This window comes from Photinus pyralis, unplaced genomic scaffold (assembly GCF_008802855.1).
Source record: "Photinus pyralis isolate 1611_PpyrPB1 unplaced genomic scaffold, Ppyr1.3 Ppyr1.4_LG4, whole genome shotgun sequence".
Lineage (NCBI taxonomy): Eukaryota > Metazoa > Arthropoda > Insecta > Coleoptera > Lampyridae > Photinus > Photinus pyralis.
In genome coordinates, this window is record NW_022170511.1 from 2,158,654 (window position 1) to 2,447,011 (window position 288,358).

Consider the following 288,358-nt stretch of genomic DNA (forward strand, 5'->3'; position numbering starts at 1 on the left):
ATGGCGTGTTACTCACTCGTACGAAGTAATTTTTCATCTTTCCGAGCATGTACAACACTTAAAAGGAAGGGCTACTGCAGTTTTCCTAAGATATTAATCGAGAAGCGCGCATCTGGCGGATTACCTTTTATAGCATCTAATTTTGGTAGATAACCGTTACTGCAAATGTAAAATAATACCGCAATGATTGCGGGACATTCCATCTGTACGTGACGATAGTCGAAGGGGCGACGGTGTCGTGTTAAAAGGGATGTTTTCTGTAGAGAGACGTCCAAATATAATTACGGACGAGGTTAAATGAAACCAACAGGTCGGACTAAATGTAATAACGCATTTTCTACGAAACACTAATTTTATTAAACGCTAGGGAATATTGACGTTTTAATGGAAATTTAATTTGCCTCGCATGAAAAATCAAGCTAATATGGAAATTACAGACATCAAAGCAATTTGCTCAGGATGATTTAATTGTCAGACGGCGAACATTCCCATTAAAGTATTTGAACACGTTCGCGTTCACAATTTATTCAACAATCATAATCAACGGCAACTATCGTTTACGTACAAAAGCGGATTTCAAACACCTTTCAGTTATATATTCTAAAGGGGCTTCTCTTGTGCTGGAATTTAAATCCATGAAATCTCTTTTACAAGCAATTTTTTTAAAATAATACTCTCGGTTAATCTGACTATTCAAAGGTGCCTCGGTTAAATTTTACGTATACAAGTCTTTGTTTTTCTGCAACTGTATACGAGTGAAATTTTGGTAAAGAAATTTAACCTATGACCTTTCCTTCTCAAAAAATACTCGAAAACATTCAGTTAATTTGTAATTTAGGGGCACCTACATACTTTTTTCTGAACTGTCATATACATATCTACCTACAGCTTAATAACATGCATTTTTTCTCCTGCTTGGAATATAATATGAAGATGTAAGTCATTTCAATCAGATGGGCACCATTTTTCGTGATGTAGTATGAGGAGTGGGCGAACTGAAATCAAAAATATGTACAAATTTTCTAAGACTTGGATCATGAAATTTTTGAACTAGACTAGTTCTTTTGTGGCATATGGTGTGCAATAGGCTTTTATAATGAAAAAGGATTGAACTTCTCTTCGTGAATTAAAATTTTGAATTTTTAAATAGTCGCAAATTTTCTAGAAACAATTAGGAATTACTTGACCCACGGCTAAAAATTTTTACGGTGACTTACTTACTGCAAATCTTTCCTTTTTATTCCTGGAAATTAACTTGCTTTCTTGCAAAAAACAAACACTTTGTGGTCAGATAGATTTGCATATATTGACGACAAAAGCAAAAAACAAATGAATACACTTCTTTACAAACATTTTTTGTTAATAATTCAATTTACCTGGACACGTTTCCTGTGTCCAAGATCATGTCTATCATGGCGATCTCGGTAATCATAGAAAACTTTTGGTTTTAACAGGATGTTGCACCCGCGCACAACGCGCTAATCGTGCGAAAATACTTACATTTGTTCCGGGAAATTTGTTCTATAAGTATTCTCGCACGATTAGGGCCTTTTCTTTAAACCATGCAGGATAATAACTCTTTAATTGCCTAAATTTTCATTAATTTGGCCATCGTCGTATCTGGTATCGTTTCAGAACAAAATTGCTCCCCTAACACCAATCATAGATGTGACGCGTTTAATACGGAACCCAATTTGCCCCGAAAAATATTTATACGTACTCTTTTAACACACGAATTTTAAACATATATTTAATGAACCTTTCTTGGTCCTCTCGATTGCTATATCGCGAATTTTATTAATTTTTCTCTTTGACTAATCCCCTCTATTTTATGTCAATTCGTACTACCTCTTTTTTATATCACGTGTAGTAATTAAATCCTTTCTCAAGAAAAAATCCTCCGGAAATGAATGATTTTTGACCGTATTTGAGAAACCCACGCACGTACAAAATGTTTGATGATTCTTACTTCTTGTCATTTATTTATTTAAAATATTTATTTATTATCCTCATTGTTCTGAACCCTCAACAGGTCTGCGCCCAATTACAGAGTGACCCGCATAATGCTTTTTAGAGGTGCCCTTGCAGAAAGTCCTTAAGGTGTTCTACATTACTCCTGTATTTACCTTACGAATTAGGAAAACTGCGGGAAAGCCTAATTCGCAGTAACCGGCAGAATGTACGAAACTGGTCTAAGGTAATTCCCATATTTTTATATTTTATATAAAATTATTGTAAGAATACCCCCTTGTTTATTAATAATCGATTACATCTTGAATAAAATTTACAGTAAATTATGAAACATGGTGTAAAAGTGAGGGTAATTGTGATATAATACAAATATAACAGGCGCTCAAAAAAGGATTGACGTCGAGTCGCCTTTGGAAGTTTATGTTAAATATGATTTCCCATAAAAACAAAAATTCCAAAGGCGACTCGACAGCAACTCTTTTTTGATGGCATATAGGCTATAGCTGTACTGACAGGAAAAAAGTTTTTTAAACAATAACGAATTAAATTGATGACATAGTGGTAAAAGTATAAATTATTGACTAGCATGATAATAATAATAATTTGTTCGTGCGTTAAGAACAAAGTTTTGCATAAGTCATAAGAGTGGGTTGTAGAATTACAATAACACGTACTATAAAGAATACAATATAAACATAACAATACAATAAAAAGAACAGTATTAAACTATAAAGTTGTTGTCGAATTTGTGGCCAAAGAATTCGTCGATGCTAAAGAGAGCTTATGACAGTCATTTACTCAGTGTTTTGGGATCTGAACTAAATTCCAACAAGAAAAATTGTATTACTAAAAAATACCGTCGGCTAAGCCCCTATTATTTTTTACCATAACTTGGCCTTCTTGGCTTCTTTATAATTTTCCTTGCTTACGTTAGAGATTTTTCTTTTGTAATGTGAAAATTACCCACAAATGGCTTTTCCTTTCTACAAATTCGATTAAAATACTGTTGTTTTGAGCATTTCCTGAAACATTAATTATATATTTCACGGCCTACTTGTATTTAATCCACATTTGAAGATTGAATATCGGTTTTCCCTCTTTATGTCAATTTTTTTTGTTATCAAACATACTGATAGCTATGCATTTGTCTATGTAGAAAAAAATAAGGAATTTATTGATGCAAAAAAATATACATACCATTTGAAAAAATAAATGTTGGTGCTGTATCTTGGAGACTAAGCAGGCTATGTGAAATATAATTGTCACCTTACTAAGAGACTATTTTTTACATAACTTTTATTCTTTCGATTTTTTTGATATTCCGCACAAATAACTAAGCTATATAGCAAAAGCTTTTTATTGAATTTTTGCGCTGTTGCTAAGTTCGCGCAATTCATACGTCACAATTGACATCGTCAATCTAGGCAGCTTTGAAAAGTAACTGCGAGAATTGCAACCCTCTATCTCTTTTAGTGCTCAAAATATCCCCGAAACACACCCTTTACAACTTCGAAATTCTGTAAATTCCGATGTCAATGGTGGAATGGATTCTGGTCTAAAAAAATTACTAATAATAAAGTGATAATTATTGATTATGTGTAGAACTAATTAATTATCCATCCCAGAATAAGAGAATGGATCCAATCGCTAGTGATGTTAGGCACTGAGGTGTTACTAAATGATACAATCGGTCTTATTGGAATGCCAGGTTTATGGATTTTTTGGTGGTGGATTTTTGGTGTGAAGTAGCTTTGTTATCAACAAGGAATTTTTTTTAATTTCTTATGGAATACGTCGTTATGAATTTTGGACAAACTGAAACCATCAGAATAAGAAAAATTGTTAACATCCTGTATATAATCTTTTTTGTACATGATCACTACTGCCTTCATCACAATGAGATTTTCTTTTTTAATTTTTTTCCTAGCATAGTTGATAGTTTGATTGAATTTTAGACCATTGTTTTAAATGAGCTCTTCATCTTTGTTGAATTGACAAACGAAGGGGATGGTTTCTGTATTCACTCTGGTATTTAACCGTACTGTGGCCGTTTTTGCCGTCTTAAACAAAATGGGCGTGCTTCATTTTTGAAAGATTTCGAACTAAACTCAGATTAGGTATTCATTTCTCTAAGGAAATGCATTTAAGCAAATCATAATCCAATCATCAACCACTTAGGTCCTTTTTGATTAGGTCGGCAGTTTTAATTAAAATACCTCATTATTCAATTTTAAAAATAAAATACGGCTGTGAATAATTTATGAACTATTTATAAACTTTGGCCATCTATCACACCGTGGAAAATCAGCATAAAATTATTGATTAACGTGGAAAACTCAAAATGAAAAATAAATGAATAGTTCTAACTCAGTGAATCGTTTAATGTGTAAAATAGGTACCTATTACATTTATGTAAATTTACAAAAATTACAGTTTTTTAATTAAAAAAACGTAAGTTAACATAAATTTTAAAAAACCGACCTCTTGTAAGTTACGCGTAATATAACAGTTTTGTATGTAACTTACAAATCGTTATTTTACAATCCACATTATTAGTGACAATGAATTAGGAAGGATATATCTATAGGTGGCGACGGTAACACGAAACAGAATTTTCAAATGATGCAACATTTTTAGAAACGTTGTCTTTTCCTGTGTATCCTGGTATTTTAAAAGTTACGAGCAAACCACCATTTTTATTAATATAGGTAGCTACTCTGGTAGTCAAAAACTCAAAAATCTCCTCCAAACCTAATTCCCACTATTATTTTGCCTAGTATCGCTCCTTCTTAATATCACGTGTAATAACGAGTGTAATACCTAACTTAAGTTCGCCATGTTTTTTAATTGCGAAATCTTCTTCCGATCAAGAGAATCACTTAATGTTGAACAAGCAATTGTAACGAAATACCCTTCATTAATACGATTAAATCTGAGTCAAATTCTCGATATCGTGTCGCCCCAGCATCCGGATCACATAAAAAAACAATGCTATTATGAACTGAAATACGCAGCAAGGACAGACTTCATTTCCAACACGGTTTAAAAATCTTATTATGAAAATTCCACTTCACGTAACACCGATGGAAAATTAACTCTCCAAATTTCGATAATCTGCAAAATTTCTATGAAAGGCAATGCCCAAATTAGGGGTTAGAAATCCAAACTTCACTACGAAATTTCGAAAAAATTTAAATGCAAATTTAGAGCATCCGTTACATGCCGTCAAATTGAAAACTGCAATGGGAATTATATCATAATTAAATAATATAATAGGTTACTCCACGTATGTTTTTTTAAATTCGTACTTACTACTCAACATTTCAAGTTCCCCTTTAAAAAAGTGTTCTAGAAATGCCATATTTTGCAAAATGAGATGTATTAAATTTTCATGAAAATGCCTTCATTTTAAGATATCACTTCTGAGCCAATTTACCCTTCGTAATTTTGTAAAAATATCGCTCTTTCTTTGATTCGTTGTTTTTCTATCATTTTGCTACCTTTTCGGTAGGAAAAACACTGCATTTTTTAAATTTTACTAAGTAATTCCCATCATAATAGTATGTTACATACCAATGGACTAAAGTGTGTGTTGTCATTACCAGGGTGCGAGGGATAAGTACGCACTTTAGTTCTGTGGTATAGTACTTTTTGTATTTCTGTAATCAATTTCAACGCTAAAATCTAAATTTGAATGAAAAAAGTTTGTTTGATTGCAGAATCAGGATACATTCTAATCTTACGATTGCTATAGGGTAGAATAATAAACGTCCATTTTATTTAAAGATTCTTGTTCAAAAACCGTGCAGAGTTTATAATCTAAAACGCCGTATAGAAGCAGTTACACCTGTAAATTAACTTTATTTTCTAATTACAAATAAAGATCATAATTTATCATTTCTGGCGCACTCGCACAACTGTACAATAACTCGCCTACATTCCCTTACGTTGATAATTTTTTTAAAATGGCCTTACTGTTCGTGGCATAAGTACACTGACCGCAATTTAAACAATAAGTATTCTCCGATTTGTCGTACTTTAATAAATGACGATTTCATTTTTTTTATGTTACACTGTTCACAATTTAAATGTTTGATAAGGTTGTGTGTGTTAATTTAAGCGAACGAGTAGGTAATTGCAGCGTAATTACACTGATAGCAGTGTTATTCAAAGCGAAGTGTGTCAGAGAATGACGTAGGTACGCAGCCCCTATTTTTTGTTGTGTAATCACACTGTTCACAATTAAAGACTTTGAAAAAGTTATGCGTTAGACGATGATTTTTTAACTTATCCATATTGTTGGTTGCATAATTGCACTGATCACATTTAAAATTCTTGAAAGTAAGGTGATAAAATGCACGTTTTAAACTATTCTTGCTTTTGAAGATGTAATTACATTGATTGCAAATGTATTTTCTTTTACAGCCATAAAAACTACAATATTGATTACTTTTGGTCATTGCAAATAAACAAAATGGCGGTTTTGTCCCACCAATGTAATTACAATGTGCTGCCACCAGAGTGTTAATCTGAATCGCGAATCCAAAAAGAGTTAAATCAATCACAATTAGCCAGTACCGTGCATTTCTAAGTTGTCATTTTTAACACTTCCTCCCCCTCATTTCGCTACGGCGCAAGAACCAAAATTGTACATTGAAGGTAACCGTTAATTATTGAATTGTGTTTGACGTTTCACTGTGTACTGTCACTTTTCGTCCTTCATCGAATTTTAATCCCTTCGGAAGAAAAATAACACTTTAGCCCCTTTAGTCCACAGAGTACATTTTTTTAAATTAATTATATTTATATTTTTTCCACATTCATGCTAAATACAATGACGTGTAATAGGAGTAATTAAGAGATCCATACTTTGGACTGTATTTTTATGCGCCAACACAAACACTATGCCAGGTAGCAAAAAAGATGAACGAGTATTTTTGCACTCGGCTGTTTCTCGCCGTCGTACAAAAATCTCCACAAAATTAATCTTGACGAAGTGTGGGGATATGAATCACGCGGAATAAGGACAGTTTTTTGCCGAGTATCCGTGCAATTTGGTAGGGTAGTATACTTATTGCGATCATTCGAGTTCATCAATCAAAATTGACGTGCGTTCGTACTCGAAGGGCGATGACAATGGGAAATGATTTATAGTCGGCTGTTAACACGAAATTTTCATTTTTGTTAAATTTTTTAAATTACCGCAGCAGGTTACCGAGCACAATAACGCTAGGAAGATAAAAGGTGGTAAAATATACATATAAAAAAAATGGTAGTAGGTATAGATGTGTGGAAAATCGTAAACGGCGATGAGGTATTCAAAACGGACTTTGGGAATCCATTTTTAAGGCGCACCCGAAGGAAGAGAAGCGTCTATTGAAGTATTCAGTTTCTGTTTGAAAAGATATCTACAATTCAGATTAAACAAATATAATTTTGAAAAACGTAGAAGCTATCCGAGCGAAGTCTGATACGGAATAGATTTCCGCTTCAAAGCGATCATTTGTCTGAAGAAGCAGGCACCCTTATTTGCGTTCGGCAAACCGACGCGATTTTTATGCCATCATTTCATCAAAATTTTTCCATAATTCAGTAAAACTATAGCCAATCAGGTGCCTTTCTTGCTCTCATTACAGTCAAAGAAACTAATGGACCAAAGAGTGGCCGACGTAATTCACGTTCGCTCCACGTTATTCTCAACTCTCTGATAGTTATTTCTACCATTTATTTGAGAAATCCAATCTACGCTTTATCACGCCCACGTTTTATTTTCTACGGCACAAAGCGGTACATTTTAAAAGCGATTAATCTCTCGGTGTTAGATAGTAGTAGGTTCGAGGCGTAAGGGCGTAGAGGGCACCACGACCGACGCTCGCATTAAAACGGAGCGTTTAATACTGAAGCCAATTTCGCTATTGGTTTTGAATGAATTATACGATAATTATGGCGTAATGTGGCTTTTAGTTGTAATTTGGCAGCCGGCCTGTGATATGCCTCATTTGACGGTATTTTATAAAGCGTTAATTTTCCGGCGCGCAGCAGCGTCTCATTTGTCAATGCAGGCCGGCGCCTATTCCCTGCAATTATTCGCTATTGTGTCCGAGCAACGCCCCGGTCGCATTAGCACCATTGTCAACCAGACACATAACGACTGATGATATAACCTCGCATAACGTGACAATTTCACCGAGATTCTCGAATAAGCCGTCAGATGACCGTTTGCACACAATCGAAATGCATATAAACACTCGACGTCGAGAAGTTCTAAATTTCCCGCTTAACCCAGATTCACTTTGTGTCGAAAAAAAGGGAAATATTTGAAGAAAAAGGCGCTCCATTATAGAGGGCGTCATAAAAGGGTGGACGTTTATATAGTCGGTCAGAACACTTTTATCAATACTAACGAAGTTTGCAAGGGACACTTTGCCTTGAATATTTTATTTGCGTTTGATTTACACTTATATTGACAACTATAATGTCACTTTAGATGAAATCGTATAGAATTACAACCGAAACACGACGTAAAAGTATTTTATCACTTTCCAAATTACTCCTAAAAGTGCTCCTTTTTAATGAACATTTTATCAGCGCCGAAATGGGATAAGGAATATCCTTCACATACAAACTTTTAGACCATTTATTTGGGGGTTGTTTTGATATAGGGGTATAAAAATGTTACAAAGTGCTTTGGACGCTAGCCATCCACCATTTCGATTACATATCACGAAAATAGCACGTACTTAAATATGTAGGGTGTTATCGTTAAGTCGGCGAGTACCATAATTACACCGCGGCATGTTGAACAACTTCTCTAACTACACGGTCAATGCAAGGGAGATTCAGCGCAAGACACTTGCATTCAAATGGGCCCTTATGTCTCCTTACTTCGTGGAATTAAATTATGCTCAGAATACAGAGGTGTTGGCCGTGCGAGTGGCATCACATATTAAACTAATATAATGGGAATTTTACGTGGGTGTTTTCGAATGTTTTGACTCCAATTGTTTTGGTCTCATTGTAAAGTGGTACGTTATATCTCGTGTATCAATATATCTATAAAGACAAATTTTGTCACAACTGGAAAACAATGGTACTGCTGAACTCAATTTCTGGTAAAAGACTGTAAGTTAATGTCTTCACTCCACCATAATTGATTTGTCTCTGAACGTTTCTGGATATCTAGAAACGAATATGTCCTGTATTTAAATATTGAGATCCAGGAGACTAATGTGCATTCTTTTCGTTCTTGTAGTAAGCATTGTATTTTTTGTTTCTTTACGCCTACTTTTTGAGGGCCCTTCTTGATGTGCGTTTGTTCTTTTAACCACTTTGCCTATCTGCTGCCCTCCATCGAGTTACCATGGATCCTTAGTTCTTTATTTTCGCCGTTAGACATTTTTGATTACAATAGTTATTTGTTTTGCCGTCCGAGGTTATGCAAAGTTTCCTCGGCGCACGGCACTTCATTATACAAAACCACATTCAACGATTACTTGTAGAAGAACGTATACGTCATTCGACAATTTTTCTCTGTCTTTTTGAGATTTATTGTGGCTGTATAAGTTTAGTGAAGTTTTTCTCTTGTTATTTTGCTGTCGACGCTTCGCTGACGTATTTGCAGATATATTTTACAAGGTCGTTTTCTGTAACAAAAATTGCACATTATCCTTGGCTTTGAATAATCGTTTTTAGGCTTCTTACTTCTGGCTTACTCTTTTCATCATCATTACCTACCCGATTGTTACTTTCTACGGCGATATTCCTAACTGGAAACCGCCGAATTTTGGATTTTCTTAATATTGCGCAAGGAAAATTCATTTGGAGAAGTGCCACCACCATCTTATCATTTCAAGCGCGCTATAGATGAGTTTCTATCTTACCGGCAGTGTTCAGTGAAACCAAACACGTGATCTACTTACAGTAATAACCACGAAATTCAGTTATTTGTGCATGATAAAGTATTTTTCTTGAATTTAAAATCACGTTTATGCCTTTATGGCCGAATTTGTACGAGAAATCCATAGTCGAGTCAAAATTTTGCTTTTTATTGATTCTTTTGAGTATTAATTACAGTTTTAATATCCCATTGTTAGACGTTAGTATTGCTTACGCAATATTTTATGTGTCTCGTTATTCACTACCTCTTTTATTTGTTTGTTGGGTTATTTTCTGTTAAAGAAAGGGCTGAGCGCCCCCTTTTGAATTCATAAGGTTGCGACCCGAAGTTCAAAGGTAATTTTTTATTTCGTCGATTCCTTGATATAACGTTTAACTACATACTGGCGGAGCAAGATAAAGTGGTGTAACTTCCTTTAAAAAAAACCACCCTATAGACCTCACCAGCATTTTTTTATCCAAACTCCAACCAAGAAGAAGTATGAAATGCTGGCGAAAAGATCGTAATGAATGCATGGGGTCGTGCTTTTGCAGAAAGGCAGGACTCAAGTGATGAAACTTAAATTTATACTTTGAATTCTGGATGCCCGCACTTTATCCTATGGCCAGATCGGTATTCTCGATGATTCTTGTGCTGTCAGAAGTTATAAACTGGCCCTAACCAGCACTAATAATAGAAATGAAAATGCAACTGGCCCTCCAAATCAATTGATTTTTGTAATCTCGAAATATTAACCACCATCCTCGCCAGGTCAAAGATCGGTATTAAGGTATTCGCGGTATCGATATTATTGAAAGTTTGTAAATAATTTTCGCGATGGTTTAAAACGCGTACCACAAGTTCATTTTACTTAAAGTTAGAATATCGATGGCATTTGCGGACACTAATTTCACCAGCGTTTCACAATCGAAATCACGTGCACTCTACGATTATACCACTGCTCTTCTTACATGACGGATGCTCGATTTGTTTGCTAGTACCACGACGCGTATCGTTTAAAATTTAGATATCCAAAACAATAATTTCCACCTTATACGATTAAATTGCTTACCGATTTTAATATGCACTCGTAAACTGCACAATTTCAAAGTTTCGCAACTATTAAATTTGCTCGTACGGAGGTCTGTACACTTTCACAAAAATTAACCCTTCGGACGAGGATTGGAGGACTATTTATTGTTATGTAAGCTTGTAGAGGGGGGATTGATGGCTGCAAAGCTTTTCCTACCCCTTAATAAAGAAATATTATTATTATTTTTATTATTATTTGTTTATTTTCACACATAGTGGTTGTAGTACATGAGACGGGTCGTGACCAAGTCGTCATGCAGATGTGGCTTGTTATTGGTTAAGGAACCTTCTTACGATGTTAGCCGTTTTCAATAGTATGGCTTTTTGCATGTTGGTGTGCAGGTATTATTATATTATTATTATTATGGTCGGTGTTTCTTGTGAGAACTCAGGTCTAGCCTGGTTAACTAATCGAATATCTTTCAATGAGATTTCCTGAAAAAGGGATAAGCAGGCCAACGGGTTCTCTCGTTATAACCTCGCTTAATTTCTTCATTTATGAGGGTTCATTAAGAATTGTATTTATCAGCAAAATTTTGCAATTTTTGAGGGGGTTTGTTCTAGAACCGTTTGCTAGCGTTACTCCACAAATTCTGACTTGAGGGTTAGAATTTGATGTTGCGTTCTGTGTTTGGAAATTCAAATTCGTTTCTTGTTGTATTTTAATTCTTATATCTTCTGTTAACTTAATTTGTTTTTTTTATTAAATTGTTTCATTCATTTCATTGCTATTAAATACGTAGGTGAATATCATCGAATAAACCGAAATTATTTATTTAAAAAAATCTTTGTGCAGGACCATTATCTAGGAATTGTTCTAATTAAACCTGAAAAAAATGGTAAAATCGCAATTAAATCATAAAGTGTTATACATCATTGAATCAGAATAAAAAGGGTTTTAGGAATATATCGGAATATCAGAGCCGTATTTAAAAAATGAAGTGGATTATGGTTCCGCAAAGACGAAACGTCAGATTAAACAAGTTGTAAATCAGCATATGCATGATTAAAGCGCATTTTTGGTAATACAAGTCAGTATTTTATTAGCGAAGTTTAAAATTATCGATCTCACGAGTAATTTTGGCTGCGTTAAATAATTTAATTTTATTTAATTTCAATTGAGGGTACGTCTTTATTTTGTAAAACAAATCACAAAGTAAATACAATTTTTATACTCGTAGCGCTCTCTAACGGTAAAATTATAGCACCTCCGAATACCATATCGAAATTATTTTCTTAAATTATCGATCTCACAAGTAATCTAACTCAAAATAGACTAGAGCCTGCACATCTACACTATAGCAGAAAGCTTTTAGTGAAAATTTGAAGTCTCTAGGTATTGTAGTTGTGGAGATCTCACCCGGACAGCCGGCCGGCCAGCCATAACGAATGTAATAGCGTATTTTTTTCAAAAATGCGCTAAAAATTAACATCCTCACCTTAAAGAGCCTTAAGCGCTGTGGATAAATCTCGCTGTTTTTGCTTTAGGTCAAATATTAACCCCAGACAAAAAGTTCGTGAAATCGAGAAAATTCGATTTTTTCAAAATATTTCAAAAACAAAAAAAAATCTCGAAACGCTATCTTTTGGTTTCCCTGGGTACCGCCAATCAAAATTGTCTTGCAAGAGAATGAGAAAATGAGAAGTTCAACCCTTTTCTTATGCAAGGGTGGATCAAATTCGTGTACAGTGATAGGTGAAATGGGGGCAAAGTTATTCCTTTTTGTGACTAACAAAACGCATTTGAAATTTTTGAAAAATCTTTGAAAATAAGTGAAATATCACCGAAAAACTGAAAATGTCAAATTACGTTTTAATTTTTCCTAGCTTAAACGGTTGGAAATGGCCGGTTCCCGTTAGCACGTTTTTCAAAGAATCTGAATATGTTATCAGAATTTCCATAGCACGCTAGATGTAGAAGCTACTGCTTTCTTATTTCTTGCGGGCGCCATATTGGATCTTTACGGAGAGGATTCAGAAAAATCTAGTTACCCTTGGGTTTCGTTGAGAAATGAATGTAAAACATTTGAGTTTGAAATTTGTCTTGTAAAATCATGTGAAAGTGTGACCCGTCAATATTTTATTTTTTTTGTCCTCTCAGTCATTTCTTAAGAATCCATTATGGCGCCCATAAGAAATAAGAAAGTAGTAGCCTGTAGCTTTTATATCTAGCGCGTTATGGAAATACACATATTCAGATTCTCCGAAAAAAAGTGCCCATTGAAGTTGCACCGTCAATTTCCTACCTTTTAAACTAGGGAAAATGAAAAAGAAATGTGACATTTTCAGTTTTTCGGTTCTATCTCAGATATGTTCAAAGATTTTTCCAAAATTTGAAATGCATTTTTAGTCACAGAAATGTGTAAGGGGCAACTTTGCCCCCATTACGGGGATCTCAATGGTGAGTCATGAATTTGAATCACCCTGTACAGTATCGGCTGCTTCGATTTCGGTCTCGCATTTGTAGATGCTATGAGATTTATTTATGATTCGCATATTTAATTAATATCCAATTTTATGTGGAATCATGGGATAATCCACTAAACATCACTCAATAGCAATGTGTAAGTTTATGCCGATGGTTTAATTAAATTTTGAGAAACTTTGCTGTAATTTCACAATTAACCCTTCACGCATTACGAAAATCGTCGATTTGGCACTTGAAAATTTCATTTCCCGTAAAAAACTGAGTTTTATCACATTCAGGGCAATTTGAATGCATAACCATCGTTATTGATTGGTCGAAGGCAAGTGCCGTCCCGTGACCACTTTATGAACGTTTTCAGGTCAATTGTTCCCGTCAAGTGCGAAAACAAATTGCATTTAAAATTATCAGAAATTGAATTTGTTTAATGTTCTGTTTGAGTAAATCCACCTAGCAAATTGGCGAGCTTCGGATTTGGCAAACGTTCAGATGGTAATTTCTAGTTATCGAGTGAATTCGCATGTGTATGTATCTGGCGCGATTTTTTTAATGTGGCGTCCCAAAAATACATCATAATAACGTGAAAACTAAGGATAATAGGTTTAGGAAACGCTGAGGTAGTTTATTTTTTGCTGAAGATAAGGATTTGTCGGTGGGCCTGCTGCGAATGGTCTTTGACATCGCTAAAATGTCCAATATTCTCCTCATTAATCAGAAGCTCGCCCTATCGAATGGGGAGGCTTCCGACGTTTATTTCTGTTGCTTCGCAAGGTAAGAGCGCGGTAACGACGTCTGTTATACAGCCGAGCTTTTTCTGGACGGTTTTTTTTTGTATTCAGATACCGAGATAAATCGAACGCGTTGTCAGATACTTTACGCGTCTTTTAAAGCTTTCGGTAGACAAATCGAGCAATTAGGGGCAAAAATTGGAAAAAGGCTCGAATTCGCTACCGCGGTCATTTTCGACGGTCCATCGGGGGTTGTAATTCGCCCCAATTACCAGACTGTCAATGTTAAAACGGCGCGTAGCGGTGCGTACTGTCGTTTATACTAATTCAGGCTCCCGATCATTTTGTGCTGCAACTCAGCAATTGTATGAAATTAATGTTTCCCGAGCACCACAATTCATTGCTGGTGAGGGCACAAACCCTGAAACTATGTAGTATATATGCTGATTACTCATCAGTAACACCCTTCTGATTAATGCCTCCAATAGAGGAGTTAATTAAAACCTTTATAATTTTCCAGCGAGTCGGACACTTTTATTTATTGCTCTTGGGGTCGTTGAGAAACAATTCTTTTATATCCGCAAGTGTGTGCGTGTTAGAGGGAAACTCGGTAACGTCGTCGTCACGTCGTTGATGTATGAAAATGTTTCCACTGCGGATAATGCAAATACTCGCGTTGCCTTCGTCATCTGACATTCAACAGCATAGAGTTTACATTTAGGTTAACAAATTCAATTCAAGATCCCTCGGGACCCTGTTTGCTCACAGACATGGACAATCTATGTGTACGGCTTCTCGTTGATTTGGTTTTGAATTTGTCATCACATCACGCAAGGATTAAATGCCGAACGCTCTACGTAGGTATACGTCAATTAAAATATCTTAATAGCGCATAAAATTTAATTGTTCTCTTGCTCGTTGAAAATTGAGCAGTAATTATTAATGCCCCTGTTAACTGCTAATAACCACCTAGGAGACATGATACTTTCTATTGACTGCTAGACAAATATGAATTGTTAATTTTGAATAAACTCGACGGTCGGGAGCTTGGAACACCTATACGCTTTACGTCAACTAGGAAGGCTTACAATTGCTTCATTATACATTAAAGCGGTTGTCTCTAAATTTTACATCCACTTCCGCTTGTCAAATGGAAGGAAACGAAGTAGTACGTACAAAAAAAGGCATTTTATAGTGCCAGTTACGTATAGCAGAGAGAGGTACTGAAATGAATTGCATTTCGTTATGTTAATATTTCACCCGTTCGTACATTTTACATGTAGAGCTTTAAGGTAGCCTAGGATGTAACTTAAGCTTACGACATCTAGTCGAACCGATTTCGTAAAGAGAGTTTACACGAGTGATGCGTAAGGCAATATGCGTGGTCAAATTTGTTTGTAGAATTTGTCATGAACAGGGTCCTGAATATGGTCAAGTAAAGTCCTAAACCCCTGCCTAAACCACTTATCCACCACCATCTCAATATAGATAATAATAATAAAACAAAAAACAATTGAAAAAAGTAGTATCCAAAGGGACAAAGTTCAGTCTTGCCAAATTTAGGCGACTGTTCTACCACTTAATCCCAAGATGAGAGTAAAGTTACTGTCTACTAATTAGGAAATGCCGTGCACGTAATTTAAAATGATCAAGGGCTAACGTTTTGAATGAATCGGGTAACTTCGCAATATTGCATGAAAAAGATCGCTTGTATAGCTGCGATTTATGATTATGCATATAAGTAAATTTCATAAACAAAAATCATGAATTTGTGATGAAAACTGTATTTTATTATACAGATACGAGGGAGTTGTGGTAGGAATTATCTTGTGATAGAATTTTGTATTTTTTGAATAATTTTTTCGGTATCAAGACAGGGCCCATACACAGAATCACAAAAATTAAATTGGGGCAAAACTAGCGAATCACAAAGAAGCATTTTAGTTCTACTATTTAAAAAATTGTCTTGGTTATAAATTAGCTTAAGATTGCAAGTATCTTTTTTTATGCACGAAGAAATGTGATCTGAAAATCTTAACTTAGAGTCGATCAGGGGAGGACTGGCCCGGGGGGGCGGGGGGGGGCGGGTGGCGATTGCCACCTGGCCTGTACGTCATAATGGCCCGTTGGAAATTTATAAGTATGTGCTGTATTTAGTTTCTTGCACTATTAATAAGTTATTAACACGTTTCTCTAATTGGGGTTGATGTTAGGTTGTTAAAAAATTTAAAAAATCTGTTTTAGAATGAATTTATCATTTTTTGTCGTAGCATGAAAGTAATGAAATACAATGATAGGCGACGCGCCTCGTTTGGATTGTATATTTTGTTACTTTTAATTATCAGCTGCAATTTAAAAAAAACCTGTATTGTAATTGATTTCCGAAAAAGGAGTACTTTAAAATGAAGCAAAAAATGTTTTTGTGGTGCACCGCAGAGCTACCCCCCGCCACCTTCATTACTACACTAATACTTTAATGGCCCGTAACCTATGCAATTCCACCTGGCCCGCCCCTGACTAGAAACCAATTTCGAAAGAAATTCAAAGGGCTGTAATTTTTGAACTAGTGGCCCCAATCTTGGAACTGTTTGAAATTATGGATTCTACAGGCCACATTCTATAAGAAAATCGGGTCGATCTGAGACAATTTTTTTTTCGGGCTCAAAAAAAGGCAGTGTATAACCTTCCTTCTAAAATGAAGCAAAAAATGTTTTTTGTGGTGCACCGCAGAGCTTCCCCCCCCCCCCCCCCCCCCAACCTTCATTACTACACTAATACTTTAATGGCCCGTAACCTATGCAATTCCACCTGGCCCGTAAGTACCCAGTCCGCCCCTGGAGTCGATTATCAATCCAAGATTTTTATAGCGACATCTGATATATCAATAATATTGACACCTTTGACAGCAATTGCGTTCAACCAGACTCCACATCCCCACGTCTTTATTAATCATTTTCGTGGAAAATGTGATGTAACGGGCGATCAAAAATGAGTTGCTGTCGAGTCGCCTTTGGAAGTTCAAGTTAAATACGATTTCCCATGTAAACAAAAATTCCAAAGGTGACTCGACAGCGACCCATTTTTTATCGCATGGTAGTTGGGTGACATCTGCGTATATACAGTGAATTTCCTATGTTCGCATTTTAAAAAAACTCACTGTATATATAGCTTATTCAAGATATGTTTTTGTTTTTTGAAAAAATCCACAGTTTACTAGATATGGGTTTTCCTTTAAATGTTGTAAAATCGTTAGTATTAGAAATACAGAAATATGCAAAGAACAAAGATTGTAGATTGTTTTAGCTTAATAAGATACATTTATTAATTTTCTTTCGAAATTGGTTTCTAGTCTATAACTTTTGATTAAGAAGTCTGATCGAAAAAGTACGAATTGTTTTGGATTCTACGCACCAAAATTAATAAGAAAATGTGTTTTCCCGAGAAATTTTGGTACAGTCGATTTTTGGTAAAAAAGGAAGGTTACACACTGCCTTTTTTTTCGGGCCTCAAAAAAAATTGTCTCAGATCGACCCGGAAAAAAATTTTTCTTATAGAACGTGGCCTGTAAAATCCATAATTTCAAACAGTTCCAAGATTGGGCTACTAGTTCAAAGGTTACAGCCCTTTGAATTTTGTTTCGAAATTGGTTTCTAGTCTATAACTTTTGTTTGAGAAGTCTGATCGAAAAAGTACGATTTGTTTCGGATTCTACGCACCAAAATTAGTAAGAAAAAGTGTTTTCCCGAGAAATTTTGGTGTAGTCGATTTTTGGTAAAAAAGGAAGGTTATAACCTGCCTTTTTTTGAGCTCCGAAAAAAAAATTGTCTCAGATCGACCCGGAAAAAAATTTTTCTTATAAAACGTGGCCTGTAGAATCCATAATTTCAAACAGTTCCAGGATTGGGCTACTAGTTCAAAAGTTACAGCCCTTTGAATCTTCTTTCGAAATTGGTTTCTAGTCTATAACTTTTGATGAAGAAGTCTGATCGAAAAAGTACGAATTGTTTTGGATTCTACGCACCAAAATTAATAAGAAAAAGTTTTTTCCCGAGAAATGTTGGGGCAGTCGATTTTTGGTAAAAAAGGAAGGTTATAACCTGCCTTTTTTTGAGGTCCGAAAAAAAAATTGTCAAAAATCGACCCGGAAAAAAAATTTTCTTATAGAACGTGGCCTGTAGAATCCATAATTTCAAACAGTTCCAAGATTGGGCTACTAGTTCAAAAGTTACAGCCCTTTGAATTTTCTTTCAAAATTGGTTTCTAGCCTATAACTTTTGATTGAGAAGTCTGATTGAAAAGATACGAATTATTTTGGATTCTACGCACCAAAATTAATAAGAAAAAGTGTTTTCCGGAGAAATTTTGGGGCAGTCGATTTTTGGTAAAAAAGGAAGGTTAACCTGCCTTTTTTTGAGCTCCGAAAAAAAAATTGTTTCAGATCGACCAGGAAACAAAATTTTCTTATAGAACGTGGCCTGTAGAATCCATAATTTCAAACAGTTCCAAGATTGGGCTACTAGTTCAAAAGTTACAGCCCTTTGAATTTTTTTTCGAAATTGGTTTCTAGTCTATAACTTTTGATTGAGAAGTTTGATCGAAAAGGTACGAATTGTTTTGGATTCTACGCACCAAAATTAATAAGAAAAAGTGTTTTCCCGAGAAATTTTGGTACAGTCGATTTTTGGTAAAAAAGGAAGGTTACACACTGCCTTTTTTTTCGGGCCTCAAAAAAAATTGTCTCAGATCGACCCGGAAAAAAAATTTTCTTATAGAACGTGGCCTGTAGAATCCATAATTTCAAACAGTTCCAAGATTGGGCTACTAGTTCAAAAGTTACAGCCCTTTGAATTTTCTTTCGAAATTGTTTCTAGTCTATAACTTTTGATTGAGTAGTCTGATCGAAAAAGTACGAATTATTTTGGATTCTACGCACCAAAATTAATAAGAAAAGTGGTTTCCCGAGAAATTCTGGTGCAGTCGATTTTTGTTAAAAAAGGAAGGTTATACGCTGCCTTTTTTTTCGGGCCTCAAAAAAAATTGTCTCAGATCGACCCGGAAAAAAAAATTTTCTTATAGAACGTGGCCTGTAGAATCCATAATTTCAAACAGTTCCAAGATTGGGCTACTAGTTCCAAAAGTTACAGCCCTTTGAATTTTTTTTCGATATTGGTTTCAAGTCTATAACTTTTGATTGAGAAGTCTGATCGAAAAACTACGAATGGTTTTGGATTCTACGCACCAAAATTAATAAAAAAAAGTGTTTTCCCGAGAAATAAATAAATAAATACTACATATGTAGTATGTCAATTTCTCTCTAAAAATTTGGAGATGCAAGGGTCCGTTCGAAAATTCATATCTCCAAATCCGTTCAAGATAAGTGAGTGCTCTTTTTTATAGTCGACTCAAAGTCTAAAGGAATGAGTGACTGCTCCTGAAAGTCTTAAAAAAGTTTCCAGGGCAGCTGTGATTTCTAAAAATTAGCGATCAAAAAATGTCAAAAACTTAATTTCAAATTGCAACTAGTATTTTTGTTGCCAGATAAGAATGTAGATTTGAATTTAAGGGCCACAAGCCCGGGCAGCGTAGATGTCTGATGGGATAGTAAATTTGTACCAAACTCGCCTTCGCAATTTCGAGGCAAATTTACCTACGCCACCAACCACTACACTGACCAGGTCTGTGTCGAACTCGCCTTCGGCTCGCTCATGTCCTGTTGTCAGAACTAAAACCCATAACAAGAGAAGAAGAAGTAGAAATCAATGCTCTGGGATATTTTGATGCACATTCACGTGCCTCCATCAAAACAGCATCTGCTGATTTGAAAATTTCGTATTCCTTGATACAAAGAATTCTTTGTGTATTTATGCACAATAAGATGGTGGAAAAATACCACTGTAAATAAATCAAATAAATATATTACGCCCCCAAATAATGAAAACAGAAACCCTCGACTCATCGTACAAGCCGATAACAAAAATTGTACTTTCCTGCGAATTGTTAAAATATAAATTTATGCATCTTGCATGGGTGGGTAGACTTGTGATAGCAACGCTTCAAGCTCAGTAGACTATTACCGTACTTCATTTTTAGATATACTTAACTACTGTAACTATTTTCATTCTTGTATATATAAGGCATGTACAGGATGTCTCATTAATAATGGTCACGGGCCATATCTGTGGAACCGTTAATTTCCCAGCTTCGGGGAATGTGTGTGAATGTTCGTATTTTAGCCATATCTCTGCTTAGAAAACAGATATCAAAATGCGGTTTCCACTGATATTCTTACTTCATCATCTTATTTGATAATATCATATAATAGTTATATCGTTCAATTTGAAAATTTCAAACAAACCTGCAAAATTTGTGTTAATGTCATTTGTATCACTGAAACCGAAGCATTAACCAGAAGAAGAAAATAGACCGATCTCATTTAAGCTTCCAGTCAACGATCAATAAACAAAAGAAAACGCCAGAATCGCAAATAACTAATAAATGAATAGAAAGAAACATTACTATGTATTTCCGCTTTAGGTAATTCACTCGGGTAAGATCTGGGGATGCGTTCTCCAACCTGGAAGTAGTCATTTCCGTTCGCCAAGTTTGCATTGTGTGCATCTTGCTAGTGCTATGAAAATTGGTTCCTTCTCGCTATTACTCTTTTCAAGTACAAGGCAATCATTCCGCGATGTTTCCCCCGGGGGAGAATTTCTCGCGAATTTTTTAGGCAATTCGAAAGCGAGAAAAGCTTTTTTAATTATAATATTAATATTCAAATGCATAAGACAATTTAAATGTAAATATTAAATCGCATAATTTCGGGAAAAAATTATACGATTTAAAGTACGAAACAATCTAAGTTTCGGAATTAAAAGGTTCGCTAAGTAGTAGGATGTGGAGGGTGGCGGTGAGTGTGAGCTTTCCGGGAGGAGGAATTTCTGGTGGCAATCTTAAAAGCTGTGAAAATTCGGGCGCAAGAGCAAGGACAATTACGTGCAGGTGTGAGCAGTCGCATCAGTTCCCTCATGTGTGAATAGTGCTATTGGCAGCTCATAAATAATGTAATCACAGACAAAGTGCTATTACATTACAGGCAATGTATTTCTCAAAAGCGTATAAAATGCACGCAAAAGCTCGCTAAACTTCCCAATTCCTCTAAAATCCCGTTAATTTTAGATTTTACGTAATTAAATATTTATATTATTACATGGAACCATGCGGATTTACACGCGTCGACTACTTTTTTTATGCTTTACCATCATACTCGATACTCCAAGCAGGCGCGCCCAGTTTCAATCAGTTTAATTTGGTAAACTTTTAGAGCGCGCTGAATCTCTATAAAGATGTACCTACCTTCATTTAGGCCATTCTATAATTCCTGCAACTAACAATGCAGCGAGATTAGCATCGGATCGCGATAAGGGTACTTTAATCCCTTTAGTAAATCCAAAAGACACTGTCGTATTATCATTAATTAATTAAACTTAAACTTAATTTAGCACATTTAAATGATCTTAACCTAAATTAGGACGCGATTTTATTTAGTGCGTGTAACCTTAATTTATCTGCACTTGTACAGTAAAAGCGAAAAGGGCGTACCGCAGAGGCGGGGGCGGAAACTGCATTTTACTACAGATGCAATTTGCGATCAATACCTAATTTTAGGGTAGGTATGTAGATTTGGACTGAATACATCTCTCTATACCTAACGCCCGTTTTTCATTTCATTGCGAAAATTAAAAAGTTTGTGCGTATACGATTAAGTCGCAGCCTGTAACTTTATTTACAAGTGTCCCTAATTAGAATAATTTTATATTGTTTTAAAATTGATGGATCCATTATAATTGTGCGCCCAAATGGGCTGTCTGGGCTAAAGCCAAGGACATTGACTTGCTGGTGGTTAGAATGTGTTAAATTTTTATGGGCGGTAAAGTTTTCATGATGGAGGACACTTTTACCAAGTTGATGTGTTAAGTATATGTGACAGATACCTCGACGTCTCGTTTTGCTTCCCTCGGACTTAACTAGAAGATAAATTTAACAAAGGTTGCTAAGCCCCGTGTGCCCGTGAGAGTGCTTTCTAGATTTTCGTCTTTTATCACATTATAAGATTGAGGTACAATAACTCTGGGATTTGTAGCAAAGTTGAGTTTATGTTTAAAATCAATTATTTCTCAGTTTGATCCCAAAAATATTTTGTTGCCTCGTCAGCCAAAAACATGCACAAACTTTCATATATTACATATACAACATTTTTGCTTTGGATAAAAAAAACTGTTCTTTATAAGACCGAGGTGGCTTTGTAAGGCAGCGGAGGCGTCTATATGATTCTCGTTGGTGCCAATGACATCAGCGAAAGAAGCGATTTCTATGCTGGTAGATTCAGGTATATGTGCGGTGTAGATGAGGAAAAGCAGTGGGCCTAACACACTACCCTGGGGAACTTCAAATTTAATAGGGTAAAGTTAAAATGTTTAACAGAGAAGTATCTGTAAGATGATATGATTTTAGGAGTGGGAAGGGTAGCGTGTTTTTTGGTTTGATTAGTAGTCCTCCGTGCCAAGTTTATCAAAAGCTTGAGAGGTATCAGGGAAAACGTCGTTGCAAAATTTGTTGTCTTCAGAACTACCGGATATTTTGTTGCCGATTCTGTGGACTGTAGACTGTTCTTCTCGGAACCGGAAGTGGTGGTTGGGGAGTAGTGTTGAGACATCATCATTCAAAATCCTTCTTGTTATGATAGCATGGGTCTAGAAGCTGTTTTTGTGGTGGCTTTCCTGGTTTATAGATCATGATTATTTCCGCGTATTTCCAGATTATAGGGAAATATGCTAGCCGAAGCATGCCTTTAAATATGGTTGTTGGAGAGCAATGGCTTTCTTAGGCAGGTGTTCTTCTCCCGTGATGAGGTCATATCCTGGCGCTGGCCTATCAAATTTTCCTCGTAAATGAAAGGTCCAAGAATTAGCGATCTAATAATTCAGCACCAAACATTAAAACCAAATTTTCTTTGAGACCTTCTTTCACGAAGTCTTCTAGGATTTTCCTGCATCCACAAATGTTCATTGTGCCTATTGAACATACCGCAATTGGGAAATCTGGTTTCATCGGTCCATAAAATTTGATTTTGAAACTCTGGATCCTGTTGAATCATATTAATGTACCAAATTGCTTGATTTCATGGCCTCCTGGATGCAGTGTCTGTCCTACTATCAAGTGATATGCGTGACATTTATGTTTCTTCAAAATTCTCATGACATGTGTGCTTTGCGACACATCAACTTCAGCTGCAATCTGTCGGGTCGAAGTAGAAGGATTCTGGTCAACGTAGGCCAGTACATTTATTAAGTTTTTCGCAGGGTTTTTCGCGATTAGAAAATATCTTTAATTTAAATTGTATTTACAGAACTGTCATATTTCAACTAAAACAATGAACAGCAGTATTTTGTTTGTTTATTGTTTTTCATGGCATGATGTGATCTACTTTTAATAGTGTATTGAATGTGGTTATTAATTTAACTTTGATAGTTAATTTTCGAAAATGACCTTTAAATACCTATGTTATATGTGCCACAGTTACACTAATGTCATTAGATATTATTGTTTTCCATGGCAAACTCTGTTTATTAAGCAGCAGAGCAAAGCGATGAAAGCTTTATAGGGGAGCCGATGGGGTCCGTCTATTCGTGAACACGATAACTGTCAAACGCTTGGACCGATTTGGTTCAAACTTTGCCACAAGTAATAAGCCTATTGACAATGGGTCAAATCCAATGACCCCATAAGGTCACACCGAGGTGCTCTGCCGCTTTTTTTAGACGCTATTTATGGGATTATTTACCTCGCAAAAATACGAAAATTCCTGGAGCGTGTTTATTTATTCAAATACAATTAGCAAGCCTTATATCGTTATAAAAAGAATAATTTGTCGTTTTCAAAAATGTCAAAGCCAACTATGACTCCCACTTAAAAAAAATGAAATTTTGCATTATAACTCAAAAACTGTAAAGTCGAGAAGGAATGTTAAGCATTAAAATGTCTAAGGCCCAGTTGCACCAACATAATTAAGCCTATGGCAACGATTATTAAGACAATCGTTGCTATGGTAGAAGAAATAAACTTTAAGGAATACTTAATTTTGGTGGTGCAATTGGCCCTTAAATTTTTATTCGTGTCATTTTGTTGTATTTCTAATAATAACGATTCTATAATATTTAAAAGAAAAATCACTAAATCCGTTTTGCGCTTATATCTAGTAAACGGTGGATTTTTTTAAAAAAACAAAAAGATATCTTGATTAAGCTCTTAAAACAATCTTTTCTTACAGTTTCCGAGATCCCAATGCTTAAAATGAAAAAAAAACTCACCCTGTATATTTTATTTTTGATATTGCACTAAGTTATGGCACTTCTTACCGTATGACGCGAACACACTTTCATAGATAACGATAACTGCGCTCGTCTAACGTCCTTAAGCAGACTTTACTTGCAATGTACTTTAACATTCTTGCAGGTTGCATAAAAAACCAACGAACATTTAATGTTGGGTGCCTTGAAGTATCCCAAAGTCTGGATTCTGGATTCTCATTTTTCGGTAAAGACAATAAGTTCTCCCGCATTAGTAAACTCATTAATACCACGCTACAAAAGATTTCGTTTTGCTTGTGAGATAAACATCGAAGGAACTGAATTTCGTCTTCCGTTATTAAGAACAAAATTCAAAATTTGGGGATTCTAGAAGTTTTTTTTATTACTCGTATATTGCATTGTTCATGGAATTTGGTTTTGAATTTTCGTTTTAAAATTAGTAGCTCAAAATTCAATAGGAAAATGTCCAAACTCCTGGGTCCCTACCGTTTATGTATAAGCCGAGGTATAAGCTAAAATTTGTGTTGTGTAAAAGATCGCCCTTTTTTTTTAATTGTCATTCAATTTTAATTCAAATTGACGTTAGTTCACTCAAAAGGAACCCCGTGGACACGTATTAAATCAAAAATTGACCTAAAGTACTGTAAGAAATATGTAGAAGGACCAATGTAATTTGGATTCATGACATCATCAATTGTGTTTATCAATATATTGGGAATTTGACGGTAATTTGGTGTAAGTAAACATTGAGAAGGAAAAAATCACATTTGGAACAAATTTCAGATTATGACATTAAAAAAAGGAAGTAAGTAATTGTGTAATTCACAATAAGGGTTAATCGTGGTAGTTTAAAAAATGTATACCTACAGAACTTTCGTTTCACAATTAACATCCCTACTTAGTAATTCAAAAAGAAGTTCAGTCCCTCTTATGAACAACCTATAGCAAATTGCACATCCACCTCCATCTTTATTGTGATTGGGTGTTAACCTGTGTACTGACAGAAATTTCAGTCCGACCCTTTCCCTTCACACGGACCAACAGACAGATTTATATATTTTCGAAAAACGCGCTACTAAACTGATATAATTGACTACCCTTACCCTACGACTATACTATTTTATTTTGAATTTTATATGGAGTAGGGAGTAGGTACATTGAACGGATTGGATTACATTGGCCCGCTCTCTTTATTGTGATATTTTAATCGATTGAAGCTTTTTCGTAGGTTATTTGCTTTGACGTCCCTTTGTAGCGCAGATACTTGAGAATTCTCGTAACATCTGCCAAAAAAGTTTCATATTGGTCGTAGGAGATTAAAACAAAACAGAAAGTTTCGTGCATCGAACTGTACAAGAGAATGCAATTTATAATGCAAATAAATTTGAGATAAAAGTTTTGGCAGGGTGGAAAACAAATCGAAGTAAAGATACAGACGTGCCGGACACTCAATTTCGTAGTTTCGAAGGGAGGGCGCTACACTTAATAAAAGTAGGTAAATAATATTCGAACGGTTCATCTTTCGAGAAAGACGCCGCCGCACCGCCGTATTTAAGGTTTATTTTCATCTTCTTTCATTGGCTTATCAGCGTTTCAAGTGCAGGATTTGACATCCGTGTGCAATGCGGCACAAGCTTCGAGATGCTCGGGCTCTGCACCCGGCACTGCGGTATATTTGCTGAAATTCAAGTTGTTCCCTACTGCAAGGCTCGAAGGCTCAGCGGGATGCTCTCAAATAACTTCCATTACAATCATTTTGTACTTCAAATATAAATCAATTTCCGATCCATTCACACATCGAAATTTTCTATAATGTTACACTTTATGAAGTATTTTGTCGAAACGGAAATTATTAACTAAACTGTCTACATCCGTTCTCGCGAAATAACGTATTCTTAACACATACGTTTACGTTATATGGGTACACTCACTGATGGAATTAAATTTCAACTTTGTAACTCAAACATATACTTTGCTTGATTAAGTATCAGGAAAAAGCTTGAGGCGGTTGCAGTTTCCATTACGTTTTCATAACCCTTATGGCGTATAATTTTACTAACGTTGTATCAGAAAAAAGCACTAATCTTTTAAGGTAAATTTTCTACGCTACCATAACCTCAAAACATTGTAAATACCATATGGAACTACCAGAAAGCTCTATGTGTAACGGTTTTTTAATTTTGCCATTTGCAGCTTGTATTTTTTTACCCTATACCGAGGTCTCATCCGTAACCTGAAAAATAAATTTTTAATCGAAATTGTAGGGTGGACCGAATGAATCTCAAAATTAAAGATCCCCCCACCCCCTCCTAATTTCTTACTGATTAATGAACGCCTTATTAACAGAATGGTTGATTCGTTTTTTCCAAGTTGCAGTACCAAGCTAAGGTTTAGTACCTTCTCGCGTACTTCTCAAATATGCCAATTCTGCATTTCTCATACTACCGCATGAGTGGTTTAGAGTAGATAAGGTCAATTAAGATACCCATGTTGGCACTATTATAGTTACTGTATCGTCTCATCTCCAGACATCCGGATCCCATTATGAAAACAGTGTTCTACAGAAATTAACAGACGCAGAAAGGAACATCTTCCATTCCACCCAATGCTTACAATAAATTCCACTATATAGTCAAATATTATTTATTGCCAAATCGGCCCTCTAAATGTGGACACCCTGTAATTTTTCTATAATAACCCTTGAAATGTAAAAAAATTCAAATTTACCTATCTATATAAAAGTCGATAAAATAAACCCAAATTTAGAGCTACTTTTCACGACAGAGGTCAGCTTGTCTAGAAAGTTTCTAGAGTTAAAATCAAGGTTTATATTATGCCTAACTTATCAATAATACCGCAACATTTAGTTCTAAACGTAGCAAAACAACAACTTTAAACATAATAGATTATTGTAGCAATATTTTCACATGAATCTTCTGTTCCAAGGTAAACACATGCTCCGTAAACTTTAGTCGATGCGTCAGAAAATCCATAGCGTTTCTATTCGAATTGGATTCACATATACAAGGTTTGTCTGGAGAATATCGAGGTTTCGTAAACGATTCACAAAAAGTGCATTTCCACATTTTGCAAAAAAATAGTTATCTTAGTCAAACTCATTTTCAGCCATTTAACTAAAATGGTGACAGACCGTAATTTAAAAATCACCATTTCTTAAAATTCCGCAAAAATCCACCTATAACTGAGGTTGGTTTTGCGCATAAACAATCCAATCTCTGACGTGTGTTTGCAATTCGCTTTTGTAGGGAACATCTGCAGTTAAAATTAAGAAAAAATGGTCTAGAAATAAAAAAATAATGTACGGTATCTTCACAATCGATTTTGACGTAACTTCATGTACTTTTATAGGGAGAATTTGGTCACAAATACGAAATTTTTCTTGCGCCTTTCAGTCTGGGGACGCGCAGTTTATTTTTTGTGTGTTTAATTTACTTTTTTAGGAAGAACATTTTCTTACAATTTCAGAAAAATCCTCCCATAATTAATGGCACACTTCCTTGGTCCCCTATACGAGTTACGGTGAGAAAATTAGAATAATCTCTACTCTTTCGGCTAGTTTTGGAAGTAAAATCTGAATCAATAAATTAATTTTCACTATTGTCACAAAGGTAACTGACCACAAATTAAATTCTTTCTTTCCCATAGCAACAAATAGGCGGTCGATTAAATAAATTAAATAAAGATTTTTCTAATTTTCTCGAAAACGAATCGACCGATTTAAAAAAATCAAACGTCAAAATAAAGGACTTTGAAAGACCTTTCAAATCAGCTATTACTCGATACCATTTGTCATTTAAAATTTTTAAGGGGCAGAGTGTGAAAGGGGGTGAAGTTTTTGGTTAAAAAGTTGCCGTCCTCCTTGACAAATCTTTTGATGTGTCTCGGCGTTTATTCCTTTAATCAGTGGTTTTCGATAAATCCGTGGTGGGAAATTTCAAATGAACACCCTGTATACATAATTATACATTATATAATAATTTTCAACATTTTGAAATGGCAAGTTTCTACCATCAGCCATTTGTATGTATTGGTATCGACTGCCATGGATATAATAAACAAAACAAAATCTCCATAAATCCATAGCCTACTATTTATAATCCGTAAAAAAAAATTTTTTAATTTTTGGTTCATGACTAAAACAATGTTTTTTACAGGCCACTTGATTGCACGTAAAAATATCTAAAATAAATGGTTTTTACCTTTCCCTATCTTAGATAGGTAGTAAGATATGATGACAAACTCAAAGTTTACACCCTATATCTCCCAAACAAACGTAGCTATAGATTGATTCTGTTTGTGGTATTAAAAGTTAAAAAAAAACTGGCGCAGGTCTCTATCTTTAAAAATAGAGACACTGCAGTCTCAAACAAAATGGGACACACGAGTGTAAAATAAACAGCGTGTCAGTTCCCTTAGAATAGTATACGAGGACATTATAGCTGATAAGGTACTGTAATCATAGCGTGGAAAATGGTGGTGTTTAATGAAGTTCCAACATCGTCGCCCAATTGATGATTAGTAATTGTGGTAAAGATAGAGTTTGGAGATTTGGTGATAAAATTGTTTTCGTAATGGATTCCGGGTGTCTGGGATTTTCAGTTATCTTAATTAGGGCTATTTGGTTACCATACTGGCAATTCGGCATGAGACTATTCCAGCATCGTCGAAACTGTAACGTAGCACATGTTGGCCGTATTTGGGAATGATTTAGTTGTTGCATTTGTTTAGTACCTTAGATTTTCTTAATTCCTAAAGCGGGAATTAAGCAAAACTAATTAACGACTAAATATGTCCGTTTGCGTTAATAAGGAGCCATTTTGCGGGCGTTCTTGAATTAATAAGAAGTAGATGGGTTTAGTTACATTATCTGAATTATCGTAACCGTTATTTGTAGGTAAAGGTTGTTGAATATTAAAGCAATTGTTAAGGTTTGGAGTTTGACGGTCGAAATATAATTGTAAATATTCCCTTTTTACATAAAGGAAACCGATTCAAATTTTTCTGCCGCCCTGTAGAATATATTGTTAGATGAATAAAAAAATAAATGCTTAAAATTAACCATATGATAGTATTAACATAGGTATTTCTTTCGCATGGCTAATTACATCTTTATAATTATTGAAATTTCACGTCTTTCTGCTTAGACCGAAGCTAAATAAATCTCTATTTTGATATAGTTATCAAGATACATTTTTGGATTCTATCAAAATTCAACAGCCTTTATCTCGAAAACGGTAAAAAAATATTATAGATCTATCTTCTATGGGTTTGTCTTAGAATTTAACGTAGAATCGAAACATGGAATAAAATACATGGTGGTCCCATTTAGAATTTTCAAATTTGGGACTGTGAACCGCTTTTGGGACACCCTGAAGAAGAGCCCAAAGAACTTATTATATGTATACGTATTAAACTTACTTTTGCAAGTATTTTTATCGTTTATGGACCCATGAAAATTGGTTTGATAAAAAAGACTCAGTTTCTCGTGTAACGTTGATTTATTCCAAGCTAAAGGTAAATATCTTCAAATTCATGGATCCATCATGGCTATTTACAAGGTAAATTGTGCATAAAAGTCGCTCTTTATATTATATTATCTTTGAATCAAGAGTAACTGACAGAAAATCGTGGCCACGAATTTGATCTAGATATTTTGAATTAATTTTTTATTGTAAATTGTCAATGTACATTGGAACCAGCTCATTTTTTAAAATATAAAAGTATGAATAAGTAGAGAGTCGCCAAGATCTTGACGCATTTCAAAGGATTCTATGGTTTCAAGATTCCATATCTCCCTACTTTTGGCTTTAAGGAAGTTCCAAGGGGGGTAACTAATGATCGATACTTCTCGTATTCTAAATTTCCGTTTTATTACCTATACTTGCTGAGGGCGAGTCTCTAACTTGAAATAAACTCAGTAAGTCTTTACTTTTTCCAAAATCGGCACAGACACGTCGATTGGTATTTTAAACTGCGCCCTTTTTTATGTAATGAAATTTTATACAGGGTGTCCCAACTTTGAGATATGACTTCATCGACTAATGTAATGTAAGAAGCGGAATGGTGATATTTTCAAAATGTATCGGCAAGAAAGTCGCCCAAGTTGGTATCACTAACAGTGGCTTCAATTGAATTTCCTGATAATTCCGGAATTTAGCAATTGTAATATTTTCCGTAGTAAGTAAGTAATAAATGCAAATATCCCTGGTTTAGTACTTTTGTTTCATAAGTTGCAACTTCGTCACCAATGTCCAGTCATTTCAGTAAAACTATCAAATTATATAGATATTTCTATTTAGTTTTGGTTTGCACGTGTCATTTACACTTCTATTTTACAACGTTGTGTTAACGTCAACAGTAAACGCCAACGTCCCTAAATGTTATTAAATTTAATTTCAAGGAGGAAGCCACCAACTAACATGTAATTTTCCTGCATTCCTTCTGGTTAACAGTCTTGGGAACAAAACATGTCAATTGTCTATTACTTAGAAATTAAAGCGAAAATTGTCCAATCATATTTGATGACATACCAATATACCTACACCATAATCGTAATATGTTTTTTTTTAATAATTACGTATACAACGTTAAACTATTTTGTAAATAATCTGCCATTAGTATAAATTATTAATTGCGGATCGGGATAATAATTATAATGCGGAGTGTAGGGAACGGAAAGTGAGCCCGAGAAGGCCTTAGCTCGTAATCGGCCATACATAATCAAATGTGGAAGTTCAAATGAGTTTGCAAAGCTTTGTAATAGAACTGCCAATCGCAAACTGTGCCGAAATTAGTCCATGTCTGCGTTAAGATCCGGCGGCGGCTCGGGGTCCAAGAAAAGCCAAGCACATTGCGGCGTCACCCTAAAGTCATAAATAAAATCGTGGTTGTGTATAACTTTTGCTATCTACAGAAACTTAACTCCTCCTGTTGTGCCTCTTTAGAATAATATACTGTGCAACACGAATTGTTCCCCATCCGCATAAATTACGAGCACGTTCCCTCGGTTTAATTATTATTGCGATTACAGTTTCATATCTTATTTTATCTTAAACAATAACAACAACGCCAACAACAACATCTAAATAATATGGTAGAGGTACACGTCAACAAACCCGTTCCTCTCCATTATCATTCTAAGAGAAGAGTATAATAACAATTAATTTCGATTTTAAATTTATATTTGATGTACAATTAAATATTAATTAAGCGACTCCTTAATTATAAAGATGACTAGAATAACTCAGTTATTAAGCTTAGGAAACTGTAATAAAATAACAAGGGTAATTATGAGGAAACTTAAGTTTTCAAACTTTAAACAAACTTTGGAAAATCAAATTGAAATATACAATTAGCTCCGACAAATACAAAGCTAATTAATTTATAAAACCATTACTTGTACTTGCCTCCAATTATTACGAAGGAGAGTAAGTCCGCCGCGCTACTTTTCCCCAATTTCTACCTCTCGCCAACGTCCTCGGAGCACTCCGCCATCGAAGGGGGGAAAACGTGAAAATAGAAAATCGGGCTTTGATTACGCAAACTGGGTCGGACCAGGATTTGTAAGAAACTTGTTAAATAGGAAATTTTGTCTTTGCCTTTTCTTTTATATATTGGGGAGCGCTGCGTTCGTGCGGTCGACGGAAAAAAAGAGAGAGATTATTTATGGTTTCGCCCGCAAATTTTGTATTAAACAGTAAATTATGGCGTAACACCTGGATACGTCGACGAATATGATGTTTTTAGTCAAAAAAATAATTTAAAGCGTAATTGATTGGGCAAGTAAAATTAATTGTACTTCGCAATTGAATGGAGCAATTTAAAACATATCGCTCGTTCCATATAGGCTAATTGATATGTAGTAATTAATTATACAATGTGACTGGTGCAGTCAAAGCAACTAACAAAAGGCCAAACGAATATTCCGGTTCGCAAATTCAGCTGTTTTAATGTCGAATTTAAACTTTTAACGGAACGCTCGCCGTCTAGTCGAAATTTAGCGTGTGATTCGATGGATACACAAAATATTTCTAATTTTTACGCCCGAGATGTTTAAATGCTGATCCTTTATGCGTTTATTTAGGTCTCATTTTTTAGAAAATCTTTGTAATGCAGTTGGTAGACCTGCTGCTGTAACGGTTTGATGTATATAATTAATAATTTCAAATTGAATATAATAAAAAAAAAGATTGTAATAGAAAACATTCCTTTCAATATTCAAACATGGGTGTGGATAGTTTTTAATATCAAATTCAATTATTAGAGTACAACTGTTAACTTTCCCTCATTCTCTCCCTCGAGTAACAGTCTTCAAGCTGGCCTAGCCTATATAGTTATAGTCTTTCAACTAGAAATGCTTGTTATATTTATGAAAGAAAATAAAATCAGATTCTATCATCTGTTATAAACTGTCCAAAATTAAAGTTAATCCAACCATGTTTTTTTGCATGCTAAAAAATGAGGTCGAATGTTATTTATTACTTTAAAATTTTGTTACAGGAGCAGCGGAAGGAAATCTTTGAAGTCCTCATGGCGTGTCACCATTACTCACTGCTGGTAAGTCTACCTTTTAATAACTTCTGTAATTTTTGAGGTTGTGGGCTATTTCCGGGCACATGTATATTGATTTGTTTACAAATGGAATGGTAGGTTGTTAGTCAACATCGAAATGTATACAGATTTAAAGGTATCTTTTTATTGCATTTGTGATTATTCGATCGAATTGACATTTAGTAGGTTTGAATGAGTAGGCTTAAGTTGCTCTTTAACCATGAGGGTAGATATAGTGTTAACTTTAACCGCTATGATAGATAAAGTAAAACAGGTGATTGTGCATTCTAATAACATCTGTCATTCTTATTTCAAATAGGACGCGGAGCACGATGTAAAATGACGTTCAGAACATATGACAATGCTGTGTCTATGGAAACGACCGCGACGGCTGAACCTAAGCTTGCTATTTTTGACGTCTCAATTAAATTCAGAATTGTCAAAAGCTTTACAATGGTTTACATGTACATGACGATAAAGGGAAACTAACCATCTTGTGAACGTTAATTCAGTCAATGGTTAAAATGTACCTTTATCATCTTGTACTATTTCTTGATGTGCTTCTACACCTTACTCAGAAAGAGAATGCATGCCAACAGTTATCTTAATGCTCATTGTCACCACCATCCCTAAAATCTTTAATAATTCAACCTATAAGGGAAAACCTCAAAATAAATATCCTAAATATTTAAGTAATGTAGTACCGAAATTTGGATACCATTTAAGCAAAATTTAAACGGTTCCCAAGATGTAACGGTAGCTCCTATTTGAATTTAATTTTTTGAATTCTTTAGAAAGTATTCATTTCGGAGATTATTTCGGGGCGAGCATTGTTGCAGGTTTCTTAATAAAGATTGAGCAGGGTAGTTGACGTATAAGCGGGATCAACTAAAAAATGTAGTAAATTTATATTTGAATTTTAGTCGTATTTCCCATTTTTAAGCTAGCAATCATATTTTTTGGTCTGCGTATTTAAATTCTGAGTATTGTTTTCGTAATGGGTTTTCGGAAGTCATAGGCTCTAGTGAGTCGAAGATATAGACATTATCTTAGTAGGGTTTCTGTTGCAAAGAAATAAAACAGAAATTTACAACGCAGCTCTAACGTCACCAGTCTGCATTAAGAAACTACAATTCCAATGTGTGGGTTTCTTATGGAAAACTCTGGGAGCACAGCGACTCCGACTGGCTTTTAAAGAAAAATGATTCACTCAATTATTAGACATAATATGGGGAAATAGCGTCAATTAATTAATGAAAAAATTAGAAAGGGTTAGTCCGGGAAGTTTTTCAAGGCATTCGGCTACCAAGAGGTAACGTAAAAAATTTTGAACCGAATTTTCCAGGGCGAAGATTTACTTTTTAGATTATTATTGTTACTTTTCGTCGCGAGTTTTCGGTTTTCTTACAATTAAAAAAGGGCGAAACAAAAAAACTTCTCCGATCAAGGGTTAGCCCGACGATTATATTCCGTGCGTCGCCGTCTGTAGGTAATTAAAAGCTTTATCTGAAATCTGAGGGCGAGATTTATAATAATTAAGCAATACTTATCACTCACAATTTATAGCATAACCCGAGAGGGGGAGCTTAATATTTCACTTCGAATCGATGTTAGAACTGACTCGAAACACAATTCGATTTGCTTATATAGCCCGGGCTTTCTCGAAAGTTCTCGAACGCTCCCGAATATTCTAGAATGTTCTCGAACAAACACGTCATATTTCCCGGAATAAATGCGTCACATCAGATTTCATTTCTTATCGTCGATGGCTAATCTTTTATGGATACTAGATGTCTATCGGTATTTCTAGAATCTAAATAAATTAATTAATTAAAGCCGTTGAGTGAAAGAGCTTATTTTTAATTTCATTTTTCTGTTAGACGCTGTCTTATTTTTTCTTGAACTGAATTTCTATAACGTTATAATAACGGCTTTATGTCCCGCACTAGTGGCGACTTACTGGTAATAGATGATCGATATGGGGATTCAGTGCTCTATAGATTCATATTTATGCCTTGATTTAAGTTACAAGTATGTTTTTGTTCCAAAAAACAGGGTGCCTATTATAAATATAGAATGTATACCAAATTTTTCTATTTTATTTCCCATAATAAGGTAGCATTCAGTTGTTTTTATTTCAGAAAAAAAATGAGTAACGAAAAACAATTGAATTTTTTTAAATGACAGTGCACCTTTTCATTAGGCTCATTATTTGTTTTTTCTTTTCGATGATGTAACATGTTTAGTACCCTAATATAAGAAAACTTTTCAAAAAAATTAATTATAGTCACGTCAATAACATTAATCTAGATATCCTACATCAAAATAAAACAAATTAATGTGTACATTTGTTACGATTTTATTGCTAATTTCATGTTATCTTCAAGGTTTAATAAGAAGCGTACACGTTCATTTGTTTTATATTGATGTAGGATGTCTGTCTAGATTAATGTTGTTTATGTGGTTATATTAAATTTTTTTATATTAGGGTACCAATATTATCGAAAAGAGAAAACAAATCTCTATCAAATGAGCGTAATGAAAAGGTGCCTGCCGTTTAAAAAAATTCAATTGTTTTTTGTAATTCATTTGTTCTCTGAAATAAAAACAACTGAATCCTACCTTATTATTGGAAATAAAATGTTAAATAACTTTCATATAGAAACATTTTGTATACATTCGGTATTTACCGAGATATATATTTATTCCATACATAATGGCCACCCTGCATATACTAAAAATTCAAATATGTATACCTCATACAGTATTAAGATTTTTTTTTACATTATTCTAATGATCGGGCGTGAAGCATGGTCTTTAATTTATTTGTTTGTAATTAGTACTTGTTTTGCCATTGAACTTGTACACCCGTGGCCCGTACGAGAGTTTGGATTGCACTTGCGCATTGTAAAAAAGTAAAATTGTCTTTGTATCGGCAACTTGCTTTAAAATGTGTATTTGGTAATTTCTAGTATTAAGTAATAAAACATTTCTCATGGAATGAAAAATGAGTTTTGGTATATCATCCACCATTTTCGGGAGAATACATGAAGTACCTAATGTATGATGTTGTTCCAAGTAGAACACTTAAATTAGCTATATACACAAGATGGGTTTTACGAAGCTAATACGCAATGTATTATAGAACATTTTGAAATATACAGGGTGTTCATTTGAAGACTTCTCATCACTGATTTATCGAAAACCATTGATTAAAGGAAAAAACAAACGCCGAGGACACGTCAAAAGATTTATCAAGGGAGACAACTTTTTCACCCCCTTTCACCCTCTGCCCCTCAGAGTCATTACCTTAAAAATTTTAATTGATATCGAGTAATAGCTTGTTTGAAAGGTCTTTCGAAGTCCTTTCTTTTGACGTTTGATTTTTTTTAAATCTTTATTTAACCGACCTCTCTTAATTTGTTAACGATAAATCCGTGGTGAGAAGTTTTCAAATGGGCACCCTGTATGTAAACTACTGTTAGTATTTGTTTCACCAAACTTGATCTGCTAACAAAAATACCCGGATTTCCCGAATATATACGTACTAGAACAATAATTCTAATTTCCAGCTAATGAGGTGAGGGCGTACAGGGGATGCCATAACCGCAAGTTGTTCCCAAAGTGCATATAAAGGCCCCTGATTTGTAACAGTGATCACACGAAGCCGTACAGTTTCTCCAAGTACGAAAAATCTAGGAAATTGCGGATGTTTCGCTTTGTTTGAGCCAACCGGTAGTTGGCGTAACAATTTCGTCTGACATTTAAACGCTCGCAACCACCTTAAAAGGTTTTTTATCAATAAAAATTGTATTTGTGCATCGTTTTCAACTCTTTTATCGCGTAAACATGAAACTTTTGTTTGACCGCAAATCGCACATTTTCTTGCAATTCTCAAAGCAATACTGGTGGAGTTGCGCGAGTAGTTTTTATTGCATTTATAGGGAAGTACGAAATGTTTTGTATTCATCGTATTTATTCCAGAAATGTAGAGCTGGAAGTTTGAACGTGGAGTAGGGTTGGAGTCCGGAAGCCGCAAGTTATGCGTCTTGTGTAGCCACAAGCGTACTGTTGCTTAATTTATAGATATTTACAATGCGGTTTTGTTCCCTTGCCAGGAATGTCATCGTGTACATCAAAAGAATTGTTACAATCCTTTTACTTCTGTCTACCGTTAAGAGTACGCACGCACTCGTAGGTTTAGAGCGAGCTGCAGACAGACAAAACCGCCCTAAAAGGTTTCGTTAATCGATTTCCTCTCTTTGTTTTTAAAACGCTTCATTTTACCCCTTTTCCAGACGTATACGTGGAGAAATTACGGATTTATAATCAAGGTAATTAGGGGAGGAACTTTCCCTCCACATACCTTAACACAAAAAGCTCAACTCCATCAGAAAAAAATTGTCAGATTAAATTAACACGGTATAAAATGTCAAGTCGTCTTGATTCCTACAGGCAGAAAAAAAAGGAATTAGTAAAGTCACCGTTTTATATATCGCAATAATAATAGGTCGACGCAGCTATCATTTCATACTAAAATTTGACATCAATTTACGCTTTTTCGCTGACTTTTACAGATGGCACGAAATAAAATCACGTCACTTTTCGGATTAATCCCTCGGAATGGCCGAGATTAGGTTAATTTTTTCCGAATCGAGTTTTCATCTGCAAAAATTGGCCTATTTTCCGATTTCGTGTTCTTTACACGAACGTGTCAAACGAGAAACTCTCACTAACTAAATGATTTCATCCCGTCAGGAGGTCGTAATACGTTTACAATTACACACACCAGGAAACGCGCATATAAATTAAACAAAACAGCTCATTTTAATCATGGTGAAATTTATGCAGTAAGGGGTTGCAGCTGAATTGAAATACCAATCGAATTCACTTTGGGATAATCTCTTCCGAATCTGTTGTTGCATATACTATTTCCATGTGTATTGTGAATGTCTCAAGCTTTCAAAACGAAGATGAACTCATTTGAATGCTTCATTATTTCGAGCTTTTTGACAGTGCCCTTTGCAAATGGACAAATAAGAGCTCAAAATTGATCAATATATTTCAAATTTTGTGCCCTTTTTTAGATAATATCCTTCTGTATAGTTATCTTCGCAGTGGGACACCCAGTATATCAATTTTTTTGCATTTTTTCTCCTGATTACATTGATGTAGGTATCACAACCTTATACTTTTTGATATTATTGTACAGGATGCCCATTATGTATGGAATATAGTATATATCTCGGTAAATAACGTCGACTGCATAAAATTTTTTTTTTATATAAAAGTTATTGAACATTTTATTTCAGTTGTTTTTATTTCAGAAAACGAATGAGTAACGTAAAACAATTGAATTTTTTTAAAAGGCAGTATACCTTTTCATTAGTCTAATTTGATAAAGATTTTTTTCTCTTTTCGATGATGTAACGTGTTAGTACCCTTATTCCAGAAAAATGTTCAAATTAAAATTATTATAATTGCATCAACATCATTAATCTAGATATCCTACATCTCGCGGAAAGCTTGAAATAATGAATGAGTATTCTGGGTGGAATTGTTGCAGCAATTATTGTTAATTTCGTCTTCAAGAAACGTACACGTTCATTTGTTTTATTTTCACGTAGGATATCTAGATTCATGTTATTGATGTAATTACAATTAATTTTTTTGAAAAATTTTCTTGTATAAGGATACTAACTTCATCGGAAAGAGAAAAAAATCTTTATCAAATGACGCTAATGAAAAGGTGCATGCCTGTTTAAAAAAATCAATTGTTTTTCGTTACTCCATTTGTTTCCTGAAATCAAAACAACTGAATGCTGTTTTATTATGGAAAATAAAATGTTAAAACAACTTTCATATAGAAAAATGTTGCATACAGTCAATATTTACCAAGATATGTACCATATTCCATACATAGTGGGCACCCTGTATATTATTATATTATATCATACTTTTCCAAGTTTTTAAATGACATGCTTCTACCTTCAGCGATTTTTACGATACAATAAATAAAACAAAGTCTCCATGAATCGTTGTGAAACATCAATGTAATCAGGAAAAAGAAAGCAAAAAATTGACGTTAAGATATACAGGGTGTTGTATTTAAAAAACCAATTTTGGGTCAAATATCAGAAACAGTGGTCCAAAATTTTTTTAACTCCGCCACTGGATTCTAAGTAAAAATATCCTAAAATAGGCAGTTTTACCTTTTTTCTATCTTATATGGGTAGTAAGTTATGATAACGTCCCAAAGAGTCAAACTCACCCTGTATGTGATTTTCAATTATATGTAAGGTTGTTATTTGAAATTGGACACAATATTAATTAAATCATTTGAATTCGAGGCCAATGTGATTTTATGTCAGATTTGTTTGATGGTTAATTTTGTTTAAATAATCGGTTATGTTTATTTTGATTTGTATTTGTAAATTTAAATTACGCGCTTAAACGATTAGGTTTAATCATATGCGTGAAATGTTTTGTTAAGGTTCATCTCCTTATCTCCGGTCGTTGCGATAAGAAGTGATATCGTTGCGTGAGCTAATTAAATTTCAAGATAAGCACGTGGTATCGCAGAAGCTTTAACACGGGTGTTTAATTTACTCGAACCTTAATTGTTGTTTTACGTGTTTTTTTATGGGCGTTAAAACTTGCCGCGTATTCTTTTGGCTATGGGTAGTTTTGCCTTATTTGACCGCATTATTGCAAGTTGTACAGTTTTGTAGAAGAAACTTAGAAAAGTGTTCTACGGGATTTTTATTACGCCGTTTAAAGTGAATATTTAAGTCGAATTATGTGAAGCCTTTCTTTAAGGTGGTTTTTGTGTTTGTTCTTGCTTTATTTAATGAAAATCACAGTTACAATCGGACATTTTAGACTTTGAGGTAATTAAGATTTGTTTAATGAATTGTTTTAATCGATCGTTTGCTACGTCGTATTTATACTCTGGCCCTGAGTGCCTATTTTTTCAGCATGATTGATTGATATTGTCGAATAAATTTGGTTTCAACTCTAATGATCTATTGTGGGTTCAAATTACGACCTAGATAACAGTGCAAGATCCACAGAGCCATAATACAGAGCCTATTTTGGGGACCTCAAAACATTTACGAAAAAATCCTCGGACCCGTCAATTTTTGATCCAAGGGGGAACCATTTTTTCTGCTAGTTTCGCCCCCCTGGGGGCAAAGCCATAGCGGGGGTGACAAGTGCCCCCAAAATTTTAAATCGAATGGGGGGGTCGAGTGATACCTTATTTTGAAGGTATTTTTATGTAGATTATAACTCTTAAGATTTAAATCAGTTTTATTTTAAGTGCTTAAAGCTAAAATCAATCAAGTAAATGTTGGAAATGTTGGCCTTCGACTTCCATACAATAATACAGGTTTTGTTCAAACCTTTCCCGTGCATTTTGCAAAACTTCTGGGGTGATTTGACGACATTCATCAATTATTCTTTGTCGCAAGTTCTCTAGCGACGTTGTAGTAACGCTCTCAACAATAACCAAGATTTCCGTTGCAGAATTGGCATAGCCACCTACCTACAGGTATTAAAAAGAAAAAAAACAACAACAAAAAGTACGGTTCAGAATGTAGGAGAACAACATTTTTTGTATTTACTGTTGTATTAATTTTTGTTATTTAACTAATTCATTTACAAGCATTTTTTTCATAAGAAAATGTTGACACGTTTTTAACATTTATTAGCCCCTGTATCGGCTAGGCAAATTAGTAGCGATTTAAAACTTAAGGGTTATAATCCACATAAAAATACCTTCAAAATAAGTTATCACTCGACCCCCCATTCGATTTAAAATTTTGGGAGCACTTGTCACCCCCGCTAGGGCTTTGCCCTTAGGGGGGCGAAACTAGCAAAAAAATGGTTCCCCCTTGAATCAAAAATTGACGGGTCCGAGGATTTTTTCGTAAATGTTTTGAGGTTCCCAAAATAGGCTCTGTTTCGTTTTCAAATGGTCACCCTGTATATGGTTCGGTCCAAAAAGGTAATTTAGATAAAAATGTGTAAATAATCTATGGTCCTTAAGTCTATAAATAAAAAAATAATTTCTTTGGAACATACAATCGTATTTTTAGGTAACTGCTCGAAACGGGTAAGGTGTCATCCTGTACGTAGTGTATATAAGATGTAGAATTAGGTACCATAAATTTCAAGCAAATATTTACATTGTCTGTCAATAAAATAGCGCATGAATAACGAGAATAGTGCTTAAGACATTTAAAAGAAAAGCTCAGTGGGCCATTATTGCACTAGAAGCCTATCGCACTTCGTTTTTGACGTCAAAGTCCGTCGATTTGCATGACTAGTGTTCATATTCTTTAAATTGATCATGATTTACAAAAGCAATAGTTATTTGTATGAAATAAAAGAAGCACTAGAGATTTATGCCATTGGGATTTCGACTTCCACCTACCCTTCCGTTGATGAGAACACAAATCTCCAGAACGTGTTTCTGCGACGCTCCAGCTTCTATAACGTGAGGTTAGTTCGGCGCTGTAAAACTCAAACCCCGCCGCATAAACGGCCAGCTAGCTCAGATTCTTAATTAAAAGAAGGGCTCGAGATGAGAATCTTCCACAGCGGTTGTTCGTTTGGGCATATAACATAAGTTTTTGATCTTTGGTAGTCACTAGAAATGATTAGTTGAGCGCCACCCAATTTTGCACAAATTCTGACCTCTCCTGTATAGAAATTGGGAAAACACAAGAGAGCCAAATAATAAATTCACTACGAGCAATTCTGATTTATTAATCCTGGCAAAAACGGTGCAGGATCGGCAAATAAAATGTATCTTCAATACGACAATAACAAATACTTTAAATGACAAAAATAATCCCCAAATAAATTCCTGAACACTTCCCTAATAATTACGTTACCAGACCCCTACAACAATGATCGAGCAAAAATGTAGTTAAGATTTCAAATAGATTCCAAGATTGAATTAAGTTAACCCGAATAACAACTCATATAGGCAACACTGGGTACAAGTAAATTAAAAATCTTACCTTGAATAACACATACGCTGTCTCCTCCGAAAAAGAGCTCTCCTTCGAAGTTCCAGTTCTGTAACACAAAAACAAACCCCAAGCTACAACGCTCGGAACGATTATATGAGCCGGAAGGGCCAAAAATAGCTTACTCGTAGCCGGCTCGTTTACCCATACGTTAAATACAGGTGCGTTGCTCTTGAAGAGAGTCACGACCTCAAACACTTGATGCGAACAAAATACAAAGCTCCGATCATAAATCGTCGGAAGGTTACACTAGATTAACGGTATTGAAGCAAATAAAAAAAGGTTGTGTAAAAGATCGTATCTTCCGAAAATTCCACCATCAGCTGGTCGCTCCCGGTATCGTTTAGGTGTTAGCGCTTATCTACTCGGTGGTACGCCGGATAGCTGCCGGCAATCAACAGGTGTTCGTACTCCGGAATATTCGCAAGATGCAAATTCATTTACATACAAGGATTCGTCTGTACAAGGATTGACCTACTACATGGATTGACCGGTACAAGAATTCGTCTACTACATGGATTGATCGGTACAAGAATTCATCTACTACATGGACCCCCTAAAAGTAATGAAGATGTAACACTCCCTTAACGAGATTTTTAATAACATACCTGAAATCGTCAGGAGGGTAATGAAAAATACTTAAATCAATGAAATATGGAACTTATCCAAGAGGTTGTGAATCTGAAAGAATTTTAGATAACATAACGTAAAAGAAAGCCAACGCCATTTCACTTACATGTAGGTAGGGCGATGAACTTCCACCAGATATATAGCCTCACAACGGAGAAAACGGCTTCTGAGTTACTCTACTCGACAACGCCAATAAACAGGTAAAATTGCCAGAGATTTTACGTGAATGATGGCAAATATTACCCACTGGTTTTAGAAGAATTCACAATGCCACGCTCTACAAGTACAACCTCGTTGGCTTTAAAACGGAAATGAAGTGAAAAAATTACGCGATTCTGCGCGAGGAAAGAAGCACGCGTACAAGTGACGCCATCTCACCTATATCCTGCCTAACGTAGCAAGCGGTAATTTTGAAATTTGAATATAAATAAACTAAACTGTTACACTTCGCTTAACTTAAATAAAAGATTGTGAACTTTAGTTCTCACTTTCATAACTTTGCATTAAAGGAGCGTTAATGCGTTTGTGTGTTACATAATTTACAATAGTTCGATTTTTGATGTAAATTCGTCGTGTATCCATAATTTAAGCCTACCGCCCCGTTTGACTGTACCATTTCGGATTTATTACCCTCGTCAGCTCCTCTTGAAGTTAAGTAATTGCTGTAACACCCAATATTGGAGATTATTGGATTAATTTGACGTACAATGACAGCGTTGGCACATGACTTGTATAAATTGCAGTGGCGTATTTTGAGGCGTGCCGATTACCGTTTCCACACTTTATTTATGTTAAAATACGGCGGAAAGTGTTTAAAATTATAGGTAATTCCCTTCAAATCACATATCCAATCGGTTGTGACATGTAAATTAGGTTTAATGGGGAATTTGAAATTCAGCATGTATAACAAACTCGTGGAATGTATGTCAAAGCGATTGTTAAATGCACAGGTACACCACGCAACGTTTGAAATTAGCCGAGGTACAAGTTCCGATGGTGCATTACTAATTATATAACTACAGCGGCCACCGAAGTCGCTCCCAAAGGATCTCATCAATGTGAATGTCGATGACCACACGGTTTAAATCGAATCTATTTCGATCTCTGGCGATTACAATTCCGAACAATTCAATTATGCCGGACATTTGCGTAATTTCCGTCGCATTATTATAATCGCGGAGGTTAGCCTGAAAAAAGGGAGGAATTGGGAGGTCAGACTTTCCACCATACCTCGCTGCTTTACGTCGTCGGAGTATGTGGGTCAAAAGCTCTTCTACACGCTGAATGGCATCAATAAATAATGATCCCGACCATTTCTGATGACATTCTTTCAACGCACGTATATTCTTTAATTCATTATTAAAAGGTCGGGCAGATGAACATAACCTAATCATTCTGGCGACTTTTCTGATGGATCACTTTCATCCGCCCCACTCGCTACGTCGTCTAATTCTTACTAAATTGTTAACGGAACCTAATCCAAAGGATGTCAGGAACAATAAGGCCGGTCATTCCGCTTGCAACGATTGCAAGGGTGGATGGTCACGTGGCCTGTAATCAGAGGCTGGTAGCTAATTACAGAGGGACCGACACCTTACGGCGAAAGGTCCCCAAGTCAATCTTTCGAACTCCCATTAACTCTTAATGTATATTAAAGAGGATATTTACGTGCGAGAGCGGAAAAATCCCTAATACTTTATTATCCACCAACGCGTATTTCGGGGAGCTGTACTGTAAACCGATTAGTAATTCAAGACAAAACCTCAATTAATACAGGTTTTGTTCGGATGACATCTACGTGTGTCAGGAATAATCCCGGATTAAATTCGCTTCACTAAGCGCCTTTAATACAATTCGCCTGCAGTTGCATTCACTACATTTGTCTTCGTTCTTTATTAGCTGCATAGATATACGGGGTAATTTATGTCGACTGAAGTACTTTGGGTAGCGCGAATGTTGCAAAAACCAAATTTCATGCTAAATGGCGATGGGCAATAAGATCGTACAACACATACATGCACATACCTTTCAATTTAAAATAACAGGGGCCGAATTTGGATATGTGAATGTTACTAACACTTCAAAGGTTTTATTAATCCGAGCTGTGGTGGAACGGATTGATATCCTTAGCTCGGTCATGATTTCTGTCCGTCCGTCTGTCTGTGTACATGATAACTCGAATTTGCCAATTCTGTTTTCAGTAATAGGTAGGCAATAGTCAAGGGACTAACTGATTAAATTTTGATCATTTGGACTTTTTGTCCATCCGTCTGTGTTTGTCGCTCGTCTATATTGGTTTGACACAGTCTATTGATTTCCCCTAGGGGGAAACAAGACCATTTTTGGTAAAAACACAAAATTCAAATTCAAATTAATTCACGTTAATTCAAAATAATTCACGTAAGTTCATGTTAATCCACGTTTATTCAAGTTAGTTCACGTAAATTCAAATTAATTTACGTAAATTTAAATGAATTTACGTTAATTCAAATTTATTCACGTTATTTCAATTTAATTAATGTTAATTCAAATTGAACCACGTTAATTCTCATTAATTCTCGTTTATTCTAATTAATTCACGTTAATTCAAATTAATACAGAGGTGTGTACACCAAACATTCGAAGTTTTTTATGGGGACAAATTTTTTACAGAAGTATACTAGGGAAAAATTTCCCAATCAATCTTAAATTTTCAGGACGAAAATTTTTCCTTTTCAAGGGCGATTTTTTTACGTTTCTGGAGACAAGTTTTTCACGCAAGTTTCCGGGGCGAGTATTTTACGCGAGTATTTCAGGGCATAAACTTCCAACGCAAATTTTCCAAGACAGATTTTCCCTGGGCGATTTTTTGGGAACCAAATATTCGAAAGATGATTTTTTCAACATTTTCTGTAGATGAATTTCCTTTTCTGGACGAATGTTTCAAGGGCAATTTTTGGAGCCTACATTTCCCGTAAGTAAATTTTTCGGAAGCGAATTTTTCCATAGCGAATTTTCCCAGAACAATTTTCCTTGGAGTTTTTGGGAGTAAAATATTCCAATAACGGCTTCATTCGGTAGGTGAATTTTTTAGGAAAGAAGTTTTCCAGGAAGAACTCTCCCGAAAATTGTTGGGGGTTAAATTTTCACGCAAATATTATGGAAAGAAAATTCGTAGAGGCGAATATTCCCTGTAAGAATTTACGCGTTGAATCTTACAGGGAAGCATTTAAAAAAGGGGAATTTTTCATAGCGAATTTGCTTTATATTTTTCTTTAGGAGTCAAATATTCCAGGGGAGATTTTTAGAGCGCATCAAATTTTCTGGGAACGAATTATTCCAGCGATGGTAGATTTTTACGAGCCTTTTTTTAATGAGAGCGTTTTCGTGGGGAATTTTCAGGAGATTTTTTTTACAGGAATCGGCGTATTTTCGGGGAACGAATTTTCCAGGTCAAAGTTTATCAGGACGAGTGTTTGTGGGTCAAATATTTCAACGAAGATTTTCTCGAGACTAAATTTTCTGTGGGTAAATTTTTTACGCAAGTATTCCAGGGAAACGTTTTCACAAGAACGATTTTTTTGTGTTTAAATTTTCAGGACAAGAATTTTTCCATAGCGAATTTTCCCAGGGCGAGACGCGTTTTTAATGTCAAATATTCCAAGGGCGATTATTTCGGGGCTAAATTTCCAGGACAAAAATAATAATAATAATAATAATAACCACCAGACACAGACACAGACACTAATCGTTACTTTATTTTAATCCGTGCGATTAGTTAACCAGGCTAGACCTGAGTTCTCACAAGAAACACCGACAATAATAATAATGATTTCATTTAGTTAACCCGTCAACTAAACCAAAAAACAAAAAATTAAAAAATTAACACAATTACAGTATAATAAGTAGAGGGCAACTAAATTGGGCGATGTTCAGATACAGACGAATTTTCCAGTGCACATATCCCCAGGGCGACTTTTTCAAGCCTACATTTTCCGGAAGCAAATTTTTCCATAGGTAATTTTCCGGGAACAAATCTTGGAAGATCAAACACAATAGTGATTTTTTCGAGGCTACATTTTCGGGATGAGAATTTTTCTATAGCGAATATCTTCAGCGAGAAACTTTTTCGGGACCAGGCCTTTAGCGATGAAATATTCCAAGGGCGATTTTCTGAAGCGAATTTTCTAGGGAATTACAAGGGCAATTTTTTCAGGAATTGATGATTTTTTAGGAACAAATTCTTCTTAAGGGGAACAAATAACATTTTTGGTGGTACCAAACATTCAAATTCAAATTAATTCACGTTAATTCATGTTAATTCAAGCTAATTCAAATTAATTCACATTAATTCACGTTAATTCAAATTAATTCAGAGGGGTGTAGACCAAAAATGCAAAGTGGTTTCTCCCTAGGATTTACCCAAACAAGTAGTTGAGTTTATGTTGGATTATGAAATCAGGTAGAAACAGAATTTTATAGTTTTGGATAACTATGTGACTACAAAGGACCAATCCAAAGATTTACTCGTCAAGAGTAGATAGAAAAATACTTCTGTGATATTATTTAACTCAGTTCTACGTTACGGTACTTATAGACGTTAAATTGCAAGGCACTTTGTATCATCCTGTATAGGAAAAGATGTACAGGGTGGTCTAAATTGGAAAAAAAAAATGTTGGTAGGGTATTTAATGTGCGGTTGATCTTTAATACATTGTGAGCTCTTCAAAACTACAATGGCTACATTTTTTAAAATTTAAAGATATCAAAAAAATAGAAAATACAGTTTCTTTAAAAACCAGGAGGAATCCAATTGACTTATTTTCTAACCACAACCCCCTGTAAAAATGTTGGAAGTTAAAATATTCCACTTGTGGTACCTCTCAGGAAAGCTTATTAAACAAGCTTTTCTGGTCATTTTGAATATTTATTGTAGTTGTATTTGTTTATGTTGAAATAAAAGTTTTTTTAACTTTGAGGTTAGTTTTTGACTTCACTCTACTTTTATGACCAGTGAAAAGCATATTTAATACGCTTTCCTGAGAAATATTTTTATTTATTTATGTTTATTTTTTTTTGTTTTTTTATTTCTAATAAAAAAATATAGCCGTTGTAAGTTTTCAAAGGCCCACACTGTATTTAAAGTCTGATTTCAAATTAAGAGTGCTTTGCTAAGGCCTTTATTATGTTTCTACCGTCAACCATTTTTATTGATTGACATCAGCTGCCATGGAAGCAATAAATAAAAGAAAATCTCAATAAATCCATGGCCTACTATATAAAGTGGCAAAATCAAATCGAACTAGGTTTAATAGTCAGTTCCAACATCGATCCCGAAGGGATTATTAGTGAAGTTTTGGTTATAACTTGTGTACAAGCGATAAATAATAATTACCTGTTAGAAATCAATAAATTTAAGGACTGCTATAAATCTATTATTAATTAATTGTGTAGGTGCAGATCATTAAATTAATGGTTGGTATATCGTGATGAGTCTGTACGCAAATATTTGACCTAAAACTCTAAATTTCACTAAACTACTATTTTGTAAAAGCTAATACCTCACACCCATCACACAATGTTCCAAATTTTACTAACAATTAATTCTAGACAAAGGGTACATTGACGGTGTTTGAAAATCTTGCAAAATGAAGGTAAGGGTGAATTAAATTTGAATTTTAATTGTTACTTGGAGGATACCATGGGGTAATCAAATATATAATTTATTACTGCATTGAGTGGCACTTCTGCGGATGGGGGTTACTTGAAATAGAAATTTCTAAAAACAAATACACGTAAATAATTCAATCGTGGAATTATTATTAATTAGTATCTTTTCCATAGGAACCCCAATCAGAGCAAGGGTTTAAATCCATTGTTATTAATGCGAATCTGGATGCACGTCAATCGAAGTGTTAGACGTCATGAAGATGATTGAATTTCGATAAATTGAGTAATGCCTAAGCTGAATGCATACGGAAAAATTCGTTCCGAGACACTTTAGAGTGCAGGGTTTCCCCTGGAGAGGTAAAGAGGTGCAATTTGCCCCAATTTCGAAACGTGTATGGTAATTTTGTTAAGATCGCACGATTAGATCTGTACATACTTAAATGTGGTATTATAATGGGAGGGCGGAGACGTACTTTAGGTACGCCGTAGACTCGTTTTTCGTGCCGTTTCCGGAAACACGTTTGAAAAGTGAGCGCTTTGCCTTAAAACTAAGCTCGCTAAGCTTTCCGAGGTATGCTTATTGCTAATTATGTACAGATGCAAGTCGCGTAAAAGCACATTTTACTGAATACAATAGAATCCTTCTAACATTTTAAGACAAACTTTCACGCCCGAAACTTCTAATTAGATTTTCATTTTTACTCGTTTCGAAAGTGTTCCGAATTTAATTCTCGAACGTACTAGAGTGTATTCTCGTTACAAAGGATTGATTGCGCTTGTAAGTTTTCACGATTATTTTTAAAGTAGGTTTTGATTTTCAAATTAGATTATAAAGGGGATTTGGGTTACTGACGAAAATTTCATCTGATTTTCATCCGTGAAATACGGTATGATTTAAAAATCGGTCGCTTCTATTTTTTTAGTGATAGTAGAAAGTCAGTAGTAATTCGTGCTAAATTCCGATTCAGATTCTGTTGTTGGAAGCTCTTCTAAAGAAGTCAACTGAATGAATTGCCTATCCTATCAAAAGATTTCAATATTTTTGAAAAGGAAGTAATTTTTGATAATTAATAATTCATTCCTTAAGCAATTTTTCTAGAATAAACGCTGATTCTGTGACGGAATAGGACCAAAAATGCTTTTTGGATAAAATACACGAGTCTGTCCAAGTATTCATCTCTTTTTCTTTCAATGAAAGCTTGGTTACATTTTTTTTGAAAAACTGAAGTACTGAATTACCATTAGATCCTTGATCATCTTCTTCTTGCAGTCCGCAATCTTAGGATTGGTTGGACCCAGTCCTCCACCCTTTCCTATCCTGCATTAATATTTTCATTTCTACATAACTGCCCTTGCCTACATCTTTAACTATTTGGTCTGTGTATCTAAGCCTCTGTCGTACTACACATTTCTTGCCCTCTGATCGACCATCTATAGCTGTACTAATCGTGCCCTATCATTTTACCTCGTCCTCTGTACGATTTTCCACATTTCCCTCTTTTCCTGTACTAGCTCCAAGACTGCTCCGCTTGTTTCACCATCCATCCAGCTAATCCTCACTATCCTTCTATAAGACCACATTTCGAATGCTTCTATCCTACTTTTGTCTTCCCTGCGTATCGTCCATGTTTCGCACCCGTATAGGAGCTACACTCCATATGTACGCTTTTATCAGCCTTTTCCTAATCCCTATATTTATCCCGGATCTTAGCATGTCCCGCTTTTGTTCAAATGCTTTTTTAGCCTGCGCTATCCTAGATCTTATCTTACCTTGTTTTTTAATTTTTTATATTTATCCCTACCATGCTGACTTGAAGCTTTTTTATATTTTCTCCTTTCGACCATTAGTTCTAAAATTTCCTCTGTGACCCATTCATTTCTCTTCCTAAACCGTACGGTCCCACGATGTTGTCTTTCCTATCTTCTCTTCGCAAAGGATTTAAGGGGAAAGTTGAAAGAAATAGAGAGCGGACACTTAAAAATGAACAAAGAATTTAGGGGAATAGCAGGAATTGAGAGTGAGACCAATTTAATACAGAGCGCAACCTGAGAATTCCAGTACACTTACGAAAAAAGCTTCAAAAGAACGTAAGAGTAACTTGGTTTCTGGTTTTAGCCCTAATTTTTAACTGTACTGGGGGTTCACTTGCACAAATATTGATTTCTGTTCTGCTAACTGTATGATTTTTGGTTTTCCAGATTCACTCTTGCTTATTAACAGTTTTCTATTATTTTTGTAATGATCCTAAACGTTTACAATAATAAGAAGCATAGCTCATTAAAATTGCTAAGTAGCTAAACTGAATTCTAGCAATCACAGCTCTTAAATTCTCTATGTCTTGCAACAAATAAAACCTGGAACATTTGCTTTTCTTCTCATAAATGCTCTTTATTTCTAAATAATCTCCAATGGGGTTTTATTTCCTTTTTGTATCCTGCTACCATTACTACCTTCTTCTTGTTCCTTATTCATCTTCACTCGCAGCCAATGGGTTTAATACAAATTGTAACAGAAATTTCACCCATTTGGCCTTTGCTAGAAAAAGACGCATTATACAGGGTGTTACCTGGCCGCATGTAAAAATGTATAAACAACTCTTAAACTGTCCTTGAATAATAAATTTCCGTATGCTTTAAGCTTGCCAAGTATTTTAAGTAATTCACACTATAACTTAGAAAATACTTAGAATGCGGGGGTTGCAATTTTCGTAATACAGTGAACATTTTTATTTCGTTGATAGATTATGTTTAAATATTGTATAAACAACCCTTAAACTGCCCTTTAATAATAAATTTCCGTGTGCTTTGAACTTGCCAAATATTTTAAGTAATTCACACTATAACTTTTAGAATACTTAGAATGCGGGGGTTGTAATTTTCGTAATACAGTGAACATTTTTATTTAGTGGATAAATTATGTTTAAATAAAGTATAAACAACCCTTAAACTGCCCTTCAATAATAAATTTCCGTATGCTTTAAGCTTGCCAAATATTTTAAGTAATTCACACTATAACTTATAGAATACTTAGAATGCGGGGGTTGTAATTTTCGTAATACAGTGAACATTTTTATTTCGTTGATAGATTATGTTTAAATAATGTATAAACAACCCTTAAACTGCCCTTCAATAATAAATTTCCGTATGCTTTAAGCTTGCCAAATATTTTAAGTAATTCACACTATAACTTTTAGAATACTTAGAATGCGGGGGTTGTAATTTTCGTAATACAGTGAACATTTATATTTCGTTGATAGATTATGTTTAAATATTGTATAAATAACCCTTAAACTGCCCTTTAATAATAAATTTCCGTATGCTTTAAACTTGCCAAATATTTTAAGTAATTCACACTATAACTTATAGCATACTTAGAGTGCGGGGGTGGTAACTTTCGTAATACAGTGAACATTTTCATTTCGCTGATAGATTATGTTTAAATAATGTATAAACAACCCTTAAACTGCCCTTGAATAATAAATTTCCGTATGATTTAACCTTGCCAGGTATTTTAAGTAATTCAAACTATAACTTACAGCATACTTAGAGTGCGGGGGTAGTAACTTTCGTAATACAGTGGACATTTTTATTTCGCTGATAGATTATGTTTAAATAATGTAAAAACAACCCTTAAACTGCCCTTGAATAATAAATTTCCGAATGCTTTAAGCTTGCCAAATATTTTAAGTAATTCAAACTATAACTTACAGCATACTTAGACTGCGGGGGTAGTAACTTTCTTAATACAGTGAACATTTTTATTTCGTTGATAGATTATGTTTAAATAATGTATAAACAACCCTTAAACTGCCCTTCAATAATAAATTTCCGTATGCTTTAAGCTTGCCAAATATTTTAAGTAATTCACACTATAACTTATAGAATACTTAGAATGCGGGGGTTGTAATTTTCGTCATACAGTGAACATTTTTATTTCGTGATAGATTATGTTTAAATAATGTATAAACAACCCTTAAACTGCCCTTCAATAATAAATTTCCGTATGCTTTAAGCTTGCCAAATATTTTAAGTAATTCAAACTATAACTTACAGCATACTTAGAGTGCGGGGGTAGTAACTTTCGTAATACAGTGAACATTTTTATTTCGCTGATAGATTATGTTTAAATAATGTAAAAACAACCCTTAAACTGCCTTTGAATAATAAATTTCCGTATTCTTTAGGCTTGCTCAATTTTTTAAGTTATTCAAACTAAAGCTTACAGTATACATAGAGTGCGGGGGTTGTAACTTTCGTAATACAGTGAATATTATTATTTTTATGATAGATTATGTTTAAATAATGTATAAACAACCCTTAAACTGCCCTTGAATAATAATTTTCTGTATGCTTTAGGCTTGCCAAGTATTTTAAGTAATTCAAACTATAACTTACAGCATACTTAGAGTGCGGGGGTTGTATCTTTCGTAATACAGTGAACATTATTATGTCGTTGATGGATTATGTTTAAATAATGTATAAACAACCCTTAAACTGCCTTTGAATAATAAATTTCCGAACGCTTTAAGCTTGCCAAATATTTTAAGTAATTCAAACTATAACTTACAGCATACTTAGAGTGCGGGGGTGGTAACTCTCGTAATACAGTGAACATTTTTATTTCGCTGATAGATTATGTTTAAAAATGTATAAACAACCCTTAAACTGCCTTGGAATAATAAATTTCCGTATGCTTTAAGCTTGCCAAATATTTTAAGTAATTCAAGCTATAACTTACAGCATACTTAGAGTGCGGAGGTGGGAACTTTCGTAATAAATACAGTGAACATTTTTATTTCGTTGATAGATTATGTTTAAATAATGTAAAAACAACCCTTAAACTGCCCTTGAATAGTAAATTTCCGAATGCTTTAGGCTTGCTCAATTTATAAGTTACTAAAACTATCTCTTACAGGTGTGGGAGTATTTTGCCGTCAGAACTATAGGCGGCTATAAGAGGTATGAAGGATGGTGGGGTTGCTGGGATATACGAGATACTGGTAGAACTGTTTAGAAGAGGATTCAGAGGAAGAACGAATGAGGATACTGAGGGATTTGTGTGATGAGATTTACAAGAACAATTTTGAAAGAAAATTCAAAGGGCTGTAACTTTTGAACTAGTAGCTCAATCTTGGAACTGTTTAAAATTATGGATTCTACAGGCCACATTCTATAAGAAAATCTTTTTCCTGGTCGATCTGGGACAATTTTTTTTTCGGGGCTCAAAAAAAGACCTTCCTTTTTTACCAAAAATCGGCTGCACCAAAATTTCTCGGGAAAACACTTTTTCTTATTAATTTTGGGACGTAGAATCCATAACAATTCGTACTTTTTCGATCAGACTTCTCAATCAAAAGTTATAGACTAGAAACCAATTTCGAAAGAAAATTCAAAGGGCTGTAACTTTTGAACTAGTAGCTCAATCTTGGAACTGTTTAAAATTATGGATTCTACAGGCCACATTCTATAAGAAAATCTTATTCCCGGTCGATCTGGGACAATTTTTTTTCGGGCCTCAAAAAAAGACAGTGTATAACCTTCCGGGAGTGAAGACTTTCGTAGAAACGTTATAATATCGCTTCAGAAAAAGAAGGGAACATAGAAATGCGAGGAACACAGAACCATCAGTGTTATAGCTGTTGCGGGTGTTGGATAGAAGGTTGAGGGGGTAGTGGGAGAAGACCAATTTGGATTGCGAAGGGGTTTGGGAACCAAGGATTTCAGCAATTTTTAGACAAAGCAAGGTTGGCACTACAGGCGGGTAATAAGATGATGACTGAATGTCTGGATTAGAAAAAGAAGATACGCAGGGATGTTGTTTTCACCAACTTTTTTAATATCTATATGGAGAAATGCTGGGAAAGGAATAAGGGAGAAAAAATAGGTGGAAGAAATGTAAGTTCGGTCAGGTTTGCTGATGATTATGATCATATTTGCTGAAAAGGCGAGGGAATTGGATGAAATGGAAGACACGTTTGGATTGAGATTTAACCACACCAAGTCGAAGGTAATGGCAGTTGAAGCAGAGTAAGTAATGGATGTAAGGGAAGAGAAATTGGAACACGTAAAAACAATAAATCCCCAGACACAGTAATATCAGACGATTGGTTGAGTGAAAAGGAGTTACTGATAAGAATTGGAATGGCCAAGGAATAAGTGAGTGGTGCTTAACAGTAATTGGGTTTAGAAATGAGAAAAAGACTGGTGAAATGTATAGATTTACATTTTTAACGACACATTACTCACCATTCCTGAAGGATTCACATAGTTCTGTATATGGAGAAGGGTAGACCACCAGTAACGTTCACATCGATCAATCTCTACCCTAATCCACCGATTAGGATCTGGACCATGTATCACTTGCTCCATGAGGAGAGTGGAGAATAACACAATTATGACTAGACACGGCGTTAATCTAAAACTCGACGCATTCAATTCGACGTCTTCTTGTCACGTAGAATCAAACCGTAATATTCTGTGCAAGTAGAAATTGCGAATGTTGAATTTTAAACCCTTCCTTGCGTCTGAAATAATACCATACGATATAAGCGCACCTGATATAAACAAAAATGTGTCTACATTCGACAGTGCCAGAACAAGAGGTACACCTTGAATCCCTCTCGCCTCCTGCAATCACATCATAAGATCAATCACTATCTACCATCACTCTAACCTGCGAAACTTGAAGTGAATTACTTGTAGGAAATCGATAACTGAAAAAGTAGACATGTCCCCATACAATCATTGCCGTACTGATTGCTTTAATGCCATCCAAACAATGAATTCTTTTGCCACTATAACTTACTTGAAAAATTCTCTTTGCATTATTCAAAGTGGAAAACGACATTACTATAGAGTTCGACGAAGCTGAAAAACGTACTCTTAGCGCAATCCTTTACCCAAAATCATCTGCTTACGTTTCCCATTATAACGTTGGACACAATCAATTGCCGTTGACACTATGGTTAGAAAAATGCAAGCTCCAAGAAAGAATCTAAATCATACGTTATTGCAAGTTTATTTCATCAGTAACATAAGAGTCTATGTCAGTACGTACAGTAAAGCTTTTCCTTTGTAGTCAAGAGGAGGTTTTGTGTACTGAGTCTTACATGCTCCCTCCTTAACTAGGGGATCCATCTTCATTGCTCGAAGCAAATTCTCTACGTCTTTCTCCGAGCAAGCGTCTGGAACGCAAACGGCCAAAGATGGTGTGGGAGCATTAAAAGTTTTATAAGATTTTAGAACGAAATCAAGCTCAAGTCCGTCCTATGTAAAATTAAAGATTATAACTAAAGAGCAATATGATGTGACTTACCGGGGCCGTTTGGGAGTTGATCTTCACCTCGACGCGACAGTATTTTCCGTTAACTACTCCAAGACGCGTGTGGGCATTGATATTGATGCATTCATCGTATGATCCAAAATTAACCAGGTTACCTTTGAGTATACCCGACTGTACACCAGAAGACGCATCCAACACTAAGGAAGTTATGATCTTACAAATGGTACAATTTTGGTTTAGTTTTTTTAGTAGGGTAGCTTTGTGCTCTTTCCTGCAATCAATAAATTGATGGCATTTTATGTGTTACGGATTATAACACTAGTTAGTGACTATCAGTTTTTTTTGGATGCAGACACTTGCTCCCATGGAAACCTTCCCATAGAGTTAACGGTAACATGAGAAACCGGATCTGAGTAGACACGCTTATCGTAACGTATCCTTTATGATTTTCGAAATAAAACAATTAGGGGGAGGATTAGATAGCCAGTTATCTTATTGACATGCTGCCTGAGCGAATTACCTTGGTCTCTTTTTTAATGACACCCGCATGACCCACATTTTTGTACCGATACAATAATTGAGATGCTTATAGATATGGTTTCACAAAGAATGATGGGAGATGTAGTACTCACTCTCTAGTGCCCATATTTCCTTCTCTAACACAGCTGTCGAAAACAACTGCAAATAGTTAGAACATTTTTCAGATACAGGATATGATCTTGTTGTATTGGGGTCTTCACTACTGAAAAGCAACTTTCTTATATTAATGCTTCCATCCAAAATAGATTGGATTTGGCCATAATTATCTCTTGGAAAGAGAAACAAAGTCACAAATATCATATAGCTAAACGGGTACATGGTTAAAGGTGGATTACAAACTGACACCGTACATTTACACTAAGCGGTTATGAGTATCGTGTAACGAAACCACACGTAAGCCGGTTTAATTTAAGATTTAGGATTTACACGTTAGGACATGTGGCAATTTGCGTCAGTGGCGTTTATGGTAGGATTTAAGTTTATCATTAAAACGTGTCAACTAGAAAAAAAGGCATCCAGCGGTCCCAGGACGCTTGAAATCTAAAAACCTCCGAAGAAATCACATTTTTTTTACCTAGTATAAAACCGTCAATATATTTGACAGGCCGTTTGAGGGCATAATGAAATGACAATCCATTATGCCCTCGGGCGTCATAGGCTGCTTTGTATATCTCATATAACAGATATAATTAGCATATAATAGGCAAATGAAAAATAAACAACGTTGTGTGCAATGAATACAATTCAAGTTCACTCGGCGAGTGGATTATGAAACATCGTGCACTTAGGAGTTCGCCTCATTCTGCTATGATCTAGAGTTTAGCTTCAATAAACGAATTTCCATTTTCAAATCAAAAACAAAAGGTGACCCAGTTGAACCGTTCGAAGGGTAGATTTAGACGCCATATATCAACGTAAATTTGGAGGGAATAGCCATTCTGATGGTAGCCATGTTACCGAGTTTATTGTATTTCTATGTTTCTGGGTGTTGCGTGGAAATAATTTTTCCAGAAGAACAAAAATAAAGATCAACAATTAAACTTTGATTAATAATCGCAGGCTGCAATCCCATGCGGCCACCGTTACACTGATTCCATATAGTAAGCTCCGCACGTGGTGACTAGTATAAAGGCAGATAAAAAGAATTGTACAAGTACGTACAAAGTGTATAGGAAGAATCTACGATCAAACTAAAAGTATACATATATTGAAAGAGTAGAATAAAATTACAGTTTTTTGCGAATGATCTGTTCATGTTAATGTTAAAAAACTACGTCTACACCCTTGTTTGTCAAATTACGGATCCATTGTGCGCCAGATGATGCCTCCATCAAGTAATTTGCATGGGTAGGGAGGGCTCCACTGCCAACCAAAAGTGTAGGTATGTATGCAAGTAAAATGGATTGAACTATATTCTGCCGTTTGACCCATTTTCAGGTTTTGTTTCTAAAAAACGGTTGTTATGAAGTTTTCCTTTACATAAGGTTTACTTTTTCGGCTTGCAACCAGGCGTGTGCTTAGCTCCTGAATTGGTAACTCAATTGCCAACGTCAAAATTATCGCTGCAAACAAGCTATACATGTACAAACCAAAAAATGCCTGAAACTAAGATTACTTTATTAATGCCACAATCGAATGCCATAATTAGTTATACCCACCATGAACTTGGAGTTTATAGAAAGTGGAACTCTCATGTCGCCATATATAATTACACCTGTCAAAACATGCGTCATATACAAAGAAAACATCATCTTCGACATTATGTTGAATACGTGCATGGAAAGTATGCTGTTAATTATACCTAAGGCAAAACAGAGATCAGTGTAAAAGTTTTGTAATAATGTAAAGGACCGAAATGCTACACCATCTTTCTTAATTTCTAAGGAAAGCTGTTCTTTCTCTAGGTCACATTACCTCCAAATCCAAAATGGCAACTAAATATCACCCAACACATCGCCAACGCCCATGCGGGGCGTCGAAAGGAATTGTAAAATAAGTTATTTATCCGCTCATGCGAAGCAAAGTTTTCATCAGACCCTACAAAAACGCATACACCGAATACCACCAGTGCTAGCATCCATGTTATTAGCGCAGCCCTCTAGAAATACGCAATTAGTATATGTGCTTCGCATATTCGTTGTCATTACATAATCAATATTGGGAGGACCTTTTTCTTTAGAATATTTACTCATAATATACCCCAATATAAAACCTAGAAGCCAAGGCGATGCTCTAGCATGAGTTGCAGTATAGTAGAACTTCATGGCGGGGGATCTGAAAATAAAAAGCTTCATTGATTTCATAACTCGTTCGAACCTCTTGCGCGGCATTCGGCCGTTATTGAAAATAAACATTATTCGCTTGGTAAACCAGGCAAATCAAGGTTCGCATCTTTCCAAACCCATTGATCTCATTTAAATCCGGTCTTGCGATAAGACGTTTGTGATCGCTCCGCGGAAGCTAATTAATTTGAAGATAAGCCGAAGTAAGCACAGGTGTTAGTTTATCGAAGACGCATATTGAAGTTAGACGTGAAGGGGAGCCGGTCGTGAATTTGTGTAGCTAATAGGCATAGCAAACGAAATTGTTAGCATTTTGGGTGCAAGACAGTCAGTCTGGGTGGTTGTAAAGTTGTAGCTGGACAGGTGTTAATGTGGGTGGTTTAGTGTCCATTTGCCACTCTACAAATACTATGTACCCCTAAATTCCACCATTAGCAAAATGCACTAGAAAAACATTCAATCAGAGAGATACCATTTTTTAAGTGGTCATATCATGAAGTCATACTTACGGATACACTCCCGTCCTCTGAATGTCAAAGACCCAGCTTGTTATGGAACAACTGGCGATGCTTAAAAGGATCAACGCCGTTAAAGCAAGTAACGCAATCCTTGGCCATTTTCTTAATCCTAAGAGCAGAACAGGTGCGATTAGGAACAATTGCATATCAACTGCAAGATACCATGCTTCTGGAATGCACTGAAATTGATGTCATAATAACCTGAAATAAGATTAGCGTGCTTACCAAGTTAAATAGGTCATCGTAGTTTTGGATGTATAAAAGATTTTGCCACCAAGACTGTTTGCACATCTTTGTAGTCTCCTGTATGAGATCGGGCCATATTGGACCAGTATTAAAGTACTTCAGTAAGCAGACGTAGAAAAGCAAAATGGTCGCGAAAGATGGGGTTAGCCTAACGCATGGCATTTAGTACAATTAAACAATTTAGCGATAGTGATACCTAGTATAGTGGAGGAAATAATGGCGAAATACTTTTTTAATGGTGTTCAGTTTGTTTTTTGTTCCCGTCATAAAGTTATAGGAAATTAAGGAACCAGACAAGACCAGGAATGTGTCAACGTTAACGCTGGAACCCGTCACGTAACTACCTCGTATAGTTGTCCAGATCTAAAAGATGAACCGATCACAAATGAGTGTATTGCACTCTGTCGTACTTCCTCAACGTAATCATTATTGGTTTTCGGAAACGACGTCACCCACAGATGGAAGTGACTGTAAACAGTCCATGTCATGGCTAATACTCGAATACCATTCACACATGTAACATTCTTCGTGCTATCTGTAACTGTAAATAACTTTTTTCCATTTTTAAGAATGGAATATGATAGTAACCATGTTCTGTTCGTTCCTATATGTGGGTATTAAGTTAACTATTGCCACTTTAACTACCTTACCTATCGTGTAATAACGCAAATAGCAATCATATGCTGTTGATCCTACTATTAACAGCCCAAAAAGTCCAAACAGAACTCTACAATTGCATTAAATGAAAGTACTTACTTCAAAATGTGCCCTTACATCGTGATAATTGCTTTGTAGTCCAATTTCGGCGCATCTTCCAACGTTTGGCAAGTCGAAGTAACAGTCAAAGAGGTGTTTAGATGCGGTAGCTTTTCAATATCTTTTTTGGAACATGAATTTGGGATGCATATGGCGAAACCAAGCGCCTGAAACAATTCAAGAATGAGTTCTACGCATAAAACCTACGCTAGAAAATCCTTATTAGCACCATTGACGATCGAACCCTCGGATTAGCACAATGACGTGAGTGTTTTCAGAATACGCCTATTGCAGGGCATGTCGCAAAAAGCGACTTATCAACGGTTGATTAAATAGCAGACGTTTCGGGTGTAGGGCGGTTTGTGGCTATTAGTCTAAATTTTTGAACTGCAAGATTGTTTGTGGTAAGAAGGCGTATCAAACGTTAGACATTGCTATCACATTATTTATGTGCCGCACTATTCACTATCCCACTTGTTTTTTTGTTTATGTTTTTATCTGTTACAGACAGAGCTGGGCAGTGTTCGATTTTGTAAATACTTTTTAGTATTCAAATCCTTTAAAGTATTCAAATACTTTGTAATTAAATACTTTTATGGAAGCAGTATTTGTATTTTTAACTCAAATACTTTCACAAATATTTAGTATTCGAATACTTCGCAAGGTATTTGAATACTTTGAGAAGTATTTGAATACTTCGCATAGTATTTTAATACTTAACCTTCCTTTTTTACCAAAAATCGACTACTCTAAAATTTCTCGGGAAAACATTTTTTCTTATTAATTTTGGTGCGTAGAATCCAAAACTATTCGTACTTTTTCGATCAGACTTCTCAATCAAAAGTTATAGACTAGAAACCAATGTCACAAAAAATTCAAAGGGCTGTAACTTTTGAACTAGTAGTCCAATCTTGGAACTGTTTGAAATTATGCATTCTACAGGCGACATTCTATAAGAAATTTTTTTTCCGGGTCGATCTGAGACAATTTTTTCTTCGGGCCTCAAAAAAAGGCATTGTATAACCTTCCCTTTTTACCAAAAAACGACTGCACCAAAATTTCTCGGGAAAACACTTTTTCTTATTAATTTTGGTGCGTAGAATCCAAAACTATTCGTACTTTCTCAATACCTCTCAATAAAAGGTTATAGACTAGAAACCAATGTCGAAAAAAAATTCAAAGGGCTGTAACTTTTGAACTAGTGGTCCAATCTTGGAACTGTTTGAATTTATGGATTCTACAGGTCACATTCCATAAGAAAATTTTTAGCTTCCTAGCATGTGCTAGGTAGCTAAATTGCGATAGCCGTTTTTTGAACATTTCAAAATTTCATCAAATGTCGACGTTTTAGACCATTTTAAGCAACTTTTAAAGAATAAAATTTTTTTCCGTCTGTACGTACGTACGTACGTACGTTTGTTGGCAATTTTCTGAGAAAACGGCTCGACGGATTTTGTTGAAATTTTGTATATATGTTTTAGGCATACCGAACAGAAAAATAACGGGCCGGATTTTTGAAAAATTTTGGAGCGCCGTAACGGCATCGAACTTTTTTTTTCAAATAGCAACCTAAAATTTTTATTCTATTATTTGGAAGACCTTATTTTCCTGTGTACAACCTACAAAAAATTGGGCCGGGTTATATTATCAAAAAACGGAGAAAAAAATTGTCAAAGTCAAAAAATTGTGTTGCATATGTGCAAAACGCAACGATCTTGTTTCTGAAGCAATTTAAACGAAATTTCTATGGTAAGTCCCTTTAATAAAAGCAAACAAAATTCATGCGCAAAAATCGTGTTGCGCATGCGCAGAAATGCAATTTTCTTATTTATGGAACAATTAAAACGAAATTTGGATGGTAGGTCCTCCTAATAAAAGAAAACAAAATGCATGCGCAAAAAATAGTGTTGCGCATGTGCAACATCCAACTTTCTTATTTATGGAGCAATTTTAACGAAATTTGGATGGTAGGTCCCTCTAATAAAAGCAAACAAAATGCATGCGTAAAAATTGACGTTTTAGACCATTTTAAGCAACTTTTAAAGAATAAATTTTTCCCGTCTGTAAGTGCGTACATATGTTGGCAATTTTTGGTTTCAGCTAGGAAGCTATTCTGTCAAGAATTTGACACCTGGTTTTTCCGGGTCGATCTGAGACAATTTTTTCTTCGAGCCTCAAAAAAAGCCAGTGTATAACCTTCCTTTTTTACCAAAAATCGACTGCACCAAAATTTCTCGGGAAAACACTTTTTCTTATTAATTTTGGTGCGTAGAATCCAAAACAATTCGTACTTTTTCGATCAGACTTCTCAATCAAAAGTTATAGACTAGAAACCAATTTCGAAAAAAAATTCAAAAGGCTGTAACTTTTGAACTAGTAGCCCAATCTTGGAACTGTTTGAAATTATGGATTCTACGGGCCACATTCTATAAGAAAATTTTTTTCCGGGTCGATCTGAGACAATTTTTTTTTCGGGCCTCAAAAAAAGGCAGTACTTTTAAGTTATTCAAATATTTGAGAACAATTTAGAAATGTTTAGGGAAAGTTTCCATTGTCACAAAATCAAATATAAAAATCCGATACAACTGAATACCGAACGATCCTGGAGTGAAACTTTTTGACTCGATAGTCTACGTAACTTAAAAACAATAGGGGCTTTTCTTATATCCTTAAGACCATGTGTACCAATTTTCAAAGCGATCGCACGTTTCTAAACAAACTATCATGCACACGGACAAAAGGATGGTCAAAAATGGATCTGTTCCAAAATCGCTAGGATTAATGTCAGAAAGGCGTACGTATCATGTGCACGACGTACGATCGCTTTGAAAACTGGTACACATATTCTTAAGGATATAACTGGTATAAGAAAGGTCCTGGTAGGTACCTCCTATATAATAATGTAATAATAATATTACGCTTTTACTCCCCTTAAATTTGTCTATAACAATAGAAATATAAAAAAAGCTAACCCCATACAAAGTATAACTTGATTTTTTAAGTAGTATTAAGACTTTTATCTTGTATACTATTTTAAATTTTTAATGTATTTGAGTGACCAGTATTTGAATACTTTTTACTGTATTCGAATACTTTTCAAGGTATTCGAATACTTTTTATAGTATTCGAATACCTTTGATAGTATCAGAATACTTTTGGAAGTATTCGAATACTTATGAAAGTATTCGAATGCATTCTAAAGTATTTGAATACTTTTCAATGTATCTGTATCTAGTATTCGCTTGTGCTGGACGTAAAAGTATTTAGTATTCAAATACCTTTGATTTGTGTAAAGTATTTACTATTTAGTATTCAAATACTTTTTGAAAGTATTCTGCCCAGCTCTGGTTACAGATAAGGCAGAAAAGCGCTCTTTTGCCGCTACCACCAGAGTTCAAAGGTAATATTTTTATTTTCGACGACCCATTGATATAACGATGGATTATATATCGGTTTTCGATACAATCGAATAGTTAGTTTACCATTAAATCTCCATTGTTTTCTGCTAAAGCCTGTTTGATTTGGATAATATTCCTGACTACGAGTTGATCCCTTTTTTTTTGCAAAAAATGAAGTTAATTTGAACGTTGGCGTTTCAGATGTGTACATTACAGTTTCCTATCTGTAATATTTTGAGACCATTTTTTTAACTCGCGATCGTAACAACAATTATTGGCTAAGTTCTACGCTGTCAATTATATTATTTCTTCAGCTTACCAACACCAGAACAGGGATCTTTTAGTCGGCCTTGTCCCCACTTTCGGTAAGTATTTTTTACTTCGTTTTGGCTAGTGTAAGAGAACCCCGTTATTCACCACGACCCACCTCTACTTTGCCTTATCTAAATGTAATTTTGCTACATTTCATCAAAGTGAACGTAACACATTAATGAAGAAAATGGAATGAATCCAAGAGGTGAATAAGTGTAGCATACATACCATACTGCTTTCTAAGTGTCTAGCCCTGACCAAGCAGTATTTCCCTAGTAACTTTGTCGATTGAACCTCTGCGGTAATATTTAGGCATTCGTCGAATGAACCGAGACTATAAGCACCTCCATACAGTTTTCCTGGCGGCAACCTTCCGCTAGCGTCTAACACTAAAAAAGTATTTATTTAAGTCGGTATTATTATTAGCTAATAGTATTTAGAAATTGGTGTTGCTGATTGTCACCGTTTTGTTCTGATATTCCAAACAGGGAATTCGTGGAAATCGGAAATTTCGTAATCATATTGTGTATGAACAAGGAAAAAAGATGCTTGGGCCTATGGAGCACTCGCTAGAGAGTTTAATTGAACATGTATATGGTCGCGCCGAAAGATAAAAAAAAGCTGACGACAGCTGAAGTTACAATCTTCACACTATGAGAAAAACAAAGCAAAGTAACTTACTTTGAAGTGCCCAAAGTTCTTGCTTATGCGCCCCTGTAGTAACCATCTCCAGGTGATCTTTACAGTACTTCGAAATATCTGTCGCTTTTGAAAAGTAGTCCATTATTTCATTAATAGAAGGGATGAGAAATGTGGTGTTATGGGCATCCTCAAACTGCGAAAATGCTTGACCAACAAACAAAATTGCACATAGCCCTGTAAATGAGTACCGGCTCATCTTTATTGTAAACACCAACTTTTTTCGCCGCTCCGAGCACAGTAAATAATAAATGTCGTTTATAACCTTTTTTATAATCCCCGGAAGATTTAATTCCGTTTATTGGACGTGTTCCCGCATATACGACCAATTAGGTTAGATTTACGTATTAGTCTACATACAGTGGATCAACAACTCTTCTTGAGTTTCGAGTTTTACAATATACCTATCTGTAATACCTACATCTGGAAATTATAACTAATTGACTCATCTGTTTGGCAATTATCATGATTATCTGAATAACTATTTTTTATTACACTAATTGACAATAGTGGGGCATCTTCTATCAACTTCCAATAATTTGGTACAACTTCGTTGGTATAGTAGGTGTAGAGAATGAGGGACTCCCTCTCTGAATGTAAAAAATGATATTACAACAGAATTCGCATTAAGATTCTCTCGTTTTGAACCACAACTAAGAAGGCCTGGTCCAAAGATTTAGCCAAAATCCATATCGGGGCCAGACATGGTGAAAGAGGTTAGGGTGTCCAACGACATCTTTAATCTTTCTTAATTCCATTTTTTCCAGTAGGTAAATTTAGAGCTTAAATGCATGAGATTCAGTACAATCTTTATTACATTTATGTACTAATAAACCTAAAATTAATTTACTGCCTTGAAGTGGATATACTCGACCTGTTTAAGTTACTCGCTTTTAACGCCCTTAAGATCATGCGATGGTTCATACATACCACCTACTATACAGGGTGATTCCTATAGTACCTGCCACCGTTTGGGAGCGTGTAGGTGGTGCGTAGGGGAGTATTTTGATATAGGACACTTGGGGTCGGAAATCTAAAATAAGGGTGCCAGAGCCAAATTTCCCTTCTGGAATTTCGCGCCTGTAGGTAGGCAACCCAACCGGCCGGCGGTGCACACGGAGCGATCTCAGGCGGCGATGTGTGGCCCACGAAATCCCGTCTGCAACGACGCGTATCAAGTGAATAAACACTATGGCACGTTTTACTAACACGGAATACGCGGACATGCACTTCATGTACGGATTGGCAAATGGTAACGCACGAGCTGCACGACGAGCGTACGCTGAGCGGTATCCAAACCGTCAGTTACCCTGCAGACAGGTCTTTCAAGAAGTTCACTTCCGACTGTGCGAGACAGGGCAATTGCAGGTAAGCTGACGGAGGCTTAACTTTACACACAGATTCGTGATGCACATCGATACTTGGGTCATTTAAGCACCCATTTCGAAAAGTTTGTTTGTTTACACCGACCTCCTCCTATTTCGCAGCCCACTAGCGCCCGTGATCGCGATCGCCCGTTGGTAAATGCCTTAGAGGAGGATGTGTTGGAACGTTTCGAGGCAAACCCGCGTACTAGCACTCGACTTGTAGCAGATCAGGTGGGTTGTAGTCAACACACAGTGTGGAACATCGCCAACAACAACAACTTACACCCCTATAAGTTTAAGAAAGTGCAAGAGTTACGGCCGGGTGACCATGAAAGGAGGCTGGAATTCTGCAACTTAGTCGTCCAGGAGGAAGAAGCTAATCCGAACTTTCTGAGGAGCGTGCTAGTTACTGACGAGAAAGGATTCTCAAGAGAGGGGACCTTCAATCCTCGTAACAGCCACTACTGGGCGGAGCACAATCCTCATGAAACGTTTACGCGAGGATACCAGGACAAGTTTTCTTTAAACGTTTGGGCTGGCATCCTGGGGGACAACCTACTGGGGCCTTACATCCTCCCTCCGCGTCTAAATGCCCATAATTACCTGATTTTCCTGCGCGAGGTGCTACCAGAACTTTTAATGGATGTTCCAGTGAACTTGTACTGGGACCACTGGTTCCAGCACGATGGGTGCCCTGCTCACTACGGGCGGCAGGTGAGGGAACACTTGGACCAAACCTATCCGGACAGATGGATCGGCCGTGGAGGTGCGGTGGAGTGGCCTGCCCGCTCGCCCGACATCACCCAATTAGATTTTTACTTGTGGGGTGTGATGGAAGCGCACGTCTACGAGACTCCCGTCGAATCCGAAGAGGACTTAATTGCGCGCGTCGTCATGGCCGGAGAGGCTGTTCGCCAGGACATAGGAGTCTTCACGCGAGTTCGAGGGGAGTGGTTGGCTAGATGTAGGAAGTGCATTGAGAACAACGGTGGCCACGTTGAACACTTGTAAACGTTATTGCTTTTGACTGTCGTTTTCCCTCCTTCCCTCCCATGTCGCTTCCTCGCGCTAACTCGCTCTGCATCGCTCCGCGCGAAACGTCGGTCGGTTGGGTTGCCTACATACAGGCGTGAAATTCCAGAAGATAAATTTGGTTCTGGCGCCCTTATTTTGGATTTCCGACCCCAAGTGTCCTATATGAAAAGACTTCCCCTAGGCACCCCCTATACGCTCCCAAACGGTGGCAGGTACTATAGGAATCACCCTGTATGTGATAGTAGGCATGCAAAAAGGAATACCTGCGTTTCGTTTCTAAACGTGTGTTTTATAACGTTTAAACCCCATAATTGTGGGTATTATCTCAACGTAATACAAATCTGACATGAAATGTATGGGATATAATCTCCATCGTCTCTTTCCACACTGCTATTTGCCGGTTTTTTAGTGTTGTCAACAGTATAGAAAGTTATTACTTACATGGTTACGGCTCAAATTAGCCGCACTGTTTTCAAACCTTTGCCCCAACAACAGTTACGATCAACAGAGTCGACAACAAATAAATGAACTCTCAGTGCAAATAAAGAACCTCCATAATGTAGACAATAGAATATTGATACGACCTTACGTAGGCAGACTGCTTTCTTTATGTGTGTACAATAATATTGGCACAATCACCACCCACAGAAACCTGATAGATACGATTGACCAGTGACAATCATGTACGATTTGGTTTTAACTCACGAAGTTTAGTTATTGCAATTAATTAACATCAAATTTATAACAGTAATCAAATTATTATTTATCACTTACAATTTATCACATAACTCAAGCGCATCGAAGTTGGAACTGACTGGAATACGCTACAACCACAATTTGCTTATAGCAAACGGCAATGGTTCTAGAACGATTCGGAATGCTCCCTCTTAAAACTGTTGCGTCTCACAGCACGGACGATGATGTTGCGGAGACATACTCCCAGGCAACACCGGTTCTGTACCGCGAACTTGATGGCAATACTTGCACGACGACGCCTTCTTGCATCTTCCATTATTGAAAACAATCCACCGCCTTACTAATGGGTTGAGGGATTCCTGTAGGGTTAAAGCAACAGACCAATATTTCTACCCTGGTGACCTGGAATACCAGCTCTAGCATATTGCGCACGATGCGCCTGTCCAAGGCAAAAGGGCAGCTTTGTGACGCCATGGATTTGTAGTTTTATTAAGTACCGTACTGTACTCCAAAAATGTTTGTAACCAGGTTTATCATAAGATCGGTGGTTTGTTATCAGATAATTAGTGATGTGGATTGTAAAATAACGATTTGTAAGTTACATAAAAAAACGGTTATATTACGCGTAACTTACAAGAGGTCGGTTTTTTTATGTAATTTACGTAACTTACGTTTTTTATGTAAAAAACCGTAATTTTTGTAAGTTACATAAATGTAATACCCATTTGATACATTTTGATCGGTACTACCACAGACCATCAACGGTACTACCAACGTAAACGATTCACCGTTGAATCTAGTTTGGTTTAATGAAGATGATACAGCATCTAATTCGCAATCTGGAACTTCTTCCTCCAAACGACGCGTGATGGCGAAATACCTACTGCTTGGGTATTTTATTTAATACACCAAAATATATAATTTAACAAGTGTTTTTGTTTTCAAACACTCACAAAATTCAAAAAGGTTTATGGAATATTTAAAAAAACATAAAAAACATAAATGACTGGTAATTTTACAAAAATATTTGTAAATTAGGTACATAAAAAACATAAATTACTGGTAATTTTACTGTAAAATTACGGTTTTTTTTAATAAATGGTAAGTTACATAAATTACATAAAATACATAAAAAATATAAACAATTGGTAATTTTACACGTAATATTACGCACTTAAAAAAAAACGTGTAATTTAACATCACTACAGATAATACAGAAATCGTCCCTGCCTCTGAAAGAAACAAACCTTACCCACCTCGGGACGTAGAAAGTAAATTTTCATTTCAGATACATTCTGGAGGAGAAACTTAGCTTAATACCAGAAGCTACACTGAAATAATATTTTAGGGCTCTTCTCTAAAAAGTGTTTGGTGACAGCGGTGTGTGATGAGAAGCGAGCCACCCTGTAGTGCAAAATTTACTTGTTGTCAACGTAATTTCCGGTTTACACATTGCAAATAGCAGTCGGGACATCATGTATGTAAATATTTACATGTATTTAATAGGTTCTGGCGGGAATTTCGTTCAAAAAGACCCAGAATTGGAAAATTTGTTAAATTGTCACTTTAATGTTAGTTTTTTATTGCAAATTTTTTTTTTTAATTGATTAAATTCCATAAGCAACCAGAATAGTATTACATTCTATGAGCTTATTGTCTGTCATTATCAGGCGTGAGTAGAGGGACTCCCAGTGGAGTCAGTCCGCTATTGATCTACGAGATCTTTTGGCAATTTCTTCTTAAGGCGTCTGGGCGGAGGATCTTCTGCGAGAGGTGTCACGAGCTCGTTGGGGTCAAGTTCCAATGTTGTTTGATGCTTCGCAGCATATTGATTGATTATCTCAGTCACGTAGGGAATATTTAGGTCCGAGTGAAGAGTTTGGTTGGATACATACCAAGGAGCGGCTGTGATAATACGGAGGGTTTTTGATTGGAAGCGTTGAATAATATCAGTGTTAGATCGACTTGCACAGCCCCATAACTGACAACCGTAGGTCCAAATGGGCCGAATTATACACTTGTACATCAGTACTTTGTTGGCTAGTATTAACGACGACTTCCGTCCGATGAGCCAATATAGCTTTCTCAACTTTAAGTCCATTTCTTTGCGTTTTTTGATAATGTGAGTTTTCCACGTCAACCTGCTGTCTAGATGGAGTCCCAAGTATTTGACTTCCTTGGACTGAGGAATGGGTATATTATGGAGAGTGACAGCTGGGCAGATTTCGTGTCTGGTCGTAAATGTAATGTGTGTCCATTTACTTTCATTCACTTTGATTCTCCACTTAATTAGCCACTGTTTTTTTTCGTTTAAGTGGGACTGTAAAGAAGCTGATGCTGCTAACGGGTCTTCATTACATGTAAGTATCGCTGTATCGTCAGCAAATGTGCCAATTTTCGTTTGTTCTGTTGTAGGTAGGTCGTAGGTGTATAGGAGGTATAGTATAGGCCCTAGTACTACACTACACTACCTTGGGGCACACTTGCATTGATGTCTTTGATTTGGGATATTTCCTTGCCATGCTTAACTTGAAATGTTCTATGAGTAAGATATGTACTTATTAGTAAGTAATACTCGTGGGGCAGCGTTTTCTTAAGTTTGTAAAGTAATCCTCTATGCCACACTCTGTCAAAGGCCTGTCGTACATCCAGGAAGACAGCAGTACAAAAGTTTTTATTTTGAAAAGCAGTTTGAATTATATTCGTTAAACGGTGGCACTGTTGAATAGTTGAGTGCTGCTGTCTAAATCCAAATTGGTGGTTAGGCAGCCATGTCTCTTGCAGCAGATTTTCATTAATACGTCGTAAGATTAATTTCTCAAGCAACTTTGACACCAGCGGCAGGAGGCTTATAGGACGATAGGAAGTGATTTCATTGGCAGGTTTTCCAGGTTTAGGGATAAGGATTATCTGCGCAAATTTTAATTGCAGCGGCCAATAGGAGAGACTAAGGATTCTGTTAAAGAGTATTTGTAGGAAACGAATTCCGTGGTCAGGTAACTGTTTGAGAACTATTGCCGTTATCAGGTCGTGGCCTGGAGCTTTTTTGTCTTTTAACAATTTTATCTCCTGTACAATTTCTCGAGGGTTAATTTTACATATTGGCGGTGACAGCTGGAGTGGAGATTGTAGTTCTTCTTCAACTTCCTCGTCTATTTCATTAGAGTTTGGTTGGAAGACGCCTTCTAGGTAATGTGCAAATGCTTCTGCTTTTTCTTTGTCGGACCTCAGCCATGAAGTTCCTTGATCGCGTATTGGAGGAATATGTGTTTTTGGTTTTTTTATGCCTTTAGTGGCTTTCCATATTGTATTGTCGGTGATAGTTAGTGATTTCAAGTATGCTTGAAATATCTCGTTCCGGACAGCTTGTAATTTGTTTCTGAGTTTATTGTTAAGTTGATTGAATTTCCTCTTATCTTCAACACTGTGTGTGCGGTGCCATTGTGCCCTTGCTTTTCTTTTCTCCTTGACAATTTCCATGCTTTCGTTAGAAATATTGGGGCTATGAATTTTAATGTTTTTTAGCTGGGGTGTAGCGGTCCAGCCCGCATTCTGTATCGTAGTTATGAAGTGGTTTGTAGCATATTCTAGGTCTTGTGTGGTTTTCAGGCTTAAATTACAGTCGAGGTGTTTCTCGATGTACACTTTGAAGGTATCCCAATCCGTCTTCCTGTTACTGATCGATGGGCTGGGTGTTTTATAGATGATACTTGTGCTAATTGTGACTATAACCGGAGAATGATCAGACGTAAGATAGTAATTTGAAGTAACATCCATGTAATTAGCGGAAAGCCCTTTGGTGATGAAAAAGTCTAAAAGATCTGGAACTTCTCCTGGATCCGATGGCCAATAGGTAGGGCTCCCAGTAGATAGAAAATTATAATTGTTATCGGTAATAAGTTTAAGAAATTCTCTGCCTTTTGTTGTAGTTAAGCGGGATCCCCAATGGGTATGCTTGGCGTTAAAGTCTCCACCTGCTATACATTTTTGGCCTAGCGTGTCAAAAAATGGCTGCAACGTTTGGTGAGTCAATTTGTGTCTCGAAGGACAGTAAATGGCTGAAATTAGTAATGGAGTTGTGAGCTTTTCAACCTGGATTGTCGTGACTTGTAAGAATTCTGTTTTGTAATCTGGTAGTTCCGAGTGAATAATAGAATTTCGAATAATTATAGCTGAACCGCCATGCGTAGTGCCATCAGGGTGTTCGGTGTGGTACACAGAATAGTAGGGTATTTTTATGTACGATCTGTTCGTGAAATGGCTTTCTGAGATAAGAAGAATGTCTATATTGTTAAGTTTGAGGAAATTACCAGTTTCAAGGTGTTTATATTGCAAACCATTGGCATTCCATAATGCTATTCGAGGAAAGTTAGCCATTAGTGAGTTAATTTGGTTATGACGGTGCTTAACATGTTCAGGATTATACTATTTTGTTCAAGAAGCTGGTTAAATAGGTTCATGAATTCATCAAGGAATTTTTGAAGTGTCAAGTCTTGGTTTGGGTAGGGATGGTTTGAGGCAATATGGGCGTAACTTAGATTAGATGGATGGGGTTGATTAGGGAGTTGTCGAGTAGGTTCTTGTCGGTTCAGATTTGGAAAATTTCGTTCTGTTAGTTGAATTGGAAAGGGTCTTCGAGTTGTTAATTGATTATTTGGTTGGTATTTTTTTCTAAGTTCTCGATATACTAAGCATCCCTTATAGTTGGCCGGGTGATCTCCCTCGCATAGTGCGCATGTGGCTTTAGTGTTCCTGGTTTTAGGACAAGTCATAGTATTGTGGGGTCCCCCACATTTTACGCATGCATAAGGTCTATTACAATATGTTCGAGTATGTCCGTAATTTTGACATCGTGTGCATTGAACTATTTCTGTGTTTTTCCTTGGGGGTTTAAAACTGACAACCAGGTTTTCTAGCGAACGAACGTTAAAAATCTCTTTGTTATTCTCGGCCGGTTCAAGGTCAATGAAGAATCTTGGAAGTGGTTCTTGTGATCGTTTGCTTTTTATGTTTATAATATTGCGCACTTTGTGCCCTACGTTGTTAAGAGCAGTTATTATTTCGTCGGTTGAAGTGGAATGATGGACATGTTTCAAAACCACCTTGTAGGGGCGATCTTCTTTCATTTGATAGGAATGATATATAATCTTTTGTTCGTTCATGTATTTTATTAGATTTCTGTATGTCTCGGGAGTTTTTGCATTTATCTTAACTACATTATTAGTTAGGCTCTTAGTTGTATATTGTTCGATTTCTGCTACTGCGGTTAGACTTTGTATCATTTGATCATACTTGATCACGCCTTGTACAAAAATGGGTGGCGGTTTATTGCCTATTGAAGTTTCTGATTCTTGTGTATTATTGCAAGTACCTAATGAAACTAAATACTTAAGCAATTTTTAAATTGCAAATTTAAAAATTGCTTAAGCATTTAGTTTCATTACTCTTAGAAGGCGTCAATAAGGGAAGATTTAATCGTAGTTTCGACGTAAGGTAAAAGTTTTATCTGGACAGATGTATTGTAAAAATCGTTATCGTTTTCAAGTCCCCTGAGGGTATTTGCAGGTTCTTATAGATTTTAACGAGTATCTATATTGAAATATATATCGGCGATTTTTAGAGGTCTGCTAACTTCTGGAAGATTTTTAGAAATCCTGGCTAATTGTTCAAACGTTTTTAGAGCTCAAACCGAAAGAATTCAATAGGTGTACACTGAGGCATAGATTAAATAGCTAGAAAAGTAATGACATACTTATATTTTTACAACTTGAACAATTAACACCTAAAAACTAAAGCCCAGCACTCACTAACACGATGTCTTTGGACGACGTTTCTATAGTCTGGAAATTACAACGTTTCCATTACCTCACGCATCATCAGGTTTCGGTTCTAAAAATCAGACAATAAACTAAAGCTAGTGCTAGCCATTTATCACTCCACCTCTTTTTTTAAAGAAGTACTTAGTTAGCGCTTGAATTGGTGATTCAATCGCCACTGTCATAATCAGCGCTGCTAGCAGACTAAATACATAGAAACCCCAAAATGACTGAAACTACGATCAATTCATGAAGATGAATGTCAAGATCAATACTTACCATGTCTTTTTCCTCCAAGTGAACTGAAACTTTTATATTTCCGTATAGAATTATCCCCATTAGAATGTGAACCAAGTACAAGGAGTACATTAGCCTAGATAGAATCCTGAATATGTTTGCCGAAAGAATATTGTTAATAACGCCTGAAAAGGGTTTAAGCAAATTAGAAAGAAAATACCTAAGAGCAGAGACGTAAGAAACAATGAAAATTGGTACAATGTTTAATTCTACTTCAGTATTGTGTGATCCTGTCAGATTTTAGCCCTATTCGTTAGAGTAGCTTGATTTTTAGTATAGCTAAATAATAAGAAAAAATAACCTTACCCCCAAATCCAAAGTGGCAACTGTACAACATCCAACATACCCCCAATGACCAAGCAGGGCGTCTCAAGGTATAAAATGCGTTACTTAGTTTATCATTGTCCAACCTGTGTTCGTTTCCCGCAAAAATGCATGTTATCAATACCGATATTGAAACAGCCCATGTCGCCAGCGCAGCCCACTGGAATAGCTTAATTAGTTGCGCGTAATTTTTTTGTGATTAGCAGTACGTGGGGAATGTTGGGGCGGTTTTTTTCTACCGAATGTTTATACATAATGTACCCCAGTATGAAACCTATAAGCCAAGATGATGCTCTGCTATGCGTAGCTGTGTAGTAAAGTGACATTGCAGGATATCTGAAATTAGAACAATTGATTGATTTGTTTCGATGATTTAGAATATAACAACATTTACAATAACAATACCTGTAGTTACTGTCAAAAAATATCATTACATAGCTTAGGTTATAATTGAGCTCAATGTGATGATCAATATCTTGTCTTTCCCTCCGCAACCTCGTTTCCTCATCTAAACCTGGCAATTATTTTAATGTTTCTCTTTCCCTCCCTTAGATTACTGCGGTACCCCAACGTTATCAACTCCCTATACCTTTCGTTTCCTCTTGAATCTCTATCCTCGATCACGGCAGCTGAACTTGTACATCTTTTTCCCTTTTTCAGGTTCTTGTTCTTTGTTCCCACCAAATCCGTTACCGTTGCCTTTTTTATGTTTGATTGTTTTTGGCATAAACGTGGAAATTTTTGCCCGAATTTAATGTCTTTGTGTAAACTTAGTCAACTAATCAGCATAATCGATCATTCATGATTAGAGCTTTGTTAAATTTGAATAAGATTCAAATTGTCCATTCAAGTTATTACGCTTTGTATGTGTAATGTAGCTTATAATTTTGGGAATATTTGAATATTTATGTACATGTTACTATATCTCCTTGGGGAGTTTATTTTTGTTTTCATATTTAAGTACAATAAACCAGTCTTTATTTTGGAATGTTCTCAATTTCATACGGGGAGAGGTATGCTAGAAATTGAGTGGCGATCAACCTGGGTAAACGCAACGAGAAGTTCGAAGACCATTTACCCAGAACGAACTACCGCTGTGCAAGTCTCTCAAACTCTTATTTTGTGTTTAACCCTGAGCTGAGAAGGCAGCTCCAACCCAACACCCGTTATATTTTCCAAAAGTTCTTCTCTGTTTTTATTTCCGTGATTTCTCCTTCATATTATTTCTGTTTCTTCATCATTTTTCCTTACATATTCTTTTGTACTTTTTTTATGTTCTTTCTCCTTCTCCTGGATGAGATGCTCCCAACTTGTTTGAGCCCTCTCTTCTACTCCTACTCAAATAAACAATTCTATTAAACAGTCACAGTTGACTATGGTTTCCGTTAAAAGAAATAAAAGTTTTGTTCGTAACTTGTCTTTAATTTTGCTTGCTTTTGTGCTACTTCAGGTAAAAGGATTGGTAAATAACGACCACTAAAGTTTTAACTTAAAACCCTTGCATACACACAAAGTGAGATGTAGGTTCCTAATACTATCACCGAGCCTGAGTGCAGAAGAAGATGGGCGATATATAAATTAGTGCATTACCATAAGACTCGCTACAGTACTTTAGTACGTTGTGGTACGGAAAGCACCATTACTGGCTACCATTATTTCGTGAATGTTTGGGAATATAATTATTACAAGATCCCATATAAGGTCAACCTTCGCTCATGTGTTTGCTGGGTGAAATACATTTTTTAACAATCTTAATATTTAAACATACACATTGTAAATGGGTTGCCTAAGAAAATGAAGTCAAGATTAATTATCCCTAGTTATCACATGGAGAAATCGCATGCATACTCTCTTACATCGATGCGTACACCATGATCAGCTGTTACTCTGTGTCCTCTTTCACCACCATAATTGTATGATTCTTGCAGTTCTTTGGCCTGTCATTAACCCCAGAACATAGAATTTCGAACGTGAATTACATTAATTTTAATTAAGGGTAGTTTTGACTTATTTTTTTAGACAACCTATTTGCAATGTGCTTGTGAACATATCACGATTGCATTTAAATGTATTTCACTCGGTATACAGATGGGTGAAGGTTGACCTTATGTGGGACCATTCGCACGTTACTATAGCACTAATGTCATGCGTCACTTTGGCAAATATTTCTTTGAATACCAAAATATTGCTAAGTACACAATTTGAATTTAAAGTTCACTTCATTTTCTAGAAATCTGGTGTCATTTTACGTATATTTCGTCATTCTTAAGTTGGCAAAACTGAAAAATTTTATGTGACAGCTTTCTTTATTTATAAACATAGGTGACAGCTAATTTTTGTAGGAAGCTATGTTAACTTCTTCGTCTACTAAATTGAAATGGGTGTAACGTGTATAGTTAATGTAATAAAAGTAGTATAACAGGTATGATATACAATACAATTTTAGGTTTTGTTCAACTTATACACCAAATAAGCGAAACTTCTGTCACTTGTGGATACACCTTAATAACATCACCTTTGAAGCGGATACAGTCTAAACCCCTGAATGCATTAGGGAAGAAGAATATCGTAGAGAAGGTTACACAAAGATCAACTTCTCTGTATCGATCACCGAGGGAGGAAACCCGGGCACTTCCTGCATGTTTCATGTGCCAATTCGTTCGTATCGACTGCCGATTAACTTTGGATTCCTTTTCTGTATAAATCGCTGCTTAATATCCACCCCTTTATAAATGTCGAGAGGGGAAGGAATATCGCTCGCATTTTGCATGGATCGCCTCTAAGTTAGTGATCACCGATTAACTTGGAACGCCTTTTCCGTATGAATCGCTGCTTAGCATCCACCGCCTTATACGGTCGAGAGAGGAAGTAATATCTGTTGCATCTTCATGTAGAGAACTACTTACTGCTATTATGATATAATTAAAAGCACACGTTAATAGTTGTATATATCATTGTTTAACGTTTATTAAATCGTGGAAAAATAACATAACCTCTTAAGAAATTAAAGGTGGCATTCAGGAATGTTAACAACACCACTACCAACTGAAAGACAATCATGAAATTTGGAGTAATATAACCTCACTTTTGACGAAATTAATTTTAACTTTTAATTAAGATTGTGGAAAATTTAGGGCTTCTTCCGCAAATTGTTTAATTGAAAACGTGTTATTAAGGTGCCCTCTATCCATTTCTATCAGTTTCATGATCGTACCTGGGGGGCTTATTAGCGTCACATAACCGATCTTTGAACTCACCCTAAATGAAATGGAGTATAGGCGTGTATTACAGTGAAAGTGACAATAGCAAACAATGTGTAATAACTTACGGATACACTCCCGACATTTGCATATTGAAGATCCAGCTCAGACCGAAGCAAGTTACAGCACTTAAAATAATAAGTACTCCCATTCCAGATAACGCAACTTTGGGCATTTTTCTCAATCCTAAAAGTAAAATAGGGGATAGCAAGTAAAGCTGCATATCAACTGCAAGGTACCATCCTTCAGGAACACACTGAACAGGAAGCAAAATTCAATCAAGAGTGAACTATTAATTTTAAACTTGCCTACCATATTCCACAACTCATTATAGTTTTGAACGTATAAGAGATTTTTCCACCACTCACTTGGACAGTTATTAGTTAGCAGTCCAACAGTTTCTAGCCAGACAGGCCCGAAGCTGACGTACTTGAGTAAACAGACTTGAAATAGCATTAATACTGCTATAGTCGGAGTTAACCTAAAGATTTACAGTTAAGCACAGTTAAGCGGTTCGAGAGTTATACCTTATATATCGGACGGAGTAGTAGGTAAATAGGTTTAATTTGAATTTTGAAGACAGAAAACCATAAGAAATTAGCACTGCCGATAGTACTAGGAAAGTGTCAACATTTACGGACGAACTCGTTAGATAACCACTGTGTGAGCTCATTATAAACTAAAAATGAAAGAGATCAACAAGGGTAGGTACCTATCGGAATATGTAATACCTCGAAAGCGTCCTGCAGGTTGGTGGCCGGTAGTCTTAATATCAACAGGTTAAAATGTGCGTAGGCAGTCCATGTCATGGCCATTACACGAATGCCATTCAAACACGTAATATCATTTGAGCTTTCTGTTACTGTAAAAAGCCTTTTCACATTTGTTAATACGGAGAATGATAGTAACCAAGATTTAGAGGTTTCTAAAGATTATTATAAAGTAGAATGTCAATGGAAGTGTAATACCTTTCTGGTAGTAATACAAGTAGTAGTCAAGTACAGTCGCCACCAATAAAATCAATCCGATACATCCAAACAAGCATCTACATACTACTTTAAGTTAAGTCACATATAAGATCGTACTTACAAGGCGACTATGGCTTTTACATCAAATTCAAGGACGTCATCGGACGTTTGACATTCGGTGCTTAGAGCGTAATTATTGAAGCATAACTCTCTGATATCTGTTTTAGAGCATGTTTTTGGAACACATATGGCACGCACTCTGGGCACTGTCCTGGTAATACCCTAAAACAGTAGTAGATGCAATGTACATTGGTTGTTCCGGTTCTGGTAACAACGTGCTTTATCCCTGAACGTAGTGAGATGAATACGTGCAAATGCATGAAAATGTTGTCAAGATCAATTGCATCACGTACCGTATTATTATCCGTCCGATACATGTCCAGTAAGCAATACTTCCCTTGAAATTTTTTTGACCCAACGTAGACATTAATACCTAAGCATTCGTCAAATGAACCCAAATTGACGTAATTACCTTCTAGGGATCCGGGTGAATGTAGTCCATAGGCATCCATCACTAGAATAAATTAACTCTAATTAGTCTATTAAGTTATTTTCAATGCACAAAAAAATCTGAATCACAAATTACTTGTCGATATCTTGTTGCAGTGTGTAGTGGAGCAAAAAAATTTGTAGCGTGGTTTGGTAAAACCTGTGAAAGTTAATTGTCGCAAATAACAAACATGATACAACAAATGAAAAAACAAATAAAACAAAAATTTGCATAGTGTAGAGAACGAATAGGAACTCCATAATCGACGCCACTCTCGTTAGTGACAACTGGTCCAAAAAGTGCAGGATTGGAACGTCGAGGCAAAAAAAGAAACGCTTAGTGACCACCACTACATATCGTAACACAAGAACTAACAACGGGGAGCTGGAAAAGGAAACGCTCAGGGCGGAATATAAGGCGCGTGGCATGGGACTAAAACAAATTAAACAAAATAAGAAAAAGAAATGTTGGGAATGTTTGCCCGACGAATTAGTCAGTGACGTATGGTGAAGGACATATTGGATTAACTTATTTTTCGCCTTGATGTCCATACCCGCGGTTATGACCACACCGTATATTTGTGGAGTCGACCGCCTCTGCTGAACACCCGGTATAAAAAAAGGCACTTCATTACGAAAGTGTATATGTTGGATCTAGGAGTCGAAGATACTAGCTAATGGTAATTGAGTTAATTTCTAGAGTTGTATTTACGCCGCCGCTACCGTAATTAACGCTGCAATTAACCCGTTTGCAACCGTTCCCGTCCGGATATATCAGTTGGTTTTGTTGCATCCGAAAGAAGAGGCCAAATTAATATTTTAGAATTTCAACCATGATAAGGCAGGTTTTTGCTTCCTATGGTAAATTAAAACTCCAAGTCCATGGCTAATTAAGTGAATGAAACTAACAGTAGCTAAATAAATGAGTTTCAGAAACCCGTCCGATTGTGATGGACCTTATCTCTAAAGAAGCGCTCTTAATTAACTTGAATGTTGATACCGGTCCCATATCTTTCCGATGTCGGGGAAGAGCGTAATTAATTGAAAACCTTTTAATTTGTTTAAACGTGTCGAGAGTATAAACGGACTGAGCGGTTATTTCAGTTTGTTCCTACCCGAAATGGACGTTTCGATAAATATAAAACGCACAATGAAATAGGATCTATTTGCATTTTGCATACTCGCCAGTTCCGTTGTGTAAGTACCGAAATTTTGAGCTTTGCCGTAAACCGTATTTGATCATCAATCTTTTACATTCTTTACGTTTTCACCGTCGTTAAATCTTGCTACCTTTTGCACTTTATTTGCATCCTTTCCGTTTCATTATGCTTCGCAATTAAGCACCGTATTTATTGAAATTAGCCTTTAGCATTTGCTGAACTCGTCCGATTTCTGGAGGTGATACCGCCGACCTTAGCCAGGGGCGAGACCGTACCAGGGACCGTACCCTTGGTGACGCTCGAGACCATCTTCCCGTCCGTCCGTTGGGTCGACCTAGCACCGACCTTGCTGATACGTTCCTCCGCTCCCATGATTTACTTATTATACTTTGTAAATTTATTTGAAATTAAATTGAAATTGCGAACTACCCCAAGTTCGTCGCAATAGGGGAAAGTGGGAAAAAAAGTACAAAAGGGCACAGACGTGGAAAGGGAGGGGGCAAGAGAGCAGGAGGAGTGCGCTGACCATTGTGGGATAACCGAGAAATCCTGGAAAAATTGTTCCCCCCTCGAACGGGTGGATGTTGAACGCCCATACTGTTTCTTCTTGCAATTAAGAATGAGAAAAATCAAAAAATACGTTTTCAATTCTGTTTCTTCTGACTACAACTCAAACCAACTTTTTCGTTACTATATTGTTATACAACTTGATTATTTAATCAAATTGTGCTAACATAGCCGGCCGCATTAAACGATTCGTTTAATTATTCATCTTCATTAAGCAATGGACATAAATTACGTACTGCCCGCTTATATAGTCCAGATTTTGTTTTAAAAGTCGCCACTCTGATGATGTTATCATCACCGGGATGAACTTCAATAACTCGTCCAATTTTCCAGTGCGCAGGAGGTGTATTATTTTGTTTAATTAACACGATAGTCCCTGGTTTGACATTATCTTGTGCTGTTTTCCATTTTGTACGAATTTGGAGATCTCCAAGGTAGTCCATTGACCAGCGATTCCAAAATTGTTATTGTAGCTTTGATAAATACTGCCACCTGGATAATCTATTAGTGGGAATCTCCACGAAGTCAGTATTCGGTATGGCCGTAAGTCGACGACCAATAAGGAAATGAGAAGGATGATAGTCATTAGGGGAAGAAGAAAGCGGGTAAAGAGGGCGCGAGTTAAGTAAACATTCTATTTCAACAATTACTGTTAAATACTCTTCATATGTAAGTAATGCATAGCCTAAAACCCGTTTTAGATGAAATTTAGTTGATTTTACGCCTGCTTCTGCTAGGCCGTTGAAATGTGGTGATGAAGCTGGGGAAAAATGCCACTTAATCCCTTCATAAATTAAAGACTTTTTAAATTGATCTACATTTTTGTTAAGAAATTCAAACATAGTTTTTAAGTCATTATTTGCTCCTATAAAATTACTACCATTGTCACTGAATATGTTATGTGGTTTTCCTCTTCTAGATGCAAATCTTCTAAATGCAGCTAAAAATGCGTTAGTAGAGAGATCAGACACTAATTCAAGATGACATGCCTTAGTAGAAAAACATACAAATATACAAATATATGCTTTCGTTATTTTGCATCCTCGTCCTTGTCTATCTTTTAATTTAATTGGACCACAATAATCAACCGCACAATTGGTAAATGGTGGTGACGGAGTGACTCTTAACTTTGGCAACTGTGCCATTATAAGAGCAAAAGAATTTGCTGCGCGTCTACGACAAATCACGCAATTTTTTATTACTGTTTTTGCAGTCATACGCGCAGACAATGGCCAAAATCTTTCTCTTATAATAGCAATGAGAGAATTAGGGCCGCAATGTAAATTCTTTGTGTGTTCATATTTAAACAAAAGTTTAGTAAAGTAATGTGATCGAGGGAGTATAATTGGATGTTTTTTCTCATATGCAAGTAAAGCTTTACTGAGTCGACCTGTAAGTTTTATCAAGCCATCATTATCGAGAAAAGGCGTTAATGAATTTAATTTACTACGCTTAGGACATTCCTTTCCCAATAAAAAGGCTTGGTACCTACTCATTAGGAAAACTTTCTTGTTGAATTACCTTTACGATTTTATTAAGTGCATTATTGCGTTCAATTAATGAAAGATGCCCAGTATTAATTTTAGAAGAATTCCGACTATTATTGATGAATCTTAAAACCCAACACATTACTGATACTAGTTTATTAAAATTCGAAAATTTTGAAATTAAATTACTTATTTGGTTTTGAAATTGCACTATTGTTAATATTTTAGGTTTTTGAATTTTTAACCAGGTAGGTCAATATTATTGTCATTGCATTCTGAAAAATACTCCGTGGTACTACATAACCTTTCTGGACCAAACCACCATAAACTATTAGATATTATTTCCTTTGGATATAAACCACGAGATATTATATCCGCAGGATTATGGTTTGTTGATACATACTTCCACGAATGTGAATTAGTTAACTCCAATATTTGATAAATACGATTCGCAACAAATGTTTTTAATATGTTAAGTGGAGTAGGTACTTATCCATCTTAAAACAACAGTAGAATCGGTCCATAAAATGCAATTATCAAATTGAATTCTAGACGATTTGAGTACTTTATTTACTAACTCTGAAAGTAATACTGCACCACAAAGCTCAAGTTTGGGTATTGTTAATTCTTTAACTGGGGCAACTCTGGACTTTGCTGCAAGTAAATGAATTTGCACATTTCTAAATTTGTCTGCTGATCTTATATAACAACAACCACCCTATGCTAAACGACTAGCATCGCAAAAACCATGCAACTCATTTATAATTGAATTCGGTAACCTTGTACAGCGTGGTACTTTCAGATTATTTAATATTTCCAAATTCTCGTTGAATTCTTTCCATTGAATATATAATTCATGTGGTAAGGGTTCATCCCAAGATAATTTAAATTGCCACAAATTTCGCATAAAAATTTTTGTTTTACATATTACGGGTGCAATTAGTCCTAATGGATCAAAGAGTTGAGCGATGTATGATAATACATCTCTTTTCGTCAGTGTATTTGGAATTAGGGTTGTATCAATTTTAAAACATAGTTGATCTTGGTAATGTAACCAAGGTAATCCAAGAGTTTTTAATATGTTACAAGAACTATCTGAAACTGTTTGATGTTCAATATTTTTTAATAACGAATTACTAATACTTTGAATTATTTCGGAGCTATTAGATGCCCACTTACGTAACGGCATTTTTGCAGATTGTAATATGTTATAAATGTCCTTTGATGTTTGAATTAATTCTTGGGCAGAATCACATCCGGTTAATAAATCATCTACTACGTAGAAATCTTGAAGTATAGCTATGGAAGCTTTCGGAAAAATTGCTTGTGACTCTAATCCAAGTTGATGCAAACACCGTATTGCTAAAAAAGGTGCGCTTGATGTTCCATAAGTAATTGTATTTAGTTTATAAGTTTTAATATTATCTTTTGGATCTTCTCTCCAGAAAACTAATTGAAATTGCCTATCTTTATCATCAACAAGTATCTGCCTGTACATTTTTTCTATATCTGCACTTACAACGAATAAATTTTGGCGAAAACGAATCAAAATTGAAAATAGATCTGATTGAATAGTTGGTCCAACCATTTGTAAATCATTTAGTAACTTACCAGATGAAGTTTGTGCAGATGCGTTAAAAACGACACGCAGTTTTGTTGTTAAACTTGATTCACGAATTATTCCATGATGTGGCAAATAATAATTTGGAGTAAAAGGTTCTGACGTAAGTAATGTAAGTAATGTCATATGACCTAATTGAATATATTCTTGCATAAATTCATCATACTTCTTTTTTAGATTAAGATTTCTATTGAACCTTCTTTCTAAACATTGAAACATTTTTAATGCATAATTTTTAGAGTTTCCTAAATGTTGTGTTGTACAATCCTTAAAGGGAATTCGTACAATAAATTGTCCTGAAGAATCACGTTTGTACGTAGATTTAAAATGATCTTCGCACAATGTTTCTTCTTTTGACCATACACAAATATTAGGCACCGATTCCAACTCCCAAAATTTTGCAAGTTGTTCTTGTAATATACAGTTATCTGAAACCTTCACTACATTACACGCAATAGTATGGTCATTTTCTTTTGAATTTATTGATACTGAAATAATCCATCCTAAAGAAGTATTCTGCAGTATAGGTTTATTAAAACCTAAAGAAATTTGACCTTCGCGCAATAAATGCCAAAAGAGAGATGCACCGATTAATAAATCTACATCTTGCGGTTCGTAATAATTTGAATCCGCTAGTCTTACATGATTAGGTATTTTTAAAGAATTGTTTATTAATCTATCAGGTAATCGCCCTGTAATCTTAGGCGTAATTAAACAAGAAATTGTTGTAATGAACGAATTAATTCTCGATTTTATTATTAGTTCGCATTTATTTTGTATATTGCTCACTGAGTTATTAATTCCTATCACCGATATTTTTGTTGGAATTTTTGTTAGACATATTGATTAAACATACTTTCAGTAATAAAGCATGATTGTGATCCCGAGTCCAACAAAGCTCTACAAGCAAAGATATTACCTTGTGCACTCATCACATGTACTATCACAGTTGAAAGTAAAATATTAGAATGATTGCAATTACTGCTAATAGTCATACTTATTTCTTCAACATCAGATACTTCATCATTTTCCGGAAATTCTGAAATTTGTCCCACATTTACTGGAGTCACTTCTTCGAAATGTAACAGTATATGATGCCGTTTATGGCACTTTTTACAAGTATCCGATTTGCATGTTTGACTCGCATGATTAAATTGAATACAATTTGTACACAGACCTTTTTGTTTTACTAATTGGTACCTATCCTGAGGGGACAAATTTTCGAACTGCGCACATGCAAATAGGTATTAAGTGATTAGCATTACAAATCGGACAAGATGACGTTTTTGAATGATTTGACACAACCTTATTTGATGTGACGTTTAAATTCATTTTAGGTTTACTATTATTGTATGACCTTTGACATTTATTGATTTTCATACAAACGTCAGCCTTTCTTTCTAAAAATATTAACATTACCTTTAAACTGATCCTGTTGTTATTATTTGCTTTATATTTCTCCCATTCTTTAAAGGTACATTCGTCCAATTTTTCGGAGATAACAGAAATCAACAGTAAATCCCAGTGCTCAACCGGTACCTTTAGAAGTTGCAAACAACGAACGTTTTTATTTCTACTAATCTACTAATTTTCTGATCGCTTCGGATGATTCTGTTTTGCAGTATGATAACTTCAATAATGATTTTATGTGATTATCAATAAGTACTTCTTCTTTATTAAATCGTTTTAGGAGAAGTTCCCATGCCACAGTATAGTTATCATCGGAAAGCGTGATACTCTGAATGATTCTTAAGGCTTCATCGGATAATGTTGATTTTAAATATTGAAATTTCTGCACCTTAGAAAGATTTGAATTACTATCTATAATTGCTGAAAAGCTGTCACGAAACTCCAACCACATATTCATGTGTCACCATTAAACTTTGGTAGCGTTAATTCTGGTAATTTAACATTCAGTGACATTGGCATATTTACAGAGGTTGACGGCAAGACATTTTCGATGGAAGAAATAGCTTTTGCTTTAGAAACTGATGAATAAAATAGTTTCAAATTCATTAAGCTCTTCTACATTTGTAGAAGTCGACCCTATTTCTTCTAGCTGAAGATGAATATGAGTAAATTCCTCAAGTATATTTTCAATTTTATTGATACGTAATTTAAGCTCAGATCTATTGAAATCGTTTTTTAAATCATTAATGTATGATGAGAAGGCATTAAGCTTGTTATAAAGAAATTCTCGTTTTACTAAAAGGGATTTTACATATGCTTTATTTTTATTTGACATTACTGGTCAAAATAAAATTCAGTGCGTTATGAATTATTTTAAAGCAAATTAGAATGATCACTCTTACCTCGCAAAAGAAATTGAGAATTTGTGGAAAGGATATTTGGTCGTTGACACTGTTAGATGATCCGCAAATGGACAGATATTGGATTCTTGTAGCTTCCGATTGAATATTGTTGGTACGAATCGACGAATTGGCGATTCACGTATTATTGCTTCGGTAGAATTGATTCTTCGTAAAGCAGGAGGTTACTTTTTGCTCGGGCGCCAAATGTTTCTTCTTGCAATTAAGAATGAGAAAAATCAAAAAATACTTTTTCATTTCTGTTTATTTTGACTACAACTCAAACCAACTTTTTCGTTACTATATTGTTATATAACTTGATTATTTAATCAAATTGTGCTAACACATACCGCATGGATTGTGATGACTGCCAGTATACTCTTGCAAAGCTAATATTGAAAATGAACTTCTACAGTGAAAAGCATCTTAAGAGGAAAAAGACAAGTTCGGAGAAATAAAGGGACTGTATGCACATAGATTGTACTTGCAGATCCAGGAATGGTTAGGAAACCCTCTACCTCCCATTGATTAGGCATTCGAGAAGGACGAGGATAATCACTCATCATTTACCATTTACAAAAAATGTATGATAACTACCAGGTGACGAAATATTCATTTAATGGTTCATATTCGCCAATTGCTCACATAAAAGTAAGTGGTGTTTGCTAAGATTCAACTACTGCAAACAACATGCGAACGAAATTGTTATGATTAAGGCCGCTGCTTTTATTACTTAAAACCATAAACGTCTAAACTAATGAAAATTATACATTAATTTCCATTAAGTATGCAAAATATAGGGCCCAAATTTCATGTTGACGGAGACCATTTTGCACGATTTGCAGCTGAGCTCTGCACAGGTTTTAAAAAAATGCATCCACTGCAGCAGTATCTATAGAAAAGTTTGGCGAAGAAATCTGAGTAAATAACAAAAATAGCAGACAGTAAAAGCATCCTTGAGATTAGAAGTCCTGAACGTCTAGTTGAATCCCGTTTATTACTCTTGTCGCTACTATACTTAAAGTAGGTGTTATAATTATAAGGATTAAAAAGTTAATTAATGTACACTTCACCCCTCCCCATCTTATCTACTTCAAATCTCCCATATGTCATGCTTGTCTCTCCTTAATGATCTTTCGTATAATCCAGCGTGTCCTTCGCGCCTCTACCATACCACAGAGTCATCCGGCCATGTCCACTCACTCACATACTCACCTCAAGTTATCCGAACCGCCCTTATGATTCAATCAGCTTTCTTTATGCTTTCAGTCCGATTTCCTAGACATTCTTTTACCTCTCCTCGAAACCATACCCGTCCGCGTCCCGGCCTTGTTTGCGCAACCTTCTTTTCTTCCCCACCCCCTTCTTTTTTTCCTACACGCCTCCTCCGAACCTTTTTTTAAGTATCCGTTACATTTCACCTACACTACTCCATATTAACGTGTTATTCACCTCACCCTCACCTCTGCTTTTAGACCATCATAAGTTACATCCACGCATATCTCACGTGGCATTCACGCTCAGTTCTGGTATTCCTTCCCCACGCTTCTTTCAGAACCTTTTCATTCCTAATGCAAACCTTCTTCAGTACAATAGTACAACGACACTACTCCCCTAGAAAATTAAAGTATTCGGCCCCTAAGGGGCCTCGTACTTCAACATTTCCTGGTCAATAATGTGTTATTTTCCTTAAATAGTTATTTATTGCGCATATTCGTCGATTGCTCACATAAAGGTACTTGCTAAGGCAAAAAGTTCATTTAGTTCAAACAAAGTATGAGCGAAATGGTCATAATTATAGCTACCACAAAGACCGCTGCTAAAATTACACAGGTCAACAAAAAATAATTTTTTTTTGTGCATGGGATTTACATAATATATTCTGACTATAATAAGCAAAAATAAATAAAAAGTGCAATTAGACATCGAAAATATTTGCTTTTACAAAAGTTATAGCAATTTGATTGAAAGCTTTCAGGGGCGAAAATTAAAGCTGGAATCTTTGTTTTCCCTAAAAAAAAAAAGAAAAATGGAGGGTGATATCTTCCCGCGGTTACTTAGCAAAGAGGAAAAAAATCCTGGAACAGTTTTAAGGCAATAGTCCATGGTTTCCCGTTCAGTGTTTCCTGGGAAACCATAGAGCTAAAAATTATGACGAGCTGACGGGTTTTGGTTTTGCATCATCGAGTATAAAATGTCTCTAAAGATGCACAGGTTAGATTCTCATTTAGATTAATTTAAGGATAATATGGGATAAAATATAATAACGAACAATACTTACTTTTAAGTGCCCACATTTCTTTTTGGAGTAAACCATTTTGTAACATTTGCAGCTGATGTTTGCACTCACTCGAAATATTAGCCTGTCGTATGATCTTTGCAAAAAATGCGTCCATTGCGTCTGTATCTATAAAAAATTTGCCTGCTTCTGTAGTTTGCGAAGAAGTCTGAGTAAACAACAAAAATGCACATAACACCTTGAATGGGAACATCTTAATTGTAACTTGAACTGCCAGTTTCTACGTACAAAAAGGATCATTGAGATTATTATAGTCCTAAACGTCGAGTTTAATCCCGTATATTGCCCTCGACGCCACTGCATTTTAAGTCGGTGTTATTATAGGGATTAGTAAATTAATTCCTTCTTAACAGACACCTAATATGGAGTCCTAATGGCATTGCGCTACTGAAATCCTTTGCCCGAGGCTGAAAAGAACAAGTTCCATACACTTTGACCTTTGGTTACTTTCAAATTCTTTACTACTGTTCCTTCACTGGTGCAAATACAGGTTCTATCTTCACGGCTTCACTAAGTTCATTTACAATGGAATCCTTTCAATAGCATTTTCGGATATACTCGACCGCCTTTCCTGTCTTCTTCAAAAAAAGAGGGTGGCTGAGTTCACTGCTGTTTTTAATAGTTGGTCTTTCGTTTAAAGTCACCAAACGAATGATTATGTTTAAATAATTTATAACAACCCTGAAATTTCCATTCAAAAATAAATTTCCTTGTTTTAAACTTAAGCCGTTTCCTAGAAAATTCACACTTAAGTGTATAAAATCGTCTCCACGTAAGTATTAAGTATACGCAATTGTATGTCGCTTGAACAATATCTTTTTAAACTACGCTGTTTATATTTTAAAACGATACCGAAACTACGAAATTGGCAACAACTACGAAAGGTGGCAGTACTACGACTACTCCTAGTGTTTTTAATTGTGCACCAGAGGTTTCGGGTCACGGCTTTAATTCAGAATGGAAATTATTGGTTTCCAGCTGCTTTCTGCTCGGACCGACTATAGAATTCCCGCCGTGTTACCGAAAGTCAGGTACGGGATGCGACAACACCGCCGGCTGCAGTACCAGACGCCTCTGGGTCGACAGGACTTGAGCTTGGGCAAGTCACCTCTACCCCTAGCAGACGACTGAGACTGGCCGGCTTAAGATTTCCAAACCGCCAGGAGTAGGCACTTGGGCAAATTGAGGCTTGTGCGCACCGAACCCTCCGCTACCGCTGGGCGTCACCGAACCCTCCGCCACCTAGCAGTGTAAGCTGCAACGAAATAAATACTTCCTTGTTTATGTTGTGCTTCGTCACGCCATCACCTGGCCACCTGGTCCTCGACCTGGTAAACATTGGCGCCCGACAACGTGGTTCTTCGATGGCAACACGACCTCGACGACACCCACGCCCACAAACTGGTAATGGCCACGTCAGCCCCGGCAACAGCACAACCAACATAGCCATGCAGCAGAACCCTGTTACCAGTCCAGTGGCGCCCATCAACTATGGTAAGGACGCTAGTAGACGCGCTACAGAAAACCAGGCTTCCATACTTCAGCGGCGACCAGCTGGAGGACTTCACTACCCTAGAACAGAAAGCTGTTAAAGAAAATCTTGCACAATTAAAAGGCGAAGCTGCGCAATGGTGAACCACCTACCAGGTATTTTCCCAAGCTATCACGACCTCAAACAATTCCATACAGAGGAAGTACGACAACGATCGAACTCCTGGGAAGCTGAATATCGAGTTCTTCCCCAGGAAACAAAAGGGTGCGTTCGGCTACGTCTTTCTCCAGTGGAAGTCCCAAATAGCGAAGCGTCTGGGCATCTGAATTGCCGACCATATTGACCTCTTGAGTTGTTACATCCTCGTGTACGACCTTTTTTAAGCAGCGTGCAAAGTATAAGTCCCATTGATCTCGTACGTCTCGCCAGTAGTTTTTAACACGGCCACAAAGCCTCCGCCCATGGCACTCCAACTCTACTCGCAGCCTTCAAACATCCATCGAACACTCCCAAGTGCCACCATTGCCCGGAATGTCATTTTCACTGGCAAGTACGGCTTGACGCACACGTGAAACCACTCACCGCCTTCTCCAAGCTACCACTTTAGAGGCATTCCTTTTAGGCTTAAAAACGCCCCAGCTACGTTCCAAAAACTGATTACTCCGGTCCTAGTGGGACCTGCGCATTGGTTTACCTCGACGACATAATCGTTCGCTCCGACACATGGAAAGACCACATCCGCCATCTCCATCTCATCGTATAAAGACAACAACAGCGTTGCCTCCGGACAGCTAGCGACAAATGCCACTTCGAGGTACAAATCATTCAATACCTCGGGCACATAATCACAGCAGCCCAGCCCAAAGCCGAACACGTCGAAGCCATCCGCGCCGTTGAGAAACTCACATCCCGCAAACAACGGCGCAATTTCCTGGGCCTAACGAACTGACCTCGGGGATACGTCTGCCGATGCGCAGATCTGCAAGCAACGCTCGACCAGTTACTCAAGCAAAACACACAAGAACCAGGAGCCCAATCCCGCCCAAAGAATATTTTAAAATTTCAGGCACGTAAGTCATTATTAGCAGATTTTTGTTTCCAAACTTAAAACGAGCATTCAAACTGGAAGACCATGCGGGTTGATGCCGTTATCAGGTTGATAAGCGACCGTTATGACGGCTTGAGAAATTCCAATTAAAGTAGGTTTTAGTTGGTCTACCGATTTTAGAAATTTCGATCCGGCCAATCAAGTAAGTACTATTAACAGTAGCTAAATAAATGTATCAAAAAAGCGCTCGTAATTGATTTGGAATTTAGGACCAATTACAGTTTGTAATTCGAATAGTATGTTTATCTTTCTACCTTTTGCACTTTCGCAAGCTACGTTTTTAATTTCCCGCTCCGTTTAATGGAAATGTAAGCTGTTTGTTACTTTCCGTTTCATTAATTAGAAGGCGGGATATTGTTTCGCTTTCCTGCATTTGTTTTCCAGTAGATACCGTTACTGAATGCTTACCAATCTCGCTTAGGTAAATTGCTGTAAGCTTTAATATTGTTTTAGCATTAATCCGTAGCTATCCGACGCGTGCCCTTTAGAATTCGTAGAGCTGACCTTTATTCCCGATGCTTACGAGACCGTTCCGCCCGACCGCTGCTACCGCCAACCTTGACCAGGAGTAAGGCCGTAATTTTGGTGGCACTGGAGTTCATCGGTCCGTCCGTTCCCCCGAATAACAGTTTTGATTCACAGTCCTGAAGCAGGTTACATGGTCGTAAAAATGAATGGATATCTTTTATGAAAGAATCTGTTTATTGTCTATAAATTATATAAAATAATTAAGGTAAGGCTTATTACAAAATGGCGAGTTCGTCGCGTATGGTTTTCTCCAAGCTAATTGATTTCCCCATTACGCACTTCTAAAATTGAAAATTATGTACCTACACAATAAATAATGAATGACTCAGTCCCTCACTAGTAGGCTTCCTTAAGAGTCGTTTCTCCATTGAAATGAGTGGTGATTCGCATGCGAGCGTTAGTAAAAGAGATGAGAAGAAAGTCATCACAAAATTGATCCACACTGATTCCAGCTAAATACAATTTAAGGAACACTGCTTTATAGAATACACAGTTAAGAATTTTACCATAAAAGAGTAACCTATAGCAGCATTCATCTGGTATTGTTCTGTCGTTGTAGTTTGTATCAGAATGTGCGAAATGTAGGCTGTATACGTTAATCTGGAGAGTACTTTGAATGTTGCACTCGATAGGAACGAATTGATTACTCCTGTTAAACAACGGAAAGCATTTTGGAAGTTATGCTTGCTACTTACCCCCATATCCGAAGTGGCAAGCATAAATGACCCATCCAACGCAAACTGCCCATGCAGATCGTTGGAGGGCATTGTTGAACGCATTTCCCAGCAAAGAAGCCCTATTGGCTACAAACACCTCATACTCCAGAAGAACACAAGTGACTAGAATGGCAATAGACGCAATCCAAAAAACTAGAACGCACATCTAAGCTGGAGCTAGATCATGCTAGGAATGGTAATTGAACTTGCCTTATTCATAACGATCCTCGACCCTTCTCTTTTAAACTCTTGGAGCAGGTAACCTAACATAAATCCCAGAAGCCATGGAGCTGCCCTGCTATAAGTGGCTAAATAGTAGTATCTCATAAATTTCTCCCTGAAAACGGCAATAATGCGCAATTAAGAATTCAGTCGAGCCTTTTTACCCAAATACTGGTTCGTGCAGCTTGAGAGTCCACGTTAACACGAAACTTGTGACGATACTGCAAAGTGTTAGAGCTCCCGTTGCGAATAGTGTTCGATTGGGCCATTTCAGTAATGGGAGAAGGAGAAGAGGTGATAGTAAGTAGAGTTGGGTATCTACGCTCAGAAACCATGTCGGGTTAATACACTGAAAATTACACAAGCTTTTATTAGAATTTTGTAGATAAATTACTTATGATAAAAGTGACTCAGTATAATAAAGAGACCCGAGGAAAGTAATGCGATAAATCGATATAAATGGCGTTGACGCACATTTCTCAGAAATTAAGTTGAATAAACCCTCAAGGATTGGATAAAATGAAGGGCAAAATTTGAGCTAACGCAATCAAGAGATATTCCTACATTAATACTATGCTAATAATTAAAACATGATTGTACCTTTGCACCCAACTTACTGTCAAACGAAAGGATTCGCCAAAGTGGTGGATGATAGACTAATACGTCAACTTACCATGTCGCTCATAGAGTCATAATTTTGGATGTATAATAAAGCTTTCCACCAATTTTTTCTACACCCAGAAACCAGTTTTTCAATCGTAGCGGGCCACAATGGACCAGATCCCATGTATTTCAATAAAAATGCATACAAAAGGATTACCACCCCCATAGCCGGCGTTAATCTTATGTATCTACGAACGTAGAATATGAAGACGTTGAATTTAGCTCCTCTTCTAGAGTATATCATGAAAACATACGACAAAGTCAGTCCGCTTATGAAGAAGAACGTATCAACTGCGTTATGGGCGCCGATGATGAACATACTCATGTTAGTGTTGAAGAACTGAAACGACAAAGGTGGAATGTCAATTAGCGATCACTTGGCTCACTTTTAAAATGAAACTCATATTACGAATCGGGAGATGAGTGTATGCTAGGCAGTAGTGTGCCATTATAATCCACATCATGCTAAGTACTCGAATGCCGTGCAAACACGAAATCTCATCTTCACTCCTGGTTGTAGTAAAAAGCTTCTTTGCGTTCGTGTAGAAGGAAAATGTATCAAGCAGCCAATGAGGGGGTGCTAAAATACACAGTCACCATTATCATAGTCATTCGCTGTATCGGCAACCTTTCCCCAAGCGCTGAACTGTCATAACGTAAGCGGTGCTCAGCACCATGCAACAGAGCCACGCTACAAGAAAAATCCTACAAGAAATTTATTGGTGTATTCCTCTACAAGGTTACCTACAAGACAATGGTAGCTGCAACATCCAACCGAGGAAAACTTTCTTTTGTTTGACATGAGCTTTCCGATATTGATATTCCACTTCTGTTATACAGGCCACTAACGTCAGTTGCTGTACATCCGCTTGGTATACAAATACCAATACTGATTTTTGAAGTATCCTGAAATGTTGGTCTACGTCAATGAATCTCTGAGTTGTACACTTACAGAAAGCGCAAATTTCCCGATGCAATATTTGCCAGCAAGCAAATGGCCTTCGTCGATGTTGATACATTCGTCGAACGACCCCAGTTCGAAAAAGTTTCCATCCAAAATACCAGACGGAATTTTTCCATGCGCATCTAACACTACAACACCGTTAAAATCTGTGACTATGCAAATTACTTACTCCTCAACGCCCATGGTTTGCCCTGCGTAAGATCGGTTATGTATTGTTTCAACTGCTGCGAGCAATTGCTAGACATAGCAAACGGTTGTAAGTCACCAAGATAAGTCGAAAAGTTATGCGATATCTGTACAAAGCCCCGAATTTCCATATTTTGGAACAGTGACAGAATTGCAAGAAAACTGATTGGCTTCATTTAGTGGCACAAGTGAGATTTCAAATGCATTCGCTTCAATGCGCTAAACTTATCGCAGAGTGCATTAATCATAACGCAAAATCAATTAATTTCTTCACACGTTATCACTGTGTATTTCCACAGTGATTCGTACCGTAAGCTTATCTTGGTTGTGTATTTGTAACTGTGTGATTTTTGATACGGTAATCATTTCTTCGCTTAATTCCATTTTTTTATCATCTTAATATGCGGTGCCTAATAAAATGCTTAATTTCCGTTGCTTCTTCCTTTACATCTCTCACTGGTATTGTGATCATATTCGCAATTTTCCATGTGGTAGTAGATTCTATTGGGAATTCTAGGACAAATTAAGACGTGGATCAAGTAGATAATTCCATGGGTCAGTAGGCTCAGTAGAATTTTTCCCATACTACGTAACCTCAGAGCCCGACTCACTACATTCTTAGGTGCTGTGGTCCAGATGGACTTCATGAGTGCAATGCAATTCTGAACAAGAGCTTTCCGCTAGTTGTCACTGTGATCACGTCACGCTACGTCGTCCTACAATTACATCCAAAGTGACGTAAAGGTGCGAAATTAATTTTTTAGGGCTGACAGTAGTGCAAATACAAAGATTGTTAAACCAAATAAAAACAACTAAGGGTGCAAAAGAAAAATTAAAGAACTTCTTGTTACACATTCTAAAATCAGACATCGTTTGCCGCAACACATCTGATCAGCTACCGGTAATTATGCTTACTTAAATGGCCGGGTTGAAATTCCAAAATTCGGTACTCCATTAGCATCCATTGTTGATTGAAATTGAAGTCAAGCGAGAGGTCTTGCAAGTTTAATTTTGCTTTTAAATTAGCATCGGCTGATAATAAACGGAACGAAAATCAAATCATATTAATTACCTCTAGTCTTCCAAATGCCGAGGGCCTTCAGATACTGCAACAATAATTAAAATACCTCTACGGGAACAATTAAAAAGCTGAATAATTAAATCGGAATCTTTGTTTCTTATCAACGGCTAAAACGGCCGTACGCATTCCAATAATTAATTCTACATTTCATTGTCCCTGCCTGGAGTATAAATAGTTGTGTACATAGAAGTTCGATTTTATCTACATACCGTGCGTTCATGAAACCCGGTAATTCAAAAAACACAATGTGACACGCTCAAAAATGAGAAATGGTGCAAAGGAAATGCACCTAGGGTGTTCAAACTGGTGACGAACCCGAAAGAAGGCAACAGACCTCCATTTTGGTATTTTAGAAGGAACTGAAACCAACAAAGGTTATACGTTCGCGCTTGTGTGGGGAGGTATATGGTTATTGAAATATTTAATGTGTATTTTCAGGTGAAAGGCTGACATACAGAAAAGCGGAAAACTTAGTAGTGGAGGCGCAGTAAATTGAAATAGGAATTCGTTAAACACAGTTTTTAAAATTCCAAAGGTTGTTGGTAAAATATTCACTCCCCTAAGAAACTCGCTACCAGGAAAGCAGGTGGTCGCTTAACCTTTTTCAAAGGTATTTTTTCGAATTTGTATTTTATTCAAGATAGGAAAATTTACACATATACCGCTTCATAGCGAACGTGCACGAAAGAACCTATGTCCACAAGAGTGCTTAGGTCCTAAATTTGTTTCATTCTTTTTAGTAGTTTAGCTTCAAACTTGAATAATTAGCCACAAAGGTAAGTAATTAAATCGTATAATTTTTTCGGCGGAACGGGAGTGCTTCGGGCGCCACCAGAAAGCTTCTCTTACTTCTGGATAAGATGGCGGTTGGCTCCAGGTAACTCGAATGGGGAACGGTGGTCCTAGGAATTCTAATGGGCAAGCAGTGGGCGGCTACTGTTGAATGCTAAACAAACTTCAAGCACACATCGGATTCAGTAGCGGTTTTTACGGGAAAGCGAGACAATATTCCACCTTATAATTACTGAAACGGAAAGTAGCAAACACTTGACCTGGCAATTAACGGAGCGGTAGCAATTACTGTGCAGAAAAAAACAAAAGCTATAGATACGGTGCGCTAAAGGCAACATATAAACGGTTTGAATGCAAGAATATTTACGGAAAAGTTCCAAATTTAGCGTACTTACGACAAGCAAAAATGGCAAACAGATCGCTTTTCGTAGTGTATTCTCTATTTATCGAACCGGCCATTTCGGGTAGGGACAACTGGAGTTCCCATCCCGTACGCTTCGATAACTTTAGAAAATGAAAACCTTTTTTAATTAATTACGCCTCCTCCTGACGTCGTAAAAATACAGGACCGGTGTCAAAATTAAAGTTTTTTAAGAGCGCACCAACGGATGTAATCCTGACTTATTCGGAAGCGATTACTGTAACTCATTCAACCAATTACGGTTAATTATTCTTATGCAAATGATCAGAGTGAAATCCCCCAATTCGGCATTTTAATGTTAATTATAATCCGCAGGTCAAACGGCGGGATCATAGATATCACCTGGTGTCTACGAAAGCTTCACGACCTTGCCTTTCGGAGTGACTTATCTTCATAACGAAGGGGCCAACGTTAAATGCTTCTTAATCCCGGGTGTTCATCTACAGAGTGATCACTAAAACTTTAACTTTAAATCATGCTAATTTGCTGTCACATTCGGTGATGTGTAAAGAAAAATATGGCGTCAATTCTCCGTCTCACTTTGACTTTACAGTACAGGTTCTTATGACCACCAACGAAACATACATAACACTGTAATAAGACATTTATCTGTTTGTCTGATGTCAAACTGGGTGGGGACACAACTGGAGCCGGGGTCTTGGTTTGGAAATTTTGTGCTTTTATTATGTGGAAAAAAATTATTTCAACAACATTCGTAACCTTTTTGTCACATATTATGTACCTTCTTCCTTACAATTACATTTTTCCTGGTAATTGCAGATTTGACATTTATCTGCTAGATTGGTGTCATACTGATAGCGGCCGCAAGGAGCAGGTCCGAGATTGGGAATACTTTTTTCCCGCGAAGATCTAAGAATTCATTTCGTTAAAAATCGTAACCTTTCTTCCACAATGGCAGGTAACAATTTTTTTGTTATGCAGATTCGAGATTTATGTTCCGGACTTTTGAACTTATTTTTCGGGGTTGCCAAAAAACATTTATTTCGTGAACTATCGTGGCCTTCTTGCGAATTATTTGGCGCCTCTGTAATAAGCTGTAACAGGAGGTCGCTTATCCGTTTTTAAAAATTTGGTTTTGAATGTATTTTGGTCAATATCGAGAAATTTCCATATGTACCGCTTCATAGCGAACGTGAACGAAGGTATGTCTGGCGATAACAAGCGATAACGTATTGCGGAAAGCGAGCGCGATTGCCACGATCACTTGTGCACTAAAAGTTTCGTTTCTATTGGTTGTTAGGGCACGCCAATCACTTCATTTGCGTTCAGAAATAAATCCCGTTTAGGGATTCTCGTGAGCGATATTCAAAAGGGAAAAAAGGGGGAGAGTTAAAAATTGATTCTAAGTTGACTTTCTCAAACAATCTCATACAATTTTAAGTACGCTGTAAACTGTAATTAGTTTTCTTTGAGTGAAAGAAACCAGCTAGTTGTTTTAATTAAAGAATCGTGCAAGTAAAATGAGATTGGTGACAAAGTGCGAGTATAAGCTTAATTTTGCATTGGCACGGTAGTTTTAGCCCAATTTGTAACAAGGCCGTTCATCTACGCGTGATATTTACGCGAAGGAACATTTTCAAGTATTAAAACTCATTGTGATAATTCTTAATACTTTTCCTCGGTAGCATCACAACGTATCAACTCTTTCATTTTATGGTAAAGGTAAGATTAAATTATAAAGCTCGTAAAAAAAGATCTATTAGCATATGAGAAACATATATCAATGTCTCCTTAGTAACCTTTTCTCGATTGCGATGAGTGGAGATTCGAATCCTAACGTCAATAAAAGAGAGGCAAAGAAGGTCATTGCATAATTGGTCCATACTATCGTCAACTGCAAAAAGAGGTCAATGTAGTAACCCACTGTGAGATGTGTAATTTATCTTACTATAAAACCGACACTAACGACCGGATTCATCTGAAAGCCTTCCATCGTTACCGCTTGAACGAAGATGTGAGTTAAGTAGAAGCTAAATGTGAGCCTTGATAAGACCTTAAATACTGTACATGATAGGAATGCGTTCACGAGACCTATTCAATTGAGTGATTTTTAGCAAGAACTCTTCGGTGTTGCTTAATACTTACGCCCATATCCAAAAGTGCAAGCGTAGATGACCCACCCAATGGCAACCGCCCAAGCAGTACGCCTCAGTGCGTTGTTCAATCCATGTTTCCATAGGAGGCCTTCTGTTGATACTAGCAAATCGTGTTCAGCGAATACGCAAGTGATTAAAACCGCTAAAGCAGTAATCCACATGGCTACAACAAACACCTAATCCTACGTTAGATTGTCCTACAGACCGCATTTGTAAACTTACTTTATTTAGTACCACCCTGCCTGTCCTTGTTTTGGTGTCGTATATTAAATAACCGAGAATGATTCCAACCAGCCATGGGGCCGCTCTAGTATACGGTGGCAAGTAAATGTACGTCATGTATACGCCACTGAAGTTGGTTAAATGAGCAAGTGACGTTTATTTTACTGTAACTCACCCGTTCTCTATTTTGATTATGTTGAAGATCCACGTTAATACAAAGCCCGCCACCATGCTGCAAGCGGCGAGGCACGCCGTTACAGCTAGGACAACATTTGGCCACTTCAATAACGGTAGCAAGAGCAGTGGTGACACCATATACAGTTGCATATCAACGCTGAGAAACCAAGTCGGTTCCATACACTAAAAAAGCTTTTTGTAAAGCACCCATGGATGACCTCATCGCATTTGACATACCACATCGTTCATAGTACCAAAGTTTTGAATGTACAACAAAACCTTCCACCAGTTCTTCTCGCACGGACCGGACAGGGTTTCAACGATGGACGGCCACAGCGGGCCTGACCCCATATACTTCAGCAAAAACATGTGAAACACCAGCATAATTCCTACCGCCGGTGTTAATCGAATGTATCTATGTGCGTAAAACACCAACAAATTTAACTTGGTGCCTTTCTTCGAGTGCTTCACGAAGACATAGGCCAACGTTAGTCCACTCAACAAAAAGAACGTATCGACCGCATTTTGTCCGCCTAAGAGTATCATACTGGAGGGAGTGTTCATGAACTGTAACAGCAAACGTGGGTTTTTTATTTTGGACCGAGTCACTACACACCTCAAGAACGAAGTTCAGGTTTCGAATCGGTAACCGTCCGAATAGTAAACCCCAGTGTCCCAGTATGATCCACATGATACTGATAACGCGGATTCCATGCAAACATGAGATCTCATCGTCGTTCTTGCTAATTGCAAACATTTTCCTTCCATTTGTAAAGAAGGAGAAGGAGATCAGGAACCAATGCCGCGACACTATGGTTGACTATGATAGCCATTGTTAATCTCAAACGGCTTACCTTTCTCGAGCTGCTGCGTTATCGCGTCGTAGATTGTTGAGAAAATTATCCAACAGAGTACCATTCCTAGGAAGGATCTGAAAGTAACATTAGTCATTGAGGTCTGGACTGGCACGCACCTACATGACAATTGCGGCACCGACGTCAATTTTGGGTTGAGATTCTTTACTTTGGCAATTGCTTTCCGAGAATGAAAACCCAGTCCCATTGTAAACACCTTCGAGTTCTCGTGCCGTGCAGGCGCCTGGTGCGCAAACGCCTAATTTTAACCCGAATGGAAGCTTACCAACGCAGTACTTTCCAATAATGGTATCTTCTGCCATCGTCTCCTCTATGCTCATGCATTCGTCGAACGATCCCAATTCGTAAAAGTTACCCTCAAGAATTCCAGAGGGATTCTTCCCCGACGCGTCGAACACTAAAACGACATTACTAGTACGAAGAAAAGAGGGGTTAGTGTAACTCACTCTTTAACGCCCACATCTTCTTGCCGGCGAGATCCTTGACATATTGATTGAGTTGCTGCAGACAGTTCTTCGACAGGTTAGCATTTTGGAATGCAAAACTTGCCACGTTGGAAGTATGATTAATTCCTCGTATGTCTTCTTCTGGTAGGAAACCCCGAGTTCCAAGAAAATATGGAAAAAGGGCGCTGACGAAGAGAGTAGTCGCCTTCATTGAAATGTGGAGTGACACTGAAGTTTAGAGGTCCGAATCTCTTAATAAAGGTAACCGGGTAATTTTTATCGATTTGATAATCGCGATTTGTTTTGAAGTGTTTTCAGGGCGTGAGAAAAATAATGACAATATTGCAACTACCTTAACAATTACGTCCATGTTCGTTAATCAGTAATTATATGTTCGTATATTTAAAGGTTCAACTTTTCGGATAAATATAGATACAGCAATGGCTTTGACCCCACTTGAGTGTGCTGCCTACTCGAGAGTGCTGGATCTAAAGTACACGCAAAGCCTTATTTACGTTAGTTTTCGGTTGGTGCTACTATTTTAATTAATTTATCACATGGAGATAAAAGTGTTTTGGCTATGACTATGCGTAGTCATTTGCCGTAGTTTATAATTTCGTTTTCTAGCTAAATTTGTTTGTGAAAAACAAATCATTGTATCTAAATGATTTAAATTATACTACATACTGCAATAATGGGGATTTACAAAAAAAACACAGGACTGATTTCTCCAACCAGAAAGGTCGAGCAAACTTACAACGAAGGAAGTTACGAATTTCAAAGACGTCTTAGCGAGCTCCGGTTTTAGGGAATCCATATTTGCAACCAACAGAATATTGTAGAAAATATTCCAGAAATCTCGCTAGACATCGAGGCGCCATCAAAGTCGTTGTAGCGCATTTCAGTTCCAACTTCGATGCGCCTGTGTTATGTTATAAATCGCCAGTGATAAACAATAATTACTGTTATAAATTAATCCATTCCTAATGATTGTCGATACTGCGTACAACTGAAGCTCAAATATGAAGAACACCCCGGGAACTGTGGACATCTCGAGAAAGCGACCGTGATTAATGCCTAATGATTAGGGAATGCAATCCCGCAGCAAAATCTCAATCCCCGTATTTGCGGGACGGTTAGATGTTAATCCCGCGGGATCCCGGTATTTGCGGGATCCCGCAAAACTTTAAATAAATTGCCAAATAAGCAATTCTGTGTGGTTAACTTCTGTATTAAAATAAATCGCTAATTATCACAATATTTAACAAAAAAGTACCTTCAACTTAGAGCTCAAAAAAACCTCACCTGTAAAGCACAAAAAGGTGAACTTCTAAAGTGCCTCAAAAATCATAGTACATTTTAACGAAAAAAGTTTAACAATTATTTAAAAAATAACTTCTCCGTTATGCGTTTCATTAACAAAGTAAACAGAGTCGTCCCCTAGGTCGACATATTCCTCAGTCCCGCTCCATTTCAAAAATTCTGCGGGATCCCGGTATTTCGGGACCTCGCGATCCCGGTATTGCATTCCCTACTAATGATAAACTGGAAAATGGAAGAGAAAAGGCCACCCTGGGAAGAGGTATCTCGATATGGTCCAGTTTTAAAGGCGGATGTGACGCAATCCTTCCGAGAAAAATGACGCGATTATTCCGAACCGTTCTGAGAACATTATAATACAATGACCGTTTACTATATAAGCAAATTGCAGCGTATTTCAGTTCAGTTCCAACTTCGATATTATAAATAGTGAGTGATAAATAATATTTACTGTTATAATTAAATTTACGTTACAAAATGCTACGATTTTAAGATTGGAAACCATAATAATAAAATCAAAAATCTAGATGCGATGTCTGAAAGTTTCCGGAAAGTTCAGTATTGGATAGAAAAGTTATTTTCCTTGTCGGAAAGTTTCTACACATAAAAAATGATATGATAAGTGAAGAGGTAGTGAGGGAGGAATGAAAGGATTTGACAGGAGGTCCGTGAAGGAATCATGTACAAAAGACTTGTGAAGTTATGTGTAAGTAGAAACGGGCCGTGTTTGAAGCGAAGACAGTGCGAAAAAGGATGAAACAGAAGGGTTAAGAAGAGAGGATTCGTAAAGGCATAAAACAAGCCTGTTTTGAGGAAGGCGTTTGGTGAACGAATGTGGAAATAACGTGGGTGAAGTGGACATCTAGCCTTGTTACATAATTCACTAACTTGGCCTCTTGGAAATTGAGATAATGTGTCTCAAACGAGAATAACAATTTTTTTTAATATTATCCTAGCCACAAACATAAGCTATCGATTTCAGAAAACAACATGTAAGAAACTCCCTCTATGTTATCGTGTTAACAGAAAAACAGAAAATATTTAATCAGGAATCCTTTCGGCCAAAAGGCAAAAGGCAACAGATTCATTTTCATTTTGGAAGATTGCTTTGTGAAAGGCCCATATTTTTCCGGTACATATTTAGGAGCACACGCACTCAATGGATCAAAGCTCGGGGTGACAACTAATCAGTATAACGTTAAAATGGGACGATAAAGGGTATGAAAACATAAACAAGAGACAAGTACCTGTGGTACTTATTATTATTTGTAATGAAAAACCTTCACGATGATTGTAGGTTCAGTGGAAGAACAGAAAATTGATGCATGTTAACAAAGCTTATTTATTATTATTTAGTAGCAACTGAATTTTATTTCGTGAACTAAAAACCTTTAAAACCCCAAAAAAGGCAATGATGTTAATTTAACCCCCATCAAAAGGGCCCATCATAAGTTCAGTAATAATGTTCTCTTCTGCACTCAACATTAAATGTACTAAAAATTTAGTAGGACGAAAAAGGACAAAGGTCCCAAATCGGACGTAACAGTTTCAAGCTGCAAGAGAGTAAGTACAGTGGTCATCCGTAATACAAGTAGATTCATTTTTTACATAAACTCACATCAAACACTTAAACGATGACGAGGTCTACCACTTCAATTCGTCCCTAAATGAATTCGTTATCTTCCAACATAGAAAAAGTTCAAGTATATCAATTGACATTTAGCCATTTAAGTATTTTTTAATTACTTCCCATCCATTATCACTGTCATAGAGAATGCAATAATTCAATTTTAAACGCAACCAAAAGCGGAAGCGTTGTGTGCAATAATAGTACTCGAGCCTGCAATACTGGTACCTTGATCCTCGGTCCAAAAGAAACTCGTCTCTGAGGCCGATCCCATAAAAAATTTTTACCAGATCCTCTCAGATAATTCGGTCAAAGGAAAATTAACGCTGAAGTAAAACCGTGCGCGAAATTACTTTCAGGGAGCGAATATCCCGTGAAGCTTCCACTCAAGATGCGAAATTACCTAGGAGATTGATTTCTTTTTTTCCGATCCGCAGCCTCTAAAAAATCTGAGATAGATTTCTAATTGCCTTTTCAGTAAAATAAAAAACGTTCAATGCATTCAGTGATGCCCCCCTCCATCCAAGGTTTTTTGAGTACATAATACGTACTATTTTTATTCCATTATCTCCTTACGAATTCTAACAAACACTTATTAGGTTTGAAAGTGGGCAAAAAAATAGATTGTTATTTGTTTCTATCGCGAAGTAAACGAGGCACTTAAGCCAAGGATTATATCAAATAATTAAAATCCTTGGAAATATTCACCGCAGAGTGGTTCATTCATAACATATTGCATTTCAGATTTCCAAGTTTTAAATGTGAATTATCTTTTGACGCGTTTATTAGGTACTTTTCATTAGTAAAATAATGTCATTTTGTTCTTTTTCCTATTAATTTAGTTTCGTAGATTCCAAAACGTCTCGTATTTTGTCGATTGCACCTCTGAATCAAAAGTGCACTGTTTCCACCCTTCAAAAATTCCATGTAAATTTCCCCTTTTGTGTGCGATCATCTTTTCAACATTTGCAATTTGTATAGCTACTCCATTTTGTATTTTCTAATTTCTGACACCAAATTTTAAGTTGTCCCAAATTCATTGACGAAGATAGGCATCACACACAAGATACCTTTTAACCATAAGTCTCTGAACTGTGTCGTAAATGTTTGATTTTAGTCGAAGGGAAGTTACAAACAAGTATTGTTGAGTTGAATGATTAAATTTGAATACAAAAAATGAATTTTTATACATTGCATAGGCCGTCGCAACATATAAACTAAGGTTAAAGCAAATAATGAGTAGCGAGAAAGCTCTTCAGGAGATGACCCTTATACACAGACAAAGTATGCAAATAGCAGATACATTTCTGTAAATAATTAAAGAAATATAAATGTTGCTTCCACTTATTGGCACTCGTTGAAAAAGTATCTCCTTCATAATTTTCTCAATATTTTAATGAGATGGGAAGGTGATCATTGATCAAACTTTTGTAATTAAAACTTTCCAATGCAAAGTTTCAAATTAATATTAAAATTTGAAGTGGGGAAAAGCAAAAATAAACTCGCTCATAAACAATACTTACCTTATAACTTACGTACTCTTGCAGTGGCTTTTCCGGTATCGGAAATTGGAAACTCAGTATACCTTTTATACCTATTACATTTTCCTCTGTATGCGTATGCGCTGACTGGAAAATCTTAAATTAAACAGATTTGTGTATAAAAATAAGATGAAAAAGTCTCTCTGACACTCGTATTGATTCCCGAAATAAATTTCTGAACATCCGAATTGAAGATTGAGAGCATTATTTAATTTTATAACTGTTACTGTTACGTCATTGAATAAAACTTAATTTTTTATTCAATGGTTACGTATATTAATTATAAAAAAGTGTGAAGTACACAATTGACAATTTGTTAAATTTTAATAGGTTTGAATGAGTAGGCTAAGCCGCTCTTTAATCGTGAGTGTTGGTAAAGGAACACTTTAACCTCAAGGGAGATAAAGTGAAATACATGATTGTGCATTCTAATGACATCATTCTCATTTCAAATGTGACGCTAAGGACGATATAAAATGACGTTCAGAACATGTAACAATGCTGTTTCTAAGGAAACAACCGCGACGACGGAGCTTGAGGACTAAATTAATTTTAGAATTGGCACAAGCTTTACAATGAGTTATATGGCGCCTGCTATAAAATAAAGTTTTGTATTATACACGACGATAAAGGGAAACTAACCATCCCGTGGAAGTGAATTCATTAAGATCTTTCACTCAATGGTTAAAATATACCTTTATTTTTGTATGCTATTTTGGATGTGATAGGCAATTTAGTTCCTTTCCATTGCATTCAAAAGTTGTAAATGGCAAATTATTCCGAATTTAGTGTATGATTTAAAAAAAACGGTAAAAACTAGACCAGTATAAAATATGTAGGTTAGTCTTAACTTTTGCTTCAAGGAAGAATGATAAGGGAGGAAAATGAGAATGATAACGATCTACAACACAGAGGGGGTGAAGGACTTAACAAATGAAATAGAAAATATGGTAGATAAAAGGGAGGAGAAGGGAAAAAATATATTGGGGGGAGATTTTAATACCAGGACACGAATTAATGGAAAATGGGTAGAGATGGGAAGAGGAGCACAAAATAGAAAGTCAAGAGATATAAAGTGCAACAAAGAGGGAGAGGAGTTACTGATGTGGTCAGGAGGTTGGATAATTTTAAACGGAAATATGGAGGGAGATAGGGACGTGTGGCAGAGGGGGGTCGGTAAAGGATTATGCGATAGTACATGAATAAATAATGGAGGAACTAGATGAATTTAATGTAGGAACAAGGATAAAACCGGATTATTAACTGATGGAATGAAGTCTAAAGGGACACGAGACAAGAGACACGGTAGAGGTGGTACAATATAAAGGGCTAGACTCCTAAAAGCCTCTTTTTCTACCTCGTCTGTCTCTGTCGCTTTCCTCTTCTTCAGTCTTTTTAGTTGCTGCTCAATTCCTTCGCTTGTTATCTCATCTCCTTCCACTTCCTCTGTTCCTACCCGTTCCGTAGTCTCTTCTTTCTTCCTGCTTTCCTTGTAGCACCGTGATAAAATGTTGTTTTCCTTCCTCTAATTGTATTTCATACACATTTTTCCTTTTTCTGTCTGCTTATCGCCTTTCAAAAATTCTTTTATTTCTCTGATTCATATTCCTTCTGTTTCGGCAACTTTTTTTACATTTTCTTTTGTACTTTTTTTATGTTTTCGCTCACCGGTTTCTCCTCTAATTCCCCTCTTCGTTCTTTCTCAATCATTTCTCTATATTTATTTCGCTCTTCTGTACACTTTCTCTGTCACCACTCCTTTCATTTTTCTGTTCCCTCCCCTTCAGTTATTCGTTTCCACGACAAAGACAATGTGGAAAGTTATAGGGGAATCACGATAATAGTACTGAATGAAAGATTAGAATAAGAAATGGAAGAGAAGAGGAGATTGGGGAAAGGGGGTTAAAGGTAAGGGAGAATGAAATTGGAGAGGGGTGAATAGAAGAAGGTAGAGAAATTAAATATTCAGGGCACCAAATACAAAGAAATAATCGAAAATAAGAGAACTAAGGAAAAAGGTAGTGTGGTGATGCGATACATGTGTGGGAAATAAGAGAGAGGGGTTTCAAAACAAGCAAATACCTAAATAGGTATCTTGAAGTTCATTGTGTGCTCGAAATGGCATAATTGAAGTAGTAAAAAGATCTCTCAACTGTTCCCATAGGTATAAAAGGCACTACATGTTTCAATCGGAGGTCATCATCAGGTGTTCTATAAAATGGTGAAAAGTATTGAGGAGAGACCATGAGCTACTTACGATAAATGAATATGGATAACTTAACCTATTAAATACCAAAGGGGCAGTAACAACTTGAAGTACTGCCTCTTTGGGTTTTAATAAGTTAAGTTATCCTTATCAATTTATCGTAAGTAGCTCATAGTCTCTCCTAATACTCTTCACCATCTTATAAAACACATAATGATGACTTCTGGTTGAAAAACGTAGTGTTTATACCCAATAAATAACTATAGGAACTGTTTAGGATCTTTTGATCTAAACGGAAGGACAAATTATATATTAGAGGAAAGAAAAATAGGGAAAATAAGGATAGCGTCGGGACAAAGGACGGCAAAGTTCGAGAAAATGAGTGAAAGAGAAAGAAAAAAGAAAGTTTTACAACAAGGATGGACTTAAAGGAATGTGGGAGGAACAAAGAGGAAAATATTATAAAAGAAATAGACACGGACGGGCTGAGGTGGAAAAGGAGGTTGGAGTCGCAGATAAGATGGCAAATGCGCTGAAAAAAAGGACCTGAATGCACGAATACAACAATAGAGAGTGAAGATATAGAGCGTTTAACTTACTTACTTAGTCCGCTTTACATTTGACACTTTCATTGGGGTTTCTAGGTAAATGACTGCCTATATGAATGCGGGTAAAGAAAACACGTGTTCATGCCAGACAAAACAAAGGGTGTGGTTACATCGTAGAGACCAATTACGTGTGCAGTTTGACACAAATTCTAAGCCAATCAGCCGTTCATCAGTAGGAATAGTCATTTGCAAACACTACGTTACAGAATAACACATCTCTAGTGTTCCATCAAACCAATTTAGATTACCTCGTTAATTTATAGTATGCTTACAACAACAATAATGGATAATATGATAATAATGTAAGACAATAAATGATTATTGAAATTACTCCACCGCGAGTATTACGACCCCCTTAAAATCTTGCGTAAACATTTTTAAAGGACCTTGTTTCCGAAATGTTTAATTACATCTATAAAATTTATACGCAATAACTTTTGGCAATGCTTCCCGTGTTATTTACAGACCCACTACAATATACCTACTTCTACAATTTATGGTCAACATTTTACACCCTTTGCCTTTTACTCATTATACGATACTACAGCTACAACTGAAATCAACCTACCTCAATTTTGTTAAACCAAATCTCGATGAAACATTTTCTAAAAGTGAAATGCGTGCATAATAGCTTCTGAGGTATACGTATCGAATAAAATCCTTAAATTTGAACGATAACGTTTCAAATTTGGGCCCCGATTACTTCTTCTAAGATAAAAGGATTTAACAAAATCTGCAGATTTGGACGAAGATCTTATAAATGTTTTCCGCACGCACCTCTATCTGCTGTAGCTCTACATTTCCATTTAAATTTGTTTCGAAATGCCATGACCAGTTTCAGTGGTCACTCTGTATCTAGAAGTGCGTTTTAAGTAGGGCGCTTCGTTACGAAGATTGGCACTCCGAAAATATTTATTTCTGTTTAGGAATTGGAAATATAAGGTAGAAATTAGTGGATTAATTTATAGAGCTGCCCGTTGTTAAGGATAATAAGAGGCCGTTTTTAATTTGCCGTTTGCAAAAATTCCCGTAGAAATATTTAAATTATGTTTATAACCGCCGAAAACTCTTATCAGGGAAGAAGAGAGAGAATCAATCAATCAGTTAAGTTTTAGATCTGTTAATTACCCATTAATCGAGTTTCATCCAATACGAAAACCAGCATTAAACCGGTGCAAGGAAAATATCAACGTGAAGTTTGACAGTTTGACCAAACATTCCAAAAGAAAAAGGGCATTTCTGTACTGCCGAATTTGGAGATTTCATTCCGACTATTTGGGTTAAATACAATGAACCGTAATTATATAAATGGGTTATAGATAACAGCATCCGATTAAGGGAATATTAAATCCCTTGAAAAACAGGTCCCATATTTCTAAGACATCTGAGAAGAACGTAATTAATTAAAGAAATTGTAATTTTTGTATGTAGATAACCGAACACGCTTCCCAGAGCTCTTGTCATTTAGAAGACGAGGGCAAATTAATGTTTGAGACTTTCAGCTCCATTAAGCCATTATTAGCAGGGTTTTTTTTCTTTGGTAAATTAAAGCGAGCATTAAAACTGCAAGGCCGTGCTGGTTGACGCGAACTGAGAAATCCCAATTAGTAGTAGGTGTTAATTGGACTACAGATTTTAGAAATTTCAATCCAACCATTTTAGTAAGTGCAATTAACAGTAGTTGAATAAGTGTTGCAGTAAACACCATTCCAGTCGTGTGGGGGACAAAGGAAACGTTCTTAATGTAGATGTTAAGACCAATTACAGATTTTTAGGACGCCCACAGAGAGTACATTTTTTGATAAAGACTTAATTCTTGGACCGAATACTCTGAGTCGAATAGAAGTCTTGTTCAGCAGTCGAATAAACGAGAAGTTTACCATTGAGACGATTATAAGCGACGACAAGGAAGTGATCTAAATCGTATGTTCTAGGTACAAGATTACTGATAACATGATAGTTGTGATTCCTACACCTTGTACCTACAACCAATTATCGGCAACTGATAAACGCTAGAGATACGTAGATGCGGTTTGACGCAGGAAAAAAAGTCTCAAACCTAGTGATTGTGGTACAAGCCTGGTACAAACCTAGGTACAAACTTTGAATAAATCAAAGATCGGAAGTTTCCTCTCCGAACACGTATTACAAGATACCGTTTTCTTCAAAATTTCATGTAAAACTAAATTAGGGTGACGAGACAGATGAAGTGCTGACGATAAGATACGTCTATAATGCAGTGATTATTTTCAATTACACATACGAGATCAACATGCGCGCCGCAGTAGCTCTTCCTTCCCTGTTTTTCCACTTCTTGTGTATACAGGCAAGTAAATCCAATCAGTACTATCCCGAGGAATTACAAATTTTCTCCAACCCGAAAACCTTGGGTAAGCACATTTTGGCACAGCTAGATAAGAGAGAGAGTAGATTTTTGTCTACGACGTGCTTTGATCAGTTACTCGAGTATGGACGTGGACTCCTCGGTTTCCAATTCTGGGCGATTCAACGTACGTATCCTTGCGATTGATCCTAATTTACGGTCATATTGTAGTATTCGACTCTAGCGAGAAATTGCCCTCTGGACTGCTCAAGGGGCACGGAGGGGCGTTGGGATCGTTCGATCAATGCTTGGAGGTGAGCGGAAATACGTCGGTGGGTACAATTAACGGAAAGTACTGCATTGGGAGCATCGAACTGGCAGACCTCGAGCAGGCGAACCTTATGGTAAATCTTGCATTGCCTGCTTTGCGTTTGCGTAATCAAATTTTAGTTGTCCGGGTCGTTCAAGCCAAGGTTCCTCAACATACCAAAGAAGAAAGTTATACTGCCATGGGGCGTTTGTCTACCCGCTGGCTGTGGTGTAGACGACTTTCGGGTAGTGACACTATTTATATTCAAGTACTCCGAGGACATGTGTCAAACGGCCGAGTCTCAAGCTTCAACCCTTGACAATGGCGACTACGTGGCAATGTAATGCGGTTTGGTATCACACGTGTCATTTAACATTGTGTTTTAGCGCCATCTTGAGTGCGTTCCTACTACTTCTAATCGTTAGCACTGTCTTTGAGAAGATAAAGCATCCAGATAGTAAGACAAACCCCCCACCCGCAGGGTTGTAATCAGTAAATTTCAGCACGTTTAAAAGAAGCGTGTAGCTCGTTTTCCATTGCACTGAACTACAAAAAGCTAATGTCTCAGGAGGTTGAGGAAAACGAAATTAGTTGCCTTAATGGTATCCGTGCTATCACAATGATTTTTATGATACCTGCTATGCGATTCCTAATGTATCCACTGTCACCCAATGACAACTGGCTCGATTTGTTGAAGGTACGTCCACAGTTATCGTCTACCGCTTTTCCAACGTGGATCATTTTAGTTTATTACAGATACAAACAATGCAGTCTTTTTGGAAGCATTCATCTGCGTCGACACCTTCTTGGTGGTTTCAGGAACATTGGTCAGCTACAACTTTTTATCGAGAAGACATCAAGGGGCAAAGTTCAACTTAGCTTTCTACATTTTAAACAGAATTGCGAGGTTTGTCGACAAATCCTTGTTTGCGTGTCTATTAAATCTTCCTTCAGGTTGACCCCAGTACTTGCCTTTGTTGTTCTAATACAAACCACATTGATGAGACACTATGGCTCGGGACCATTTTGGCCTTTGGTGAAAAGCCTTTTCGTTGTGGACTCCTGTAGGGATTACTGGTGGACAACGTTGCTGAACATTCAAAACTATTATAACCCAGGATTTACGGTATAGATCTATTATTAAGATTCAAATAGTCATTACTAATAACTAATAATACTCAAAGATCTAGTCCCATAACCTATTCCCCAATATCTAGCCTTTTATCTTTACTTAAATTACCAAAATTGTACCTTATAAGCTACGGCTCTGTCTTCGGTTAGCAATGTTGACACTGCAAATAGTAATTTGCAACCCTCTGTAGACGAACAGCAGGTTCATTCTTTTATTCTGAAATGAGGATTTCGTCTCCATACTTCATCTGACTGCGACTGTGCCCAATTTTGCTCTGTCTTCCTCAATTAGCTCAATCAGATGATGAATGGAAAACTGGTATTCATCACTGTTCTCGTTAATGATGGAAAATAGCACCTGCATGGTTTCGTAAACGTTCGGCGATGGGCGGAGTCTTCTTTTCTGCGTAGTTTTTGATAGATGGTAAAAACTAACAAGCCACTTTTGACGTTACAATGGCGTGTCCACATACCGTTTGTTACTTTTATATATGTAATTTTTTTGCGGATATTTGATTCTGTAACCTAAAAAAGAATATATGGTTGCGAATAATACCATATACCCATTACCTTGCGGAAGTTTGGCAATTTTCCAATCAATAAAACAAAATATCCAAAATGCTCAGTTTGAATTCGATTCTGATCAACAAATACAATACAAAATCTAATTTATGCAAACATTTTCCGCTGGTCGATTCCTTTAGGAATATTAGAATTACGTCGAACAAAATTTCTTATGCAAATTCCAAAAATAACCGACCATTACTTTATACAAGTCAAAAAATTTAAAATAACTTGCAGTTATTGACGTACCAATTGATCTTATGTCTACTTGGAAAATGCCCCTTCCTCTAAAAATATGGGAACAAGCGGAAAAAAAGTCATATGAATCACGAATCCAAAGCAAACCGGCTACATCTTCCTGAAACTCGAGATCGTGATTATGACCTGGAATAAAATGCCAATGTTCCGCTGTGTTGATTTTAATTTTTCCCGATTTATTCACTAGGTTTATTTGCGGGCAAAATGCACCCATTAATTATCTTTAAATTCCCTGCCGTATGTCGTTGTATACAAAATTTTTATTTATCGCACAATGCGTTACTCAACTTTAAGGAAGTTTTAACCTGCCGTTACTGCCAGCGATACGAAAAAAACTTCTTTGTTTACAACAATGAGTTTTAATATTAGTTTATCTACTCCCGTTTATATTTAAAAGGCGCTTCTCCGATTCCAAATTGTTCCTTCACATGATTCGTAAGTAAAAAGCTTTACTAAGGATCAGGCTGCTAAAAAGTTTTTCTTCGTCCCAGAATTTACTGTAATTTATCTATTCGCACACACATTAAATTGCAGATAACTCGCTATTTGTTACAAATCCGAATTTGATTAGCTATGCGCTTCTTAATGGCGCGATTGAAGAAACAGAGTCGGCACTCTGGGGTAACTATCAGTTGGCTGATGCATGCTTAAAAACCCGTCGACTTGCCCAGCTTCTAACAACTGCTCTTTAGAGAGGAATTTTGGGATGTTTGACGGTAAAATGCCGACAGGATCCGAATGTTAATTTTAGTCGTTAGTGCACTCTTTGTTGGCAAAGAGGAGCATTGGCATAAACTCGATTTACACGGGTTGGTATCAAAAACTGGATTTAATTTTTAGGAAAATATTATTTACTTTACTAACAGTTTTGTTTATCGCAATTTCGTTTTAAACATGAACTTAGCTTAATTCTTGTGCCTCAAACCCTCATTTCCGACTACACAGCTGAACCGATTGAAACCAAATTGGGTACGCTCATTTTATGATATATGTAAAAGGAGTCCAAAAGGTTTAAATGGGGAATTGGAAGGTTGGAGGTCGAAAATAACTACAGACTAAAATTTAATTAGACAATCGTATTCTTTTTGCCAGGCAAAACGTAACCATCAATCTCTTTTTCAGTCAGTTTGTGTGGTATCAAGTTGGTTTACTGCCGTAAACGTGCAACTTTCCTTACTATCATTTTTGTTGCTGTGGCCGTTGGCGAAAGTTCCCAAATACACCATTGGATTCGTAAGCGCCCTGCTGGTAGGCTCAATGTGCTCCGCATTTCTCACTTCTTGGGTTTACGATGTTAAATCAATTTTCCTCTTGAATATATTGTAAGTACCTACGTAAAGTAATTGCGATTTAGTTTTTTTTTGTAACAGCCCGCCGCATTTGGATAAGTATTTAAAACATATCTTTTACTCGATGCACAACCGTGCTTCCACTTTCATCATCGGATTTCTTCTGGGATACGTCTTATACGAAAGCAAGCGGCCGAAACACGCCAAAACTGTCCTAAAGGTACGTTTTCCAAAAGAGAACCTTTTTAACATTACTTCCAGATATTTAAGCCCTTGGTGATAGCAAGTCTGTGGGTGTTAGCGCTCGGATTAATAGCGCTCTGCCTATTTGTAAGTCAAGCATTTATCAAGCTGGACTACTATTGGGTCCACCACACCTTGCAAAATACGTTTACGCGACCCCTTTGGGCAATTGCGGTCGCGTGGATCATCTTCGCATGCGTGCACGGCTACGCAGGTACGACGAGCTGATCGTCTCACTGACAATCTCACTGTCATTTTAGGTCCAGTGAATAGCATTTTATCGTATTCGGGTTTCCGAATTTTATCGAGAATCTTGTACAGTACTTTACTTATCAATTTTACCGTAGCGATTATACTCTCGGGACAAACCAGAAAAGGATTTCATTTCTCCGCATCTGATGCCGTAAGCATCACCAATAGCTCATTCACTTGATCACTCTCTTTTCAGATTTCCAGATTGTGGGGTGATTTAATTTGGACATTTATATTGGGATTACTGCTAACTTTACTCGTCGAGTATCCATGGAGAACCCTGGTCAGGGTTATTGGAAAGTGGTGTGGCGGTAAGTAACTTCCACTGCCAACGCCACTAAGTGTAACTCCTTAACAGTTTCAGGAGGAGGTTGTGAGGACAGTGGCACAAGACATGAAGGTGGGAAGGTGGAATAAATGTGGTTACCCTCTCGCTTGTACTAATTAAGTCTAACCTAAGGCAGTGTTAAATACAGTCAATTAAACAAACCCCAATTTATGCCTTTCCTAGTGTTTTTTTAGAGCTCACACTGGGGGGTAAGGTTGAGCCTGATCATTTGTGTGCTTTATTTACAGTTTATAACGAAATTATAAAGAAAATGTTACTATGGTCCCCCAAGCCGGAACTCCTATTTAAACTTACCCTGTACTTATAGTTTGCAACTTTGGGGTCGGACGTTCCTCGGCACTTTCGAAACTCGACAACAATCGACTTGTACTGGATGCCACGAACTCTTACCAGGACGGTTCTTTTATGTATTGGGATGCTAAACATACATAAAGGGAATTGAAAAAGTGCAGAATTTTGTGCGTAAGAAAAGGAAAGAACGTATAAAATATATTACAGACACAATACCAGGAAAACCTTCTTCGGGACAAAAACCCCAGCATAACCCACCCAAATTCATGAAATCAATCAATTGCGGCAACAAAATGCAAGAGAAAATACACAAATAAAACATCCCAAATTTTACAATAAAAATCAGGTAATCGAATCAAATACAGTTAATCAAAACAAAACACACGAGACATCATAAATGCAAGTGAAAAACGTGATAAATCAATTTAGTACAAAAAACACACTGATAATAAACTTTATCGCGAATACAGAAATAAAAACTTAATAAAACAGTATAAAGGCAAAAACAAAATCTCACACAAATGTACATACAATGACATCTTTGAAGTTAAACGTGCCACCATTAATTTTAATTAAGCGTACTCCACAATTGTGTCTCCTCCTGATCATAGATCAACGTAATCCAATTTTCTTTCGCATTATTAGATAATGCCCTATTTTGTGCGGTTCTCCATAAAAAAGAAAACTTCATCTTACGTTTTCAGTAAGCCCTTCACATTGTTTATCCCAGCATTTTACTTTGGAGATGATGCTGCACAGTAAACTTTAGCAATTAAGATGTATGTGGGGATACAATACAAAGTTTACAAGTAATTAATGAATCTCTTATCTCGTTACATAATTTATCAAGTTAATGATTTTCATGGTAAAAATAGGGCTTGTTACATGGAAATTAATGCAGTCGTGCGCGGAATTCGTGGCTTTCATTTAAATGTGGGTCGTTCTCGTTACACTATTCTGTTCATTTTTGTACACGAGGGTGTTTATTTTTCTTTGTCTAATTAGTAAACGTAAAAAAAAAGTACAAGGGTTTGTGTTTCGTACTTCGTATTTTACGCTCTATGGTCTGCAAAAAATTAATTTAATCCTCCACTCTTAACAGAAGTAGACTAAAAAAGAAAGTGAAATTTTGGGTTACGCAAAACAAACTCTCGTAACAGATTTTTTAATGGGATTTGATTTACATTTTTGTGATACCATTACTCAATTTTATTGAAGCGTTATTAGAATTATCCCATTAAACGCCATTTTTAGTTCTAAACTTATGACTGCTTTCCAATCAAATTGTAAAGCCTCCAACTTGAAACGTTTCCCTATTGTCTGATCTCCTCAATCTGAATGTTTTGTTATAATGTTTAATTGTAAAACTAGGAATGTTCTTCAAGCTGCAGTAGAAGTTTAGTTGCAGAATCGCGGCATAAAAATAATAAGTCTGTGTACAGAATTCCTAACACTAAGTTTTAAAATGGATGGGTCTTCTTAACTTTGTGTAGATTCCAGATTTTCTGCATAAAATTTTCCAACCCCACACTTTGACTTTCAGGATTTCAAGTTGAAATTATTAATTGTACGGAAATTAATTGTTTGGCACCATTTATGAGATAGGGCAGAATCGCCATTAGCCTCCACAAAAATGCGGTGAGCTTCAGCAGCACTTTTCTTCAGAATGAAGTAGTGCAATATCGCTGTTTCTGAGACGGAAGCATTTAGCGTGATTAAAAAATAATATTATATCCTCACTATTTGAGTTTTTAGAGGAATCTGGCCTAACAATGTTTTTGGAATCCCCAAACTATGAATCTAATCACCTGAGATTAATAAATGTGGATGATGGCAATTAAAATTCCACGCTTTCAACTGTTTGTAAACAAAACCGCTCACAAAAAAGAAAGAGGAAAAATGAAAGTGGACAACCACTGCGTGGTAAAGTTGCGTTTGCACCAAACTACCTTTGGGTGGCACTTAAAACAAGTTAAAAAGATATAAACACTCTTAATGAATATGTATGAGTAAAATGTACCGGCAAGAAATGTGCCCGTATTAAACAACTACATCTTTTATGCAAATTCAATTAACTCCTACGTTTCGACATTGATGCAGCATCAAAATCTCGAGTCAACCACAATCAAGATTAATAATTCGAATCGTATTCTGAAGATGACTACAATAAAAACCTTTATTTAGTAATTCAATTGTAAAATTACGTAACCGCAGTAGCCGAAGAGTGATGAACGTTCCAATTTATTACACATTTAGTTACCTAGACAGTAAGTGAAACTGTGTGCTTCGTAGCAGTGGAAAATCTAAAAACTTGGGAATACGTGCAAGATGGTTTATACCATTTCGGATAAATACCAAGATGCGTAAGTTTTTCTTCTTAAAACTCGTAAGGGTTTTAATAATGAATTGTGTATCGAGATAAATCTTAACCAAAAATTATGAAATAATACCCGATTGTAGCAAAGCCGGTGTGAGTAGAACAGGTTTTTGTATCTCAACGTCATTTAATAGAAGCATGGATTTTACGTGTTAAATAATTACGCAACGATAAACATTTTGTATTAACACAGTCGAAGTATTACATATTATATCATTAAAGAGGTTATTTACCTATTGCTAGAAAAATTAACATTATTTCTAATTTTGCAATTCTTTCCTTGCGAGTAGGGAGGCTTGGGTTCCACCCATTACCGTCCAATACTTTTCAAATAAAATAATTAATTTAGCGGTGAGGGGCTCTCGTATAGTTGCATCGCTCGGGGGCGCCTCGTTCTGTATCAATATCCTATTGGCCAATTGCAAACTACTCATTGCACTCGTTTGTTGACTCGGTTGCACCTCGTTAAATGAACGTTCCCATGCTTACCTACCGATCGAAATTAGTCTATATACAGTCTGTTTCAAATTAAGTCGGCACTATTGGTAACTTTCTTAGTTGTATCGAAATGGTGAATTTTTTCTGCTGAACCCAAATCTATAATTAAAAAAACAAAACAACGTCGCATTTGTTAGATAATTACATGCGACTTTGTTATATGGAACATCCTGTATATTACACCATAGAACAGCTTATTAAATTCTCTACAAAATCTCTTATTAATGCATCATAACAAAATACTCCATTTGGGAATTGACGAATGCTGCTGTGATAACATCGAGGAGGGATTCTATAATATCATTCGCCATTGGTCCATGTTGACGGTAAGGGAAGAGTCTGTCCCCGGTAAGCAAGAGAGCTCCGATATTTTGCGCGTTCCTTACTGTCCATGTTGGGGGGTACTTATTGGCATTTGTTCGTTCGCCTTTGTGAAGTTGAGAAAGAAATTGTTTTTATTTATATTGTAACAGGCTTCGTAGCATTTACTTGGGGTTGAAAACGTCCCTTTCATAAAATTGGACCTCTACGGCACTGGCATAAATTTTTAGGGTTCTCACGGCTAGCTCAGTAATTAAATTATTTTTTGTACCCGTCGGAACGTACCTACCCCCGGAAATTGAAAATCGACTGCTCTGGTTTGATTTAACAATAAATACGCACATAACTTTCGAGTAAAGCAAAAGCGATCAAATTCTAATTTTCTTTGCACGTTCCTGGATATAAAATATTAGTTTGATTCATAAAAAGAGGAAAACAAAAAATTGCAATGCCTATTTCTTGATCACGTGTTCCTGAGCTCTCTTCGTGGAATCAGGTTTAACATGAATAGAGTCTTTTTAGTAAATGTGATGAGTGGTAGAGGACGCGAAGTGACATTAATATAAACTTTGAATGTTTTTTTGAAAATTTCAAATGGAACGATATAATTACTATAGGATATTATCAAATAAGATGAAAAGGTGAGAATATCAGTGAGAACCACATTTTGATATCTGTTTTCTAAGCAGAGATATGGCAAAATAAAGCTCCAGACCTAGCACTTAAACCCTTAGCTTTCCCCAATAACCGGACAGCCATTGCTTTAATTTATCCATTTTTCGCCACTTTTTATATGAATCAATTAGCCCATTTAAGTTGAACTCCTAAAGATATCTTGTTGACTCGACCTAGGGATGCAAGGGTGATAATTAGCTCAATGGGAAATTCAGGATCTTACAGAATCGATAAATCAATAAACTATAAAGTTTTACTATTTCTTGTATAAATCATCTTAATCATAAATCTATAACCTCCACAATTTTCGTTATATACTGCGTTCAAGAAAATTTTACAAATAAAAATCTACCCCCTTTTTCTGTAAATAAGGAAACAAATTTCGTTTAGAAGAAATAATTTTCTGTCGGTCGATTCTCATTATACTTTTTCATATTTTGTATAAGAGCTGGGAAAACCAAAATACGGCTAACAATTCTAACTTCTTTTGAAATTTAGAAATGTTTCCAAATCCAAATGAATAACACGAATAAACTTGAGAAAAGAGAGGGGTCCACGTGCTACCGCTAACCCTGTAAACATATCATGAAAAAGTGTAGGAGTTTCAACAATGAAAGTGCATACTGACAAGTCCTGTGTGTAGTACCTACTGTGTGATGCGCTAGTGTTATAAAAAATATTGGGAGATTTCAACAAATCGAAAGGTAATGCAGGTTAAGGGTAATGTTGTGCAGTACCATTTAAATTTGGGCCAAATTAAACGAAAGAAATATAGTATATTGATCGCATGCATCCTTGAAAGATTACTTTCATATTCATTACAATTTGCAACATGCGTATGTGTTTCATTTATTTTTTATTTAAATAATCGTAATATCTACCCGTTTTTTGCAATTTAATTAGCATTTCTTACAAAAGACTAAATTTCTACATTATACGCTCTCGTTGTATATACTGCAAATAAATTATTTGAATTAAAATTGTCCAATCTTCCGGAAATCGTAATTACCTTTTTCTGAAGGTTTGACATTTAACATTTAATTGCCTTATTTTCAAACAGAAAAGGTTATTTCCTATTTCCGTGGCGCTTTTAACTTTGATTCGACATGATTTGAGTGTAGGCTGTAACTCGGGTGGGTACTTGCGATCCAAAGCTAAAATGTCAAAAAGAACATTACTGCTTACTTAATTATTTAACTACAATCGCCTGTAAGTAGTTCATTATTGAAATCGTGCAATGGGATTTTATTGCATGATATTATACTAGGTAAGTATTCATGAATAATTAATTGTATAATGGTCATTATTTACAATTATTACATTGAAATTAGTTTAATTTCATACAAAACTTTATAGGACAGGGCCTATCCATCGTTTTATATGGGTAACGTTCAACATATTAGAAACAAGCTGAAATTTGGCAAAGTACTTTGTTATAAGGGTCTAAACACCCTCTGAAACCTCGGCGTCGAGGCGTTGAGCCCGTCACCCTAAAACCACGCCCTAAAGTTGGGATAAAGTCTACTTTTTTTGTAATTTTTCTAACTCTAAAACTAAGCATTTTAAAAAAAATGAAGGGAGAAAAATTGTAGAGAAGATAATTTCCTTTAACAAATTAGAGAGAAACTGAAATTTGGCAAGGTACCTTGTTATAAGGGTCTAAACTCCCTCTGAAACCCCAGCGTCGAGGCGTTGAGCTCGTCACCCTAAAACCACCCCCTAAGTTGGGATAAAATCCACTTTTTTTTTAAATTTTCCTTAATAACTCTAAAACTAAGCATTTAAAAAAAATGTCAAGGGAGAAAAATTATAGAAAAGAAAATTTCCTTCAACAAATTAAAGAGACACTGAAATTTGGCAACGTACTTTATTATAAGGGTCTAAACACCCTGTGAAACGCCAGCGTCGAGGCGTTGAGCCCGTCACCCTAAAACCACCCCGTAAAGTTGGAGTAAAATCTACCTTTTTTTGTAATTTTTCTTAATAACTCTAAAACTAAGCGTTTTAAAAAAAATGTCAAGGGAGACAAATTGTAGAGAAGAAAATTTCCTTCAGCAAATTAGAGAGAAACTGAAATTTGCCAAGGTACTTTGTTATAAGGGTCTAAACACCTTCTGAAACCCCAGGGTCGAGGCGTTGAGCCCGTCACCCTAAAACCACCCCCTAAAGTTGGGATAAAACCTATTTTTTTGGTAATTTTTCTTAATAACTCTAAAACTAAGCATTTTAAGAAACAATGTCAAGGGAGAAAATTTGTATAGAAGAAAATTTCCTTCAACAAATTAGAGACAAGCTCAAATTTGGCAAGGTACTTTGTTATAAGGGTCTAAACACCCTCTGAAACCCCAGCGTCGAGGCGTTGAGCCCGTCACCCTAAAACCACCCCCTAAATTAGGATGAAATCTACCTTTTTTTTGTAATTTTTCTTAATAACTCCAAAACTAAGCATTTTAAAAAATGTCAAGGGAGAAAAAATTGTAGAGAAGAAAATTTCTTTCATCGAGTTAGAGAGAAACTGAAATTTAGCAAGGTACTTTGTTATAAAAGTATATACACCCTCTAAAACGCCAGTGTCGAGGCGTTGAGCCCGTCACCCTAAAACCACCCCCTAAGTTGGGATAAAACCTATTTTTTTGTCATTTTTCCTAATATCTCTAAAACTAAGCATTTTAAGAAAAAATGTCAAGGGAGAAATATTGTATAGAAGAAAATTTCCTTCAACAAATTAGAGACAAGCTCAAATTTGGCAAGGTACTTTGTTATAAGGGTCTAAACACCCTCTGAAACCTCAGCGTTGAGGCGCTGAGCCCGTCACCCTAAAACCACCCCCTAAGTTGGGATAAAACCTATTTTTTTGTAATTTTTCTTAATAACTCTAAAACAAAGCATTTTAAGAAAAAAATGTCAAGGGAGAAAAATTGCATAGAAGAAAATTTCCTTCAGCAAATTAGAGACAAGCTGAAATTTGGCAAGGTACTTTGTTATAAGAGTCTAAACACCCCCTGAAACCCCAGCGTCGAAGCGTTGAGCCCGTCACTCTAAAACCACCCCCTAAGCTGGGATAACATCTATCTTTTTCGTAATAAATTTTTCTTAATAACTCTAAAACTAAGACTTTCAAAAAAAATTGAAGGGAAAAAAATTGTAGAGAAGAAAAATTTCCTTCAACAAATTAGAGACAAGCTGAAATTTGGCAAGGTACTTTGCTATAAGAGTCTAAACACCCTCTGAAACCCCAGCGTTGAGGCGCTGAGCCCGTCACCCTAAAACCACCCCCTAAGTTGGGATAAAACCTACCTTTTTTGTAATTTTTCTTAATTCTTCTAAAACTAAGCATTTTAAAAAAAATGAAGGGAGAAAAATGGTATAGAAGAAAATTTCCTTCAACAAATTAGAGACAAGCTGAAATTTGGCAAGGTACTTTGTTATAAGGGTCTAAACACCCTCTGAAACCCCAGCGTCGAGGCGCGCGTTGAGCCCGTCACCCTAAAACCACCCCCTAAATTAGGATAAAATCTACCTTTTTGTCATTTTTGTTAATAACAAATGCTCGATAACTACAACACTCCGACTAAACTTCTTCATAAACTTAGACACGCTTCCGCTCGAAACAAAATTCTAGAAACACTCTCTAGCTTTCTTCGTTAATATGCACGCCTACACCTTAAGAAAGAAATCTTAAATTAGTTTTGCCATTTCATACATATAATGCCCTATACAATTAATTATTTCTTTATTTTTTTGGATAATGAACTTAGTTAATTATTTATTTTTCACTCATGCTATATTTTCTTTTGTATTTGTTCTGTAATTGGATAAATTCATCTCTTTAATAATAAATCATTTTTATCATTAAAACTAATTACCATACGCATAACAAAACTTCTTATATACGCCCGGAGAAAAACATGAGATAAACTGTAACTTCGCAAGAAAAATCTAAACGAATACACTCAATCTTTTAACACGTAATTTCTTTACAATTAAATAAACAAAATACAAGCCATTATTTAAACGAAAATTAAATCACTAAATAATTCTAATACAGAACAAGACTGATCTAGTTCGAATGGCATGATTGGAATTGCTTAATCCCTATTTATCGTCCGATTCAACTTACGATTGTGCATAAATGGTCTGAACTAAACTGTCACTAAAATTTCAAATTTTCAAGACTAATTTGATAGGTCGATAAAAAAGGTTAATTACATTCTTTCTGTCTCTTAAATAACATTTTGAGGTTTTAAATTTAGGGAGAGTATTTTAACGGAGGTTTTAAACGATCCAGATTCAAAACAATTAAAAACAGATTTAGTTCAATTCCACATGACAAAATTTTCAGAAAGCAAACCCATCATGTACTTCTCCAACTTAATGAACCTTTTACACAAATCGCTTTCAAACCGGTGTCCATAGTCGATTACACACTATCTTTTCTAAAATCTCGGCCGGTCTGAATTCGCCAAATATTTTAATCTGAAGAAAAACGTCTAGTTTATTGAGGTGGTCCCTCCTCTTGTAACAGCAAGCCAAAATACTTTTAGTAATATTAGTTTACAGGACCGAGGGAATGCCATTTCTGAAAGGAAACAAATATATTAGACATCTAATGGTACGTACATAAAACACGATAACATCCTCGTCGTACAAGGGCTACTATTGCCATTTAAGAGGGTTCGTTTATTTTACTATCTTGATTCGTAAATATACGTTTCTAACATAACATTTTTATATTTCTAGGGGAGAAATGCCAAAAGACTTTCAGAAAGTTAAAACGACCGATACAGACGAGGAGCATTGGCAGCCCGTCGAGAAATGGAGAATTTGGAGGAACGTTCTTGTACTCGGATTCGCTTTTATGATACACTTTACTGCATTTTGGGGCGCCTCGAATCTACAAAGCTCTGTCAATGCCGATGAATCGCTGGGAACGTTCACCTTAGCCGCAATTTATGGATCTCTTATACTGTCAAATATATTTCTACCGACTATCGTTATAAAGTAGGTCGATAGCTAATTTTAAGCGCTGAGTGGAATTTTGTAGGTGGTTCGGATGCAAGTGGACAATAGCTTTAGCGTTCCTCACCTATGTACCATTCATCGCCTCTCAATTTCACCCCCGGTTTTACACAATGATACCATCCGGTCTGTTTGTCGGGTTTGGAGGTGGGCCATTGTGGTGCGCCAAGTGCACGTATCTCTCCATTATAGCGGAGGCGTATTCTCAAATTACCGAGGAAGCTGCCGCTTTAATAGTAACACGCTTCTTTGGCGTTTTCTTTATGTTCTACCAGTTTTCGCAAGTGTGGGGAAATCTAATCAGTTCTGCCGGTAAGTTTAGACCGAATAAATCGCTCACTCACTCAACATTGTAATTCCAGTACTGTCTTCTGGTAAAAATATCGTTGCGATGAACGTAAGTGCAGAAAGTGACGAATGTTTGTCAATTCATTCGTGTAAAGAGAACACCGAGGACCTCTGTGGAGCTAACTTTTACCCGGGGATCACGACCGGAGTTAATCCAAATCTTGACCCCCCTCCTTCAGAAAAAATTCAGTTAATTGCTGGAATATATCTGGCATGTATGGTTATAGCTTGCCTTTGCGTAGTTTTTGGGGTGGATTCCCTCAAGAGGTGAGTTTACGTGGTAAGTTTGAGCACTAACACACCCTTGGTTACTTGGGTACTCATTCTGGCCGAAACAGTGCCCCATTAGAAGACAGAAGTCCCCTATAACGTGTACTTAACCGAGGATTTTTGCCGACAAGGGACACACAGACACTCCATTTGCATAAGTTTCCTTTTTATTTTAATGAAACACCCTGGACATTACGCCCCCGGAGTGTTCGCTCTCGGACTTTTCGCTCTCAAGATATTTCACACTCTGGCAATACCTATGCGCCCAAACTATTCGCCCCGACTAGAATAATTTCTGCCCCTTTCGGCTGGTGATCAATGCAATTCTCATTTCCGGCCAATCAGTTGAACCGATTGCAATCAAATGGTCTAGTGAATCGGAATCCAATTTAATACGTTCACTGGTTCAAATCGTTGTTTCAAAAGAGGAAAGTTTAATTCTGAAAAAAAACTGCTACGCCAAATTTATATTGGATTATCTGAAACATTCATTCGCAGTTCAGATAGAATTTACCTAACCACGGTGAACCTTTTTACGTAATTTCGTAGGAACCCTTCAATGCGTGTAGTTTTTTGAGTTGGTGCGCGCGTTTGTCGCTATTGCACTTTTACACTTGTCATCCCTCTTGGTCGATCTTTTAAGGCACTCAACTTTATTAACGGGACGTCTTTCTGGTTGAAATTAAATCGTGCAGTAATCCTTCTATTTTTCGGTATTTCGTAAATGGGTTGATTTCGCGACTCGCGATTACCAGAAACTGGGATTTCCACGTGAACGCTAATACGACCTAAAACAAATGCCAGAAAAAACAAACTTTAGTTCTTCTAACAAATACCTAACCTTTTCGGGGTGAAAAAAGAACAATTGGGCTGGAATTCTACCACAGCCAAAACCCGCATGTTTGTCGCTTGATTATTCGCACTAAGCGCTCCACCGCTGTCAGCTCAAAACTGAATGACTTCAAGAATCTCCTCCGGATGAATCCCCACCTATCTTTTTTAATTAATTAACGCCCCAAAATGGCGTTTTATTAATTAAATCTGATTCGTTTTAGCCGCTTTAATTGCAATCCCATGAACGTCGCAGTGAAAATCTGCGGGCAGTCAATTATTCGCTTTGGGAACGGAATCGCTATGGCGAATATTCTGATTCTATTGATCGCCATTAAAGTTTGCTTCCAATCATCATTGGAGGTACTGTGCTTATCATGCTCTTGGCTCCCATCCCTGGGTTGCCCTTGGTGTTCCTGGATAGAATTCCCAGAAACTAGGACTTTCGAAGACTGAAATTACTCCTTAAAAACTGTTGGCATCATGAAACCTCTTGCGTATGCGCGTGTAACCACCTGAATAAACTATCCCATATTAATTGAAGCCTAACTGCCTCCATATTTAATTGAAGTTACCTTTCTTCAGGTACAAAAGGAACAGAGCAGGAAGCGCCACAGGGCTATCAGGTCTAACACTACTAATAGTAACCCTCAAACACCTCTTCAATCCATACCAACTACTGATCCTCCCCATAACAATGTTCATTGGCGCAGAGCAAGCTTTCATAGCTGCCGATTTCAACGCGGTAAGTTACTGAAAATCTTACGATCTGGATCAGCCTTTCTTTGCAGTCGTTCGTGTCGTGCGGATGGGGTATCAGCAATATTGGCTTTGTAATGATATGCTTCGGTGCCGTCAACGCGATCGCCGCCATTTTCGCCGGTGGAATTTCGAAAAAGACGGGACGCGTGCCGATGATCGCGTTCGCTTTCGTTGTACACGTCGGTCTTTTAATTACGCTGTTAATTTGGAAGCCGACATCGATTAATAAGGTGCCATTCTTTGTTGTGGCCGGATTGTGGGGACTGTGCGATGCAGTTTGGCTCGTACAGATAAATGGTGAGGCAGTTTTCCGGTATGCTCTCCAAACATACATCATTAAAAAGGGTAACTCATGCAAACGCCGTAATATTAAAACGTTCTGTTTCAGCTCTGTGCGGGATTTTATTTCCGGGAAAGGAGGAAGCCGCGTATAGTAACTTCCGGCTTTGGGAATCTACAGGATCGGTGATAACATACGCGTACAGTCCGTATTTACGAACGGACGCTAAAATTTATCTATTACTGACACTTTTGGTGATAGGTGTTGGTGCGTATGGAACGATTGAGTTAATTGAACGTAAAGCCAAGAGAGACACCTTGGTTACTGCGAAAACCAATTTCGAGCTTGTTAACGGAAAACTGAGAGCCTTAGAAATTAATGAATAAAATGATTGATATATCGGAAACCAACGTGCGTTTGCGTTTTTCTCGGTTAATCCGAAAAACCCTTTGATCATTAATCACCTGAAAGGACGCACGTGTATTGTTAACGTGCGTTAAATAAATAAATGTGCTGATCTTGCACTTTATCTACTACCCCTCAGTTTTATATTCAATGTTATACTCGTATTTTATACTACATGAACATTATGTACTTCCTATTTCGTGCCTTCCAGCCCGGAGACATTATCTTGCGCAATCTTCTGGAATTCAAAGCCCTTGTTCTACGAGGGGTCGGTTTTATTGCGGTGTTTTGAATTTTGGGGCAATTTTTCATTATGTTGATTTTTAAACACATATACCTTTGTAAGTTATGTGGCAATTTATAAAACACTTGCAACATTCTTAATGCTATTATCAAATAATAACGTTTATTGACCTCATAAACACCAAATATACACTATGATTAATTGAAATAGGCAAAAATATATCACTTACCTGTCGTCGTTCAATTGCTATTTTTTTTCTTTTTTTCTTTTCTGGTACAAGGAGACTATGGTGAGGGAAAGGAAGAAAACAGGATGGAGAAGATGTAATTGATTGACAGATAAGCGAATGCCCAACACTACCAATGACGAATCCAAAAGACCAAAAAAACACCTCACACGCAATAGAACTTTACCAACAATAACTATTGAATTGAAAAATGTTATCAGTAATGTATCACAATTTCCCAAACTAAAAATTAAATCAACGTATGCATACTCCATCTACACAAATATAAATAAAACTATTTTAACTGAAATTTATTCAACGGCTTCAACAATGATCCTTTGGATACTGTACCGCAGGAATTAAAAGGCCAATAGGAGCAGGTTCAGTTATGGTGATAACACCAAACTGTTCTACGACCTGTTCCAACTCATAAAAACTTAATAGGAAGAAAGAGCAGCCGTGAATAGATCCTCAATCACGCAAGAAAAATCAAGAAGTTTAAAGTCGCCCCTTCTGCAGGAAAAATCATAGCAATCATTTTTGGGGTCTCTCGGGAAATCAGGGAATTAATACGGTATCGGGAGAGTATTATGCCAACCTGAAACATCGTCTTAGAGGCGCTTAGAGTGAAGAGACGCGAAAATCTAACGCAAGGTGTCTTGTTGCATTAGTGCAGACTTTCAAAAGTTGCTGTAGCTGATTGTCCCTTCGAAAAAATTGAACATCCGTCTTACAGTCCAGATTTAGCACCCATTGACTATTTTTTGTTCCCGAATCCCCAAAAAAAAACTCAGGGGGACAACATTTGGGGACAATGATGAACTTATAGCAGCCTACATCCTAATAACGCTAAAACCATTGCCTTAAATTTAAAAATTATAACGGAAGGAAATTGTGACATATTTACCAGAAAGAGGCGATTAGTAATAAATCTTGACCTGTAGAATTTAAAAAAAACTGACTATTAGAAAGAGATCTAAAGTCCTCAATTCGAAAAATATGTAATGCTAAGACCAATACACCATGCCCTAATAATTTTAAGGACAGGAATTACTGCAAAGAAATATATTAATTACAATTCGGCAGAATCGAAGGCCTTTATCAACAAACATTAATCTCACGGAGTGCAACGAAAATAAAATATTACTTCGAACCAGCGCTGGGCAGAATACTTTCAAAAAGTATTTGAATACTAAATAGTAAATACTTTACACAAATCAAAGGTATTTGAATACTAAATACTTTTACGTCCAGCACAAGCGAATACTATACTTTAGAATGTATTCGAATACTTTCATAAGTATTCGAATACTTTCAAAAGTATTCTAATACTATCAAAGGTATTCGAATACTATAAAAAGTATTCGAATACTTTGAAAAGTATTTCATTAACTTACTTTGAAAAGTATTCGAATACAGTAAAAAGTATTTAAATACTTGTCACTCAAATATTAAAAATTTAAAATAGTATACTAGATAAAAGTCTTAATACTACTTAAAAAATCAAGTTATACTTTGTATGGGGTTAGCTTTTTTCATATTTCTATTGTTATATACAAATTTAAGGGGAGTAAAAGCGTAATATTATTATTATATAGGAGGTACCTACCAGGACCTTTCTTATACCAGTTATATCCCTAAGAATACGTGTACCAGTTTTCAAAGCGATCGTACGTCGTGCACATGATACATACGCCTTTCTGAAATTAATCCTAGCGATTTTGGAACAGATCCATTTTTGACCATCCGTTTGTCCGTGTGCATGATAGTTTGTTTAGAAACGTGCGATCGCTTTGAAAATTGGTACACAATGGTCTTAAGGATATAAGAAAGGTCCCTATTGTTTTTAAGTTACGTGGACTATCCAGTCAAAAAGTTTCACTCCAGGATCGTTCGGTATTCAGTTGTATCGGATTTTTATATTTGATTTTGTGACAATGGAAACTTTCCCTAACCATTTCTAAATTGTTCTCAAATATTTGAATAACTTAAAAGTACTGCCTTTTTTGAGGCCGGAAAAAAATGTCTGAGATCGACCGGGAAAACACATTTTCTTATAGAATTTGGCCCGTAGAATCCATAATTTAAAACAGTTTGAAGATTGGGCTACTAGAAGTCACAGCCCATTGAATTTTTTTCGACATTGGTTTCTAGCCTATAACTTTTTATTGAGAAGTCTGATCGAAAAAGTACGAATTGTTTTCCCGAGAAATTTTGGTGTAGTCGATTTTTGGTAAAAAAGGAAGGTTAAGTATTCAAATACTATGCGAAGTATTCGAATACTAAATATTTGTGAAAGTATTTGAGTTACAAATACAAATACTGCTTCCATAAAAGTATTTAATTACAAAGTATTTGAATACTTTAAAGGATTTGAATACTAAACAGTATTTACAAAATCGAATACTGCCCAGCTCTGCTTTGAACTATCGGGTCGCAACCTCTCCGAGCTCAGAAAGGCGCTCTCTGCCAATAATCTGCAATCAGGCAAAACACGACAAGAACACAACAAAGGGATGAATGTGCATTAATTTACTGACCTGTATCCGTTGATATTACAATGTGCAAACGATGCGATCTTGCACTAAAATCGCACCGTATTAGATGTAGGATAATTTATTCCACAACGGATATCGACGTAGATAGTAAAATAGTAATGTTCAATGAAGAAATAAATATAGGCGGATAGAAAAGGAGGAAAGAAGACAAAGCCATAAAAGAATATACGTGTTAAAATAATGCTACGTCATCAAAATACGTACATGCGTCAGGGCTTAAATCACTTGTAAATATAAATCCGCTAAAACATATTCAATGGAGCCAACCAACCACTACACCAGAAAAAGAGGAGAACTCCAAAGAAAATATAATAGGCAATACAAAAAACATAGGTCAAGTAAAATAAAGACGTATTACATTTCTGTTCCAAATAACCACAGTGACGGCACAATCTTCTGTGAAGAAGAACAAGGTTATATGCCAGCCAGGATTAAAAAGGAAGAGATTAAATTAAATGCCGAAATTACAGTGGCTTTGAATGGTTGCTGAATTACGTAGTACACCATTATGTGCCAAACCAATATATCTTCATTCCAGTGGCCATTTTTAATTCATGTTTATTGTACATATTTCCATTCTTCCTGATGGAGTCATAGCTGGTAGTGGTTTGAAGGAGCGGATTATTTACGTCGAAAACAGGGGTAACATGAACCTCCATGGCCATGCATATTCAAGTGCCGTAAGGGCGTGTTCTGACCATTCTCGTATTAGCTGAAATGGTGATGACTCAGATAGACTGCACCAATCAAAACTGTGCTGAGCTGAAAAGACGGATTTGTGGAAATTAGGTCTTTCTTGCCAGTGAGAATGAAGTTTTTCAATTGGCGATTACCAATTTGAGGACAGCTTTGGAAAAAAATGAACACAATTGTCCCACATCCAAGCTTTGGTGTCAATCTTATCGAATGACTCCTCTTATAAAGCAATTTCATGAGGAGCTGGTGGGGGACTGGAAGCTTCACCTCAACCAGTTGCTCCCATTTTTTCATTCAGCAGGACATTGTTTTTTACGTAAAACGTTCCTGACTCTACCTTCAAAACATGCACATGAAGTAAGAAGTCAGAATTTTGCAGTTCGAGGATCCTGTATAAGGTAGCACAGCGTTTTCGGCGTTACTGACTACTTAATTAAGGAAACCATTTTATTTTCCTACATCTAAGGGTATTAAAATAAATGTGTCATTAAACATAAAATCACATTGTCCAATAAGCGTCATTACATAGTAAGTACCACGCGTTGGTTCAAAAGCGTTCCTCGGGCTTTGTTTTCATAACAAAAACAGGTGCTGCTGATGTTTGTGGCTCGTTATCTATACTGCATTCCTTCTGTCTGCTGTGGCTAATGCCGTATAAGAAATAGATAAAGAAACCTGTAAGTTAACATGCTCAATATAATACTCAGTGGATGTGCTACCTACCAATGCAAATCCAAATCAAGAATCTCAGCCACGTGTACGCGTCTAGCTCACACATCAAGTATAAGTTAATGAAAATACTTAAGCATGGGATAAAAGGGACCCAAGGGACCTGAAATTGGAATTGACTTCGATATTGAGCCGATGTGCTTACCTTAAACGAAATTTCTATCGAGCACGTCGGCTGCCTGGCAATAACAACGACGACACTCAGAAGAATTATGGCAAGAAGAATAAATCCAGTCAAATAATAAGGATGTTCCGCATTGACAAAGGTTCCTGCATATTTGATGAAGAAGCACACTGCCAACGCTATGACACCTACAATAGATCCTTAGTGTGTGTAATAATGAATACCAGAAAACCTACTGAAGACGCATATTGCTCCCTTGGTGAATGTGGCTGTGGTACAGTTAGGGTGTTTGTTTCCATTTAGGTTGAAGATCAACGCAAATTGCTTGATGATTATTCCAGTAGTTGTATGATGACTGTCACTCTTGGGAATCTCGACTTCTTGGGGGTTCTCGTACCTCAATATTAGCACACAAATTGCCACAATTGTGTACGCCATCAATGTTCCAATGGACATCATGTCAATCAGCTGCTGCAGATCAAAAACTAGCGCCATGACCCCTAAAATGAGCACTTACCGGTGCATTTACTCCAAATCCGTCTATACGTTTTCTTACCGCCAAAAATACCGGAAACTACTGTTGCAATTAAAGGTGTTCTGGTTTTTGGATGCACGCGTGATAAAAAGGTGAATATAAGGCCGTCATTCGCCATAGCGTATAAGACGCGCGGTAGAGGAAACATCGCCCCCAACAGACTGGTGCATATTGCAAAAACAGCGCCGATCGTAACGATCCACTTAATTACCGGCCAACCAACACGTTCAAAGACGTAAGGGAATGGAGCTTCCGCATGCTGATCGTAGTACGGCCACATCATGGTCAGCACCACTGATACCCCAAAGTACGCCAAGAAAATAACAATCAAAGAAATAACGATTGCCAACGGTATATTTCGCTGCGGCCTTTTCGCCTCTTCTCCGGTGGTAGCGATGGCATCGAACCCGACGAACCCGAAGAAACACTTGGCCGCACCCGCCATAATTCCCGCGACGCCGAACGGCGCAAAACCGCCCTCGCCCGCATTGCGAACGTCCGGTGGAATCTCCTCCTTGGCAATCTTCCAATTTGCGCTGTCAGCTAAAGCGGTTCAGGTAATTCAGGGTCATATTCCACGGGTACCTACCCTTAATCGATCCAGATACCACAACAGTTATAACGGTCAGTAGATTTAAGGTTGTCAGAATATTATTCAGCATGCTAGATTTCTTTACTCCCGCCGCTAAAAGCGCTGCAAGAAGAATTAGACGTAATGGCGAAGACATTTGGTCATCGGCTTACCTGTCACTATCATCATCACGATGAAGGAGAAGAAATCCGGGTAGTCGGCTAAGAATTCGACGTCCATGGGAAGGGTCGCGGTGAAGAAGCTTTTCATTGTGTTGTTGGAAAGGGCGTCGATGTAGCTGGAAAGTCCTCTGGCTAAACTCGCTCCTCCTACAATGAGGCAAAACATTAACAGTTCTCGTCCCTCTGTCATTCAATTCCGTTGCCTTTTAATAAACGTAGCAGTTTTTATGGTACATATTTTGTTTAAGTTAACCCCCCCCCCCCTGTCCTGATACAGTCACTGTAGTTTCTATGTACGATGCAAGGGGGACGAGAGTATTTGCCAAGCGTCTCATAAACTTCTACAAATAAAGTTAATTGCAACGTTCACACTCAACCTAACAGGGTTGGCTCTGATGAATATTTGCTAAGACGTAGCAGTTGATGTAAATCGTGTACTTGACAGTTTCCCCCAAAGACAAAACCGGAAATTGAATTTTGTTTTTTAAAAATAATCCAATGGAAACTTAAAAATGTATTTTATTTCTGCCCCCTTCCCCTCCGCCCTTCAGAAAATTGTTTAGACCCGCCCTTGGTACAGTGACTGTATAAGGACATAATCCTCCATGCCGGTCATGCTTTTTTTCCAATTTATCATGATTGGTTTAAAATGCTGCCACAATTGTGCCCAGCAAGATAAATTCATTACCTTGGTTTCCAGGCAGTTACAGCCCTTTGAATTTCCTTTCGAAATTGGTTTCTAGTCTATAACTTTTGATTGAGAAGTCTAATGGAAAAAGTACGAATTGTTTTGGATTCTACGCACCAAAATTAATAAGAAAAAGTGTTTTTCCGAGAAATTTTGGTGTAGTCGATTTTTGGTAAAAAAGGAAGGTTATACACTGCCTTTTTTTGAGCCCCGAAAAAAAAATTGTCTCAGATTGACCCGGAAAAAAATTTTTCTTATAGAATGTGGCCTGTAGAATCCATAATTTCAAACAGTTCCAAGATTGGGCTACTAGTTCAAAATTTACAGCCCTTTGAATTTTCTTTCGAAATTGGTTTCTAGTCTATAACTTTTGATTGAGAAGTCTGATCGAAAAAGTACGAATTGTTTTGGATTCTACGCACCGAAATTAATAAGAAAAAGTGTTTTCCTGAGAAATTTTGGTGCAGTCGATTTTTGGTAAAAAAGGAAGGTTATACACTGCCTTTTTTTGAGCCCCGAAAAAAAAATTGTCTCAGATCGACACGGAAAAAAATTTTCTTATAGAATGTGGCCTGTAGAATCCATAATTTCAAACAGTTCCAAGATTGGGCTACTAGTTCAAAAATTACAGCCCTTTGAATTTTCTTTCGAAATTGGTTTCTAGTCTATAACTTTTGATTGAGAAGTCTAATCGAAAAAGTACCAATTGTTTTGGATTCTACGCACCAAAATTAATAAGAAAAAGTGTTTTCCCGAGAAATTTTGGTGTAGTCGATTTTTGGTAAAAATGGAAGGTTATACACTGCCTTTTTTTGAGGCCCCAAAGAAAATGTCTCAGATCGACCGGAAAAAAACATTTTCTTATAGAATATGTCCTGTAGATTCCATAATTTCAAACAGTTCCAAGATTGGGCAACTAGATCAAAAGTTACAGCTAGGTTTCCAGGTTAATTTCCACCAATGTAAAGTATTTGGCCAAAACATGGTGGATCTCCCAACTACCAATAAAAATTAACACCATCGTATGACCTGCACACGGTCTCTATAGAGTCACTGTAGTTTCTGTGGACATATTCTTTGATCTGCGTGCTCACTCCCTGTATTAAAGATCACATTCGACTTGTAGGAAAGAAAATCCCGCTGCAATCTTTACTGACAAACTGCGTCATTACCTTTAATAAGGGTTTGAATGGCCGTGTGATATTTTTGGTCAACTTTACCCAACCCTTAATGGTTTCGAATGTTAATGTGTTGCTATGAGAGAGAAAGTAAATCAATAACAGACTAGAAACAGCAGCCCCTACGGGCCTGTGTGTTATGCTGCGTCAACGGTCAGCATTAGTCTGGCGAAATGTAGCAATGCTAAATATATAAAATTTAAAAACATTTGCATCGATGAGGAATCGAACCCGTGCCACCCGCGTGGCAGCTACGATTGAACGAACGACGAGGACGACCCGACGGCTAGCATCTTAAGATGTTTGGATATTGATTAAATGTCATGTTGACTTTTGCCATGTTAAATTAGATTTGTTTTTATCATTTGTGTTCACTATTCAATTCGTGCAAGACTTCTTTATTTTTTCAACCACAGATCTCATCAAAACTGTCATTGGTTTATGTCTGTTTTGTGCTGATATTTGAATTAATCACCATCACTAAATTTTAAGTTTTTATTTCACCGTAAAAATGGTAAGGATGGAGTAAAAACTTGAATTTAATTATAAATATGCACAAATTGCAGTATTGGGTGCACTAGAGGAACTTAAAAATTAAACTTCATTTAAAAATTCCCTGAAAAAATACCAGTCACGAGATTCTAGTAATTTCAAAAATAAAGGGGCACAAACTTGGAAACTGGCACACAAACCAGCAAAAATGATCACTTAGGTTCCAATACCCAAATATAGGTATTATTGAGGAATGATTTAATTAGTTCTACGTGCTTAAAAAGTAATAATAATTAATTTTACTGGCATCCTTTGTTAAATAATGCATTGTTGATTTGCGTTTAATGCAATATAGCCCTCTATTTAATAAAAGAAAGTTAATTTTCAAAACAAAATTTTAATTAACCCACTTTCCTCATTTAATCAAATCTCCATCTTTAGTAAGCAATAATGTCACTCAATCTGGGGCACTCTGTATTTTGCCAAAGGGTATATAAAAATAAAAGTTACGATTTTTTCATCGAAGGACATACAACTGTACAAAATTAGTGGAGTGGGTAAATTGGTACTTCTTCCGCAAAATTTAAATTTTTTTCAAAAGTTAAGGCCGAGTTAAGGCACACAAAAATTGGGAGTTGGTATGACAGTACTCCGAGAGTGGCGATCCTGTAGTAAAACCTCAACCGACCAGGGCACAGAAATCAAAACGAACAGAATATTTTGCAAAATATGGTTCCCATCTTGTTGAATCTAATTAATTATCATGCACCTTTATTACTAAACCTTTCACGTATAACGACAGTACCCTCGTTTTGGGGACTTTCCATCAGCTCCTTAAAAAAACTGTGAATCCCGACTACGTTATTTATACATTTCAAACGGTGCTTATTATTTTCTCCTTGGTTTCTTTAATGTGACGATATATTTATTCATTACAACCAATTACCTACACGGAAAACACGCGGTTACGTAGTCAATTATTTCTTATGCGATGCATTGCCATTCCAAACATTAGTCTTACCTTCAAGCAATTTGGGGCGAATTAATTTAATAGGTACCAGTTTTGCCGAGAGATGCAGTAATCGACCGTCATTAAAATTTGCATACGCGAAAAAACCCATAAATGTTTATTTTTACTACCCGACGAAAATTCGCAAACCCACCTATGACGTATTCCAGAATCAGATTCCAGCCGATGACAAACGCCACAAATTCGCCAACGCTAACGTAGCTGTATACGTAAGCCGATCCCGCTTTCGGTACCCTCGCCGCAAATTCCGCGTAACATAAACCTGGAACAGAAAATTACAAAATTAACATTCGCAACTTTGCAGAGAACTTTTCAGGAAGTTTCAATTGAAAATTTTCAGTTTTCGCGACCGTGTCAAAAAAAGATGTTTTTCTCCTTTAATGAAAGCGATCCTAAATATTTATAAATTTGTAAGTTTATTTTACAGTTTATCAACTTACATTATCTGTTTTTTTAAAGTAATTTTTCGAATTTCTATTTTGGTAGTGGCATAGGAAGATTTACGCATATACCGCTTTATAGCGAACAGAAACAAAATTACGCCTGAAAGTAAAAAGGCGATAACATTGCGTGCATATTCAATAAAAGGTGATACCCGTGCCTAATAACAATATTACGTATTATTATTACACGAATTTGGAGCTGGTTTGTTGGAGTGCACAATACGTATGGACATTTTTGTTTCGCATTCACCACGAACGTTACAAAAAGTGAACAGCGGTTTATTTCCATATTCTTAAAGGGGATCTCATCCACGTCAGTTACAGTAAGCTTGATTTTTTTTACATTCTATAAATTAGTGGTCGATTATTATTAGGAATTTGCATATTGAATTTGAGTAACTTTGATATTCCTGAAGAAGTCGACCTATGAGAACCATTGTATAAAAAGATTCTACGTATTGTATTACATTCATTGTTAAGAATGACATCGAAGCAAAGGATTTCGGTTTTGTCTCAGAGAACTGAGAAAGTAATAAGAAATTAGATGAGAATAATCGCAAATTTGATCATATGAGGATTGAGAGTAATCGGAAATTTGAGGGAATAGAATTGGTGGAAATGAAGAGTCTAAAAGAAGAACTGGTCAGTGGCGAATTGGGGTGCGGAATGTACAAAGAGGGATGGAAAGTTATCGCTAGGGGGTTTGGATGTTGTACACGATGCGAATGGACTTTTACAACAATTTGAAGTGCCTTTTTGGCAATCATGGACTTTTCAAAAGGTTAATTGCATTGAGAACGTATTTTTAGGACAAATAAAGAGAGATGAGTATACGCATACACTTACAACAAGGAATACTGAAGTATATGTTTTCGGAGGGTAAGATTTTAAAAGAAAAGGTGAGTGAGGAATGTCAAAAGTGAAAAGGAATTAGGGAAAGGGGGGCGAATGGAGGACACAGAATAATGAAAGTAGGTGTTTTAAAAGAGGGATAAGATAAGAAAAAAAATGCATAGAGTATAAATTTGCCCAATACGCTGAAATAAAAAAAAAATTGTTTGTAATTATAGTTTAGGGAAAGGAGGGGGGGGGGGGTGATACAAAGCATAATTTTAGTTTGCATGCTATAAATGGTTTGTTTTTGATAAATAAAGTGAATTTAGGTCATTATTAGATAAAAATGCGAAACTATTGCTTTTATTTAATTTGATAAGATATAACAAAATGATAAAGTTGCAGTTCCTTCTTTACGCTCAAGGACGTATTGGCTTGTACCGGTATAGTCTGGCGTGAGTCAGATTCGTGGTTATTAAATTGAGGCTCGACCCACCTCGTTTTTTTTTAAATTAAATGTGCGGAAGATCATCATCAGGGCCACAAATTAACAAGATAACGTCTGAATTCCGCTCAAGATCAAACATTTTTTTTATTATTGTCGTTTGTGCTGTCTAATCGCAAGTGATCCTAATTGTTACAATAAATGTTGCATACAGAAAAAATCACCATATCAAAAACTATCGCAACTTCAAGGAGACACTTGAACGATGCCCCCTCAAGAAAATAACAAACAAAGCGAATTGCGCTAAACAGCTTAGAGAGATAACTGTACCCAATACGCAATTACATTTAAACAGCTAATTCATTGTTGATGATTCTAGTAATTTACGAATCCAGATATTATGGTAATTCGTATTAGTCAAGCATGATTAACGCTCTAACAAAGCAATAATCGCATAACGTCATTAAATCGGAAATGGTTACATATTGTAGTTTAATTAACTTCTCCTGAAATCTAAATTGTTCAATTAATTTAACCAAAATAGTACCCTAAATATTTGTTCTTCCTTAAGAGAAGTAGATCGGTCACAAACTTCTGATGTATGGCAGGTGGAATAAAAGGAATACGTTGCGAAGATGGCCCAGGCACATATTGTGAAATTTAAATATTTTAAAAGGGAATTTGCGGCTACCTCAATTAAGCAAAGTAGTCCATTCATATTAGGATAATACCTAGAAGTAATTCCCTAAAACGGAATACTTTGCATATGATTACCCAGTAGCGACATGTAAAATATGAACACTCGTGCTTGCCGTGCTACGGCAGCCATCTTGCAAAATGGTGGCTGATTTTCATTTAAAAATAGAAATTCGTAATAAAATCGAAAAAATTGATAATATGACTGATAATGGTACATGAAGTATCAAATTCACTCAAAAAACCACGAATTTTGGAAGGTACATCGCAAGCCATAGCACAATCAACAGTGATTAGAAAAAATTAAGATTTGTAGGAACGATTTGCCATCTAACAAAAGTAAAAACCATAATAGCCGCAAGCAATTTCTAAATCCTAAAGTTTTATCAACATAACGGAAATATTTTAATTTTAATCAAAATAACTACCCACGTAAAAATAATTACGGCAAGTCAAGGCAAAGTAACATGTTAATATGTTAATGTTAATAATGTAAAAAGATACGAATAATGCGGAATCTTGTATTTGAATCTTTTTGTTTTTTCCAAACAAATATGATTGCAGCCAATATAACATGCGTCGTCTCTACATAATCATGCTGTATGGGCTTTTTGTTCCTTAGTGGTTTTAGGCGTCAAGACAGAGGTGATCTGGTAAAATTCAGTCGTTTTTTTAAGTTAGTACTCCAGGATTGTATGTCTGTTGTAGAGGAAACGTGTGGATACAACCTTGGGGTTGAAAACTGCACAATCTGAATGTTTGAATTGCGTGGGATTTAAAAAATCATTTGGGATTGGTAGTGCACAAAGATATTGTTACATTCAGTAACAATACATTCGCTTGTTAGTAAAATTAACCGCGAGTTTCGAGCCGACTATTTAGAAGAAGCTACCGCCAAATTCACCATCTGCATCTCTTTGAAAATTGAAGAAACCTCTGCACAACCTTTAGTGGCAAAACAAAGAACTATTGTAATAAGAACACTTAGAACAACTTACATCTAACTAAACTAAACTAGTCGGTTACAAAGAAAATACCTAGATGGTGTAAGAATTTAAATAACAAGAGTAAGAATACTAAATAAGAGTACGAATCGTAGGTTACGGTAGTTAAATCAGGAAAATAACATTACATAATTTTATAATGTTTTTTTACAGAAACTTGAAACTAACAGTCGTAAAAGTAGTTAGACAAACCGACAGACGGACAAACTGTCTACCAGTTACATTTCCCATTTGGAAACTGAACTTATTTAACAAAATTTGTGCTTCATGGACCACTTATAAGGTACTATTAAAAAAAATATACAGATTTATATCAGAAATAAAATACGTACTCAAAGTTTACGTACATAAAACGGTTTTCCAATTTACTTAAAAAAGTAAATATATGAGAAAAGATTGAAAGCACGTTTTCTTTTCGGATTAAAGTGTTTATAATCAAAACGTTGCGCTTTTATGGTCAACCATCACAACGAACGCGCATCAAAAAATCAAATTGGTCATTAATTCTTACATCAATATCGCGAAAATACACCAAAAGTCACAGAAAAGGGGAGAAAATCGCAAAAAATAAGATTGATTCGATTTTCTCGGTTTTACGGTTGTGCAATTTCTACAAAGATGTTCGACTTCTAGCGATCGACCATGTAATCGTTTAGAATATATCTACTCGCCGTTTGATAAAAAGAAACAAAGTGGCACAAAAATACTAAATAATGCTAGTAGCTGCTTGTGCCATCAATAAACATTTTTCAGAACTTTCCAGACGTCGGATTCATCAACCTACAAATAAAGGATTAAGTGGTTTAAATACATGGGAATTACGACAATCTAATTGTAATAATTACGTTATGCTTATGAAAAAACCATTTTGTAGCATAAAACGTGATCATTATTAATTCTTATGCTTCCGGATAAATACCTACGTAAGAAAAGCCAGTTAGTCACGGGATGACATTGCATTCTAATGTTAATTTTTTATAGGTTTCCTGCACACCGGAAATGTACCTACATTTTGATCTTTTTACGTCATACATTTAGTACCTATTAGGAATTCGTATGGTTTTTTTTATTATTTTTTTATGGTTTAGTGACAATTACAAGTACCTATTTGAGTGTCGCAAATTGATGCTAGAACTTGCACACTTTTGCATAAAATTTCGCCTTCTATAAAAACGTCGACTAGTTTTCGGATTTTTGAAAAAAAAATTATTTTGCCGAATTTTACGTGGTTATAAATTTTGGGATAGGTACCTTGTATACTTTTGAGACACCATAAAATATTTCGTAGGGGTGGATATCCTTGGTCCAGTTTGCCGTGATATTTGCACTTTTGTTGTAGCAAGTTCCTGGTAAGGGGAGCTTTCCTTCAAATTTACAGAAGGGAGTTTTGTTGGAAACGAGCCTAAATTCGCTGGAAGCATCGAATTTACATTTTACGTCCAAAAGTTATCACAAAAATAGAAGGATACTCTGGAATTGAATGCATACGAGCTGTTTCAAATGTTATTTTCCTTAAAAAAATTCTTTGGAATGGAGCTGCCCTGAGCTTGAACCCTCCTTGGAGCAAGTAAGTTGGCAGCGGAGTATTTCGGCGGAGACAAATACTAGCAGAGGTGAGTGTTTCGAGGAAAACTAAAGAATTACATACCCACTTCAGTAAAACCCTAATGAAAACGAGGGTAGAAGGAATTCCTTTTTGAAGAATCTTACAGTAAAGTAAAGGTTCATTGTGTGACGGTAACTTTTTATTTTGATTGGTTCGCAGAAATAATGAAAATGGGAATTTTCAAGTTGAAATGTCATTGGTTCGAAATTATTTTATAAACAAATATTGGTCTAGCGGTGATGTGGGGGGAATGGATTGGCTGATTTCAGTTCAAAAACCGCACATTTGTTTTTCCCGTAGTTGTTTTCAATACTTTAGTTTTTTTAATTGTTACAGGATGTGTAAGCGACCAGATGTCCAGAGTTTATCTCAGGATCAGACGGTTTTATGAGAGCTGTCTAACTCCTGATCTGATTCAGTAAAATAGCCTATTGTTCTCGAGTTTATAATAATAATGTATAATTTCATTGGACAGAGTACACGTGATCTAAAAGGTAGGGGTGGTTAATTTAAAGTGTTAGGGGGCTTTAGGGCCCAAAAGTTATAAGAAAATATTCTAACACACATAGAAAGAATAAAATACAAGAAAATCCTGTAAGAAACAAATTTAAGGCTAACAGTGCCTTTTGAATAGAGCACACTCAGTTTGCAAACGGCCGATCTATAAATAAATTAAGATATCTTAAAAATTACTCAAAATTACTCACAATAACCCAATAAATTGGCCAGGACAAGAAATATGCGATGTTCGGCGAAACACGCACTTTAACACGAATTTGACACTCTTCTTAGAAACAAAAACAGCTCACTTTTAAAACGCCACAGCTGACTCGAAGACATAACACTTAACTTTGTCGCTTCTCGGGTGGTAACACTTTTCTTCTTGCAAGACATTTAATTTGTCTCCGCATCATTTATGTTTCAAATTGCATATCCGGATGAACTATCGTTACCAATTAGAGTTTCAGACAAATACGCTCTCTTTCAAAATAACCCGATAGTTATCCGTTTGCTCTTCATGCTTCCTATTTGAGCAAAAATATCCGCCTCTAATAAAATCAACGTCATTATTCCCGACGACACTTAAAATTCCACCTATGTCGCCATAAACTGTTGAAACACCTGCATCGCTTATCTCGCACGTGACTTTGTCGGTCGAAAAACCAATTAATTCTTATCCGATAACAACTTTTGATCAGCACCTGACCAGAAAAAACTTTAAACTCGCGGAAAAAATTCAACGTTCCTTAAGTCTTCAGTGTGAGTTAACGTTTATATTACGCAAGGGTTAACGTCGGACTCAGTCCCTAATTACTTTTTTAATTAAAATATAAGTTTATATATTCAAAATATATAGAATAATAATACTAATACAATAATAATAAGAAGAAGAATACTGGCTACAGAAACATAAGATAAGTCATCGGAGTTGCGATCCTGTGTCTTTTCGTTTCCATTATTGGTTTCATTCTCGGTCAAAACACCGTGATACAGTCGTAGAAGGTGTTCTTGCTCCGCAATTACCTTTAACTCAATAAATTTACCAAAGTTTCCCGTTTTAAATTTATCGTACAAACTAAATACAACAAATAGAATGAAGGGAATTAAACAATTATCAAAAAAATTTACAATAAGAAACTAACGAATTATTAGGTCTTATGAAATACATGCACGGTATCCTGACTGCTATTTCCGATATTCACACTACAAGGTGGCTCGCTCTCATCTTCTATTTAGTTGGACCGAAACCGTAACCAGTTGATTGATCCATAATTACAACGGTGACAGAATTGATAAATTACACACGTTTTGTCCACTTTGTTTATTCTATATGGTTTACCAACTTCGATAAGAGATTCGCAATTAACTAAACAATTGTGGTAATGCTAATAACAAACCGTGAAACGAAGGACGTAGAATATAATTTAGTTATCAACTAACAGGGACTATTTTTCTGAGCCATAAAAGTTTGAAATCACGTCTATAAAACTCTTCAGGTTACGGACAGATGAAGGATTAGGCGAGTGGTATTTTGCCATAGAAGAATTGTTACTACAAGTAACCTCTAACCAAAATTTCTCCTCCAAAAATGGACTGAAAGGCAAATAATGCCTAGTTGCTATTTCCACTTTGATAAATTCACAAAGGTTTGACATCTTCTTCATGTCTATTCGTTTTTGAGTGATTCCTCTGGGGAATCACAAACATTTTCATTGATTCTTCTAGGGTAGGTACTTATAAGTCATTTTTCAGAAATTGTTCAACAATTCGTCAAGTTTTTAATATTTACCTATCTTGCCTTGCGACCAGCGATGCGAAATACTTCAATTTCCCACATTATGTTTTCCGCTACGTTAGCTATGCAACACGACGTGTAAAATTTCAATAAATCCTTGTGATAAAGGTCCATGGTCTCAATGCTCAATCGTCAAGACTACAGAAATTAGCTACATAACAGTCTTTTTTGTTCAAAAAGCAATGTTACGCGTAAATGGCTTACTTTCTACTGTTGAATAATTAATGAAATGTTCCCTCTTTGCCATAGTAGATACTGAACATGTAAATATTTCTAGTCCATTACGTAAACACACCGCTAGTGATAGGTAAAAAATGAAACGTCAAATTAAACCTTGATAAATAGTGTAAATACATTTTTAGCAATGGCATTGAACGTTTTCATAGTGAAAATTCCTACACAATTTTATTACCTTGGTGATATTCACAATGTCTAAAATTGCCTACCTGCAAATGCTGATGCTATAGCCGCGATTAAGAAGGAAATGCAAACTGCTGGCCCGGCTACGGTTTTTGCAACGGATCCTGCCAGGACGTACACACCAAGTCCGAGCGTGCTTCCTATGCCCAATCCGGTTAGATCGAGCAGTGTCAGGACTCTCGCCAATTTACTCTCTTCGTCGTTGGACACTAACTTTTTTCTCGACAAGGCGCGGAAGAATCGGATGGCCATCGCTGGAAGTAAAACAAGGTTTGAGTACTACACAAATAAATTTTGACATTAACGTCAGTTCACTGAAACAACGTCTGCTTGCAGTAAATATCGCAAGGGAAGTGTTTGGGTGTTAGTAATCTGGAAATTGGGATAATCCACATAAATCCAGACCGGTTTTGATCTTTTGCGCGCCGCGTCTGAGGATTACATACTAGATTTCGCATCCAAAAACACAACAAAGTTGTTTATTGGAGTTGTTTCGTAAGGGTGCTTTCGATCATTCTTTGTCTTGCTGAAGGTTAGAGTGACCAAATGACACCAAACGTTTTCTCTTTCATTTTTATTCAAACTCCGCGTAGTCTATTGATTCTCTAAGCTCGCAAAGATTAGATATCACAAAAGTTGAATGAGCTAGCTCCAAGGCTATGAGCTACTGTGTCAACACAGATAATCTAGGGCAGTAAACGTGTGTCAAAAACAAAATGTATTACTCGTCAAAACATTGTAGTACTCAATTACTGCCATAAAGAAACAATGATGCCCATATATTGTATTTATCTATTGCTTCGAAATCCCTGAGCACATCAGGTAATTACAATACATAACGATGGAATCGGCAATTAAAAATCTGCCAGTCGTTTATTGGAGACTCCTCGTAATCATATGAATATGCACTCTGTCCAAGATAAGGATCTCCGAAACCATAGAAAATGCGACAATGGTGACTGTTGGTTTCAACAGGATGGTGCACCAGCGCACATCGCCCGAAGCATGCGAGAATACCTACCGGACATATTTTCCATTTTCTAGGAAATTTGTCCGATAGTTATTCTCGTACGATTAGGGCGTTGTGAACGGGTGCACCATCCTGTTCAAACTAACAGTTTCCAACTTTCGTTTCCTTTGTGTGCAGAAAGAAATAAAAATGAAATCGGCAAATTTCGGTTTTACTGACGTATCTTCGGAAGTAATCGTCATTTTTTGGTTCTCTTTAAAGCATGATAACCGTTTAGTTGCGCATATTTTCTATAATTTGACCATTGTCGTACCTTCATTAGAGATTTGATCATATGGATATGCACTGTGTCCAAGATAAGGATCTCCGAAACCATCGAAGATGCGACAATGACCCAACAAACCTTGGTGTTAGAGATCCTCATGATAGACATGCTTACTTTGGATACAGTGTATAATGTATATATTGATATCTGCAAACAATTTTTCCAATCCAGGAACGAACACAAGCTTCAAACGCAAAGCCACTTCCCGTTCCTATCCAAAAGCAGCAGTGATGTACCCATGTACCTCTCTCTCCCTGTCTAAGACCCTAGAAAATAGAGTCCTTATGACAACTGGCGCGGTCCGCAATATTGCAGACAACTGCTCACGGTTTTGCAGAATATCCACACTAAAGAGACGGTAATAGTCGTTCTCATAAATAGAAACGGGACATCAATTCCCAATTTAGAGGATGTTTTTCTTCACTTTAAAAAACAACAGGAAATAGAAGTTGTTTTACTCGAATTTACAACTGAATATATCATCAATAGAATTTAAAAAGCGCAGCAGATTAGTAATCACGTTTAAATTGGCTTTCAAATAATGTGCCGTTTGCCATAGGATTCCATTCAAAATTTTAGGGGTTAAGCTCCCTACGTAGAGGGGTGAAGACTTGGGTTCGTGATTTGTATTCCAAAAGTTCTCCCCCTCGAATACAAAATTGACGTGTTCGAGGATTTTGCGAAATTTCTAAATTTAATACCCTAAAAGCCCTCTGTATACTTCTCGTTGGGCCACTCTGTATAGTAATTTGCAAGATATAAACTTGTGTGTAGTCTGATATACATAAATACAACACATGAGGCATTGGTCAGGGATGGACTTAATAAATTAGAGTTAGGATTGACATTTGTGTATGTGCGTTATTATTATTAATGACCATTTTATTAAGCTGCACGAAACTATATGCCTTTGGCTGTCAATAATTTCTAATTTGATGGTAGCAAGTGTGTCAATTACGCAAGGAGATAGTAAATTATATTTATGTTGGGTTTATACAAATACTCGGGGGCGAATCTTCAAAGGTGAATCTTACAGAGGCGTATTTTCCTGGGCTAAATTTTCTAGGGCGAATTTTCCTACGATAAATTAAATACACTAACAATGCACCTACACCTATTCCTTATGGGGAAATGGTTTATACCCTTTTTAGGTCGGTACACAATACAAATTGGCAAATGGAACGTTCGTTCAAAGATCATGTAGTATGATCTTTGGTTCGTTGCACCAAAGTCCGGTTTCAAACCACTTTTTTGCAGTTTCCTCCAATATAAGTACTCCGAGCACACTACACTTATTCCTAATGTTCCTTTTTGTTACACAAGAATTTTAATTTAATCGAATATTGGGATATAAAAGTAATAGGTAGGTACTAAAAGAAACAACTTACGTTGAAAGCATTTTTGGGGAGCCATTTAAAGTAGCTAGTTAAAACTAACGGTTAAATCAGGATCTTCCTACTAAAGTACTTAATTTTGGGTAATTAATGGTTATTTAACGACTTATTATGTATGATAATTCATGCATATGTTGATTTTAGGTGTATCTCCAAACAATAACTCACATGACGTCATACTTAAAATTCACGAAACCACAAACCCTACATTTTTTACCCAGCTATAGTAGCCGCACTGTACAGTCCAATAAGTTTCCACCCATTAACAAATTAGTTAATGATGATCGAGTTTTATTTATAGTTCAACAAAATGAATATGGATGGATAAATAAATCCCGGAAATCTAATGTTCAGATATCGTAAATAAACGGCCCTATTCATAAGTCAATTTGCTGCGAAAGGGTGGTTTATTAGAACTTTATTACTCTTCAACTCATTTGGTGACGGTTTTGGTCCGTTTGGTAAGACAACTGGGTGGATGTTAATTGCTTTTTAGCATTGAATGGCTGGCAAAAGCCAGAACAGAATAAAATAAAAATACCTTGAGCAGGGTAGGTACCCCATTAAATGGAAGTTATTTTAGGGAATTCAAAGGCTAATAAATCCATACAAAAATGTTTTATTAACAAAGCGAAAACCCTTAGCTAAACCTTGGAGTTTAAGACACTTTAACAGCTTTTGAAAATCTTATGGATTGAGTGTTTTGCACATCTGTCGTCTGTTTCTCCCCTTCATAGGCTGAGGGGTCACTTTCCAATGAATTTTTTTTCCTCTTCATGTGTCGCAAATCCAAAGTGTTCAAAAATTGAAGCCACTGCGGCTCAACCTCATGTTGATCATATGTTTAATATTTGCATTAGTTCGTTATTTTACGCCGGAACATTTTTGAGGCAAATTTATTCTCATCTAATAGGGATTATTGCCTATGATCATTTCAAAATTAGTGTAATCGTGACTTTTTCGCGAAAAACATGACAAGTTTTTTGATTTTTTGGTTTTGATTCACTGCTTATCCTCGCATTTCATTTTTAGCTTCCTAGTATGTGCTAGGTAGCTATTGCGATAGCCGTTTTTTGAACATTTCAAAATTTCATCAAATGTCGACGTTTTAGACCATATTAAGCAACTTTTAAAGAATAAAATTTTTTTCCGTCTGTATGTACGTACGTACGTTTGTTGGCAATTTTCTGAGAAAACGGCTCGACGGATTTTGTTGAAATTTTGTATATATGTTTTAGGCATACCGAACAGAAAAATAACGGGCCGGATTTTTTGAAAAAAAATGTTGGAGCGCCGTAACGGCATCGAACTTTTTTTTTCAAATAGCAACCTAAAATTTTTATTCTATTATTTGGAAGACCTTATTTTCCTGTGTACAACCTACAAAAAATTGAGCCGTGTTATATTATCAAAAAACGGAGAAAAAAATTGTCAAAGTCAAAAAATTGTGTTGCATATGTGCAAAACGCAACGATCTTGTTTCTGAAGCATTTTAAACGAAATTTCTATGGTAAGTCCCTTTAATAAAAGCAGCGTACTACATATATATATACTACATATGGAAGCTATTCTGTCAAGAATTTGACACCTGGTTTTGATTTATTTACCGCATTTTACCTATGTATACGTGGACGACTGGACGTGGACCACTTGACTGCAATCATAAACAAATAGTTCCAAAATTGTAAGATTTTAGATTTACGATTTATAGAAATAATCAGATCGCAACTTTTTTTATCTATGAAGGTATCAACCTCAGATTGGTCTGTAAGTTCTGTATCGTGTGTTGCCTTTAAACACAGTAAATAATAAAGTAGTAGTGCAGTATTGTACAGTCTGTCGTAATTTGTTGAGGTGAATTATTCTGCACAGGTAATGACATTGTAAAAGGTCTTTTAGTGGCTGTTTAACGTATCCACTCAATTAATTGTAGGTATAACAAACTAGGCACTCATTTGCCTCTTATATTCAAATCAAGTTGCTCCCCAAAAGTTTAAAAATCTAGTACAAAAGTTTAGTGTTTTTGACAATATTATGACAATTTGACAATAATTAAACGTATTTGTTTGAGCAAAAAGTATAATATACTCTTTTAGTTTTAGTAAGGTGTACGAATTACTGACGAGCCGATGATTTCTATTGTAACTTACACTTAAAAAAATTACATATGATTCCTGGCTAGAATTTGGTTATTTTCCAACAAAAAAGGAAAAAGAGTGATCTTATAATTATAAAAAAACCTGGTGATGGAAAAGATCGATTAAATGTAAAAAGTTACCGAACCGATCATGTTAATTGTGCAATATTGGAAAAATTCTTGAAAAATTAATGATCCCTTGAATTACTTCTTGGAAAAGAACAAAATTTTATCAGAAAAACAATTTGGTTTTTGGGAAGGGAAATCAACAGAAGATAAAACTAAATTTATTTATGCACGTCCAAAATTCTGAAAAAAATCTCTATGGGTATTGCAGGTGTAATCATATTTGATGACAATATAAATTAAATGTAAATCAATACAAGAAATTATAAAAAGCTACATATTTAGAAGATAGAATCACTGAATATATAGCAATAAATTACGAATGAATTCAGCAAAGGATGCCCACAAATTCGGTCTCACGACCTACTTTTCGAAACATTGTTCTCAATACCTACAATTTTTGAACAAGAAATGTGAAATTTATAAACATTATTATTTTCCCGAAAAGTAAATGAGGTAGGTTAGAAGCACTTGTAAGTAAAGCTATCACATTCCATTTAAAAGAATTAAGTTAGGTATCGCCACCTCGCGGTGACACACATAATTAAAAAACTTTTTATCAAAAAATGTATGGCCCTAGCACACGTTTATAGCGAAGTTTTAAGAATTTTAAAATCTGTATTCTGGGATTTGGATTCTACGCACCAAAATTAATAAGAAAAAGTGTTTTCCCGAGAAATTCTGGAGTAGTCGATTTTTGGTAAAAAAGGAAGGTTATACACTGCCTTTTTTTGAGGCCCGAAGAAAAAATTGTCTCAGATCGACCCGGAAAAAAAATTTTCTTATAGAATGTGGCCTGTAGAATCCATAATTTCAAACAGTTCCAAGATTGGACTACTAGTTCAAAAGTTACAGCCCTTTGAATTTTCTTTCGAAATTGGTTTCTAGTCTATAACTTTTGATTGAGAAGTCTGATCGAAAAAGTACGAATTGTTTTGGATTTTACGCACCAAAATTAATAAGAAAAAGTGTTTTCCCGAGAAATTTTGGTGCAGTCGATTTTTGGTAAAAAAGGAAGGGTATACACTGCCTTTTTTTGAGCCCCGAAAAAAAAATTGTCTCAGATCGACCCGGAAAAAAAATTTTCTTATAGAATGTGGCCTGTAGAATCCATAATTTCAAACAGTTCCAAGATTAGGCTACTAGTTCAAAAGTTACAGCCCTTTGAATTTTCTTTCGAAATTGGTTTCTAGTCTATAACTTTTGATTGAGAAGTCTGATCGAAAAAGTACGAAATGTTTTGGATTCTACGCACCAAAATTAATAAGAAAAAGTGTTTTCCCGAGAAATTTTGGTGCAGTCGATTTTTGGTAAAAAAGGAAGGTTATACACTGCCTTTTTTTGGGGCCCGAAAAAAAATTGTCTCAGATCGACCCGGAAAAAAAATTTTCTTATAGAATGTGGCCTGTAGAATCCATAATTTCAAACAGTTCCAAGATGGGGCTACTAGTTCAAAAGTTACAGCCCTTTGAATTTTTTTTCGAAATTGGTTTCTAGTCTATAACCTTTGATTGAGAAGTCTGATCGAAAAAGTACGAATTGTTTTGGATTCTACGCACCAAAATTAATAAGAAAAAGTGTTTTCCCGAGATATTTTGGTGCAGTCGATTTTTGGTAAAAAAGGAAGGTTAAGTATTCAAATACTATGCGAAGTATTCGAATACTTCTCAAAGTATTCAAATACCTTGCGAAGTATTCGAATACTTTACGAAGTATCCAAATACTTTGCGAAGTATTCGAATACTAAATATTTGTGAAAGTATTTGAGTTACAAATACAAATACTGCTTCCATAAATGTATTTAATTACAAAGGATTTGAATACTAAAAAGTATTTACAACATCGAATACTTCCTAGCTCTAAATAATAATAATGCATATACGATAGTATAGTCAACCACTTGACTGCAGTTGTAAACAAAATGTTGCAAAACGATTTATAGAGATAGGTAGGTAATCAAATCGGTTGTAAAAGGTACTTTTTTGATTTATAAGGAAAATAGTTATTACTTGCATACATTGGAGCAATTGTTTGTTGGGTGTCGTGCGTTGCCTTATACAATAAATAAGAAAGTAGACAACTGCGGTAATTTATTAAGGTGAAATATGCTACACGTAGGTAATGACATTGTAAAAGGTCTTGTGGTGGCCTTTACCTATTTGAAATTTAAACTAATTGTTTAATAAATTTTACCTCCAAATTTCCTCATAGTTCAAGCTTCCGCACTGGCTGTGTCAATAAGTCACTCTCCCTAAATCTGGCAAAAAAAATTGAAACGGAACAAAACTCTTTATTTATCAAGTCATACTCGCGTAAACCGTACGTGCGTTCACCAGTAATAATTAAATGTACTTGCTCTAGTAAGGTGTGCAAAATCACTAGCGAGGCGATTATTGTAATTGAAACCCATTTGAAAAGTACCGCCTGCAGGAGTTAATGTTCGGTGCCATCTAGCGACAAGATATAAAATATTTTGTACCAAATGTTTTGCTTGAAGTTAGAAACATGGTTTGGTGGTACCAAGAAAAGCATTGAAGGGCGAAGATGGGCAGCCAGCGTCTAGAACAGCATAGTTGCATGAAGTTCTGAATATGGCGCTAGGTAAGCGTAAGGCGTCTAGATCAGGCCATTGAATAAAAAATTGAGTTTTATTCAATGATCAGGCGGAGGATTTTCTTTATTATAAGAAGGACCGCCAACTGAACCTTAGGATTTGCATTTATGTCGAAACGAAGGGGCGGATGAGCTGACTCGTAAAGGCAGCAGTAGGGTCTTCGTCGGGCCCGAGCCTATCACCCGAATTGCTTGATGGTTGATCAGTGAACTCTAGGGCCAGTGGCAGCAAGCAACCGTATTCAAACAGTTGAGGGTCTTTTTAACAGGGCCCATTGGCAAATCTGTGACTTCTAAGCTTCTAAAACTGCATATAAAAGCCAGATTAGGAAGATCACCAGTATCCTTACTGAATGGTCAACCTGCATAACATTGGGCTTGTGGAAGAGCCCACGTGCAGGTTGTGTGGCGAGGCAAATAAGACTACCGAGCATGTGGTCTGTCACTGTGACGCCTTGGCGACAGTGATCCTAGGTACTCTGTGTTCTCCACGTTTCACATTAAGAATTGTGTTAGATGGTAGTGTACCTCTCCGTGCGTTCTCTGGTGACATTTCTGGACGTCGGGAATCTATCAGCTATTTTTCCAGGGCTTCCCACCAGCTGCCTATTTTTGCCCAGGAATTGTGCACCTCTAAGCGCCGTTTTAATCGCCACCAGGTCGTCAGGATCCAGATGGCAGCCTTGAGGAGCCTAGGAAAGCAGTCTTTTTCCTGCACTACTTTTAGGTGTGTAGCCTCCCACAGTTGTGGGAGGTTGCCAACCACCTCCTTCAACAACTAAAGGGAATGGTTGTTCTCGCACGAGGCGATTCAGGGTTTGGTTATTAGCAGCAAAATTGGATAGCACGCTATACAGTACTTGTGGAAAAACTTTAGTTTCTCTATTTGTACTGTAATAATATTTACTTTACACTTTATTTGTATTGTAATATACTATTATCCAAAGCCGTCCTTTAAAGAAGTTATTATACCTACATTAAATTTGAGTGGAACTTCGAAATACTTTTCCCTAAGAAAACATAGGTATATATTTGACAGTGAAAATGACAGCAAATTTTCCGGTGGCAGGTGAATTTTTCCAGTGTAGAATCTTTCCGGTGCAAATCTTCTTGGGGGTGAATTAACCGAGACAAATTGCCGAGGGAGAATTTACCGAAGAGGTTTTTCTTTTTCCGAGGTGAATTTACCGCACACAATTTACCTGTTTATTGGTAAAGGAATTAAGTGGTTAGAGGACATTATATTATGTGGAAATAGTTACTTTGTACAACTAGAGAAGAAAGTGGAGTTTTTCAACTCGAGTTCAAAGAGCGTAGCGAACGAGAGTTGAAAAACACTTTATTCTCAAGTTTTACACATAGATAATTTTTTCTGAAATTGAAATCAAAATTTGAAAAATTATCGTACCCAATAATGAAGTTTATGACACAGCAATCTAGATACGGGTATGTTTCAATTTTTAAATGTCATTACAAGATTAACGCAGCAATTGTTTATTATTATTACTTTCCTCACTAGAGAGGAAAATCACATTTTCTTCACCCTTTTTAGAGACGAAAGTAGTTGTTTTTAAAGAAGTTTCAGAAAAAATGAATTTTGTTTTGTTTTATTAGGTAGATTACGTATAAAAATGTTTCCACCAATCTTTTGTACCAGCTTTTTTTAATTGGTTTTGCAAAGTATATGCACATAGGTCACTTGACTGCAAATATAAACAGATAGGTAGTTGGAAAAAAATACGAACAATTTATATGAATAATTGTTGAACTATTTATGAAGAAATTAATATCCCACACTTACATAAATTGAAGTGATTATTTTTTGTTGGTATTGTGTTTTGCCTTTGCCCACAATAAATAATAAACAAGTAGACTCATATAATTTGCGGTAATTTATTGAGGTGAAATATTCTACACGTAAGTGATGACATTGTAAAAGGTCTTTTTGTGGCCTTTACCTAGTAGCCTTTTCACACATTATATGTCCAAAATTTGAGTAATTGTTACTTTAATTTGCATCTTACCTCCAAATGCGAACATTGTAAAGTTTATGCACTGTTGTGTCAATAAGTCACAGTATAAAATGGTATAAAATTTGAAGCGCGAAACTCTTTATTTATTAATGCATACTCGCGCGTAAATAATGCGTTATTGCACCGGCATGGCAATAATTAAGTGTACCTGCTCTAGTAAGGTGTGCAAAATAACTGGCGAAGCAATGATTGTAAATCGTAATTGCACCTAATTTCAAAAGTACCGCCTGTAGCAATTCAAGTTTAGCGCCATCTAGCGAGGAGAGTTGTAGTCTTTTGTACCCTGTAAACAGTTGTGATTGTAAGTATAATTCTTTACTACCATTTTCGTGGATCATCCTAAAATATGTAAGAGAATTTTGAATCGAAACAACAAAATTAGCTTAAATTATATCAGATGCAACATATTTTGCGATTATTTCGGTAGAATTATCATTTTTAGTTTTGTAAATAATTTGTGGTTATGACACGCTGATTGTGCCCAGTGCGAATTTCTAATATTTTCTGTCTTTCAGAGCACAATGGGTAAAATAATGAAAGCTGGCAAAGTCGTGCTGGTCCTCAGCGGACGGTACGCGGGCCGTAAGGCCGTAGTTATGAAGAACTATGACGACGGCACCTCGGACAAGCAGTACGGACACGCTTTAGTCGCGGGCATCGACCGGTATCCCAGGAAGGTTACGCGAAGAATGAGCAAAGCCAAAATTCACAAGAAGTCCAAAATTAAGCCCTTCATTAAGGTTCGTATTGTCTGTCGTAGTAAGTGCTATAGTCTAACCGTCGCTTTTGTAGATTGTCAACTACAATCATTTAATGCCGACACGTTACTCAGTGGATGTCGCCGCTGAACAGAAAGTGACACCTAAAGACCTTAAAGATCCAATGAAACGTAAGAAGGTACGTTTCCAAATACGTGTGCGATTCGAAGAACGATACAAGCAAGGTAAAAACAAATGGTTTTTCCAAAAGTTAAGGTTCTAAGTCTTGTTGTAACGTATTATAAATAAATACATAATTGACATCAGTCTTTGATTTTTTATTTATTGTTACAGTTGATTAATTTTCTGCCAATGCAGTAATACCCCTGTTTACCTTTTGTGGTGTTGCTTTTTAGAATGTTCAGGGACTAGTGCCTTTATTTTGAAATTGTGAATTAAACAATTTACAGCCTAAAAGGTCTGCAATGCCTTGTACACTTTTACAACTGGAATAATTGTACTTGATATATAGGAATGTAGGTAGGTATCCATGGCCTTAATATGTGTAGACATGACTACTTTCAATCAGTTTATATAATTAAGATGAACGGTAAAGTAATTCCAAGGTTTTCAGTGAATAGAGACCAATTCTTAAGCAATCTAACCATGCGAGGCATTATACAGACTTTCACAAAAAATGTGAAAGAACTTAGTGCCCAAGTCATACATCTTCGCTCTTACTGACTTGTCATTATAGCAACAATCTCCAAGTGTTATAAATAGGTTTGGTTTGTTAGTTGTCTTCCTTGCTACCCCCATAGTTTTATCACTCTTGTCTGAGCTGTACAAAGGTTCCAGTCCGCTAGCAGACTTTGAAAGTCCCAAGGTTTCAAGCTCTTTCTACACATAAGCACATTTCAATTATATTCAAGAGCTTGGAGCCTTTTTAGGAACTTTGGAATTGCAAGCCTAGGTGTGGTCTCTTGAGCACAATCACTGACAAAATACAAACACCAGGGCAGAGCTGTGCAAAGCCCTTTTGCAATGGGCTTCATTCCAAAGCCCGTGTAAGAGGAATGGTGAATGGAAAGCTCATATTCCTCTTAGCACGAAAAGGGCTTAAAATTCCAAAGCCCTTTAAAAAAGGCTTAAAGTTACGAAGCCTTAAGCTCAAAGCCCTTTGAAATTGAATTGAATTCCTTTTTAAAAATGAATTGAAATCCGTTAGGAAAAGGAATTGGAATTTGGAATTAAAAGAAATTGAAATCCTTGGCAAAGGAATGGAATTCCTTCGCAAAAGGAATTGAAATGCTTTATGAAAAGAAACCGAACTCCTTTAAAGAACGAACTAAAGTTCTTAAATCCTTCGCATTTCTAGATCTATCGTCCCACCAAACAAACAAACAAATAATTACTTAACATAAGTTACGTGCATTATAAAAAATAAAATTTTATTCTTACAAAAAATAACTAAAAGACGATTTTTTCCATCATAACAAAAAAAATAAATTCAGTATAGACACTGTAGACAGTAATTATGGCAAAAGGTAAAAATCATTACAGGTTACATTACGACAAATGGGCATCAAAGTTATGGCATTTGCCTTTAATAACACCAGATCCTCAAAGTTTTTGTCGCTCAACGCATGGCGCCGAGGTGAATTAATGTAGGACGCAAATGAAAATAACCTCTCAACTGCGGCACTTGATGGCAAACTTGCATTAAATTTTTTAAATAAATTAGTTATATAGTTTTATAGTCTTTTATGCTGGTAATGTCCGTTCTGGGATCTTTTAGATAATGGAGAACTTCTAATTCAATATTTGTTACACGTTGCGCACTTGCCAGCGTCGCAACTTCCTTATTATTATCAAAATTGAAAAATAGATCCTCAGGGTCGGGATCAGTAGCTACCGCTTGGTTAAGAATTTGTGTAGATTCTTCATCCGAATCTTGAAGATCTTGCGCAGCCTTTATAATCAATTGTGTAATGGCCTCCAAATACTTTCGTAGATGTTGCTTTTATAGCATTATACCAACGCAACTTAAATTTTGGTATGGTAAAAGTTGCAACAATAGCATCTTCAGATTTACTATCTAAGGTTATAATAGAATGGGTTCCTTTAATTTTAGATTTTGTGTTTTTAGTTGCAAAAGTTTGATGTGTAAAGAACAGACAGACGGCAATAAGTACCCATAAAAGGTATTTTTTTGACCTTGAAGAATATCCAACGTGACTGCTATTGGTTGCAAAATTTTACAATATTCTAACAGTTGTACGTACTGCAAAGTGCAAACTCACAAAAATTGGAAATAAAAAATTATCAAAGTCCTCGTGAAGGGACTTCAGCGCATTTTTGTGTGGCAGATCAGTATTCTATTAGCCACTTTCGACTCAACCCTCAATAAAAGATCTTGTCGCAAGCCACCACATTCGCTTTGTCGGTACCCGCTTCCCACTTTCCGCGTGCACCCGCAATTCGCGTTTAAAGTTTTGACTCCATCATCAGTAAAATCTTGTCAGGGGCTACCATATTTCCTTTGTCGGTATCCACTTCCGATGTCTCGTTCCCTTCCAATATGCGCGTTTGCAGATTTGACTTCACCATTAGGAAGATCGTGTCGGGGGCTACCACATTTCCTTTTTCGGTGCATACTTATTTTACACCCACATTTTGGTGGATTTCGCTAAAAACCTTCCACAAGGTAGTAATTAATTTTTGGGGCACTTCTCATTGCTCGAGCTTCTATTGGCGACACGAGAAAGGGAGACAGCGATTCGAGATTTACGAAACGTTAAACCGCGTGACAAAATTCGCAACGGAACGTAAAAGGCGCCCGAAGTAGACTACCTCTCGAAGACGCGCGCGCGCCTTGCAAAAGGTCTTATTTAATTTCGCCCCTAGGGCAAAAAATTAAATTCCGCCACGCAGGAGTTGTGCGCGTTTACAACATCTTTCCGACGACACCAATTTGAAAAGAATCATAGGACAAAACTGAAAAACCTTCACGTTAGTACACTACGCTCGAGAATGACGCCCAGAAGTCGCCAACCCCACATCATGTAGCCCTGTCCCTAAGGTTGACAAATTACACAGGCTTGTAGATACACGTACACCCGTTGCCTTTCTACAAGAGTTCTTCTACGCGCCCATATTTGCAGCCAGCCAAAGTGAGATTAAAAGCTACTTTTTACAAATAAATTTGCAAAAATGCGGTAAAAATGATGTGGGAGTGGGAGGCATATACGGAATTGAAGCCTTTTTAAAGAGGATTTCAAGCCTATTAAAAGGGAATTGACGCTCTTTAAAGGGAATTGCATCCTTAAAATGGAGTTTTCAATGAAAAAGTGATTTCAATTCTTTTAAAAGGAATTTAAGCTCTTTGGCTGAAATCCAAAGCCCCAAGCACACGCGAAAAGGCTTTAGACGTAAATTCCAAAGCCCTGTTTTTAGAAAAGGCTTGAAGCCTTGGAATTGCAAGCTCTAAGAGGGTTTTCCAAGCCTTTTGTACCAATTCCTTTGCACAGCTCTGCAACAGGGTAAACTGTATTTACCAGAATCAGTCCGTTTATTAGATATGTTTGTACATACATAAAGAAAGGTACATATTACAACAAATTGGTCACACTATCTTGACTGACCTAAAAAAATAAAAGATTACCTGCTAAAACTAAGATGGGCACATTTGTTACAAAGGTAAGAAATAATAAAAAATACTTCAAATGTGTATTATTCGACAAACAAAACCGGTTCTGTGTCACCCATACCCTTTTTTTTTTTAATAAGATCACAGTGTTCTAGCAGTTTGCATAGTGATGCAACTGTAGGCGTTAAACAAATTTTGTACATGGAATGTACAGTTTACAGAACCCCTTTTTTGCAAATTTAATTTCTCTTTTTATCCTTACGTTACTATAAATTTTGTATAAAACTACAAACAATTCTCATTGCATACTTTATGTCGATTTCTGCCAAGTACAGTCCATAAGAGCATGAATAAAAATTGATTTTCAAAATTTACAAATCCATGCCGCATTGAACCCATTTCTCCTATTCTACTTTCATGATAATTAACTCATCAATGCGGCACAGATAAATACATCTCGATTAGTCTTGTTGGGAGGGCACTAATGGTACATCAGAATCTGCAGACGTGTGTACATTTGGTTGTAGCAAATGGAACGCAGAACCTAGACTGGGTTTGAGCTGAAAAGTGGTGGGTCGCAAAATTTGGTCTACGTTCAACCCACGGTGATCCTCCAACGACTTTAGGTGGACCTTTTCGCAGCCGTCCGGCGGCTCACGTGCCAGAAACTTGTTGATGTGCGGCGAGGTGCCGAATTTGCTGCTTTCCTGATCTGGACTAGACGTTTGGCTGCCACCTGCAATTCACAAGTGTCAAATTACAAATGTCAAACTATCAAAAAGTAGCCCCATGCAAAAAAACAAGTGATAGAAAATTAACCTGCATCGCTAGAAGAATCCAAATGTCCCGGTATTAATGGAGAATTTGAATCTCTAGACGGAGGACCTAAACATATTTATCAATCAAGTTTTATTACCCATTGAAAAATAAAGCGTGAATTTTCGTGCGGTTATTACCTGATGATGGACAACTGCTGACGAAATCGCCTGCCGGTGTTTGGGTGTTTACAGAACGGGTCGCCTTAAGTAATTCGGCCAGTGGAGCTCGATGCCCTTCTGGTGTTACTTGGCAAAACTGGAAACAAATACGAATTTACTTTAATTAATGTCATAAAAAAAAACAGCTGAAACCTCTTTTGAGATTTTGCAAGATAAAAGACACTAGGAGAGCAATATAACAATTTTTTCGACATAATTTCAAACAGTTCCAAGATTGGACTACTAGTTCAAAAGTTACAGCCCTTTGAATTTTTTTTCGACATTGGTTTCTAGTCTATAACCTTTTATTGAGAAGTCTGATCGAAAAAGTACGAATTGTTTTGGATTCTACGCACCAAAATTAATAAGAAAAAGTGTTTTCCCGAGAAATTTTGGTGCAGTCGATTTTTTGTAAAAAAGGAAGGTATAACACTGCCTTTTTTTGAGGCTCGAAAAAAAAATTGTCTCAGATCGACCTGGAAAAAAATTTTCTTTTAGAATGTGGCCTGTAGAATCCATAATTTCAAACAGTTCCAAGATTGGGCTACTAGTTCAAAAGTTACAGCCCTTTGAATTTTTTTTCGACATTGGTTTCTAGTCTATAACTTTTGATTGAGAAGTCTAATCGAAAAAGTACGAATTGTTTTGGATTCTACGCACCAAAATTAATCAGAAAAAGTGTTTTCCCGAGAAATTTTGGTGTAGTCGATTTTTGGTAAAAAAGGAAGGTTATACACTGCCTTTTTTTTGGCCCAAGAAAAAAATTGTCTCAGATCGACCGGAAAAAAAAATTTTCTTATAGAATGTGGGCTGTAGAATCCATAATTTCAAACAGTTCCAAGATTGGGCTACTAGTTCAAAAGTTACAGCCCTTTGAATTTTCTTTCGAAATTTGTTTTTTGTCCATAACTTTTTATTGAGAGGTCTAATCGAAAACGTACGAATTGTTTTGGATTCTACGCACCAAAATTAATAAAAAAAAGTGTTTTCCCGAGAAATTTTGGTGTAGTCGATTTTTGGTAAAAAAGGAAGGTTATACACTGCCTTTTTTTGAGGCTCGAAGAAAAAATTGTCTCAGATCGACCCGGAAAAAAAATTTTCTTATAGAATGTGGCCTGTAGAATCCATAATTTCAAACAGTTCCAAGATTGGGCTACTAGTTCCAAAGTTACAGCCCTTTGAATTTTTTTTCGAAATTGGTTTCTAGTCTATAACTTTTGATTGAGAAGTCTGATCGAAAAAGTACGAATTGTTTGGGATTCTACGCACCAAAATTAATAAGAAAAAGTGTTTTCCCGAGAAATTTTGGTGTAGTCGATTTTTGGTAAAAAAAGGAAGGTTAAGTATTCAAATACCTTGCGAAGTATACGAATACTTTACGAAGTATCCAAATACTTTGCGAAGTATTCGAATACTAAATATTTGTGAAAGTATTTGAGTTACAAATACAAATACTGCTTCCATTAAACAAAAAATCCTATACATTTATACAGGGTGGTCCTTTGGAAAATATACTTACTGGTTTATTGCATAATTACTTCAAATTTTTTACTGTACAAATAATCCAAATAAGCTGGTACTACCTTGTCATACTCTTCGTTCCGGTCAGAATATTGGGACCCAGACAAGCCCGTACTCTTCAGCACCAACCTCTCGATTTCCTGATTCAACCCCTCGACAGAATTGCGAATTGTCGGTTTTGGTAGAGGTTTTATTGGTATATTTATGGGACTTGCCTTCGGTGTCGTCGGCGACATGTAGACTGAAAATTGACCAATTTAAATTAGCCCAGCACGACTTGGTCTTACATGTATTCGTCTGAGACCCGGCACTCGGAAGTGTGAGCATTGGTCCACCGCTACTGTTGTGTTTTCCATTCGATTCCTTATTGTTACGTTGCAACCTCTGCCTTATTATAACCTTCTCCAGTTTCTCGTCGTTACCTTCTATTATGCTATGAATTTTTCGGGAATCTGATAGATCAGTATCGTCCGTCTAAGAAAAATGTTGTGTGTATTTAGTACAGGTACAATGTATAAGGTGTCTCTCAATGTATACCAGTAATATGTATCTCGAAAAGGAAATGGAATGGAATCAACTTCCAGTACCATCACCTTAAAAATATTTTAGATAAATTCCTTTTATAGGCATGCATTATGGGGCACCCTGTATATCTGATATTTTTCATTCCTATACAGAATTTGTTACCTGGGTCGCTTTGTTAACTTGTAAAATGTTCCCATACAAATAAAAGGAATCCCTGGGCCACTGCCCTTTCAGGTAGATAGTATCAAGGGAGGCAGTACGTCGTATTTCGCTTCCCAACCCGCATTCGCCAAACGGTTTCGATTTCACTAGTAACCAAAAGATTAAAACAATGCAACTAAGGCATCCAGTTACCTTTGTAAACAGTCGATCCTGGGCTTCTCTGCCCCGAGGGATGATCCGGCGATATTCTCGTTTTCCAGCAGGACGTAGGCGATATCGCCGGACTAATACATTTTAAACTACTAGGGTTTTTCAGAACGGAGGCTATCGGTATCGTAGCTTTCATAGGTCCCTGCTTAATAGTGTTCGGAGAGGACTTTCGTACTCTCGGAGAGCTGCTTTGTCCAGACATTTTTCGAAATTCTTTTGTTACCCTATCTACTTTCACTTGTTCTCACAAGCGAAATTTAACATCACAGTTTGCTTAAGAAGTAATTTCCTTGTTTTTTGTACGAGAGCTTTCAATACTGAACGAGTTTATTCGACTTTTTTATCACAATTCATTGTTGAGATCACTACTCATACAACCAGTCTTTTCTTCTTTGATAATTTTCTATGCGCAACTCAAGTGTTGAGAGTTGTTCCTTTTGAATTTTTAAGCTTGTGGTACAAAATAATCATAAGATATGTTTTTCATAAGTTTTGTATTTAAATTGTAAGAAAAAAACCCGTCATTTCATTGTATTGGATACTTATTTTGGATTATTTCAGTTTATTCCGCACTAAACACCATTTTTGTGACGTTGGCAATCGTGCTAACTAACTATCCAAACAATTTATATACAATTGCAGTATTTATACAGTTCGCAATTTATACAAGTACTTATACAGGGTGCCCAACGAACAACTATGTCGATTATGTTGGTTGTGAACGTTGATTCCCCAAATATTTTCAGTTTTATACGTTTTCCAGTTGAGTTCACTCGTACTACGTTATTTTAAATGTAATGCCCTAACTTCTAATTATTTTCTATTAAACTTGATAAAAGCCAGAACTAAACCGAAAATTGTTTAGTTATTTGAATTCCTGAGATGATGAGGCCTCTTCACGAAAGTAGGCACTATTTTACCGATTTCAGAAAAATCATTATCTTTTTCAAATTGTACCTTTAAAAGATAACCTGTTAACCATAACTACTAATTAACAATTTCCTGTCAATCATTTGATCTTTTTATCACGCTGGTCATTATCTGTCCAACGTCTTAATCTATTTGGTAGTTTTTTGGAAGCACTAGTATATGAGGACAATCAATTGTATGTTATCAAAAACCATAATCTGTTTCCCAATTTGGTTGGGGAAACGATAAAATAGACTCATTGGACACAAAAATCTATATATTGTGACCTCACGTTATTCATTTTATGTGGCCCAGGCTCAGACTAAATAAATATGTTATGCTCTCAATTTATCGCATGTTTCCTGTTTATATTTTTGGTAAAACGTACCATACAATGTGCGGCCTACATCTTGTTTCCTCAGCTCTGTATGCATTATGCGTAGAGCTTACATGTCTTGAGTGAATTTGTACAATTTTCTGTTATCAGATACACAGTTTATGGTCATTTCTCTGTATGGATTTAAACTACTGTTAAAGTAAGTACAAATTATTATTCTTGAAACAATTAGCCCTTGTTTGATAAGCAACATGTTTGGATACATGCTGTGTAATTAAGCACTCATTTATTCCTTAGCCAAAATGTTGTATGGTAGGTATTAAAAACGTAATTTACAAAACAGTTTTTATTGCAAGGGATACAACAACGGCCTCTAAAACTAAAACAATTTATTGACAAGTTACCCAATTAAAAAAAATTATGTACAAATGAACAAAAATTAATTTAAGTAACTTATGTCATTAAAAATTGATTGGTTTTCCGAAGTACGCGGCCACTGCTGCTTCCCTTAAAGCTTCAGAGCACGTGGGATGAGCGTGGCATACTCGCGCGACATCCTCTGCAGAAGCACCGTATTCTTGCGCCAAAACCGCTTCGTTAATAAGTTCTCCAGCCGCAGAGCCGATGATGTGAGTTCCCAAAATTCGATCGGTATTTTTATCTGACAATACCTTCACAAAGCCGTCGGTGTCGTTGTTTGTTTTTGCCCTCGAATTCGCTAGGAATGGGAATTTGCCTATTTTGTATTGTACGCCTTCGCTCTTCAGATCTTCCTCGGTCTTTCCGACCCAACCGACTTCGGGATGAGTGTATATTACGGAAGGTACGCAATTGTAGTCTATGTGAACCGGCCCACCTTTGATACCTTCCACACAGACAATACCTGGAAGAAGTATTTTAAGCGAGGATGGAAAGTTGAAAGGGGGGGTGGTTACCTTCATCTTCAGCCTTATGTGCTAGCATTGGCCCGTGAATGCAATCACCAATTGCGTAAATGCTTGGGACTACTGTTTGGAACTTTCCATTCACTGGTATACGCCCTCGCTGATCCTTCTCGATCCCCACACCTTCCAATCCCAAATTTTCTGTGTATGGACGACGACCGACGCAGACTAGCAGCACGTCGCATTCCAGCTAAAAACTATAAGTAGGGATTTTGCACGGTTGCAGCTACCAAGACGTACATTCTCTTTTTTGTCTGGATTTTTAACATCCTCCACGGAAACTTTAATGGTGGAACCCGATTTTGTGGCCCCAGTAACTTTCGTGCCTAATTTAAACTTCAACCCTTGTTTTTCGAGAATCTTTTGGAATGACTGCGATACCTCTCCATCAATTCCGACACCGCCGATACTGCCGAGAAATTCGACAGCCGTCACCTCCGAACCTAAGCGTTTCCACACCGAACCCTTAAAACTATAATTGAACTCGGGCAATTAACAAATTCCTCGTACCAATTCTAATCCGATTACACCGGCACCAATTACGATTAACCTTTTCGGAATAGCCTTAAGTGCCAATGCGCCTGTGGACGATACGATGGTTTGCTCATCAACCTACAACACTAAATCTTAGAATTACCATATTCAAGGGGATTTTTACCGTTATTCCGGGAAAGGGTGTGACTTCCGAGCCGGTGGCGATCAATATATTTTTAGCGTTAACTACTTCAGTTGAACCATCACTCTTTTTCGCGGTCACTTGGTTTTTGCCAGTGATTGTGCCGTGACCGCTGATATGTGTCACTTTGTTTTTTTTGAAGAGCATAGCAATACCACCGGTTAAGCTCTTTACGGCCGCTTCCTTAGTCGCCATTAATTTCCCCAAATCGATTTTTACATTGTCCACTAAAAGTGGTCTAAATATAGGCAGTCACTAAAATAAATTAAATAACATACTTAACACGCCTCGTTTTGCAAACTCTCCAGAGTGGGCCATGTGATAATAATGTGAATTGTGAAGAAGTGCTTTAGACGGAATGCACCCTACATTTAAACAAGTTCCTCCTAACGTCGCATTCTTTTCTACACACACTGTCTAAAAGAAACCGTCTGCTTCACTTCAGTAATCTCGACATTCACTCACTTTCAATCCCAACTGGCTCGCTTTGATAGCAGCTACATATCCACCAGGTCCTGACCCGATCACGACAATGTCGGCTTCGTGTGTCGTCGCATATCTTCTATGTTGTAGGAGAGCAGCAGGTAGCCTTTGCTGGTATAGGCAGGTTGTCTAAGATGAAATGATAAGGGGGGTTCGAATTACGTAAAAATTGAGCATTAAATTTAGATTAGCAAGATGTTAGGTAACTACTTACACGTGCAGATGATGAAATAACACTCCATAAATTAGACTGCATGGTTCCTTAATTCCTGAAAAAGTGCTAAAGTAAACCCCGGCTAAAAACAGGAAGAAGGAATTTACAATAAAATTAACGAAAGAAGAGCTCGCAGTAGTTTTGAAGATGACAACTGCCAAAATGACAGCTAGCCCATGAATGCCATTTCTTATAATGATCAATTTTCCTACAAGGGGCAGGTGATAAAAACAACCCTCAGGGACTTATAAATGAACTTCATCCTTTAATAATAGACCAACTTATAAGGTAATGCACTCCCCTTGCCATTACTTCAACTTGTCACGAAAATGAACTAAAACAAGACCTCGAGGCATAAATCATGTTTTAATTACAATGTAGTTAAAACTAAAACATTTCGTAAACACTATTTATCAGCCGATATTAAACTTATCCTACCCTATCTAAAGCTTCCAACATTATAATGCTGTTCCCACGAATAACCTGAAAAATAGAGGTGTGAGTGACTTGTAAAAAAAACCAAGCAAACCTTTCAACTTACGACCATTCCAATATTGTTGCGTGACCCGTCTTTGCACTCCTCAATCGTTTCATCTACCACTAAGTTCATAAATGGATCAAATCCTCTCAAAATACCGGTGACTTGGCGTCCAGCATTGAGTTTTAAGGACAACTTCTTGTCCATAAATCTTAAAAGTAACAAAGTGAGATATGGTTAATTATTAGTGAAAGAACTTACTTTTTTAACTCTGGAGGATGCGCTTTTGACATTATAAGGGATTTTTATTTGAAATTTAACAAAGTTTCGTGCAAATAATTGCGCTTTTTTGTGGTTATGCTTTGTTACTAAAGAATACGAACACAGAAGGAGAAAATAAATAATAATTCCCTAACAGTAACTTACCTAAGACAGTGGCGTATCAACTGTTCCTGGCTTTACAGTACATAAACAACGGAGTATGTAAAGTTGCCTATTGTCAGTTGCTAAATTTGGCCCTTTATAATATTAATTTGTCCTCCATGGCAGAAACATAAACTTAAACCAATTATAATGCACATTTTCTATCTATATAAAACAAGCGGCGAGGAGGAAGCCCTCTTTTCGCGTTAACGAGGTAAACCTTTAAGTCGTTTTTCCAAGATAACTTATCTCTAAATGAAGCTGGAACAATTTCCAAAATTGGTATAAGATCGTAATGTTAATATCTAGGCAATAACGCCAGGAAAATTTGTTTTCTTTTTGAAAATATGGCCCCCTAACGGCCCTCGATGTTACCCCTAAAAAAAGATTATTTCAAAACATTTTAATAAACCCCGGCGTTATTGTCTAGCTAAAGCGTTCACTTTTCACAGGAATATTCGACTCCTTCTTCATCTTCATTCAGAATTCAGATATAGATGCAATAGTTATTGGTTCTGACTTACTTGCTCTCTCTTCCCTTTTTAAACTAATTAACTCATGTTTCATGTTCTCTAGTTTTACTACTAATTCTAATTTCGTTTAAATTTAAATTAGAAAATATACTTATTCACTGGAACGTTCGGTTGCAAATTTTTATACACATAGTAAAACAAAAATTATTGAAGTAGCATCTCATTACACATTGTTCTGATAATGATACTAAAAATTAACTAAATTAACTTGAACTGTGACAAAAATTTTGCGTTGTGTGTGGAAAATCCAATGTGTTTAACTGACTTTTCTAAATAACCATCTATTTGTAGAATCCATAATTTCAAACAGCTCCAAGATTGGACTACTGGTTCAAAAGTTACAACCTTTTGAATTTTCTTTCGAAATTGGTTTCTAGTCTATAACTTTTGATTGAGAAGTCTGATCGAAAAAGTACGAATTGTTTTGGATTCTACGCACCAAAATTAATACGAAAAAGTGTTTTCCCGAGAAATTTTGGTGTAGTCGATTTTTGGTAAAAAAGGAAGGTTATACACTGCCTTTTTTTGAGCCCCGAAAAAAAAATTCTCAGATCGACCCGGAAAAAAAAAATTTTCTTATAGAATGTGGCCTGTAGAATCCATAATTTCAAACAGTTCCAAGATTGGGCTACTAGTTCAAAAGTTACAGCCTTTTGAATTTTCTTTCGAAATTGGTTTCTAGTCTATAACTTTTGATTGAGAAGTCTAATCGAAAAAGTACGAATTGTTTTGGATTCTACGCACCAAAATTAATACGAAAATGTGTTAACCGAGAAATTTTGGAGTAGTCGATTTTTGGTAGCTTTGTTGTTAATCACAATATTTGAACAATTCCAACCGAAACATCCCTAAAATCGTCTCGGCCGTCCCCATTAAGTTCTCTGGCAATGGTCACTCAGTATAAAAATTATTTCTGGTGGAATTGAACATAAATCATAGAACTTTATTACAATTTATTAAGGGATGATACGTGTAGCTTTGTTGTTAATCACAATATTTAAACAATTCCAACCGAAACATCCCTAAAATCGTCTCAGTCGTCCCTATTACGTTCTCTGGCAATGGTCACTCAGTTTAAAAATTATTTCTGGTGGAATTGAACATAAATCATAGAACTTTATTACAATTCATTCAGGGATGATACGTGTAGCTTTGTTGTTAATCACAATATTTGAACAATTCCAACCGAAACATCCCTAAAATCGTCTCGGCCGTCCCCATTAAGTTCTCTGGCAATGGTCACTCAGTATAAAAATTATTTCTGGTGGAATTGAACATAAATCATAGAACTTTATTACAATTTATTAAGGGATGATACGTGTAGCTTTGTTGTTAATCACAATATTTAAACAATTCCAACCGAAACATCCCTAAAATCGTCTCGGTCGTCCCTATTACGTTCTCTGGCAATGGTCACTCAGTTTAAAAATTATTTCTGGTGGAATTGAACATAAATCATAGAACTTTATTACAATTTATTAAGGGATGATACGTGTAGCTTTGTTGTTAATCACAATATTTGAACAATTCCAACCGAAACATCCCTAAAATCGTCTCGGCCGTCCCCATTACGTTCTCTGGCAATGGTCACTAAGCTTAAAAATTATTTCTGGTGGAATTGAACATAAATCATAGAACTTTATTACAATTTATTAAGGGATGATACGTGTAGCTTTGTTGTTAATCACAATATTTGAACAATTCCAACCGAAACATCCCTAAAATCGTCTCGGCCGTCCCCATTAAGTTCTCTGGCAATGGTCACTCAGTATAAAAATTATTTCTGGTGGAATTGAACATAAATCATAGAACTTTATTACAATTTATTAAGGGATGATACGTGTAGCTTTGTTGTTAATCACAATATTTAAACAATTCCAACCGAAACATCCCTAAAATCGTCTCGGTCGTCCCTATTACGTTCTCTGGCAATGGTCACTCAGTTTAAAAATTATTTCTGGTGGAATTGAACATAAATCATAGAACTTTATTACAATTTATTAAGGGATCATACGTGTAGCTTTGTTGTTAATCACAATATTTGAACAATTGCAACCGAAACATCCCTAAAATCGTCTCGGTCGTCCCCATTACGTTCTCTGGCAATGGTCACTAAGCTTAGACATTATTTCTGGTGGAATTGAACATAAATCATAGAACTTTATTACAATTTATTAAGGGAGGATACGTATAGCTTTGTTGTTAATCACAATATTTGAACAATTCCAACCGAAACATCCCTAAAATCGTCTCGGTCGTCCCCATTACGTTCTCTGGCAATGGTCACTAAGCTTAGACATTATTTCTGGTGGAATTGAACATAAATCATAGAACTCTATTACAATTTATTAAGGGATGATACCTATAGCTTTGTTGTTAATCACAATATTTGAACAATTCCAACCGAAACATTCCTAAAATCGTCTCGGCCGTCCCCATTACGTTCTCTGGCAAAGGCCATACAGTTTAAATGTATTTTTGGTGGAATTGAACATAAATCATAGAACTTTATTACAATTTATTAAGGGATGATACGTGTAGCTTTGTTGTTAATCACAATATTTAAACAATTCCAACCGAAACATCCCTAAAATCGTCTCGGTCGTCCCTATTACGTTCTCTGGCAATGGCCACTCAGTTTAAAAATTATTTCTGGTGGAATTGAACATAAATCATAGAACTTTATTACAATTTATTAAGGGATGATACGTGTAGCTTTGTTGTTAATCACAATATTTGAACAATTCCAACCGAAACATCCCTAAAATCGTCTCGGTCGTCCCCATTACGTTCTCTGGCAATGACCACTCAGTTTAAAAATTATTTCTGGTGGAATTGAACATAAATCATAGAACTTTATTACAATTTATTAAGGGATGATACGTGTAGCTTTGTTGTTAATCACAATATTTGAACAATTCCAACCGAGACATCCCTAAAATCGGTTCGGCCATCCCCATTACATTCTCTGGCAAAGGCCATACAGTTTAAATGTATTTTTGGTGGAATTGAACATAAATCATAGAACTTATTACAATTTATTAAGGGATGATACGTGTAGCTTTGTTGTTAATCACAATATTTAAACAATTCCAACCAAAACATCCCTAAAATCGTCTCGGTCCTCCCCATTACGTTCTCTGGCAAAGGCCATACAGTTTAAATGTATTTTTGGTGGAATTGAACATAAATCATAGAACTTATTACAATTTGTTAAGGGATGATACGTGTAGCTTTGTTGTTAATCACAATATTTAAACAATTCCAACCGGAACATCCCTAAATTCGTCTCGGTCGTCCCCATTACGTTCTCTGGCAATGGTCACTCAGTTTAAAAATTATTTCTGGTGGAATTGAACATAAATCATAGAACTTTATTACAATTTATTAAGGGATGATATGTGTAGCTTTGTTGTTAATCACAATATTTGAACAATTCCAACCGAAACATCCCTAAAATCGTCTCGGTCGTCCGTATTACGTTCTCTGGCAAGGATCATTCAGTTTGAAAATTAGTTCTTGTGGAATTGAGCATAAATGATAAGCAGTTTTTATATAGTAGGTACGAACATGCGCTCTTTTGGTGTATTTCGAAGACGCAATGTAGTTTTTCAATGTGCTAGGGGTTGATTTCACTCCTGAGAGCGTCTTTACCGCTCACAAGTTGCATAGGATTCCATCGTACCTAGGTATATTATATTGTACTGTAATCATCCAGAGCAATTGACACTGGTGCGGTTGATCACAGTTGCAAGGTTCTACACATAGTCAGTAGCCACCAATTTTGGCAAAATAATGGCCACTTGTGGTTCTGAAAGGAGTTTATAACGTCATTAAAATTTTATAAGGGCGTTAAGTTTATTACTTCCCTCCTTGCCTATATGCACCATTCAATACGAATTGTGTTGGGCGGCAGGTGAAAAATAATTAATGAGGCGCACTTTTCTTCCAGGTTATATGACATTGTGCGAATAAGGGTTGCAAATTTTTATTCATTATTCATTACCGAAAGGACCCTCCACATTATGGCGAGCGAAAACTATTCAAACATACATTTTGTTTACATTTTATCATTTTCGCACAAAACAACGAGACCTGCGTGTTTCGACTCCTTTAGGGGGTAAACTTTCTGGTTGCGCGTCTCTCTTTTCCCACCGCCGGGAAAATCGACGAAAGCATCGCGCAGTTAATTCATATGTGCGCGATTTTCACTGTTTCTCTTTTCACACTTATACAGTAACTGTCGTATAACAAGGACGAAAAGCAGAAAATAGGTCCGATTTTGTACGTTTTCATTCGATAAAAGTCAATTCCAGTTATTATTCGGGCGGTTACTGTGCTGTAGTGGTGTGCCAGTGCGTTTCACCCTGCTGCAAAATTCAGGTAATGCGATTTTTTTCCGATACATAATTTTCGCAACGGAGATTGCCAATTTGCCTTTGTAGGCGATTCTGTTGCCTGTCCTCTCTCTACAAAAATCAATGTCGCTGATCTTCGTAGACGAAATTCATTTAATAAATTGCTCTAAGGTAAATTTTCCCTGTAGGAAATAATATTACCGAAATGAATATTTTAGGGAAACGCGACCAATGACATCTTTCAGACGCTAAAATTATTCTCTTTCAAAAAGAAATCGTTTGATGTTTGTTTCATTTCGAATGTACGCATCCAGCGAAAATACATTTGTTTGCGAAAGATGCCACACACGCATCAATATCCTAACATCTCAAATTGCAAGGTTATTAAATATTTCATTACAATGATTCATTGAGAAACTGAGATTCAATATCTAATCGTAAACCTAAAACAGCGAAAACTATTCAAATAGGTTTTTTTGGGAATACGATTCAAATGAAAAAGTATACTGTTTCTTGCGATTCCATTTTCTCGCATTTATTTAAGAGTTAAGATTCTACGATCGTATATCTGGCAAGTAGCATTTTGATCAATACTGTGTTACGTTTTTCAATTAAGTTACAAGCTCCAATCTATCTTCTCACAAACGTTATCAAATATTAACCCTTCCAATCAATTCAAAATTCAAATTTCCTCTTGTGAGTGGCTGTCACGTGTATTTTGAATATTGCCTGTAAACAGTGACTTTAATTAGACAGATTTAATATGGCAATCTCCAATAGACAAATTGAAACCACATTTTCCTCTACACCATCACCACATAAAATTTACTTTAGGAAGCCGCATCTCTCGCTTCAGGAAGAATCTTGGTCGTTAAGACCTTATTGGGATATAGTTTCGAGAGCTTACAGCTGGAAGAAAGTTACTCTAATCTTAATTATAAATTTTTTCCAAGATTTTGGGTAAGATTCTGTTGGGTTGTTTCCTCGCTTAAATAGCATTCCTCGTTACATACCGTCAAAAAAGTTCAAAAACCACGAAGGCGCACACAACTCAGACGATTCGCCCTGAAAGCTTGGCCAAAAATTTCGTGTTGTGCGATCTATATATTTCCCCGCTTACGTTACGTAGGTTTGCCTCGAAGGTTTGACTAAGAATGCCTTTCTCCTACCCGATTTTTACTTATTTATTTATGTACTTTCATCCACGTCACGATGGTTTTTTGAACGGGCAACATTGTAGTGTTTCGACTTTTATCTGCTTAAACACTCGTTACTTATCTTAACGCGCTTTATTTTCTGGCATATTAGTTCCGTTCCCTTTCCATATGAAATGGTACACGTATAAATTTTCTATACCGGCAAATTTGTAAATTTAACAAAAAATCTCTAAAGCCTAAGGCGACTAATTTTCCGGAGGTATCTGTAACCATTCTATAGCTTTTATAGCATCTTCAATTTTTTTTGAATTGGTTCATTTTCTTGCTTCTTTCCGACTTTTTCATAATTCTTAACAAGGCTCTTCAGTGCCACCATTTCGGGTCATTTGAAATCTTGCGGTTTTTGTTCAGTTAATGCTTACTTCTCTTGGAGATATGCAATGTTTTCTTCTACCAACTTAAGTTGAGCTTGAATTCTTCTTTTAATTTTTTATTCTTCTCTTGTAGTGACTCCTCTTGCATCTATCTAAAGTGTCTGTGACTGTTGTGCTTTGAGAAGATCTTCTTGTGCTTTAGCTAGGTTTTCTTCTAATTTCAGCTTGCTTTTCCACCCCCTTCACACTTCTTTTAGGGATCGATTGACTTTCCATAGCCTCTTCTTCATATTCTTCAATTTCCTTCTTTGTTGTAGGTCTTGAATTAACCTGCTTAAATTTTCTTCTTATGCATTCTCCATAGTTTCGTCAACTTCTTATTTTTCAATTGTGGTTATCATTTTTTCTTCTCCTGGTCTTATATAACTTACTGATCCTCCAGGTACATCTTCATTTGACTGCCGGTATTCTCCAAAGAATATCGTTTGACCCTCTTCAGCACTCCAGCGACGATGGCTTCGTTTTTTTCTTCTTGGTGGTTCTTTGATATCTCACAACCCCTGTGCAGATAAATCGCATTTTTTTAAACCGAAATAGCTTAGTATAGGTTGGGTTATAAGGCAGTATTATCGATGTTACTTTCTTGGTAAATAATTAATGGGGAGGGGGCACTTTACAAATAAACATAGTCAAATGACCACTGAAATCGATGGCAATTGAATTCAAAAATATAAAATATGCCAAATTGTTTCTAAACTTACAAATACAAGTTGAAATATATGAGCCTTACTCAAAATCAAAATTTAAATTCAAAAGTATTTTCAAAAAAGTAGTCGTAGTACAATCGTAATATATTTCCGTAGAAATAATGGAGTTAAAACCTTTAAATGAGTATCACAAAAATTATATTAATAATTGCATTTCGAAAGCCTTCATGTACAACGTTTTAACGAAATAAAATATTACCTTTGAATCTTGGTCACGGCCGTCTGAATTCAGAAGGGCGCTCTCTGCCAGTAATCTGCAATCAGATAAAAAATACAACACAAAAGAAAGGGAGAGATAAATGCGAGAAAAATCTAACGCTTGTCACGTCGGGTAACTTGAATCCTTAATAATCGTAACTAACATTCGATGGAACTGTCGGTAGACAAACGGGTAATACACAAAACTGATCGTTAACGTTAATTCAAGAAAAATTCTTTACAAAGCGGAAATGACTCAATTTTTATATAACAAAACTCCTCTGAACTAACATGAATGTATTTTCCGGAACCACAAAAATAACGTAGATAAAATCGAAGTGTCGAAAGGTGTATTCTTTGTAACGACAAAGGGTAATATATGTAAAATCACAAGTCTGACAGGTAAAAAATTTCTATGTCACTTCAAAAGTCCTTAATTTAACAGATATAGTCAAGCAGATTATCTTATAGAGACACTCTGGCCGTAGAATTATTCTTTAGGTAGACAATAAGAACTATCATGATTGAGATCTAGTTGGATTTCGATAATCCACTTAAGTGGAAAATCAGCGTGAAAATCCCAAATCGGATGAACAACTTTTAATGCGGGACACATCGGCGCTCCTATAAATCGAGCAATAAATTGGGCACGTGAACGTTTCCATTTTGTTTTTGTTTTCGCAGTATACATTATTCAAAGCACAATTTCTTTAGTTCGAGCTGCAAATCACGAATTAAGTAAGTAGTTATATCGTCACTCATGAATAATTTACACACACAGAGTACCTGCACTTTAAAAGGGTAGGTAAGTAATCTGAACGTTTCTCTTTTTCAGTACGCGAAACGTTTTCAGTTTTCACATTAAAAATTAATACCCTATTGTACGAGACCGCATTGCCGCTGTGGGATTTTTTAGCAAATCACTTACGAAGAAGTACCTATAAGCGTTTGAGTACCTACTCGGGAACACTAATTTAGCTAATGGCCTTTTAAATTACTAATTGAACACGAAAGCCCGAATTTCCATTTTTGTTTGAGATTATTTCGTGTATACAAAGAAAATTGACGGTCTCGTCAGACAATGCGAGAAAATCGAGAGATCTTGAACTTGAGTGTGTTTGTTGAAAGTCATCTTCTACTAGGGGGTGAAACCCTCTCAAGTCATTGCTTAGAACCTTTCACATAACGCAAAATCTATATTTTTATTTTGACCGCTCGTGGCATAGGATTAGAGAATGTAAATGAGGAAGGACCGGGAGATTTTGAGCAAGTGAGAGGTATTATGTGTGGGATTAAGTGTAATTAGATTTGCTGAATTGTTTACCTTCTCATGCTAACAAATGCTTCCGTAACGGCTTAAATAGAAACCCATTAAAGTATTAGTGTACAAGTGAAGCTTCTTATGGTAGATTAAATAAATATCGTATATCTACAAGAGTTGATAAAGTTATTGATCTGTGACATCTGCTTTAAGCTCAGACAAACCTAACAACGTTACCAACTCAACTTGACATACCTATACCTACCTCTAATTTACATTATCTTGCCTCGGGGAAGGTAATAATACCTACTGAATCCGAAATGTGCTACCAAGTATTGAATTTATTTTTATTTCGTCCCCGAAAAGTCCACAAATGTTTGTAATTAAGCCTCTTAGGCATGGATACACAATGATATTTCGTTTTGACGCAGCTTTTCTTAATTAAATGAGTTTTCTTTGAGAGATATTAGCTTAATGAAGTCTTTCCGGCGATTGTCTTCAAGGCACAAAATATTATTTGATTTCCATCCGTAAAAATTTTTGGATATAACAATTTGGTTGGTCTTTAGAGTTGCCATCCAATGCATACATGCAAAATCAAAGAATTGGCACCACTAAATGAAGAAGGCGAAATTGCACTAGGTTGGATTTAATTATCAGAAATAAGTAAATTAGAATTTTTAAAGCTGTAACAAATGTCAATGTTCTAAAGTGCCTCCCCAAACAAATTTTGAATTTGAAGAATTTCTTTGGATGATTGGAGTCAATGAAATATGTCACTTTTACGCACGGGTTTTCAATGAGCTTTGTTCTTTAATTGGTTTTGGCGTCTAGATAGGGGGCGTAGAGCGTGGAATTTGCTGAGCATGCAGGTTCTGAAAAATGATGGGATTGATTAACAGCCGTTCGGGATTGGTGGCAAAGAACACTAACCAATAGAAAATTAGGTATCGCCACTTCTCCATATTGAGTGTGAAAAAATTTCTCAGTAATAAAAAGAGGTAAACATTCAAAGTTGAATTTAGCCATAGTGAAGAGATCGCAAGTAAAAGGGAATTTAAAATATGGGCGTAAAAATTGGAATTAGTTAGTTTGTTTCTCGAACGATCTTTTCGCATCATAAAAGAGGTTCAGGAAAAGTGAAAGTTACGTTTTTAATATACACAAAAGGGTTAATATTATGTGATAAACGGGGAGGAAATTAAAAATTCCTTTAGTGTCAAGTTGCAGACCTAAATTAATGAAGACTTCATTTGACTACGGAAAAAATGTGTGGAGCGAGCCAATTCCTCATTACGTTTTGTAAAAAAAACTACGTTGGATTCGTGGCATATTAATAAACTCTCGTGAGGCATTTAATAAATCGTACATAAAAACGGTGAAATTCTAACTAAAATTGTTGGTCTCATTGCTAGAGGCGTAAAACAGATGTGAAGAAAGGATCTTTTAAGGAAAGAAATGTAAAAGAAGTAAAAAAGAAAGTGCGAAGGGTGCGTGAACCCCATGAAGCAAAAGTGAAGAAGAAAAAGAAATGACAATGAAAGTCTGCACAACGTGAAAAAGGCGAAGAGATAAAGTAAAAGAAGTGCGAAGGAGGAGAAAAGGGTGTGAAGAATTTCAGTTGTCCAGAACATTATTTGTGCAAACGTGAAAGAAATCGGCGAGGGCAAAAATGGCCTCCGGCTAGTCCTGTATGAAATGATTTTTTTTGTGTCTGGTAACACTTTGTATAAAAAATTTCTCCTTTCCCTTTTTACTTAAAACTTAAAATTGAATTCTAAAAATCTCCTCCTAAGGATCCTCTACTATCTGCCACCCTCAAATGAATCAATGAAACACGACTATCTTTGTTGATTTGTTTTCTTCATCTCTGTACTACCAATTAAATAAAGGCTAGGATAATATAAATCAAATTCCACGGTATGACTAACATATACCCGTATTTTTCCATGATACTGAAAAATGATCGCATGCTTATTCATTGGTTTAGAGCAGAAAAGACCAATTAAGATACCCACTTTAGTTCGTCTGCAGACTTCCGGAACTCATTACGAAAACAATACCCTACAGAAACTTAAAGACGCTTAGTAAATTTCAAAAGATAAAAGAGAATACTTACCGAAAGAGGGAAGAAGGCAAACTAAGAGACCCTTGTTCTGGTCTTGATAAGCTAAAGAAATAAAATAATGGACAGGGTAGAATATAAGAATTGTTGCCATAATCTTATAGGCGATTTAATAAAAGATCTCAAAATATTACAAATCGGACACTAATATAATTTAAATTTAACCCAATTTTTAGCAAAAAGGTGATTAACTCGTAGTCAGGAAAATAATTATGAAAATCAAAACAGGCTTCCGCAAAAACATCGGAGCTATAGAGGTAAAATGACTACCAAACAGATGTAGTATGTAATTACATTTCGGTTGTAATCAAACTTTATATAAAGCAGTCGCCGAAAAATTAAAGAGACTTCCTTTCGAACCATAGGTTGCAACCTTTTTGAGTTCAGAAAAGGCGCTTTTCTGCCTTATCTGTAAAAACACAAATAAACAAATAAGAATGATAGTGAATCGCGCGGCACATAAATATCGCGGTAGCAATGTCTAACGTATGACACTAGGGGAAATTGTACTAAAATACGTAATTAATAAATATCAATAATTCGAATGACTTGACACTAGCAAAAGCAAAATTTTTAGTGACAATAAATCTTATAAATCGATGTAATAAAAGCATAAACGTGACGTTAACTTAAATAAACTACTTTAGGATGCACAAATAACTAAATTCTATACAACAGCAATGTAATCAAATTAATTGAAAATGTAAATAAACTACTGAGAGAGAAGACAAAGCCCTAAAGAAATACGGTATAAGAATAATGCTGAGTCATACTCGTACATACCTCATACTAATTACTTGCAAATATAAATCCGCTAAGCGTATTCAATGGAGCAGGCACAACACATCAAAAATGGAGAGAAACATTCCAAAGAAATATGGTGATATTCACTACAAAGAGCCCTTTGGAGGTAGACATAAGACAAGTAAGAGTAATGACATCGAAAAAATTTGCACGCAAAACCAAATTAAAGAAAGGGATACAACTGTACACTAAGATACAAAACGTGTGATCTCTAGCGACAAGAGGATGAAGTAAGCAGGAATGAAACCTATAACACTCGGATGACCTCAAGCGGCGAAACAAAGAACTATTGTAATAACAAATCTACCATCTACGGGATAGATTGCATAAGAATACATATTTAAACACTGGTATAAATCGAAGGGTTGCTTGAATGGAATTTGATACCGTGCAAATTTTCTATGATGTGCTCTAACCGTTTGAAATCCAAAAAAAATCAGCTTTACGTATCTTTATAATATTCGAAAACATATAATCTAATTTTGAGCTACCGTTACAAAAACCCGAGTTAGGGGAGAAGGAAATCGGGCGAAAACAAAGATGCGACGTGAAGGATTCGCGAAAGAGATAGGCATTAGTTACGAATGATTCGCAAATGAAAGAGGCGTGGGAGACAGGAGTGAAAAGGTTGCGAAGAAAGGACGAAGGTGGTGCGATTGAAGACGCGTGAAGGAGAAGTAAAGATAATTTGTAAAACACGTGTTGAAGGTTTGAGAAAGGGGAAAGATGTGAAAATAATGTGTGAGAGAAACAGGTGTGAAGCAAAAGGAAGGAAAAAGACTGGATTGGATAGAGGCCAAACAAAAGAAGGATAATGGAAGGACAAGCAAAGGTACTTAAGAAAGGGGGAGGGAAGGGATGTAAATAACGTGTGAAGGAAGTCTATACATGAGGAGAGAGACGATGTGGTAAAAGGCTTCAAATTAAGCGACGCTGGAATATCTCGATAGTACGAACCTAATGCTGAAAACCCCAAGAACCTGCGTTGTTAAGATCTTGATCGATTTATAAACGGACAAACGGCGGTTTTGTGTGACTTAACAAATCTGTAGCTTTCAGGCTAAGCGATGCAGGAATAGCCCCATACTACGAATATAATGCTGAAAACATGAAAGTTCTACGATATTCCGTAGCCAAGATCTTGACCGATTTGTCATAATCAATAACGCAAAATGTTTGGGGTCCGATCATACTTATTTGTAAATGTTGCTTTCAAATCGCACAATGTAAACGGAAAACCACGAAAACAACTCCTAACAAATCTCGAAATCCACGAAAAATCATACGGGAAATCGTAAGCAAAATCACTTTAGAATATGAAAAATAACAGTGAGATATATCAGAAATGTGGACAAAAGATCTAAAATTCTCGGCTTATGCCTTATCCAATTACGGTTGAGAACCATTTAAGTGACGACATAGTGGGATGGCGTGCATTAAGTTTATCTGGTACAAAAACAATTGAATTTGGGGAAGCTTAGTGAAATAGTACCTACGTTGGTGGTGAGGGTTATTTCCCCCCAGTAAACACATTTGATGAATTCTCGATCTGAAAATGGTGAGTTTAAAGTCAGTTTATAGTAATTAGGTACCCTTTCTAACAAACGTCTTGTCATCGTTTTACAATTACGTCAAATTCTGGCGAGTTGCTATGCTATGTTATTATTTAGTTCATTTTAATCATATTGGACCTCCAAAAAATAAGGGTAAGCTGTAACATTTTCTGATTTGAACCAAATAGTTGATTTTAGTGCAGACTAATATTTTATGTATGTCAACTCCCCGAAGGATGTTTAGACAACGACAGGAAGTTGAGAAATATACTTACAATGAGAAGATTGTCGGTAATTATCACGGTGTTTAGATCGTTACGTGGTTACTGTGAAAATTACTTCCTAAAACACATAAATCAAGCTTTGCCCTGCTGCAACGATATAGAGATTTTTCTTCCAATAACTGAATATTGACTTAGTTTACGTGTAAACCCACCATGCTTTTATACCGAAAAGGCAATATGTTCACACTAACGCCCCATGGGAAAAATACGCTGTATCCACTCGACTAAATGGGATGACTTATTTATGCCTTGGTACATTTTTCCATTTATTTAGTAGATATTAACATGTCACAATGTAATTATATACATAACTCAATCAATCAATTAACTATATATAGCTAATGCTATTTTAATACCGCCAGATACATTATATAGCTATTATTCCACACCCATCATCATCAAATGTACGTTTTCATAAAATCAGCACTAAAATTTTCACTTCCTTCATTCTCTTTCACAATTGATTAGTAACGAAATCTTATTTTCGACAGCTACCCCCTATAATCTATTGCAACACAGTTTATCTACAGTATCCTAAGGAATAGACAATTGAGTTATCCTTTTTCCTTAATTAACACAAAGGGGCAGACTACGTACCTGCCCTAATATTGACTAAATCCAAAATTAACCTCAAAGCAGTCTCGTCTCAGTCAAAAAAGTGAATAACATAATTAGTAACCAATTAGCGGCGTTTCGGGATTGCTTTGTACACCGCTTCATTATAATATCAAAGTTTGCGTCTACCTTAATTCCGGCAATGAGTTTTGGTCAAAAATTCATTTACTGACGGAAGATTAAGCGGAAAATGTTAAATTTGCGTGGACGTTATCGATTTTTGATAATACCTACCTACCTGTTAGTTTTGCTCTCATTGAACTTTACATCATTTGCGGATTGCAAGGCTTCCTCCGGTTCTAATTGAAATTAGCTTTGATCTTTTAATACGTCTCCCTCAAGTGAAGTTTCAATACTGAGTGGGACGAAATCTTGTTTTCAAACTCTTTGTGGATCAGGAGTTGTCGAGGCATTGATTCCATAAGGCTATTATCGCTAGTAGGTAGAATCCGTGTTGATATTCGATCGACAGTAAGTGCCTGAATATACACTATGCGTTTTAAACGCATCCTTTCAAAACGCGTCCTGCGAAACCGGAAGGTTTTGTGCGTTTACATTACTTGCGGCGACCGGAACGCAACCGGATAAGTGTAAACGCTCGCATTTAAATCCATTGGATGCAGTCATCCGTTCAAAACGGTCCGGTCAAACGGGACCGGTTAAAACGCATAGTATATTCAGGCACTAAGACCGAAAAAAACTTCAAAATTTAAGTTGTGAAAAGCGCTATATGTTTCGGAAATTATTTTTAACCGCCCGACTGTCGAAACATTTAACTCCTTAAACCCCGTGTACAAGGATGCTATAATGTGTTTCTTGTCTAAATTCAACTTATCCGACAGTTAATTTCAAGTGGAATTGAGACAAGAGAAACTATCCAATTTTAGGAAAACTAATTGGTAGTAAATATGTACTGATAACCGTTACTACCGCAGTTTTCTCTTAGTTTTTTCCTCTTTTGGTTGTGGACGCACAGGCTTTGAACCAAAAGTTTTCAAGAAAAAAAGTCAAGTTCAATTTTAGCTCAAGAGGGCGAATGTGTTCCAGTCACTGAGTTCGTGCGTCTGTGCATTCTTACCACAAGATCCCAAAATGTCCTTTTCTTCTGCATCTCTCATGCATCCAGAAGGATGCAAACAATTGCAGCAAGTTACAAACGTTATAAGGGATATTAATGACCGAATAACCGATTGCCCGGGTGGCTTCAGGACAAATACCTGTTAGGGTATTTTTAAGGACTTATCTTTCCAATCACTGTAATTATGTGGAGTGGTTCCATTACTAAAACGAAATCTATTATTAGGTAATTCGATTACTTTTGTTTGCTCTCGTTCTATTGACATTATTGATTTAGTCAACGCACTACGGCTATTCAATATGATTTGTACTCCTAATGATTTATCTAATTCAAAACCCATTGCACGAAGCTTCCATAGCTTAGATCTATAAATTCAGCGGTGCGTGTCTACTTTTGGTTAACTGATTATTCTATATTACGCAAGGACGTTATAAATAACTCTACCAATACGGCTACAAGCTAAGTAGGTAGATAGGCTTCCAAAATTTACTAGAAAATGTATAGGAAGGAATAATGTTAGCCCTCGTGTCGCTTTCAGGATAGCGTCCTTATTAACAGATGAATTACAAAATGATTAATAAGACAACTTTTCGATTTATCCCACACAAAATCGGCACCAAGCGCCTTCAGCTGTTGTGCTCAGGTGCGTTTCTTACCTAAACAACCAATTTTGCGTGAACAAATTTTATGTTGGCCTCAGAATTATATAAAACGATCAATACGGTTGTCTACACAACAATTCTGATCTGTTTTTCCTTAGGACAAAAATACAGTATTCTTCTGTAACGGGCACGTATAGGACACTGCATAGCATTTACTCATAATTCACAAACCACGTGCAGAATATTAAATAAAGCGTAAGTGGACGGGAGAGTTTATTAGGTAATGGATTTTTCTCAATAAGCGTAAAATGTGCAACCCCCATTAGCAAACGGTGGAATTTTTTACAAGGGCGTTTTTTCATTAATGGAATGCTCTGTTGAAATTAGTGCCGCTGTGAGTATTCGTTTTTCGTTGCGCTAACTTTCAAGTTTAAACCAATTATTCTGAGTTGTTTTCTCAGTTTAAAGTTCCCCGTTAAGCAGGAGCTTTACTGACAAAGCTCGTTTTGGTTTGTTATTTGATACTGAAGACAACTTTAACTCATTAGGCATGTATTTGAATTATAGCAGCATCTTTTTCATATTGTTAAACCAACCATACGAAAGAGCCATGAAAGCTTCGCATTATTTTTCTTCTAACGAAGGAAAATGGTTTGCAGTATCCAAAATTAGGTTGGAATAGAGACTTTGACACCGCAACGGATGTTCCTATTACTTCTACTCGATCCTACCTCTTGAAATGTCTTAATTAAATTGGGTGTGGTTCTTGTATAAGTCCGCCGGCTAGCTGTCAGTCAGTCAATAATCATTATTAAGTTATGAAACGGTTCTTATTTTGTTTAAAGTATACCTGTGCTGCAATATACATATTAGTATATGGGGTTTGAGGCGGAACAATCTTGTAAAGCAAATGGTTAAGAGACATTCATTCTGTGAGAATATTAGCAGAATGAGTTCGGTGAAAGTTTTTAATCAGTCAACACGAAAATCAGTTTTAATACAAACTTACAATCACACATATCTTTTAATTAAATTTTTGACATCTTTCAAAATTACTATATTCGAACAGCCCCACTTAATCTAGTGAAGATACATACACAAAACTTGTAAACTAAACTACTTATAAACATATATATATTTGAAATTACATTCATCCTAAATAGTTCACAAAATATTTGTGTTTTGGCCCTGCTAAACCTTTTGCGAAAATATCAGCTGACATCTGATCTGTTGAAATATACTCTAATCATATATCTTTTCTTTCAACTGCCTCTCTTATAAAATGATATTTTACATTTATATGTTTAGTTCTATTATGAAATATAGGATTTGAAACAAATTTCTGCGCACTTTGACTATCATTACATATCAAAATAGTTTCATCTATTTGTAAAATTTCACCAAGAAAACCTTTTAAAAATATAGCTTCTTTAGTTGCTTGACAAATAGATACATATTCTGCTTCGGTTCTAGATAAACTTACTGATGCTTGTTTCTTTGATTCCCATGAAATTGCCCCTCCTGACAACAAAAACAAATAACCAGTATATGATTTTCCATCGATTAACCCCAATCAGCATCACAAAATCCTTTGATTTCCATATCACCCCTTTTGTAAATTAAACTCTGATCAATGGTCCCTTTTAAATACCTCAAAATTCTTTTAGCATGTTGAAAATGAGTATTTGTGTAACAAGTATTAAACTGACTTAGATAGCTTACAGAGAAAGCTATATCAGGTTTGGAATTAACTGCTAAAAATATTAAAGAACCTATAAGACATCTGTAAGGAATACTTTCATCACATTTCCCTTTTTCTAACTTTAACCTTGGTTCGATAGGAGTTGAAACTGGTTTACAGTCTTTCTTACCAAATCTCTCTAACAAATATAAGATATAATGCTTTTGATTTACTCTTAATTCCTGCTTACTTTTATCTACTTCAATATTTAAACCTAAACATTTCTTGACTTGGCCCAAGTCCTTAAGTTTAAAATTCTCTGGTAAAACACCCTTTAATTTAGCAACTTCACCTGCATTATTATAGAAAATCAAAAAATCATCAATAATAATAATAATAATAGTTTATTGACCAACAGAACGCATCCATTTACAGGTCAACTTAAATATATATAGAACATACAAAGCATTGTGCATTAATAACAAAAGAAAATTGAGAGAAAAAAGAAAAGTGAAATTTCAAAAACAAAAAAACAACAAAAAAAAAAGTTAATAACTGCCCCTGAATACATTTAAAGAAAAACAAATTATAAAATATTGTAAAACTAAGAATACTATATATAATATACCTATCTATTTGACAAGCTTTAGCAAAAAAAAAAAGGTAAAGTTACACAAATAATAATTCTACAATAATATATAATGTTATTAAGGCATTAAAATTATTATTAATAATATGCATATAATGCTCGCGTAAAACAATACAAATTGTCTTCAAATTGAATTTAGTATTGCGCCAAGATCAAAATGGTAAATATCGCATGAATTGCATACCTTGTTGAAATGCGCACACATTGTATGAATTGGTGAGCTTCTTAGTATATTGGTATATGGCACTGCACAATAAAAAGTAATTTCAGTACGCGAGGTGTAAGTAGGAACACGAAAATTCAATAAACTTAACAGTACCAAGGATTATGGATTAATTTATACAGAAAAGTCACACTATTCCTAACCCTCCTTTTCTCTAACGAGCAGAAGTCAAATTTGGCTAACAGTAACGAATAAGGGTATCCCCTCTCCGGATATATACCTTCAACTTTATAAAACAAAAATTTTAAAAACTTACGCTGGACGCCTTCTAGCCTAGATATGTCACTTTTAGTGTAAGGATTCCAAATTAATGCGCAGTATTCCATTTTAGAGCGAACGTATACAACATACAAGGCAACAATAACAATTGTTTCTTCAATTCTTTTCATATAAACGCAAGATTCATATTTAGACTTTTTGTAATCCAATTCTGTCAAAGTTTGCTCAACTCTTAATTCCACATACGTGAAGCTTGTTTAAACCCATAATGTCCTTGGTTAATAAACATACCTTATTATCTTAAATATAACCTTCTGGTTGAGCCATAAAAATTCTTGCGTTCAAATTACTATTAAGAAAAGCTGTGGTAATGTCAACATGATCTACTTCTAAATCAACACTTACCGCTATGGCAAAAAGCATTCTTAAAGTAGAGTTTCTAACAACTGGTGAAAACGTTTCTGTATAGTCTATTCCATACTGTTGAGTAAAACCACGAGCAACTGGTCTGACTTTATATCTCTTCTCACCCTTTGAATCTCACTTTAATTGATAAACCCACTTGCACTGAACAATCTTCTGATTTTCTGGTTTTTCAACTAATGTCCATACTTCATTGTTTATTAGTGACTCGTACTCTTCATCCATTGCTTTTCTCCATTTTTCTGCATCATCACGACTCAAGGCCTCAGATACAGTGCTTGATTCTTCATTCATCGCTTCCGATACAAAATACAGTACATGGTCTGTATAAGTTTTTTCTTTTCTCAACCTTTCCGATCTTCTGAGTTGTACATCATTTTCTTGTGGAACATCCACTTCCAGATCATCATTAGATTGTGCATCGGAATGTATATCTTCAACTTCTTCCTTATGCTCCTCTTCTATGTGAGCATCCTCCTATTGAAAAACCAGATTTCTATTCACCTCATCAGGATCATTTTTCCTCGATTGAAATTGATTTTCGAAGAAAACGACATCTCTAGATTTGATGATATGACCTGATTTTTCACTATCAAACAGTCTGTAAGCTTTACTATGTTCATCGTAACCCACGAACACATATTCCTTGCTCTTTGGATCGAATTTCTTTCTTAATTGTTGCGGTATATGAGCCTGCGCTATACAGCCAAAAACTTTTAAATGTTTGAGATTAATTCTCAATCCTGACCATTTTTCTTCTGGCGTACATCCTTTTACAGCTTTGTGAGGTGATCTATTCTTCAAATAAACTGCGGTGTTGACAGCTTCAGCCCACATCTTTTGATCTAGATCTGCCTCAAGCAACATACAGCTTTTTTTACTATGGTCCTATTTGTCCTCTCTGCTACACCGTTTTGTTGAGGTGTGTAAGTGACAGTGGTTTGATGATCAATGCCTTTCATTTTGAAATAATTTGTGAAACCTTCATTCACATACTCTGTTCCATTGTCACTTCTAACCTTCTTAATTCTCTTACCCGTTTGATTCTCAACAAATATTTGAAATTGTTTAAAATGATCTAGGACTTGACTTTTAAATTTCAAAAAATATACAAATACTTTTCTAGTATAATCTCATCAATTAGTACAGAAATGTATCTTGCCCCACTCCAAGAGGAAACTGGCATAGGTCCACATAAATCTGTGTGCACTAATTCTAAAATATTTGTAGCTCGCTTACCTCCTGTCTTATTAAACGGTTGCCTCATCTGCTTTCCCAGCAAACACCTTTGACATTGGTCCCCTTTTCCATTGCCGTACATTATGCCATCAGCCATTCCATTTTTCAATAGCTGCATACTAACTCGATTGAGTTAGTCTCCTGCGCCACAATTCTTCGGAATTTGGATTTGCCACAGTAAGCAAACTCTGCTGCTCCAAAACATCCAACTCGTAGAGCCCACCGTTCATGGTCGCAGTAGCCACAACCTCTCCTTTGACATGGAATTTTTCATTGTCATAAATAACACATTTATCTTCATTAAAGACCACAGCATGTCCTTTTTCTACCATTTTGCTTACCGACAGTAAGTTAGCCCTTAATTCTGGAACATAGACGATCTCGGATATTGTTTTGATACCTGACTTGGTATGCACTGGAGCGTTTCCGATACCTGCACCAGATATCCTTTGATTGTTAGCAACTACAATCTTGGAATCTATCAGATTTTCAAAATCTTCAAGACAATCCCTTTCAAATGTCATGTGTGTGGTTGTCCCTGAGCCAATATACCACTTCTGAGAATATTGGACACTGTTGTTGGTAACAGAAGTCTGCAATGCCTTCTCGGATTTGGAATGATCCTTTTTATCCTTTTGGTACTTACTCTTTCTCTCATTAGACTTTTTATTTTCTTCTGAATTTGAGCTCTTATAGGAACACTGATTTTTATCATGTCCCATGCCTCCACACGAATAACATCTTACTACCTTTCTTCCATGTCTTTTTATTTGATAACAAAGCAACTTCATGATTTTCCTTGTTGTATTTATCATCTTGAAGTAATTTAGCTTCTACAAAATCACTTGTAATCGATTCAACACAATTTTCAATTGCCATGACCATGGGATCATATTCTGGAGTAAGGCCACTTAACAAAATAACACCCAAAAACTCATCATCCACCGGATGTTGCATATCTCGTAACTTTTGAGCTAGTGACATTCCCTCATTTACATATGCCTCCATAGTTTTATATTCTTCTCACTTAATTCTTACTAACTGCCTGATCAAACTCAATCTCCTTGACAATCCCGTATCTTCATAAGCCTTTGATAAATTTTGCCAAGCTTCCTTCGCAGATCGAGCATTACGAAAATGTGAGTAAGTGCACGGTTGTACACTCAAACATATTTTGGCTAGAGCTTTCTGTTCTGACTTTTGTTTGACGTTTTCCTTAGTTGTGTCATCCTCTGGATAGCCTTCTATGCATCCCCAAAGACCTTCAGGCATAAGCGCCATTTTCATCCCAAATTTCCAGTTGATAAAGTTCTCCCTGCCGACTAATTTCTCGAATTCTCGAGTGTTCTGCCATTTTATACAAGTTTACTGAACTTAACACTTCTCTGATGTATAACGTTGACTTTCGTACTAACTTATTTTTCTATCGATTTACACTAAAACGCACACATGCACTTCATAATCTGGACGCATAACCTGTGAGAATATTAGCAGAATGAGTTCGATGAAAGTTTTTAATCAGTCAACACGAAAATCAGTTTTAATACAAACTTACAATGACACATACCTTTTAATTAAATTTTTGACATCTTTCAAAATTACTTATATACTAAGCTGGCGCTGTATGAATATCAAACTTGATTATAATTATATTCCAACACATTCCCAAAAATATACTTCGCATTGACAGGAAATGTTCATCTTTATTAATAAATGAAAGGCACTGTGTAACGAATGACGGTCAGGTACTAAAATAAAATTAATCGTATTTTTATAATTTATATATATTTTTTTGAAGAGTTTCGTAAACCTACTAGTACAACATTTTATGACAAACGAGGTCGTGGATCTAGTACGGTCCAGTCCAAAAGTACTGTCAAAAGTGACAGATGAAATAGCGTAAACCCCATGGTTGCGAGTAAATCACAAATCCAAGCAAAACAGTACTCCAACTATAACTAGTGTAGTACCTTCAGATTCAACTAAAAGTCTCTACTGGGTTCCTTAGATTGAGATTTTGAAATGACAGAGAGACTAACCAAAATGGACACACATTCCGAAATCAAACGCAGATCAATACTCAATTAATTACAGATTCAACATGACCCGAAACTGTAATGGAAAAGAAACACTCGATTATTCCGGTGCGCCCAATAAACTCGTAGCATTGCAAAATTTGTTTCTGAAAAACGAGATCCAATTTAAAATTCCTCTGACATTTCCATAAAGAAATCAAGGCATTTTCCTTTCATTTTCGCCGTCCTCATTTTCGTTTCCATCATATCCAAGTTACATTTATATTCAAGTTGTGTTTTTCTTTGTTGAAATAATCAATTTCAGCTCAAATTTATCGAGCTTTTGTGTCGACGTCAGTCATTAGTTTTCAAACGCCCTAATTTTGATGGAGCTCGCGTTTCACTCTTATCATAAGCAGGCGCGATAATGTAAATAGTAAAATAATACCGGCATGGCAAATTTCCGACCTCCGAAAAGCTGCACGTCTTGAGTTAATGTGCTTAAAGGGCGAGGTGGGGATTAAAGCTTGACGGAGATTTAATTACGTATAAGTGGTTGTATATTTACACAGCATGACATGTTTCGCGCATTCTAATTTAAGTTTATTTTGAATTTCAGGTCATGAAACGTACACGACGCTACAAATTCTTGCAAGTGTCAGTCTTCTTCGTGATATACTCAGTAATTACAGTGTGTTCCAAGGATGTTGAAACGAAATCCGATGCAGCTTCCAAGACTGAAACAATTAAATCAACAGCTTCCACCGTACGACCGACAGCACCCACAAATGGTGAACCGACAAAGCCGACAAGTGCACTACCGACGACTAGACCCACTTTCAGGCCCAAACGCAACTGCACGCCGCCGGCGATTGAGCAGTTTCCGAAACCTTTGATGGGCCCGTGGGCGCGGGAGCATGGTGGAATAATTATACATATCCTGGTGGCCATTTATACATTTTTAGGTCTATCAATTGTGTGTGATGAGTACTTTGTAGCTTCGTTGGATCGAATTTGCGAAGGTATCTCTAGCTAGTATCACTAAATTCCCATAAGTGGAGTACTTTTAGAATTAAAGCTGTCACCGGATGTTGCCGGCGCTACCTTTATGGCCGCGGGAAGCTCTGCTCCAGAATTGGCAACTGTCGTTATTGGAGTTTTCTTCGCCAAGGATGACATAGGTATAACCCGACAGGATTGCACACTAAACTGATGTTCCCTCCCTTTCAGGAGTGTCTGGTGTCATCGGATCGGCTGTTTTTAATATAATGTTCGTTATATCAGTCTGTGCTTTATCCGCTGGCACTGTGTGCTACTTGAACTGGTGGCCACTAGTTAGAGATTGCTTCTTTTACGGCGTGTCAATTCTTGTGATGTTATTTACTATATACGATGAATTTATTACATGGTAAGTGCAGACCGTACCCCCTCCAGTAGTAGAGTAAAAGCTCAATTGTTTTGGAAAGCATTGGAATTCTATCAATTTTAAATCAAATTACTCGTAGAAACAGAGTTACAAAGGGTAAGCATTAAAAAAGCTTTCAAGGGATCGCGTGCGTTGAAGGCCCAAATGTGATAGGGGAATTCTGTGTGTGGAATGGATTTTAAATATTATTGTTTCCACGTTTCCTGCTCAATTTTCGTTATTTATATCTCTTTATCCCCTTTCAACACATTCTGCTTTTGATATAGTAGAAATGTATCTCTAATAGTCTAAAACAGACCTGCAACCGAATTGAATTGCTAGCTTAATCCGATTCTCTATGCGGGTCTTTCTGAAACGTCACACAACGTAAAAATTTAAATTTTTTGTATGGTATTCAGAAGTGGGATCAATACGAGACATACAAAGAACGAAAACTTATCGGCTTACTGTTCTGATGCTAAAGAAGACAGCAGATCTGTATTACTCTGACGTCCTTAAATTTGACACGTTTGACGTATCCGAACAGTAATTAAAGTGGATGGATCAAAAAGTATTCATGCGTACGCTTCTCTTTCCAGCTACTCCTGCATCCCGATCCGAGATATTTGATAGTTGCAAAAGTTCCAACATCTAATCCTGAACTTTGCGCTCGCTTCGACCCTAACAGACTAATCTTTTGAATTCTTTACAAAATTTAAATTTAAAACTTGTGAACCCAAACTTAGATAAAGAACTTGAATTAAGAATAACCACGCAAACTCAAGTAGAGGGAAAAAATTCAAAAGAAACCAATTGCGTTTAGATAAAAAAGAGATTACTGCCTTCAATTCAAATCTAGTGCAGAGCGTCAGTTAGAAATACGATACTCTCCAAATCTTAAAAATGTATCGATTCAAATACTACATCAGAACGAGAAAAACCCCAAAGAAAATATTGTAATAGCCGATACAAAACGCCCTTTTCAAGTAAACATTAGTCAAGTAAGATAAAGGCGTATTCCATTCCTTTCACAAATAACTACCATGACAGCATAATTTTGCTTCAAAAAGAACAAGTACAGCTTGTACCCAATCTAGGATTAACAAAGAAGGGAACTAAGATAAATGAAACCCATAACACTCAACTAACTACCTACATCTAAACGGATTTATAGAGGAAAGGTATACATTGAATAAAGGGTGTAACTTAAATGGAATATTTATAATTTAAATGTTGAAGCAGAATTGAATAAAAAAAAGTTACAAATTCACAACTGAGTGTAATACAAAATGCGAGAGAACAGCACAAAGCAAGACACAAGAAAGGGGGAGAAAGTAGGGAGAAACTGCCTAATTGTTTACAAAACTAGTTAGAATATTGCATAACAAATCTACACGTATCATCCCTCAATAAATTGTAATAAAGTTCTATGATTTATGTTCAATTCCACCAGAAATAATTTTCAAACCTAGTGACCGTTGCCAGAGAAGGTATTAGGGACGACCGAGACGATTTTAGGGATGTTTCGGTTGGAATTGTTCAAATATTGTGATTAATAACAAATCTACACGTATCATCCCTCAATAAATTGTAATAAAGTTCTATGATTTATGTTCAATTCCACCAGAAATAATTTTCAAACCTAGTGACCGTTGCCAGAGAAGGTATTAGGGACGACCGAGACGATTTTAGGGATGTTTCGGTTGGAATTGTTCAAATATTGTGATTAATAACAAACCTACACGTATCATCCCTTAATAAATTGTAATAAAGTTCTATGATTTATGTTCAATTCCACCAGAAATAATTTTCAAACTTAGTGACCGTTGGCAGAGAAGGTATTAGGGACGACCGAGACGATTTTAGGGATGTTTCGGTTGGAATTGTTCAAATATTGTGATTAATAACAAATCTACACGTATCATCCCTTAATAAATTGTAATAAAGTTCTATGATTTATGCTCAATTCCACCAGAAATAATTTTCAAACTTAGTGACCGTTGGCAGAGAAGGTATTAGGGACGACCGAGACGATTTTAGGGATGTTTCGGTTGGAATTGTTCAAATATTGTGATTAATAACAAATCTACACGTATCATCCCTTAATAAATTGTAATAAAGTTCTATGATTTATGTTCAATTCCACCAGAAATAATTTTCAAACTTAGTGACCGTTGCCAGAGAAGGTATTAGGGACGACCGAGACGATTTTAGGGATGTTTCGGTAGGAATTGTTCACATATTGTGATTAATAACAAATCTACACGTATCATCCCTTAATAAATTGAAATAAATTGCTAGGATTTATGTTCCATTCCACCAGAAATAATTTTTAAACTGAGTGGCCATTGCCAGAGAACGTAATGGGGACGACCGAGACGATTTTAGGGATGTTTCGGTTGGGATTGATTAAATATTTTGATTATTAATAAATCTACATGTACCATCCCTTAATAAATTATCTTAAAATTCTATGATTTATGCTCAATACCACCAGAAATAATTTTCAAACTTAGTGACCGCTGCCAGAGAAGGTATTAGGGACGGCCGAGACGATTTTAGGGATGTTTCGGTTGGAATTGTTCAAATATTGTGATTAATAACAAATCTACACGTATCATCCCTTAATAAATTGTAATAAAGTTCTATGATTTATGCTCAATTCCACCAGAAATAATTTTCATACTTAGTGACCGTTGGCAGAGAAGGTATTAGGGACAACCTAGACGATTTTAGGGATGTTTCGGTTGGAATTGTTCAAATATTGTGATTAATAACAAACCTACACGTATCATCCCTTAATAAATTGTAATAAAGTTCTATGATTTATGCTCAATTCCACCAGAAATAATTTTCAAACGTTGCTGGAGAAGGTAATAGGTACGACCGAGACGATTTTAGGGATGTTTCGGTTGGAATTGTTCAAATGCTGTGCTTAATAACAAATCTACACGTACCATCCCTTAATAATTTGTAATAAAGTTCTTTGATTTATGTTCAATTCCACCAGAAATAATTTTCACACTTAGTGACCGTTGGCAGAGATGGTATTAGGGACAACCGAGACGATTTTAGGGATGTTTCGGTTGGAATTGTTCAAATATTGTGATTAATAACAAATCTACACGTATCATCCCTTAATAAATTGTAATAAAGTTCTATGATTTATGTTCAATTCCACCAGAAATAATTTTCAAACTTAGTGACCGTTGCCAGAGAAGGTATTAGGGACGACCGAGACGATTTTAGGGATGTTTCGGTAGGAATTGTTCACATATTGTGATTAATAACAAATCTACACGTATCATCCCTTAATAAATTGAAATAAATTGCTAGGATTTATGTTCCATTCCACCAGAAATAATTTTTAAACTGAGTGGCCATTGCCAGAGAACGTAATGGGGACGACCGAGACGATTTTAGGGATGTTTCGGTTGGGATTGATTAAATATTTTGATTATTAATAAATCTACATGTACCATCCCTTAATAAATTATCTTAAAATTCTATGATTTATGCTCAATACCACCAGAAATAATTTTCAAACTTAGTGACCGTTGGCAGAGAAGGTATTAGGGACGGCCGAGACGATTTTAGGGATGTTTCGGTTGGAATTGTTCAAATATTGTGATTAATAACAAATCTACACGTATCATCCCTTAATAAATTGTAATAAAGTTCTATGATTTATGCTCAATTCCACCAGAAATAATTTTCAAACTTAGTGACCGTTGGCAGAGAAGGTATTAGGGACGACCGAGACGATTTTAGGGATGTTTCGGTTGGAATTGTTCAAATATTGTGATTAATAACAAATCTACACGTATCATCCCTTAATAAATTGTAATAAAGTTCTATGATTTATGCTCAATTCCACCAGAAATAATTTTCAAACGTTGCTGGAGAAGGTAATAGATACGACCGACACGATTTTAGGGATGTTTCGGTTGGAATTGTTCAAATGCTGTGCTTAATAACAAATCTACACGTACCATCCCTTAATAATTTGTAATAAAGTTCTTTGATTTATGTTCAATTCCACCAGAAATAATTTTCAAACTTAGTGACCGTTGGCAGAGAAGGTATTAGGGACAACCGAGACGATTTTAGGGATGTTTCGGTTGGAATTGTTCAAATATTGTGATTAATAACAAATCTACACGTATCATCCCTTAATAAATTGTAATAAAGTTCTATGATTTATGCTCAATTCCACAAGAAATAATTTTCAAACGTTGCTGGAGAAGGTAATAGGTACGACCGGCACGATTTTAGGGATGTTTCGGTTGGAATTGTTCAAATATTGTGATTAATATCAAATCTAAACGTATCATCCCTTATTAAATTGTAATAAAGTTCTATGATTTATGCTCAATTCCACCAGAAATAATTTTCAAACGTTGCTGGAGAAGGTAATAGATACGACCGAGACGATTTTAGGGATGTTTCGGTTGGAATTGTTCAAATGCTGTGCTTAATAACAAATCTACACGTACCATCCCTTAATAATTTGTAATAAAGTTCTTTGATTTATGTTCAATTCCACCAGAAATAATTTTCAAACTTAGTGACCGTTGGCAGAGAAGGTATTAGGGACAACCGAGACGATTTTAGGGATGTTTCGGTTGGAATTGTTCAAATATTGTGATTAATAACAAATCTACACGTATCATCCCTTAATAAATTGTAATAAAGTTCTATGATTTATGTTCAATTCCACCAGAAATAATTTTCAAACTTAGTGACCGTTGGCAGAGAAGGTATTAGGAACAACCGAGACGATTTTAGGGATGTTTCGGTTGGAATTGTTCAAATATTGTGATTAATAACAAATGTACACGTATCATCCCTTAATAAATTGTAATAAAGGTCTATGATTTATGCTCAATTCCACCAGAATTAATTTTCAAACTTAGTGAACGGTTTGAAGTAAATAAATTATCAAACTTGGCTTCTCTCGTATTTTGATAATAAGCTGAGCTGAAATTGTGGAAAAGCTGGAAAAATAAAGAAAAGAAGATAAGAAGCTCATCAGTTTACTAGGAGTAATTTGGGAAAGACATTTGGGCGTAAGCAAACAGCATTAGAAGGTCGAAGAAGGTAGAAGACGTCAAGGGATGCCATTACAAGGCGGGGGAAATATTGCAACATGGTATAGAGTAAGAATATTGAAAATTTTAAAAAGGAAAGGTGAACTAAACAAATATTCTAAATGCCTTCCCTCCTTTAGATAATAAATTCAACGGAAATTTAAGAATGAATAGAGGTTATTACTATTTATTATAAGAGAAGGCCTAATAAGGTAAAATAGCACAGGAGAATACAAAAATACGATTGCTGTAGGTCTTCTCGTATATTATAATGCGGTCACTACCCAGCCAACTAAACACCTGTTCCACTATCTTAAAACAAATCAAAATTGAAACTTAGCACTTTATCAGGCATCTGCTAGAAGAAAAATCCTAATATTGACTTAAAATTTCTCAATTTGAGACTCGGTAACGTCGATCAACTTACGAAAATTCCAAAGAATTTATTACACCACTTTTGATTAACACCTGAAATAAATCTTGGACACGGAAAGAAAATAATTTGACATGAAAACATCTGGGTCGCATAATTAATTGATTAACAATGACATAAATTTATTAGGAATTGGGAAATATAATTAGTGAATATAATGAAATAAAATTGAATCAAAATCCTTGAAAGAAAGAGAGCTTGCAAAGTTTGTTTGGATTTTACACCCGGCACACAGGCGGTCGACGATTAGAATAAGAAATCTTAAAATTACAGTTTTTTTAATGATCCAAATAATTCAATCGTACAAGGTTTACATTATAAGGCGCTTAATTTTCGCTTTATAAAACTCCATATCTAAACTTAAAATCAAACCAATAAAATCGCAGGAGTAAAAAAACCAACCTGTTTTAGAAAGGTGTCATATTGAAAACTTTATTCGTATCGTTATTAATTTTTCTTATTTAAAACTTCTGACTCCATCTTGCCGAGAAAACCAATTTTTAGATATTTATCAGATAAAAGTATTTTATTAAACTGAGAATGCCTTTCAATCAATTGCACGGATTTGGTCGCAGGGTTTAGACCAGATGTGTCTTACTTTTAATACCTTATCTAAATTGAATAAATGACAAAAGCGATCAAATTGAAACAAATTACGCACTTGCAACATTCTAAAAGGAAAACATAACACTGAGATACATATTCAAATGAAAGGTTGCGATCAATTTTGGATACAAATCTTTGAAATGCACACGCTAATTTTCGGCAATGGAGAAGTTTCATAATGTTGATAACACAATATTTAATTCCATTAAAATATAAATCAAGACTAATATAGTAAAAAAAATGTTAAAATGCATCGATAAATGTCTAAGAAATATAACTGTGGCCCTAATTATTCGGGCACATAAAAAAAAATAAATGGAATATCCGTTGGGTATGCAAAATGAATGCCGTGCACTTGGGCACATAGCAAAAATGAACGTAATGCCCCACGTTGGGCGCAAAAATTTAATGCTGTGACCCTTCGGACACAAACAAAAAAACGCAATTCCCTACGTTGGGCGCCAAAATAAATGCTGTATGCACCCAGGGCCGGACTGGACCTACCAAACGGCCCGGGCGAATTTGTTAAACCGGCCCACTATCTCACCAAACTACCATAATACAAGGGAAAAAATAATTTTTTTGATTTTTTGCGATACAAACTCAGGGTACAGTTGGATTCCGGCACAAAGAGAAATCTTGTTGACTTTACACACACAATCAAATTCGGTAAATTCCAACTAAAACTCTACATAAATTTTGAAGTAGATTAGAAATCCCATTCGGGGCGAAACTGGCTGAACGGGTATTTGCAAACATTTTAAATCAACGTGACATTTCCATAAACTGTACGACAAACTTTTCAATTAATAAAACCCTTCTAAACAGAGACGACAACTTGCTGGAACTTACCTCTGACGTAAACAGGCTGACTAAAACTTGAGACAAAATGCGTAAAGAAAACTCTTCGCACGCATTCAAAAATCACTCAGACAGCAGTCAGCAGAGTCGGTAATTTCCTCCGCTTATTTAAGCAATCTCCGTCCCACTCTCATTTTCCGCCTCGTTGTTGACCGACGAAGAACGAACAACTAAATACGTCGCTAAATTAATGTGTCGCGCTTGAATTTCATACAATTATTAAATGCAATAACAACCCTTAAATAACAAATTCACAATAGAGAATTAAAAAAAACTAACCATTAACCCTTAAATAAAATCCCAAAATTCTGTGTCCACTTGTGCTCTTCAGGTCCTAAACAAAATAAATGCACAAGGTGGGACACCTCTAATGGCAAACTCAAATTACGTTCACAGCACGTAAATATTCAACTACATGGTGGCTCGCTCTCGTCGTCGGAATTACTTCAACTTAGAGAAACGAGACCCCCCTGCAGTTAGTTAGTAACATTTTATAGTGCGTTCATAAATTTCGCTTTTACTTCTACCATTCTTCTACAAAGTTATAATGCCCCATTTTTATTTTTTCAGGAGCGAATCACTCTTCATGCTATTTATGTACATAGTATACTGTGTCGTCTTGCACTTTAATGGCCCGTTAGAAAGATGGGCGCAGACTCTTCCAGTTCCTTGCAAGAAAGTCGCTCCCGACGAAGAATCGGGATTAGTTAGCTATAAAACGTTGGACGAAGAAAAAAAGCGAGCAACTTACGGAAGTAGTCCCGATGGTACCACCGCCAACGCCGAACAAGGTGGGCGCCACAGAAAGTGACGGTTAAGTATCACCTTTTCTTCCAGATTTTGGTGGTAAGATGAGCGGACCCGCGCTGAATCAAGGTTTCGTGGCGTCACCTTCGGTAGGTCCTACGGTCATTCAACAAACCTACTACAAACCGAAGGACTATAATGCGGCGGAACGTCGTGATCCACTCGTTAGGCCAGAAGGTACAAATCTCACCTGTAGACAGTAACTAATTAATATTCTCGTAGACCCTAGGTTTCTTGTGCAGGCACCGTGGGCGATAGTGTTTCCGATTCATTTCATGTGCAAAAAAACCACCCCGGATTGCCGAACGGAGAAGTACAAGAATTGGTATCCATTCACCTTCCTTGTTTCAATGATTTGGATTTCTTTCTATTCGTACTTCATGGTGTGGATGATCACAATTATCGGCACCACTTTGGGTATACCAGATACTGTGATGGGCTTGACGTTTGTGGCCGCGGGCGTATCTGTCCCAGATGCGTTATCAAGCATCGCCGTTATAAAAGAAGGGTAAGTTCCCACTTTGCGCTTAGTTTGGCAATGGTAAAATTGCAGGTATGGAGATATGGCGGTCTCCAACGCAGTTGGTTCAAATGTCTTTGACATTTTGATTTGTTTGGGTCTTCCTTGGTTTATACAAACTGCTATAATCAAACCAGGTTCACATGTCAATGTGATAAGTAAAGGTACGTGTGCTTTGTGAGTGAGGCACAAACACATCTTTGCTTTTGTAGGTTTAACATATTCGACTCTTTCGTTACTCTCTACGGTAGTTTTTCTAATAGTAGCGACGCACATGAATGGTTGGAAGCTGGATAGAAAATACGGCATAATTCTAATGGTGTGGTACCTATTTTTTATAACATTTGCAAGTTTATACGAACTGAATGTGTTTGGCCAACTAAACCCGCCGGAATGCCCAAGCACCTATTAAATTGGCCATATCGTTGTTAACGCACCAAATCGTGAATTTGTTATACGCAATGCTCAAAATGTATCAAAACAAGAGAAATAGCCGCTGTACCGTAAAGTATTATTGAAATAGATCAATTAATAATGTTTATTGTTATAAATGAGTACATTAAATGTTAGATGGTAGAAATTAGCCGTCCCTAGAGTTTCAAAAACCTATATTTGTAAAAATATTTTATAAAAAGAATTAAAAAAAAGGTCGGCTTAATAAATGTTCTTGAAAATTAGCTGTAATAAGCGCTTACATGTTACATCGAAAGAAAAAAAAGTATTTTTATTAACCCAATATCTTTGTGGAATCCAGCATTCTTTAACGTGTACCAAATTTCGTGTATCTGTGATTTTTTGTTCAATTGTAGGTAGTCATTTTATGTTCCTAAGGATAAATTAATTAGAGAAACGTAAGACAATAAAATATCGCCTTATCTATATAGTATTATGAAATAGTGTTAAATGCGTTAGGTTCAGGATTTAGTAGATGCCCCCCGGTGGAAATTGGAACAAAAACGAATTTCGGTTTCCTGATCCGTTTGTGCTCCATGCTTGTTATCTTATTTCGTAAAATTGTACAAATATTTAAGGAGGCATTTTGTATTTGGTTTTTACAAAACGTTAAAATACCTCGTAGTGTTCGGAAACTGCTTTACAGGTCTGGTTCGTTTTACAATTTAAGCAAGTGTTTTTATACCAGTAAGTAATTATCCAACGAATGGCACTTGTTCTGGTTACGTAGAAGTAGTTCCCACCAGGAACGGTAAAATGCCAAGCTTGGCCCTTTTGATGGGCGCTTTACGAGTAGGCAATCGTCAAGACCATAATCTTAACAAAGGCTAGTCAAGTTTAAAATAATGTTAAATAAGAAGCAGGTTATAGAATTTGCAAAATAAGTTAAGTCACATATTCAAAGCATTAAGTGTGATTTACCGTAGTTCACCACATGCACCTTTCCTTTCAAAAAGCTTTGTGGATAATGTTAACGCTTATTTCGAAACATTTCTAGATGTTAGTAATCTTCTTCTATCGCTCTTCTTCCCACTAATGGTATGTTAGATGTTAATCTCAGTTCACGATTTTCTACACCTGCCCTTGAATGTTCGTGAGCTGAATTAAAGCAAATGTTATACACAAACATGTAAATTAATGGTTAGATTAAATAAACGTACCGAGCACTGTCAAAAATAATTATATTACTGTACTGCACTAACAGGTCAGTGTTGAATTGTAATCTACCCTATGTTATTTAATAAAAATTTATCAAAAGCTGTTTCTGAAAACTTACCATATAGCATTGTCCAAAAACACCCTTATAATTCTTATCCTTTTTTAACCACAACTATAAAAATTATAAATAATATACATACCGCATTCCTCTGTTAGAATCCAGGGATAGTCGCACTTGAGAGTATGCATCTGAAATGCGCAAAATTTGTATTCCTCCACCCCAGTTTTTGTGCATGGGAAGTACAATGCAATGGGTTGAAACTTCTCTTTGATTGACGACGTTTCCCTTTTTTCCTCAAATTTAAATACGAAATTTTTAAATAGTATATTACGTAACGAGTGTTGAAAGCGATACTTTTCACACGAGATGTGAAGTTTGCCATACGAGGCGAAGCCGAGTGTGGCAATCACACGAGTGTGTAAAGTGGCTTTCAAACGAGTCATGTACACTATTTTTCCTACGACTCTCCATACAACCAAAATACTTACATAATGAAACAAAAGTTATTTTATTTCGAACCAACTACAAAAACTATCTAAAAATACGAAATAGATTCAATTTCTCTTTAACGAACTATTGTTATAATTACTTTAGCAAAGACTAAAGAGGTACTTGTGGTTTGGAGCTTCTGCAAGAAATTTACTAATATTATTAGACGTACGCTACTTTTTATACCTCAGCCGTAATTTAGTTGGTAGTAATTCGAGTGTGGTGGATTTTGCCTCTTCTCTGATGTTGGGTGGAGTACACTCTACATCCATGGAAGAATCACTTTTCGCCATTAAAAATAAGTAAGGAATTAAATGTGTAGCACAAGGGAATAAACTCAAGAATAAACTAATCGCAATTTTAGAGTTTGACGTACGCCTACTACGTTGATGTTACAAGAAGATTAGACTACTACGAAAGCAAAACGTAACATGCGATTTGCTTTCTACTACATGGTAAGTTCAAACGCTCATAGTCCGTGTACTATCTCCTGCCCAAAAATACTCGTACTCGTACTCGTATTTCTTGAAAATCTTTTTAAAAATCTACGAAAATTTATTTCTGAAACCTTTGATTCCAGCAGTCTTTCTAGAAAATTGTGGGTAGTTTTTTCAGTATCCTAAGAAATACGAATTCTTCAAGTTAGTTTACCCTTGAAAGATCTCAGGTTTCCTTTCTCTTCTTTATTTCGTTAATTAAAATTCTTGTTTCTTCAGATTTTTCGAAATTTGTGAACATTGTTCAACTTCAGTTGCGGCAGGTTCTTCAATCTTCCTTCAAATATACAGACTTTAAATTTCTCATTGAATTCTTCGATTTCTTTCGTTATTTTAATTTTTGCGATTGTGTAGTCTCTTCTGAATCGTCAGATTGTTCTATTCATTTAGAACTTAATCCTCTCACGCCGTTTTCTCAGATTTTGCAGATCGGCGACGAAAAAAAGGAGTGAAAAAATGCGCCTATATGTGAATTCTCACAATTTTTACAATAAAATCGTGTAGTTTTTAACATACTTTTTCAAAATACACGTGAAAAAACAATGCGCTATTACTAAAGTAAACGGATGTGCATCTTATTAGGAAAGCAAACATACCGACAATTTTTTTTTATACAAGCATAACAATTTCAAACTATAAACTACAATTTACGATTGCATTTTTATTAACAAGCGGTACTTTTTTGTTGTGCGTCTGTGAGAAGTTGCAAAGTGCCGGTAGCCGGTTATTTATAAAAATTAAAGAATATTGCAAAAAGTGGTAAAAATTAGCACCGACTGTTAGTATACGTGGAACCTATTTGCAGCAATATTGTATGTTTGATTTTGGACCTTGACTTTTGAAAAACTTTTTCCGTTTGATGTTTCAAAATAATTAATCAAAAACAGAACTTTTGTATTTCGACCACTCTAATTCATATTCTTCCACAATTTCTTCGCCAATTCTGGTCAGGACAGATTCATGCACGTTTGCGAAATATAGGCACTTACTTGTACGGTTAGTTGCCTATAACTGGGGTTAATATTCCCGGTATGTGGGTGTATCTTTCCTTTTTGGTTCGTTTACGAATACTTATTTCTAAGCTTTTATTCTGGGCCAACTCTAAAAGGTAATTTTATAAATGTAATTGTAGAGTAACTGTTTAAGCAAGTCCCTAAGTGGTTTAGCGCAGTAATTGCTTCATAAGACACTTGTTACATGAAATTAACATGCTAATAGTACCTATTTGAAACTTCCCTCCATTTTTTGTGAAAATAAGCACTCCGATAATTTCGCCTTCAAAGATTGGCCTTAGGGTAACTCGCCTTCCAACGATTTTTCCTCTGAAATATCCATACGGAAGATTTTCTAAAAACTTTTCTAAAACTCCCTTCCCTGTCCTTCTTGATGAAATACGAATCTTCCTCTATAAAACCTTCTTTCAAATCATTATGGCCATCATATATAAATATTCTTCACATGTTGACATGCCTATTTCAAACTATTTAAGTTAACACTGTTTGAGATAATCGAAATTTTAATTTTATTAGAAGCTCTTTAGCAAACCGTCTAAAGAATGCTCTTTGAAACCTCGTTCTAAAGCTTTTTTGAAACCTTAGAACTTAAACAATTTCTTTTGTAACGGTACCTCACGTTAAAGCCCAACTTCCGAGCGTCATGTTGTGATGATAGTTACAATTGTAGGAAATAAACTTTGGGTTCGTGGTTCTATTGGTGAAATTCTTGTCACAATCTTCTTCGTCTTCTTGTGTTGGGAACCTACCTTTCCGTACGTTTTATTGCCCGCTGGCTCAGGTAAAAATGGGTTAGAAATACGACAGATAATTGATCTCTGGTTAATCGTTAATAATTTGTAACCAAAATTTAGAAAAATAGTAACTGATAGTTTATGCAACTTCCATATACGTCCATCTTTAGAATCTAAAGCGGCGCTAATTCCAAAAAAAACTCATTAAAACTGAATTACATTATTATTACCATTAAACAATGATATAAAAGAACAAATCATTACAACCTCTCTAAAAAAACAACCAAAACTACAATTAACTGAAAGAAAATATTCCTGAAAATCAATAATCCTATCCTAGAAATTAATGGAAACAATAATCCTAAATGAATAAACATTATGTACCATTATAGAAATTATCCTCCCCCTACCTCCCAGTCAAAGTCATAATTTTGGAATTAGTTTAACATTTTCGCCTCGTACACTTCCGGTAGCTGCTACAAAGAAAAGTCCAAATATTGACTGAAATTAATGAGTCCTCGATTAACTTCTGAAAGTTCCAAAGAATTTATTACATAAATACACTGGAAATAAATTTTGGATACGAACACAATGCTGGTCACACAATGGGTTCGAATAAACACGCAATTGATTGATTGACAATGACTGAATCTTCCGACGGGAAATTTTCTGGGGTCGAATATTCCGAGGGAGAATACTCTTCCCGGACGTGAACCTTCATGAGGTCAATATTTTAAGGTTAAATTTACATGCAGGCGGAGAGTTTTCCGGGAACAATGTTTGAATTTTGAATTTTGAAGGGTAGGTATTCTAAACATGCATATTCTTTGAAGGTCGCACTTTTCTGAACGCGAACATTCTTTCAAGCGAGTACTTAGTAAGCTAATATTTCGCGGGAAGCGTATTTGGCATAAAGCCGAAAATCCTACGAAAAGGTCCTTCGAAAGGTTGACGCTTTCTTAGGCTAATTCACCGCGACGAAGTTTGTTACGGAAATAAAAATGAAATTCTCACAAAATATATGAACATAAACGTTAGAAAAATCGCCAGCAAATGATTTTTTTCGAAAGTGTAATGACTTACTAAAGAGCTCTTAAAAGCGAGTTCATGATTTTGGACTTTCTGTCCGCCAGTTCGTCCGACCGTCCGTCTGTGTACATGGTATCTCGCGAACGGTTTCGAGTTGTCCAATTCTGATTACAGTATTATGTTTATCATCAAGTATTGACTAAATTTTCGGGCACCTAGAAGCTCGATTGCTATATTTGTTACAAGCTTATTTTTGTATGAAAACTAGAAAATTTGAAGACACGCAAGAAGAGAAGAGAAAAAATCAAATCTTTTTCGAAAATGTAATCACTAATTTCATATATAAATTGGGAACATTTAAGGCAATGCAAGAAACATAGTAGTGCCTTAACTTGGGGAAAAGTGGCAATTCTCAGGTAGTATTGGAAATGGAAATAATAGGGCGTACGAAATAAACTGGAATGTGAAAAAATGTAGGTAGGTAACGAAATTTCAGATAAAAAAATGACCAAAAGACTATAGGAAAATCAAAGCAAAATTTTTATCAAAAATGTCATTACTTATTATTTATTAACAAGCGACCTAGCGCGTTCATGAGTTTGGAGTTTTTGTTTGTCCATCCGCCTGTCTGTGTACATGATGAATTTTCCAATTTTGTTTTCAATAATTGGTAGACGATGGTCAAGAGACTATAACTGATTAAATTATGGTCATTTAGACTTTCTGTCCGTCCGTCTGTGGATGTCGCTCGTAGATATTGGTCTGAAACAGTTTATTTGGTATGTAAATTAGGAATATTAAAGTCAATGCAAAAAGCTATGGAAATTAATGGCAATAGTGCCACTTTTAGCTGTGTAGAAATCGCTTGCCCCAATAAGTAATGCAAGAATACCGGTGTAAATGTAGGTAAAAAAATTCAGGGCGATAAAACTCTTGCGAAAATAGTGGAGAATTTTTTTCGAAAATGTCCACTCAAAAATAAAGGCCTAAAATAATTAAACAAAATGGAAATATACTCGTAACTAATATAGCAAATGAGCTCCTGGGTTACTGGACATTTAATCAGTTCTTCCTCGGGTGACGATATTAACAAGAATTAGGAATATTCGAAACCGTTCACGAGTAATCAAGTACAGAGACCGACGGACGAACAGATAGTCCAAAATCATGAACTCGGTTTAGGAGCTTGTTATAAGGAATAAATTTTAAAACAAGCAATCAAAGGAGAATTTATTTCGTATCGAAAAAATGTTCATACAATGCAAAAGATATGGAAATTTAATGAATAATGGGAATTTTTACGTAGTGTAGGAGGTTGTTGTCCCTTTTACAAAACGTTACGAGGGTGCACGAAATAAGCTGAAAAGCGAAAAAATACAATTAGCGGAATTTCAGGAGGATGTTAAGAAGAATTCCTATGACAATTGCGTGAAAATATACCTGCCTCACTGAAAGGCTTGCGGGTTTTTATGATGTTCTGTCCTGGATTTTCTATACAAAAATAAAAAATACACTATTGAATTGATTATACCTACTTATAATCGGAATATGATCATTGCAATTATTCCCCTTAATCCATTTTCTGTTAGACTGCTAAGGGAAGGTAATTGAAAACATCAATTCTAAAAATGCACCCAAGCGGATCATGGCTCGTTTATTTTCTCTGTAAAGATTAAAGAATTTGAAAAAAATGTATAAAAGTATGACCCATGACGTGTAACCAGTAATTCATTTACCCGATAGTGTAGGACAAAAACAAGGTAAGTATACACTGATTCAGGTGAAAATCCGCACAACAAATATAGCCTCCACAAAAACTCTGCTTTATTAAAACCACTTTACCCCATTCATAATGCGCGTATGGTACAGTATAAATTTATTCTTTTATGAACAAAAACACAAATGCATATAGACCACCGCCATTGTTATGCCGACACATAAATATAAGAACCTTGACGTGTTCATTGTATAAATGATATCAAATGTCTTGACTTCCGAATGAGGATGCCCATTCATTTCTTGACCATACTCGAACGTAACAAACTATGGGAATTAATTCTGAAACAGGCAACTTGTTTTTCTGAATGAAACTTTTTTATGTATCTACGTTTAGAGACGGTGATTGAATTGGCATAGTGCCATTTATTGCTTTGTAAGCGGTGTTAGATATTATAGTAGTTGAATTTGTACGCAAAAGGTTCGCAGAATAAACGTGTGCGACCTAGTCATTGGAAATTTACATTACACTTGACCATTATAATAGAGTATGATATGAAATACATAATCCAGTGCTAGAGTTAACACGGTTTTCTTGCATTTCACGTTCATATGGAGAAGTTACTGCTTAATTATTTTATGGGGCGCAAAGGGTACCTATACGAATATTAAAGTGAATATCACACATAAAGGTATATTAAGTGAACTAGTATACGTAATAACTTTGCATTCAAAGAAACCAACGAAAAAGCACTTTGCTGGGGGGGGGGGGGCAATTTTTTAAATTGATTTTAGAACATCATAGGTTGTATAGCATTCTGAGATCTATTCCACGGGTGTCCAGCAATTGCCATCAAAAGTTGTTGCCTAAACAATTTTTAGGAATGCAAAATATACAAATATACGCGATTGTTACTTTATAATTCCCTTTTAACCTTTAACTTCCTCATGGTTAAATAAAATACCAATTTGGGTTAATAATACATGAAACAATTAATTTACCCGTTACATACCGCATAGCAGTTTGCACCGACCAACGTAAAAAATTTGAGTCTCATTGGAATTTACGGAATTTCAGTGCGGTCTTCTCCACGGCTTTTGTGAGCTCGAACTGCTCCATGGTGAGCTTCTCCATCATCATATCTGTTGATTTTGCGGGTACTTGGAATCTCTGCACTGGGACCGGAACCCTTGTGGTAGCGCGGCACCAATTCGTTCGTAGGTTTGAAGGACCAAATGTTGCGTTGGGGTTGTAAATCTTAACGAACACCCAAGAAAATTCACACAACGTACATTTAGTTGGGGATTATCTTCTAACACAACCTGGTATGATACCGACAGTTCGAAATGTAGACTGATAATGTTTATTGCATTTTTACAGGCTATTCATGTCACAGACAATTACTTCCTTAACCTAGTTTAATACATTGTTAGTTAAAAGCTTAAATTAACCCTAACTTATTTTCTTCCTGGTTATTTTTACGTTTATGGTTCCTAAATTTTGGCAGACGTGGGAATCTGTTCTAAATGAACACAAGGAATTTGAAATACCCTCCAAATTAAAGGCATCAATAATTCTTTCCATTTCTAGACCCCTAGGCCTCTTGCGCCTTACGGATAATCCGCCTAATTTAAAATAAGGGTTTTAAGTACGCAGATATAAACAAGTAAAAATGTTTTCGAAGTAAGGCGAGTAACTTCAGTGCATTCTCCATGCATTGATCCCTAAAAGGCCATAGCTATGTGCGCACATCTGATTTTTACAATATGCGATAATGCTTTTCTTTACTAGAAGTATTTGTGGTAAAAATTTCAACAAAATATATTAATAAATAAGAAAGTTGATATTGCGTAGCCTGCGTACTAAATATATTGGAAATTGTAGGAGTAGTTAAGGCCTCGGATGGACGGACAGAGAAAACGGCTGCAATAGCGCAAATGGGCTAAAAAAGATCATCTGATGTAAAATGTACAAAACAGGAAAGTCAAGAAGAGCTTAGGTCAAGTAGGCAGCTTGTGTGTGGAATGTCGCTAGCAAAATTAACTGAATTAATTGCTACGTTTGCGAAACATGTCATACATTTGCAAATATGCATCTGTGGATACTATAATATGCAACACTAATTATATGGTAATTACCAAACACTTACCTACGGAGTAGCTACAGGAATTTGCAAATCGCTTCTTTTGGATTGAGTATACGCAAGTTATAAATCAACAAAATGTCTATTTGCAATTTTTTCTGTTCTCCATTGTTAACAATTCTTGTACTTCCATTAAAACGAGCTTTACATAATTCAGCGTGTTTTTTTCACTGAGAAAAGCAATAAATTTCAGTCGCACCCTCGTTACATAAAATTAGACATGCGATACAGTTTTATACATCTCATGACACCGTCATTAATATTCTTGTCATAATTAACGCAATCAATTTCGTGACTATTGCGCTCGCATAATGACGTTCGGTAGTTCGGCAAACAAACAAGCTCCTCTTTTTATTTTTCATTCTTCAGTATCGATTACCTCCCACATAAAATCGCCTTTACATAAATTTCGAATTTTAAACAATACGCTGCGTTTGGGTTCTTCTTTGTCGTAATTACCCTCGCAGTTCTCCATTTATATTCAAACATAGAAAATTTAAATTATTACATACATTTACGCTTTTTTTGAATGAATAATGTCTACGGTTTTGAAACACTTTCATTACCACACCTTGAATTATATGACATTTATTAGTCAGTACACCTGCAGACAATTCTAAACAATATTATTATGAATTATGGCATGTTTAACCTTACCACGGCACAACATTCTTATTTATATGAGTATGATGTTCAAGTTGTGTGAGAGTAATTCTGTACGATTTGATAATACCTACTACAGCCGAGGTATGGTAGAATTATAAGAAAATAACGGCCATTAAAACTTTAATGTTAACAACATTAATAAATTTTATTGTACATCACAACTTTATCGTCCATTTTCGTCAGAGTTAACAACGTGGGTATATAATTTGAAGTAAATAAACGACCACGGTAGCCCAATCGAAGTAAAAATCTACTTTATCTTATGACAGGGACTAAAGTTTCATTCATTCGCTTAAGTTGAAACTCCATAAAAGTAGAATACGCGAAGATATATCGGTTCATTCAATATAGTTATTGACAGTTAATTTATTACAAATTTACTATATTTCTTAATAAGGAAGTAAAGCACGTACCCGTTCGGCTAGTAAATAACGCAATTGCCTACTTGGGAAGCAAGCTAATTTTATAACTAATTTAAGCCATATAAGAATATAAAATTAAAGTAAAGTAGCCACTAATGAGGCATAAAATAAGAAATAAAATGTATCGAAACGGATTTTATGTGTTGCTTGATTAATATCGGCCGATAAACATTGCGGGTTTAAAATTCATTTGTTATATCGCTTTGGAGACGCGGTGGAAATTTATGACTATGGAGGAGCTAATAATAAAATTGCTTAAGTCTAGACAAAAGGGTTGAAAATACGGTCTTATAATAAATGCCGACGAGCGAGGTAATTAAGTCATTGTAAAAATGTGGTGGAAAAACGGTTAGAATTATAGCAACAGATAAATTGGGAGTCGTGTAAACAAAGACATTCGTCGTTATGATCGTAAACTGGCTAAACCGACGCTGGGGTGGGTGGACGACATAAAAAGGGGTAATAAAATATTTATGTGGATCAAAGGCGTAAAGAGAATTCGCAAACGATCCACCCTTGCATATTTTCAGATTTACCGCGACTATTTGGATAGGAAGCTCATAAATTATATAATAATAATGTTTATTAATCCCTTTGATCAATAGGACAAGTTTAACTACTAAAAATACATTATATACTTTGGAAGAGTGTGGAAGGCATGACTTGAATCAGAATCAGATCTAGTCCTTCAACAATCCTACGGCCTACTAGCCGCTTGTGAATAAATTTGTTTAAAAAATCACCAAATTAGTAAGAAAATGCGAAATTAAGAGAAAACTACCAAAGATAGGTAGCGATATCCGTATATCGTTAGAAAGCTGATGAAATTACGCATTTAAAAAAATAATAAAAAGTGAAGGATTGTATTTGAAAAAATCAAGTCATGTATATGAACGATAAATTGGCAAACAGATAATGAACAAGAAACTGCTATATAAATATTAATTTTATTATTTCTTGTACGCGTTTTGGTTATAAGTTTTGGTGCAGTTACTTGATATTGGCAAAGGGTACCCACATGATGTGTCGATAAGTGTCTTGGTAAACAGGGTTGCTATAAAGTAATAGAACAAGACTCTCCTTTTGAAACGGTTCGAGATATTGATTTGCAGTTTCAGAATGAACAAGAAATTTTTTCATTACCCCAATCTTCATTGAGGTCGCCATCTTTAATTTGTTTAAATCGTACTTCGTCTGCTTCGGTTACTACTCGCTCTATGAACACTACTTCTCTCACAGTCTTTTATAATTTATATCACGATCTTAAAACCGTTGTTTTGTAAAAATCCCTGTATATTAATAGTATATTAAGATACAAGTGTATAATCAAGTCTTTAAAGCACGCGCAGCCAGTTTAAGGGCACGACGCAAAGCGGAGTGCCTTTAACGTTGCAAGTGCTTTAAAGACCAATTATACACGTGTATCTTATAGTATTTTTTATTATACCTGCAGTATAATCTAAAAATAGGAAATACAATGAAGTCATATGGACGTTATACTCGAATACATGTCTAATTAAGTGGGCTGGGTGTTCGTAATTTCACGATTGCCATGGAAATGTCACTTGACGTTTGCTTATAAAAATCATCGTCTTTGTGAATTAAACGATTTCCGTTGAAAAAGATAATACACCGTCCATTAAATCGATTGTTGTAAAATCTAAACAAGTTGGTAGGTGTAAAATCCCACTCCAGTAAAGCCTATTATAAAGAATATGAAAAGTTGTTTCCATGGATGGATAGGAATTTACTTACGAATAAAGTCTTAAATGCATGATAATGCTGGCATATATGAAGGAAATGTCAAAGGTATTTAAATTTTCTATATTTTGGTGCATTCATTCAAAACTTTAAAGCAATGCTGCGATTAAAAAGTGGAACAGATTTGGAAGCATACCCTAAATTACGCGCGTTTGTGAAAGCTTCAACCAAAGGATAGGTACAAAAGCCAAAGAAATGTTCTGCATTTACAGAAAGCGACCTAAGAGGATTTTTTATTTCATCCAGATCACAGTTTCAAAAGTCATACTTGAAGTATCGTTACTTAGCAACTTTAAAGCACGTGTGTTTTAAAGGCCCTTTTTCGCACGCATTTGAGTGTTTAAAACGGAGATTGTGATTCAGGTATAATAAAAAAGCTTTTTTCGCCCAGGGTCTACTATTACGATTTATAGAATTAGTTACAACTGGTGATACAAAGAGTCAACTTAACTTGAGCATGCGGAGCTTTTACGCGCATATGATTACATTATGGGAAGCTTTTATTTGTTATGTTAGTACGTCATTAATTTTCAAGACGAATGCATTTCCTAATTACGAACTTTTTCAAATCATAGAACAATTTTAATTGAAAGGAAATGGGAAAAAGCAGGTCACGTATAAGGGGATTTGCGAGAATGCTATACGATTATAAGTAGAGACATAAATTTGTGAGCAACGACACTTCAAAAAGGAGAACATTATAAAACGAAGCTCGACAATTTTAAAAATTAACGTTAATCCTACCTATTACCTGCTGTTTCATACCTGACTTGGCGCCTAGTTTACAATTACCTTTATTATATATTTCCAAACATTTCTTTATATATAAATCAAGTCAAGGAATTTTAAGCATCCAGACAGGAATGCCGGCAATCTGAAGTAGCTGTTAAGCTTTAAAAGGGTGTATTTGTTATCTCAAGGAGGGAGTGCGCTCTATATACAAACAAATAAGTTACATTTTTCTCTGTGTCATTTTTGCACATTGTTGGAATTGCTTTGTGCCGTTGTATTGCGTAAATGTAATGGAGGCAAAGATACATTTTCAGAACAGTTGAGAATTCATAAAAGGATTTTTCAGCAACTCTTGTAGTTGGTACGATCACCAGTAATATTTGAGGAATCCTTCCTATGTTTAAAGACAACGTGCCCTTAATTATTTTACTGCAAAAGTAGTTGTCTGCCTTTACCGAATTCCCACTTGATTAAATTTAAATCAAGTCTTGCACTCTAATTTATCTGTTGCTACTATTACCGTAATAATTCATATCTATTCTATTGCTTTACTTAAAATGGGTCATAAAGAGGGCCACAACACGTATGTTTCCAAATAGACTGAAGGTATAAATGTTTTGATTTTGCCCTCTCCTTCTTTCCAGTTTTGAAGGTGTTTCTTGGGTGGTTCAGGCCATCAATTTAAACAAATCCTAAATCACTTCTTAATTCATTTTACCTTTCGAGCAAATATCCATTAACGCAGTGGAAGTTTTCAGTGAGATTAAGACTGAATCTACAAATCGTATCGACAATAGCGATACTCTACAATAGATATTGGTCTTGGGAGTTAAGCTTCTCTTATTTGAATCGCTACCGACTTCGAAACGAATACTTTTATTGTAGGTTAGTTCATTCTCCTTCTGATATATGAAACTAAACTTTTCGCTTATTCACTGTAACACTGGCCGTATTGATCGTCATTCTCGATTGTATGACGCTAATATATAGACACGAAAATTCCAGATTGAAACAGATGTTTACTTTACAAGCAGTTTATAGCATTCTTGCGCAGCAAATATTGTACTTTATAAACTCGATGCGCAAAATTGTGTTATAACAGGAAATATACTTTTTTGGTGTAAGTAGATAAAGCATTCCCATGAGTCATACAAAGGAATACTGTCATAAATGAACGCGGCATGTTCCAATGACATTGCGATAGTAAATTATTCTCTATACGGTGTGGACAATGGCATAGGGTACCCATCGTAACTCGTCGTCACTCACGAGTTGATAAAGAAGGCAATTTCTCATCTTTTGCACAAAAAGGTCCGGATGTCAATCTAAATGATAATTGATTGTGGCACCAAGTAGATGTGGACAATTGAGACCGAATGCAATTCGATTGTGCTGGTAAATTTTCACCTCCCGACAGCTGCTATCCCTCCATCAGAGAAACCTCTGGAATCTTTTTCACGTACTTACACTTATCATTTGGGATGCCTTCCTAATATCTGACTCTCACCATGTTTTCTTGAAACCTCAGCATGATGGAAGGAATCAACTCAATTACCTATATTAAGGGGTGTAGTAGCACTGTCCTTAAACAAAGGACGATGAGGTAGGAAATGCCCTCTTCCAAAATAAGTTACTAACATCCATATCGTACTCAGCCTTTGTCTTCTTGCCTATTGGATCGGAATATGACTATTACTTTACAGAGCTGGGCAGAATACTTTCAAAAAGTATTTGAATACTAAATAGTAAATACTTTACACAAATCAAAGGTATTTGAATACTAAATACTTTTACGTCCAGCACAAGCGAATTATGGATACAGATACAATGAAAAGTATTCAAATACTTTAAAAAATAAGTATTAAAATACTTTAGAATGTATTCCAATGCTTTCAAAAGTATTCTAATATAATCAAAGGTATTCTAATATAATCAAAGGTATTCGAATACTATAAAAAGTATTCGAATACTTTGAAAAGTATTCGAATACAGTAAAAAGTATTCAGATACTTGTCACTCATATACATTAAAAATTTAAAATAGTATACTAGATAAAAAGTCTTAATACTACTTAAAAAATCAAGTTATACTTTGCATGGGGTTAGCTTTTTTTATATTTCTATTGTTATATACAAATATAAGGGGAGTAAAAGCGTATTATTATTATTATATTATTATATAGGAGGTACCTACCAGGACTTTTCTTATACCAGTTATATCCTTAAGAATACGTGTACCAGTTTTCAAAGCGATCGTACGTCGTGCACATGATACATACGCCTTTCTGAAATTAATCCTAGCGATTTTGGAACAGATCCATTTTTGACCATCCGTTTGTCCGTGTGCATGTTAGTTTGTTTAGAAACGTGCGATCGTTTTGAAAATTGGTACACATGGTCTTAAGGATATAAGAAAGGTCCCTATTGTTTTTAAGTTACGTAGACTATCGAGTCAAAAAGTTTCACTCCTGGATCGTTCGGTATTCAGTTGTATCGGATTTTTATATTTGATTTTGTGACAATGGAAATTTTCCCTAAACATTTCTAAAATTGTGCTTAAATATTTGAATAAATTTTGGTGTAGTCGATTTTTGGTAAAAAACGAAGGATATACACACTGCCTTTTTTTGAGGCCCGAAATAAAAATTTCAAACAGTTTCAAGATTGGGCTACTAGTTCAAAAGTTACAGCCCTTTGAATTTTCTTTCGAAATTGGTTTCTAGTTCGATTGAGAAGTCTAATCGAAAAAGTACGAATTATTTTGGATTCTACGCCCCAAAATTAATAAGAAAAAGTGGTTTCCCGAGAAATTTTGGTGTAGTCGATTTTTGCTAAAAAAGGAAGGTTATACACTGGCTTCTTTTGAGGCCCGAAGAAAAAATTGTCTCAGATCGACCCGGAAAAAAAATTTTCTTATAGAATGTGGCCTGTAGAATCCATAATTTCAAACAGTTCCAAGATTGGGCTACTAGTTCAAAAGTTACAGCCCTTTGAATTTTCTTTCGAAATTGTTTTCTAGTCTATAACTTATGATTGAGAAGTCTAATCGAAAAAGTACGAATTGTTTTGGATTCTACGCCCCAAAAATTAATAAGAAAAAGTGTTTTCCCGAGAAATTTTGGTGTAGTCGATTTTTGCTAAAAAAGGAAGGTTATACACTGCCTTTTTTTGAGGCCCAAAGAAAAAATTGTCTCAGATCGACCCGGAAAAAAATGTTCTTATAGAATGTGGCCTGTAGAATCCATAATTTCAAACAGTTCCAAGATTGAGTTACTAGTTCAAAAGTTACAGCCCTTTGAATTTTCTTTCGAAATTGGTTTCTAGTTTGATTGAGAAGTCTAATCGAAAAAATACGAATTTTCTTTCGAATTGGTTTCTAGTCTATAACTATTGATTGAGAAGTCTAATCGAAAAAGCACGAATTGTTTTAGGTTCTACGCCCCAAAATTAATAAGAAAAAGTGTTTTCCCGAGAAATTTTGGTGTAGTCGTTTTTTATTGAGGCCCCAGGAAAAAATTGTCTCAGATCGACCGTAGCCTACCGATAGATCTAGCCGTGACATTGATTTAGTGACGTCACAATTGGAGATGGGCCACTGCAAAGCGATACTATGTGTTTAAATGCAATTTGAATGGCGTGCGTACTCATTTAACGCGAAAACATTTAGTAATTACTTATTTTGAGCCGCAGGATTGTTATATGTTGTTTCCTAATTATAGACACGTGTTATTATGCAAAAATTTTATTAAATACGTACATCAACAACAAATACTCACTGAAAACCGAGCTGAAAACAAATAAAATTTAAACATTCTAATACACACATCTGCCTTTTTTAGCGTAACACAACGAAGTTGAGGTAAGGCTTATGTGCTCGTTGTTCCCTCGTCTGCCCCTCGTCTGCCTATCTGTCTGTTCCATCGAGATCTCGGCCCCTGGACCACCTAGAGACTACAGATTTTCTGTCATTTGTAGTTGCAAAGGTCTATATTTTCCCGTAACTCATCATTTACATCCTTTTCATATATGATGACTGATTTTCAAAAATGGTGGGATACGTGTCTTCGGCAAGTTTAATCTGGTCTCGTGGAACTGTTAATACTGTATCGTCTTATCTAGTCATCTTGTCTACCCGAATAATGAAAAATAATGTTGGAGAAATGCTTTATATAAACCCTGGGGTAACTAGTAATTTCAAAATTGTCCCGGTGAATACATCTTAACCACTTTTTTTGATGTCTTCATTTTTCGGAAAACGAAAAACCGTAAGGAACCTTGTCTCTTGAACCATAATTGCTTTTGCAACCAGGGACGCAGCACGTATTTGGCAGTTTCTTACTTATTCTGTTCGAATACAGTTAATTTAAGTGTACAACATTAAACTACTTGGAATTAATTACATTAAAAGTCGATATGACGGCCGCCGTCAGTTGTGACGTCAACGCAATAGTGGGGATGAGTGTCACGGCTAGTTCTATCGGTAGGCTACGGATCGACCCGGAAAAAAATTCCCTTATAGAATGTGGCCTGTTTGAATACTTTAAAGGATTTGGATACTAAAAAGTATTTACAAAATCGAATACTGCCCAGCTCTGTTACTTTACAATATATACTTTTAATTAAAAGGTATCCTATGTAAATAATTGCATCTCATTTCCAGAAAATGAAGTACAAAATGATTATATCCATGAATCCAGTGAAATATGTAGTGAAGCAGAGGTATTTAATTGCTACATTAACCAGACGCTCCTTAGTTTTTTCACAATCATGCAAGTGTATTGTTTTCATCCATTTACGTCACATAAATGGCTGTTCGACAATAAATTCATATTCTTATTATTATATTTTAACACTAAGCAATAAAATTCATATTTAATGAATCAAGGCGATGGAAATCAAAACCAAAGTTTGAAATGTAATACATGTAGCCCCCCTTTGATACAAATTTGATGTTCGGGGTGGTCGTTCAGGCGTTTTTAATTAATGATTTTTTAGGAAATACAAACTGTAGGTGAGACATTCTGTAAAATGCCAATAAAAAAGTTTGATTTGCTGTGAATGTATATTAAGGCCCCTCGAAGCTAACGTTAATAAGTTTAATATGCGGAGCTTTTGAAAATCCTGAAGAAGATTATCTTATGGTGGAAGTGGTAGTCCCTTAAATACTGGAATCACCAGACCAGACCAGATTATTTGGTTTATTGGAGAAAAACCAAGTAAGTAATTTAATATTTTTTACGTTTAATTATTCACAACCTGTCTAAAAGATTCATTATCAACTGTACGAAATTTCTTTGGAAAATCTTCTCGACATTCTTAGATGTTCTTCCCGCTCCCATTTCTACAGTTCTATTCAATCAAATTTGGCCATTTATGCACGAACGAGCCAAGTACCCGCGACAGATATTTAAAATGCGACTTGCGAGACTGTCGGCGTTCGCTCTAAATACATTCAGTCAAATTTGTGCATTTGCATTTCAATGAGCTCGATTTCGGTGGTTCTTTTTTTTAATGACAACTGCTAATTTAAGTTTCAAGGGCGTACTTTGCTTACTCTCATTTTAGTGAACTAGGTTACTGTTTTGTATAATTGGAGAAAATCCTCAGTAAGCACTTCCACAGAAAGATGATTTCAATGACGTCTCTCACAATAGACCGATTGAACTAAGTTTATCATTGAAAATATCAACAGTTTTTTAGTTATAACACTTTTTTTTCCATCACTTCATTATTGAGTAAATTTTTTACGCCCACAAATGGCGAATTATCTTCAAAATATTTTCTATTGGTTAGTGTCTTTTGTACTACCAATCTCAGATGGTTTTAAACTTTAAAGATCGTTAATCACATAAAAATTCAAGTTAAGCATTTTTTGAGTTAGTGGTTTATCACATGATGAACTAAGAAGTGTAATATGGGTAGTCCGATGTTTCCCGGGAAAAACTCGTGCAAGTGCACAATTGAAATTTAAAAGCCCGTGTGGCGCAGTTAACGCTAAGGGTACTAAGGGTTCCTGGTTCGAATCCGAGTTGGAGTAAATGGATAGTGGGTTAGGTTGGTAGAGCAGCCTTGGCTGTAACCCACGTCCGCTCAAAAATTAAGGTCTAAAATAAAATACTATATCCTTATAATGAATTCTTGAAAGGTTTCATACTAGGGTCCTTTAAGAATCATCGAAAGGTCATTTGAAATATGTTCTTTTTATTTTTTGCCTGCCATTTTAGGTGGCAGGGATTTAGTATTGGTGCTGTTCTAGCAAACCCACGTGTCATACGTGGGAAAAAATCAAATCATTTGCACAAAATTGATGGTAGGAAAAAAAATTTGTACTTTTACAGCACGAATTTACCAATTACGCGACTAGGGTGAAATTGCGGCTCTGCTACCATTTGCGGATTGAGAGAACATTTCTCTTACCTTCCTTCTCCTGTGACCAGGGCGGATTTTCATGGATTATATGGAATCTGCAAGTTAAATAGGCAAAATCTATAGATATAATGTACCTAGTCACAGAAAGATAATCCAAAACCTACTAATATTGACTCAAAGCAAACTCTTTGTAAATAAATGCGGGTATACCTACGTCTGCGACCATACTTATTGACGCAATTTTGGTGGTGTGACGTAAGTGGTTATCATATGTTTAAGATAAAAATACATTGTGTTCCGCTGCGCTTATAGCTGCAGTCTTTTGAAAATAAGATAATAGTTGAAGATTATGGAGAAGTACACCCTTAAATACCCTTACAACCAGTAACTCAGATGTACAGCAATTTGTCATTTCCTCACTACTTAGCCATTTCCCTTATTTTGCACACTTCGCCAGTTACGCAAAATTTAACAGAAATAATTTGATGGGCTTTGTCGAAGTAAACGAGGGTTATTATTGGCGTCAAGGTAACATGCGTCACTCATATAGTCTTCTGTTATCTGTTTTATAATTAGTAATTGAGTTCGCCAAACGAAATGATTATTATTTCCCACATACGTTCCCAGAAATATTAGAAAACGTTACTCACCGACGCGTTATTGTAATTACTAACGAGAATCGACCGAAAGACACTACATTTACATAAATATTATAATGGCGAACGGTTTTAAAATGGCAAAACAGTAACAAGTCGTAATGTAAGGGAATTAAGTATCATAAATTGAATTATGCAAAACCGCCGGTGAATCATAAAATGAATGCAAATTCTACTTCATTTGTCATCGAGTTTTATGCAAAAACGTTTCAACCACGTATCCTTATGAGGAGTCTCCACTTCTGATTTGTTATCTGTAGCATAAAATTGTATTGTATGATCAAGGACTGAATTGCAAACTTAGTTAATTTGCTATTGACGCATTTTATGTCTTTTAAATGTTGACATTTTAATGTGTAGTTTACACGAGGACTCTACAATTACAGTCACATTTCAATGTAATTACTTTATGAATGTATGTACATTATTTGTTTTGTGTCGAGCGAAATTGTAATCAAATCAAAGTACATCAAAGGGAAAACTTCTACCGTCTCTCGCCTTGAAACTTTCAGTCGATTATTTATCACTATTACAGGCAGCCTCTTCAAGGATGATCTTTTCCATTTAATATGATAAGTGCGATTCCATATATTTGATCCATTACATCGAACAAAGGTCTACGGATAGAAAAATACAAAATTGTCTATTTACAACTGCATAATTAGTTATTATCTGGTTAATGATAAAAATATACATTGAACGTCCAAGAGGTCAGAAAAAACGCCTTCTCTGTAGACTGCTTGTATGGAATTGTGATGAAAAATTTAGATATCAGTTTCTTGCACTTCCCTAAATAATATTGTACCAGTTTTCACAGGATTGCAGTTTTTTGGTTAGTGGACATTTGTTCACTTTTTTGAGGCTAATGAGTGAATTTTGCGAATGAGAAAATTGTTCATTGCTGATGTAGGCAGAGACAGACTGACTGATGACAATACCATATAAGGAATACACTGTAGACGGATTGACTAAACATAATGTTTATTTATTTAATCTCTCATAACAATTTATAATTATTAGCACCTTATTATAAAGGTAAGTCGAGAGGTAAGTTCTGTGAATAAATATATAAAGGAAGATTACTAATGCAATTAGTGTAGTTAATGTTGAATTAACTTGGAAATCATACATGTAATGTAAATTTATGATCACAGGGTCACAATTTGCAAATTTAAACACTTAAACTATTTTATTTATAATATGTTAGTATTTCAAACTCTGTGATAGGAACTCATAGGATAACATTTCTAGTGAGGATTGAATAAGGCATTAAAAGAGTGCTTTACATGCTGGTATGAATGACTTAAAAATTTTCTCAAACTTAAAGCAGACGGAAATTTATTATTAAAGGTTGTGTAAGGGTTGGTTACAGATTATTTAAACATAATCTATCAAAGAAATAAAAATGTTCGGTGTACTACGTAAAGTAACAACCCCCGCAGTATTAGAGCGCTTTACATGCTGGTATGAATGACTTAAAAAATTTCGCAAACCTAAAGTAGACGGGAATTAATTAATAAAGGGTTGTTTAAGGGTTGTTTACAGATTATTTAAACATAATCTATCAAATAAACAAAAATGTTCGGTGTACTACGTATAGTAACAGCCCTCGAAATATAAGAGTGTTTTACATGCTGTATGAATGAATTAAAAAATTTCGCAAACCTAAAGTAGAAGGAAATTTATTAATAAAGGGTTGTTTAAGGGTTGGTTACAGACTATTTAAACATAATCTATCAAAGAAACAAAAATGTTCGGTGTACTACGTAAAGTAACAACCCCCCCATTTTAAGAGTGCTTTGCCTGCTGGTATGAATGACTTAAAAAATTTCGCAAACCTAAAGTAGACGGAAATTTATTAATAAAGGGTTGTTTAAGGGTTGGTTACAGATTATTTAAACATAATCTATCAAAGAAACAAAAATGTTCGGTGTACTACGTAAAGTAACAACCCCCGCAATATAAGAGTGCTTTACATGCTGGTATGAATGACTTAAAAAATTTCGCAAACCTAAAGTAGACGGAAATTTATTAATAAAGGGTTGTTTAAGGGTTGGTTACAGATTATTTAAACATAATCTATCAAAGAAACAAAAATGTTCGGTGTACTACGTAAAGTAACAACCCCCGCAAATAAGAGTGCTTTACATGCTGGTATGAATGACTTAAAAAATTTCGCAAACCTAAAGTAGACGGAAATTTATTAATAAAGGGTTGTTTAAGGGTTGGTTACAGATTATTTAAACATAATCTATCAAAGAAACAAAAATGTTCGGTGTACTACGTAAAGTAACAACCCCCGCAAATAAGAGTGCTTTACATGCTGGTATGAATGACTTAAAAAAATTTCGCAAACCTAAAGTAGACGGAAATTTATTAATAAAGGGTTGTTTAAGGGTTGGTTACAGATTATTTAAACATAATCTATCAAAGAAACAAACATGTTCGGTGTACTACGTAAAGTAACAACCCCCGCATTATATGAGTGCTTTACATGCTGGTATGAATGACTTAAAAAATTTCGCAAACCTAAAGTAGACGCAAATTTATTAATAAAGAGTTGTTTAAGGGTTGGTTACAGATTATTTAAACATAATCTACCAAAGAAACAAAAATATTCGGTGTACGACGTAATGTAACAACCCCCGCTATATAGAATCGAGCAGACCCTTTAACTAGCAAACTACATTAAAATACACAAATTGAAAGATGGATTGAATCCTTTAAGATCGGTTAATTTAACTGTTACGTTCAAAATTTTTTATACCAAGTTGTTCAATTTTTTCTTAACAAAAAGTGGTTCTGATATGGTTGAAAATTTGGAGCGGTTTCAATATCTAAAGAACATTTTGACTTCCGTCTGTATTATTCCAAAAAATGCAAAAGACGAGAAATAAAAGAAAAAACATGAAAAAGAAGACAAAAAAACACAATATAAAAGGCAAAGAAGCACTTACACCATAATGATAATGATGATAAAGGGGGAAAAAGAAAAAAATCATGAAACAAAAGGAAAAGATGGCTTCAAGTCATAGCAAAATGGATAATAATACAATATACAATAATACAGACAGACACGCAGACAAATTATAAAATAAAATAGTCAATTGCGTTAATGCTCAAGAAAAAATGTGTTCAACGAATCATATAAAAACTATTTCGAAAACAGCAACAAATAGAGTTTCACACCTTTACTTTGGAATTCAAAAATATGGATTTTGGCTACAATATCCCGTACTGGGTCTAAGCTATTCTGAAAACCAGAGGGCTGTACAATATTCTGGTGCTGACCTCTCAAACGATTTATGAAATGTGTCCAAAGGACTGTTAGTGAAACTATAAGCTCCATAAAATCTAACACTACTGACAATACACAAAGACAGTGGCCTGCCATATACCGAATTTGGGTTTTCGCTTTTAGATTTCTAATTGGAGGCAACTACTGATAAATTCTTCGAAGCATTCTTTAGCACCGATTCCTCCACCTAATTCGTTCATTCAGGTCCATCTTTCCAATTTATATTTCTATAATGAAGGTAGGACAGAGGAATGTTATCTCCATAAAAATGTACGGTGCCGCGTAATGAAAATGCTTCTGCTCGAAAGAATGCACGTGTAAATTTTCATTGCTTTCAATTTGCAAGCATCAATGTACATAGAAGAAATTATAAACAATTATATCTATTCGTAATAGCCGCAGCTGACAACTTTATTATTACTTATCCATAACCAGTTTAACTTACACTGCTTCCTACTTCTACAAAGGAAAAAATCAGTCTCTGAAAATTTGTCCTTGCATTATCGCAACATTGGAGTTTGGAAAATTGATGTCTAAATGACAGTGTTCACATGAGTCTCTGCTTCTCCATTAGGAAAATGGAATCACCCCTTTTCCCCAAGACATTCGCAGTACTAAAACAAAAGTTTAAAATAACTAAAGAGATGGACCACCCGCCTGCAGGCGTGATTTATCGCGTACTTCGTACAGTAGCGTAATTTATGGCTTATTGTTAGCTTCCAGACCAAACAGTAAATATTGGCGTACAATCTCTTAATTTACACACGTTGCGCGCCGCGATGTTTATTTTGCAATTACGTCAGAGATGACGTTAAAAGTACGTAGCGTCGTCTTTGCGCAAAATACACTGGGGGATTCCGTCCCGCTTTAATATACGCAAAGGAAACCTCATGTATGAAATTGGGATTGAAGCTTTTTAAGATTGATGCGTAAGCTACAAACACAACATTGTGCATGTAAATATTTCATGGAGTTTCGTGCCTCATCATTCATGAAGGCCCGATTCTGTCAGATTTTTTTTCTTGTCTAAAAATTTCGGAAGTATTGAAAATAAGAATCTGAATGGTAACAGAGAAACGTTGGACGTTTTTCTTTCTTATGTTACAATGAATGGAAAAGAACTAGTTATAAGGGTATAAGCTACCATTAGTTGCCTTCCTAAATCCTATGTTAAATTGTGTAAAGAAAATGTTAACATTCATCTTCGTGATGTCCCCCTCCCGTTTTTGTTGGTTAACGATTTTCTATACAAATAGTAACTAGCTCAATCAGAATTTTGTTTGTTATGCGTAACATTCCGATTGGATATAACGAAAGTACCTTTCTCATGGAACAATTTGAGAACTCAATTTGCAATACCAACAACGAAAAATCCCAGGAAAACACGTAACCCGAATACTACATAAAAATTGACTGACTATTTTTAATCCGGCTCTTATTCAATAGTACTGATCCTTGAACTCGTATAAATCGCTTGGCGGCTCTTCCAATTTAAAGTAAATTGTATGGTTTCTGAAGATTTGTTACATTCTCGGGTAGACCCATGAATCCTTTTACTAGATTCATCGCTTCAGCTCAGTCTTCAGTGAGGGTGGGATTTGAGTGTCTGACTCTTGAAAATATTTTTAAATCATCCATGTATACCTACATGTAAATTCGCGAATCCTCTTGGGGTGAACCTTATTTGAACCGTGAACGCATTTTCTTCCTAGAGGGAACATTCCAAAGTAGAATTTGCTTGAGGGCTAATTCCTTTGGGAGTGAATTTAACGGGGCGGGCTATATCACAGAAACGGAAGGGAACATTAAAATTGAGTAACCAGCACGTATTTAATGCGCAAAAATTTTAAATTTTGTATTGTTGGGGTCAAGCTTTTCTAGAGGTTTTTGCTTTAGGGCAAGTTCCCAGCAAGCTAGGATTGTAACGGGAGAAATCTTCAGAAGGTCCTGAGGGCGAATTTGGCTGGGTACGAGGTTCCTTGGGTGCGCATATACACTTTCTAGGAGCAAATATGCTTGGACAAGAGTATTCTTGGGGACGAATTTTGCGAGGCGAATCTTCCGTAGACCGTAAGTTAGTATTCCGAAAACCAATATTCTGAGGACGGGGGCGAATTTGCCTGAAAATGGGTTTAAAATAGACCGCAAAATTCCGGGTACGTTTTATCGTGGCGAATGTCGCACAAAAATTGAAAAGATCTTATAATTGAAAATTGAATATACGGGGTGTTTCATAATTGAATGTCAATATTTAAGGGGGCGATTTTTGGGTCCATTTTAAAAAGAAAACTTCATATGAACCTATGATCTAAACGTCTTCACTTTTCAGATACAGGGTGGTAAAGTTTTCAAAAATTATATAATTATACCGGGTGGTGTCTAGCGCGACGTAGCATAAGGATTTCAATGGTAATTTCTTTATAGCCAATTACTCTAATTATTTTAGAGCAAAAGTCTAAATACGTGTTTTTTAGAAAAAAAAACTGCATCTGTTCTTTCGATTAGCTATAATTTTCCGTTTTTCAAAACCGTAGAAATACACAAAATAAAAAATTACATTTTTGTAAATCGGTGATGCTTTGGAATGTTTTAACAAACTACAAGCGTCTATGGGGTAATTTTGTTTAGAGAATGTACATAATGCTGCATCTGCAGCAGATACTATTTGTTTATTATTTTCCGCAACCAGAGTACATAATTGAAGAAAAAAATTGATTTGAGGAAGAATTGTGCCCTTGTAAATTAAATCTCTTAGCGCAATTACTTAAATTTCCTTCTACAAACCTTTATTAAGGTAAGACGAACTGCGTCTCTAGATCCAAACAGAGCGGACTGCCCAAAATAGTGTTTAAAACGTGCACTGTTATACCGCAAAACACAACGGCAAGAAAAAAACCTTATTTTTCGTTATGTTCTCGTATTTAAAAGATCTGCTTTCTTCCACCTTAAAAATCTCCTTTTTTAAAGTTTCGTAAATAAACAGCCAATCAGAAGCAAATTTGAATAACGCCATCTTCGAAAATAAACTGCGCACCTGTCGTTTTCTTGTCAGCAATAACACGTGCTTATCTTCACACTAATTAAATTTCGCCTTACGCAATGCGATAACAAATGTTCTTATCGCAAATACGACAAGATGTTCCTACTTTTTAAGCCGTAATTTCACTTTTAAAATTAAATAAACAAAATTACAAGGCGATCAAATTAATCAAAGCTACATTAAACAATTCCTATACAAAACAACGGGTCGAACTTACCATCGGGCCCACGTCATAGGCTCATGCACCCTCGGAGCCTAGGAATATAGGCGGATATCGCCAGGGGTTTTAGATAACAATGGCCCAACAACAAACCACGGCCAGCACAATTCATTCGCACATTCCAGGGCTAATTATCGGTCGGTGGTCTCTAGGTGTGCGAATTGGACAGATCGAAATTGCTTCGGAAGCATTTCCTACCACCTGATTACAGGCCGCGATTATTCCAAGAGATTTTAGCACGGGCCCAAGGACCGAGTGAGCCCTTATCGACAAATCCTAGGACAAATCCCTGGAGTAGTCCTATTGTCATGGTAAAGAAGAAGGATGGTTCTTAGAGGTTCTGCGTTGACTTTCGTCAACTAAATAAAGTCACTCGTCGAGATGCTTACCCTCTGCCTTAGGTATCTAGTATTCTGGACAGGTTACGGGACGCTCGCTATTTGACTAGCCGCGATGTGAAGTCTTAAGATTTCCGACCTTTAACTGCGTTCAGCTCGCGGCCTATTTCAATTTAAGCGTCTTACTTTCGGATTGCATACTGCCCCGGCGAGTTTTGAGGCTGGATTTGCAACATGTTATCACGTGTAGTTAACGTGAACAATTTCCAGGCCACAGACAAAATATAAACGCGTCTATTTCGCCATTTTTTGTGGTTAGTTAAAAAAATCAAGTGTACGAAGTAGAAACGGAAACTTTCCCTTTTATGAAAAAAAATTATTGAAAGTTACACAAATTAATAAAAGTTCTTGGTCAGTGAGAACATGAAAACAACCTCTAACTATTCGTTATCCTCAACATTTTCCCCGGAACTTCCAATTGCAATGGTTTGTAGTTATTGGTGGTGAATAAGTATTTTTAATATTGAAAATTAAGGGTAGGTATTTGAATATTTATTTTATTACTTTTATTACTTAAAGAGATTTAGGAGTCGGAAAGTGTATAGAACGTAATCACCGCTTTAAAAATTGGTAAAAAGAGTTAACGCTGGAGGAGTTTTATCTGGCTGATTTTAAAGCGAAAATTTGGTTGAGGAGTTGACCTGGATTGAGTTTGATGTTATCAATATACGAGTATTTTCATGAATATCACGTTGAAATTGTTATTAATCATTAACCAGGACAGTGTAATCAAACCAAAATTATAGTTTCAGGTGAAAATGGAAATGGCCTTTCTCCATTAATTTTCTTGGCATAATTAATTTCATGCTATAACTCATATTCGAAAAATTCCCGTCTTGAATAAGAAGGAGAACACGAAAAATAGGGGTTTCAACGCAATGAAATAGGAAAGCATATTTCAGTAATTGTAAAAGTTTCTGACCTGTTTACTAAACCTCTTTACTAATAATTTTTATCGTGTAAACGATTGAATTGAAGAGAAAAAATGGGAATGTAAAGAAATTGTCGTACTTGGTACCCCTAGTCGTGCACCGTCCTTACAAAAGACTCTGGCGCAATATAATAAAATACATCTCGCATTTACATAAATTAACATTTATGTAATTGCATGCCCTATTTTACTCACAGCTACACTTGACTTCCTACACATAATTAACGTACGTGCAATATGAACTTCAAACTGCAAAAAAGCTCCCAGCATTCAGTAAATGAAACAACCGAATAAAAGGCTTCATACATCATTCAACTCGCATAGCCACTTGTTCAAAGACGTGTACGTTTGCAACTCAGTGATTGTTAACAAACTTTGGACGACAATAAATTACTAGTGCCTGAAAATTGAGAAAGTTTAATGAAGAAAAACAAAACCGAAGTAATTTTTTTTGTACATTTTTTTATGTACTTAGCCCACCTCTTCGTGATCTACTAGAGAGAAAATTATAAAAGTTTCATTAAATTTATGACTTTCACCAAAACATTTCTTGCAAAGCGTTATAGGTACGTAGGTACTTTTTTAAATTTAAATAAAGGGAGAGCGGTAATTTAATTTGTGTACCAACTGTAATTTCAAATTCGCTAACGCAGCTGCAATAAAAATGCTGTACCCCCATAGTATAAAAATGTTGATTAACTAATTTTCCGAATGCTAAATAATTCGCTAAGAGGCGAACCGGTCAATTAAGTTAAACTACAACAGACTAAGTGGTAAAGCAACTTCAGATTATTGTTGAACCTCCACATAATTAAACAAACTTAAGCGATTGCAAATATGCATGCGCTGAATATCTTAAGCAGCGAGTAAATAGAAAACTATTATACGTAAGTGGATTGACAAACATCACGCGAGGTCTTAACATTCGCGAAATATTTACGTAGAAAATTACAACCCCAGTTCCACGGGTTATTTTGATTTCGCCACGAGTAAATGAGGTGCACTTTCTATGCATCCTTGGCGGTAATGACGCGGAAACGAATAAAAATTATTTGAATGTCGATGTTATAAATTTACAAGTCATCTGAAAGAGCTTCCTAATGAATGCTGACAATACAGAAGCGCACGGTATTCCTGTAAAAAATAAATCGCTTCGTGACAGGGGGAGCCCATGGACACTTCGCCCCATCTCACGCTTGATGAACCATTACAAAGGAACTGTGGAAAAGTCACAGAAATTGTCGCCAATTTAATGGCGTTATTAGTGTATCGATTTTGAACGAGAGACCACTACATAAAATAGCACTTTCGATTGTACTACACCGAAATGTAATATTTACATTTCGCAACAGTTTTATTTAATGTATCACTACAGATACGCTGCGTCACCCGATGAAGTGGACCAAAGCGGGTTAATGTTGAGTTTTCATTAGACCCTACAGAAACATTGTAGCCAATCGACCCCACTTTGGTACTGGAATGTTAAATAAAAACGAGGTTAAATAAACCAACTACAATACTTACTATTAACCTGTTCAACTAAATATCATCGTTTATTATTACTCTTTCGCTGAACTCGATTGAAACGTAAGCATTGTTACTTAAAGAACAAGTTTAGTGGATGGATGATCTTGAGTACCTACTTATTTAGTAAATTTTTCTCGAATTTTCGTTGTAAATAATGATTTTGAGTTTAATTGTAGATCGTTTGAGCTTTGAATATTGTTGGAAGTTGTATTGTGCGATATTTAGATGGTTCATTTGTCCGATAAAAAGTGTGGTGGAATTACTAACCACATTTTAAACCGTGTTGGAAATGAAGTTTGTCTTTTCTGCGCCATACAAGTTACAAAAGCTAAAGCTCTTAATTAGGATATTACGGCAGCGCAAGTGGATCTTAGAAATCAATCTTTTTTAATAAGTGTAGCTGGTAGAGGAACCTTGGCTGAAACCCCGCCCGCTTAAAAATAAAGATCAAAAATAAAATTAATTAACGACTCTACAACTAGTTCGGGATTGGTTGGAAAAAGAACTTTAACCAATGAAAACTAATTAATGGCCCCCTTGATTAATAAGCCGCCATTGTGGGTGGGTTTAGTTGTCTAAAGAGTGAGTGGAAATTAGTCTTTGAGGAGAATCTAGGGGATTCTCGATTTTTGACCAAAATCCTCCTTCCTTGACTATAAATTACTTAACAATCGTATTAACTTGAATGTACAATTGAAATTCCCCAATTTAACAAACCCCTAATCAAGAATGATTGGTTTAATTGATTACTGAATCTAAAAACACAAATAAATTGGTATTCCGGACAAAATTCGCACGTGTAGGGCCAAGCAGTAGGAACTGATCTCAGTTCTCGCATCCAAAACCTGCAAATAATCAAAAGAAAACCTTCCAAGCAGCAGAGATTGGTATATAATTAAATAAATAATGCCTAAAGGGCCTTGCTCTACTCGTGACATGTACGGTACTTAAGTTGTCTCTTTATTGAAGATCGAATCCCGATATCAAATTTAGTTCATGACGTGCTGACCCAAATTCAGAAAATGGTCGCTTGTTGATCAGTAGGTGGAAGATATGTCAAACGTGTTGGGCTTGGGACTCGCAGGCAACGGCGAATTCAACCCAAGGTAGCATATTCGTACGTCAACAGAATGGTTAAGTAAAGCGTCTCCGAAGCTCAGTGGAATTAAATTTGAGTTTGAACTAAATTTAAAAACTAAAAAGTCGAGCTGAAACTTGAACCCTAAAAGAAATCAAAGGCAACGTCTTCGTTGATACCCTGAATAAGAGTGCTAATTATAGATGCAACATGTCAATGTAAAATTATCGTATAACAGATGACGGCCGAAGCTAAAGAAAATGCACACTTCAAGTAAATAGCGGTACTTACAATAGGAGAAAAAACGCAATTATATTCTCTATACGGATTTAAATCTGTTGAAATTCTAACAATAGATGGAGCCATCTATTCAAAATTTACGAGGATCTTTCAAGTAACTATACCTATACCTTGCACTGTTTATATGCCCTAAAACGTTTCAATGGAGCCATAGCCACAGACATAAAAGAGAAAGATAACCCACTCCAAAGATAAATGGTAAAACCAAAACACTAATCCATTTACAGGTAGGTAGACAAAAGTAATGGCGTAGCAAGAGAAAAATTTGCATGTAAGCAATGCGAAAGCAGAAACTTCACTGAGGAGATAAAATGTACAACTGCGCGAGCAAGAAGGGATAACATTATAGAAATACCATGAAAAACATTTGCACGACCTCGGTCGGGAAACAAAGAACTATTGTAATAAGAAATCTATAACACGTTGAGTAAATTTACTACAGGAAGAACTTACACCTTTAAAGTAGTGGATTACAAAGTAAGTACCTAGAGTACCTAGAGGGCATTGATTCTTGATAAGGGTATTGTGAGAAGGTAACAAGAGCATGAGACCGGCGGGGTCTAAATAGTCGCGCAACCACTGTAGGGTTAAATTAGAAATACTAATCGGTAAAAAAAGAATGTTACATCTTTCCAAGGCTAAAACGATTACCTGTTACCACGTTTTAAAGCAAGAGTTTTTCTTTTTTACTTTGTAAATTTTTAGCGCGACATTTTACGCGTTACATTTTTCCGAAGTTACATCAAATTCTTTTAAAGTTTTCCTCAAATTACTATTACGTTCAATTCTCAATTTCTTCTTCAACCTCACCCCATGCAAATTCATCTCAGGTTGCTCAAATTTCTCCACAACCTCTCATACAATTCTCTATTTTTTGTTTTCTTCAAATTTTCTTCAAGTTCCTCTTAAGATTTCTCTGGAGTTCCTGCCAATTTCGTTTCTCTCTTCTATATCAAATTGTGAGATCATTCTTAATTTCGTCTGGAATGCCTCTCAATTTCTCAAATGCGTCTATTAAATACCCCGTAATTGATCTGAAACCGTTTTCAGATTAATATACCTTTTTGTTCTTCAGACATTATCGATCAAATAAATAAATAATATTTCAATTATTACCAGAGTGACGCTCAGGGGGTATTTTTAAAATTTATTAGAGAAGTTATGGCTTTACGGGCTTTAGTGTGGAGAAACCGGGAACATACTGCTTATTAACATCCATACTAAAAATTAAATCCACAAATTAGCCTAACTTTCAGAACCTTAATCCTAAGTACACAGTTCTATAACGTCCCTACTAACTCCACGAACTAAATTCTACCACTTTAGAGAAACCTGAGCTTAGTAAAATACTTGTAAACTCGGTATTCATCGAAAGCCCATTTTTAATATCGAATGGAAGACTCCTCAACCTCAATCCCTAAATGTCTATGTTCCAAATTGCCCTCTGCACATTTCTACAGTAATGTAGTAAATTTGGTTTGTAAAATGAATAAATTTAATTTCGGGCCAATCTAAAGCTTCTCCAATTTAGTAGGTAGGTACTTAATGAAGCAAACATTAAACTACTTAGGCAATAATGTACCATATCACATAACTCGGCAAACTGTGTATTTACAAGCGAGGAAACACAAGATTGTACTTTGTTTTAAATACCGCACTCCGGTAATTTACTTGGTAGTGCATTTTTCTACTCGAACGATTTAACGTCCGGCGCCATTCTTATATGGCAAACCGGCGAAGTAATTTCTAATGAACTACGATTACGTGTATCACGGTTTAATTGTTAAACGCGGGAATACATTAACAATTCTAAAAACGTATCCATTTTTTATAACCACTTAACGTACCATTGAATTACGTAATAATAACGCTGTTTGTTTGTAATAAGACGCTTCGACCATTGTTCACTGAATGTATCGCGACGCGTCCAGTTTGAAAAATGTATAGAAAAGCGTCGCAGCCCTCAAAACGATTTTGATTTATTATTAAATTGGAAATCTCAGACGAGCCAGATGGATTTATGCAAGCAGAAATATACAATGACATCCATTTTTCAGAATTGCCGGTTACGAGCAATACGAAATAATTAATGTTACACTCGAATTTTAAATTGTGTTCGTTTATTACGGATATGGAAGGGAAATGGGCCATTTTTCCCACTCTACATTAATAATCCTTATAGTACGATGTCTCTTCATTATTAATGCAATTTTATTTACTAACGTTGTATTCTCGCTCACAAATAAGTTGGAGGCGGGGGGATTAGATCCTATTACAGTCAGAAACTAAAAGACAGGCAGAGAAATGTTTTGGGGGAGCGCGCACTAATTTGTCCTGATATACTACTCGTAATTGAGTACTGAATCTGAAGTCTGGCTAACATTTTTAAAATTGTACAGTGACTTTTTCTTAAACTTGCCCCCCTTACATTACATGTACATTTTCACTACAGTGTGGCTCGCTCTCCTCTTCGGCATTGTTTCGTCCTAGAGAAAGAACACAGCTTTTTGCACATTCCTAAATAATATTGTAATCGGACTTTTTAGATGGGAGGTGGTTTTTTCTACAGTCCATTTACTAATTCCTAAGGGGAAATTGGTGGCGTTTCGTTGGTCCAAGATCCTACCAAGTAAATTTTGTGCAGTGAAAGGAGTGAACTGACTGAAACAGAAATTGTTCACTACTGATGCAGGTATAAGTAGAAGCAAATTAACTTATGACAGCACCATATATGAAATACACGTTGTATAGACTGACTGCACATAATGTTTATTTATTTAATCTCTCATAACAATTTATAATTATCAGCGGCATTATATAAAAGGTAAATGAAAACCCATTAAAAATAAAATTCTGAATAAATATACAAATAAATGTAAGATTATGATTGCAATTAGTTGAGTTAATATTGAATTAACTTGCAAATTATACACCGTAGATGTTAATGTATGCCCGTAATGGTAACAAATGTCATAGCTAACCAATCAAACGTATTTTTTGTGCAATTTTATTATTAGGAATAGCCACTCATGCCATTTCCCGTTAGAGATTACCTCAATTTTTGGAGAATCAAATAAGGTAAACCTACAACTAAAACACATTATTGAAAGTGAGGGCTGTAGTATAATGATAGTTCAATTCGTTTATTTTACATAGGGCATGTCGAAGAAGCTTCTACCTAAACGTACAATGGACGAACTACTGTATAAAGGGTAAAGCACTCGTTTCCAATTGAATCGAAATTTGGAATTTTCCCCTCACTATTCTAGATGTTGTAATACTGGATTTTTGTGCCACTTTTTGGTGTATTGTATACGCCTGCCGTTGTTAGATATTCATCTTTTCATAACTCCAACATGACTCGTTCTAAAATTTGAAATTTTGTTGTACTTCAAATTTTGTGCAAAATTTTGCTTTTTATGTTGTGCTGTTTTAGTTTTTGAGTTATTAAAGTCATTAGAGTGGGACACAGGAGAAATTACATCATTAAAATTGCATCGAAAGAACATTTTACTTTGTAACGGTAGCTCTAAATTTGGATCTAGGTAAATAAGCAAGCATTTGGTGGAATAGAAGATTAAGCTTTTTTAATGTCTATAGAGTATTGTTTTCATCATAGATTCCAAATGTTTGGAGACGAGAGTTGGATCATATTCAGTTATCTTAATTAGGGCTATTTGATTGCAACTACGAATTTGGTATAAGGTCCTTTCATGATCGTGGACACTACAACGTAGCATGTTATGTTGGTCGTATTTGGGAATCATTTATGATACCCAGGAAATAACGCAATGCGGATAGAACAAAGTATTCCTCCTCGAGATCTTGGTCGAGGTTGCACTTCTGGGTGCCGAATGCGCGCTCCCAGAGTATTTTTCCTACTGCCTCCACAATTTCGTTTTCTGTCATCTGGTTCTGGCATTCTAGATGCATGACACGACTCAAGAAGAAATTTTTTTACTGCGCTACTGTAGTAAAAACACTATTCCTGCCCTCAAAACCAGTAAAAGTTTTATCAACAGGTCGTCTAGGAGCCAGAGAAGCAGGTCTGAATTTCCTGAGGCAGTCCAAATTCGGCTGTGTCGTCGTTAGTGAACAAAAGGGGATTAAATTTGATTTTTTTTTATTTTTTTATTTATTTTATTGACTTTATTTTATAGTGGGTGAAGTGTTAGCAATTTGCTACTCTACAGCTACAAGACTGAATGGGAATTAGTTTTGAAGAAGCAAAGAGGGAATTCTCGAGTAGGCGTTGAGAGCAGACAGTTTCTGTCCCGAATAATAAAAAATTTTCGCGGGTTAATTATCAAATTGTCAAAATTTACAAAATTTTAAGTAAAAAGAAAGAGATAGTATGCAAATATGGAAGCACCTACTTGAGCAAATATGTTAAACACTTAAACAGCGGTGATGTAGTATGTGGAACAGTATTTATAAATATAGAACAGAAAGTAAACCAGTGAAAATGATGGTATTACAAGTAAAACAAAGGGCTAGGAAAAATTTTTGAAACAGAATCGAAGAAAATAGACGCAGTAGTCAAAAACAGTTTCACAAAGTAGTATATAAAGAAAGAGCCTTAGATTTTCCTCGAAATTCGATGGGATTCTAAACAAAAACTGTAATATCTAGCCCACGAATTTTTGTGTGGCATGTTCTATACCAAAATGGAAAAAAGATATTAATTTTACATTCTGTATATTAGTGGGGACCATTTCTCGGCCTGCATTTGTGATGTTAGAAGAATAACTTGCTTACTTACTTCTTTCAATAAGGGTTAAATGGGTATGAAAGCAATGGAAGGGCTCATTCCAAATGATGGATAAAAACATGGAAAAGTGAATGCGCTATAGTTGTTTAACGTACCTACATTACATTAAAGGGATTTGTATAAAAGATGGCACATTGTGGTAAGTTGGTTCTTTGATTGCAACTTAGGATTTTCGTATATAGAAGCAGTGCCTTATCTCTTCCAAGAGACATATTGGTTTTTTTTTGTACTTCCAGAACTTGGAACTTGTTTCAGAGACCAATTAGCAAGTTTCCTTATTGAGAAACGAGAAACCCTCATAAACCATAAGTAGCCAATTTAATGGCTCACCACTTAGAAAGTTATGACAAGATTATAATATTACACATGAATAATCTATAAATATAATCCTTTATTTTTTCACTAATGGTCTATTTATACAAAACTAAGGCGAACGCTGACTAATAGCCTTTCTTTCCAATGATTAATTCAAGGCACAGACTGGAACATTAATAGATTGTGTTGAAGCAATGTCCACCTACCTAACGGTTCTCCAACACAAACAATAAGATAAACTAATTTCGAATAAATGATTTATCCATACACGAACTCGAAATTTTACGTTAGTCATATACCGGTGCAAAACTGCTCGAATTTACGTTGAAATTAATTCTTTGCGTCATAATGCAATAAATTTTGTACCGATATCTATATTTAAATATGTACGAGACTTAGATTTAATTAGCCGAGATACATCTTAAGTGACTGTAATCATTAGTAAAACTGAGCTATTTAAAAATTCTGTGATTCTGTTAAGCTGTCAGTATCGGTAAAGTGTTAGATTAAATAATTTGATTATCTCCTTTCGGTTCATAAATATGTAAACGGATAGACATTCCTGCTGTTGTATGTGTTCTATGTTTATTAATGTTGGGGAAAAATCGGCATAGCATCGATTTGGCTCGGTATTGAGATGATTTATTCAATGAGATTTGACTCGGTAGACGTACAATTACGTCGTAGTCCTTTTTATTCGTATATTCACTCCATCTCTATAAAGATGCAACAACTTTTCAATGGCCTAATTAGAAATCTTAAATAAAATTTCGTCTTGGTGATAAATTTACACACTGTTGCATGATGCGTTTCTACGAACCTTACTTTGAAATGTTAAATTAAAATTTTGAAAATTCTCGCAAAAAGAATGACCTGACTCGTCGTCGATTCGAGGCTGACGTCCATATGTTGTTGGAGTTCTACGATCCACCATCTCTTTTTTAGTTCCTTGTTATTTTTAATTTCTTCACTTCTAATTCAATTTTTCTTTTAATGGACTGATAATTTTGTTTAATTTTTTATTATTTCTTCACTTTTTGTCCGGCGCAGCTAAAAGAATTTCGTTACATGGTTTCCTACTCTACTTTTTGTTATATTTATATGATTACTGATTTTCAGTTCTTCTAGCTTCCATTGCGACATATTAATAATTAGTTTTCTCTAGTACAATTTTTAAAGAGTTTTTGCCGAAACACTAAAAAACGGTTCTATTTTCTTTAAGGTACCTCGTTGCTGCAATAGAATAACGTATTAGCAAATGGGGGTGTCCTGTAAAGCAAATGCAACACATTCATTCGCGGAAATACTCTTCGCATTGATAGGAAATATTCAATGTTAATAAATGCATAATGAATCACCGCCATGTGCTAAAAAAATGAATCGTATTATAAACACCCTGTACAATAAAAATTAGGCGAACTGCGATACTTTAATATGTTAAGAATTTCCAGGCGCGAGTCTAAATCTGTGAAAGCAAATGCTGTCTATAAAAACACGTACTTAATGCAAATCGCAAGTAGTTGAGAAGGTTCGATGTGGAAATGAAGTTGGTTTCTGAGCTGTGCTCTGCACGGACCGGTCATAGAATCCGCGGGCCATTTCCCGTCGAGGGAATTTTCAACTTTCATGTTTTCTTTCTTGGAAATGCTACGAAAATCTTCGTCTGGGCGCAGCTGCAGCTCTATGGACACGATATTTGGTTCGGCGTAATTTCGCTAGGTTTCGGCTCGAAGATGATTTGCTTAATTTCACTACTCGACTCCGCGAATACAACTAGCGCCAAGGTTGTTGAAATAAAATAACCTTGAACTAGCGTACATTTTGTATTACCTGACCACAGGTTACTTACTAAGTACCTAAGTGATTTAATTAAATTAAACAATTCTTAATTTTATGCTTATAGTAGGGCATTTCAACATTTCGAGGTTACTTTATTGCTAGGTACAGCAATTTGTTCATTATCATTTCACTTGGAAGTTACTCTTGAAAAAATGGGTGCTCTCGAATCAAAATGACGTAGCGTCGATTTTATTTGCTATGTATATGGATGGAACATGGACTTAAATGACAAGACAAGACGAAACACCAACTGTCATTCATTTACATTAGCTAAAATAATCTGAATGCAATTGGATCGTGCAATTGGCATCTGCAGAACAATTCATTGTTATTGAATTTGGTTCTATTTCTCGACAAGAAGGTCTAATGCATGTTACGACCTTCTCGCCACCGCCTCTATTTACGGTTATCCGAAGCGACACTAAGTAATATGCTTTCTTCGTGAATAAAATTGATGAGAAACGTTTGAGAGATGCAAGGAATTTAGGTTTTACATTTAACTCCCATTTCCAGAGTAGGTACGTTTGCTTCAAAGATTTGACGTTTATGAATAGAACTCCTTGTAAGACTGAGAACTGTAATCGGATATTTGAAGAAAAGGTGACAAAGGCTTTGAATTAAACATTCGTATTTTATAACATATTAAATCAAGGCTTATACACTTGCAATCATGATAAATTTTGTAAACCTCAACAGCACAAAGCCGAAAGTTTAAAAGTTTCAAGTCCACCTTTTCTACATTTAAATTGAAATTGTATTATAATGGAAATCCACTTATTCGTTCAATTTCGAGTTTCAAAGCAGTCAAATAGGCTATTTCCCTCACTTTAACATAACATGTGGATAATTACAAAGTTTTCAATAAACAACGACCCCAATTTTCAAAACTTCCACTTTTAAAATTAAACTTGGACCAATTCAAAATAAATTAATTTGTAATTATGACTTATTTTGCTATTCGCGCTCGCAAACAAGTTACAATTTTCTGAATGAATTCAGGAACGAAAATAATTTAACTTCTAATTGATATTTGAAAGATGAAAGTAGTAAAAGGTGATTAATATAAGGAGGCATCGAGAGCCACTCGATCTTGCGAAATTTTTATTAAAAATGAACAGTGGAATGCGTTTGATTGATTCTTGACGAAGTTCGTAATATTAAACATTAAAAGTGGAGTTACGCCATGAAACACTTGCTTATTGGGGTAGACGTGTGCCGTAATAAACGCCTTGAAAAATTTAAATTTCAAAAGTTCATTTTCTTAAAATGTCTTCTGATGCGTTAGACCTCGAAAATGAAGTGGTTTTAAATTGAGACAAAGTGAAAAATACAATTCTGTCATAGCAACTGCTTTTGAGTACTTATCTGGGTGACACAAACCTCAGCACAATTAGTAGATACCCAATTTCCACTTTTCCTCCCTGGAGTAAACCAATGCCCAATATCAATACGAGCCTACACAGATATAATAAACGGACAACACATACAACGATATATAAACAACTTTTCCAAGAACTGGTGGAAACTAATAACTTTGACTACATTCTATATACTGATGCCTCAAAAGAAAATAACAATGTCAGCTGCTCGGTAATCTCGCCCAACAAAACACCTATTCAACAGTTGCTGCCCAGTAGTACTAGTATACACACTGGAGAATTATATGCCATCTATACAGCCTTGCACTCAATCGATCTAGGATACAGACATACGGCTATCTTTACCGACTCACTCTCTGCTACCCACTCCATCAGCAACATATTTACAGATAATCCAATCGTACAAAGGATTCATGACATATACCGCACAATCGTCAGCAACGATGCTCAAGTGACCCTAATTTGGATACCTTCACATATAGGAATAGAGGGTAATGAATTGGCTGACAAAGCAGCCAGAGATGCACACACACTACATCTAACTCCAGTTGGTCTTCAGCTACAGGGTGATGTAAAAAACTATTTCAAACATACAATCCACAACAAGTGGCAGAACATCTGGTCCCTCTCACACTGCAAGCTTCAAGCCCTCCAACCATCCATCACCTGCACAGAGCGCATCACTCTTAATCGCCAGGATCTAGTAAAAATTCGTAGACTGCGCATTGGCCATACAAACATGACGCACAGTTACCTACTAGAAGCAGGCGAGCATCCTCAATGTGAAGTTTGCAATGTTCCACTAACAGTGCTACATTTGTGGGACTGTCCACAATTTGCGAAACAAAGGATTCGATCCAATCTGAAAGGTGATCTCAAAGTGGACCTTAAGACGCACCACAATTGTGTCAATGCTATAAAATACTTAAAAGACATTAGCGTCTACAATTCTATTTAACATCACTGATACTATAGTACTTATTGTTGTCGTTTACCTTTGTTTTTCTACATAATGTAAGTTTTGTGTATTTGTACCCGTGCCAATGGCCATTAGTAGCAGAGGCACGTTAATTTCAATAAAAAAAAAAAAAATAAAAAATTTGAGCTAAAATGTGCTGAAACAGTTATGAGAAAAATGTTCCAATTGCCCGTGAAATGGTAACAATCAAAACATTGATCAATATTAATGTACATACGTAAAAAATTTTCTTATAGAACTGCCTTTTTTTGAGCCCCGATAAAAAAATTGTCTCAGATCGACCCGGAAAAAAAATTTTCTTATAGAATGTGGCCTGTAGAATCCATAATTTCAAACAGTTCCAAGATTGGGCTACTAGTTCAAAAGTTACAGCCCTTTGAATTTTCTTTCGAAATTGGTTTCTAGTCTATAACTTTTGATTGAGAAGTCTGATCGAAAAAGTACGAATTGTTTTGGATTCTACGCACCAAAATTAATAAGAAAAAGTGTTTTCCCGAGAAATTTTGGTGTAGTCGATTTTTGGTAAAAAAGGAAGGTTATACACTGCCTTTTTTGAGCCCCGAAAAAAAAATTGTCTCAGATCGACCCGAAAAAAAAATTTTCTTATAGAATGTGGCCTGTAGAATCCATAATTTCAAACAGTTCCAAGATTGGGCTACTAGTTCAAAAGTTACAGCCCTTTGAATTTTCTTTCGAAATTGGTTTCTAGTCTATAACTTTTGATTGAGAAGTCTGATCGAAAAAGTACGAATTGTTTTGGATTCTACGCACCAAAATTAATAAGAAAAAGTGTTTTCCCGAGAAATTTTGGTGCAGTCGATTTTTGGTAAAAAAGGAAGGTTATACACTTTGTATCTCAGAAACAAAAGTAGCCAGATTGATTCTGTTTGTTTAAAAAAAAGCAATTTTTAAATGGCTCAAAAGAGCAAAGGAAAGAAAGTGAATTTTTTTATACACTGCCTTTTTTGAGCCCCGAAAAAAAATTGTCTCAGATCGACCCGGAAAAAAAAATTTTCGTATAGAATGTGGCCCGTAGAATCCATAATTTCAAACAGTTCCAAGATTGGGCTACTAGTTCAAAAGTTACAGCCCTTTGAATTTTCTTTCGAAATTGGTTTTTAGTCTATAACTTTTGATTGAAAAGTCTGATCGAAAAAGTACGAATTGTTTTGGATTCTACGCACCAAAATTAATAAGAAAAGGTGTTTTCCCGAGAAATTTTGGTGTAGTCGATTTTTGGTAAAAAAGGAAGGTTATACACTGCCTTTTTTTGAACCCCGAAAAAAAAATTGTGTCAGATCGACCCGAAAAAAATTTTCTTATAGAATGTGGCCTGTAGAATCCATAATTTCAAACAGTTCCAAGATTGGGCTACTAGTTCAAAAGTTAAAGCCCTTTGAATTTTCTTTCGAAATTGGTTTCTAGTCTATAACTTTTGATTGAGAAGTCTGATCGAAAAAGTACGAATTGTTTTGGATTCTACGCACCAAAATTAGTAAGAAAAAGTGTTTTCCCGAGAAATTTTGGTGTAGTCGATTTTTGGTAAAAAAGGAAGGTTATACACTGCCTTTTTTTGAGCCCCGACAAAAAAATTGTCTCAGATCGACCCGGAAAAAAAATTTTCTTATATTATGTGGCCTGTAGAATCCATAATTTCAAACAGTTCCAAGATTGGGCTACTAGTTCAAAAGTTACAGCCCTTTGAATTTTCTTTCGAAATTGGTTTTTAGTCCATAACTTTTGATTGAGAAGTCTAATCGAAAAAGTACGAATTGTTTTGGATTCTACGCACCAAAATTAATAGTAAAAAGTGTTTTCCAGAGAAATTTTGGTGCAGACGATTTTTGGTAAAAAAAGGAACTGCCTTTTTTTGAGCCCCGACAAAAAAATTGCCTCAGATCGACCTGGAAAAAAAATTATCTTATAGAATGTGTAGTGTAGATTGCTCTTTGATGTGTAGGAGCATTGCAGCGGGGGCGATCTCTACATGGGGTGAGAATAAATACCCTGAGGGCGCATATTCCTACGGAAAATTGGAGAAGGAATCCGAAGCAGTATATGGTTTTTTCTCTCATTATCTGAAATATTAAAGAAAATCCCTCCTCATTCTACTCCAATTTACTAAATGGTTGGTGATTACGCAGGTACCTCACCGCTGAACCTTTTTGAGATATGGGATTCGATTTTATTTGGCTACATAAAATAAAGGAGGGGCAACCAGAAATTTTGCAATGTCGGTGCTGTATATTGTAAAACAAGTCTAAGAATAGTAAAGCCCTTTATATTATAACAAATAAATAAACTGCCACATTGTCTTCTTAAGTGGAGTGTCTTCAAAAGGGGTGGTTGTAGTTTCTGTTGACAAAAGGTGCGCCAGTTCGGTTTCTTTTGTCTATGATCTTTTTTTTACCAAAAAGGCAGGTCAGTTGTAACTTTTAATACGTCTTAATATCAGCAATAGTGAATACTGAATGGTTGTTGCTGTAAAACCTAATCAGGGCTCACGCATTATGTGTCAATTACCCACTTCTTTTTGACCAGCTCGTGATTTCGTAATATTTTCATTTACATTCGATTACAGATATCGAATTTTAGGTTACGATTAGCATTACGGAAATTTAAAATACGACTTTAACTGCCAAAGTCTCACCAAACCCCGATCCTTTTAAGTTATATGCTAATACCACATCGGTTGGAGTTTCATTGCGTTTCGAATCCTTACAAATATTTGAAATACCAATTTCTTGTTACGACACAAAATTATTGTTCATTAATAATCTTAACAGCTTGTTTTTAAAATGAAATTAGAAAGATTAACATTAATTATATCATTAAGTAAATTAATTACTTCCTCATTTTTCCCGTACTAATTCCGAACATTTTTTTCGGTGCACGTAAACAAATTTTAATCAATCATTTCGCATATAGACGAGGAGACAAAATTAAATTAATTTCGGAAGTTTGAAAATTGCGAAGAGAAAAATGTGATTAATAAATAATCAGGATGGGGAGGGTATCGTTTCCGAAAATTTTTATTAAAAAGGAAAAGTGAAACTGAGTTGATTGATGCCCGAAAGATAATCGGGAGGGATTGAATTTTGGGCGATTACAGAGTTGGTTATTTGTTTCAGATGGTAGTTTAGATTTATGTGGGGGATGTCTTAGATATCTCGGGGAACGCGAAAATTTAGAGAGGCGCATTATCTTGGGGTGCAAAATCCCTTCTCCAACAAGTTTCAGAGGAGAATGAGTGGTACTATGACGAGCATGGCCGCCTACGTTTACTGAAACTGATCAGTGTTTCGCGCACTATCGTTAACGGAGTTTGTATGGACAAAAACGTGCCGTTAACTGGACTTCGTATGCATGCGATATTTTCTCATCCTAGTGAATTTTTGCTTGACTCTAATAGACTTTAACTGAGAGGTTCTACAACCAGATTTATGTTGATAAGGTTAGTCCTTTATGATCCTAATTTTTAATTTGTTAAAATGTACTCAAACTCAAAATTCATAGCGCGTACTTATTATTGCTTTAGAAATGCTATTAACCTGCGTTACGGCATACGAATTCCACTTTTTCCTGCAAAATTCCAACGATAAAAATATTTTACCCATTTCTTCGTAGAGTGGATGTCTTGGTAGAAAATTGGAATAATCACAGCAACACGTGACCGAAGGAGGCAAGTTTATTGCTTCAATTCGGCTTGTAATAATCATTATCGCGGGATGCCCTATAATATGAGATAAATTAACAATAAAATTGTTTATAGGTCATGCCATTTGACCGGTTTAATCGTCCAGATTTAAATATTGTGAATTCATCTAGAGTCAAAACACTTTCTATTAAAGTTAATCAATCTCTTTTTTTTATGGTGGCTAACAAGAAAACTTCTGGTAAACGGGGGAGTGAAAACCCTGCATTTTGCATATAACTCGGATGATTATCTACCCTTCATCGTGAAACACGCCATGTAAGTTACTTGCATTTATTATTCGCTAACGTGCTCGCCGAAGTACACAATTTTTGAGCACATTTCCTGGGGCACATGTAAAGCGAATTAATTAAATGTAAAAAATATGCTTATTAATACAATCATTTAAATTTCTTGGTTAAATTTTTTAACACCCTTGTGGTCCTTGTAACGAATATGACCAACAAGGTTGACTTTCTCATTATTAAACCGCCAGTGAAATTAATCAATAAAAGGTAAATTCCTCTGTCGTGTTTGTTTACCCAATAAAATCTCCTCAAATGTGTCAAAAAGTCTTCGAGGTTTCAACAAATTTCCGTAGTAAACTCTAGATCTCTCCCAGTTTAGTAAATGTCGCAGAAGTGTGTAATTAATTCGTCAGCAATGATTTAAAGTCGGTTTCAATTAAATAATTAATTAATGTCTCTGTCACCTTGGCCGTAAATCAGTTTTTGATCCCCGTTTTGCATCATCCGGCAAATGGGGTCATAATTTCTCATACGCGTCGCACCTATATTTCATCTCTAATAATCTGGGGAGAATCTGTTACCATTAGAAAAATTAAATTTACCACGAATCTGAACGGACAAGCCTAGCAGCCCTAATTTATTAGGCGAAGCATTGCCAAATGTCAGTAATTGGACTGGCCTTTACAGAAGGTGGCATATTCTATACTAATCGCTAATTGAATTAAAATAACTAGGTAGCCGTCGTAAATTTAACCCTTCAAAAATAACGTATAACGTCGTAATAGGTGCCAAGCCTCAACCCATCACTTTGCAAATTCAGGATTGATTCTATATTTTGTTCTTACAATTCCAACAATCAGAGGAACGTAACACACTTATAGGTTTCATTCGTATTTTGATGCTGTTATTGGTGATTAACCTCTTGAATCCTTATCTTCGGAAATGTTTCATGAATCTTGAAAACCTCTTTGGGAAGCCTCTTAGGAATAATATTATTCTTAGAAACCGCCGCGCCGCGGAATCATTTAAGAACATTACTGGTTGGTTCTTCTTAAAAATCGTTTAGAGAACAATTTAAAAAAAATTATAGTTGGTAAGGTGATAAATAAAAAGCCAAAAATCGACTTTCGAACGATATCGAATTACTCTTAAAGACAATCCTCTTTAATACCCTTAAATTTTTTCCAAAATTTTAGAGACATATTTAGAAATCTCCCTAGAAAGCATCTTCGTATTCCTGTCCGAAACATGGCTGGAAATAAAGATCTTTCTAGAAACTATGTTGGAAAACATAATTTTCAGAAATGTTTTTTGAATTATTTTTAGCAGTGTTACAAGAAATATTCCTTTGTAGGACAATCTTACTTGAAATCATAGAAATTGTCATTCGCTAGAAGGAATATTTATTTATAATATTAAGAGTTTAATTTATACGTCAAAAATAGCAAGCTTAGGTTCTATCTTTGCAATCATTTCCATGGAAACAGCATTGTCATATGTTCTGAACGTTATTTTATATCGTGCTTCGCTGCCCAATTGAAATAAGAATGACCGATGTCATTGGATCGCACAATCATCACTTTCATTTTATCTATCTTTGCAGTTAAAATGATCACTTTATCCACCCTCATTTTAAAATGTCAAATTAAAATCTGCTGTAGAATAAAGGTTCACTAATAGAAGTCCTCTTTAAATTTCTTTACGTCGTTGGAATTTTTCTGAATTTTAGTTATTTCTTTTTAATTTTTTGAATTTTCTTGATTATTTTTTTTGTTATTTTATGTAAGGTCGCTTTCTAACTACGAGGTTATTAGCGACCACATTGGCTTTTATATAATATTAAACATTTCTACATTGGCTTTTCGTATATTATTAGTTTATTATTTTCGATAACTTTAGAAAAACATTCAGTTTTAGAGCAGTCTTCAATTTGGTGGTATTCCTATCTTGGTTCTTTCTTCTTGAAGTCCATATAGCATTCAAAAAACAAGTGTCGCACTGTGATTGGTGAGCCGCAGTGTGGATTGCTTTTAGTGATAATGTGTATTTGGCTTATAGCCCAGGCACTTTAGACAAAAAATACCCTAAATTAGACAAAATTAGTAACTAGCTGATTTTTGGTGGGGTGTTAGTATATGATAAGTTAAGTATTTTTTGAAAGTTCTCCATATTGTGCTCTATCTATGGCACCGATTTTGGTGGTTGTCTTAAATTGTTCAAAATGACAGGGGTCATTTTTAGGTGTTTTATTTGGAATTTTATGTAAATTTGAGCAATTTTTAACCACAAATCCAATAAATAATTAAAGCGCTTTCAGAGCGCCTAAAATGAAGAACTTTGTTACAATTTCGCATCTTTAACATCCTTATGATCCTGCAGAGGACGCGATCGATGCATTGGCGCAATCTCCCAATACAGCGGGTAAACCTGGAAGGACAAACTCGGGCGCAGTCAAAATATCTATCACATTGGCCTTTACAATCATATGTATAAGTAAATGAAAAAGCTCGTCAGGGGCTTGGTGCCGGGGTGACTTGCTCGTGAGATATCCGGAATCCCCACTCTGTGGGTGTTAGTAGTTTCCAAGCCAATGTTGTACCTGAAAATACACCCGGTGAGAATGGAGAAACGCCGTGTCAGCCGTCGGTTGAAGGACGAATGGCCAAGTCGAATTCTGATGAAACTTTCTGGTGAGCGACAGTAACCTAGGAAGTTCTGGAAAATTTGGCCAAGGAAGCCACCACCAAAGGAAACGAGAATCGAACTGGAAGCCAAACACCGGGAATTGTATCACCCCAAAAATAGATCTTTTGTTGCCCTAGGTGTTTTGTGAAAACAATTTAAATTCGAATGAAAATCGGTCGACCGATAATAGCTCGGATAATAGTCATTTTGGTGGAGATGACTCCACTTGCTCCAGAACGCTCGGCTACAGATTCATTTTTGCGCTATTTTTAAAATATTTTGGCTATGGAGGGGTCAGAAGTATCAGTTTATTTTGGAAAAGGGCTGTCTCGCCCAAAATAGTTTGGGAATCGATACGATACGGCTGCGCTGAACGTCTATTACCTTAAAAAAGTACTCAAGTACGCTTTTTGAAATATCTAAGAAGTTAATTTTTGAAATTATAAAGCAGCACAATTAAAATTCTTCCCTAATTCTTTTTCTATTTTTCAAATGTGTGTAGGTGCAATCTATTAGCGCAAATGTATACATATTGCAATGGATCTTACGAACATTTCTTTTGTGAGTACATTTTAAAACTACCTGGTTCAAGAGAGTTCTTTTCCGGTTACGCGACCGAAAAACAGAACAAACACGAAAGTCGACATTCCTCTTCAAATTTTATGGAAGGGTTCGTTCGTACGAAAAATGAAATAATCAGCGGAGCTTGGTGGTAGAAATTTTAACCGAAATGACGGCCCTTCTGCAATAGCTACCACCCCAAGAGAGCCTTCTGCATTGTTAATGAATTAAATATTGAATTGGAATTGTAAATTGCGCTAATGGAAAAATGGGTTCGTTGCAGACACGCTTATAAATCTTTCATAACGCGAATTTAATATGTAACTATAAATCACGTTATAAACTTTGGCTAAAAGGGTTTAAAAGAAACACAACTCATTATCTATCGAGCTCGCCATTTTTGCCATCCATCATTTGGAAACTTGTCGATATATTTCCATTAATGTTTCAGAAATAGCCAGTGGTTGCGATATTCGCCGGTAATTAAACTATAATTGTATAACACTAACACCTGCTTCGTACCAGATGAAAGGATTGCATTTAAATGTAATAATTTATTACTTTATCCCATATGATCGTGATTTAAGTTGACATCAAATTAATAACATACAGTAAAAGTACTCTCAATGATGGTTAATCTGACGAAGCAATCTTAAATTTTCTATAATGTATGTCAGAAAAATGGTGGTGATGTAATTATAACCACGATACTGCACTGCCAAGAGTTAAATTATTCATACGCACTAACTAGAACGCCTTAATTTAGTTTGTAATTGTCGTTCACGTTTATTACGCTTTTTTATGCCGTGGGCTCTGTGTTTGAAATATGTAATGAAGTTTTTAGTTTATTGTGTTCCGCTCGAAGAGATTTGGTGCGCAGTTCAAGTGGAATTATTGAAATCGACGCTTATTTTTAGATTAAATTAGTTACCCATCAATTTTTAAACGAAGCACGTTCGTGAAAACTTCTCTTGTTAATTAGCAAACAAATGATGTTAGTTCGTCGTCGGTGTGTTAATTACCAATTTGAAGTGCGCCGAAACAATTTACCTATATTCAAGTAATGAACGCTCATGCTAATTCAGCATCCTACATGCTCGTTCCCATGTCGGGAAAACAGACAGCGCCATCATCTTTCCCTCGAATCCCATGTAAGTTTTCTTTATAGCATCCCATTATTCGAGGAACAGTTTAAATCGTTTCAAGTTTGGCAAAGTTCAAGGCTTAAAATTTGAAAACGGACGTGAATCTTGACACACTTTGAATTTTTCTACATTTTGGTAGTTTATCCGTGCTTCGCATTTGGAACTTGAACCCTGTAACGTGAAGTTTTGAATTTGATGATTGCCACAATGGAAATCTGGCTGAAATTGAACGTTAGCGAGTTATGACGCCTAAAGCGAGGCCTAAAGTTTGTGATTTCAAATCAAAAGACTGGTTTTTGAAATTTGAAGCTAAATTGGACGTTTAAGAGCAACCTTTTCAACGTTGGCTGGAAAACTGAAGACCAAATAATCCTTTTGTCAATTTTTACAGTCGATGGACTATTACATTTCGTATAAAGTAGATCGGGGCGCAGATTAAAACTTTTAAGATGCAACACGTCTTTATACACTAAAAATTTTATTAGCAGATAAATAAACATTTCTACAAAACAAACAAAAATCTGAGGCTAACAGCGGCTTATTGAAACATTTTACTCCGTTACAAACGGTCAAATACAGAAAAAGTACTAACTACTTTGTTGTAATCATCCAAATTTTTGGTCTGAAAGCGGTGGCACATATGCGGTAAACAACACAGCATTATTTTAACATAATGGCACGACCGTGTGCACAAACGTTCTTCTTTTTTAAATGACTAGCACTGGTTCTATGACTATTGACATTGTTGAAATGGCTGCTCGGATACAAACTTTAAAATTGACCATACACCTCTTCTAAAACTTGTAGCTAAATGCGTGAACACTAACTTTGAACAGCAATGGGAAAACCACTCCTGTATCGTTTCTTCTTAATTTAACTGACAAATTAAGACTTCAAACACCGAATGACTGTTCGGAATGAATTCGTACTTGAAATTTACACGCAACGGACTGTTGTTAAGTTAACCCAAGCCCCTCGCACATAGGCGGGCAAAGCTTTTTAAGACCGGACCATCTCCATCCCATTTTTCGTCTTCCACGCATTTCCGTAACTGGCGTCATACTGACAACTGGTACATTATCTGTACGCATATTAAATTTAGTTTAAATCGACCACCTGCAAATGAAGTAAATTTGTTTATAAAGGAGATCGATAAACTTTCTTGTTATTTTGTAAACAAACATTCTTTCACATTCATTTGTGGGGACTTCAACATTAATTTACTAGATAATTCTAATAAAACAATGGAATTTTTAAATGTTCTGTCAGGATTAATTCATTGCTTTTAAGATTACTCGCGTGTTCAGGGAAATAGTAAGACGCTGATAGATAACATTTTTACAAATTATGATCAGACCGAAATTAATAGTAAAACTATAAATTGTATTCTGTCTGACCACTTTGCTCAAGTTATTAGCATTGATGTGTCAAAAATATCTAAGTATTTTTCGTTGCCTTTGCACACCAAGAGGAACTTCAGCAACCAAGTTAATGTGGCACACTTCAAGCGGTTGGTCGCACTTGAAAATTGGAATATCGTCACTTCTAAACAAAACTTGGATGGAAAGTTTTCCAGCTTCGTAGAGCATTTTCAAGGAATTATGGAACTGGCGTTCCCACTTGAGATCTTCAACAATAAAAAACTATGCGGAAGTAAGTCATGGATTAATAGGACAATATTAGACCGAGGACAACTGTTACGAGACATCTCCGGAATTTGTAAACACAGTAGTGATCCCCATATACACGTAAAATATAAAATCTTACTTAAAAAACATAAGAAGGACATCGAATTCGCCAAAAAAAGGTTTTATGACTCTAAGTATGAAAGGTTATCGAACAAATCAAAGTGTGCATGGAAGATCATTAAAAATGAAACCAGTCTTAAGTGCACCAAGAGTATTTATCCCACAGAATTTCGGGATCCTTCTAACAATTCTGTAACAGGATACAGGGAAATTGCGGAAAGTTTCAATGACGTGTTCATCACCACACTTACAAACATTACTAGCTCCATTCGTGCAGATACCGACAAGATTGACATCACAAATGAATGCAACGCTACAATGTTTTTAAAACCTGTCGATGTTATCGAAACCGAAAATCTCATCTTGTCAGTCGCTAATAAATTTTCTGCGGGTACCGATGGCATTCCTTGTGCCATTCTAAAGCATGTTTCCAAAGATATTGCTCCTATACTAGTTCAATTAATTAATTAATGTTTTCACGTTGGAATTTTCCCAAGTGTATCTAAAACTGGATTGGTTATCCCAATTCATAAAAAAGGTGATAATAATAAACTTACCAACTATCGACCAATATCGTTGTTATCAGCTTTTTCAAAAATTGTTGAAAAAGCGTTTTACACGCGGTTGCTCGATTTCCTAGTCAAGCATAATAGTATATTGAAAGATAAGTGTTACAATGCGACCTATTGTAATACGACTATCTTGTGGCACGAGTGGCGACGCGAAGCGTAGCCACGAGTGTCCGCAAGATAGAAGTATTACAATAAAGCATTGTAACACGCGTTATTCATACTATTTTTTCTATTTCGGTGCTTTAATTTAATTAAAAAAATCATTATCAGAAACTGTAGGGAACATCAGAACTAACATGTTTTATGTTGGGAACACTTTTTATCCCGTTAAGTTTTAGGTTGGCAGCGTAGTAAGACTGACATTTTGAAGTTCAAACATGGAAGTACCCAACGAAGTACCTACTTGTACTAACTAGTAACTGCCAACTTAAGAGATGAGTTACCAAAAAAAAACGACTATAATCACTGTCTTTGTACAACTGTTTTCGGCCGAATCATCATGACACCGAAATAGAAAAAATACTTTACCCTTGTCAGTTTGGATTTCGAAAAGGACTTTCCACTCAAGATGCAATTCTTAACTTTATAAACAGTGTGGTAAAAAAATTAGAAATGGGGAAAAACGTCGCTGGACTTTTTTTCGACTATTCAAAGGCATTTGACGTCATTAATCACAAATTGCTTCTATACAAATTACAAACATATGGTGTAAGGGGTGTAGCATATAGGTGGTTACAATCCTACTTAACTGGACGAAGGCAGCAAGTCAAGTTGGTTTCAGATGGTACTGCTTATCTTTCGTCGTGCAGAGACATTGCCACGGGTGTTCCACAAGGAAGTACCTTAGGACCACTACTGTTTGTCGTGTATTTAAACAATATAACTCACATGTTTAATAGTGATAATGAACTCGTAACGCTATTCGCGGATGACACTTCTGTTTTAGTTTGTGCGGATACGGTACCTGCGGTTAGTGAACTTTCGAACAATTGTGCCCTAAAAATGACAGATTATTGTCTGAACAATGGTCTAATATTAAATAGCGCTAAAACAAACCTCATGTCATATTCGTTTCAAACGCCAAATTACAGTCTGTTAGTTAGAATTGACTCGGAGAGCATCCAACAAAGTCACACCCAAAAATTTTTAGGTGTATATGAAATATTGACAGTAACCTTACCTGGAAATCGCATATTAATTACGTTTGTAACAACATTTCTAAACAATGTTATGTGCTATGGCGATTACGACACCCTGTAAACCTTACAGTATTGCTGAACTACTATTACGCACATGTCCACGCATTTCTAGCTTATGGAGTGGTTTTATGGGGAAACATCCGAAAATAGTTAATATTTTAAAAATACAAAAGCGTATGGTAAGGGGTTATCTGTGGAAAGCCCCCCAGTTATTCTTGTAGAAATTTGTTCAAAACATTAAGGCTACTTACAATTCCCTCTATCTACATTTTACAGTGTGTTATTTATGTATACAAACACGAGATGAACTTCATAAAAAGTAAACATATTTCGCAATACAATTTAAGGCACGGTGAAACTCTTCATTTACCAATCCACAAAAATTCTCTATCAACCAGAAGCTTTTACGTAATGCCTATAAGGTTATACAATAAACTACCATTATCCGTAAACCATTATCACACTTTAAAAATGCTGTTACCAAATTATTAATAGATAATAGCTATTATTCTGTCGCTGAGTACCTGGAAAATAATTCGGAAAATAATGTTCACTAGCTAGTCATTTTACACTGTGTTTCTTGTTAAGTTTGTCTTCATATGTATACTTAGTATTAGTTTTATACAAAATAGTGTAACAATTTTATATGTTTAGTGTAAATGCATTTATTTGAATTGACTTATCCCATAGCATTTATGAGCTCAGAGGATTAATAAAGTATTATTATTATTATTATTATTATTATTAAATTTTACTTTGATAAAGTCCCCTTATCAAACATCTGTTAAATAGTTCTCATATAGACGCAATTCTTCCTTTACCCACATGTTTATTTGTCTTAAAGTACAAAAAACAATTAAAACCTACTAAATTATTGAACAACTTTTACAGGAAAAGTAAAAACTAAGATTAAATAAAACTTATCAATTATATGCTTTGTAACAATTTCCACTAGATTTCCTGATCACTTTGAAAATAATAGACGCAGGGTATGCCGCTTGCCATTCGCCAGGGTCGGATCTACATATTTTGCGCCTATGGGTCCCTCGATATCGCAACCCGCAACCCCCCTCTCCTCCCACCACACACCAATTTCAAATAACGTATTTCAAGTTTATTTTACTGTTTAAACAATGAAATCCAATACACAAACATGTAAATATTACCAATGAATAGTGTTTCAGAGGATGCAGAGAATCTAACGGTTACGTGACGTTATTAAGCCGTCCAGGTACGATCATGAAATTGATAAAAATGGCTAGAGGGCCCCTTAATTAAGCGTTTTCTACAAAAAAAATTGCGGGAGAAACCTACCATCTAAAACTTAAGATTACTTATAGTTTCCTTTTTCATGACAAAAAATCCAAAAAGGGGTTCGCAAACACAGATCACTAACCAAACTTTAACTGAGACCACGGACACAAACGTTGAACCGCAGCGTGCACGTAGAAAAACTTCTTTCAGACACACGGCTAAGTGAAATCCAGGCCAACCTTTCACCCAATAAAGAAATTCGGACTTGATCAGCGTTCTTCTCAAACCAGAACGTGGTCGAAATCAAACTCCTTATTTCTTCCAAACGTTCGATCTCGGAACTGGCAAAAAGGCATCTTCTTCGCGTCTATCATATTTAAACAGAACTCCCCCTTAATTTTTGAAAAACTTGGACATCCAATACGAGTGGATAGTAACGAATACTGACCAAAAAACGGTGCTTAGATACCTAACTTACACACTTATTACTACGTGATAAAATTACCAAGATCAAAAATACCCAAACATGCTGATAAAAAAATTATCAAGCGATTGTGCTGAATACCTCGTAGCAAATTACAATCATATTTGGAAACAACATTCAATTGACTTTTGAAATCATGCAAGACGCTCTTATTAAACCCCAAGAATGTACCAAAGGTCTGGCGCTAACCCAAACGCCCTCTTAATTATTTACAGCCTCCACAACCTACGATTCTGCTAGTTCTACCACCCTAGATGAACTCAATAGAATCCAGAATACAGCATTGAGAATTTCCATAGGTGCCATTAGCCTGATCTTAATTCTAGAAGCCTCTAGTGCCTCAAATATTCAGCCACCGTAACATCAACACTCGATAATCCAGCATATCCCACCTCCAACTGGCCAGATCACTTCGTATACGGGCACTACAACGAATTCGAGATCCTGCAGCCTCCAATAACACCAAGAAGACTCAATTATTTCCCATCCTGGCGCACAACTGCCATCCACTTTGACTGGGAGATATACAAGAGAAACATCAAGGTTTTGATGAATATTATTCTGATGGTCCCGGTTAAATAATCAAACTGGCTTCACTATCACCTCCAAGGAGGCTGCCCTGAGCCCTAAGTTACGACATTATAGCTTTGCGTGGGTTAATTTCATGTAATTCAAATTGAATATACCAAAATCGTAATTTTTGGATTATTAGATAAAATTTGGCGCTGCTTTGCACATCACATGCGAAATTGGCAAGTGATTTTGGAGAAATCAGAAAGTCAAAAGGGAATATCAAGTGATCAAAGATTCTACAAGAAATTGCAAGTGATTTCCAAGAAATTGTTATTGAGTAAAGTCACCAAATTTCACCTGTGATTTGGTTTGAGAAATATGTGCACGTCGTGGCCCTCGGAAAAATCAGGCTTTCCTACATCCATCGCTGATCGCCGGGGTACGTTTGATATCGCACAATTATAATCATTCACAAGGGATGAATCTCCATAAGTATTACTGGAAAAGAAAGTTCATTAGTATTGGCACAAAGGAGTTATGTAAGATAAACGATTTTGGGGGGTGGTTGTCAACAGTACGCAGTTGATATTGACTAACGTTAAAAATTTCCATCGTATCTTACAAAGGGTGAAAAACATTTTATTGTGTCATTGTGATTCCCAAAAGACTGGAAGGATGGGCCTCGACATGAAATTCAATTTGAAATATAACCAATATTGCGCGTTTATGAATACTAAATATATTTATGTATTCACAACATGAATGTCAACAAGTTATTTGATGTAGACAGCGTGGTGGATGACTCGTTCATACTGTAGAATAATAGCCATCCAATCCACGTAACAATTCTTTATTCACCCACGCTTTCCCTACGTTTATTACAAATGAGTGTATGTGTATAACGAAGCAATTTTTCAAGAGGCGTCAGATCAATATCCGTACGTGTTGAAGTGCAGTTCTGGTGCCATGTAAGGATTACTTTTTGATCCGCTTGCTTTACCCTCTTCAGCTGATGGCGGACAAATATTTATGTGGTGACCCAGTTCTTGTGCGTGCATTGTGCACTGTTATCCGTTACAGGAACACAATAAAGCCATCAATCTCCATATTTCGCAACATAAACTCTAACCTATTCGTATCAACCGCTGTAAATATTTTTTATGTGGGGAGTTCCTTCTTTCAAACTTAACAATACACAGATACCGCCGTGACAGAAACCGTGCGGTGTAATGTTTTATAACAAATTTCCAATTACCTCGGTGCGCTATTCAATTCTTTCTGCCTCTCCTTTCATCCTATTTTCATAAATGAACCTTCGCAAAAAATCGCGATTTTTTACGTACCCTGAACGGAATCTTTTTCAATTATCTACTACCGTCGGAACATAATTTTTTCGTATTCTTTTACTTCGGAAACGATGGGATGATCTAAATGTGTTTTCATTAGAAAAATGCGTGTTTTTGTAACACGGTGGTAATCCGCTCGGAATATAAAATTGGCATTAAACTACACTTAAAAAGCGCCAATAACATTTACGTTTGATTTGAATATTTCCGATTAGCGATTGATTTTGTGTGTAAGCCGATTAGTTTGGGGAACAGCGAGGCACCTGTATCCCCATTAAGAACGGGACGTAAGCACTTTAGCGAAAACGCGCATCTTCCAGAAAGCATCAAATTATTGGTGATTCTTAAGCGGATTTATTATTTACTATTAATTTCTTTAACCTTTCTAAAATCACGATCGATTTCCTTTTTTTCATAAAGATCACTTCTCAAACTATGGGAGTTATTATTGTTTGGGGGTTTGAATTTTTATGGACACGTACTCTCCCTTTGCAGTTGGAATTCTTTTTGATTCATGACAGTTTTTACTCGTATAGTCAGGTATAATAAGGCCGGAAAGGGAACCAAGAATGAATTTTAGGATTTCCTATTTTTGAAGGATTCACTGAACACATGAAAATAAAAATTCAACCCAAATCTGTTTTAAAACTGAGTAATTTTTAGTGAGACTACCTACTTTCTTCTAATAGAAGGGGGTGGCAGAAACATCGTTATTTTTTTAAATCTCCAAATTATTACCCTTATTCTGTTTGAAGCAATGTGAACCAAGAGTAGTATCTTGTATGAAGCTAATCGAATAAGAAAAACTATTTCATTTTCACATATTTCTCGTAAACCCAGGCGTAAACCCTTCAAACCAATAAATCTTTGTGTCTTAAAGATCCCGAAAGGATGTTCGTTGATCTTTCTGGGAATTTAGTTTCTTCATAGTTACTAAACCTTCAAACAGTCTAATGATTTTGTAGCAAATTGCTGTCCTAAAAAAACTCTTCACTTCACTTTTCACCCACGCGACGTCAGCTTTGTGTCAAACAACCCTCCCACAATTTTTGCGTCAATAACATGACTAAAACTTTCATAATTTAAATAAAATTGGTATAATATTTACAATACACACTTCTCCGAACCCTCACTAGTGTCTATTTAAGGAAATTTCGAAAAAAATCTGTTTTTAGAATCTAAATACTTGATAAAAAAGCGTATGGAAAAATAATTTATTCAAAAAATATATCTGATGGTACCAGGTGCGTGTTAACACTAATAAATTTTTTATTTCATCGTATATAAACCACAAAGTTTACACTTGCGGTTTGCTTTAACACCACGCTTTGAAAGAACAGTTGCATGACGAACGCAATAATTGTTATACAATATCGATTTCCAGTTAATTCCCGAAAATAATTTACTTTGCCACTTAATGAAATAAAAATCAACATTTTATAGAACCCTCGACGTAATGAATTCCACGATTTTCATTCCATGAATAATCTACACGGAGCTTTGAAACGAAAATCGAGAAAAACTGGAAATTTGTCAACAAACTCTTTTGCACAAACTTCAATCAAATTTAAATCTCAAACGTGTGTAATTAAATGCTTTTGGAATAAGTTTGTTTAATAACAACTCCCTTTAGTGCACTCTAACATTACAATGCGTTATGCAAATAATTTGCACACAAATAAAAATTAATTATTCTGATGAATTCATACTTGAGGTTATTTTTGAAATGAAAACAGACGAGATCGTTACATGCACTCTCGTGGGCTCTGGAATTACCAATTGTTTACGTTAAGCCATAAAAATAATGTTCCTATAATCTAGTTTTATTAATAAATTTAATGTTGGCGTTTTCCGTCCTATTAATTTCGCGTTTTTTTGCCCATAATTTTTTGGTTGCAGGTAGGTGCTAAAATTGACGTATTCATTAAAACTTTAAATATATGGAAGGCTATTTTTCTCCGGTGCATTTCATGCAAAAAGGCTGCGGCGAAAAGCGGTTCTAATTGAAAATGCCACGAAAATTGTCATTTTCCGTAGCCAGTCGCGTTAAACTGTTGATTGCATAAGGCGACAATACGATGAAAATAAAATTCGTGCATAATAGACGCTGAAAACTTTCCTCCAAGGCGCACGTCTCACGGGAAACTCCGAAGCCTGAAAATGTATATAGATTGACGTAAATTCAGGGGATATTTGTTAGAAGATATCTTGTCATTTCATGCTTTGCTCTGCTGAGTTCGTAAACCGAGATTGTACAGGAAAACTTTGATAAACTTGCTCCCTTATAAATTCAAGTTTAAATTTGTCGACTTATCTATAGAAGCTCATCTGTTTGTTTGTTTATACCTTTGCTGCTGTCCGCGTTCACATAAATGAATGAAACGTGTGGGGAAATTATGAGAAGTTTTCTTAAGTTGGAGAGAGGGCGCTTGTTTCCTCGATCGTTGGTCCTTGTCTCGTTTTTTGCTCGAATTAATAGTCTCGAGAAAACTAAATGGAATTGGAATAAAGTTTCGGGGGTTGTCACCGTATGATGTTTCTTAGCATTGGCGAAAATTTAGCGAAGCAGAAAGGAGACGACTTATTCCAATGACATTTCATATGAAAGATGAGTGTATGCCATTGTCAATTTTGTATATAGATATGTGTATTTTGAACCAACAATTTGTATCGTAACAGAATAACTTTTTACATGTTAGGATCAAATGTATTGAGCCACAAGCCATTTTATATCTCCGTTCCTTTTTTAACTCCTGGGTTGCAACATATTTTCCATGCTAAGAACTAAGAACTAAGAAAGAATGTATCATGACGATATTTAAGGATTGATACATGTAGATTACAATTCAATCAAATATGTAAATAATTATTGATCGACCAGGGTGTCGAAATTTAGGAAGACGATTTTCCAACAAATTATGTGGCTAGTTGCTAGTACCTTAGATTTTATTTGATTCGTAGGACGGGACTAAGATGACCGTCTGCGAATAATAAAATGCCATTTTGTAGGCGTTCTTTAATTAATAAGGAATAGAATTAATTAGTTAATGGAATAGAGGAAATTAGTTTTTGGGAAAAAGTTTAATGATTTGTCAAAGTCAAGAAAATTACACATTACTGGCGAGGAAGGATTGAAGTACGGAGGACCCTTTAGGGTCGAGTACTTTAATTCGCGAGTCAAGTAATGTCATTTTAATTAATAGTTTTGTATTAAATTTTACCCGAAATCGTATTTTAATATAAAATTTCAATTGTCTGTAGAAGTTTTGATAAATGTCAATCTGTCAGTGATGACAGGAGACATAGCAATGTCACAGGTGCGGCCGGTAAAGTGACAGGCGGCAGGAAAAGTAGTGTGGTCTGCCTCTGTCATGGAAACTAAATTTTCCTGACATAAAGTAGGCATGAAAATGAAGGTTTTACAACAATTTTGGGTAAACTAACATTTCCTGGCAGCATGAAAAGTGCGTACTAACGGTGGCTTCGGTTCCCCTCTACACACAAAAATAAACGGTATAATTACAAAAATTAAATTAATAAGGTAATAAAATGAAACATCCAGCGATAATTTAAGAGTCTAAATCTGTACACGGTGACGGCGGCGGAAGGACGGCAGGAAACGCCGGAACGGGAGTGCTTCGGACGCCACCAAAAGTTTTTGGTCTCTCTTGCTTCAGGACAAGATGCGGTCGGCTATGGTAAGCTCCAGGTAACTCGAATGCGGTCCCAGGAACTTTAAAGGGCAAGGAGTGGGTTTCTACTGGTGAATTAGCAAAACCACTCAGCAATTTCCTTAATCGTGAACAGTAAATTGTGTTCGGTAGCGGTTTCTACGGGAAAGTCAAATGCAGGAAAGCGTGACAATATCCCCCCCCCCTCCTCCCTTATAATTCTTAACGGGCGGCCCTACAAATCAACCCACTAATTTGTACCTACCTACACAGAAATAAATATTTTCAGAGCGACAATCTTCGTAACGAAGCGCCAAACTTAAAACGCTTCTTGATACAGGGTGTTCATCTACAGAGTGATCACTAAAACTGGTAATTTCAAGGCCGAATATATGTGCATCGTCGCAAATGAATGCAAGTCCCGTGAGTTTTACAGTAGAATCAATTAATATCTAGAAGGGAATTATTGTGCAACCAGAGGACGTTAAAACCTCATTGTGAAATACACGCGGTTTTCATCTCATGAATTGATTGAAGAAATTGAAGACAGGTTGAAAATGAAAAGAATAGAAGGTGCTCAATTTACATTTTTGAAAATTTTGGCGCATTGAAGATTGGAAAGTGTTGAAACTTAAATTTTACGGAACAGAAAAATATTTAAATGCACCATTTCTCTATTATAATCTCTACTCCCATTAGCATGACATAATATCTGCAACCGCTTAAGTAGTGCTCGATTTGCGTTTTCCACCTCTCCATTTTCTTGTGGCCAGTCAGGGATTGAGTGGACTAATTGAATGTTCGGAATGAACACATGGGAATCTATTGCCCGCTTTAAGAGAAGTTGGGATTCCAAATTTGGCAAATAACTCTCTTAAGTGCTTAATTATAACTGATGCTGTGGTCGAGGTAATCGATGGTAACCAGTATCTGTTCCTGGTTCGGGAATCCCATTAAGTTTCCATAAAATTAATTCTTTTTCTCACGTTCCACTTTATTTCTAGAGTACGTCTTCTTTTCCATAAGTTCCCCTTATCTTCTCGTCAAGTTCCGCTCACATCCGGCTCTAGTCCTCCTCACCTTTTGAGTTCCCTTTAAGTTCTACATGTCAGGAACAGAAAATCTCCCGCACGGGGGTACATCTTCCTAAAGGAGATGTAGGATGTAGCGAATATTCTAGAAATCCCGTTAAACATCGAGACGTCATCGAAGATTGGTCATCGGTGATAAGAAACTAGGAAACTTTTCGGGAAATATGACGTATATGTTCTAGAATATTCGGAAGCACCCGAAAACATTTTAAAAAGATGGTTGTTTGCTATATAAGCTAATCAAATTGTGTTTCGGGTCAGTTCCAGCATCGATACCGATAGTGAAATATTACTAATAAATGGGTAGCGCTGTGTGGAATGTACTGTTACAGAAATCTATTTTATAAATAAATAAATAAATAAAATAAAACAAATAGATAAAGATGTAAGCCTTCGTTAGATGAATTTCGGCCATTTTTAATTCATTTATATTCATCTGTCCACTTGCAAATATCGTGTACCTCTCTCAACTCTAACGAAATGCAAAATAATTAAACAGCTTTAAAATTGTTTAATCTGTACACACGAGGCATGGCATGTAAAATACCGAGTGGTAGCTAAAAAATCGAATAAAGCACTTAACACGGCCATTAATCAAGTAAACGCAGTGTCTTAGCTTTGTACTTCATTATATACAGCTTGGAACAGGCCACGTTTCGTTTGAGTAAATATTTGCAAGTTTTTAACGTAAGGATTAGAGTCATAAACGGCGAAACACAAACAACTTATCCCATCCTCAAAAATTTCCACTCAAATTGCTCGGTCCTCATTAATTCAAAGTGAATTTACCAATGACGATCCATTGTACCTTTCAATTTTTTCATTCATACACGAGATTTGAATGCATAAGCCACCAGTATATTGCAAGGGATCGATCTCATATAAAAACTTCTGAATATAAATCTTTGCCGTACTGAAAGAGATGAAAAGGTGGTCTTACAAATCGTATGTTTATTATGTCATGCTAGTTGTAGCAAACTAAACAGATCCTGATTTACGATCCGTGTTTCTGTATTACCTTTCGTGTTTTTCGATATTTATAACGCTAACACCTTTTACGAAAAAAACTGCTATGTAGCAGGTTTATTATGAATAAGTTTTGAAAATAAAATCCCGAAAAAAACAATAAATTATAAAATAATTAATTTCGGTAATTAAGCGAGATTATAATTTTAAATAAGTTTGAATTAAAAATTTCGGCCGGGTGATGTAATAAATTGATCCGTATAGCTAGTATCTTAATGATCGGAGGATTTATTAATTACCGTTCTCGTAAACGTGACGATTGAGTTTTTTAATGAGTGAACATGGTGATGAATTGTTAGATAAGGCGAAGAGTAACGGTGGGAATGCGTACCAAATTTATGGTATTACATTTTGAGATCGTATGGTGTAGGAAAATTATTTCATCGGAATTCCTCCCATGTTTTATAGCTGCGAAAACTTTAGAAATCGCCAAGGTTTTAAGTTTACGTGATTGGTTTAATTTTACTTTGACTGAAAACCTCGATACAACAGGCATAACGATTAATTAATTTGTAGATGTTCGCATTTATTGTGTTTATTAGGACTATTATTACGTTGATGAATAAAAACACAACACAAAACTTAAAGAAATATCAAATTAGATTCGTTAAATTGATTCCATTACCTGAATTCATAGGGGGAGCGCGACCAGGAAGCACTTAGGCACACTGAAGGCCCATTTGCCTACCACCTGTTCTTTCGCAACTAGGTTCAAAGCCCGATTCTCTCAATAAACGATAACCCTGTTTAGCCTAAGTTGCTTCACTCTCCCAGGTTCCAAATAACTGTCGCCAAGGAGCTGATGCTGATCACCAAACACCTCAAACCTAGCCAGCTCTCTAATTAAATCTCTCCCAGAGCACATTCGAGTCCGGTGCAATAAAAAATTTCAAATTTTGCTTCAAATTCCCGCTTCTAAAGCAAACAATGGCAACGATCAAATCCCTTTAATTCCAAAAGGGTGATTAATACAAATGTTGAAAACACCTGAAATGAACTTTGGGTACGGATCAAGAAAATTAATCATAATTAAGCATGAGACATCTATCTGAATCGGTAAGGGTTCGAATAAACACACGATTTGCATGATTTCACACAAACAAATTTATTCTACTCACACAAATGAAAGTTAAAATAAAATCAAGCAATTTAGCCTGCTCTTCCACTCTCGCCTTAACCAGATTCAAATTGACCGTGTCGTTTTTCATTAATACCCTTGCTCACTTCCAATTCCAGTTTTGCCTCTATGGGTTCCTGCACTTTCTTTTACCCACAGTCCTGAACGGAGGTGGTTTACAGGAGACATGTGAGAGCCTCACCTGCGGTACACGTATGGAAGCCTCAGTGTTCCTATTTTTGTGCCCCGGGTTTTTCAAAACGATCTTACGAAGTTTTTGAACTTTAGGAAGGCCTTCTATGTTACCACAGAAGGTCCTCCATGATCCTCGATTAGACCTTCGACTATGGTCCTTATACCTGTGCTAAGCGATTTTGAGATCTTCCCAGTCCGCAGGAAGCTTACTTCGCATGACCCTTTTAAAGGGCCTGGTTTCACCCATGTGTTCTCTTCGTTCCTCAAAAGGTCCCCAACTGCTCTGACAGTTTCGCCACATAGCAGTCCCAGTTAGTGGATCGGGAATTCTGAAACCTACAGGGCCCGCAGAGGGATGCCAGGTTTAGTTGGAAAAGAATGTGTCTGTGGCCGGAATGCGACGACTCCTCAGAAACCTCCAACTTGTGACCGTGTGAGCTGTTTAAAAGCAACACAACGTCAGAACCTGCCTCTGCTCTGTGCCGAAGGTAGGGGAAAGGTAACATTTCTGATCAGCTATTACATGGAAACGCAGTAGCGGTTAGGAAATCTACCTATGTTAGAACCAAGTTTCAATACAACCACAGACCGTAAAAGTAATGAAATACCTACAGGGTACTCAGTAAATTCGCCGTACCACAAATCGAAAAAAAAAATGAAAACATCTACGTAACTCTCGTCACGGCTTCACGCTACAAGAGGACCGTTGATTTGATATCATATCAGTATGTTTCCTTCATACATTTTCTGTTGCAAAAAACAGAATGGGTCTAAATCTTGTGGCGTAAAAAGTTAAATGTCCATTTTCCATTTTCATGAGGGTGCGAATTTTCATTGTTTCCCTTTATTTTAATACGTGACGCCTACAGTTGCGCGAATGGACATGAAAGGTCAGATATTTCATTCCATTTTCCCTTCAGAAATAATACATTTCATGAATTATTTTGATTTATTTAGGTCGAAAGTGTTTCCATATCTCCTAGAAATATGCGCTGTTGACCTATTTGTGAGATTGTTTTGTTTTTTCCGCGCGAAAGAGGAAGGTTTCATTTCTAATGTTAATTAAATGATGGTCATAGTTTGGGAATAAAATAACACAGCCGTAATAACAAAATGCGTGGTCGCGTTGTCAAAGTATTTTTAATATTTTACGTTTACGTCTCTCTGGAGAGCTGTACGACAACCGTCATTAAGTTTATTGCATATTTGCACAATTTACATATAGCCAAACTGTGTTGAAAATTTAGGGGTGGTATATTGAAATGTTCAAGAATTATTTATGGAAGTTTTGAATGAATCGTTAAGGTTTCTGGGAAATTCTGAAATTAGGATGCCGATAAAATTATTGAATTTTTTCCCGAATTTTTATTAGGAGGGGAAAATGTTGTGAAAACACAACGTATAAAAATACGCTACTGCATTTTATCATCAAATACTTTTACATTACTACTATTAGTTCATAGGTATTTGTTCTTCAATTTTATCAATAATTTTTTTAAACGCACTTCGATGAAGATCTAGGGCTTTCCTCGTTTTGTCCATATTTGCTACCAAAAGAGTCCTGTCACGGTCGCCACTTGTTAAAAATAATGCTTCTATATCTTATTTATTTATTTAAAATTGCTCCTAGAGCCGATGGATGTACCAACTTAATTAAAACACTTTTATTCTACTCTGACACAATTATTGACAACTTTTTAATTATATTTCAAATCTATATCTATTCCAAAAATGACTACCAGCATTTCCGACACATTTGATCGCTTTTCACAGCACAACTAAAAATATTGGTGTTGTATAGTAACTTTCCCAGTATAGAAAGTTTCATATTTTGCACAGAAGTTTCGTTTTTGTGCATAGCGCAAAGATGCCGAAAATCTGAAAATTTTCATGTACCTAACCCTTGCATATATTCGATCGTACCTCGAAATAATGGGTTTTCTTCTATTAGACACCGACAAAATTATCCTTAACGCATCAGAAGTCAATAACCATCCAAACTAAATGGAATTAGCATAACGTTGTTAACTACGATAAAAATTTCATTACGAAATTATTACCCAATCGGGATTTTACTAACGTAAACAATAATTACATTAGTAGTAGTGTGTTGGTTATGCGAAGTTATAGGAGCTATAATGAACGTTTACCTTATAACGCACCCTTGAGTATTTAATTTTAATTAATCAATATTAGTCTACGAAATTAATTTCGAGAAACGTAAATCATTAAATTGTGAAATTCCTTTGTTGCAGGAAAATGTCGTGGGGGATACGCGGCCAATTTTGGTTCGCACTTTTCACCTTTTTAACCTGGACGACTGGCGTTTTCGGAATAACGAGCATCATCAGTAAGTACCAATGCAAAATGTAAATAAATTTCGCAGTAACCTTGCCTGGTATATAACCAATAAAACCGCACGATACTAGTTTCTTGAATTTATACCCGTTAATGATCTTAGAATCAGTTGTAAGCACACATAATGGCATTAAACAAAGTTTATTTCCTTTTTAAGCCAATCTAATTATCATTTTAAATTCATTACGTATATTAAAAATTGTTTTCTTCGCATTATTAAAATAATTCCAGTAGCTATTAGTTTTTCCACAATAATTAATTAAAATATAGGATTAGCATACCTATCATCATAATATACCCGCGATCGATTGAAATTCTCTACTATACAGGGTGTTTTCCTTATGGAGACATTCATGCATAATTGAATTCCATAAATAACTGACAATAAATGATTAACTTGGAATTTTACAATGTAATTGTGACATTGCAATTGAATGCGAAATCCCCTGTTTAATGGCTAAAACTATACTAACATGTAAATAAAATCTTATAAAAGAAACTTAATACGCGTCATTCCTGTGCATAGTTCACGGAATATTGATTTGTTTAAATTAGAGTACACGCTACTTGGAAATTAGATATACAATATTGAATAACATTTTTTCCTTGCCAGTGGGAGAAGTTCCTCAAGGTTCCACGCTTGGCCCCCTTTGGTTCAGTTTACGTGTGAATTTCAATAGATCTTTCTAGTGAAAGCTCGAAAAACTGCAAAGATCACGTGCACGTAATTAAAATAATACCAGTTCGTGGACCCGACCGACTATAATCAACATTTCTTTTAAAATAACTGATTTGTCATTGAAATTCTTCGCATTATTCAACCTGTAACGGCGATGTGCAAATATTTGTTTTCGTTTTGTTTCTCTTTCTACTCCTCTAACTGTTATGTAATTGATTACATCAAGAGAATTCTTTGGATGAGCAGTGATAATTTCATTCGTTAGTGCTTTGCTAAACGTTGCTTCGTAATTTAGTTGAAATGACGAGTACGTTAAATTTCCTGGGTTAACCGCTTCCCGTTTTTTGGTGCGTGCGATAGGAATGTAATCTTCTGAATTTGAAGATTCAACAATCGACTTTTACGATTAATTCAGAATTGTGAACATTGCCTAAATGTTACTGATCTAAAATCTTGATCTTGATCACTTTAAATAAGTTCTCTTCAGTGAATGATATCGACTTTTTTCACGATCCCCTAAATGCCTGCCTAAATGCAATAATAAATCAAATTAGATCTTAAGTCCGAATGTTTGTTCAGAGCCCCAGTTCCATGTAATGGAATTTTTATTCTGTATGGTGTCTGGTTAAACAAATAAATAAATAAATAAAATTGCATAAAGACGAATAATAAAAGAAGAACGTAACGTTATCAGATTAGTGGATGGATTTTTAAGCAGATCCATTCGATTATGGCTATAGTAACAATCATTTATAACACACACATGCACCAGCTGAATACATTGTCGCCCAGAAAAGGAAACAAGACGTAGACATTTATTCGCATTTTGAGGATGTATGCAAATCAAAATGAATGTAAATTACGCCATCAGAAATACTTCCCCTTGACCTTCAAATTGCAACGAATACCTTCTGATCTTGAAGATCCCGAGATCAACACAGCAAATTTTCTCGTACGATCCACATTTTTCGCAAGCGACACCTACCTCCCTAATCTACAACAAAATGTTATGCTAATCTGACAGTCGATGTAGATTTCTAACACGGAGCTGAGCAATTTTTGATTGGTTTGTGTGCACATTTACATATATCAAACCAAAAAAACCTAATTCTTCAAAAACCAAAATTACCATTAGTAATGATTTCAGTGTATAACAAAATGTTTTTCGCCTCTCACATAATTATTATACACCGCATTAATTATAATTGCTTGAATGTCATTTATTATTAATTTAAATTCTCGTAATTTAACATCAATTGATTCCCACTAAACTATTTTGTTTATTTGGACGAACAAAAAATGTGGGAATATACCTACAGTTACAAACGAGTTGTTTACTTTGAGGCGTATACATTATTTTTATTTCAATTATTGATTATGATTAAATGGAGCAATTCTATACACAGTGACGAAAAGAATTCATTCCTTTATCCCGTTCCAAATTATGTATTTTTTGTAGATAATTCTCTCTTACTGGGTTATTTTTCTGATTAATTATGACTAAAGGATCCTTTGGCAACCTTATATACCTACAGTAACCAAAAATTCATCCATTTTCATATTGCGGGTTTTCAAAGAAAATTCTCTCTTCTTTTACACGAATTCAATGCAAGGTGCGTCCAATGTCTATGATTAATTATACTTACAGGGTATACTGGCTAACCTAATGTTAACGGACTCAGGTCCAATCCTGATCACTCGGCACCCAAATTATGTAATGGACCAAGGTGAAATTCTCGTCACAGCACCAAAATTCTGTAATAATTCAGGATGCACCCGAGAAACGACTGTACAACTCTACACTAAAAATTAAAACTCCCGCCAAAACTAAGTGAAACTCATGTCATGGAAATTTAATTAAAATCCTTAATAACAAAACAATCAAATCCAAAATAAAATCAAGCCCTCTCTTAATCACACGAGAATAGCTCTAGCGACCTTAATTACAAGAAAGGTTACAGAGCCCTTGATAAACGTCCAGGAAATCTACTCATTTACTTTCTTACTTTCTTTCCCATTTTCATTTTACAATTTCACATTACTAGTTTTCAATCTGTGCGTGTACGTACAACACGACAGCACATTATACCCCGATATTTAAAATATTGTGCCATCTTTCACGGAAATTAAACTAATTCCTGCCAATTGTTGGAAATATAAGAGACCCTAGCTAGATTATCTAAACATTCTGTATATTAATCTCAAATGAAAGCAACCCACACCTATGAAAAAATCCACTTTAACTACCTACGTATCAAAAACTATAATATTCCCTAAATCGGATTAACACTTGTCGTAATCGTCAACCTTCCCTTACCAAATGGTAAATCTAACCCTAACCCATTACGCGCCTATGTATGTATAACAAATAAACAAATCTCCCTACCACTAAATACGGCCCTTACTTCAACTGTTAACTTATTTTTGTAACCTTGCGAACCTTGCAAACATGAACAGATACACAAAAATTAAAAACACTTTCTCATTGTTTGAGCTCTCACCGCTGAGATCTCCCAATACAACGTTTCCAGAAATCATCATCAAATTTATTTTTTTATATGGCCCGCAAAAAGTACCTACTGTATTGAGTAGCATTTTTTATTACGATTACAACGATGTGAGGTACAAAAAAAAACAGAAGTTGAAACCTTTGTTGATTTCAACAGGATGGTTCACCGGCACCATAGAAATCCAGGTTCAAACGTTATACCAAGGAGTCGATGAAAATAAAAAACTTTGCCTTAGAACTTCAGGTCGGAACCTTGTGAGTACAGAAGGGCGCGTTCAGCCTAATCTGTAACACAAACAAATAAAAGGGGTAGTGAATCGCGCGGCATATAAAGTATTGCGTAAGCATTTATAACGTCTGACACTGAAACTCCGTAATTAATACTTAATAGGAATCAATAATTCGAATGGCTACACTAGCAAAAATAAAATGTTGGCCCTTACATCTGTATAGAAGCATAATGTGCAAATTGTAGGTATCGAATAAAAGTCTCGGTAACGAAAAAACTAATTTATAAAGCAAGGCAGCCAATATCTCAAGTAACACAGCTAATCTGAAGGATACAATATAATCAAACTAACAGAAATAAATCTTCGTAGTAATCATAAAGTAACGTAGACAAAATCGGGTCTTCGTAGCGATACAGATATGCAAGTAAAATCTCACATATCGGAGCAATTTACAAGATCTTTAATCTGCAAAGGGGTTTCGTTAATACTTGTAGTTAGGAACTATATCGAAGTGCAGGTAAACAGATTTCATAGGTAATGGTGGCATAATTTTTCAAACCGGTAATGTAGAAACATTTATCGCGTGGCGTTGATGACAGTGGAACTCCCCCAATGAATTTTTCTTGCGAAATATTGAGAAAATTCAAAATTCGGCGGTTTCCACTCCGGAATACCAACGTAAACAGCAACAATCAGGTAAAGTAATTATGAACAAAATAAGCCAGAAGTAAGAAACCTAAAAAATTATGATCGAAAGTCAAGGGTATAGCGTAATTTTTGGTACATACCAAAAACGTCCTTAGAACATTTAAAATATAGTAATAACTAGAGTGCGGATTTATAGCATTTTGCTTACACGTTAATGTTGAATGCAGAACATAATGGTTTTGGATATACACGTTTCATGAAAAAAGAAAGCGTTTGAGGCTATTTTTATTTTGCCTTTTTTTGCTTTTTTTTAACAATGGTGCTTTAAATGCCTTTAAAAGCTTTTTCTTGCTTTTTTTTACGTTTCTACACTGAGATTAGAATAATATCTCGCATATTAACTTAATGTGGGCAAGAATGTTGGGATTTGCATTTTTTTAATAAAAAATTAGAATCCCAAAATTTGCCACTTGACGAATCAATTAAAATCGTAGATTTTCAAAGAGACACAAATAAGATAAACGGTCCCATAGCCGATATAGTTCAGAAAAAATTCTGGTTTTCATATTCTTTCGAAAATCTCCAAAAGCCTAAACGGAAATTTCGTTGAAGATTTAGAAGCACATACTACAGAACCATTAAACGTCTTTAAATTTGCACCAATTACCTCTGCAGATGTCGAGAGAAGCTTTTCCGTCTATAAAAATATTTTATCGGACCGAAGGCAAAATTTTTAATTGCAAATTTGGAGAAACGCATAATTGTTAATTGTTTTTCCGATAATTAGAGTTAGTTTCATCATAATCATGTTTTAAATGAGAAATCCAGGTTTTTTGTGTGTGGATGTGCATTTGTTTGCTTACTTTGCCTTTTTTTTTTAGCTTTTTTGCCCGTTTTGATGCATATAATAAGCGCTTATTTTATAAAAATAAATGCATTTTATCCGCACTCTAGTAATAATAGTGGGAATAAGAAAGCGTTTTTCATTTTTCTATAGCTTTTGAAATAACACCAGAAAAAATAACAAAATCGGCAAATTTCGGTTTTTCTGGCATACCTTGGGAAATAATAATAATTTTCAGGTTTTCTTTACCGCGTGTTACCAACCCTTTAATTGCCCAACGTTTCTCTAATTTGATCGTCGTCGTATCTTCTGTGGTTTCCGAGATCGCCATGATTGACATCTTGGACACAGTGGAACACCAACAAAAAAATTCATCCCCTATCCGCTTTCGAAATGCTTGTTTAAAAAAAAAGCTCGCTTATATTACACGAATTCAACTTAGGGGGTGTTTATTTTGAAGCGTGTCCAATGATATTATTTTGCTAATCGATAATGATCAAACGGTTTTCTAGCAACCCTATATACAGTAACAAAAATTAGTCCCTTATCCACTTTTGCGTTACGTATTTTTTAAAGAAAATTCCTTATTTCACAATTCACACGTATTCAATGGAAGGGGTGCATCTAAGATTATTATTTCTCCGTAATGATTATGGTTAAAAATAGTCATCTATTCTGCTCTGCTCGTGCACTTCTTTTCCTACGCCTTTATTATAAGAGAAAACCCAGAACGTCTTTAATGAGGTGGTTTCCTTCCTCATTCTGATGCTGTTGGTCTTGGTAGACCCCTCCTCCCTCGGGAGCAATTTGCAACCCCCTGGACAAGCCTCTACTCGCTCATCCGCCTTTCAAAGACGCCATTGGCAACCCTATATACAGTTACAAAAAATTCATCCCTTAATTTCTTAAGAAAGTTCTCTCTTACAACATTACACGTATTCATTGAAGGGGTTTGTGTTTTGGGGCGCATCCAATGTATTCATTCATCTTTCCAGGACTTTCTTCGGATCTGCTTTTTGTCTTAAATAGTATTGTTCGCCCGTTTCTAAAAGGGGTAATCGTCTTTAGAAAACCTTCAGAGCTTCCTATATGGGTATAATTATAAGCCGCCTGGCTTTTCCCGAAGGCGCTTAAATACGTGTAGACCATTCCTTCAATGATATTTCCAAGAATGTTTATCCAGGAAAGTGTAAATTTTGCTCCGGCAGAATGTAGCGATTTTCACATATCTCCATTATACGAAACAGCGGCTATTTTGGACTATTTTTTAATTGTTGTTGGCAAATTCAGGCATTAATTTTAGGGTTTTCCTTCTTTATCTAGTGTCAGAAAAAATCTCGCTTTTATGAATCGATCCACGTGGAGCAGGTGGTCAATACGGAAATCCCACCATATTCTGCCATATACAAATGGTGCAATTATGGTTGACTGAAATGAAGATAATTTTCCTTGACAGAAAAGTCAACAAGTATCATAAAAACGTTTTCTATGTTAATTTAACGATTTATCTATATATTAATATAGCAATAACAAAGCAATTATGTATAATAATTATAAATTAGTTTCGAAGTTCGATTGATTCTTTTTGCTAATCCTGTCACGGAAAGTCATACTTATTTATTTAGAGGCGACGTTAACAACACAATTTGAATTTAAATTAAAGACGAAATTTTCCCATAAACGTTATTTATTAACAAACTTGGCGATCTCCCCTTGATTAATCGACGTCCATTTACATAATTTTGCATTTTTGCGGGCGCACTTTTTGTAGTTTTGTTTTATGTAACCGATAAAGGTTGTGTAACGCGCCTGTAAAATGTGTAATTTTTATCTGTAGACAGTGCATTTATCATTGAGTACACCGAATGTTCTTATTTGTGGTTATAATCAGTAGCCGTTATGTTGTAAAGAGTGAATTACTGGTGTAGATAAAGAAACTAACTCTTAACTACGGCGCTATATTTTATAATTTTAGTGTTTCACAAGATAGCAGCCCCAGTTTAGACCAATAGCAGTATTGAACGTAAGCGCAAGAGCGTGCATTATTGCAATAAATTACTTCTCCCATATCTATATTTTTGCGCTAATGCAGTAGAGAAAATATTCTTTATCCCAGAACATTTACTTCTTTAATTTCTATTTATATTCATAAGTTTACGGGGTACTACATTGTTAATGGAAAAACTTTAAAAGAAATTGCAGCGTTTGGAATATGTTCCACTTCCAATACAGTGGGTACACTGCGAGGGTGCTAATTGCCTCATTATTTTTACAAAATTTTAATTTTAAAATTGCATGATCCAACACAGCAAGCAATTCATTAGTCTAAAATTGACTAAGGGATGACGTAAGTTCGACAATGATTTCGTTTCCATGCAAATGGCAATTAGTGCCTGCTTCAAATGTTCAGTAATTACGCCATTTGGGAAACGAGGTCCATTTATTATCGCGAAATCGCAAATGACTCAAATTTGTCGTTGTGTCTATGTATCGAAAAACTAATAGAGAACATTTTCCCGTTAAAGTGAATGACAGACTAAAGAGTTTCAACGTAATTTTCTTTTTTTGTTGTTGTAGGTAGGTACTTGTAACAAGTTCTTCCAATTTTACTCGATCACAAACCAGCTCACCCGGTTTTTACTTACGAAACTTATTTCGCCAGAAATAAAGGCGGTTTTAGATACATTGTAGTAAATCCAGGTAGAATTTTTGTGTTTTATTGACAGGGGCACCTAATTCTCCAAAAGAGATCATCTAACAATTACCAGTACCTAATTAATCTACTAAATTGCAAATGAAAATACAGTACATGGAAAAAGAAGAATGAGAGGCGACTTTAAATCCGAGTGTTGGGGGGATGATATGCTTCATGGGCTTTCTACCCTCTGGGCTGCATTTTGGGGACGAAAAAGGGAGGATAGGCGGAGGGTTAAAAATAAATTTGTTGGTTTTCTTTACCAATTCGAAGTTAGCAACAACAACAAATTATAATCTAATACAAAACACACGCAAGAAGAGACCTCGTCTTAGACGCACCTGTAATCGTCATTACTGAAAGCAAAGACGCGTGCCAGGAAGTTTTCATTCCAAATTCATTCATGACTGGTACGAAATTTTGGGAGTGGTATAGGTAAAGCACACAATATAGTCCTTAAAGCTGCCATGGCCTACTTGTATTTTTCTTCATCCCACCAAGGAAACAATAAGGTGTGCGTTCAAAGCCCCCATTTTTGAAAAAAAAAACATTAAAAGCCATTCGCCCACTTTAAGCACCATTAGCTCCATTAGTCTAACGTTCGTTCACGCTTCGTATAAAATTTAAACGTAGAACTACCGAATTACTAAAAATACAACAACATTTATGGTTGGCAGGTGTGACTACTTGCAAACCTTCGCCCGAAACTGTGACATTGACTTTTAAATTATATACATTTTTGTTTTTAAATCCATGCATATCATAGAGTCATCTAGCTAGAGGAAGTTGTACAAGGTTAAAATGCTGTACGATAAAGTTAAAAGCGGCGAATGAGTGTGTACTTTCCATAACCTACACGCAATACTATCGATAAACAAATGAAAAACCAGAGGACAGTAAATAGTGCAATAAAAGTGTTCTATTTTTATACGCCTTTTCCGACGCCCGCGTCGGGTTTCATTCATTGCGATTATTAGCAGTAATGCTTTCTTCGCCGTCCCAGATTTTTATATCAAAATTTTATTGCGCAACCTACTCCGTTACTTAAAATAATTTTTATGAAGGTTATAATAATAGCATTAACGATTCTATGGCCTTTCGTGCATTAGCAAATCGTCCCAAGATGGGTTTGTTGCTTGTTCCTGCATTAAAGGATCATTTCGTCAAAATTGTAATGGTTCCTACTGTAACAGCAGATTCCTGGACCAAGTGTGGTTCATGGCGTGGCGCACTAGCACCAACCCCCCCAGAGAAACAATTGTCGAGTTTATTTACACGCTTGAGATCAGGCAAGGCGATTAGTGTAAGCAGTCTTGGCCGAAACTTAACAGTTTTGGCTCACTTAAAAATAAAGCCGTAAAGATAAATAGGTTAATGGTACTGATGAACTACGCCAAGGATAAATTTATAGTAGGAGATTCCTGAATTATCAGGCCAGTGTTTCAGTTGGATTATAGTCGACATTATTATAGTGCTTTATGCCCAGAAGAAATTATGGCTAAAGAGAATGTTGGGGTACAAATAATTTCCGTCGATGAAATCCTGGATTTGTTATACTTTAGTTTCTATGTAGTTTTTCACGGCCATATTTGCTTTACATGCGCGAAATCTTGACACTTGAAATTAAAGTGTCATATTTTCTTACCCTACTATCCAAATTTGAACTTTTTGTGCCAAATACCAACCATTTGAGTTCCCTGAAGTTAGATGCTTGCAGCGTCATAAAGAACGCAAATTAATATCTTATATATCTTATTAAGCGGAAAAAGAACTACGATTTTTGTCCTTTGTACACTTGTATTTCTGTATCTATAATAATAGATATTCTACAACATTTAAAACAATAATCACTAAATTTGTGTTTCGCTCATATCTAGTAAACTGTGATTTTTTTGAAAAAACAAAAGGATATCTTAAATAATCTCTGATAACGACAACTCTTTGCTCATTTAACCGAACTTCTATGTCTTATGGTTTCCGAGACCCCAATACTTAAAATGAAAAAAAACCTCACCCTATATAATGTAAGTTATATTCACTTTGGCTGTTCGGCCCGTCGGTCGATCGGTCGACTGCAGGGGTTTTAGGTAGATTTCTTTTACCTATTTAAATTGTAATGCTGCCAGTATATTTGTAGATTTATATGTTTATAGATTTATGTATACAGGGTGTCTTAAATTGAGTAGGATAACATGGCTATCTTTGTTATTAATTATTATTATACTTACAGATACGGTTAAATTGGCAAAGTTGTGTAGTTTTTGATGCTGATGGATATTCCGATGCGATATTTTGAAAAAAATAATTCGTTTCGTAGATAATTGGATAAAAGTGAAAATCGCCATTTTTAAAAAGTTTAAATATCGAAAAAAGTTTTAAATAAAAGTTGCAAGATTCGATGAGATAGGTAAATGCAATGGGTGTAGAAAAAAATGTTTCAAAATGGTAGTTTTCCAAATATTGACATCAACTTCCTTATTTTAAATGGATACCATATTGAATTTTTACTCGATAGACAAAAAATTACAAAATCTTAATTTGGGAATCAACCTTGCGTTTTTGCTTCGAAGTTTACAATGTATTTCTTATGGCAATAATTCTATGGCCGTGGCGATGGTGACTATTCGAGACACTAAACAAATGAATTTGGTTTTAATCATAATCAGCCATGGAATTATTGCCATAAGAAATACATTGTAAACTTCGAGGCAAAGATCCAAAATTGATTCTCAAATGAAATACTAAGTGTCACTAGTATCACTGGTTTTGTAATTTTTTTGTTTATCGAGTGACGTAAAAATCGAATATGACTTCCATTTAAAATAAAGAAGTTGATATCAATATCTCTAAAACCGCCATTTGGGAATTTTTTGTTGTTGCCCATTAAATTATCGTATCGCAATATCCATCCGATTAGAAACATCCTTTCAAATCAATTACTAATTTTTTTCCAATTTTTTTTGTTACCTGCATTGTAAATGAAATGAGTAGAGCTCGTTTGTAGTAAAACGTAAAAACGTGAATTCTCCTTATTAGAATCTGGAACAGCAACTAGATAGGTCTTAAATACATGGACGACGCTTTGGACCTTGAGTCTCAAGATAGTGCATATAGTATAGCAATCCGACGACTGCTTCTGGTAATATTTGGCTGATATTTCGCTACGCTCCTGTACAAATAACTATTTTTCAGCGTGATAGATTAAAAAATTTCCAAATTTGTCTAAATTTTCATTGGTTAGTGTCTTTCTTACTACCAATACCAAATTTCTGTTAGTCGCATTCAATTCAAAACCTGCACGCTCAGCAAGTTCCACATTGACTTTATCTCATGATGAATTTACTAATGTAATACTATGCCTTCTATTCACTATCTGGCGTACTTTTCTTCAATTTATTATATTCCGAATCGTGTTTACCTAATTTCTCCAATTTTTCAATTTCTCTACATTCCTTTTCCATTCATGCTTCTCTTACCTTATCCGTTTCTTTTCTTAGTTCATTAGTTTAGTGTTCTGTACAACTTTTTCCTTCGTCTGTCATTAAACGTTTTGCTTTCCTCCTTTCGTTCGTCTTATTTATCATTTATGTTGTTATCCAAGGATTATTGTTGACCCCTTGCTGAAACAGTCGCACTCTCGCTAATTTTTATTACACCTTTCCCCCAATGTTTCTACATACTTTCTTCCGTCCCACGTTTTTATTTCTCTTTCCATTTTACATCCTATTTCATCCTTGTCCAATTCTTTCACCTATTCGAAATTGCATTTTCAACTATTGGCAGCTTATTCCTCACTTATCTGTAAATCTGTAGCGAAGAGACTATATGAACTCCTGGTAGCCCACACACTTTTTTGACTCCGTTCTTATATTTACTTTCTTCAATAGGTTCTCTGATTCTCTCTGTTGTACAGTTTGTGTTCCGAATTTTTCATACTAAAAACCTAAAAAAATTGTGTCATCTTATAATGAATGGTCCCATTTCTAGGTGAAAATTAAATTTAAATCTTGAAATACTTTCATAGGTTTCTCAACTCCAAAATTTTAGGTTCTGTATCATCCCATTTGAAATTTTTGGGTATAATGTTTAAATTTAAACCTACGAATGTCCTTAGAAATTTAGTTTCGGAATCGTTGCATGAAATTTTGTATACGTTTTTCAATTCAAAAATGTTACAATTGGCTTTAACATTTTAGATTTGATGGTTTTAAATTGAAATTTAGAGCAGAGCTACCATGGTCTTCTTCATCCTAACATAACTTCGTTCAAAATATCGTTTGAGCGCTCCCCATCCCACCCCTTACATTTCAAATGGCACCATCCCCTTTATCATACCTTAAATTAGAGTAGTATTCATTTGCATTGGAAATGTGGCCCCATCCCTTAATTTTTTCTCTTAACCTTAAGACATGTTACTGGGATAAACCTTACTTCGAGATAGGCCTCATACAGTGAACATGTCGCAATTGAAGCAAGTGTAAAAGTTGAGTCTTTTTATCAATATTGACAGATTAATTTGGGTAAATGTGTCGCACTTGCGTTGTCGCTAATGCAAGTGGATAATTTGAAAGGGCCAATTAATCACGGCACGATCGTGATATCCCGACGCTTCCCCTGAAAAAAATTAAGCTTAACGACCGCATTTTGTTTCCCACGTGTGCATTTATAATATCGTTGGCGATTTTCTGCAAACCCATATTAAAAATGCATTATCATTAATCTTGATGCTTATTACACGTAATGTGCGATATAAAGAGATACAATTTCTATAAAGGAGCACAATTTTAACTTAGCCGTCAGGTGTTAGGATCAAATCCGCGCGGATTCTGAGGAAGCAGGTGAAGATAATGGCTTCAGGTTTGAAGTATAAAAAAGAGAGCGGCTGATTGTAATAAATAATGAGATTAAATAGTGATTGCGCATTTTCCGAATCGTTGAGATTACTTTGTTGTGGTTTCAATTGATTAATGAATGTAAACCGAGAGGTAAGTAAATTAAAGCGGGTAACACAATTTCATTGTCCACCTGTAGAAGTGGCATTATTTGTCCTTCATTATAAGATAGTCACGTCATAATATAAAACAAATATAAAGGTGTGCCTACAAAGACGACCATCAGGTATATTATCGAAGAATTAAAATGTTACCCACCTGAAAGCACAGTAAATCATAGAGTTAATGGGCGGGCAGTTCAAGTTTAAATTTGGGACCACCCGGCATGGGAGCCGTTCCAAATCGCCGTCAAAAGTTCTCTTTCATCATAATGAGAACCGCTCATATTTAAGGTTTTATTGTTTTTGTCGAACTTACCTGGGACGGGACATCTAAATTAGGGGTCCATAAAAGAGACTCGTGTTGGTTTTGCTAAACCTTACCTTTTCGCTTCGGACATCTCACTCGTCGGACATAAATTAAACCGGTCCGACCATTAGAATTTTTGTGTAATAATGGATTTGGAATCAAATAATATACGTTAAGAAAAGTAACCAGTTTTTAAATTGTACTTTAAAGGTGATATTAAATTCAAATATGTATAACCTCGCAAGTGAATAAGTCAATTAAGATAATTATAGCTTTTGAAATACCAATAACCCTCTTACATATACTATTATTAACAAAAGAATTATTACTGCACTTTAGAAGATGTTATCTTTTCTAAATTTACTCGAAGTCCTAGACACTAATTTAAGCTAAGGTTGTACATTACTTTCGTATTTCACTTGTAAGTTATTAGTTATTATTGCTGTTGTAAAATATAATAATTCCAAAAGGAAGTCCTTTCTTCATGGCAACGTTCGCTGTCTAGTACAAATCGTACTTGTATCGGCTAAATTTTAGGTGTTTTTGTAAGCTCTTGAGCTGGTCACTTTAGAGCTTTTGGTGCATTAGTGATTAGAACATCAGGGCATGTAATTGCTATGTTTGATTCTGCAGGAGAGGTAGTTATTCTGAAATACAGTTTGTGTAAGATTTCGAACGTGTAGAAAATATTGTCCTATAAGTAACTTCACCGAAGAAGTGTTTTACGCTTCTGAAGCTTACCCCTTATCTATCTCCTGTACCTCTAAATAAAAAATAGTGTTTTTATCGAATTTTACAACGAGCGCTTATCATGTACCTACTTTTAAATGTAGACTGAAACAGTAATGATTATATGTTAGATGCACTATTTAATTTTTGAGTTCTAAAAAATTGTGAAAATTAGGTACTAGTTATTTATTATACAAGACGATAAATGGATATTTTAACCAGTGAGTGAAATATGTTTCTATATCTTTCACAAGATGGTTAGTTTCCCTTTGTCGTCGTGTATAATACAAAACTTTATTTTATAGCAGAAGCCATACAAATCATTGTAAAGCTTCTGACAATCCTGAATTTAATTTAGAGACGTCAAAAATAGCAAGCTTAAGTTCCATAGAAACAGAATTGTCATAAGATAAATAAGATTGACAGATGTCATTAGAATGCACAGTCATTTGTTTCACTTTATCTACCCTTACGGTTAAAGTGACTACTTTATCTATCCCATTCAAACCTGTTAAAATATATGCTATAAAACAAGGTAACTAACAAATTTTTTTAGCAATTATTTATATGCAGTAGGGTTAGTGTTGAAGCCGATGTTTTGCCTCTTAAACCTGGACCGATTTTGTTGGTTTTTTTATCGACGCAGAATTTTGTTTTCTTTAATTTACTAAAGAAGTGTTATTCCTAAAATGTTTACCGTTTTCGAGTTTTAAGCGAAAAACTGAAAAAATGACAAACAGTTTGAGGTTTTTTGGCTGCCAAAAGTTGTGCCGGGAAAAAATTTGTGTGCACTCTTCAAATACATGTTATTTGGACTCAAATGGACCATTTAAAATCGTTTACACCGCACCTTTTGCTGGAATCGGCCCTTCTGCGAAGAGTTACATCCTTCTGTGCAGCTTTCTAGGGTTGTTTGTGGGTCCTTCGAACTTAATGACTTAAACAAAAATATTTGTGGCACAACAAACATTTCAAACCTCTCAGTAGATGGGTGCCTTTTAAAAGCGACTTTCCTTAATAAATTGCGTACTGTCAGTTGTGCGAAGAGTGACATGTGTATGCAGGTTGAGTCGGTTACTTGTGGGTACTTTAACCATACAGTCAGTTAAAAAATCAAAAATGTAATCGAATTTTTAGAAGAAATTGCGTAATCTGAGTATTGCGAAGGGTTATATCTCTAAGTGCAGGTTGCTAATATTGCTGGTGGTGCAAAGTGAGTAAAAAAATATCCAAAAATACGCGTCTTTTGGTTTTTCCAACCAATATTTGCGTTCACTCATCAATTCTTTATTCATTATTGGAAAAACCTTTATAAACGTGGCCAAGATAGCAAGTTTATGTCACCATAATTCATTTTTTCTTTTCAATTCAGGAATTTAAATTACCGAATAGGAAAATGACGGACATTTAGATTTAAATTTGTACAATTAATTTCCGCCTCTCGTTATATTAGCATGTTATCAACAACGCGTTTTCACTAAAACCGTTTCTTGGTAATATTAATATGGCAAGTTTGATTATTCCACTTCGGCGTGATTTAGGTTAACTTTCGTAAAAACCCGCGTCCTTCCCAGCGAGTTTTATAGATCTGTCGTGACTTGGGGTGGCAAACTCTTGTCACGATATCGTACTTGGTTCTCAATTATGAATGTTTCTCAATTAAAACCCTTGAGTTGGTTTGAAATGTCTTGGATTTGTCAAGGAATGTCCAGAATTCTTAATTTGGGGTTACCACTTAATTTGGTTATTTAATTGAAATTAATTAACGTAAGTGGTTGGATGAGATATACTTAACTAAAGTAATCAAGACCTGTAGAGGCTGTTAAGACAAATGACACGACCGATAGATCCTGTAGAGAATTAACCACATTTAGTGATTTGTCGACCACTTGTTCCAGAATACGGTTTCTCGACCCGGAACCGAAAGCTTTTGAGCTTTTGCAACTCTTTGTTTCCCTACTCTACGTTAAGGTCTTCCTAGCAGCTTTATGAATTCCATTGGTATTCTTAAGGAAAGTAGGAGAGGGGTGGTCGGATGTCCCAAACGACAAGAAGAATTTGATTTCTTTGCTTCCAATGAAAACAATACTTTTCCTTGTTGTGACCCTTGAAATCTGGAAGGAAAGGTGAGGGTGTCGATTTTGCAACCAAGATAAATGTTTATCTGTTGTCATAATGTCTACGAATTGGAGAAAAAAGGCATAGGAAGTTGATGCACTAATGATACGTAACACAATTTAGACATTATTGAACACTTAGTATAGTAGATTGCGAGTGTATGTTCTGGGTCAGTGAAAGTGATTTACGATCGTGTAATTTGTTATAAATTTAGGTATATTTAAAATTAAAATCTCAGCGTGTGTCAAGTGCGTACAAAATTGATTACGAAAGTATAAAAATGGCCAATGAAATCAGGAATAATATTGCAAGCGTGGTGAGTAGTAATACCGTTAACGTTATGTTTCATCACAGTGTAAAGATCGTTGGAAAATTAATAATGATTCATTATGAACTTTGACTAATTTTTGTATGACAAGTGCATTTTAATTCTCCTCGCGAAAGGGTTTCAGCGCATTTCTAAAAAAAAACAATTTCACTGTTAATACCGTACGATTTTAATTAGCGAATCTCGTCCTTTGATGATATTTTCAAGAGGAAATCTATAGTTACTCATAAACTGAAAAGTTTAGCAAATATTATGGAAATTCCAAAATGCAGAGAATGCTTAGATACAAATTAAAGTTGATTTAATCATATTTTGCTCGTTTGCGACCTAACCTTTGAGGCATTCAGCAAAATACGGTGAAAAAACAGTCTAGATTTGTAAATACAAAAATGTAACCCTAACCCGCTTTCTCCACAGTATGATTTTCCTGGCGTGGAGCTTTCCACGTTTTTTTGTTCATTCTGCACCATAGAGATTTGACAATAAGCGGTAACAATACCATTTGAGTAAACGGATGGTTTGAACTTCTTGTTCAATTGCACCTTCAAAGGATCAGAATAAATTCGCTTGGAAAATCTGCCCCCGGAGATTTATCATAGTTGTATTCACGTAAGAAATTATGATCGTCTTCTCCACTACCCACGGTACTCACCTTCGTAATATTCTCTTAGGTGAACTTTCCGAGGACGCATGTATCTGATAGTGAACTTTTTCGAAATGCCACACTTAGATTCCAGGGCATATTCGCGAATTTGATTAAAATTCCGACATATTTATTTCCTGGAATGTGTGACTGGGGGTGTATTCCATACCCCTCAGGTCCCCCGGTGTTAGACTCCCCCTCGAATTGTTAAAATTGTAGCACACTTGCGATCAAGGAGGGCCGTCGAATCTTTATCATTTTTTTTTTGGAACAACAAGGAGTTTGGGATATATGAAATATCTCTCAGGCAAATAAAGCTCGATCTTTCTCCTTGTAAAATGTTAAGTGCTATCGGTTTATCAATTTGGTGGAGTTTAAGACCGGGAGGTCTGTGGGGGGATGAAAATTATTTTTTAAATGTTTCGTTGTATTAAGCTAGCCGCCGGTAAGAATGTTTTCAAGAACATTTTAGTACGATCGGGTATTTCAGATTTTGTAACTACTCATTACAAATTGGCGACCAACGTGAGGGTCAGTACGTATCAGTGGCGTTACAGTGACCGTAAAGTTGGGTAAAGGATTGGGATAGGATTGTGATTTGTTGCCACCAGTCGCGGCATGGAAATTTTTTTATGGTGTAAAAGAGGAGATAATCCCTGAACGTTTTTTTACTTTTTACGGGAATGTATGTGTGAAACATCTTATAGCTAATAAAATTGAATAATTGGAACGGTCACTAATTTCTGAATTATTTACCGGAAAAGTATGCTCGTCAACACCTTTATCATTTTTCGATAGTTCTAGATACTTACCAAATTTATATTTCTCTCGAAATGTATATTTAGTGACCAAATACAAACTTCTGTACACGTTATCATTAAGTCGCTTTTTTCCCCGTAGATTGCGTTACTTGCAACACTTCCGATTTTTTCGAACTCGATTATTTACATTCCTACGATTTTTACTGACGGAGTGAAAAGTTCCTCGCGAATTAAAAATGAATATGGCTTTCCTGCCAACGGTTTTCTGCTTAAACCCGAAAAAACTATTATTTCAGACCACGAACTTGACTGGTGGCCCATAACCGAATGCCCTTTTTTCAGGAGAGCCTGGATCCGTCCGTACTTTTTTTTTAATTTTCTAACAATTGTACAAAATGGCGCTAACACTTTAACCAACCGACTTCTTTTCCTGACTCAATCAGATGTATACCTACGATCGTTTAAAAAGTGCCAATTTGTGCCCATTTACAGATTTCTTTAATAGAGGGGTGGTCATTTTTTACCCCAATGCAGTGGGGTGAAGCGAGAAATTGTAATAATGATCGTGTTAATATTATATCATCAAGCAGTTTTCCCTATAAACGGAAGGGAAAACTCGTGGATGGAATTTTTAAACCTTTTATCGAATGATCTCACCTGTAAGTATAGAATCTTTAAGATTCTATACTTACAGCCAACCAATCAAACAAGATCTCAATAATTCCAGCCAATCTGTCTGTCTCTCTCATTTCCAGTTTTAAACCAAATTTGGTATACATACTCTTAGACGTAGAAGGTAAAGCTGAACATCGTTTGGGCAGAATTGCGCATGTGCAAGTGTGCAAAACTCTCATTTCCGGCTATACGGCTGAACCGATTGGAACCAAATTTGGTACACACATTCTTAGACATAAAAGGGCAGAATCGCACATGCGCAGGTGGGCGGGTGGTATCGCAATTATTGTACAAATGCCTTTGATAATTCGATGTTGTCAGATCAGGACAGTTGCGATTGGTACAGTTGGTACAAATAAACAAATAAAATAAAGCATTTCCAAATCAGACGGGTTACCACCTTTTTATTAAAATTTCTCATGTACACTTCTTTTTTGACTACTTATTGTCGACGTTTGGGCAATTTTTATCGCTCCAATTTTTAGAGACCTTTCTTTACAAATGGGTTTAATCGTCCTTTTTCCTGTCGACCTGCAAGAACTTATCTCCACACGATTTTAGAGCTATTATGTACCAATAAGATCTCAGATGTTACTAAATCCCATATCCAAATTAGTTCAGTTTTATACGATGCTACTATTTCCAGCCTATATTGGGGGTGCAGTGCATTACAAGGAGCCCTCTCCGACCACTAATTTTGTTCATTATACCAAAGAGTACCATGATTATACCAAGCAACTCCGATTACTCCTAATGATTTAATGATTACTTATAACATTCACCTTCATTTTTAATTTATTCCTATTCACATTGAATTAAGCATACCATTAAAAGATTTATTTATTATTATGTTACTTTACGTTTTTTTCTAGTAGCAGCGATACAATTTAACACATTTTAATTGGGCCGAATTTATCTTTGAAATTGTGAACGTTCCCAATTTTGAAAAATTTAAAATAGACGAATTCGCGAAAACCCAAAAGAACAGTTTTAAAGCAGCTATAACGATTTATTTCCGTGTTTCCACTTTAAGTACGGCAGATACAGGGGAAATAACCATGAAGGTGTTGAAAGTTAAAAAAAAACATTCGTAAGAAATGATGAGAATCTAAATTTAGCAATTAAAGATGAGTGAAGATTATAACCTTAGTTTTAGAGTCCCGTCGCCGTTTGAAATGAAAGGTTGAATGACATGATGTGTTAATTATATTTAGTATTACTCGCTTATATTTATACGATTTTTGTTTACACGTACTTTTAGCAGTGCTTTCTTTTAAGATCAAAGGTCTAATCAAAAGGTGTCTTTTATTTATTGAATTTTGTTTATGTTTATATTACGTCTGCCTTCAAATGAAGCGCGAGTGAAAATCGAGGTAAATAAACACCATTAGAAAGGAGTAAAAATAATAGTCGAATTTATAAACTTTCGCGATGTACTTTAAGTATTTGTTTTTGTAATCTCGTCAGAATAAAACAACCTGTATAGGTACTGTCGCAATTTTTTACCCGGGCGGCGCTTCAATGGAGAAACCCATTAGCTACACCTTACCATTTATTTTTAGAACAATCTATTTACGAGGATATAAATGCAAAAACTGAATTTGTAACGTACCTCATGCAGAACAAGCAGCACCGGGCCGTGTCTGCCACACACCAAGAGGAAGAGAAATCTTATTTGTTCAAAAATTATGCAGAAAATCAAATGCATTAATAACAGTAAATCAGTTTAATTAAAGCACCTTTTTTTCCAAGTTGCATTTGCGCATATCAAAATGTCAACGAATAAATCATTATAACACTTGAGTATATTATTAATGTCTAACGTGCACCTCGATGTAAATGGAAGTATGCCAACCTAACTCATAATTATGCAAATAAGTTCACATTAGCAGAAGAATCTTAGGTAAGTTCTACTATCACGAAATTGTTCCAATTACGTATTGGATCGATACGAAAAAAAAACCCAAGAAAACATTACCATTCATCCAATATTCATTCGGGGCAGGATGAGTGTAATTGCTCTTCCCGTATAAGCAACCCGAATGCACTCCAGCCGATAGATTTATGCAGGATTGAAAAAGTGTTCCCATAGGAAACTGAAGTGCGAGTTTTGAGCTTTCAATGATCGCCGGCCGTTTTAAAATTCCGTAAGGGCGGAAGTTGAACGCTTCCATCATTCGCAAAAAGCAACTACTGGGATGCAACCTTAAAGGAAAATAACAAGAAGAAACAAGATTATTATTATTGCGAAAACTTTTATTACGTCCTTTATTTTCTTTTTATTAGTGGTATGGTCGGTTTATACTTATTGTGGTGTTGTTTGACGAGATTAAATCTCTATCCCCATAAGTGAAATGATGTAAGAAGTAATTTACTCAAGATTTCAATTTTTACTACCATGCACTGTTTATTGTTCCCTTCGAGGTAATAAAAATTTGCCGCTTCGTTAAAATTTTAACGACGCATTTAAAGTACGGTTTAGTTAATTTTATGGGGAGAACGCTTATTAAGTGTGTGCGCGCAAACTATAGCATTGTAATTTCGCCGCGTAAATTTTAAATTGACTGACTAATTATACTAAAACACAAAGACGTTGTGTTTGATGATGAGGAGCAAATTTGTTGGTTAATTCGGAGAAATTAAAGCTGAACGATATAATTAAGTACGAGATTTCTCTTTCATTTAAACTGCTTTTGTTTAATTAGTAGTGACGTATCTAGACTGGATAGGTACCCATCGTAGCTCAACATAAGAAAGCGAATTAATTTATTCCTTTTGCAGATCTTTTTGAGAATCAGTTAAATACCTTACACTAATTATTGACATTCTGAAAACGTGAACACATTTTAAAACCAAAGCGGGAGTAAATTCTCCCCCCTCCTTCCAAGACATTCGCTCCACCCCTCCTTGCGCTTTGGGAAGTATAACCATACATTTTCAAAAGATCTATCAAGCCCTCGTATTTAAAAAAAAAGTGTAATGAAAATTTAGTGTTATGCTAAATTGTGCTGGTTCGGAAAATCAGTTTTCTTTGAATTAAAACGCATGGGCCAATTTAACCCCCTGCTTGATGCATATTGGATTGTGCCGACCATAGCTACCCGCACCCAAATCTCGGGGGCCAACTTGCCTCCCAGAAACACTTTTCGTCAAAGTCAACAGAACGAAGTGTTTTTTAAAAATTTGTTTACAGATAAAGTCAGAAATAATGGTGATAGGTACATTTTCTCTATCGAACGACACATAAATCCAATATGGCGTGCATAAGAAATAAGAAAGTTGATGTCTCACAAATACAAATTGTGCCAGAAAGCCGAGAAAAAATTACTAAGAGTTTGCTCAAATTATTTTTTGATATCTTTGACAATAAATAAACGCCAGCGCCTTTTACAAAATGACATTTTTTGGTTTTTTGACCATAACTTCGTTATGTGTACAGCTACAAGAGGTTCCTCTTTGGCTCTTTGTCTTCCTCATCATCGGCGAAAGAAAAGGTTGGCCCATCTTCAATATATCTTCGGAAAAGTGAACATTAGTCATAATGACTGATGAGGTACAAGGTTGGGTGCATAATGAGACCGTTAATGTTATTTTTCTGAGTCTATTGTTAAATGAAATTTGTCAGGTCGGCGTAAACCTGCACGGCCGTGCCTTTTAATGCTAGTTTTGAATTAACAGGAAACAAAATCCTGCTAATAATGGCTTAACGAAGATGAAATTGTAAAATATTAATTTGCTCTCGTCTCCTAAATGACAAGAGCTTTAGGACGCATTAAAAATAATTGAAATATCTTGACGGGATCGGTTGCAAACGGCGAATTAATTACAGCTTTTGTTTACCGTAACTGCGGCTGAAACACAACTCAATTACCTTTAGCTTCTATCTTCAACTCCTAAACAGAAATAAATATATTCGGGGCGACAATCTTCGTAGCGAAGTGCCCATATTAAAACGCTTGTAGATACCGGATGTCCATCTACAGAGTGATCACTAAAACTGGTAGTTTCCAGGCGGAAAACGGGTGCTTCGTTACAAAATTTTAGATCATCTTAACCAACTTTTAAAGAATACAATTTTTTTTCCGGTCCGGGTATTCATTTTTTATATTTTTTTCGGCAAAACGGTTATTTTGATTTTGTTAAAATTTTGGCAGTGTACATAAAGAATGTAAAACTGCCAAAAACATTTTTTTTTAATATATGAGATTTTAGCGCCGTAACGGCATGCAATTGTTTTTTCAAATAGTAACCCACATTTTTTAACAACGATCATTCGAATCAATCGAAATAATTTGACCCCCTAAATTTTTTAAAATTTTGGTGAGCCCGTACCAATACGAGTACTACCAGGAGCAACGTTGATTGACTGTAGACAAATGAATTATTAGTAATAAACACAAACAAAAGTAAAGACGCGCGTGAACTTGCAACAACATGGGTCCCGAGAGATCGTATCATAATAAAATAATTATCGCGAACTAATTATAGAATTATTAATTTAATAAAGGGCAAGCTTCGTTTTTCTCCGAGTATAGCAATGGAATTCGGAACAGAATGAAAATAAATAGCAAATTATATAGGATACTTTTGAAGCAAACATTTTTGCATAGAAAAGATATTAGTTAAGGGGATGACTTATTGGAGTTTAACTGTACCTACATAAGCGAGACGAATTGGGGTGCAGCCGAGGCTGGGTCATTTCTCTTGTGAGTTGCGACTAGTTCCGTAATCTTATATTTCAATGCCAATTAATTTATATACAGGGTGTCCCATTGATCTTGAGATTAATGCGGAAACTAGCGGGGATATTTAATGATGCAATGCACATTTTCACAAGCAACTAATTTTTTGAAATAGAAACCTATACTTTTATTCTATATCGATACTCGTAATAAGGTTGCGTGAGAAACGCTTTTTCCCTATACTTACCATTTTTTGAAGACGAACATATTTTTTTGTTTTAGCTAGGATAAGAATAAAAATAAATCTCTGTACAAAACTACTCGAAAGAGCATTCGATATTGCGTTAGTGGGGTGCTGATTGCAAAAGAGATTGCAGTAAAAAATGCCGATGCAATACCCATAAACAAGTATACAGTTTTAAATTAAGTTTCAAGAGTTGGATATGAGAGAGATAAATTATTGAAAAACAAGAACCGTTTAAATCTTAGAGTACATCTCTGATAAGAAATTGACATATTTTACACGTGATCTTGGATGAAGCTCTGTGACAACAAAGTCATTTTGGGAGAATGGGATGGAATTTTTGGGGACGACCAAAGAAATGTGTAAGTAAGAGAAAATCTGAAGGAAATTCTGAAAATAATAATTTAGGGGAAGTTCTAGTGAAAAACGATTACTTATTTGATATGGATATTGGGGAAATTTAAAAGCACAAACCCTCCCCAATTAAAGGTTTCGGTGAAATAGGTGGAAAGAGAAATTAAGACAAAAAGACAATTGTATTTACAGGAATATAAAGAAATTTTAACGAAATCTGATCAAATTGTGTGATCCTGATGTAGTGGTACAAAATTTGAAGCATTGTCTATAACCAGAGCTGGGCAGTATTCGATTTTGTAAATACTTTTTAGTATTCAAATCCTTTAAAGTATTCAAATACTTTGTAATTAAATACTTTTATGGAAGCAGTATTTAGATTTCTAACTCAAATACTTTCACAAATATTAAGTATTCGAATACTTCGCAAGGTATTTGAATACTTTGAGAAGTATTCAACTACTTCGCATAGTATTTGAATTCGAGCCTCAAAAAAAAGCAGTGTATAAATCTTCCTTTTCTACCAAAAATCGACTGCACCAAAATTTCTCGGGAAAACACTTTTTCGTACTTCCGAGACTAAAGTGATAACTTCACTCCGTTATGACAAGTACTGAAGTGTCACTTTTTGTCCCGCCGGGATTAAATTTGGACGAAAATCCCGGAAGGATGAAATTACTAACAAGGCAATTTCAGTACGTTGTTTCACATTTTGTATGCGGCACTACTTCTTAAACGCATCGTACTGCTGCTCATATAGTTTTTTGGATTTCGGTGGTATCAATTCTTTACCTACTTTGGCTGCTTTTTATCAATATCAAATACACCCTACCACCAAAATTATGACACTAGCAATGACAGTTTCCAAATTATTTTTGTTACCATAGCATAGGGATTGTCGTACCAACGCCAACGCAACGTTCCTATGGTAACTTGTTAAGCAGCGATTTTTTTAAAGAACGCGTTCTCTAACTCCATACAGATTTTAGTGTTTCAGTTTAGGAAGTACGAAAAATATCGTATATACCTTGCGACTGAAGTAGTGGTCTTAATCCCTCAGGTAAATTATGGCCCTCCCTTCGGTCGGGCCATAAACTTTACCTTCGGGATTAAAAGTACTACTTCAGTCCCGCGGTATATAATATACTATTTCTCATTAATTTTGGTGCGTAGAATCCAAAACAATTCGTACTCTTTCGATCAGACTTCTCAATCAAAAGTTATAGACTAGAAATCAATTTCGAAAGAAAATTCAAAGGGCTGTAACTTTTGAACTAGTAGCCCAATCTTGGAACTGTTTGAAATTATGGATTCTACAAGCCACATTCTATAAGGAAATTTTGTTTCCGGGTCGATCTGAGACAATTTTTTTTCGGGCCTCAAAAAAAGGAAGTACTTTTAAGTTATTCAAAGATTTGAGAACAATTTAGAAATGTTTAGGGAAAGTTTCCATTGTCACAAAATCAAATATAAAAATCCGATACAACTGAATACCGAACGATCCTGGAGTGAAACTTTTTGACTCGATAGTCCACGTAACTTAAAAACAATAGGGACCTTTCTTATATCCTTAAGACCATTGTGTACCAGTTTTCAAAGTGATCGCACGTTTCTAAACAAACTATCATGCACACGGACAAACGGATGGTCAAAAAAGGATCTGTTCCAAAATCGCTAGGATTAATTTCAGAAAGGCGTACGTATCATGTGCACGACGCTTTGAAAACTGGTACACGTATTCTTAAGGATATAACTGGTATAAGAAAGGTCCTGGTAGGTACCTCCTATATAATAATATAATAATAATAATACGCTTTTACTCCTCTTAAATTTGTATATAACAAGAGAAATATAAAAAAAGCTAACCCCATACAAAGTATTGCTTGATTTTTTAAGTAGTATTAAGACTTCTACTTTCAAAGTATTCCAATACCTTTGAAAGCATTCTAAAGTATTTGAATACTTTTCAATGTATCTGTATCTAGTATTCGCTTGTGCTGGACGTAAAAGTATTTAGTATTCAAATACCTTTGATTTGTGTAAAGTATTTACTATTTAGTATTCAAATACTTTTTGAAAGTATTCTGCCCAGCTCTGTCTATAACATACAAATAAGTATCCAATGAGGCACAAAATCTCGAGGAATCTGTATGATATGCCCTTAATGTGTGTCTCGGTTAAAACGTATGGTACCAAATTTAATAGAAAATAACGGTATTCGTAGGGGGTGGACCCTAGACTTTAGCCATTCAATTGACAGTTCATCTGAAATTTGCCTAAACATCGAGAAAAGCTGTATAAAAACTGCATTTGCATTTTTATTACGTTTCCAGCGTAATTACACATTCATACTAAAAATGTGCAATTTGCATTCAGATTTCAGATTATAATAACCAACATTGTATCTCTAAATCAGTACCCCAATTAGTAAATACACAACACGTACTGCCCACCTCGGGGTCATAAATAAACTAAATCAAGTGTAGATCAAAAGTGTAATTTGGTTACAAAGAGGGTGGGGCATTTTGATGAATATTTGTATAACCGGCCGCTAAAGCTCAACTGCAAGCAAAAGAAATGGCGAAAAAGCCTATGGGAGGTTTCGCAATGTCGTACACCTGCACCGAGCGTGCTTACAACATTTTCTTTTTCTCGTTTTATACGCGTATCCTGTACAGGACTAATCGACGAATTGCAAAACGAAATCTCAGCGCAAAATTTTGGAATTTACCGTATCGTTAAACAAAACCGGTACGCACGAGCGTAACAATAATACGAGAATCGAGTTTTATTGGCCATCGGCATTTGGGTCAAGCAGTTTCTTAAATGTGTAGGTGGTAGTGTTAAGATTATACTCAAGGTCATTAAGTACGTTCAAGGTTACGTGCCTGGCTGGGTCACTGTTCAGTTGGGGCCAACGATCTCTTGCCAATTCCGATATATTGGTACCGGATACGACCGGCGATGTTTAAACAATTCGGGCTTCTTAGAGTACTTTTTCTACCGATTTTTCGTTGCGAAGAAAGTCGATTTGCAATGATATCGAGGGTGGAACAAAAGTTCTCTTTTAACGTAATAAAAAGTACTAGTGACTATAAACTTTAAAAGCTCAGT

The 288,358-nt window shown here is 35.8% G+C and overlaps 13 protein-coding genes across 22 annotated transcripts; 4 read left to right on the forward strand and 9 right to left on the reverse strand.

Moving 5' to 3' along the window:
- Positions 1 to 54,566: 54,566 nt before the first annotated feature.
- Positions 54,567 to 56,520, reverse strand: LOC116167963 (nose resistant to fluoxetine protein 6-like). Its single transcript, XM_031483587.1, has 7 exons — positions 56,262 to 56,520; positions 55,663 to 55,826; positions 55,405 to 55,613; positions 55,265 to 55,341; positions 55,021 to 55,214; positions 54,814 to 54,974; positions 54,567 to 54,762 (listed from the first exon to the last, which is right to left on the reverse strand). The coding sequence occupies exons 1-7, from the start codon at positions 56,485 to 56,487 to the stop codon at positions 54,567 to 54,569; spliced, it is 1,227 nt and encodes a 408-aa protein (XP_031339447.1). The 5' UTR covers positions 56,488 to 56,520.
- A 1,549-nt stretch (positions 56,521 to 58,069) lies between these two features.
- LOC116167964 (nose resistant to fluoxetine protein 6-like) lies at positions 58,070 to 59,377 on the reverse strand. Its single transcript, XM_031483588.1, has 4 exons — positions 59,195 to 59,377; positions 58,961 to 59,148; positions 58,317 to 58,443; positions 58,070 to 58,267 (listed from the first exon to the last, which is right to left on the reverse strand). Exons 1-4 carry the CDS (start codon positions 59,375 to 59,377, stop codon positions 58,070 to 58,072), a joined length of 696 nt encoding a protein of 231 aa, XP_031339448.1.
- Positions 59,378 to 73,239: 13,862 nt separating this feature from the next.
- Positions 73,240 to 88,340, reverse strand: LOC116169729 (nose resistant to fluoxetine protein 6-like). The gene is made up of 13 exons (XM_031485883.1): positions 88,118 to 88,340; positions 78,557 to 78,717; positions 78,265 to 78,425; positions 78,144 to 78,220; positions 77,907 to 78,100; positions 77,703 to 77,854; positions 77,488 to 77,656; positions 77,244 to 77,431; positions 74,125 to 74,251; positions 73,898 to 74,075; positions 73,574 to 73,716; positions 73,419 to 73,530; positions 73,240 to 73,367 (listed from the first exon to the last, which is right to left on the reverse strand). Exons 1-13 carry the CDS (start codon positions 88,326 to 88,328, stop codon positions 73,345 to 73,347), a joined length of 1,896 nt encoding a protein of 631 aa, XP_031341743.1. The 5' UTR covers positions 88,329 to 88,340; the 3' UTR covers positions 73,240 to 73,344.
- Positions 88,341 to 91,423: 3,083 nt separating this feature from the next.
- Positions 91,424 to 94,258, reverse strand: LOC116169730 (O-acyltransferase like protein-like). Of its 2 annotated transcripts, none has more exons than XM_031485884.1 (12): positions 93,998 to 94,258; positions 93,817 to 93,956; positions 93,613 to 93,770; positions 93,493 to 93,569; positions 93,251 to 93,444; positions 92,875 to 93,204; positions 92,366 to 92,550; positions 92,190 to 92,316; positions 91,959 to 92,145; positions 91,770 to 91,912; positions 91,601 to 91,715; positions 91,424 to 91,544 (listed from the first exon to the last, which is right to left on the reverse strand). In XM_031485884.1, the coding sequence occupies exons 1-12, from the start codon at positions 94,188 to 94,190 to the stop codon at positions 91,519 to 91,521; spliced, it is 1,875 nt and encodes a 624-aa protein (XP_031341744.1). In that variant the 5' UTR covers positions 94,191 to 94,258; the 3' UTR covers positions 91,424 to 91,518. The 2 variants fall into 2 exon arrangements, with proteins under 2 accessions (XP_031341744.1, XP_031341745.1); XM_031485885.1 differs by having other exon boundaries at positions 91,473 to 91,565.
- Positions 94,259 to 98,010: 3,752 nt separating this feature from the next.
- On the reverse strand, positions 98,011 to 100,356 carry LOC116167966 (nose resistant to fluoxetine protein 6-like). Its single transcript, XM_031483592.1, has 10 exons — positions 100,146 to 100,356; positions 99,802 to 100,096; positions 99,679 to 99,755; positions 99,441 to 99,634; positions 99,062 to 99,391; positions 98,823 to 99,007; positions 98,648 to 98,774; positions 98,415 to 98,601; positions 98,218 to 98,360; positions 98,011 to 98,163 (listed from the first exon to the last, which is right to left on the reverse strand). The coding sequence occupies exons 1-10, from the start codon at positions 100,354 to 100,356 to the stop codon at positions 98,050 to 98,052; spliced, it is 1,863 nt and encodes a 620-aa protein (XP_031339452.1). The 3' UTR covers positions 98,011 to 98,049.
- Positions 100,357 to 109,470: 9,114 nt separating this feature from the next.
- LOC116169290 (nose resistant to fluoxetine protein 6-like) lies at positions 109,471 to 114,315 on the forward strand. The gene is made up of 13 exons (XM_031485345.1): positions 109,471 to 109,957; positions 110,002 to 110,174; positions 110,221 to 110,420; positions 110,467 to 110,537; positions 110,584 to 110,777; positions 110,827 to 110,987; positions 111,035 to 111,206; positions 113,156 to 113,355; positions 113,404 to 113,542; positions 113,584 to 113,779; positions 113,826 to 113,968; positions 114,014 to 114,128; positions 114,176 to 114,315. Exons 1-13 carry the CDS (start codon positions 109,720 to 109,722, stop codon positions 114,232 to 114,234), a joined length of 2,061 nt encoding a protein of 686 aa, XP_031341205.1. The 5' UTR covers positions 109,471 to 109,719; the 3' UTR covers positions 114,235 to 114,315.
- Positions 114,316 to 116,593: 2,278 nt separating this feature from the next.
- Positions 116,594 to 126,248, forward strand: LOC116169919 (UNC93-like protein). Of its 3 annotated transcripts, XM_031486129.1 has the most exons (8): positions 116,594 to 116,820; positions 122,882 to 122,940; positions 123,069 to 123,329; positions 123,373 to 123,659; positions 123,710 to 123,962; positions 125,382 to 125,541; positions 125,588 to 125,855; positions 125,947 to 126,248. In XM_031486129.1, exons 3-8 carry the CDS (start codon positions 123,076 to 123,078, stop codon positions 126,222 to 126,224), a joined length of 1,500 nt encoding a protein of 499 aa, XP_031341989.1. In that variant the 5' UTR covers positions 116,594 to 116,820; positions 122,882 to 122,940; positions 123,069 to 123,075; the 3' UTR covers positions 126,225 to 126,248. The 3 variants fall into 3 exon arrangements, with proteins under 3 accessions (XP_031341989.1, XP_031341987.1, XP_031341988.1); XM_031486127.1 differs by lacking the exon at positions 122,882 to 122,940; XM_031486128.1 differs by lacking the exons at positions 116,594 to 116,820; positions 122,882 to 122,940 and adding an exon at positions 118,916 to 119,032.
- Positions 126,249 to 130,396: 4,148 nt separating this feature from the next.
- Positions 130,397 to 152,962, reverse strand: LOC116168459 (cationic amino acid transporter 3-like). 4 transcript variants are annotated; one of them, XM_031484309.1, is made up of 10 exons: positions 152,830 to 152,962; positions 143,267 to 143,494; positions 135,630 to 135,758; positions 132,100 to 132,255; positions 131,945 to 132,049; positions 131,377 to 131,898; positions 131,057 to 131,320; positions 130,842 to 131,008; positions 130,691 to 130,799; positions 130,397 to 130,642 (listed from the first exon to the last, which is right to left on the reverse strand). In XM_031484309.1, exons 1-10 carry the CDS (start codon positions 152,843 to 152,845, stop codon positions 130,515 to 130,517), a joined length of 1,824 nt encoding a protein of 607 aa, XP_031340169.1. In that variant the 5' UTR covers positions 152,846 to 152,962; the 3' UTR covers positions 130,397 to 130,514. The 4 variants fall into 4 exon arrangements, with proteins under 4 accessions (XP_031340169.1, XP_031340170.1, XP_031340167.1 ...); XM_031484310.1 differs by lacking the exon at positions 152,830 to 152,962 and adding an exon at positions 150,386 to 150,574; XM_031484307.1 differs by lacking the exon at positions 152,830 to 152,962 and adding an exon at positions 145,924 to 145,957.
- A 34-nt stretch (positions 152,963 to 152,996) lies between these two features.
- LOC116168460 (60S ribosomal protein L27) lies at positions 152,997 to 153,863 on the forward strand. 2 transcript variants are annotated; one of them, XM_031484312.1, is made up of 3 exons: positions 152,997 to 153,139; positions 153,354 to 153,578; positions 153,631 to 153,863. In XM_031484312.1, the coding sequence occupies exons 2-3, from the start codon at positions 153,360 to 153,362 to the stop codon at positions 153,817 to 153,819; spliced, it is 408 nt and encodes a 135-aa protein (XP_031340172.1). In that variant the 5' UTR covers positions 152,997 to 153,139; positions 153,354 to 153,359; the 3' UTR covers positions 153,820 to 153,863. The 2 variants fall into 2 exon arrangements, with proteins under 2 accessions (XP_031340172.1, XP_031340173.1); XM_031484313.1 differs by having other exon boundaries at positions 153,109 to 153,186.
- Positions 153,864 to 157,088: 3,225 nt separating this feature from the next.
- LOC116168952 (protein FAM117B-like) lies at positions 157,089 to 161,172 on the reverse strand. 2 transcript variants are annotated; one of them, XM_031484970.1, is made up of 7 exons: positions 160,563 to 161,172; positions 160,371 to 160,516; positions 159,971 to 160,157; positions 159,746 to 159,924; positions 158,142 to 158,259; positions 158,005 to 158,070; positions 157,089 to 157,921 (listed from the first exon to the last, which is right to left on the reverse strand). In XM_031484970.1, the coding sequence occupies exons 1-7, from the start codon at positions 160,780 to 160,782 to the stop codon at positions 157,647 to 157,649; spliced, it is 1,191 nt and encodes a 396-aa protein (XP_031340830.1). In that variant the 5' UTR covers positions 160,783 to 161,172; the 3' UTR covers positions 157,089 to 157,646. The 2 variants fall into 2 exon arrangements, with proteins under 2 accessions (XP_031340830.1, XP_031340831.1); XM_031484971.1 differs by lacking the exon at positions 158,005 to 158,070 and having other exon boundaries at positions 160,563 to 161,171.
- Positions 161,173 to 162,200: 1,028 nt separating this feature from the next.
- On the reverse strand, positions 162,201 to 164,376 carry LOC116168556 (dihydrolipoyl dehydrogenase, mitochondrial). The gene is made up of 9 exons (XM_031484460.1): positions 164,251 to 164,376; positions 164,144 to 164,198; positions 163,912 to 164,058; positions 163,725 to 163,863; positions 163,429 to 163,673; positions 163,281 to 163,382; positions 163,011 to 163,235; positions 162,762 to 162,960; positions 162,201 to 162,709 (listed from the first exon to the last, which is right to left on the reverse strand). Exons 2-9 carry the CDS (start codon positions 164,183 to 164,185, stop codon positions 162,288 to 162,290), a joined length of 1,521 nt encoding a protein of 506 aa, XP_031340320.1. The 5' UTR covers positions 164,186 to 164,198; positions 164,251 to 164,376; the 3' UTR covers positions 162,201 to 162,287.
- Positions 164,377 to 164,490: 114 nt separating this feature from the next.
- On the reverse strand, positions 164,491 to 165,005 carry LOC116168557 (probable small nuclear ribonucleoprotein G). The gene is made up of 3 exons (XM_031484461.1): positions 164,883 to 165,005; positions 164,685 to 164,832; positions 164,491 to 164,626 (listed from the first exon to the last, which is right to left on the reverse strand). Exons 1-3 carry the CDS (start codon positions 164,912 to 164,914, stop codon positions 164,573 to 164,575), a joined length of 234 nt encoding a protein of 77 aa, XP_031340321.1. The 5' UTR covers positions 164,915 to 165,005; the 3' UTR covers positions 164,491 to 164,572.
- A 4,796-nt stretch (positions 165,006 to 169,801) lies between these two features.
- On the forward strand, positions 169,802 to 198,635 carry LOC116168941 (probable sodium/potassium/calcium exchanger CG1090). 2 transcript variants are annotated; one of them, XM_031484953.1, is made up of 9 exons: positions 169,802 to 169,960; positions 187,822 to 188,224; positions 188,273 to 188,383; positions 188,433 to 188,610; positions 196,168 to 196,388; positions 196,435 to 196,581; positions 196,627 to 196,912; positions 196,958 to 197,088; positions 197,137 to 198,635. In XM_031484953.1, exons 2-9 carry the CDS (start codon positions 187,825 to 187,827, stop codon positions 197,334 to 197,336), a joined length of 1,674 nt encoding a protein of 557 aa, XP_031340813.1. In that variant the 5' UTR covers positions 169,802 to 169,960; positions 187,822 to 187,824; the 3' UTR covers positions 197,337 to 198,635. The 2 variants fall into 2 exon arrangements, with proteins under 2 accessions (XP_031340813.1, XP_031340812.1); XM_031484952.1 differs by lacking the exon at positions 169,802 to 169,960 and adding an exon at positions 178,158 to 178,179.
- The last annotated feature ends 89,723 nt before the right edge of the window (positions 198,636 to 288,358 follow it).

Excerpts from the sequence above, each read along its gene's own strand:
- LOC116167963 (XM_031483587.1), bottom strand. The coding sequence starts at position 56,487 with ATGTACCCGTTTAGCTATATGATATTTGTGACTTTGTTTCTCTTTCCA. Across the intron at positions 55,827-56,261 it reads GGAAATATGGGCACTAGAGA|TGTTGGATGCGTCTTCTGGT; the intron begins GTGAGTACTACA and ends TAACTTCCTTAG. Across the intron at positions 54,975-55,020 it reads ATTCACTTCAAGTTTCGCAG|GAGGCGAGAGGGATTCAAGG; the intron begins GTTAGAGTGATG and ends ATGTGATTGCAG.
- LOC116167964 (XM_031483588.1), bottom strand. The coding sequence starts at position 59,377 with ATGCCATGCGTTAGGCTAACCCCATCTTTCGCGACCATTTTGCTTTTC. Across the intron at positions 59,149-59,194 it reads ACGATGACCTATTTAACTTG|TGCATTCCAGAAGCATGGTA; the intron begins GTAAGCACGCTA and ends CATCAATTTCAG. Across the intron at positions 58,444-58,960 it reads CAGAGGACGGGAGTGTATCC|ATCCCCCGCCATGAAGTTCT; the intron begins GTAAGTATGACT and ends TTTTATTTTCAG.
- LOC116169729 (XM_031485883.1), bottom strand. The coding sequence starts at position 88,328 with ATGTTCCCATTCAAGGTGTTATGTGCATTTTTGTTGTTTACTCAGACT. Across the intron at positions 78,426-78,556 it reads ATCGGACGGATAATAATACG|GGTATTACCAGGACAGTGCC; the intron begins GTACGTGATGCA and ends CTACTGTTTTAG. Across the intron at positions 73,368-73,418 it reads GTACTTCTTTAAAAAAAGAG|AACCGAAACCTGATGATGCG; the intron begins GTGGAGTGATAA and ends TCTGATTTTTAG.
- LOC116169730 (XM_031485884.1), bottom strand. The coding sequence starts at position 94,190 with ATGAAGCCAATCAGTTTTCTTGCAATTCTGTCACTGTTCCAAAATATG. Across the intron at positions 92,551-92,874 it reads ATGACTCTATGAGCGACATG|TGTATTAACCCGACATGGTT; the intron begins GTAAGTTGACGT and ends TGTAATTTTCAG. Across the intron at positions 91,545-91,600 it reads ACTCTTAAGGAAGCCTACTA|AAGTGCGTAATGGGGAAATC; the intron begins GTGAGGGACTGA and ends TTTCAATTTTAG.
- LOC116167966 (XM_031483592.1), bottom strand. The coding sequence starts at position 100,356 with ATGAAGGCGACTACTCTCTTCGTCAGCGCCCTTTTTCCATATTTTCTT. Across the intron at positions 99,635-99,678 it reads AACGCAGCAGCTCGAGAAAG|TGTCGCGGCATTGGTTCCTG; the intron begins GTAAGCCGTTTG and ends AGTCAACCATAG. Across the intron at positions 99,008-99,061 it reads TTGGTACTATGAACGATGTG|TGTATGGAACCGACTTGGTT; the intron begins GTATGTCAAATG and ends AAGCTTTTTTAG.
- LOC116169290 (XM_031485345.1), top strand. The coding sequence starts at position 109,720 with ATGCGCGCCGCAGTAGCTCTTCCTTCCCTGTTTTTCCACTTCTTGTGT. Across the intron at positions 113,356-113,403 it reads ATTTTCCTCTTGAATATATT|CCCGCCGCATTTGGATAAGT; the intron begins GTAAGTACCTAC and ends TTTTTGTAACAG. Across the intron at positions 113,969-114,013 it reads ATTTCTCCGCATCTGATGCC|ATTTCCAGATTGTGGGGTGA; the intron begins GTAAGCATCACC and ends CTCTCTTTTCAG.
- LOC116169919 (XM_031486127.1), top strand. The coding sequence starts at position 116,786 with ATGGTTTATACCATTTCGGATAAATACCAAGATGC. Across the intron at positions 123,963-125,381 it reads GGGGTGGATTCCCTCAAGAG|GTACAAAAGGAACAGAGCAG; the intron begins GTGAGTTTACGT and ends ACCTTTCTTCAG. Across the intron at positions 125,856-125,946 it reads TTGGCTCGTACAGATAAATG|CTCTGTGCGGGATTTTATTT; the intron begins GTGAGGCAGTTT and ends GTTCTGTTTCAG.
- LOC116168459 (XM_031484307.1), bottom strand. The coding sequence starts at position 145,948 with ATGGCTCCCCAAAAATGCTTTCAAC. Across the intron at positions 132,050-132,099 it reads CGTGATGATGATAGTGACAG|CGCTTTTAGCGGCGGGAGTA; the intron begins GTAAGCCGATGA and ends TTCTTCTTGCAG. Across the intron at positions 131,321-131,376 it reads AGTTTCCGGTATTTTTGGCG|GGGTCATGGCGCTAGTTTTT; the intron begins GTAAGAAAACGT and ends TGCTCATTTTAG.
- LOC116168460 (XM_031484312.1), top strand. The coding sequence starts at position 153,360 with ATGGGTAAAATAATGAAAGCTGGCAAAGTCGTGCTGGTCCTCAGCGGA. Across the intron at positions 153,579-153,630 it reads AAATTAAGCCCTTCATTAAG|ATTGTCAACTACAATCATTT; the intron begins GTTCGTATTGTC and ends TCGCTTTTGTAG.
- LOC116168952 (XM_031484970.1), bottom strand. The coding sequence starts at position 160,782 with ATGTCTGGACAAAGCAGCTCTCCGAGAGTACGAAAGTCCTCTCCGAAC. Across the intron at positions 160,158-160,370 it reads AAGTTAACAAAGCGACCCAG|ACGGACGATACTGATCTATC; the intron begins GTAACAAATTCT and ends CATTTTTCTTAG. Across the intron at positions 159,925-159,970 it reads CGGGTCTCAGACGAATACAT|TCTACATGTCGCCGACGACA; the intron begins GTAAGACCAAGT and ends GTCAATTTTCAG.
- LOC116168556 (XM_031484460.1), bottom strand. The coding sequence starts at position 164,185 with ATGCAGTCTAATTTATGGAGTGTTATTTCATCATCTGCACGT. Across the intron at positions 164,059-164,143 it reads TTATTTCATCATCTGCACGT|ACAACCTGCCTATACCAGCA; the intron begins GTAAGTAGTTAC and ends ATTTCATCTTAG. Across the intron at positions 162,710-162,761 it reads ACATAAGGCTGAAGATGAAG|GTATTGTCTGTGTGGAAGGT; the intron begins GTAACCACCCCC and ends TACTTCTTCCAG.
- LOC116168557 (XM_031484461.1), bottom strand. The coding sequence starts at position 164,914 with ATGTCAAAAGCGCATCCTCCAGAGTTAAAAAA. Across the intron at positions 164,833-164,882 it reads CATCCTCCAGAGTTAAAAAA|ATTTATGGACAAGAAGTTGT; the intron begins GTAAGTTCTTTC and ends GTTACTTTTAAG. Across the intron at positions 164,627-164,684 it reads GCAACAATATTGGAATGGTC|GTTATTCGTGGGAACAGCAT; the intron begins GTAAGTTGAAAG and ends TCTATTTTTCAG.
- LOC116168941 (XM_031484952.1), top strand. Across the intron at positions 196,913-196,957 it reads ATCGCCGTTATAAAAGAAGG|GTATGGAGATATGGCGGTCT; the intron begins GTAAGTTCCCAC and ends GTAAAATTGCAG. Across the intron at positions 197,089-197,136 it reads TGTCAATGTGATAAGTAAAG|GTTTAACATATTCGACTCTT; the intron begins GTACGTGTGCTT and ends TTGCTTTTGTAG.